Consider the following 281,836-nt stretch of genomic DNA (forward strand, 5'->3'; position numbering starts at 1 on the left):
AGCTAATTTAAAAATGGCCTGACAGAACCCTGAGCCAAGACATGCCGTGTTCTTGATGCCACTGCAAAATCACAAACGTAGTTTTGTTTAGTTTCCAACGCAAATATCGTATTATTCTTAAAATAAGTCCAAACTAACTCACGGGTAACTTTTTAGCAAGATGTACCGGTAATTATTTTTGAATACTAATAAAAGTATTAGTTTCACTAGCAGATTTTTATTTATTATTATTTTTTTTTTACTTTTAATATTGGAGAAATAACTTGTTTTCAACCCACTCTCACTCCCAACTCGTCATATATTGACGCATGGTACTTCCGTCCTCGTCACATATTAATTTTTATTTATTCAATATGTGTGAAAACAACCCTGATGCCTTACCGTAATTTTTGCCCTAAACCTAACCAATTTTTGGGTTTTGAATTATTTAGTGTTTGCGAGGACCATTCGATAAATAATCCATGTAAAACATGCGACCTTCAAAAATCGTCAAATCGTCAAAATTTTTGTGTGAAGTTTGTCTCCGTGCCATATTGACGTGTCATATTGGTCCAAAAAGTGGTGAACTTTAACCAATATTGTGGTTAGTGGTGGTTCAACTCGTCAATATATGACGAGTCGGGTGTGAGAATGTGTTGTTGTTTTAAGTGAAAGAAATTGGTCAGCGGAACTAATATGCTTTTGATCAATGTTAATTTTTTATTTATTTATTTGAAAACAACCCCGTGTATCGTGCAGTTTTGAATTATGTGGTTAGTGGTGGTTATTCTGCGATATCTCAGTTGAATCTTTAGAACTAATGTGGCACAAAAAAAACAAAAAACAAAAAACAAAAAAAAAAAACAGACTGGAGCAGGAAAGTGAACCGACTCCATCCCCACTGCGTGGATTAATAGGAAGTCTCAATCAAACCATGTGGCTCACAGAGTCATGGTGCAGCAATGAGAGTTTTCTTCATCCTACGTGAAACATATATAAATATATAAATTTAAATATATATATTTATATATAAGGACCAGTTCCATTGTCAGATAATTTGATTAATAACAAGACATTTTTCCGGTGGAACTGGTACTTTCTCATCAGTATTAAGAAATTTCTGACTTAAACAAGCTCCCACCTCTCGCTGAAAAGTTACTTGTAAGATAGTTTTGCCTTATTTAAAGCGTGCTAAGATATTTGCACGAAAACAAAAAAACAGAGCAAAGAGACACTTGATAAGACTACGAAATGACCCAGACACACCGAACCTCAACTTGTTTCTGCCTCCTCCTGATCACTGACCGGTTATTCCCGCTCCCGGCAACTTCATCCTTTCATCGCTCCCAAAAAGAATCCGCCACCGCCGGTGCGTAAAGTGCGAGGAGGTGTGGCTCGGTTTGGATGACATCAGCCTCCTCCTGCAGAATATGTGCGCGCAGCGGGAGTCAGATCGACTCAGTTCGGCTCCGGCAGGACCAAGGAGCCTGCAGCCACCATGAAGCCCGGAGCCCGGAGCTGATCCCGGACTTAGTCCTGCCTGGAGGTGGGTTGAATTCTCTCGTGGATTTTTTTTTTTCTTTTTATTTATTTATTTTGTGGAGAAGACCCGGAGCTCTGCTGGGGATCTGTGGCGATCGGAACCAGACAGGGGGGATGGATCCCTCCCGCTGGCTCCTGCTTTTTTTCTCTCTGGCGCTCTGGATCCAGGACGGGATGTGCCAACACCTGAACCACTTCATCCGCCCCATCCCCAGCGACTCTCTGCCCGTGGAGGTCCTGAAGGAGGAACCGGACCCGCAGCTGGACCCGAAGGAGAAGGACCTGAACGGGACGGAGCTCCGGAGCCTCCTGGGGAGCCACTTCAACCCGGACTTCATGTCCGTGTCCCCGCCGGAGGACCTCTACGAGGACGACCCGGATCAGAGCCCGAAGCTCACCGGACCGATGCCGAAAGAGATCCGAGCCCTGGAGCTGGAGGTGCTGTTCGGCAAGAAGCAGAAGGCGAACCGGAAGCTGCGCAGGATGCTCTGGGCCTACACGCTGTGTCCGGTGGTTTACGCGTGGACCGAACTGGGCTGGCGATTCTGGCCGCGCTACCTGAAGGTGGGCAGCTGCTACAGCAAGCGGTCCTGCTCGGTTCCGGAGGGGATGACGTGCAAACCGGCCAAAGCGACTCACTTGACTTTCCTGAGGTGGCACTGCCCGCAGAAAAAGGTTCCGCAGAGGTGCGCCTGGATCCACATCCAGTACCCGGTCGTGTCCGAGTGCAAGTGCTCCTGTCCGAACTGAGGAGAACCGGCTCCGGATCCGCAGAACTGTTCAAAAATCTCAGAGGAGAATCGCTTTCTCCGTCTTCAGATTGCTGCATTACTTCGGGACTAAACTTTATAAATGATGGTCAGTTTTTTGGTTTTTTTTTTTTTTATATATAATCTTTGCTCTACTGTATTAATATAAATCATCTGTGTCTGTCTCTTATTTATAAGACTGAGTTAAACTTCAGTTTTCAGGAAAATTGTCTCGATGAATTTGCAGAATTTGCCGCAAGAAGTTCAAAGCTTGGAATGAATCATATAATTCCAGTTTGAATCCAAAGGCGACCGGGTTTGAAACTGGAACGTTCTTCCACTGCGGGGTCAGATGATGGTCAGAAACTAATTATTTATCACCAGGCTTTATTTGCGATTGGATTATTGAACTGTTCATGATCACGCTATTGCAACACCTGGTTCCACAACAAAGTTCCCATTTAGTTTGAAATGGACAAAACTCATGCGAATCAAAATTGGAATGAAATATTTTTGATAACGTTTGATCTATTCTGGCAAAACTGTGGTGTTTTAAATGCCATAAAAGAGATGACAATCCCCTATTTTTATGAGGGGAGTGAAATACATAAAATGACTTTTAGAGAGAAATGTGAATTGTTTACAGTACTCCACATTTTTACAATAAATTCATAGAATCTTGATATTTGTACAAAAAAAAGAGAGACACGTTTCTGTCATTTAATTTGTAAAATATCCAAAATTCAGATTTCTTCAATAAATGTTTTTATAACTATCAGTTGGAAAGTTGTCTGTTTTTAGCGTTGATGCCCATCATTTCTAATACAAGTGACTTAAATGTCATTTAGAACACAATATCTCTGTGTCTCTAAAAGAAAACATGCCATTTTCTCCTCTACAGTTGTGGCTTTACAAAGTGATATGTTGGTTTGAATTTGACACCAAGCAGGACTTAAACATCGTGGGGGAAGATAAGAGAAGCGTGAACCATAACAAACAAAATCATTTTTTAAAATTTGAAACCAATAACGTTTTACCCTCCAGACCTTCCTTTCTGTGATTTTCCTTTTGGTGTACCTATTTCCAATTTCCTGAACTTGCGAATAACACCGATACAATATAAAAATGTGTTGTCATGGATACAACAGTTGTGCTTTCTTTCTTTTTTTTTTCTTCTTCTTCTTCTTCTTGTTTTCGGGAGTTTTCCAGGCTCAAATTCCCCCAGACCTTTTGCTGTGAATTGTTGGCAGTAGATTATGTCCTACTGCAAATATTTACACAAATGTTGCTCAAATGATTATTCAGCTTTAAAAAAAAGAGAGAGAGAGAGTTATTCAAACCCCAGTGTTTCTGTAGTTTTACAGGTAAAAATCTAACTTTAGGATTTAAATGTAGTCAAACGTTTTTTTTTTGGTTTTGGTATCAAAATTATTTTTGGGATCCAAATATTACAGTGCCAGTGCAGTCACCCATAGAATAATTGCATGTTTATTTTTTTAACTTAAATGTTTGATTCTGGCAGGCCAACATATTTTTGATTACATATTTGTACAGGCTTCTATGGAAAACTGAACTTATTCAGGTAAGGTGTGCTCAATTTTGATATTCTACTCCATACTGGAGTTTTTGTTTTTTCCTTTATGAACAGCCAGCAGATTAATTCATAAATAATTAGTCCTGCACTTTGCACCAACAAATAAATATAATGCAAAGAAGATACTGCTGGTTTCTTCTTTCATCAGAAACGTTTTTGTAAAATGTGAACGATTCCTTCAACGACAACATACTTATATGTAGCAACTTCCCTGAGGTAGCCTACTCCATCTGAAAAAAAAAAAAAAAGTTTAAAGAAAAATATAACATTTTTATACAAAGTATTTTCATGTTAGAGGCACTGTTGCCTTGCAGCAAGAAGGTCCGGGGTTCCATTCCCGGCCCGGTGTCTTTCTGCATGGAGTTTGTTCTCTCCGGGTTCTCCAGCTTCCTCCCACAGTCCAAAGAACATGACTGTCAGGTTAACTGGTTTCTCTAAATTCTCCTTAGGTGTGAGGGCGTGTGGCTGTGTGTTTGTCTTTGTGTTGCCCTGCGAAGAACTGGCGACCTGCCCAGGGTGGACCCTGCCTCTCGCCTGAAATGTCTCTCTGGAGATGGGCTCCAGAACCCCTCCTGACCTCACTGGGGGCAACGCTGTGAGAAGATGGATTTATAGTATTTACAAAAATTATGAGAATTTCTGCCTTGTTCCCTTGTTCTCTGAGCTGTGACCGAAGCTTTAATGAATGTAAAACACACCATAGGGAGCTAGGCTAATGCTAGAAGTTAGCTTTGGTGACCTCATAGCTGACTGCTGTCGACACAAACCATGGTCAGGTTTAGACAGACAAGATGAGTAAGACAGGTGAAGAATCAGGGCGTTTTCAGTGGAGTCTGTTCCACTCCAATTAATCAATCAATCAATCAAATTTTATTTGTATAGCACATTTCAGCAGCAAGGCATTTCAAAGTGCTTTACATCAAATCAAACACAGAAACACAATGCAACATAGAATCAACAATCAAAACACGACATCAAGTCAAGTTCCATCAATAAATTTGTAATTGATTACGTTTCAGATACAATCCTAAACAGGTTGGTTTTTAGTCGAGTTTGCATCCATAAAAAGGTTTACCTGTTACACTCCTACTGTGTTATATGGAACAAAATACCCACTCATGCTCACAATAGTGCAGTTTAAAATGATGCAAACAGCCTTTCAACGGACTTCCGGGACGAGGCTCCATACACCTCTTTCACGAAATTGTGCTCTGGAACTTCGTCGTCCGATACTCCAGTCCATCTTTGGATTGAAGAAGACATAAAACAGTCTTTCGAAGATACCGCCGTCTGAGGAGATTCTCTTAATAGCATGGGGAACATCAGATAATTGAGGAGGTTTCAAAGTGTTCTCCTGTTCTCTATTAATAAGCGTACAGTAGCTGAGTGTCTGAAGGCTGTTAATACTGTCTGATGACTCAGATCATATGTACATGCCTCCACCTGTCTGCCACTCTGAAGGTGACCTGCAGAGAGCCCTGAAAGCCAGACATGTCGCTACAGTCTGCTGAACTGTGTGCCAACATACACAGCCTGCTGCCGTCAGGTAATACCAGTTAGTGACTGGGAGGACGCTTGTACATGCGAGTGTGTGTGTGTGTGTGTGTGTGTGTGTGCGTGTGTGTGTGCGTGTGTGTGTGTGTGTGTGTGCGTGCGTGTGGCAGGGAATGTTTGGGTGGATTTACAAAATCCCTGTGTAGTGAATTCTCCGACTCTCAAAAAATGTTTGGATGCGTTTTAACTCAATGTCAAGGTGGGAAAGTATCAGCAATGGCCTTAGGGAAGCAGCTGAGAGCGGGTTATCAGGCAATTTCTCTGGACAGTGGGACAAAGAAAAATATATATTATACCTAATAATCCCCGGAGTTGACATCCTACTTGAAACATCCGAACTCAAAGATTAGGGATTGCCTTAATGAAAACACTGGCAGCAGTACAAGGAGCTGAAGTGGACTGGTGGTTTGGACATCATGTTTGAGGCTCTCTGTTGGACGTTCTCAGTGGTTTCTGTGTCTAACGTAATTTTTTGGATGTGCCTTTTACGTTGGCTGGCGATGCTGATTGTTGCTCCCAGCCAAGAATCCTTTGCAACCAGCTTCAAAGTTGATTTTAAACTTTTGGACTCAATCCCAATTTTTTACAGCCTTTTAAAGCTTTTGCCCGTTTTGCTCCTGAACAGGGTTTGTCCAAGAAACTAGAACATAAGAATTTTCTGAATAAAATTTCTGCCTCTCCCCGTTCAGTCCTAGTGTAGGTGGAACGTAGCAAGTAAGCACACGTAAGCCATTTATCCACGAATTTGGGCCTTTGTTTTATTTTTTTCCCCATTTGTATCACAACTCAGCAGGCGTTGACCTGAAGATGACCCTTCTGGATGTTTCACTGACTTTGTCTGTTTGATTGAACCTTGACCAATTCCTCTGGGAATGATAAAGTTGTGTTCTTGGTATCTGTCATCCCATGACAGATTACTTCAGGCGCTGCTCCTCCGCCATGGAAGTCATTTTCTGGCTCATGTGCAGACACCAAATTACATCCCGAAAACATTTCATCAACACTTCAACCCGATTCTGCCAAACCTGATCTCTTCCACTTACAGGAAAGTGTTTAATGATCAACAGGCGGTGCTAATAACTTTGACTTTCAGACAATTTCTTTCAATCAACCTTTTTTTTTTGACACGCAGACAGCGGGGAACAGTAGTAGGTTCAGTTTACAATGTTTCTTATTCGTAATGTTCAAGAAAAAAATAAAATAAAGAAACATTAGATATCCAGCAGGGGGCAGCAGAGCTGGTCAGATTAAGAGTGTATTTTCCATTGGGACTGCAGGTTCTTGGGGTCGGGGCAGGTCACATACTGCCCCACAGAGTTCTCACTGTTTGCTTCGTCGTCTCCTGCTCCTGACAGGGACTCACTTCAGGAAAATTCCACCTCTCTGCTTCGGCTCTGAGCAGAAATTTGCATCGGCTTCGTGGAGCGACAGCATCTGCTTCCGACATACTTGATTTTCTGCTTGGAGTGTTCAGTCAGGGTTAACGTCGCTCCGTGCACAGTCCTGTCTGTCACACACGGTCAGTTCGAGTCTGCCTCCAGTCGGTGTCTGCGAGCTGGAATTACACTGGAACAACAAAACGCATTTAATGAGTTGGTTTTCAGTGAAATGCTCTTCTGCCAGATATTAAGTTTGTAAAATGTTCCTCTGACGTCTGGTAGGAATGTAATCGATTCAGTTTTATTTAGGTAGATTTAATTTACGTAAATTGTCATCTCGAGGGACTTTACTCGACAAACGGTTTCAAGTTTTAGAAAACTCCGGGAAGCACCAACAAACCTGAGGGGCTTCATTAGGAACACAAGGAACAGTGAGATCTTTTACATCTGATGCCGTCTGATCATTAAGGGCATTAATTGTAATTTTAAATTGCATTCTGGATTCAATACGGAGCTAATAACGAAAAGGTGAAATTGTACTTATAAAAATTTACAATGATCCAGCTTTTAAATATTTAACTAAGAGATCCACAAAAGATCAAAGAAATGGGCCAATCTTGAGGATCTTAACTTCGTGGACACAGAGTCACAACACAGCAATGAAGTTTTCCACATCTACCTCTCTCTTTCCACACTTTTCTTTAGTTATGGTTCAATCATGAGCTGAAGACTTAATAACTAATAAAAACAAAGAAAATAGTGTCAAAGAAAACAAGTTAAATATGTTCTGGAAGAATATGTGAGCAAGCATTGGTATAATTTATTTTATTTTATATTGATCGGCTAGGCGTGGATTTTTCCACATTTTGGGTGGATGTTTTAAGAGTTACTGAAGAAAGTGAATTTTAAATGAACAAAGAGAGAAATAGCCATTTAAACTCACGAGAGCTGCAGAGCAGCTAAGTCACACTAAGAGGTCATAAATCAGCAAATGGATGCAGTTTGGTTTTTTGAAGTCGTGGCTGCTTAAAAACAGTTTAAGGTCTGTTGCTCTGTCTAGTGTGGTTCTGATTTTCATGGTTGCGTTATGATCAAGGTGTATACAGGAATGGACACAAAATACTACTTAAGCATTCTCAAATTAAAAACAAAAAATGCTGTCCTGTAAATTTGACAAACTCATTAGTTTTCACTGTTTTAACTTATTTTAAAAAAAATAAAATTGCAATAATTTCATGTTTTCCCGACGCATTTATAATGTATTTATTTAAGAATCAACTTTTTTTTTGTTGCCATTTCCAGCACCATCCACTTGGTTTGTTGGCTGATGTTTCATGAGGACGATACAGAGACACCTGCTGGTAGGAGACAGGAACTACACAAAGAGCGCCCAGTTGTTACGCTTTATTTCCCGAATCCTTCAGACGGAAGAGGCACACAGGCTACAAGGAATCTGAAGCTAATCAGTCGACATGAGCACCAGATCCATATCAGATATCACATCATGAAAAAAAAAATCCCCATGTATTTACAAATATAAATAACACATAATTCAAATTCAAAATACACTGCAATGATGTGTGTATTACAAATGGTACAAAACTGGTTTAAGTGATACTGGGACGTTTCCGTCAGCTTACATCTGTACTGTGCTTAGTGCGGGAGATACTGTCCACGATACAAGTCAGAACGAGAGTTCACATTCAATACACCTTTGGTCCAAAGACGGAACACAGAGGACTCCGATGGGAGTTCTTCAGGAGAAGCTCGGACATAGGAAAAAATGAGGTCCAGAGTAAAAGCGAGAGTCTAGAATCAAAATCTGGAGAGGAGCAGGAAGGTTTGAACAGACCGCTGGTGGGAAGCTGGAAGGTGGCAGTGGAAGTCCAGCTGAGACCTGAGGACCTGCAGAACAGTTATTAATGTCCATCTGACGGTTTCTAGAGTCTACATGCTGACAGCAGATTCTTACAAAATCCTATTTCAACACAGACTGTTAACCTTTAGTGACGGCTGACGTTGAACCGGAGTCAGATCCTTCTGATTCAGTTCAAATCGAGGAGAAAAGACTGAGTTTGAAATGAAAATAATCATTTTCAAACTGTTTGTCCTAAAAGCGGCATGGAAGAAGATACATCTCAAAACAGTGTCATTACAGAAAGCTCAAAGGACCATTATTTGCTTCTTTGGGGTGATTCCTCAAAAATAAAAAAAATAAAAAAGTTCTTAAAACAAAAATACATATACAGATATTTCATTCAAGTACATATAAAGCTCAGCTTAGGAATGAGCCAAATTAAATTTTTATAAGCCAAAAGCTATCCTTCACTGATGATCCAGGTCACCTGACCTTTTACTTTGAAATGAACACCAAAATAAGATCTGCAGAAAATGTATCAGAGTCCCTGACTGTCCCTAATTAAACCGGTGAAGATTTTCTTTATGGTATAAGAATTTCCTGGTTCAACATTTCACCTCAAAGTCGAACAAATCAAGCAGGGACACGTCCAGAGTGAGTTGGCCTTACAGCGAGTGGAAGTCAGAAGAGACGGAGTGGTGAATGCTACAAAGATGGCTTCCTGGTCGTTTCACCTCTTCGCCATTCGCTGCTCCGGGCATTTCGTACAGAATTAGTTCAGGTCAAAAGGGAGCAGTCGGGTATCGGTTGTTTTGTGTTGAGATTGCATCAACTTGTACCAGCCAGGTTGATGTTTTGTACCTGCTTTGCCAGCCAAAGAGGTTATTTTGTATAATCTACTCCTAGCTTACAGAAAGGAAACGTGATTGTACATCTCCAGTAAATCTCTTAACAGCAGATCACCATTATTTGTATTTAGCAGTTGGCATGAATGAAAATAAAGAACCAAAACAAATGAAAATAGAGTAGAACTTGGAGGTTTCAGATAATACCACCTTTAAGTTATAGTTAAATGTTGATTATCATAAAAATTTTTATGATAATTTATCTTCATTATTAAGAATAAATAATTAACTACAATGAACTGACATGACATTGACTAAGTATATGGGTATAAACTGGGGAAGGAGCGAACTGACCTGGAGCTACTAACAATCATTAAACCAAACAGTGTCAAGCTTTATGGACATCTGGTCTCCTTTGTAGCCACACAACAGATTACTGGCCATCTAACCACATGTAAGGAACCTTCTGGTATCAGTATTTGTAAGCCTTGCAAAAAGCCTGAAGAACCCACAATGGAGACCAAGATCACAGATTCTGGTTTCTTGGAAAGAAAACGGACTAGAAGCTGATAAATACAGTCATGACGATAACAGCTCAAGCCAAAACACAAGAGGGAAACAACAGCGAAGATGAGTGTTTACTGAGCTGATGTGAGGACATGATGCTACAGCTTCAGTTTATATACAATAACAAAACAAGCTGGAGTTAATATTTCCCAGCTTTAGGTTTGTAAAACTACGCCACCTGCTGACATGAACTGAGTATAGAGTTCCAGATGGCATATTAAGTATTATATTACTTCTTTTACTCACCCATTCTCGAGGCATATCACGGATAAAACCTAAGGGCGGAAACACACCACAGACTGATCCAATCCTATCCACCACCTAGAACTGCTGTCAGCAACAAAATATCAGCACATCAGAGCAGCGCAGACACCTCCAAAGTCTAGAACCTGACCAGATTTTCCTAGTTTTCCTATTGATGGACTGAGAAACCCCTCAACCATCGCAAGCGTGGTTGTAAGGGTTAACCCAACAACCTCAAACAAACCTCCATAAGCTCCTCCATTAGACTTGATCAGAGTCCAACTGTGGTTTGACTTGAAAAAAGAAACTTATTCAAAGTTCCTTCCTTAGCAGGGGCTGAAACGAGAATTCCGGGTCTTTTTCTTTCTTTTTAGTGATTCCGGGAGTTGAAAAATCCCACGCTGGTTGGCGACTCCTTCACAGTCACCGTGATGAAGTTGGCCGTGACGTCAGTTACAAAGACATGCTCCATGAGGCTCCTTGCCGGCCTCCAGTCCGTTTCCGTGTCCGACTCGGCGGTGTTGCCGCTGACGCTCGGCCTCGAGTCGCCGGGAAACGATGAGGGGTCGTGTTCCGACTCGCTGCTGCTGGTATCGTCCGAATCGCCGGTGCTGAGCTCGTTCAGGTTGCGGTTCTGAGAGCTAGACCCGTGTTTGTGCTCCTCCTGCCTGCTGCCTCCTGCGGGTTGCGTTCTGCTCCGGCCAGGTTCTGCGGCACCGGGCCCAGAGCGTTGCCCACCGGCTGTGGTTCCTTTGCTGACGCCGGTGCTGCGTGAACCCCCTTGCAAACTGCCACTTCCCGGAAGCTTACCGACACTCTGCAGGTTGAGCGCCCGTAGATTCAACGCCTGGCTGCTCCGCTCTCTGGGCGTCGGTGAAGGTGACTGTTTGGAGAAACTGGAGTTCTGCTGTTTGTGTTGAACCAAGCCAGCATGACCGCCCACGCTGTCATGCCTTCTGTGGGTCAGCGGGGGGCGTTGCACCGCTATCGGATGTCCTCCGAAGCTGCTGTGCAGACCGAGAGGCGCTGGTTTCTGAGCAGATCCTTTAAAGGCGTCCGCTCTGACACTTCCTGTTTCGGAGACGGCACGTCGCAGTTCAGACGGCTTCTGTGACGGACTGCCTTTGTTGTGGGAGGACGAGGCGGACAGGGAGCGGCCGGACCAGACACAGTTAAGGGATCCGGGTTTGGAAGTGGAGCTTTGAGAGAAGGAGGAGGGGCCTTCCTCTCTGGAGCTCCGGCTCAGCCCAGGGTAGGTGAAGCTGGCCGGCTGCAGGGGCTTCTTCACACCGGGCCGCGGCTCATCTCTGGGCGACCTAATTGGCTGGTGGTGGCGTGGAGGAGAAGGAAGACTCTTTCCCTGCCGCAGTGCCTTCAGATCCGGGTGCAGTGGCTTCCTCCCACGTTTCTTACGTGGCGGATCGGCCTTAGCCAACAGGATCTGAGGCCGCTTCTGGGGTACGGGGTGGATACGAGGACTTTGCTTGGCCTTCTTCACATGATCGTCGTCATCCTCCTCGGAGGAAGAGGAGGGCTCGGATGAGAGGCCGAAGGAAGAGGAAGAGGAATGGCTGTCCTTGGTGTCAGTAGGTGGAGGCTGAGGACGAGATGAGGACGAATGAGCGGAGATAAAGACGAGACAGTGGAGTAAACATGACGAACCAATGTGGTTCAGTTACCAGGATTTTCCTGGGTCGTCCTCTGGGCCGTTTTCCTTTCTTCTGAAACAGAAGTTCCCGTTCTTGTTCTCTGAAAAACAGTCAGGAACAAAGATTGGATCAGGTCTTCCAAATCCAGTGTATTAGAAAAGATTAAAACCTTTTGTTGTAGGTAGGGATGGACAACAAATCAGCTGGTGAGTGGAATCTGACACTTAAGAGTCTGAAAAATTAACCTTTCTCCGGGCAGTGAATCCATCGTATATAACTATCAGACAGCAACCCTCTTCAGTGTGCAGGCTATTACTGAGTGAAAATGACGATCTAGTAAATGAACGATCTAGTAGAATGTAATAGTAAATACAAGCTTTTTTTTTTTTTTTTTTATATGAAGTTGGCCACAGATGTTATTTATTTAAAGTTGAAAAAAAATAACAGTAACTCTGTAATGTGATGAAAATTATGTTTTCAGGCATGCAAAAAACTATATTTTTTATTTAAAAAGGAGTTTAAGGGATATGCTGCAATTCTATTCAGTTAGCTTTTATTTATAGTCCCCACCACATACCGTTAACTGTAGATGTTCAGTGATATTTTTTTTATATTACAGGTATTTACCATGGCAAAAAACAACTACAATGCTGACATTATTTCCTGCTTTAGTTAAAAACACCCCAATCCTCAGTTGTATCAGTATCACAATCCCACACCATATCATCCAAGCCTGACTTATTTGGCGGTTATGTCGAAAAGCTCAGAAACATGCGTCCTACCCCTTAATGTTGTGAATCCCTCCTATCTTATTTTTCTATAAACATCATTTAGATGATGTCACATTTTTATTATATCCAGGCGGTAGAGGGGGAGAAAAAAGATTCTGCTGTCCATGTTCAAAAACAAAAATGCACATCAGTTAAAATGGAATTGGCAGGTCAGAGCACTACCAAATGTAACAGGCCTTAAACTCTGTGAGCAATGCAAGCTCTGACTAATTATTTTGTTGGGAGTGGAAAGATTGTTTTTTTATTTAAAATGTTTTTTTAGGGGAAAAAAAAAACAAAAAAAACAACAACATTGTTTGTTTTAGAGTCGATGGATGCTATAAAACAAACGTCCCTCACCTCTTATGAAAAGCTGCCAGCAACCTCGGGTCCAGAATGTTCTCTTCAGGCTCCCAGCTGTTGTGCCTTAAGAAAAAAATAAACATCAGTAATCAGCTTCAGTCTCCCCAGATAGTTTGCACACAGATAGTTCATTCTAGGAAGGAAATCTGAGGTGATTTTCCATTCACTGCTTCCTCCTCCCCTTCAGCATTGGAAAAGGCCATAAAATAAATCAAAGGACACAGCCTGATTAAGAATAATATGGCATAAAAAACATGCAATTAGTGTTTACAAAATTCCCAAATGCTTACAAAATTTTCCCCATACACAAAAACAGCAAACTGTGTGTCCAGCATAAGCACCATGCGGTTCAAGCCTCTCGCAGTAAACTGAACTTCAACTGACTCAAATGGCATCTTGAGCACTTTTACAGTTTATACTAAATCAAAATTTAAATGCAATTAATAATGTTCAGGGTGTCCTCCAGTGTATTATAAGCCTGGCGGCCCACCAGGCTAAGAAATGCTTATTTATTTCTTTTTAAAATGTTTGCATTTTTAAAACTTTATAGTTGGTGATCAGGTATTAATCTTCCAATCTTTCAATAACAGATAATTATCGAGTAATATCTTCAAATTTCCTGTCAACTTTAAACATTTTTTCAACTCCAAGACACGACGGGCCGCTAAATGAATGACTGGCATGGCACCCAACCACCGGGATTAGCAGGTTTTCTGGGGGAGACCTTGATATTTATACAGCACTTATTCATGAAACAAAAAAAAAACATCAAGTAGGTTTTACAACTCTAGACCAATTGTATCTAGTAAGATAGAACCAAAAATTGCTTCCTTGTATAGTAAAGGTGGTTTATATGCACTAGGTATTAATAAATTACAATGATCGAAGCAAAGCACCTAGTTTAAGCATGTCTGGACATGCTATGAAGAACAATGTCCAGGGAAAATAAAAGCACCCTTTTATTTTAGCTGTTCTAATGTTTAAAGTAGATTCTTGCAGAAAATGAACGGTTCACAGTTTGTGTTTTTTTTGTTTTTTTTTGTATGCTTACAGTCAACTGAAGGCCTAAAGAGTTATAAGTAAGCAAGCGTGTAAGTTTTAGGACATTTCATAAAAGGAATTTGCTCGTTAATAGTTCTTCCAGACCACTGACCTTATTGAGAAGCTAGATTTGGGCATTTCTATATGAAATAATAATAATAATAATAATAATAATAATAATAATAATAATAATAATAATAATAATAATAATGGCTGATATTGTAATTCAAAATGTTAAAAGATTTTAGAAAAACAGATGAATGAAAAACGGAAATAAAGAGGCAACAACACAAAGCAAAAGCAGGCTGATAACTGGTTCAAAGCGAACATCCAACCAGTTTCTTCTTCCAGGTCCGGTTCAACGAATGTTTTCACGATTTTACTATTTTATCTACATTCATTTCACTGAAATTTTTTTTTTCTTTTTCGTGCTCATTAAAGAGGTCTCTGACCGAAATATATCCACATAGTTCTGGTCTGGTTCATATGTCCGACTGAGGCTGGAGTTAATACTAGTCTAGCAGAACCCAGCTGATGTGGATTCGGAAGGCACCACCGGGTTCCTGGCCCGCAGCTTAAACAATCTCTCTGTGTTAGCAGTTAGCAAGTGGTTCTGGTTTGGTTGTTAAAACGACAGGAACCGCAGTTTAAACAACATATTTATGAAAGCAGTCCACAGGAATCACTAGTTCGGGCGGTACCAATCCAATTGGCAATGTAAACACCGTCTTTGTGTTAGCAGCTAGCAGCTAGCCGCAGCTACTCACTTGGAAGACCAGCCTCTCCACTTCACCAGATACTCGAACTTTCCCTGCAGAGACACACACAGTAAGTACAAGAACCGGAACCAGAACCCACAGAGAACTATGGACTCCCGGTAGAGTCCGGTTCTTACCTTCCTCTGCCGTTTGCTGAGGATACACTCAGCATCGAATACCTGGCCCACCGTCACCCCCTCCATCACTGCTGATGTCGCACGGTCTGGACTCTACCGGCCCCCGTAGCTCATCCCTACTGGTTACTTCTATTGCTTTGACAAGCTTTCCTTACAACTCACTTTCTGAACTCATGTAATAATCACATTAACACGTGGGGTATATTTTATGGTTATTATTTATTTATTGAAGATTTAACTAGTTTTTTGTTTGCTTATTCGTGTATTTATTTAAAATTAATTATACTTGTCTGTTTGCAACTCAGGTTTTAATAAATGTATAGTTTTTTGTAGAATATATCGATGAACGTTAATCTACAACCACTTAAGGTTTATTAAGCAAATATATCAAATATGTCTTGGTAATTTATATATGTAATTGAATAATTTATTTTCTGAGTTTAATTCATGTATTTATTATTTATCCATTTTAATTGATTTGATATAATATTAGTCATCCTAATATTTAGAATTAGGATGACTAAATTTGTGTACTAAGCAGATTATTTCTTTATTTATTTATTTCTGTCATATTATAATTTTGTTATTTTTATACTAATTTTAATGCACTTATACTGCATGTAGCTTTCTTTTTGGTTTTTATATTAATTATTCTTTTTGGGGCGGAGGGTTAAATGTGTATTTCTTCATTTTCTATAACATGTTAATAGCTAACTTTCCCCACACAACAAAATTGTGAATACAATAACTTTCCTGCAGAGGGCAGTAATGAGCCAGATGGGCGGAACTGTGTCTGCGGAATCTTTCTTCTTGCGGTAGGAGGCAATTTTGTGTTGCACTGCTGAATGTTTGATAACCGTCTGTTTACTGCTGAGCTGCTCTTCATAGGTAACTATACTTCTATTACTACTGAACCGATTATTTAAACTGAACTGACGATTCGTTTAAACTCGGTGCTTTTTAAAAACATTTTTTAGTTCTGGTTGCAGGTCTTATTATTTAGTGAGGAGAATAAACACTGACCTCAAGTCAGATTAGATATATGTTCAGATAGGTAAAGACGTTAAACAGCTGATTTGAGGTCTGACTTCATCATCTTGAGCTCAGCAGAAAGTTTCCCTTCTGTTTTATAGCAAAGGGAGACAAATTAGCTGAAAACAGACAGAAATAACGATTATAGATAAATCAACTGGAGAGACACAACTGTGCCCATTACAACACTTTTACTTGCAAAAGCTTTTTGGATATTTCTCAAGGTCAGAGTCAGTTTTTCAGACTTCATTCTTTTGTTTATTAAATATTCATTTTAAAGATCATGGCTTTGATCCCGAATGCAGTGTACATTGTGCTCTGTTTGACATGCAGCTGAGCCCCTCAGGTGAGATGTTGCTGCCTCTTCTGCTGCGTCCGTCCCTCTCGCCCCGGTTGACGGGATGCGTCCGGGCGCTTCACGGCAGCTCTCAGAGGACCCTGCTCTCCCAGGGTGAACACTTGCTTCGACGGCGGCCTGCGTCTCGCCTGCCGACGAGGAACCACAGTAGAAAATCGAGGGGTCAGGAGGAGGAGTGGAGAACCAGGAACAAGACAGTGCTGACATACATTGCTGCTGCCGGGGTGGGAATGATCGGGCTGTCCTATGCTTCTGTACCTATGTACCGCCTCTACTGCCAGGTGAGACACACGTACAGAAACACCAACATACACACACACACACGGTTGCTGTGGGCCTGCGTGACCTCTCCGCTTTTCTCCCAGGCGACGGGGCTAGGCGGCGCGGCTGTTGCCGGACACGACACAGATCAGGTGGAGACGATGAAACCGGTGAAGGAACGCATCATTAAGGTGACATTCAACGCCGACACGCACGCCAGCATCCAGTGGAACTTCAGACCTCAGCAGACTGAGATCTACGTAAGACTTCCCGCTTGTGCCGTCAGAGAAGACACGATCTTCTCCGTGTTAAACCTTCCTCTTCTCTCCACGCAGGTGGTTCCGGGCGAAACGGCGCTGGCCTTCTACAGAGCCAAGAACCCGACAGACAAACCCATCATCGGCATTTCCACCTACAACGTGGTGCCCTTTGATGCGGGACAGTACTTCAACAAAATCCAGGCGAGTTTCAGATTGCTTTCTCTCTGCAGAATGCTGAGAATTTTTTAAAATAAAACAAAGACTGAGGATTAGAGCAGAGAGGAGACCCTTTGCTTCCTCCCCCAAACTCTATCATCAGAGCTACCGCTTCTCTTCAGCAGGGATAGGGAGGATGTGTACAATACCACACTTTTAAAATGTTGAAAATATTTTTTGTTGGTTTGTCAAGTAAAATGCCAATAAACCATATTGTCACCTTACAAAAATAATGGCCTAAGACAATTTTTTTTTTTTGCCAAAGTCTTCTTTTGGTAAAAAAAAAACAAAAAACTCAATCAAGTTTGTAGTTGTAATGTGTGAGTACATTTCTAAAGAATTGTAGATACTGAATCGAAGTGACCCGAGGATAGAGCCTTGAGGGACTCCACGTGTGATCTAGTTCCATCCATTAAAAATGAAAACAAAACCACATGACTCGTCATGAACAGGGACCTTCTGTCTGTTGCTTGCAGTGTTTCTGCTTCGAGGAGCAGCGTCTCAATCCTCACGAGGAGGTCGACATGCCGGTCTTCTTCTACATCGACCCGGAGTTCGACGACGACCCGCGGATGGCTCGGGTCGACACCATCACGCTGTCCTACACCTTCTTCGAAGCGAAGGAGGGCCAGCAGCTGCCTCTGCCCGGGTACAGTTATAACTGAGCCCAATGCGGAGATGTCCACCGGAGGAACCGAAGGCCGGAAAGAGACTCGTCATGTTCGTTCTCCGAGCAAATAATCCTCTGCCTTCTGATCGACCCTCCACGATAATCCGAATGCAATCATGTTCAGGCAAAAACGCGCCGTTCCTCCAGACAGTCCAAGAATTTTCTGCGCGCATTGCTCTGAATGTCAAATTAAGAAGAAGAGTTATGGGTTGCGGTGATCCTCGTCCGGTCCTTTGGATGCCTTAAAATGACAAGCAAGAAGCAGCAGAACTTGAAACACGCTAAAAGTTCAGACTCAACAAAATATTTCTGGTGCTGCTAAAAGACTGGAAGTTTAAAGCCGTCGAGATGGAGCTTTACGCGAATATTTATTTTCAGTCACCTGTCAGGAAGCGGATCAATAAATCCTGATTTGCGCTTCCTCCCGAAACATACACCTGTGTTTCCTGTGTGTTTTCCACCCGATTCCTGCTGGTTTTTCCATGCAACCGCCTCAGAGACATCCAGCAACTCCAATCTGCAGAACGAACGCACTCCTCCTGGGGAAAAATAGAAATGTCTCGATCTGCACATATGCATCACGTCTGTCTATGTTTGGTTTTTCTTTTGCTTTTTATTTGGTTTTATTGGGTCTTCTCACAAGTGGGGTTCCTATGTATGCAGAATATTCTTTTGAAATTCACATAAAAAAAAAAACCTAAAACGAGAGGATCTTCAGATAAAAACAAAAAAGTATAAACAAATGGTAGGACCATAAAGACGTGTTCTGTTATTAAAAATATATGAATCTTTCATCGGTTACCTGTGTTCATGTGTTTATCTTGGCTGTTTTTCCACTGAAAGTCGCAGTTGCTGTATTTCGGCAAGAGTAAAACCAAAACAGAAATAATTTTTCAATGAACATCCTTTTACTTTGAAACCTCAAAAGAAAAAGGAAAAGGAAATTTTGATCTAAACTATGTAGCCAATCTCTCAATCAGACAGCTGCTCCTGCTCTAATTGATGTTCGTCTCCTCCAATCGGGATTCGGGGTTGCCCTAGCAACTCAATTGTTGGCCCAATCAGATTAAAGCAGGCAGATATCTCTCTCTCTCTCTCTTTCTCTCTCTCACTCACACACACATACACACTCTCCCTCCCTCCCTAGAACTGGGAGGTGAGGATCGAGTCCTCGAAGATCCTCTGCGAGCAAGTCGGGGACCCGAACAGAACCGAGCGCCGAGCTGTTCCAGCTGCAGACTGAGGGGGGCGTGGTGCGCAGGTAAACACTGAACGCGTAGACGACACGGGGGACGCCGCGTTTTTATTTACTCCTCTTCCTCCGGGGGGGAAGAGGAGGAAGAGAGTACAGCTCGTGATGGGACACGAGCCGCGAGGATGAGCCACAGAACCAGAACCAGCCCGATCCGAGCCTACGACTTCCTGCTGAAGTTCCTACTGGTGGGAGACAGCGACGTGGGGAAGGGGGAGATCCTGGAGAGCCTGCAGGACGGAGCGTCCGAGTCCCCGTACGGGTACAACCTGGGTAAGTGAGGGGGAGGCGTTGGGGTAGGACAAGGGCTAAAGATATCCGATTTTAGTGTGTGTGTGTGTGTGTGTGCGTCTGTGTGCGTGTGTGTGTGTGTGTGTGCGTGTGTGTGTGTGTGTGTGTAAAGTGGAGTTCACTGTTTGAAGGCTTACCGTGGAACGACGCAGTGTTATGTTGGCAGGTTTCTATCATATTTTCCTTCCTGTGATCCAAAAAAAAGAAAAGAAAAAAAGACAATCCTCCAGTCTTTCTGAAGCCTTGTCAGAGTTTTTACTAGGTTTCTGGCTTCTTTATCACACAGTTCCAGTCTAGTTTCAAGGATTTTTTTTTTTTACATACAAGAAGGAAATTCCAAAGTACTAAAAGGGTTCAAATCTCCAGATAAATAAATTCCCTGAAGCTGCAGGTCTGAATTGGAGAGTTTGAGGTAGCAACCTCGATCTCAAAATCCAATATGAAAGAATATGGTTTATAAACCCCCCCATGGAGGGATTAATTAATTAGTTATTACATGGGCCTTCTTCTGCCACTTTATGCACCACCAAACACGCTGCCACCCCCCTCTCCCTCCTCTAACTAATGGTGCATTTGTCTCTGAAGTTGGTGCTGGCATCTAGTAATAATGGCACCGGTTGAATGTGATTCTAGCTGTCAGAAATGCGAGTAAATAGAAATCAGATGTCCAAGTTTCCTTGCAAATAATTTGAACTGAGTACAAAAAGTACCCAGTAGCATTGTAATGAAAATAATAATAATTATAACCCCCCCCCCCCAATAAAATTAAGAAATGCAAAATACGGATTCAGCATTACATTGAGAAATCTACAAATCCTCTTTTTGCATAAAAAAGTTTTACACCAATCAGAATCTGTGTTTTGGATCTACTTCGCCCCTTTCTGTGTGTCTATGTTGGGTGTCAAATAATCCATTTAAAGTGCAGGCAGTTACATTTGTGGTCACCAATAAATCCGATTCTGAAATTTGTACCATTTTGAACAAGGAATGGTGTGTGTTGGGGTCGTTGGGGGGGTTGGGGGGGAGGAGTTATACTTCTTAAAAACAGGGAAATAACACTTTATTTTAACAAAGCCTGTGAGTTGTAAATCAGCTATCAGCTCCCTGCCGGGTCTTTCAGGGCAAATTCTGTGTGCAAATGGAAAACTTGTTCAGGATGCAAAAAAAAAAAAGTCAGAAAACTCTTTCTGGCCGGTTTCAGTCCTAATAAATCACACGGAGTATTGTAGAACCTTTTGTGCCTTTCATGCTGAATTCATAAACTACAGAAACAGAAACACATGTTAGCTTGAGTTGATCATTTTAACTTAGCGGAGCAATTAGCAAACTGCCAAGTTTGTCTGCCTGAATGATGAGAGTGTTGTTTCTCTCTCTGCTCCCTAATCTAATGCGGGAATCGCCATAGCAACTAGCGACTGACTTTCTGTTCTGATTAATAAAAAGGTCACATATTGTGTTTCAGTCGTCCTGTCAGGATTTTATTCACAAACTATTTTGTCGCTCCATTTGTTTAAACAAAATAAAGTTGCAAAGTTTAATTTTTGTGGCCTTTGTCAGTAGCTTATTGGATTTAAAAAAAAAAAGTTTTAAGTCAGACGTTGACGCTACGTATGGCTGTCCTAAACAAGATGTAGAGGTTGCATATTGGTCTGAACAATTCTGTTCAGACCCCCTCCCAGTGGTCTGAACAGAATTGCTTCTTTTTTTTTTTTTTGCCAAGTTCCGTACCTCTGGTAAGGCGCAGAGCCACCAGCAGATGGGAATGTTTTTCCTCTCTCGTCCCGGCCGAGAGTTTCCTCTTCGTCGATAACTTTGACTGTCCTCGCCTATGCTGGAGGTTTGGGTTGGTAAGTTTTGCTACATATGAACTTACTTGGTAAATGTGTTTCCATCTCTCCTTTAGCGCGCTCCGATTTTTTCGGAAGAGTCAAAAAAAAAAAATGTTTTTTTGCGAAATTGAGGAAATTATTTACAATTTTGCAGTTTCCATCAGCGTTTTCTAATACGATACTTCAAAATTCACATAGTAAGAACGCTGCTTACTTTAGCCTTAATTGACACTAATCCATAACTCAAAATTTTATAAACATTAAGAATAATTTTAAGATTCCAAGCCAGTATTTAAAGATCCTTAATCAGTTCTATTGGAACTGATAAAGTGAAGATGCCATGTATGTTTTAGGCAGTTGCTGCTTAAGGTCTTGTCCACAGAGTTGTATATTTTAAGATTGTGAGTTCGAGTTTATATGAAGACTTCAGGTCCGTATTTCATATTTAAAGTCTTGTGGCATACAAGGTGCTAAATGTCTATCACGTTGACAGAAGCAAATGCAGAAGGCGTTGTTGATGTGGCTTTCTCTGTGTCGTTTGGACGGGGAATAAAAGCCAAAAGCGAATAAGTCGGTCTGGTGCAACCTTCATATTCCAGCAACAGAGAGAGCCTTTCTGAGCAGCAGCAGCAGCAGCAGCAGCAGCTCACTGCAGGGAGTTGGGTCAAAGGTGACGGGATGATGGAGAGGAAAGCATGGCTGTGGCATTTGAATCATCCCCGGCGACCTCTAAAGAACAAACTCAAGGACAAAATCTGTTTCTGCAAGAGTTTATTGGAATTTTAAACTAGATTTTTCTAAAAGAGAGAATGGGTTTTGTGTTATTCGCGGAGACATCTGACTATGAATCGGACAGCAAGGTGTTATAACATCTCAAGATTAATTCTAGCTGTGGATTAGATGGAAAAATAACGCCAGTTATTGTCTTCATGTCCTTTGCAAACTGCCTGTGTGCTCCAGGTCTAGAAGAAGTCATCAGTGTTTTATCTTGCAAATCTGGATGGTTGTTTGATATTCCTGTCGGTTAAAGGGACGGCACACCTCTTTGGAGATGAGCTTAGAGGGCCAGTGGTGCTCTAAGATGGCTGGAACTGTCTCGGAAATGATTCCCGCCATTAGCTTGGCTCCTCGGTGAGGATTCCTTCCCGGTTCTCCAAACTGGGATCACTGCATGGGAATTTCTGACTGGACATTCTCACCCAAACCACTAGAAATCTGGACTATGCATTTAAAACGGAACGCACTCCGAGCTGCCGCGGGACTGCAACAGATTGAGAGACGTGCTGATTTCTCTCAATACGTTTCTGCAACTTTGACTTGCACGTTTTGTTTGGTCCTTATGTTTGAGATGCCCATGGAGTTGATTTTATTAAATTTTTTATGAGGGGGAGATGCAGCTCACTTGGTGGAAAACTGAAGGGTTTATCCTTGGATTTGCTGCGTTTCTGGGTCATGGCAGCAGACAGAGACATAGCTGTGGTCCACTGTCTCTCTGCCAGAGGACGACTGACTCTCTTGAGGTCCCGGAGGGGGGCCCTCCGGGCCTCTGCCAAGCCCAGAGCAGAGCTGTTATTACGAGCTGCCAAAAAAAAAAACACACACGGGGAAGACTTTATTACTGCCGACGTGAGCGGGGAAAAATGCTTGCTAAGTCTGCGCTTGTGGATTGCATTGGAAGTCTCTCCGAACGAGGACCGAAACGTTCGGCTCCTCAGAACCAAACGGCCCCATGTGTGACTGCGAGTCATAATAAAGTGAAGATGCAGCAGATATACTGCCGAGGAGACGCTCTCACTCACACACCCACGGCGTGCGAGTGGGTGTGATTTGACCTTGATGAAAACACACACTGCCGTGTTTGGATGAAACACGGCACTCTGTGACAGCTCTCATCTGAAGTGCTTCTCTGAGACTCATTTCATTGCTGCACTTGAGTCATCAACAAATACGACTTGTGCGTGTATTTTTACTATTGTGTCATATTTTTAGGACCCATTTAAAAAAAAAAAAAGTTTGGCACAGATCTTTCTAAATTCTCACCCATAACGCATTGCATCAATGTGGAGGGAAAACATCGTATATGGTCAGAGACTGTTAGACTGGAGTTTTTTCTTATATATATATATATATATATATATATATATATATATATATATATATATATATATATATATATATATATATAGTTTTTTTAAATAATTGCTCTCTTTGGTACTCCTAATCCTTAGGCATAGTTCTTATTCTTCAATTTTCTTTTTCAATTTTAGTGATTAGTGTTTCCCCACGGCAACTGTATTTTAATTAGCTTCTCTTATCCCAGCGCTTTATTGCACGTTAGTCATATCCCTTGACTCCTCCAGCCGAGGATCGGTTAGTTAGACTCACCTGATACCTTTTCCCTGTAATTATCCTGTCTTCGAGCATCAGCTTTTCTCCTTTATTTTTTTTATTTATTTATTTTTTTCATATTTCTTGCCAGCTTGGTTCTTGTTCACGTCTGTCCCTTCTCTCTCTCTCTCTCTCTCTCTCCTGTGTGTTTTGAAAGTTGGACTTTTGACTATTTGATTCTGACTCCAATCCTGCGGTTTGGCTCGGTACCTCACAAAATCCACACACAGTAAACACGGTACTTTAAACTGACTCCTGACAAACAATAAAACAGTCTGGTGATTTTATCAGGTACATTTTTACTTGGGGAAAAGAATCCCCCCCCCCCCAAAAAAAAAAAAAAAAACAAAAACATGATTTTGAATATGTGGACTGATTTTCTTTTATTTTAGTCACCTTTGACCATTATGATTGTCTAATAAAATCTTGTTAAGTACAGGTTCTATCCAGTATAAGAGGCAAATTAATGTTCTTTTCTCTTTCCTTTTTTTATTTTTACCGGTCTCATTCTGATGTGCTTTAACCTGCCCCTTCTGTTGTAGCATATTTCACATAATTGCATTACATCACTCTTGGTGCAACAAACTCTCCACCATCCCTCCAAATCTACTTCAGCACAGATGATTTAAAAAGCTGTGAGCGAGCGTTACATAATCGGAGTGTGCGGCGGCCTTTGTAGAGGCTCTGATAATTACTGTGATAAAGGAGACGAGATGCTCACTGCTTTTGTTTGTGCAGGAGGAGTCCCAGGACAGAAGCCGGATAATTGCATCTAATCGGGAATAAGGAGGGAATAAATTTGCAGTGGCGCAGAACGCTGGTAATAACCGAGCATCACTGTCGGGAGTCCGACTGCTCCTAGTTCAGATGCTTATCAGTGAAATTCCATAGGAAATTCATGGCTGGGTTGGGGAGATTACAGAAGCAGGCGGACTTAATAACATCACACATACACATGCTGTTATTACAGCTCAGCAAAATAATGAGGGAATGCATTAAAGTGTGACAAGGAAACAAATTGGTCATATAAAGCAAGGAAGAACTGAAGTGTGCTCATTATTTTATTCTATTATTTTTCACCAAGAATATTATAGTTAGTTGCAGTGGCTAAACTAAAGAATAATATGAACAAAGAAGAACAAATCTCAAATAAATCTAGAAATGGGAATGTGGAAGAGTTAGACATTTGGTAAAGAAAAGAAGACTGAGGAGGCTATTGTTTGTTTTTTTTGTTATTTTTCTGTTGTCCTTCAGGAATCGACTACAAGACGACGACCATCCTCCTGGACGGGAGGCGAGTCAAGCTGCAGCTCTGGTATGAAAACACAAGGAAAACGGCTGGCTGTTGTTCGGCAGCCGTCCTCTCAGCGTGTGATCTGCAAGCAGAGAGGTTGTGTAACAGCAGAGCAGAGGAGGTCCTGGTTCGGTCCAAAAATAAACAGCAAGCATGTGAGGCAGCTTTGACTTGATAGAGGTTTTGTTTTGTTGTTGTTGTTTTCCAGGTGACGCAGCCTCAAGCTTCAGCTTTGATTTAAACTGTATTCATATCAATGCTCTGTGCGAGACGCGCTAAAGTTCGCTCTGCAGTCAGATTACGAATATGTTTTTCTCACTGGCTTCGGTCATGGCGTAAGAAGATTAGAAGTGACAAATCCAGCATTAGGATAGGGTTTCATACATCAGAAGCCATCCAACATACCGAGGTCTTCAGTAAGCAACAAATCAGCTAGCGGCTCCCTTTTCTACACTGTTTGGATGCCTTGGCGCTTCCTCCGAGTCCTGATTTGGTCCTGTAGCACTGTCCCTGAAGGCATGTGCCGACGAGGAGCAAACATGTTCAGAGGATCTCCAGTTCTCCCTCATTAATCAACAGATAGAACCAAGTGGACAGGGAGTTGCTTTAGGGAGTACAGTAAACGGCGCGGTTTCAGCACCAATCTTATTTTTCTCTCCTTATGTATGTTTTTGTTTCAGGGATACATCCGGACAGGGTCGGTTCTGCACCATATTCAGGTCCTACTCCAGAGGAGCGCAGGTATGGATCATGGAGATTTCACCAAGGTTTCCCCCAGAAAACCTGCTAAGCCCCAGGGCAGTTATTCATCGTCTTTGAGTTAAAAAAAAAAAAAAGTTTAACGTTGACAGGAAATTTTAAGATATCACTTGGTAGTTATGTGTTATTGAAAGATTGGAGGATTAATACCTGAATGCCAACTGTAAAGCTTTAAAAATGCAAACATTTTAAAATAAATAAGTAATTCCAAGTGTATTATAAGCCTTCCCACAACAATGCACTGGGGGAAACCCTGCTTCACCATTTATCTGTCCCGAATCATGTAATTTATTCTTGAACACGAGCGAAGGAGTCAAACCCAAATCCACAGCATCTCCTGTCAGGCTCATTTTCAGGAAGTTCACATCTGATCTCATTTAAATGTTTCTGAAAGCTCTCAAACCAAATGATGTTCCTGAAGAAACTCAAATCTATCAGAATTTTGTGTATAGTTGGACATAAAAAGAAATGTTGTTGCCTCTTTACCATCCCTGCTGTAATACAGTGTAAATCTGCCGTTCAGAGATTCGTCTCCCGATGGAAAGTTGGGAGGAAAATTTGCCACCTTTTCATCCTCAAACACTGTTTACACAAGCAGTCTGTTGTCGTCTCTCATCAGACTATTAGTGGGTACAGAGCAGATATCGCCATAGCAACAGTGGCAGAGTTTCCATGGAGAGGCTAACGGATGCTCTTGAACCTTGAGTTTGGAGAGTCAAAGTGAGCAGAAAACGGAGAAAACCTTGGACTGCAGCTCCCATCATGCCTTGCTTGCTGCAGCGTACTGCGAATGACTGTTAGTTGCTTGCACGTAACATTATCTGTTACAATTCCGACAATTTGTAAATTGTACATTAGAGTTATTAAAATAAAGATGATCCATTAGAATGACATCTGCAAAGGATTCTGGGTTGTTTTGCAGCCAAAGCAACACAAAGCAGCGTTTAATATTCAGCAAAAGAGTCCGTTTTTTTGGTTTTCCAGCAATTGCAAATTGAAATAAATCTGAAATGATGCCGTTTAACATTTTGACATAGTTTTATTACAAGTTTGTTCATTAAAAAAATGGATCATATGGATTCATAATCATTGATTTTTGCCACGTTTTGCGGGAACTTAAAAGATAATTTTGCGCTCCGCAGGGAGTAATCTTGGTGTACGACATCACCAACCGCTGGTCCTTCGATGGGATCGACAGGTGGATCAAAGAGATCGACGAGGTCGGAAGGCGCGCGGTTTGGTGCGAATTCATGATTCCGGTTAAAAATCCCACACATGTTCCAAGTGCTCCCTCTTTTTATACCCAGCATGCACCGGGAGTGCCCAAGATCCTGGTCGGGAACCGCCTCCACCTCGCCTACAAGCGTCAGGTGACTACGGAGCAGGCGCAGGTGTACGCCGAGAAGCTGGGCGTCACTTTCTTTGAGGTGAGCCCGCTCTGCAACTTCAACATCACCGAGTCGTTCACGGAGCTCGCCCGCATCGTCCTCATGAGGCACGGCATGGAGCGCCTGTGGAGGCCCAACAAAGGTCAGAAGGTCACTGCACACACACAGACACACGCCCGCACGCACACACACACACACACACAGTGCTCAGTGTAGATTCAGTTTATGGTTTAGGTCTGTGCTGCCCTGTGCTGGACAACAGCAGAACAACCTACTGATGGTATCTGTAGGAAAATAACAGGTTTTTAAGGACATTAGATTAAAATGTTTTTTACCGTCTTTTAGATGTATTTAAAATATTCTTGAAAAGTTAGTTTCAGTCTTCATGAACATAGTTACTAATAAGCTAATCATTTTATTTATTTTGAAAAGTTGTTTCTAATTATTACAAATGTGACTATTTAGACTAATTTATAGATAATTGGTTTGAATTAATTTTGTTTTATGGCTTAATAAAAGTGTAGCAGTATTAAGTAAACTTTTTCTGACTGATTGCCTGAATTTCTCGATGATCTGCTCTTAAATTTTATCGAAATAAACATGCAATAAAATTACAAGTTGACCACTATTTGATATAAAGGACAACCTACATTGTTGAAAAAAATGAGGACTAATTTAAAATGAGTTTTAAAACCTAACTTTTTGGTATCGTTTCTGTGTCAGTGCTGAGTCTTCAGGACCTCTGCTGCCGCTCCATTGTCTCCTGCACACCTGTTCACCTCGTGGACAAGCTGCCCCTACCCCACACCCTCAAGTCCCACCTCAAGTCCTTTTCCATGGCCAACGGTCTCAACGCTCGCATGATGCATGGACGCTCCTACTCCGTCACCGCCGCCGCCGCCGCCGCTCACCACAGCGCTGCCAAGAGGAGTGGAGGGACGCTTCTTAAAAAGCCAAAACTCATCCGACCACCGCCGCTCAGCCCGACATCGCAGGGCTGCAGAAACAGCTGCAAAATATCCTAACAGCAGCGAACGCACCAACGGCTGTGGATGGGACGTGGCTGAGTATGAAGCATGTGTGAAGAGAAGAAACGGGAGACAAAAACTTTTATGTTTGGAGACGAGGAAGCATGGAGTTGAACCTCTGACCAGAGATGTTGGTGGCAAATTACTGGACAGCTTCTTCTTCTGTTCATCCATCATGATGAGTTCAAAGATAACGTCAGGAAATCTGTTCGAGTCTGTAATGTAATCTAGTGTGGCATTAGTAGACTATTTAGTATGGGACACTCAGTTCAGACATCATTTAAATATAAAATATAAAAATCACAATTTTTTTAAGGTGAAATATTCTCAAAACGCCATCAAGTTCAAAATTATCTAATTATGAACACAATGTATTTATTTTGTTTCCAACACAAAATCAAAAAAATGTCTTATTTTCTTTGTGAGTTTGCATTTTCTTTTAGAATCTCTTTGTGATTCTTAGTAATTTAAAGCTTTCTTGCGACATCCCCTAAACTCTTTTAACTTTAATAAGAAAAGGTAACCTTAATCATATAAAAACCTATGTTTGTCAAAAAGGAAATCATATAAACTTCAATTTTATTCTGTATAAGTTGCATCCCACTTATTCTGTTATTTCTGCCTTTTTACCCATTTCCTCTGTAATGATGCCTACTGTTAAAATGAGATGTGTACCTCTCCACTGTAGTCACCAAAATTAGAGATAACCAGACATATACATATATTTTCTCTCATGTTAGTGCTTTGCTTACTTTGAGGAGTCGGGTCAGAGCTAAATAAATAATTCTGGTTTCTGTAACGTACTGTGGACGCAGAACTTTATTCCACTTGATGATCATCCAGAAGTTTAACTCTAAAGCTTTAAGTGACGTAAAGTTGTCATTTCTGTTTGTGCGCAGAAATATTTTCGCTTGTTCAAACGTTACATTGGCAGTTAAAGCGCAGCGTTTGTTCCACAGTGACACATGCTGTTTGGGATGAAGACTGCAGCGTGTAAAGTACTGATGTAAACAGTTAAAGTGAGGTGTTGTTTTGGGCTAAATATGTGTTGAGTGTAAAACTAATCTCTCTCCAGGTTTTTTTTTACTCAGAATTAATTCAGATTTTTAAACAATTTTCTAATTGTACATTAACAGGAACATTGGTCTAAAAAAATCGGACCAATTTTTAAATTATTTCAAAAGTTATTTAAATGTGAATCATTTCTCACTTGTTTTACTTTATAAGTTTAAAACACGACAACGCTATTTTGTTTACATTTTAAAAATCCTGCGACATTCAAATAGGTTTAATTGGATTGTAGAATGTGTAGATTTTAACTCTTAAAAAAGTGTATCTTTGAGTGAAAACTCCTTTCTTATTCAGTATTAATCTCTCTGTGTTACTGACTTTGTCACTTGATTTATGAATGTTTGGCAAATGTCACATCTATTTAAACAATAGCAACGTTTAGAGATGTGTAAAATTTTGTCATTAGTTGATTTCTACCAGAATTCTCACCTTCTCAGACTGAAAGTTGACGACTATTATCCTTCTCGGAGGCAGAAAATTATACAAGCTATGGGGCATCTTCTTCCTCAGGAGGTTTTCTACAACACTAACATGTATCAAACAGCACTTTGACGCTGACTTTTTGCACTTCTCTCCTCTCGCACCGTTACTCTACCAGCAGCCATTTTGTGTACAATATTTGTACGTGTTGTAAATATTCTTGTTTGATATGATGAAGAACTTATGTTTTATTGTTTTTCAGTGAGATGTTTTTCCGCAGAAATGACTGAAGGTTCTGTTTATCCTTGATTCACAATAAACTTCGTTACCTTCCACATTCTGGTCCTTGCACTGTTCTCTTCCCTTTATCTGTTTTTTTTTCTAAGTTCCAAATTCCATAACAGCTCAGTTCAATGCATTGTTCATAAAAGTGATTGGGGGACTATATAAATTTTACTGGAATTTTATGTGAAAAACTAATACAAAGAAAAAAGCTAAATAATTACGTAAAAAGAACAATATTTTACCACCACTTTTCACTGCATCTCTTTTGCAAGCTCGGGTCAAACGAGGGGAAAAAGAAATCTGAAAGCATCTATAAAAGGAGAGAAAACTGATTGGCTTAGCCAAAACATAAAACAAATTAGAACAAAAAAATCGTTATTAAGAAATGCAATGATTACAGTTAAAACATTAAAAAGATGTGAACAATGTTTTAATTCTAAATTTATCTGAACAATTTAACTTTTATTTTGCAGAGTATCCCCAGTTTTCTGTTAGTTGTGGCACTTCTCCATATTACACCTTGAAATGTAGTGTAGCCATTATAGTTCACTTCTGCCGCGTTGTTCTGATAAAATAATCTAAAATAAAACTAGCTATTTGGTGAAACTTAATATCCAATACCTGGAATGTGTATTCGGGTGCATTTAAATGCCGGATATTTACTCGGAGGAAACATTAGCTTACGGTAGCGATACAAACGGTGCCGTGGGGGTGTTTGAACTGAAACTCTAAATATTTCTACCCGAATGGTGGTAGCAAGAAGTAACCCGGTGTGTCTAAAGTTCGTAAATAAGTCCGTCAGTTTGTCTTTGAGGCAGGGATTCTCACAGAGGAAGGAGCAGAGGCAGCTCCAGTCCACCAGATGGCGGTAGAACACTGAGTTTACCGCTGTGTGGAAAGGAAGAACAGGATGAGGTTCGTTTCCAGTCAGCTGGACGTCCTGAGAAAATCTCTGGGATTTAGTTAGTTTCATTCGCTCTACGTTTTCCGATTCACGGTCCAGACAGCACGAGTTAGCCGTGCCATAGAGCCGAACCGGGCGGCTTCGAACCGGTTCTGAACAGCATTTGGAACTGGAGCAGACTGACTGGTTCAGAATCCAGAACCTTCTTCCTGCTCAGAAACGCCAGCCGTTTTGGTCCCGTTTAGATGTGCAGTTTCTCAAACTTGCTGTTCAGGTGAGAGTTCTGGACAGGTGAGTCAGGTTCAGGTGACGTCCAAAGAGGACTGGAAGTGAAACCAGAACCCAAGAACTGTTTAATCTGCAGCTCAGAGACAGAGAAAGTGAACATAAGTTTAAAAAAAATTGTCCTGTTGATGGTTTTATTTGTTTTAGATCTATTAAATAGTAAAACACGTATAATGATTTATCCCCACAAATTGCTAAATATTTCAAGGGTTAATTTCCAAATATTGTAATGATTGTGGCTTAAAGCTAATAAAATATTATTTTATTTTATTTTTTAAATATTACATCAGAACAATAAAAATTATTAAAAATATTTCACGGTCTGCATAATAATTGACAAGACTGATTACTTGACATTTGTCCGGCAGGCAGTCATTGAGATCCTCTTCAAATTGGGCATGCTGCAGCAGAGGGAGAAAAAGCGCTGTATCCAAGCATAATCATGTAAAGTCAAGTGGAAGGAAAAACTGTATCCAGTATGAGAATTACAACTGAAACATTCCTTATGGGGTTATGCAAGACCTTAAAGTCTTGAGTTTGATAACTTTATTTAAAACTTTCAAAAAGTCTTCAGTAAACCTTCTGTTACTGATTTGTCAAAGCTACCAGACAGACATTTTGTTTCAGTCGTTCTCGATGTAGTTTGTCTTTCTTAGCTGGACCACGATCCTGAGGCAGAACCTAGATCCAACTCCCAAACCCGAGTTAGTTCTAACTAGTTCCTGTGCATTGTCTGCAGACATGGCAAAGCTCCATCACTGCTGCACGATCCTCCTGCTCCTCTTCACTTCCGTTTCGGCTCACAGTGACTTCTTCACTTCCATCGGTGAGTCCCTCCTTCCTCAGAAGGTCCAACCGTATCTTTCTCCTCAAGTTACTGTAACTGTGTTTTTTGTTTTGTTGTTTTTCTTCCCTCAGGTCACATGACGGACCTTCTGTTTGTGGAGAGGGACCTGGTGTCTTCGCTGAAGGACTACATCAGAGCAGAGGAGGACAAACTGCAGCGGATCAAACGGTGAGGTTTCTGTCCGAGATGTACGGCTCACAGTTGTTTTTGTTTAACCTCTGGCGTTGTTGGAATGGGAAGTAAGCCATTCTGGGGAAACCACGACTCCATACGTCTCATTCGCTAGTGTGCGTGTTTGTGTGTGTCTTCAGGTGGGCGGACAGGTTGGACGCGCTCTCGACTGCCAGTTCTCAGGATCCCGAGGGTTTCCTGGGTCACCCGGTGAACGCCTTCAAACTGATAAAGAGGCTCAACACGGAGTGGGCGGAGCTAGAGAGCCTGGCGCTGACTGACGTGTCGGATGGTGAACACACACACACTTTTTTCTCCGTCTTCCTTTGAATTAAACACAACATTATTGTCCTGCAAACTTTTAGTAATCGATTATTCTTTGGATTACTTTGACGATTACAGTAATCGAATAAAAAAAAGAATTGGCAATGAAAAAGTCAGCAAATTTGTCATTCAATCAATTAGACCTTTTTATACAGTATTAAAAATGCTAATGAATAATTCAATTCCTGTTTTAAATAAGAAAATAAACATCTTATTTTATTTTCTACTATATATTGTAGTGCAGTAACATATTACATTATAGCACAGCCCGTTCTGCTTGACACCAATACAGCTTACGGTTGAGCTGTTGATTATTTTTTGGGATTAACAAATTAATAATTGGATAGTAAAACATGTTTAATAGGAATTCTTTTACTGAAATTTAATCAGGTGATGCTAATATTCTGCCACTTGGTGAGTTTTGGGTCGAACATATTTAAAGATAGTTTTTTTTTTGTTAAATCCAAAAAAGTTTATATTGGTGTACAGTTTTGACTTAATTACAGCTGTGAGTTTGTTATTCTTTCAGCAATTGGCCTGTTTTGAGCCTGTATGTATTCCAGGTAACGGTTAATAGGTTACTAAATTAGTTTAATCCTGAATAATTGTTTCAGCCCAATTTTGCTTTGGATTTTAATCCTGTATAAGATATTAATTTTATTTTTAATTATGTTCCCCTCAAGTCTCTGTGTGTATTTTATCTACTTTTACTCATGTCGTTCAGTCTCAATTCTTCTTTAATTCAGTATTTTGTTCAGTGTGGGCTATAATGGATAAAGAAAAACAGCTTTAGCTACTTTTCAATTGCTACGTTTCTGTTTTTCTTCCAGCGTTTGTCTCCAACCTCACCATCCAGAGGCAACACTTCCCCAACGACGACGACCAGACCGGAGCGGCAAAAGCTCTGATGAGGCTCCAGGACACCTACGAACTGGACACGGAGACCATCTCCAGCGGACGGCTTCCTGGTCAGCTGATTTCGGATTACAGCTGAAAACCAGTGACTCGTTAGCAGCTTTGTGGTGATAGCGGTTCCCTGGTTTCCCGTCTCTCAGGCTCGACTTCGCTAGCCACGGCGAGCAGCGTCATGACCGTGGAAGACTGCTACGACCTGGGAAAGGTGGCGTATTCCGACGCGGATTATTACCACACGGAGCTGTGGATGGCCCAGGCCTTAAAGCAGCTGGAGCAGGGGGAGGAGTCCAGCGTCGTGGACGCCGTCGCCATCCTGGACTACCTGAGCTACTCCGTCTACCAGCAGGGGGAGCTGGAGAGAGCGCTTGAGTTCACCAAGAAACTTCTAGAACTCGGTTGGTAGCACCGGAACTGCTGTAACCTTTACGTTTACGTAATGCGGATAAAATACATCAGATATGAAATTTGCACTTTTTACCCAAAAAATGTCTGTTAATCACTACTAATATTAAAATTGTGATTTTTTTCACATATATATTAAAGGGGCAGTATTTTTGTCTTTTCCCGGTACATATTGCCATTTCATAGCACAATCAGGCAAATATGTTAGCATCAGTTGTATTATCATATTTATCAAATATGACTTAAAAGAAATTTAACTTCAGGAACTAGGCCTTCAGAAAGTCAACACAACAGATCTCCTCTATAAACATTATAACAAGATGTAAAGCTCAGAAAACTCAATTTTACATAATACTGCCCTTTTAAAAAGTTCGTTTTTACATGTAAAGGAGTATTAGTAAAATAGCTATAGTTAAAAATTTATTAATTTCACTAGTATATTGTGAAATTAATATGAATATGATATTCATTGAATAACTAATTCCTTAATAAAGCCTTAGTTTTAAAAATGTGTACACTTTACATATTGATAGGTAAGACATTAAAGTCATATAAAGTAAGCAAAAACATGTAAAACCTAATATATTTCAGATAATACCTAAAGGCAGTATGGTATAATTATTTATTGCGATGTGCAATAGATTTACACTGGTTATTCATGTTTTGCAAAATGCATAAAGGCTGGCGCTAAAATTCTGGTTCTGTCCCATTAGACCCGTCACACCAGCGGGCCAACGGGAACCTGAAGTACTTTGAGTACCAGCTGTCCAAACAGAAGAAGCTGGAGGTCGGCGAAAACGACAAGGAGGAGCAGAGGATGCAGAAGGAGAACCGAGGTCGCCGTGACGACTACCTGCCAGAGAGGAAGCAGTATGAGAAGCTGTGTCGGGGCGAAGGCATCCGGATGGTGAGCCGACTGAAACTCAACACTCTCCTTCGTGTCGACAGCGAGGATTCCTGTCACTTTCTCCCTTCTTCCCGTCAGACTCCCCGCAGGCAGAGCCGCCTCTTCTGTCGCTACTATGACAACGACCGGCACCCCAGGTTCGTAATAGGACCGCTGAAGCAGGAAGACGAGTGGGACAGCCCTCACATCGTCCGTTACCACGACATCGTGTCGGACAGAGACATGGAGAAGGTGAAGGAGCTGGCTAAACCCAGGGTGAGGAGATGCTTACCGATTTACACCGCCCGTCTGTTTGCTCCAACCTGAATCCAAACGCATTCCAGGGGACAGAATGTCAAAAAGAAATTCAAGGATTATGAATACTAAAGCTCCTTGTTTGGTAAAAAAAAAACAAACAAAAAAAAAACAAACTCCAGACAGACTAGCAGGTTTTTACAGGCAGATTACTCAGAGAAGCAGGGAGTGGCTCTGTGTCTCCCTGTAACTCTGGGCCGGTTGGCTTCACAGCTCCATCGAGCCACCATCTCCAACCCCACCACCGGCGCCCTGGAAACGGCCCAGTACCGCATCAGTAAGAGGTAACAGACATCCTTCTCTCTGTCTCGCCTTCCTTCCTGCTGTCCTGGCTGATGTCCTAGTAGGAGCTCAAAACTTAGACGGTTCCTCTCACTGTGACCTACAGTCAGAGTACACCCTCCCCGCCCCCCCAAAAAAGAAGTCCACATCAGGGAGTGGATGTTTGTCGTTTCTAGCTGGTTCTGGCGTTTCGGCCGCTTCCGGCTAGGTTAAGAGTTTAGCTCCTGCCAAGAACGAAGCCGAGCGGCGGGTAGTGATCTGCCTCTTCCTGTCTCTGTCCTTGTCTCTGTCGCCATCTTGTTCCTCTGTCTTCATCTCTGTGATGATGCAACCTGATGGCCGGATCAGCTCAGACGGGCCACGGTGCATGACCCTCAGACAGGCACACTGACCACAGCTCATTACAGAGTCTCTAAGAGGTAAGGAGAACCAGAGACTGGGGAAGCGCTGGGTTCTAGAGAGGCCAGGAGGAGGTGCTGATCCAAACGTCATACTTCTCTGTTAACACATACTTACCCCTCCATACTGAGCAGCCAGAACATTATGACCTGTCTCCTCGTGGACTTCTCTGAAGATTTTTTTTTTTTTTTGACTGTGGCTCGCCGATTTTGATTTTGTTGTCAATTTTTTTTTTTCCCCCAACCAGATCCAATTTTAATCGTTTTTTTTTTTTCTCATTGCTTTCTTTTCTGAAAAAAGAAATTATGAACAGAAAACGGCAGCTCGTACTAGAGTCATCCTCTCTATTGTATGACGCAGTATCAGCGCTCGGCTACTAAATTAACAGAACAGAGTCATAGTCTTAACAGAAGAAATGCACAATTTTAGCAGAAAAGTGTTAAAATTTTGAGGGGAAAAAATCTTCGAGTTATCAACTGTGACCACCTCAGGCCGTGTGATTTTCTTCGAAAGAGACGATAAGAATTTGATGCAGAAGTGTTTAAAGGGAAAGCATTTCCATATCTGTGCAACCAGCGCTAAACAAGATGCTCAACGTTCCTCATAAACGACTGTATTTTTGAAAAAAAAAAATATATATATATATCATGGCTTTATTCTCGTAATCATCCATCCATCCATCTTGTGTTCACCCTTGTTCCGTACAGGGATCGGGAGGGTTTCTCATAATCAAAAATATATAAAATAATTGTAGCCTGGCTTTACTATTACATCATAGAATTCACCTGAATTCAAAGTCCAAATAAATAGAATCTGTCAAAATACCCTTGTCAAAGAAGATGGACGCCCTGGGCTGGTTAAAATCACCCTGTACTATCGGGGGAGAGAATTAACTTCCAGATATTCCAAAAATTCAATCTATAAAACAGAAAATTCGATTAATAGATAGAATTGATTTATTGGCCAGTCTGTAGTGATTCTGTCAGTTAACACTCAGTTTTCTCACTTTTCTCTTTCTTTCTTCTAACCATGATGTTCTCATTTCTTTTGCCTGAACTTGACCTTTTCTGTCACTAAAATGTGTGTCAGATTTGGGAAGCTCACCTGATTCTCCCCACACCCCACCCACAGGTGGTCATAATGCAACGCCCGACTGATGTACATGAACAGACGTTTGAAATGTGCGACTCTTCGGCTCCGTCTGCTGCTGCCGTCCCACTTTTTAATCCACGTCCATCCCTTTCCCTGCTAACGCCGCCGCTTGCCGTCATCTCCTCATCAACGTCCGGACGCTCTGCTGTGCGTCTTTGTGGCCTCCGTCCACACTCACCTCTCTCCGTCTCTTGTGTCTTCTGTCTGTCAGCGCCTGGCTCGGAGCGTACGAGCATCCCGTCGTGGATAAAATCAACCGGAAGATCGAGGACATCACGGGGCTGGACGTCGGCACGGCCGAGGACCTGCAGGTAGCTGCTCGCCTGTCGGATTTACGAACACCTGGATCATCCGTTCACAGCTTCTTGTGTTTCCTTCAGACTGCTTTCAGAACTTCACAGGGACATAAACAGCCGTGTGCTCGTTGTGTGTTTCCTGCAGGTGGCCAACTACGGCGTAGGAGGGCAGTATGAACCTCATTTCGACTTCGGACGGGTAAATAAACGTGGGCTCTGTCCTCTTAGGGACTCTTCCACAGCGGCTGGAAATTAAGCATTGACAACTGGAGAATTAGAAGTTCTTTTAATGATCAGTATTTGTTTGTCTGCAGGATCTATTATTATTAAAACTTTCTCTTTCCAAAATCTAGCCAACTTTCAAAAGTTTCAAGTTGAGTCGTGGAAAATAAATACAAGTTACAATAAAAGAAGTCAGATTTTTTTTTAAATGTTCTTCTTATTAATACAAATTTCAAAAATTGCAAACAGATGGAATACTTGTTTATTTTTTTCTTTTTAAATCAACCACAACTTAATCTATTTTTTTTTCTTTAAATTAAGTTCAATATCAATAACAGTATTATTGGATATAATTATAATACAATTGCAAAAACACATAATTTATTATTTTTGTAATTTTCCTATTTGTATGAACCATTAAATGTCTAAGTAGTTTTTATTTTTGTATTTTAAAAAATAATAAAATTGAATCACTGCATTTAAATTTTTTTTCTATTTTATTTAGTCGGTGCTTGAATGCATTCGTAGTATTCATTTTCTTCCCCATTTAAATAATAATCATTATTATCACAACATATTTAAAACATAACATTGGGTACACTGTACGCCATTTACACTTCAATCCAAATGGATATGTTTTGTTTTTCTGTTGGATCACTGGTGTTTCTTTTAAGAGGACATTATCTAATCTCTTGATTTTTTTTCAGAAGAATCACAAATTTAATAGAAAACTGTTGAGTACAGGTGAACATCTAAACTGCTTTAAAATCTAAGCTCAGCAAAAAGAAAATTGGTAAATATTTTCTTTCATCGCCAACCTGTGGATGTGAGTTTGAACAGAAACTCCCAGCTCGTGGCTAGCAGCAGCTCGGCGTGTTTGTTTGACCACTAAGAAATATCGACTTATTCTCACCTGACCAGTAGAGATTCGACCGTGTCAACGTTCCCTGTCTGTGTTGCAGAAAGATGAGCCGGACGCGTTCGAGGAGTTGGGAACCGGGAACCGGATCGCCACCTGGCTGCTCTACGTGAGTCCTCTGCTCGGTTTTCCATGAAGCCCTCGTTTCTGTTATAGCTCTCAGGCTCTCAGCTGACCGTCTTCCTCCTTCCTGCTGCAGATGAGCGACGTGCAGGCAGGGGGCGCCACTGTCTTCACCGACATCGGTGCTGCCGTTCAACCGAAAAAGGTGAGTTGATACGCCATCTGCTGGTTAATCGTGCATTTCTTCGCCTTGACCTTCTGGGTCGTGTGACCGTGCCGCTTGCAGGGCTCGGCGGTGTTTTGGTTCAACCTGTATCCCAGTGGCGAGGGGGACTACAGGACCCGACACGCCGCCTGCCCAGTGCTGCTGGGAAACAAGTGGGGTGAGTTCTGCCTCATCCCCGAAAACGATTTTTTTTTTCCCCAGCTACGTTTCAGTTGTCCATATAATTTCTCAAATTGGAATAAATACGGTAACGGTTTTTTACATGCCTTTTCAAAATAAAATTTTTCGCTAAATAATTTTTGAGCTAGAATGTGGTAAAACTGCAATGGAAACTGTAGCGGAGGTTCTACGTTTAAACTTGAGGCTGGTGGAATGTTTCCACTCGCCACTGTGTGTCGACCAGGACAAACTGAGGAGGGGATTTCCCACTTGAGACTCTCTTAATTTCGTTGTTACAGCAGTAGTATAGATGCGCAGCAGAAGGTAGGCTTGGAGTTGGGGATGTGTGGATGTGGAGGTGACAGAAATAAAGCCCACATTAATTAACTTTACACATTATCAAGTACAAGTTGCCGCAGTGACATCTGCTGGCCACAAACTGACTACACGTATATCGAATGCTACAACCGATAGCTAACAGGCTAACCCACGTGGAGTTAGTAAAAGGTCGCATTAAACCGGCGACTCTTACGAATACTACATCAACATGTAATACAGACGGAACTACTAAATGAAGTGCCTTGGTACATTTAACAGCAATTACTTAAGTCAAGAACGCACATCAACCAAAACCTGCGTGTCTCCACTCTCAGAGCTATGATGCCTCTGCAGCTGCTAAATGTGTTATAACGAACTCGCCATCGGGTGGCGCACCTCCCTCTCCCAGTCCAAGCCTTTGTAGCAGAAACACTATTTCTATTTGTAACATCACGAGTCATGTCATATGATCAACAACATGATGTTACTACTGGCGGAAAAGAAGATGACAGAAAGTGGTAGGAGGATAATGGCGTGGCATGTTTTTTAATTACTTGTCGCTTGAACTCACGTGTGATTTTAATTGCGTTTCTAGAACAAATGGAAACGCAGCAAATGCAGAACTGTGTTTTTTTTTTTTTCTACTGTAGTAGAATGATGTCTGTCTGAATAAACGTCCACACGCTCAGGCAAACTTTCTCCTGCAGTTTCCAACAAATGGATGCACGAACGGGGACAGGAATTCAGGAGGCGCTGCAACCTTCACTGGACCGACTGACGCTCATTTATCTCCTCCTCATCCCATTCTTCTGCTCCTTACTGAGAAACAGAACGCTTCTCCTCTGATCTGATGCTTTTCACTTTATCCAGTGTATGTGTGTGTGTGAATAGATCAGGGAGCTGCTGCCTTATTGCATGTTCAGGTTTTAGCTGGTCCTCAGGTGTGTCTGGAACAAAGAACGCCGAGCGCTCTCCTGTCTGTCGGGCTTAGCTGAAGGTTTGAATTCAGCTAGAGCATGAGAATCGAGCCGAAACTGACGGTGTATGTTCTATTTGTACAGTTCTCATTCGCAACTGATGTCATTTGAAGGCATTTTTCATAACAATCAGATCCAAATTACATGCAGAAATATGTCATCAAATAAATCCAGTCCAACCCAAACATGTTAAAATTAATTCAGTTAATACAAAATAATTTTTTCACAGGATGCTTTGTTAAATGAACCAAGTTGCTGAATTTTTTATTTTTATTTTTTTACATGTGTCACACGACACTGACACTAGTTAAAGTGTATTAAGGGTTGTAATTAACCTAAGAACATTATCATGGATAAGCCTCATGGGAGTTAGTGTGGGAACTTGTTCAACTTCCCTGATGGCAGGTGGTTGATGTTGGACATGGGTGCTATTCTCACCTTGACCACCAGATGATGATGATGATGAATACTTTATTGATCCCCAAAGGGGAAATTCAAGGTCCCAGCAGCTCAAGACATTACACACAACATACACTACAATTCACACAATATACCACAAAAACACAAAATCACCAAATTGACACAATTACCAGACCAAAACACTAAAAATCCTAAGTGCTAAATTTAAATTTAAAACAGTTGCCAGAATGGAGTGCATGTTGACTTATAATGTAGCCGACAGTCAGTCAGAGTACAGTCCATCAGTCTGTATGACACTATAAGGAGTGTGGAGGTGAAGTCTGCTGTGTCGATGTACTAAGCAGAGAAGTCCACTTCTCCCCTTCCCTTCAGTGAAGCATTGTACAATAGTATCGCCCTTGGTACAAATGACTTCCTGAGTCTGTCTGTTGAGCATGTCAGGGAGCGTAGTCTCCAGCTGATCAGACACTTCTGCTGCATGATGGTGTTGTGGAGTGGATGACAGTTGTTGTCCATGATGTTGAGTAACTTATTCAGGGTCCTTTTATCTGATACTGACATAATGCAGTCCAGTTCAGACCCCACAACAGAGCCGGCTTTCCTTACCAGCCTGTCTAGTCGTCCAGCATCCCTCTTCTTAATGCTTCCTCCCCAGCATGTCACAGATGTCAGTAATTGAGACACACTGACCCTTTAATGCCAGAACAAGTAAAATAATATCCCGTCTGCTCAGAGCTGATAGATAGTTGGACACAAAATTGCTCCATTTGGGATAAATAAGAAAACATTTGGAATTTACGAGGGCACCTTCTATCTAACGGACAGCAGGTGGCGACTCCTGTATTTATGATTCCAGAGGCAGAACATTGAGGGTTCCTGCTTAGCGTTCTTTGTTCTCTACGTCAGACACTGAACGAATCACTAACTCCAGACAGAAACACTCGTTTGCCTTTTGTTACTCCTTTAAGTCCTCAACTTCTGTGACTGTTACCTTGACAACCACTCCAGAGTAAGTGCAGAACCTCTCAGCTCATTGATGATGTGCTTACCTCAGACGTTTTAGTTACTGTTTTTGATGAAAAAACTGCATAATGCAACGGGGAGAGTCAGAACATTGAATGGGTTAAGCTCTGCCCACTGCTCACCAACAGTTTGCACACTCCTCATTGAATTAATAGTAAACTTCAAAACAGCCAATAGGAATTTTATTAGGGGTTTTATAGATCTGTATTTATAATGTTGCTGTTTTAATTGACTGTTTCTGACTGTTTCTCCTCTTCTGGTGCTTTACTGTGGATGTTTGAAATCTAAAGAAGTTTTGAATCATGTTAGTGCGCCAGTCAGTGAAAAACATTTTCCCCACATTTACCCACCCATTGTTATGACCAATGATGCTCCTGTTTTCCACCAATTCAGCCTGCAGGTCAGTGACTCTGCAGGAACAAATAAAAAAAAAAACCTCACCACTTGATTTCTGATTACAGTAAAAATAAGATGCTGATGTTGTATGATCTAATGAAAAGAAATGTAAGAATTCAAATTTTTGGCACTCTGAAAATGTTTTTTTTTTTTCCCAACATCATTTCAAATGACTGCTCGATTTTTATCCTTCCATATTATTACTTATTAGGTCAGTTTGAGTGAAAACATTCCTGATTTGGTCTATATATCAAGCATCCTTTGCTTCTGACTGGCTCATTTACTGAGACTATACAGGGTTTCTTTCAGTAATTCAAATTTAAGACCTTTTAGAATGGAATTTAAGTCCTATAGCTCCTCAGAAATATCCAAATTTCATCCAGCCAACTGCCAATAAGTTTGCATTTAACCAGTAGACACAAAGAAGGCAGCTAGCTAGCTTATGCTAGCAGTGAGTTACCAGTAGGCTTAATGGCCCAGCGAAAACATATGAAATATAGGAAATAAATAGTTCTGCTAAGACAGCATTTAAGACATTTGATTCATGTATTTAAGGCTTACTTACTTAAAAAAAAAAAGAATTTTAGACATTTTAAAGGCCTTAATTTTCCTTTGCAAAAAGATAGCTCTTTTAGCAAACTTGCCAAACTGGTTGTTTCATGGGAACTTTAATACCAGAATACATCAAGTTAACCATGTGAGGCAACTGCAGATTACGATTTTATTTTATTTTTTTATCATCCAACTGATTTTACAAGAAAAATCTGTGATCCTTTTTGTGATCACAGATCACAGAACTGTGACATGAATATGTAGAACACTTGATTCCTTCAGGTAACAAGAGAACCCGATGTTGACTCTGTGTGCTGTGCCGTGAAGGAATACCACAAAACTGTTTTACATCACAGTTATCTCTATGAGAAAACCGCAACGTAAAGATGATGTCGATAACGTAATGATAATGTTCAACATGAAGTGATGAAAATAAAATATGAATTTCTCCAGAAACAGACGGGAGGCTTCATCTCATTTGTTGCAGGTAAAGTCATGTATGCATACAGATAGAAATAATGTCTACTTTGATTTAATCTACTCTATAGTAGGTCTGGTTGGTTGTTTAATGTTCTCCTTGCCTGGTCTGTCAGTATTCTGTGCTGGTTTACAACATAAAATCCTGATAAAATATGTTAAAGTGTTTCTTTCCATGTTTTTAAAGCATGTTTTGAGCTTTTTTTTGTAAGCTCAAAAACTCTTGTAATTACTTCTGGTTTGTTTCTGTTTGTGGTAACCTTTGCATTCCTTTGGTGTATTTTCTGAGGTCTCATATTTGTTGGTTTTCTGTGTCAGTAAGCAGATTTTTTGAATTTGGGTTGTGCTTTTATGTTAAATATTTCAACACACATTTTGGTGTTCTTGTACCAAATGTTTCTCTTTCTTGCTTCAAACACTTTTTGGAGTTGAAAAATCAGTTACAAGATAACACAGGATTTTTTTCTTTCTTCTTTTATAGATAAAATGATACATCAACAATACATAATTAAAAGTTCATACATGTGCCATAATTTGTGCATTTTTAAGTTCAGTGAACTGATTTGGTTCTTAAAACTTCAAGATGACCACCTCGAGGCTTCATAGCAGCAGTTAAATTCATAGTGAAGGATTTCTCAGTGTGATGCGTTCAGGCTCCTGGCAGACAGACAGGAATTGTTTTTGTTACGGCTCTGGCAGGGAATAATCCGGCAGGTGGTTTCCTTCCCGGCGACGTCCGAAACATCCGAGCAGCAGGTCGACCGCCGTGCTGACGGTAGAGTGGACGTCGTCCTCCGTTCGTCCCCTCAGAGGGTTCACCTCCACCAGGTCCACAGCCGAGAGCAGACCTGAGGACGGACCGGTTCTGTTAGGTAATATGCGACAGGGACTAATGTGAGGAGTTACTGTTGCTGCCTATAAGTGGCAGCAAACATTGCTTGTACCTGTCTGACAGAGGTACTCTGTGATGTAAACCCCCTCTCTGTAGGTGAGCCCTCCTACCACAGGTGTTCCTGTTGCTGGGGTAATGGAGGGGTCAATGGCGTCAATGTCGTAACTCAGGTGGATTGGTTTCTTTGCTCTTCAAACACAAAATCCAGAGAAAAAAACCAAATTAAAACAGTTTTTGAAATTATGGATGGGGTCACCTAACCTTTTCAGTTGTCTCTTGTTGTTCTGCTTACATTTAGTTTGCAGAACAGAAACATCCTGTTACTATCCGACGGTACCACAAGGTGCTGTAGTTTTGGTTCCTACTGCTACCCGAACAGAAATCTGCAGACAATTCCTGCAGGTGACACTGATCTGAGCCTGAAAGTCCACCAGGTGAGACTCACCTGTCCCACAGGTAATCGCACGTCTCCTCCATAACTTTGGCCATGCCCAGTCGATCCACCTGTGTCATGGAGAACGCCTTCACCGCCAACAACTTCATGATGTAGCTGTGGAGGGAAAGACTTGAGGTTTTAGAGATGTGCTTTAGGTTAAATTCCTGACCTTCTGGCAGCCGGACTCACTGCTCCGCCGGATCCACGTCTCTCAGGCCGATGTAGACGAGATCCCGGGATGACACACAGGGCTTCATCCAGGAAAAGTTTGGTAACGGGGGGAGCTGAGGTGAAGAGTAAGAACATCTGATGACGACATCTGATGGTGTGATTTCGGATGGACGGGAAGGGGTGCGCTCACCTTCGACTGCAACTCGTAGAGGAGGTACGACATAGGCTGCCCATGAACGTTTCCTGTGTTTGAGGTCAGCGGCGTGTTGATGTCGGCGTGGGCGTCCACCCAAACGACACTTACTGGGCCGACGGCTGCGGTGTGACCGTGGATAGAGCCAATGGCGAGACTGAGGACGGAAAACAATTTTAACAACCCAACGGGATCAAATCAAGCCTTCAAAACTATTTATATTTTCTTTCAAGAGAAACATCTTGTAATAGAAGTACTATTAATAGTACCAAGATACCTGCTTTAATTGCATGTGTGTGTTTTGTTTCCACAGTACGTTTCGCCATCAAACTGTCCTATACAGATATATCTAAGGTATTGTAGACTAAGTCTTGATACATGAAGATAAAAATACACATATACTCTTAGGGTGTGTTGTATCTACCATTGATTATTTTGCATAATCATTTGGAACTAGTCACTAATAAACACTAGATCATACAGTAAATAATTTTAAATAAAGTGTCAACACTACCATTTTCCAAATAAGTTTTACAATATGCAAATCTAATTTCTTTCAAAGGCCGACCCTTCGGTTTGATTATTGATAGACTGATAAGACAATGTTTTATGGGACGGATTGAGATTTGATACATAAATGTAATTAAAAAGCCTTATTAAATGGTATATTTCATAGTTGACTCCTTTGTCGCTTGTTCTTAGTCTGGAGAGAGGTATTGTATTCAATAAAGTGTTTCATATTAGCCCAATTTTTGATCTAATATTTCTGGATGTCCCGTGATTTGTTTCCATTAAACGAACAACTAAACTGAAAATGGTTCCAACCCATAGACAGGAACTTTTAAACTGTAAATATTTGAGTTATCAGTTATTTTTAGCAACATTTATCCATACTTTCACTTTTAAGCGCTCCTGCAAACTGATTTGAGTTGTAAACTTGTACCGTATAAAGGTGCTATGTTCAGTGGTGGTCCCAAGAGGGGGGCAAAGTGAGGGTCATCGCCCCCGTTTAAAGAATACTGATTCCAAAGGGAAATGAAATGTTCCCTTTGGCCTGGATACTATGAAAATTTTCTACGCCACTGGCTGTGATCTGATGTGGTTCTGCTGTTGATTGTTTCTATGAGCTGACCTGTGGTCTCCTCCAAGGATCACGGCGGTGTGCCCATCCCTCTTCACTGCCTTCACCGCCTCCGACAGCCTCTGGTTGGCGCTTCCCACTGTCCGGACACTTTTTGACCCATTGACCGGCTCGTCGAGTGCGACGTTCTCAAACGTCAGGTTCCCGTAATCCTTCACAGCACAGCCTAAGCACACAGAGTCAACATCGGGATCTCTTGTTACCTGAAGGAATCAAGTGTTCTGTATATTCATGTCACGTTGAGCATTTGCATCTCAGAACAGTTTCCCTTTGTGCAAACGTTAGCACAGATTTGTTTCCTGTAAACAGAGGATAAACAGTATGAAATGAGTCACCACTAGACGGTCACACTGAACTTCTGAGGACACATTGTATGAGGACACGTCTGTTCAGGCCTCGGTGTCCTAGCTGGAGGTCTTTTGGTTTCAGTTTAAACATCCCCTCACAAAGGACCTCTGCAGCTGCTCAGAACAGGATGAATATTGGCAGAAGAAACAATTTAAATCAAAGGCTATATGGTTCAGTACAGGAACCTGGGAAAACATTAACTAACCCTCCAGTTGTCCTCGGGTCAAAATGAACCGCCACTGTATTAAAACTCCTCCAAAATCCACTAAATGTTATTTTAGGACAACAGGAGGGTTAAACTGTGATGCATTCACAGGCTGACATGAAACTACATTCATCTGTTTCTCAGTATTTTACTGGAGAATGGAGGTCAGAGTTTGAAATGTTCCAGCAGACTAACCGAAAGCTTGGAAGATTGTTGATTTTTTAATAAGTTAATAACTTGCTAAAATCCTTGTTACCCCAAACTGTAGCTCTAACTTCATATTTTGGACTCAGACCTTTTACATTCTTACTGAACCGAATGGAGCCCCATAAATCTGACTTGTGATTGCATCACAATATTTATGCTGTTGCATATAATTTTTTATCCTTCCATATTATTACTTATTAGGTCAGTTTGAGTGAAAACATTCCTGATTTGGTCTATATATCAAGCATCCTTTGCTTCTGACTGGCTCATTTACTGAGACTATACAGGGTTTCATTCAGTGATTCAAATTTAAGACCGTTTAGAATGGAATTTAAGTCCTATAGCTCCTTAGAAATGTCCAAATTTCGTCCAGCCAACTGCCAATAAATTTGCCATTTAACCATACCTGACTGTCAGAAAGCGTACAATTATTAAATAGTTGTAAAATTAACTTGCTACAAAGCACACACTCACTTGATGTATTCATATATTAGAAAATAATTATATTTATTGATGAACATTGAACAAACTTGTATGGAAGAAGATCACTGACAAAAAAAGGATTCTAAATTGAATCTCAGAACCACCCCCCTCCACCCCCCAAAAAATAAAATTATGTTTAGAAATATTTACTTTTGTTTCTAATCCTTTTCCATAAAAATGGGAAAGTGAAATGACAATACCAGTAAAAACCTCTGCCATCTGCAAGAATTATGAATTCGATCTTTCTTTATAATACACTGCTCTTGCTATCGTAATGAAAAACGTATCTATAATATAAAAGTAACACAATAATTCCCAAACCTTTCTTTATACTGACTAACCCTAATCAGAGTTAAACACACCGGACTGGATTTCTTGCAAAAAGGTGTTTTTTTAAACAGGCAACTTCAGCTTTCAGAAGGATCAGTTTTTTTTGTTGTTTTTTTTCCTTGGAAAACATTTTTGTGTATGAGAAAAATTGTGAAACAAAAGTCTGGGGACAAGTAATGTGAAAAAAAATAAATCAATAATTATATAACTTCTGTTTGTCTGTAACAGGAACCCATGTCGCCATCAGCACTAAGGACAGTGAACTCACTTTCCTGGAGTTTCAGATTGATTTCACCTTGAACCGAAGCTCAGCTGGTGTTAAAGCAGAACTGAACCTCACAGAGATGTTTAACCAGACAAGAGGCCAGGCTGTCATATTTACATGTTTACATTAACAACAGTGAGATAAGTTTTAGAAACACATAACACAAGGACCTAACTGGAGGAGAGAGGAAAATGACCATAAATAAAAGTACAATTAAATAGTAAACAAAAAAAAGAAAAAATTACAAAAAGTGCAATAGGTACAATTTTAAAATCTAATTAATTAATAACAAAGATATAGAAATTTTCCCTCTAAATTCTTGTTTTTATTGTATTTTTTCAATTATTATTTCCAACCAATAAACATTGATTCAGTGCCTTGGAAGAAATCATAAACTTATTAAGTTTGTGTAAATATTTACCAACTGGAAGTTAAACATAAATTGCAGTGTTACTGTTAAGATTTAATCTCCTGCTGTCATGTTTTTTTGTTGTTGTTGTTCTTTTTAAATATATCATATTAATCGAATGTTTTGCGAATCTTTACGTAATTAGCGAGAAAGAAATATAATAATTGAGCTTTTTAGCACTTAATGTTTCTAATATTTAAAGTTCTCACCCTGTTGCTGTAGCCGGTCCAGGAGTCCCGCTGCTCGTAACTTGTTCGGTGCACAATCCACTCCATCCTTGGACTGCAACACATGCATAAGATCACTACACGCATTGGTCAACAGACACACACACACACACACCCACACACACACACACACACACACGTCCAGTGCACACACTCTCACCTGGCCCTTGGAGAAAGGTGCACCGATTATTCCCACGGAGTGCTGCTGAGGAGGAGGATGATGATGATGAAGGCTCCGCTTCACGGTTAGCGAGAGCTGCTGCAGGCTGCGCGCGCCCTTCATGCCGACAGACTGATGGTGGATGCGGAACCCCGCGAGCCGCTCATAAACTCTGTATGACGTCAGAGGGGAAGGAGGAGACTCCAGGGGCTTGACCGCTCTGACGTAACAAGAGCAAGCCTCACAATCTAATTTAATCAACTAACGTCCTAAACGTTGTATTTAAATAGAATTGAGCTTTTTAGGCGTCAGAAGGGAAAATAAATTACAAGCTAACACACGCACACTGTAATGGTAACCTCAAAACGTTTACGTAACTGAAATATTAAGAAAAATACATTACATTCCTTTTCATGCTACTCTGCTCTACATTTATCCACCAAAGAAGAAAACACACACGCCTAAGTATCTTTCAAACACTTACAAAGACTAAAGTTTCCCCAGGTACAAAGCGTATAGAGTACATTCAGTTTGTCATGAACCGTTCACTTTCTCCTAACTCCCAAGAGACTCTTGTTGCCAAGGTTACCGGAGAATTATACGCCAATAACTTTTGCTGCTAAGAACGCAAACTCGGCCGTGTTTCTGCAAATACAATATGACAAAGATGGTTTGTGACACAGATGTCACACTCTTGTTAAATTTCAAACCCAATTTCTTTCAAACTATTCTAAGCATGATTTTATTCGATTTGCTGACCACGAACTAATTTTCCAAGTTATTAGGGTAGCTTATTTCCACTATAAACTATTACAGTCTTTGATAATATGGCATCACAAAAAGATTTGAAATTCATCATCAGAAAACAGATCAGCAAACTAAGGAAAAAGTCAGAATTATGTGCTAAAATCATTAAATTGTTGAAGTGTAACCTGAATTCAGAGGATGATAAAACCTCAGTTTTATTCATAGACCATGGCTACGGAAACCTTGTACCTACGTTGTATATTAGAAATGAAAAGTTGTCGTAAAATAGCTTCAGGTTGCAGCCAGCAAGGGTTTAAATTGGATTTGAGAAGTGTTCAATGTTTTTTTAGCCAGTGTTGTGGAAAGAAGTACTTTAACAAGAGTGTGGATGAGAAGAAAATAAGAAATTTATTAAAACCTTGCAGGGTGAAAGCAAAAGTACAGAGTCAAAGGAGTCTGTCAGTCTTCTCTGACTAACAGTGGATCTGGCTCCATTTTATAGGTTCTGGTCAGAGAAGAGAGACTTGAATGGACTATAGGTGTGAATCCCTGATTGTTATGTACCAGGGATTCTCTGGAGCCCAACACAGAGGGTCTCACCATTTGTCTATTGTTAAGGATAGGGGGTTGTTCTTTCATGCTAAGGAGGGCAGATAAGATCTACATTGGGGAAGTAACACTTAGTCTCCAGGATTAAGAAGCTCTTCCCTGCTGTTATACGACACTGCATAAGTCTTGAGAGCAGCTTGACCAATCTCATGATAAGACTATGCAGAAATACCTACAGCACAAGAGTGGTGAGGAGAACATTATAACATTTTCCATTCCATTCCCTTCTTTTGCTTATAATAAACATTGTTTATATTAATCACACAAAATGAAAATTGCGATAACACATGAAAATGTCAATACTCAATTGTATGTACGGTACTGCACAAAGAAGAATCAGACAGAGTAAGTCATTGCAGGTTGAAAATCATAATAAACCAGCTTTAGATTGCATTTTAATTTATTTTTTTTGTTGAGGTGACCAGTAGAGCAGTCCAGTCAGTCAGAGTCATACATAATTTTACAAAAACCACCCAAGGCCAGTTCCATAATTTTGTAAGGGACTCGTTTGCGAGTCTGGGACGTCAGACAAAGAGACAAAGAGGGCAGCAGTTTGTGTTGCCCAAAACAGTAGAGCGTTTTAAGAATCATTTGAAAGCATGTCTCCTCGAAATCTGCATCAGGACCATCTGAAGCACAAACAGCGCAGTAACAGTAATCTCCCAGCCTGCATACAATCAGAGGAAAGGGAGACTCTCTCTCCAGCTCCCTGCAGGAGCCATGATGTTGGCTCAGAAGCAGGAAACTTCCATTGATGTGCACACTGGTGAGAGCTGGGGCTGCAATACACAGCTCTTATGAAAGGTTCAGTTTTCAATCTAATGTTGACACCTTCAGAGGTGGATTTAAGGATGTTTACCAGTTAGCGCAATAAATCTTGTCCCATGGGATCAATGGGACTTAACCACAAATAAAGAATCCTGTTCGTGACGCCTAAATTGTTGTGGAAAGAAGTACTTTAACAAGAGTGTGGATGAGAAGAAAATAAGAAATTTATTAAAACCTTGCAGGGTGAAAGCAGAAGTACAGAGTCAAAGGAGTCTGTCAGTCTTCTCTGACTAACAGTGGATCTGGCTCCATTTTATAGGTTCTGGTCAGAGAAGAGAGACTTGAATGGACTATAGGTGTGAATCCCTGGTTGTTATGTACCAGGGATTCTCTGGAGCCCAACACAGATGGTGTTGCCATTTGTCTATTGTTAAAGATAGGGGGTTGTTCTTTCATGCTAAAGAAGGCAGATAAAATCTACGTTGGGGAAGTAACACTTAGTCTCCAGGATCAAGAAGCTCTTCCCTGCTGTTATACGACACTGCATAAGTCTTGAGAGCAGCTTGACCAATCTCATGATAAGACTATGCAGAAATACCTACAGCACAAGAGTGGTGAGGAGAACATTATAACATTTTCCCTTCCACCATAGAACAAAAAAAAAAACAAAAACAAAAAAAACACACAACAACTATAGCAACAACAAAAACAAAGATTCCAACTCATTTCCCCACCAAACTGGAAAACTATACAGAGCAGGTATCACCACTGCTCACTGGACTCCATAGCAACACCTGCAGGTTAGTTGCTGCATTACGCTCAGTTTCCTCGTCATTGTTAAAAATGGAAGCAGACAAACATGATTTCGATCAAAGCGTTTATTTTCCTTGTATAAAAATGAATATTTTACTTTAAGAGGATACACTTGGAGCGGGAAAACGTTGTTTTCCGTGTCACTCTTTGAACCGTGTTCCATGTGGTATTGTGTCACATTAGAAGTAGCTCTGCAGAGGCTCTCCCAAAATGTTCTCCATCTCCTGGATGACCTTCTGGACCTGCTGCTCCACTTCCTCACATTCATCTGCAAAGCAAACGCATGCACACGCCATTAATCACAATATCAGCCGAAACACACACACACACACACGGGAAGCTTCCACTGAAACGACTCTGGTTTTTAGCGGAGACCAACTGAGAACCAAGTCAATTATGCGAGTCCTCACCCTCCATGAGTTCGGCCAGGAACGGGATGGTCTCGGGCAGCAGAACCACATAGTTCTCCTTCAGTCTGGACGCCAACTCCATCAGCATGAGGAGGGAGGAGAAGCGCACCTGCAGAGGAGGAGCGGATATTCAGATTCAGGATCAAAAGCCTGGAAGGCAGTGCTCAGGGATGAAAAGATTACTTGGATTAATGGTGATAAATCAATTCTTGATTTGAAGAATGTGCCAAATGTTTTATCCGATTAATCGACCAATTGCTAAAATATTCGTTACTCGCAGGCGGCACTCAAAGTTGAGCTCACCTTGGAGTCGCTGTGTCTCGTCTTGAGCAGGATCTGATAGTTGAGCGTTTTCCACTGAGAGTCGTCGGCCAGCGCCACGGCGAACTGACCCACGCAGGGAGCCAGATGCTGGACGACCCGGTTCTGGTAGACCTGCGTCCCGCCCAGGGAGTTCTCCAGCTGCGCACAGAGACACGGAACGGAGGAGCTGCGGATCGCGTTCGTTCAGGTTTTGCGAGCTTTCAAACGCGGCGTTGCGTCCTCACCTGGTCCACCAGCGGGCCCAGCAGGGCGTCGGCCCGCTCTCGGCTCAGGAACCTGTGCGTGTCGTACAGGGAGATCTTCTGGAGAACGTCGAGCACCAGCCGGAGCAGCAGGCAGTTCTTCTCCTCCGAGCGATCCGAGTCAAAGATGAGCTCATCTGGAAGAGACGGGAGGTGAAAAATCAGCGTCATCTAACAGCTGCAAAAAGATTTAGAAAAAGACTATTGTGGTATTGTTAAAGCCTGAAATTGATAGCTCATAAAAAACTGGCAAAATAAAAGTGAAATGTTCATAACAATTCCTAAACTAAGAATAACAAACAGCTAAAAAAGAATTTAAATACGTCAGCTGCATTATAGATAATAGAAATTGTAATTACTATAATGACACCATAAATAACTGATGATGATTAATTCAAACATTGTCTTATAAATAAAGTGATACATATTAGGGCCAAGCGATAAATGGATTTTAGACTTCAGTTATGGAAAATTGGGATTTTTTTTTTAATCACCATTGTGTTCCTTTTGTTTCCGTAGTTCAGAGTGACGTCAGAGCGTCCTGGGTAGCCATCTTGTTGGCTGGGTAGCACACCTTACAACTTCTAACTATTTGGACTTTGAATTCAGGTCAACCTAATATTCCTTGCAAAGGAATATTAGGGCCAGGGTATGATTTTACTAGTGTTTTTCTTAATTATCAAAATAAATTTGCAATATCAGAAAAATAAAGTCCTAATTTTATGAGAAAACAAAACAAAAAAAAAACCCATATATATATATATGTCTATATATATATATATATATATACACATGTTTTTTTTATAAGCCATATCACCCAGCCCTACTTCAAATAAAACTTTCTATGAATATAATCAAATTAGGACTATTAAACTATTTTTTTTGCAATAGCAACTACAGTTGCCATACAATTGAAAAAAAAAAAAAACATCATAAATTTAAATGTAAAAAAAAAAGGCGCCAGTGAATAAAATACACTAAAAAAAAACTTATTAAAATTCAATCAGAGAAAAATAAAAATATGTTACTATTATTTAATTGTGAACAGTAAAGATTGTACTAGAGACAGTTTACCTCACGTAGAGAAATTAATAAGCTCAAATGTGAAAAGATTATTATATTTTAATAAAATTAAGTCAATATGCATGTTGTCAGGAACCTGTCTTAGCGCTGTTGGTCTGTTTCAGCACGTCTGCCAGAGGCTTCACCAGGTTTCCCGCGAAAAGCACGAAGAGTCCCTTGAGGCGCTCGGCGATGCGGTCGCAGAGGCGGTAAAACGTCAGCAGACGGTCTTTGCTGTTCGATTTAGTCCAATCGAAGAGCTGCGGCAGACAAACAAACGGCCTCAGTCGTTTTCTGCTTCTGCAGGAAATGCCAGTTAGACCTCAGGATCGACGCTAACGTCACCTTGAAGAAGAGCGGCCTGAACGTGACTTCCGACAGCTTCATCACCATGGCGATCAGACAGTCGATGACGCCGCCCTCGACCTGCCACGCCTTCTCCAGGTCGCCCTGATGCGAGGAGGAGAGGCAGTCAGCTCCGAACTGACCCGAGTCGGGTCTGGGGGAGCTGCGTTGAACTGCGCTGCCGCGGCTCACCTGGCAGTGTTCGGCCCGGAAGTCCAGCGAAGTCAGGAAGAAAGTGGTGAGCTCTGATTGGTGGGCGCTGAGCTGCTCTTGCTCTATGTGACCGATGTGCTCCTGTAGGATGCTCATCAGCGCCGCCAGCTGGCTCTGCAGCGAAACAGAGCGGCACAGAGATTAAACTTTATATCCACTGTTGGCAAAGTTGTTTTTTTCTTCCACTTGTAAAGATATCAAGATTATTTATTCTCAAGATGTTATTTCTCTATCTTGAGCTGTTTTCTATTGGAGAAAAAAAACTTTCTCTCTGTGGACAAAAATGGTGTGGCAGGATTTAGTAAATGATAAAATGAATTAAAACTGTAGAACCCAACTGTAAGCCTTGCAGTTCTTTATTCTGAATTTTTTATCACAAGAAACTTGAGGAAAGAATGAAATAACTTTATCATTTGTAACCCTGATGCTAAATTTCCACTACAAAGTTTGAGCATTTAATTTTAGATTTTCATTGGGGGGGAAAAAAATACAAATGCAAGCTTAAAACTAGCAAATAATCCAATTATATTTGGTCAATTTCATATTCACAAATGTAAATTTTCATCATCTTTAGCCGTTTTTAAATTTATTTATTTTTTTACAGTTTTGATTAAGGAAATCGAACAATATTTATCCCCTATCTCCAAAAAAAGCTGCACAGACATAATTGCTGCAGGTCATTGCATATTCTGTCATAATGTCTCCTCTATTATTTTTTTGTTTGTTTGTTTTTGTACCAATATTCTTTTGTAGAAGGCCCTAGCACACTTTATTTCACATTCTGTGTTGTTTTTTCTTTGTATGTATGAAAAAAAATATTTTCTCAATTAAGAAAAAAAACAAACACATTTTTAGATAATTTTTTATTGGAAAGCAGGAATATTTTCTAGATTTCTCACTGAAAAAAACCCAAACAAAAACAAAAAAAAAACTGTGCAGCCACTCACCTTCCTGTCCTCCACCATGCAGCTGTAACACCTGGATATGGTGGGCAGCAGGACCCTGGGCGGTAGGTTGGCGGCCAACGTGTTCCTCAGGGACGACAGGCGAAGGCAGAGCTGGGAATGTGGCGAGGACGACGATGATGAGGTTGAAGAGGACGAGCTCTCTGTGAGGCGGGTCAAGCGGCACACCTGCAGAAAGAGGAAGTAGGAAAGTGAAGGTTGTTGCTCCAATCGGGACGGCCGGCTCCGGGCGACATACCTGAAACATGATGTCCTGTAAGTACGGGCTGATGAAGTGCACCAGCGTCTCAGTGACGCGCTGCAGGGCCGTGACGGCGCTGAGCAGGTAGATCTCGTTGGTCAGCAGCTCCTTCCTGTCGCTGAGCGCGTGCAGGACGGCGGGCATCAACCTGCAGGGCGAAGGGCGGCGCGGGTGAGCGGCAGGGCGGAGAAACGCCACGCCGGCCTTGTTGGTGCGACCCCGTTACCTGGGTAACTGTGCGATGGCGAGGGTCTTGACCGCGCCGACCACCTCGGCGATGCAGAGCAGAGCGCTGCCCGTCACATTCTTGTCCTCCGCCGTCGCCGTGACGATGTCCACGGCCTGCAGCAGGACGGGGACGAAGACGTTTTTGTGGGCGGAGCCAAAAGTGCGACAGAGCAGCTTGAGGCTGTAGAGCGCCGTCTGCCGGTTGATGGCCTGCTCCGCCTCCTCGGACGACTTGCCGGGACTCTTCCCGACGATGCTCAGCAGGTCAGAGGTCAGCTGTAGGAGCGACGCCACCTGAGACGAGAGCAAAGAAACTCCGGGGGTCAGGACAAGAAATTTATGAATTAAAGGGCTGAGTAGCAGTTTTATTGGACCTCTAATTCTTAATACACTAAAATCAATCAGTTTTAGTTCAATAATTTTAAATGAAACTTTATTGCAGTGTCAGTGGCTTCTTCTGCTCTGTGGTTGTACAATGTATGTGGATTAATTGGGTTTTATGTAACGGTTTCAATGTGTAAGAAAAAAAAAAAACAAACAAAAAAAACACTTCCCCAGACTTTCTCTGCATTATTTAGTGTCTGGAAGATTTGTCTTCTGCTTTAACTGATGAAGTGATGCATGTCTTTTAAGGCTCTAATGCATGTTCAAACTCAGTTCTAATTGACAATGGGTTTCTATGGCAACACCAGGAAACGTTACCTGCTGCTCGTCCCACTGCGTGCGGTGGTGCAACTTGTTGTTAAGGAGCTCCATGGCCTTCCTCCGCACCGACGGCAACTCATTTCCCATCAGCCCCTTCATCACCGTGATGAAGGTGTCTGTGGGCAGCAGGGCATTCACCTGGAGAGGACTCAGGGTGTTAAAGGGAGCACGGTTTAGACACACACACACACACACACACATACACCAGGGACAAACCAAAATATTTGTTTTGAAATGTCTCTCTCACACACACCTTGTACATGTGACTCGTCTGAGAACAAAATGAATAAAACACAAGCCAGTTGCACAAATCATCAACTCACTGAGCCATTAGGAATATTAAATATTAAAATATAAAATAAAAATAAAAAGTTTAATCATTTAGCAAGTACACAGTGAATCTAACAGAGCTAAAACATGAGAAATTTAGTCTGATTTCTCTTCAGACAGTGAGAGAGAGAAAAAAAAAAGCATCAGTGTCTTTTTATTAAGTGTGTGTAAAAATCCTAATCAAACCCTGCAGTTTGAATATCAAGCACTTTCCAAACTGTGAAAGTACCTAATTGAAATGCAAGCATTTCTGAGGGTTTAAAGCAGCGATATGAACCCTGAGGGAAGGTCTTTATCGTGACGCTGACCTTGTCCAGGACTTCGTAGGTCTTGTTAAGCAGAACTCTCCAGAACTTGGCGGTGGGTTGGTCGGTATTGTCCTCCACGCAGTGAGCCACGGAGTGAATATAGCGCAGGATCTTCTCCAGCAGCCTGTAATACACACACACACAACGGTACTCAGAGAAGCGTTCTCACTGGTGTTCCCGCCGGTGTTCCCGAGCGGTACCCACGTCTGCTGCAGCTGCTGCAGAGAATCTTTGCTGTTGTCGCTTTCCTCCGAGACCTGAAAGCAGAAAGGAAGTGTTAGAAACGTCGACTTCCCCGTCTCCGGCGGCGGCTTCTTGCTTCCCACCTTCTGGATGAAGCTGCTGGAGCCGAGCAGCTGAGCAATGAAGGACACGCAGAGGAACTTAAAGTGTCGCAGCTCCTTGCCGCTGTGAGCCTCCACGTTGAAGATCAGGTCCTCCGTCTTTTCCTCTGGTTCGTCCTTCTTCTTCTTGGCCGCTCGCCGGCGAACCGCCGGCTTCGCTGCGGCTGCAACACGACAAATTCCTCTGATGCCAACATCTGAAAGGCTCAGACTTTTCTGCTCGACTTAACAATAAAACAGTGTAGGGATGACATATTTTTTCTGTTTGCTTTTCGGATTAACCAATTAATAATCTGCTTTATAGCAGCTGTTTAGTTTTAGAATTTGAACCAGGTAAAGCTAAATCTATGCCACGTAAGGAGTTCTGTGTAGAACATATCTGCAGGCAAAGAGGGTTTATTTTTACCTTAAACGCAACATGCAGATATTTTTTTTTGTACAGATTTGGTTTTATTTCTGTCCTAAACATGTTTTTCTTTCAGCAAATGGTCTCTTTTTGAGTCTGTGTACTCTAATTAATGACAGATTGATTATTAAGCCAATAATGTCAATTAATTGCAATTAATCAGTTAATTAGATATAGGCCTACTGAAATTATCATTCCAAAGCGACGTGGACAGGAGCAGATGTCTCACCTTCGTCCTTGTCGTCCGGCAGCTGCAGCAGGAAGTTGAGGATGTTGATGAGGGAGCTGAGCTGCTGGTTCGCCTCGAACTGACAGCACAGGGAGACCCAGAAGTCCATGTCGCTCTCCAGAGCTGCGTCCTGCACGGAAGAAAAACCATCCCATTTTAAAACCCAGGAACTCAACACAGAACATCTCCCTAAAATTAACGGAGGAAGCCTCCGTCACCTTGTCGCCGGCGCCGCCGCTCTGCGTGGCGTGCAGCTTCAGCAGCAGCAGCATGAGGATCCACAGGAAGTGGGCGGGGCCCAGCGCCGTCAACAGCTGGCCGAGGACCGGCAGCCGCCGGTGCTCGGGCACGTGAGGCAGCGCGTCGGCGAACACGTGCATGATCCTCGTCACCACGGCGACCATGACGGGGGCGGACGAGCCGTCCGAGAGGCGGTGGGCCTGCAGGGGGGAAGAAATCAGCGCCACGTTAAGACTCGGTTCTTCGTTCCTGCCGGCGGCCGGCGAGGATCTCCGCTGAAATTAACCGAGCTCACCCGGACCAAAGCCGGGACGACCGTCTGCATCGTCTTCTCGATCACTCTGAAGCTGTAGGCGTCGTCCAGCCGCAGGACGTTGGCTCCCATGAAGGTAAAGATGGGCATGATGTTGTGGAGGACTTTCTCCTGCGGGGGGAGAGAACAACGGGGGGACGGGACACAGGAAACTCGCTTACGTCCTTTATTTAAACATGCATGCGCCTGTCAGGGGAGGCGGGGCTTACGGGGAAGATGGCAGCGGTGGCGCTCAGCAGCAGCAGGGCGTGGTGGTGAGTCTGGGGCATGTCGGACGACCTGATGACCTGGACCACCAGCTCCACGCTGAACTTCTCTTCGTCCAGGATGTCTGCGGAGAGCGGACGCAGAGCGTGAACGCGTGTTCAGGCAGGACACTGGAAGCTCCGCCTCCTCGTCCTCCTCCTCACCTGCAGCCGGAGGGCCTCCGTCGGCCGATAGCCTGGTGCAGACGTTTAGCAGGCAGCTGAGGAGCATCTGCTTGGTGTACTCCATGTTTGTCTGATCGGCTGCACTCGGCTCCAGGCTCCTGGTGAGACAAACAAACCAAAAAGGTAACCAATCGGAGGCTGCCGAAGGGGCGTGTCACTCCGCCCCCTTTTCTCAATCTCTACCTGACAGGTTTTGGTCAATTTCTCAATTTCTTCAGGAACCAAATTCAACAGTCTGGAGTTTTATTTTCAAGGAATTTTGGTTTCATCACCTGTTCTATTTCATACAAATCAGCGGGAATCTGAACCCAAATAAATGGAAATGTTAAGAATACCAAATTAACTTTAAATATACCAACAATGTCAGCATTTCTGTCACTAGTTCTTTACAAATTGCATCACGTATTTAAGCAAATTGGTATCTTTGTTGCTAGCTGGCAAAAGGACTAACCTATAGAAGCAGCACAGATTAAATAAAACAGCTTTAGTCATCCTCAGAATTACCATAGGACTACTTTCAGATACAATAAAAACATAATAAACAATTAATCCCCCCCCAATGTAAAACAGGCTCAACGTAATCATTCGTTGGTTAATTTTCCATCCCATTCAGCTTTATTGCTAGGTGAAAAAAGTGGTTTATTTCACAATTATTTAAAAACACAAAACAGGAAGCAGCTATTTGTTACCTGGAAAGAAGAGAGAAGAGAGCAGGCACCAACACCTGGGCTCTCTTCAGCTTCTTCTTGTGCTGCAGCAGCTCCAGAATCAGTGTGACTCTCTGCCACGACACAGCACCCCCATCTGGACAAACACTGTCACTCTCCTGAGGTTTCCTGACCAGACCAAAAAATAAAGAAAAATAAAGAAAAAATCAGTAAAGCAGCTCTGAAGTCAAAAAACGGAGGTCCAAACACACAGCTCTGTGGTGCCCCAAGCTGAGATCGATATTTTCAAACAACGACATGAAGCATCTACTATAAAAAAGGCATTAAATACTGAGATGGATCTCCACGGTCATCATTTTAGTACTTTTACTCATAATGGTGTGAAAGAAAAAAAAACAGCGACAGACTAGCGACCTGTCGTTCGTGAGTGAGGGAATGAGGGAGAGAATGAGGGAGGGAGGGATGGATGGAGTGAAAAAAAAAAACGGGGACCATGCTGATGTGAAGAAGAGAAATGGTGAGTACCTCTGAGTCATTCTGCTCCTGCGGGTTTGTTGGACTGTGACACTGACTTTTGGTTTGTCTGGAGGAGCGAGCTCGTTGGCGACCAGCTGAGCATCGACGGCGATCTGTTAAAAACACGTTTAAAGCGTCGACTGTTAAAAGTTTTTAACAGAACGCCAGCTTTGACTTTTCTCTTCCTTTAGATTTTCTCACCGCTTTGAAGACGCTGCCGACCGTGTTGGCCACCAACGCGCTGCAGCCCTCCGCCAGCAGGTCGAACATCACCGACAGGAGCTTCTGCTGCGCCTTCTCGTCTCCGAGGGCCGAGAAGAACGGCTTTGTGATCTGGAGACACGAACATTGAACGTGTGCGTTAAATCCAGATTTTTAAATTCTTGTTTTATTTGGTGGACTCGGTTTGAACATGTTTTTCGACCATAAAACCGTCAAATAAAACCTGGATGCTCTTTCGTCTCAGCAAACTGAGAATTTTGAATTTGTGTGTCATGCATCAGCAGTGTTCTGGCCCCCCAAACCTGTTCCAGAGCGAAGATCTGACAGCTGTCCACCGTCAGAGCTCTAACGAACAAATCCATGCAGTTCTCGTCCTCGGCCAGCAGGGGCGCCGACGCCTCATTGAACTTCCCCAGCATGAGTCGAAGAAGCTGGGTTTCGGACTGCAGCAGGGATGGTGTGTCGGGTCCGGTCTGTGCCAGGAGATGCTCCAGAAGGGGAAGCAGGGCAGAAAGGACGGACTGGAAATGAGAACAACGTGAAATAAAACGGCATTGAATAAAGAAAATAACGGGCTTGGAAAACGTTCGCACCTTTCCGTTGACGGAGCTCAGGGCCTCCAGCAGGGTGGCGGCGGTGTACGCCGGGCAGCGGGAGGTCAGCAGCTGCTGGGCGACCTGTAGCTTCCCCTGTTGCGACTTCGCTTTGCCAGACAAAGACTCGTCGTGAAGAACGCCGAGAACCTGAAGGCAACAAATACTCATTACTGATTTAGGCAATTTAAAGGGCAGGCTCAGTCTGTTTGCTCACTTTTCCCCACAAATGAACATTTCAAGCATTTTCAAGGTAAGTTTTCAAACTTTTCCAGGGACCACATGGTTTCATTCACTATTATTATTCTTATTAACGTCTTATGACAGGGAAAGTTTTGAAAATTCTCTCTCACACACACGCTGTACCCCCGACTGTTGGTCTGTTTGGTTTGAGGTTTCAATAACTTAAACATCTAGAACATAAAACCACCTTAATTTCAGTCACAGAGATCAATAACTCACTAATTGAGTTAATAAATGTTCGTTAAGCTGAACAAATCTATTTTTGTTAAGGTAAATGACCCTTCTGTTCACATTAAATGTCATAACACAATATAAATAATAACTTGACTTTCAGTGAGGAGTCTTTCCTCCCAGAAGTTTATTTCAGCTTTATTACAAAACTGTCCAGCTAACAATACCAAGCATCTTCAAGGACTACATACAGAGTTCTAGCATGTTCCAAACCTTGAAAATCCTTGTCAAGTTTTCAAGGGTTTCGTACGACTCCTGAGCGAGTCGCGTTTAGAGACAGAAAAGCTCACCGTGCTCAGATACGACGCGTCAGTGATGATCTCTTCTGAGGTTTTCTGCAGCCTCTCTATGATTGGGTGGAAGGGGGAGCTGCTGGCTCCCGATAGGCTCTGCAAGGTGCAGAGGGCGGCTCTCCGGACTTCCTGAACCGGAGAGCTGAGACAGCATACCAAGGACAGGACGACTGAGGCAAGGAGACACAAAGAGAGTAGATGAAGACCCAGCAGAGAAACTTCACCGTCCTGCACTCCCCCCCACCTCATCCCCCCCTCTAAAAAAATAAAAAATATCAAATCTGCAGGGAAACCGCTCCTCACCTGGTGAGTCCGGAGCTGCCAGCTCGTTCAGCGTGGCGGCCGGCTGGACCTCCATCAGAACTCGGCCCATGTGCAGCGCCCTGGTCTGCAGGATGGCGTCCACCTTCACGTCTAGCTGGTCTCCGTGGTTACTGCTGTATCCCCAGATGAGGCACAGGAACCTGAAGAGTATGGTGGGCTCCTGGAGATGAACCTGATGAAGACATGTGCAATCATTGGACTCTTTTTTTTTTTTTTTAAATCATGCTGCACCTAAAAAAAATTATTTTTTAGAATATGTCAAACTAATATGTCCTGGCAAAGCATTTAATGTGGCCCTCAGGACTTCAGATGCCAAAACACATCAATCAATCTCTCTCTGTTTTTTTGTTTGTTTGTTTATTTGATTCCACGACTGCAGAAATTCACACAAAAATCAACAGATTCCCACATTTTTTCGCATAACTGTGAGTTTATGGAAAATTTTCCTCAGATGTGGTCAAACCCCTTTGGGTTTACACAACTTCTACCTCCAACCTGCAGGTGGCAGCATTTCTAACTGTCACAACTTGATATCAAGTTCTAGTCTGTGGTCCATCGAAAGCATGTAAGTGCATATGTTGCACTATTCCTTGGAAATATTTCTAAATTAGCACCACAAAAAAATCTGCGAATTTGATTGCAAAAATCCCAAAAACAAACCTGAAATTCTGGAGGGACTGATCAATGTGGAAAGATGTTCAATATTATTTAATTTTAGGAAGCACTTATCCAATACAGAAATATTTATTAATATTTAAACAGTCTTATCAATACATTCTGGCACAAAATGAGAACAAGTTTTGACATGCCTGCTCTGCACGACCCACCTGGACGAGCTGCTTCATCAGAGCCCTGCAGCTCCCGGCGACTGGGCCCTCTGCGGCGCCGCCGATGATGATGCTGAAGAGACGGCAGATCAGGCCCAGGTAGCAGCAGGTGTTGGCGTCCATCTTCTCCGGATTCCACCAGGCCTCACCTGTAACACAGACATGTGACCGGCTTATTCAAAGCTATTAAATCACACCAAACATCACAGTTACAAATGCTTTTGGTTTTTTTTACCCTTAAACGAGCTGTCGTGACACCTGAGCGAGGAGATAAAGTCCCTGAGCAGAGCGATCAGAACCGAGCCGAACTCCTGATCCAGACGCTGCCCTGGCTGCTGCTCGCATCGGCTCAGGTAGACGCCCAGGGCTTCGGAGAAGGTGGGCGGCACCGGGACGGGACACCTGACTTCCTGTGATGGCACAGAGGAGCAAACTGCAGTTTCCCACAACACACCTGGACTCTCTGGATTGAAGTTGGCCCCCCGCCACCTTCTTCGTATTGAACCAAATTGGTTTGCGCAGCAAAAATTTTCGCTTGTGCCGGTGTCATTTTAAAGATGTTAATAAATGTTTCCAGAGGTGATCAAAGGTCAACCAGCCAGTCCACGTTTACAGAATCAAACGACATATGATGGCAATCAACTGTGCTATGATTGTGCAGGAAATTGTTTTTGTTTGTGTCAATGTTTTTAAGATTTTAAAAACAAAAAGTTTTCATAACCCCTCCCCCCTCACATTAACAAAATCAAACAAAACTTGTAAATCATATAATAAATTGACTGTGTTTCGTTTGTCTTGGTTTGTGTAGCTAAAATATTTGTAGCACGGTTTGCTAACACCAAATTTGACAGATTTTTGTAAATGTAGAGGTGGCTGGTTGACCTTCGATGACCTCTGGAAACATTTATCAACATCTTTAAAACGATAGCGGCTCAAATGAAAAGTTTTGCAAAGGTGAACGACTGTGAGGAGAGGGGGCGACTCCACTCAGCTAACCGGACTTCCTTTCAGCTAGAACTCACCTGGCCGTCGTCGTTTCGGATCACGTCCAGCAGGGGGGGCTCCAGCAGCGTGTAGACCCTCTGGGCAGTGAGCAGGTGCTGAGTCTCGCTCAGAACCCCCAGGCTGAGCAGCAGGGTCTGGGTCAGAACCAGGAAGGACGCCCTCCCGCTGAGCCCGGCGCCCCGCTGCTGCTCCACCAGCAGGACCAGTTTCTCCAGCTGCACAACACAAACGCATCCGTGAACGTTCCCGTCGGAAAACCGGACTCGCAAAGAGCTCCGCGCTCAGACGTCCGACTCACGGCGTCCCGTTTGGAGAAGTGCTCCATGCTGGTCAGGTTCTTGGTGAGCGTGGCGACCAGACGCTGGTTGGCCATGCCTACGAAGTCGGGCTGAGCTCTCTTCTTCGTCACATTCTGGAGCTCTGTTGGGAAGCAAACAAGACGTTTGTTGTTAAAAGTCCAAGGATTTTAAAACTTTCAAACAGGAAGTTGTCGGGTCGGTCACCTTGAGCCCAGCTCAGAGTGAGGGGGTGCTGGCTGAAGATGGAGGACCGGGCGATGGAGTGGGCGATTCCCACCTCGGACGAGGTGATCACCAGGAAGGGCAGCAGCTTCCAGCCCGTTTTCTGCAGAAACTCAGCGTCCCCCTTCCCCAGCCGGGGGTCGGACAGCAAACGCACCGCCTCCGTCAGTACGGGCATCCTGTGGGAGGCGACAAAGTAGGGCTGTAACGATTCCTAACTTGAGACTGGAAGAGAAGTATAATATCAAATGAATTGTTTACTAATGCCTCAATTTAAATGTACTTTTTAATTTGTAAAAGTTAGTGTCATCTGTGCTTTAGAAAATAAACTATAATTCAAACTCGAGACTAAAAGTGATGTTTGTATCGCATTGTATTTTAAAAAAATGCTAATAAAAATGAACGGCATTGTTTACTAGCATTTTCTCTACATTAACTACTGCAGAACGAGACTTTAAAAAAAAATTTAATTACTTGATTGATCGTCAGAATAACTGACAAACTACTCAATTTGTCAGTCCAACTAATTGTTTACAACAAAGTGATTTGAGTTAAGTGGTCAGCTGTCTCAAGTTATTAATATTTAAACAGCCAGGGAAACCTTCTGGAGGAATACACGCGTTGAGTTCACTGACCACTGCTGAACTGGTGGATGAAGTCTTTGCAGCAAGGACAAAAGCCATGACACCACATCCTCTGGGTCCAAAACATCCAGCAGCATCTACAAAAAAGAAAACACCCCAAAAGAAAACAACTACAGTGAGAAGGGGCATCACACAGCGATGGACTAAAGAAGGACTTATCCCACTGACCTGCAGGACCCCGAGAGCGGCAGTGACCACTTCTGGAACGTCGTCGTTCAGGCGCTCGGCGACGGCGTCTCTCAGGAACGTTTCATCCAAGCTCTGCCGCTGTCCGGAGGAGACGCAAGACGGTGAGGCGTCGTGAAATCCTCCTCGCCGTTTTTTTTTTTTTTTTAACACATATTCCAGCTGTACCTGCTCAGACGTGACGATGCTCATCAGATGATCCACGGCCGCCACTCGGACCGAAGGCTGCGGGTGTTTAAGGCTGAGGAGCAGCGACGTGTCCAGGTCGTCTAAAATCTGACAGAAAATGTCGGAAAGGAAGTAAAGACAGGCTTTACTTGTCTGTGTGTTTTATGTTTTTGTTTTTTTAAAAGAGAAAATTTTGGAATATTTTTTCTTAACCTGGAATTTCCCACTGCTCACGGACAGAGTCAGGAACTGGTGGAAGAGATGTTTCTGCTGCGGGTCGCCGCTGTCGGACACATGACCAGCGAGGACGGCGTCCAGCGCTTGGCAGTACCTGGACTCAAACAGTCGAACGACAGGCAGCAGGCGCTGGTCGAGGGACGACATGTCGTCAGCAGAGCGCTCGGTTTGATTCAGATACTCTTCCAGGAGGAGACTGCAGTAGAAACAAAAACAAGTCAAATAATGTTGAGAGTTTGAAAATTCACCCCCTGCGGGGGGTTAGGGTCTGATTGAAGAAGTCTCTTCTGGTTCTAAATCTTCCATCTAAAGATATGATATCAAACAGATAGTATTTAGTGGAAGCTAATGCTAATATCAGATGTCAAGGAAAGTCAAAATGCTAAACACACTAGTGTAAAAGAGCATTAGCGGAAGTGTAAAATGAAACTCGGGAGCCTTACCGAGCCACGGTTCGGTCCAAGTCTTTGGTCAGAGGGACAGACTTCAGGATGGACTCCAGCAAGTTGAGTCTGTCTGCCCCTCTCTCATCTGTTACAGAGATTACCCGTTAAACTCTGATCCCAGTTGTCACATGGCTGGGACGCCCAAAATGTTCAGTCTCACCTGAGCTGCAGCAGAACAAACCGCGGACCAGTTGAGGCAGCATGTACCCCAGCAGAGGGCCGACATCGTGGCTCGCCGCCATGACCTGCAGTGTGGAAACCAGCGCTGGCATCGAGCACAGACTCTTGAGCGCCCTGAGCACAAAAGCAACACCATAGTGAAGGAGAGACCACACCTGCACCGAGCACAACAATCGACACCCGAACCACCTCTGGGGTACCTGGGACCGACCGAGCCCTCCTTCTGGTTCTGCAGCAGCACGATGAGGCAGCCCAGACCCTCTTTGGCCAGAACGGGCTCTTTGCGCAGGGACTTGCTGACGTGCACGGCGAGGCTGTCGACCAGACTGGCCTCCATCACCACCTTCACGGCCAGCTGACACACGATCATGTAGGTGGCGGCTTTGTAGTCCGAAAGGGACGACTTGAGACCCTGAGGAGACGAGCAGGCGACAAACGGGACCCGATCTTAGTTAACCCGCTCGGCTGAGGCATCTTATTTTTTTAAACAACGACATCATATCCTGAGACGAAGTGAGTTAGCAGAACAGAAGAGCGCCACCTGGCTGAGACCGGTTCATTAAAACAGGACCACAGTTCCAGTCAGACATTTTCACGCTCTCGCAATTTTTTAACATATATTTAAATGTGTTCTCATATTATATTATTTATTCTACTATATTAGCAACTGTAATAGTGTTTAGTAGCTCTTTTGCCCAAGACCTGAGAAACTATTTTTACTTATGAAATCTCAATAAAAGTCAGTCTGACTCTTAGCATGCTAGCATGTTGCTGTGACCAAACGGCTGAATCTTTGTTTCATCTGACCTTTGACCTAATCTCAAATTTTCCTTTGATCTTCAAATAGTTTCTTAGTTTAATAAGTACAGGAAAATTAAAAAAAAACAACAACTTCACTTTGTAAAGTAAAAACCACCATTTCAACTCAATCGTGATCACTAACCAGAAGGGAAACATAATATATCGCCACTAGCGACAATATCAGCCGACAATAGTCATTTTTTAACATATTGGTATCAATCAAATAAATAAAACTGGACCAGTATTACCAACCAATGTTTATTTTAATCTTGTTACCATTTGTTTCTAGTTGTTTTTTGACCCCAAAGATGTCAAAACTGTAGAGAAATATGTAATAATAATGGTTACTGGCCGTGACAGCAATTTTAATATTGGATATCAAGATGGGCTCAAATTTTCAATTGTAAGAATTGTAAGAACAAAAACCCTTTAAAAACTTTCAGCAGCACTTAATAACAGAAACAGATGAATTTATCCATGTATCCAAGAACAAGAGGACAGAAACTTATGCAGTTTCCATCAGTTTGCTCCTTCTTTAAAAAAAAAAAAAGGAGCAGAATCTGACTGTGTGTTCAGTTGGTTACCATCTGGACATATGGTAGCAGTTTGGCGATGATGGCATCAGAAATTTTGTCCACAGCATCCAGAGCGGGGACGATGGCGCAGGCGTAGAAAGAGAAGATGACTCGGAGCTGAGAGAAGCTTTCAGAGTGTCCAGAGTAAGCCTGAGGAGGAGAACAGAGACCTGTTAGAGCTCGTCGTACATCGGAAGGGCAAACCTCTGCTCTTTCAAAGGCGCCGCGTGTCGGTGAGGTCACCTGGATGGACCGCGTCACCAGGGTGCAGATGAAGTCCATGAAGCTCAGGTCTGAGTAGCAGTGTGTGATCAGAGTCCCTCTAGAGAGCGGCACGCCCGGTTTCTGCAACATCAAGGTGTTTTAAATCCATACACAGCAGAACCAGAACCAGGGAGATTGTCGGAGGATGGATCCGGACCTGTAAGCACCGCAGCCAGTTCCAGCGGTTGGTGGCTTCTTTGAGATTCAGCAGCTGCACGACTCGGACGAACAGGTTGGTGTCGTGGTACGGCAGCGCGCAGGCCAGCAGGCTGTCGGGGTTATACAGCTGGACGTGGAAGCTGAATGACACAACACCAGCGTGAGTCCGGAACGTCTTAACCTCTACCTCATCCGCGAGTCGATAACGGGTCAGAACCAGATGATGGATAAGAACCCGAAGAGTTCCGATCAGAAACTCCGCTGGAAGCCTTAGTGCTTGTAACACTAAAACTAAAGCATATCACCCTAAGCTTGCAGCAAGTTAACATTGTGCACTGTACCTTTAAGAGTACCAAACAGGATCAATCCCGCCAAAAAGGCAAAGAATTAAGTAAATAAATACATATTTATCTCAGAATATATTTATTTGTCTACAGTTTTATTTCCTTGTTATTTATTTATTAATAAATTTATTATTTATTTATTTATTTACTTATAGTCGATTTTGGCAGGATGAATCCTTTATATTTGAGATCAGCTTCTAGTGGAAGTTGAAGGTGGAAGATACTCATTATGCAGTTTGTAAAAAGCTAACACAAACCCCGCAATTTCAAAACTTCCCCATATCTCTGCTCCTGAGACGGAACGGTCCTGGCTGTTTTCCAACAGTTTTGCTATGAAGACGCTGCAAATCTTCAATTTAGCAAAGAAAATTAAAGTTTCTTGTTCTAGCTGTCAGCGGGAACGCCAGTAGCAACTAGAAGCAACACAAACAAATAATGTATTTCTGCGTCCAAGCGCATCAGAAATTGTTACAAAAGTCACAGATCGGAGTCTGCTCCGAGGAAAAGACTGACTCGGGTGTGATGTGAAGCAGAGCGACATACCGGTGAACCAGCCACTCAATGCACTTGTGAGCTGGCTTCAGCAGGAAGTATGGGCAGAGCCGCGTGAGGAAGAGCGAGATTCCGGCGTCCAGCTTCTCGTTGACCTCTTTGGACTGGACGCTGCGCTCCAGCGTCATGGAGGCGGGGCTGAACAGGGTGTCATGGAACTCCAGGAAAGCTGGCTCGATTCCCAGCAGCTCCTCCAGCCCCGTGCAGCCTGGAAAAGAGCGGAGAACAGGGAAGTTGTTAGGAGGGAAAACAGGAAGCGGCTCCGTGTCTGGCTCAGGTTCGGACTCACCGAGGGCGTAGAAAGTGCTCCTGTCCATGGTGGCAGCATCTTTGGGATCAAAGAGCAGCGAGGCGACATCTTTACGACTCAGCAGGTTGGGATCGCTCTGAGGCAGCGCGAGCCTCTTCAGCTGGAGAGCCAAGGACGTCATGATGGCTTCTGGTCTGAAGGAGACAAAAATCACAATCACAGTCACTCATAAAACTGAGCTTCAGTTCAACACACTTCATTTGAATGTTTTAGAAGCTGTAGGTTAGTGAATACAAATGCATGCGACACATTTCAGTTATACTTGTAAGAAATTTAAAAACACACACACACTCATTTCTCCCACTTCACAACTCCTCTTAGTCTAACATTTTACTATCAAGCCAGGAGTGAAACTGACTAGATTTTCCTTTTTTTCTATGGATTCGGAAAGGTGGAACAACTTAGTGGGTTTAGTTCACAGCTGGACGGAAAGAAGAGAAACCGACACACAATCAATAATGTGTTAATCATTTGAATTTAATTATTAAACCGGTAACAGACTACTATGATCGTAACTTCATGGTCTAGTTCCACATTAATTAGACATGTGCGTTTAATAAATCAAACAATCGTCTCAACTACGTCTGAATGCATTTCTAATCAGTAAAAAAAAATCACCAATTAGTCTGTTTAATTCTGTATAGTTCAGTACAAACACACAGAGAAGCATGTGTTCCTTACTTCTCTGTTTATCTCCAGACTGTAAACAATAACTGATCACTTCAATCAGCGTTGTGGGATATCAAAGTTACCTGTTGTCAGATAAATTAAAACACACACTAACAACATAAATTAACAAAAGTTTACGGACCTATTAGTACCTACCTAAGCGACAAGCACCCAAAACACACGTGCAACCGTGTCTGCGCCGGAAACGTCTCTCTACATCCGGTTCACCAAGCTGACAAAGTTTGATGGAAAGATGGGTCACTCCAAACAAATACTTTCTCCGTCTGAGGCTTTGACGTAGAGATTAAATCACGCTTTTTGTTTTCTCCCAGCAACATATCACATATACATTTATATTTTATACATATTGTTTATATGTAACATTTACTTCATAAAATGTTGGTAAGGAACGTGACACTGTCACGATAACAACTGATGTAATGGCTTACGAAGTGTTAAATGTCATAAAGATAACGTCTGCTTTAGTGTAAAAACGTGAATAATACTAGCATTAAGTGCTAATATTTTGCACTGACCAATTATTCTCAAGATTTAAATCTTTAATAAACGCTAAAGATGTGACTTGCCCGCCTGGGTAATTTCAATTGATGTGAGCTATCTTCAGGTGTATAGACGATCTTCGGGTATCCCCGCAGCTGATACTGTGTCCTGGCACACGGGGGCGATGATAAGACTCGTAGTTATAAAAACAGCAACTTTTACGGTGCCGAATCGATGACTGACTGAGTTAAATTCACTGTCATCTCATATTTTCAGATGGTTCACCCTGGAAACGGGCTTTTGCAGCATATTTGACAAGTCCGAGTTTTAACCGCTATTCATTTGTTATGAAAATTTGTGTTCTCCGGTCCGGATTTAGCTAGCAGCCGTTCTGGTTCGCTCTGTTTTCGTTTTTTCCTAAAGTTGCGTGGCTCTGCTGAAGGTAAAACTTTCCTGTCGCTTTTTTAAAACGTTATTTTGTAAGAACTTTACATGCTTTTTTTATATATTTTTCTTTACTTGTCTGCCCTCAAAAGCAAATGAGCTAATATTAATCTAACAGTTTGTTTTTCGCGGGGCTACGCCCTCTTCTAGATATGATTGGCTCGTTTCAACATCAGTTTCCTGTTCTCCACGCTGATTGGCTGGAAGACGAACGTTTTAATTAAATTCCTCTGTGTCGGTTTAAGTTAAAGGGGGAAAAATCCCTACAAATACCTAAAATAGAACTTATAAATATTTCCGATACATAACGATCCAGCCTGATCGTTATTTAAAAAAAGCATATATTCTTTTCACAGAAAACTTGAATACTCTGATTTACTACTTGTAAATCTATTTACTACTTGTAAATGAGAAACTCGTGTCAAATAATCAATTTAAATCTTGATTTTTTTTTCTTTATTTATCTTTATCATCAGTAAAACATATTCAGGAAAGAAAATCTTTTTAATAATCATATAAACAGGCACTCCATTTTTTTCACCTTTTTTATCAGAGCAGTTAATGTTGAATTTTTGGCTCCAGGATTTTAACAATTATTTCTAATGTGAGAGTTAAAACATACATCGAGGCCTTGTTTTGTTTTGTTTAGAGAACATGGTTCTAGAAAGTATTTTTTCAAATAAATATTCTTGAATTCTATAAACCTTTTTAATGTTAATTTCCATCCTAATATTGAAGATTATTTTTTCATTCTTTTAGACAAGATTCAAGAGTAATTATTTAATTTGGATTATGTGTTTGTAGTTTTTACGTGAATGCTTTTCCTTTAACTTTTATGTAAGTTTACCTTCTCATCCCTCGTTTTTCTTCTTCTTTGCCGTTTTTTTGTAACTTTATTGATTTGTTGGACTCTACATCAAAGACAAAACACACACACAATACAGGTTTAGCAAATTTCTCTGCTGATTTTTGTTGTTCTTTTAACTTGCCACTCAACTGTTTGCCATATTATTAGCTGCCCAGTTTTCAGCTCCCCAGTTTTCAGCTCCTGACACAGTGCTCTATATTTTTCTTGTTTTGATCCACGCTCGTCTTTTGAAGTGGTCTTAATTGATGGTTCTCCTGAAGGTCTTTTAAAGTTTCTTTTTGGGCTTCAGCAATATTTTCACTCAGGCTTTCCCTGTCGGACTCCTTCTACCTGACCGGTGTTTGTTTGTGGGCGGAGTCTAATCAGCTCAACAGCCCCTGACAGGTCCAGGAAGTGTTTGGCAGGTTAAAGGCGAAGTTGACCCGCTGCAGCACACGCAGCATGTCATTATTCATCTGTGTGGTTCTGTGATGTGCGAGCTGCAATGTGTATGTGCGCGTCTCTTGTAATGGGGGAGGAAGACGAAGAGCTGCAGAGCTGGGGCTGGACTGACCTGTGTGTATCCGCCACTCATGTGTCTGTATGTAGGTCAGAGTGTGAGATCAGGTTGCAGGGATTTGTTGTAGTCAGGCCGAGGCTGATCAGTGCTCGAACCCAGTCTCTGATCAGAACTGCTGGGGGTGTTTTTTTTAAAAATACCGTGATCAGATTTTCAGATTAAAGGTGTTTCAGCTGCAGCACAGACATGAATGTAACCTGAGAGTCTGGTGTGAAAGAGAATCAGCTTTTCTGACTGGTAAATTATCTGTAAATATTCACACGGAAGCAGCGGGCGTAAACCTAACCATTAAAAACAATTTTAAAAAAATCAGTTTACTTCACACACAAACACACATGACAGGATAACTTTATAATTAATATTTAAAATTAATTACAGAATGTATGCAGTTGATATAAATGAAGGTGTTTGAAATTATGATTATTTTCTTATGTAATCTATTTAATCAGTTATTTAAAAATTCATTAGTGATTTTTATTTTTTTGAAGAAAAAAGGGTTTTAGTTCAGTTAAGATGATTGGTGGACGATGTGGACATTGAAATTTATCATGATATTTTCTGGTACATTTGTGATAATGAAAATCGTGATTTAAAAAAAGAACTATTTATTACTTATTTTTACAGGGTAACTATATGGCTGCGACTGCATGACACCACAAACATTAGAACCGTCTATTAAAAACATTCCCATTTGAAATGAGTTTCTCACTAACGACTTACACTTGGGACAAAATTAGATTTATCTAATTAAACTGCACAGCAACTGCATTTAATTATCTTTTTGAATTCACCGCTGTTTGTTGATGCTTTTGTGGAACAAACGGTAAAAAAATAAGAAGTAAAGAATATTTACAATAATACTGTCAATTCTTTTCTATTCAACATTAATTTAAACTCATTGAGACGATGAACCGAAATTTATCATGATAAATGATAGGCGATACGATAAATGGCCGCCCCTTCACAGAGCTGCTCCTTGTTTAGCTTGAGTTTTCAATCACTGTCCTGATTCCTGTTTCCAGTTGTCAGACCACCTCTCTTGACTCATTCTAACTTTTTCCTCCTCAGCTCCTGCTACTCGTCATCGCCGTCGGACTCCGAGCAGGAGCAGCGGATCCCCTCCTCCCTCATGTCCAGGCGCAGCCTGCGGCTCGATGATGGCCTGCTGGACCGCCGCCCTCCGCCTCGCGGCAACGCCTCCCTGGTCGTGGGAGGAGCCAGCTGGAGGAGCGGCAGGCCCCGTCGCTCCCAGCGGCCCTCAGCCTCCTGCTCAGAGTCGCTCCTCGTCGGCTCTCCTCAGAAAGCCGTCGGCCAGTTCCTCCACAACAGCAGCGTCAACAGCGTGGCGTCGGACGCCTCCCTGATCTCCTCCCTGCTGGACGAGTCCTCCATCCAGGAGAGCACGCTGGTCGAAACCTTCTGGGGTAATCCCGCTGCCTCCTCTTTGACGTCTTCATCATCATGGACTGCGTTTAACTCTCTGCTCCTCCTCAGGTTTGGATCAGGATGCAGCTCCTAGAGGTAGGTTCCTGCTGGGTTCGGAAACGCAAACTTCCTTCATCATTTGAACTTGAGTTGCAAAAAACAGATTAATCTCCGCTGAAAAAAAGTTGCTGCTGGCTCACCTGGTATGTCTCTCCCTCTCCCTTTCTCTCTCTCTTACTCTCTCTCAGAAAGCACTATCATAGCCGGTGAGAGCAGCACTCTGATTGGTTCAGACAGTGTTTGTGCCAAACACTCTGACCAGGCGCTCGGCAGGCTTTGCTGTAAAGACTGCGACTGCCCGAGCGCGCCAAAATCTGACAAGGAAACCAAGACGGAAACCTCCACCATCTACTACAGAGGTCGCAGGAGCAGGGCAGGTGAGAGGGCGGGGCTTCCTCTTCATGCAGTCTTTGACTTTACTTGAAGTCGTTGTCGCATTCTCATTTAAAATAAATTGGGTATCAAGTATTTAAAGTTTGTTTATATAGTGCCATTCAAAGAATAAAAAAAAAATCAGAAATGCCAATATTAAAATATTTGCCTAAAAGTGTCTTTAGATGGTTTCTAGATAAATACAGACTCGAGTCAAGGGAGCAAAATCAGATCATTCTACAGTTTAGGTGCAGCAGCCCTGTAGCTTTATATCTTTATATCTTGCAACTAAAAGTAGATTTTGATAGAAGGTCATTTGGCTTGAGCTGGAGTTACTTTATTTAAACCCCGGAAGTTTAAAGTCAAGATTTAAAAATGAATTCCTGACAGTAAAATTAACAGGTACCAGTTCAACACGTGCATAGGTTTGTGACAGTAACGCGTTGTGATGGCAACGACATTATTCAATAGACAGTAATATTGTTGTGAAGCAATTTTTAAGTAATATATTGATAATAACATGATGATGCAAGTTTGCCCTCTGACAAACAAATAAACTTGGATTTTTAGAAATAACACCAAACACTGAAACTGGAAGATATGTTTAAATATCCAAAATAAAACGCAACCAAAACCAACGAATAAAACAGAAATTCAAAACCACTTATTGCCAAAACCATGAAATGAAATGAAACTTTATTTCGAACATGATAGTAGTATAAAGAACAAGGAATGCAAAAGACATATTTTTGTACCACAGTAATCTTAACATGCTCGAAAAGGAGAACATGGAATTTGCTTCCATGTTCTGTTTAAACACTCTTAGTTTAGAAACTCCTCTATGTTTAAAAGTGGAGACTTTTCCACAGTGATTTTCCCCTTTTTGACACTGAAGCCTCTGAAGGTTTGGAGTAAATTGTGTTGCTGCAGCGCTTTCTTGTTTTGTGTTACTCGGTATGTAAATCGGCTTCCCGCTTTGCCGCTGTGAGGAAGGCTGAGCCGAAGCCGCCGCTGGACTCCCGCTTCATCTTCTTTTTGACTCGGCTCTTCCAGATGTGCTGCAGCTCTGGCTGAACTCCTCCCTGCCGTTTGTCAGGCGAGCCGCAGCCCGCTGCGCGTCTGCACTGCAGCTCACCTGGCAGGCGTTCCAGCCCTCCTCGCGTTCACAGCCCAACAGGCGCGGAGGTAAAGAATGTCTGAAGGTGATGGGTCTCGCAGGTCTACTCCTCACCCATTCTGGTGTTTAGCCGGTGGAGGGGGGTGGAAACACTCGGCTCACTCTAAAACCCAACAAATCACTCGGCTCAGGCATTCACTTTGGCTGTTTCCCCGGTGAGATGCAAATCGTGGCTACACCTGCAGCCACTCCCGACCTCAGAAGACGCGCACGTCGTCGACGTCTCTGAGGTCTCTGTTCCCTGTGCTGCAGCTCGGTCCAGGGACAGCGGAGTCATGGCTCTGAAGGAAGCCAACCCGGAGGAGCTTCATCCCGTCGGATCGCTGTGTGAGTCAAACGGGTCCGAGCACCTGCAGCTGCGGGATCGCGCGCATTCAAAAGGTTGTCTGTTAAACTCTGCAGGATGTCGTGCAGTCTGCAGGAATCAACTGTTCCGGAGGCTAAATGCCACAGAGTAGTTTTGATAGAGAGAAAAACCTACCTATACAACCACTCGGCAGTTTTATTTTAAACCGAAGTCCAAAGTGGAATGCTAGAAGCGTTTCAGATGAGATTCTATGCCGACAGTCACTGTTTTCACTCACTTCATAAATGATCCAGACATTTTGTAATTTCTTCTGAAAAAAAATGGTTTTGAGGGTTTTATGATTTATAACCTTCAGCATCTTTCTGGCTCACCACTCGTCTTTGCAGAAGTTGAGGAGTTTGTTTAAATTTTTTATTTCCTGCAAAATGTTATTGTGTGTGTTTGGGGTTTCAGTTCTGTTGGCACACCCACACGTGTGTTCGACCATCTGATCCAAACATATCCCCCTCCGATGAAAGGATATTGAGGAAGCTAAGGAGCAACCTGGGAATCACCAAGGCGCAAGCCTGGCTAGAGCTGGAAACACCACCTTCATGTACCACAGGGGATGCTGATCCAGAAACAGGGTTTCCACGCATAATTAAAAAGTCTTAAATTCTTGCATCTAAAATTAAGGCCTTAAATGCCTTATATTCACTGAAAGACGATGAGCTGTATTTAAATATGTCATTCGCAGGTCTTAAATTTTGTTGTGGCAGGTCTATTTAGTCCCATACTTAATGTACTTTACTTCACCCCCCCCTCACCCTCCCACTATATTCTGTGGCTAGCTAAACTAACTAGCAAGGGTAATGTCAGCTCACTTTTATGCATCCATTATGGGTAAGTGCAAATTTAGGTTAGTCTTTACTATTGGTTCTCATCTTTTGTCAACCCATGTAATTTATTTTTACGCAATTTTTCTTTTGTGCATTTCTGTCGTGATGGAGTTCTTAATGGTCTTAAAACGTCTTAAATTCGAGTCTGTGAAACTGGCATAAACCTGAAACGATTCTTCTCCTCAATACAAAAACTAAGGTTGGTCAGAGTTAATTTAAGACCTTTAAACCATGCCGCACGTTACTGACTATCAAGCATGGTGTTGGCTGAATCATGCTGAAATAATGTAGGAGGCGCAGACTACCTTCAAATCTAAAACTTCAACTCCGACAAACAACTAGATGGTTGAAACTTGGACAGAGTTGACTGTTCCAACAGGTCAATGGTCACAAATACACATCTAGGCTGGCTTTGGAATAAATAAAGCAGGCTAACATTAGCTTCTGCAATGGCCTATCCAAAGCTCCAGCATTACCGCTGTTGAATAATAATAGAAAATCGTGAAGTTTAAATTGTGAATCGATTCACAATTTAAACTTGTGAATAAGGTTCTTGTTTTTGAGAATTATTGCTGCTCCATGTCGGCTCCATGAATAGGTCATTAAAACACCAAATTACATTTCACTGTGTTTGTCGTTTTAACGCGGTGTCGACGTCAACAGGTGACGACTGTAAGGAGAAGCAGCGCTCCCAGCTGGACATCTCCTCCTCTCCATCCTCCTCCTCTTGGTCTTCCAATCTGTTGGAGTTCATGTGCAGCGCTGCAGTTTTCACAGGTTCACTCAGCAAAACCGGGAGCGGGAGCTGCAGGCAGCGTTCAGAGCAGCTGCTCAAACAGGAACTCGGTTTCTGGTTTCTTAATTAGCAGAAATGTTTCAGTTTAAGCAGCTGCCGCTGACACGGCCAGAGTATTTCTATAAAAGTGTCCTAATCTCTGTGACTATCGCTCTGATTCAGTTTGACTAACATTTGCCTCTGCAGCGGCAGCTCTGTGGCTTCTTACCCAGCTGGTTTTCTCTGCTTTACTGAGAGGCGGACACTCTGCAGGTTACAGTCGCCATGTGTGTCGTTTGCTTTCCTGGCTAGATGTCCATAGGTGGTGTTAGAAGACCTCGACTCTGATCTCCCTTGTAGTGGTCCTGCGGTGTATGTGTGTTTTGAAATAAGATGCACCGGAATCAGACTGTGGATCAGTTTCCACCTCTCAAATGTCGGCCGCATTCACACAATCTGAATTGGAGCAAAGAAGATTAAAATCTTTCATAATTGAAGCAATTGAAGAGCTTTTCGTAGGCATTGCGGGGTGGAGTTTGTGCATCTTGTTTTAAGTGTTAAGCAGAACTTTATTGACGTTGAATCGCGTCTCATTTAACTCGACCTGCAGCTGATCCAGGATCTGTGTGTGTCCTCAGGCTGCATGTTCAGATGGATCAGCGGAGGATGGAGTCACATGAGCTCGTCCTCCCGCTTAAGCAAGTAAGATGTTTGTTTGCATCTCACCAACTTCCAAAAGTTTGGACACACCTTCTAATTGAGTTCAATTAGAAGGTGTGTCCAAATTTTTGGTCTGTACCCAGTACATATATATAAATATATATATCTGCTGAGATTATATATATATAATCTCAGCAGATTGGGGTCAAACCCTGATCTCATGACTTTTTAACCCCTGCGTCTGAGTTATGCAGAAATTATTTGATTGTTTCCATAGCAACGATCAGAAGCAAGACCTGCTACAGAACTACAGTGAGGTCATTGATGAGGTCACAGATGACGTCATGTCTAGAGGACTTTGATTAGACCATAAGCGTTTCTTCTTCTTCTACTATGTTGAAGCAAATTCTGAAGATCATAAAACTCAATGTTAATCCAGTAGTCTTTGTTTGGTGGGCTAACCTTGGGTCCTTAATTTCCTGTTAAATAATATAATGTACGGTGACAAACTGAAAGTTCAGGCTTCGGGAAAACGTAAAAAAAACCCAAAACAGACAAGTCATTGTTTCTTTTTCAGAATTAGAAACAATTTAATTTAAGATAAGACTGAGCTGATTTGAAATGTTTTGTCTTGTTTTCTCCCCAGACTCTTCATCGTACTTCTGCTCCTCCTCCTCTTCAGTAAGTTGTACTTTAAGGAAATCCAGATTCAGCTGCTGCTTAAATACTTGTCCAATTTCTCCCGAAACAGAAAAAGAAATGGAGGGAATTTTAGCTAGTTTTACTTAATGCTAACTGATCTCTGAACTTTGTTGATTACCTGATTTGGTGTGAATCAATCACGTCTTTGTTTTCTTAGCATCACAATTGTTTTTAGGGTAGTTCTTGTTTTCCTTGAACGTAAAGTCTACATAAAATAGTAATGCTTCTATGTATTTCCCATCAGGTGTGTCGTGGTACCGTCCAGCTGGTATCTACTCGCTCCTTTTGGGGATCAACATTGCTGATATCCCAGGTCTGTCCTCAGTCCACAGCTTCTTGCCTCTTCAGAGCCAGTCAGCAGAGGGCGCTCCAGAGGAGTTGGTCCAAAGTAACCCCCCATCAGCTGAAATGCTGCCACAGGTATCTGCTCAGGAAAGAAAAATAATCCTAATCTTCAATTTAGGAATGCAAATAAGTTTTACGTTTACTATTAATTATAAGGTAACTGTTTTGACTTAATTATTCTATTCAGGTGTAGTGCATCAGGGGCACATCTAAAAGTTGCAGGACAGCGGCCCTTGAGGACTGGAGTTTGACACCTATTTAGATACAAAATGCTCTTTATGCAGATTTGTTTTGACATCTAAACACTCGAGGAGCAGCTTCAGTCGTTCGGTCCTCTTGATGCAAGAGAAACTCAGGATTTTAAGAAAATGGACACTTATTGATTAATTGTTAGTTGATCGATAAAATCGGTTGACTTCACATTAACTCATTAATCCATAACTTGCATCCCTTCACCTTTTAAAGCAGACCTCTGTGTTCGGTCATATTTTCTACCAGGAGGCTCCAGCTCCGTCTCCAGCTCCACCAGCAGGGATGGATTCTGAGCAGCTTGTTCAGATGGAGCAGAGTCTGAGGGCGCTGTGGGAGGAGATGGAGGCTGCAGGGCGACGGGCGGAGGAGAGTCACAAGGAGCTGCTTCAGCTCTACACCGACCTCCGTCAGCAGGCGTCCGGGCCCCAGTGCAGCGAGTACGACATGGAGGTGTGGATGAGGGGGCTGATGGAGCAGCAGCTGTCTCTGCTACGAAGACGACTCAACGTAGAGAGACGGCTGAGGGAGCAGGTTGGAAACGCCACCTCCAGTCACCAGCTTAACATTTAAACACTAATTTCTGCTCGCTGAAAAGATTCTTCATTTTCTTCAAATTGTGGCTGGGTGATAAATTGACTTTTAGCAATTTAATCAAACTTCTGGTTTTTGAAGATTTAAATTTTTAGAAAACCTTGATTATTTTTTCTTTTTCTTTTTTCACCAATGCACTTCATGGGTTTTCATAGTTTCGAGCGATTAAAAACCACTCCAAAGGCCTCCATCTTGTTTGATTATCTGGTTTAGAAGCTTTTAATTACTTGGACTTTGAATTCAGGTCAACACTATGATGGTCAGGTTAAGATTTATTTTTCATAACTGCTACAAGAACACAGTTGTAGTAACACGAGAATAAAGTCACAATATTACCAAATCTACTGGACGTTCTTCCAGTAGATTTGCGTCTTTGTTCTGCTAATATCACAACTGTGTTAACGTGACTGAACAAAGATCCTTGTAGCCACGCCCTGATACTCCATTAGTACAACTGAACTTTTTGACAATGTTTTCTTCTTGGTTGTAATTCCTATTTTAGAAAAGAATACGAGGGCGAAAAAAAGCTGGTTAAAATCTAATCTAGCATGAGCAAAATGTGAGATTTTTATTTCTAACCCATATCGCCCAGCTCTGTTTGAAATGCTTTGGAACCCAAAGAGATTTTAGAAGTTGTTTTTACTTTTTTAAATTTCCATGATTTCTGACAGTGAACATAGTCTTTAGATTTATTATTCAATAAAACAGGAACATTTTACACAGACTAAGACTGACGCCTTCAGAATGAAGACCTGAAACTTAGTTTTCCTGTGTGTGTGTGTGTGTGTGTGTGTGTGGGTGTGTCCATAGATGCGACAGCAGGATCTGTTGCTGCTGAAGACCCAGGCGTCCCGTCTGGATCAGCTGCAGCTGCAGCTGGAGCAGGTCACAGCCAGGAGTCGGGTACGGTTTTAAGATCCGGCTCACACACGGGAACAAATCTGAATCAGTCTAATCTCTGCAATTTGTTGTCATACAGGAGCTGCAAGGAAGAAATGAAGCTGAAACAGCGCCCCCTGCTGCTCTCCCAGACACTTTTAGGTAGCTTTTCATCCTGCTCAAAAAGTCTTCAGTCTGAAATTTGATTTGGTGAAACCTGCAGAAACCCTGTTCAAACCTGCTGCAACCCATTTCGGACCTAAAACGTACGTTTTCTCTCAACAGCGTGGACAAACCGTCCCAGGATGCTTTGCAGGCAGATGTTTCGCGGTTGGAGGCGGCTCTAGTGGACGTGAAGCGGGACGTGGACGGTCTGTCTGGGTGTCAGGACGGCTGCCAGAAGCTGGACAGAATCCAGCAGACGGTGACGGGATGCAACTCTGAGAGCTCACGTTTCACAATAAAAGCCTTTCTGTGAAGCCTTTCTAACTGTCTAACTTTCTTTCCCCCACAGATGTCAGAGCAGGTATCGGGTCTGATCCGGGAGGAGGTTCGAGCTCTGGTCTACGGAAACCAGCTGACCCAGGGCGGGGTCTCCGTCCTGCCAGAGTCCCTCCTGCAGTGGCTGTCGCAGCGGTTTGTGGGCGAGGCCGACCTGAAGAAGGCGCTGTCCTCTCTGGAGGCTAGCATCTTGCAGAAACTCCGCCGGTGGCAGAGAAGGGACAGTAAGGAGGAGACGGTCAAAGAGGATGTACTGGACATTCCTGGAAACGCTGTAACCAAGGAGGTGAGTGGGAAAGTCTCAATTTTTACCCTCACATGTGATGTTGGTACATAGTAAGGAAAAAAGAAGGTTCCAACTAGGGCTGAAAGAGTTGGTTGTGAGGAACTTAGTTTTGAAATAATGGTCAATTCATTTAGTAATCGATTAATTGTTAACTCAAAAAAGGCTATTTCATAAAAAAAAATAACACACTCAGTCCTGTAATTAGGTCTCAATTGTACAAAATGTATATACATTTTACATTTATGGAAAAAAAGAAAACTTTATCTGCAAATATGTTCAACCCAGAACACCTGAACTGGCATCGTTTTTGCTTCACCTGGTTCCAATGCTGTTAATAAAGGCCCCTTTTGCCATCCAATTATTAATTGGCTAATCCAAAAGCTCTTCACTGTTGAGTGTGTGTGTGTGTGTATATATATATATATAAGCTGCAGATATATCCTTTTCCACAAATCTAGCATATATTAAAAAAATTGCTGTGTTATTGCATTTTAGGCAAAGTGTTTATGAATGTGCCTTATTTTTTCTGATTCATTTAATCATCAGAATAATTGATTACTAAAGAAATCGCTCAAACATTTGACGTTTAATATATTGACTGTTGTACATCTACAGTACATACATTGACTTTCCACCCTGACACTTTTGGATCCCAAAGGGTTTCTATGAATTGAATAGAACAAAGGTACTGAGGTTGTTCTGACTCGCTGATCCCCAGATGTTCTCAAACGAACATCACAGCTCCCAAACTGCTTCTCTGCGTTTCCAGGAAGTCCGTGTGATGGTGATGGAGGCTCTGAAGCTGTTCTCTCAGGATCGAACCGGCCTGGCCGACTACGCTCTGGAGTCCGGAGGTCGGGAACGGACTCTAGTTTACCGTTTTGTTCAGTTTGTCCGTACAGATTTTGGTTCTTTTATTTGTGTTCCCTATAAACCCAGAGCTGAATCCAGGCATTGGGTTTTTATAAATCGCCTGACGTGTGTGTGTGCGTGCGCTCATCCTGTAGGGGGCAGCATCCTCAGCACTCGCTGCTCAGAGACCTACGAGACGAAGGCCGCCCTGCTGAGCTTATTCGGGTTTCCTCTCTGGTATTTCTCCCAGTCTCCTCGAACCGTGATCCAGGTAACGCTCCTGTTGAACCAACACACTGCAAAAGATGAAGCTTGATTTCTAAGAAGGAAACACCAGAGAGATCAATATCAGACCCTTAATTCTGTTCTTAAAAAAAATAATCCCGCCTTCTTCCCCCTGCAGCCTGATGTCCATCCTGGGAACTGCTGGGCCTTCAGAGGATCAACAGGCTTCCTCGTGATCCAGCTGTCCATGAAAATCCTTCCCACAGCCGTCACCATGGAGCACGTCCCCAAATCCCTGGCCCCCAGCGGGACACTGCGCAGCGCTCCACGAGACTTCAGCGTTTACGTATGAGAGCGCCGGGGCTACAGATCTCTCTGAAGTCTGAACTTCATTGTAGTTTTGTTTTTAATTTTCAGGGTCTGAAACACGAGGACCAGGACAGAGGGAAACTGCTGGGAAATTACACGTACGACGAAGACGGAGACGATCTGCAGATGTTCACCATCTCAGTAAGTGGTTGTTTCTCAGATCTTTAGAAACCAGATTGAAATTGAGCTGCAGAGTTTCCTTTTAAAGAAACGCTGAGCTCAGAGTAGACATCTCTCCTCTTTCTCATCGTTTTTTTTTCTTTTTCAGCCTGAATGATTCGGAAGCGAATAATTAAAACCCTTTGTAATGTCAGACAAGTGAGATAACGATATATAATATTAACATGACAGTTACATGTTTTCCTTTTATATTGTGAATCTCTAACAAACAGATTGGGCAGAAAGCTTCAAACAAAAATGAAAGATTTATTTCACTACAAGTTTGGTTTTTCTTCATCAATAACTGTCTTCACTTAAAAAGCGTTTTCTGCTTTTGCTCTTTAGGAACTGTAAAGAATACTAATGAAAGCTGTTAGTAAATTGGAAATTATTCAGTATATTAGTTAATAAACTGTCAGAATTTTATGTAAGCATTTTGCTTAAACCATATTTGTCTTTAAAAAGTTGTTAAATGTAAATGGACATTGGTGAGTTCATGCAAAAAACCCCAAAGAAATAAACTCTGACAGACTTGCAGAAATGTTAAAAATATTACCAAAAAAAGTTTCAATCACAGGATGGAAACCAGGAGAAACATGGCGGCTTTTGGCTGCTCTGATTCATTTCTCTGGTCTTTACCAGGAGGAGAACGACGAAGCCTTCCAGATCATCGAGGTGCAGGTTCTGTCGAACTGGGGCCACCCAGAGTACACGTGCATGTACCGCTTCAGAGTGCACGGGTTGCCGAGCGACGTCTGAGTCGGCGGGGCGGAGAAGCTCCGCTCGCTTTTTAACCGTCTGCGCAGTGGCTGGTTCTTACGTTTCCCATGGAAACGCTCTCTGTCCGGTGATCCAATGAATCTGTTCATAGTTTCTCTATCCAGGTTCTGCTTCCAGGTCGTTGCTGCTGGTTCTCAACGTGTTTTATGCATTTGTCAGGTGTGATGACATTCAGCTCTTGCGTCAGAGTAAAACCTTCTCTCTGCGTCACGGTGCGGGTAAACGGGCCGACGGATAAACGACAACGCGCTTCAGCAGATGATGCAATATAAAAAATATTTTTACGTTTGAAAACTGTAAAAATGTGAAACCTGAACACTTGAACGGAAAGAAAAAGTAAAGAAAAACTATTTCCAACAGCAGCTGTGTGTCTCCAGTTTGATATCTTATTCCTGATTTGCACTGGAACTTTTTTTATGTATACATTTGATGTATGTAAATATTTTTGTACAAGACTTTAAACTGAATTGTTGAATAATAAAGATCTGACATTTTAAAAGCTTTCTCTTGCTGCATTAATGTATGAAGTGTCAAGCAGATCAGATAACACAGTAGTTTATTAAAGTGAGTTCTATGTAAATATAAAGAATATACTTTGAGTGAAATTAATGATTTGTAATACCACGGTGTGATGACTTCCTGAAGGCAGAGTGCCAGAATAGGAGTTTTTAAAGAGACGGAGGCCAAATTTCAAGGTGTTGAATTATGAAGTCATATTTCTTTTAAGTCATAGTTGATAGGTATAACATTTTTGTAACAACTGAAGGTAACATACTTGATTGTGCTATAAACTATGTAATGCTGTCTGTCTGAGCAAAAACACTAACATCTTAAAAACTGACCTCTTGAAAATCCATGATGGTTCTTTAGGTTAAATGGGTGTTTTAATTATTATACATAAATTATATAAGTCATGCTAATAGTCTTGCATGATCTTTGTGAAGGACGTTGAATAATGGAGGCGAATGTAAAAGGTCAGACACTCCGTTTTTATAATTGCAGCTTCAATGCATCATGGTGACGCTTCCGGAACGCCTCCAACACCGAGATTGTAATATTCCAGCTCCGTGTCATTCTGTTGAACTCTCTGCTTCCCCCTGGTGGTCTGCAGGAAGATAGCACAGCCGAGTTACAGCTTCACGCCAGTTCAGCTCGAGTCAGAAACAACCTGCCACGCTACCTTATGGGTGTAGATAATTAGAGAGCTAAAGATCAGCAGAGTCAGCAGCAGGAGCACCAGTCTGATGATAAAAACTGTTGGATCTGATGAGACACACAATATCACAATAATCAAGTCATGTCAGATTATGATCACTGTGATAGTTTCCCTCAGCTCATGTTCTTCTCATACTGGCTAGCCTGGAAATGTTTATTTATTTATCCATTTGAACTTAAGGACCAACATTATTATTCAAGAGTGAAACTGAAAACATTTAAAAACGAGTGACATATCAATTCAGAAATCACATTTATGACAATGGAGAAATGGAAGGCAAATCCTGAATCTGTTCATATTTCTCAAGAATGCTTATTCAGTTGCTAAATAAAGCAACATGTGGATTTCAGCAGATGTTTTGTACTTAAGACACGTAAAACGTAAAAACTGCTGTGAAACACAGTTGTAAGAGCCAAAAATGTCAGTTTAAACTGCCGTGTTTGCTTTTTGTATATTTAGATATTTTCTTAACGGTAAGATTCTCTTTTAGTATGTTTTTGTGTAAAAGCAGCATCTAGGGGAAGTATTTGAAAATTTGTGAAAAGTGCTGTGTCACAGTAGATCAGAAAGTAAATTGTGCGTGACATGTTAAGCTCTACAGTTGTTTTTTGTTTTTTTTACATGTGAAATGCTGTGCAAGATTGAAGAACTAGTTTTGAAATCCGCTCAAGAAGAAGTGAAGTTAGTTGTTCATCAGACTTTGGTAAGTGCTTCTTCAGTTCACTGAGAGATGCACAAGAGCATATAGTGGAACAGAAACGCGCCAGCTAAAACCCAAGCTAGCAAACATCGACAAAAGAAAACTGAAACTTGTCGAACGATATTGTGGCTTTACGCCGAAATGATTAAGCAATCACTGCTACTGTTGTTCCTCTGTGAACGTTATGCTCACAAACGACACCCCGTAGTGCGAACTCATCTCTGAGCCACACGTTTGTCACTTGAAGCCAAGTTCTCAACTGTACCGTGATTCTAAGGCATAGTAATCCCTCCCACACAATATTCTTTATATTAATTCATAAATATATATGAAAAATATATCTTCTGCAACAGAGATTGTGTCATCACTTCAGAGTAGTGCGTTTTTGTTTTGGAGGAAATTGGCTCCAGAGGCTGTTTTTGTCATTTTTCTAATGACAGATGTGCTTTTAAAATCAGTTGAAATTCAGATTAGGATATTAATTTATTTCCTGTCTTTTATGACGTCGGAAAAAACTGAATATTTTTAAACATGCTCACAATAACTGGGAAGTTGTTTCAGCTCAGTAGCAGCACGGCAGATGCTGGTGGAGATATTGATGGCAGATTGGAAAGTCGGAATAAGGTAAACATGACTTTTGATGTCTTCGGAGGCGATGGTCCTCAGTTCATCAGCGACCCTCTGTGTGCGAAACGCTTCGCCCACACCTGAAACAAACATGTACCACTACAGCTATGATCCAAGAAGGAAAACTTGCTCTACAATTAAACTGCATCATCCAAACCAACACAGTCTCACTCCCGACTCGTCATATATTGACGCATGGGCAGGTTCCCTTAGCGTCACATGTTGACGCGTCGGGTACCCCCTTCGCGTCAATAATTGACGAGAAGGGTTCTCTCTTTGAATGCTGTACCGCTCCCTAAGCGTCCAGAACCGACGATCTAGGAACAAATAAGATAACACAATTCGTGCATAGCTGATGTATTTGTAGGTTCTTAACAATTTAGTTAATTTTACTTCTGTTTTAAAAGATCCTCCGGTTCTCTGAAGCCGCGATTTTAGCACCCGCTTCGGATGTTATCATCCCATAGAATGGCGATTATCAGTGGTTATCAGCCCCATTGAATGGCCTCAGTTGGTATATATATATATATATATATATATATATATATATGGCCTCAGTTGGTATATATATATATATATATATATATATATATATATATATATATATATATATATATATATATATATATATATATATATATATATATATATATATATATATATATATATATATATATATATATATATATATATATATATATATATATATATATAAGCATATAATGAAATTAAAAGGTATATTCTAGAGTTATGTAGTGTTATGAGTTGTCCAACCTCATAGCCTTTCACTAGGTGGCTGTATGTACATCTGTAGTTGCTTGCAATCTTATCAATAATGATAAGAAGAAGTTATCTTATAATTTTATTTTTAATTAAAAAAGTTAAAAATAAAAATACGGATGGATTTGCTCATATGATTATATGAAAATCTGTGTTTGTACCATATGAAAATGTTTAATATTTGTATTAGTAGTAATAATAATAAATTACGGATTGCACCCGACAAAACATTAGAGAAGAAGAAGAAGCTTACGTCATTCGACGCGACACTTTCCACGGTCGGAGCTGGTGAGTAGCCCCTGAATCTGTCAAATAAAAATGTAGTAAAAAAACCCTCAAAAGACCGAAAGTCTACATTTATAAATCTGCTGACGGTAGTTCTATGAGTTAATGTTAGCGAGTATGTGGCACAGCATGTGTTTGTACAGATTTAGACACGTTTTTAACCCTACTTGGTAGCAAAAAAAGGCTACTTTAGCTCGCTAAAGTAGCCTTTTAAAAGCCAGTCAGGTTCAATAGCTGTCCTTCATACCTTTAATAACAATGTGCTAAAATTTTGTTTCATATATCTTAAAAAACCGTATACTTTTCAGTATACTAGTTTATATCAGTATATTGATTTAATGTTAGGATTCTGTCATACAGTTCATTACATTTCATCGTTTCCCACAGTGTATTATAAACCCTGAGGCCATCATTCTTTATTTGTTGCCCCACCAGGCTAAGCATTGTTTATTTATTTAAGTCTTTGTAAAACGTTTGCATTTTCTGTGACTTTATAGTTATTGTTCATGCTAATTATACAAGCTATGCCAATATAAAGTCTTTGTTTTCATTTTAGATCCGGATCACATACACAGGAGTCACTCATTGAAGATGAATCACAGTAAGTGACAGAAATTTGTACTCTTCTATATTTGAACAACAGTTCTCGCCTCAAGTAAAGAAACTGTGCGTTGTTTTCTTGTTGTTGTAGTGGTTAGGCTGGACAGGGATCTTCGAATAATTGAGAGACACCATGGTGTAAAACGAAGGTGGCTCCTTCGGATGGCATTTTCCAGAGAACACTGAGAGATGTTGACCAGGAACTTAGAGGTCAGCTGATCGACGAGCACAAAATGAAGCGAGGGAGAGGGCCACTCTTCTCAACCTGAAAAGAAGATGTAATGGTAACACTACTTCTTCTCTTGACTGTATGGTCATTAGCAAAATTGAAGCTCAAAGGTCTTGTGGTAAACCTAAATTTAATCTTTATGTTATCCCTGCACCATGCATATGTTCACTCTAGGTACTTAAGCGTCTTTATGCAGTGTAAGAAGTGACTGGTTTATTCCAACTTGTCCTTTGTCATGGGTATGTGCTTTTGATGTGTATGGTTATTTATCTTTGGTGTATGAATATGTTTCTTGGGTGTATCCTGTCTTTCACCAATGCCCGTTGTAAATAGGCACAGATAAGTGAGTATTGTAATACATCCATTTTCTAATGGACATTCAATGATCTTATACATTACGGCAGATATTGAGTCACTGTAAGAACTATCAGTCTTTATATTCTGAGGATAACTTTTTTAAGAGTACAATTAAAATATCATTCAATTATTGGCAGTAATAGATTTTGACCTACAAACTGAGATTTCCTTATGCGAACTTTAGTGTCATGTTGAATATCTTGTGTAGAATTGGCTGCCACTACTTGTGTTCACAACATCCAAATTGAGATAAACACTATTTCAGATGTCAACCTTTTATTATGTTTAACATACTTCCATAAATGACTACTGTATCATGTTTTCATATTGTGCTGATTGTATTATTTTTACTAGTATTTATATTTCTTCTTTCTTTACAGATGGACAGGGAGTTGTTATAAGGCTGTCCAAGCAAGTGAATGCCTGTAACAGGAAACTGAAGAAGATTGTTACAGAGTACAATAATCTGCAGTGGCCTCCACAAACTGGCATCTTTCCATCACATTTAGAATTTTGAGAATTGTGTGATGCCTCCTCCCAGCTGTACACATTGTTTGATGAAGAAGTGAGTAGAATTGATCTAAAGGTTTTATTCAACTTTCTACATGCTGTTATTCACTTTATGTTGCTACTACATTTAACAAGGTTCCACTTGCAATTGTTCTCTTATTTTAAAGATTGAAGATCATGGTGTTGTTCCAAAGAACCTAAAAAGTCGAGCAATAGAAGCCCTGCATTTGAAGACTAGAGCAACTGAAGAAAAGCTTCTACTTAAGAGAGAGATGAACACTGTCATTCTTCACCTTCATCAACAACATGGACATTTAAGTTCAGCTATAAATGATACTGCAGATCCTGGTTCAAAAGCTGTACTTCATCAAAACATTATCATGTTAGAAAAGAAAATGTACAGTGCAATGAACATGTTCAAGAGGTTTATCTTGGTGCCCTCCTCCAAATCATCACCTAGCAGAGTTTAACTCTTATTCTCAAGCACTTATGTCTCCAGATCTATATTACATAGACTATGATGAAAGCATTGACGATGGAGAGGATGAAGCAGATGATGACGACAATGTTGACGAAGGAGAGAACAGCATAGATTGTGAATCATCTTCATGATTTATGGCCACTTACTGTTCTATGTGAAGAGCACATATTCCAGTATAAAAAGTTCATTGATGATTTTCATATAAGCATTTTGTTCTAACATCTCAGTTTATTGTTTTTGATATTGTTGAGACATATCTGTTTTTTAAGTCAAGCTATATATAATCAAGGGCATTTTAATTTTACTCATTACAGCTTTGTAGTCTTTTTCACATTTATTAATGTTCTTGTTCAGTATGACATTGTTAATGACTAAACTTTATTTACAGTTTGAATTTAACTCTTAATCTTGAGATGCTGCATAATCTGCTTTACATAATATCTTTAAATTTGAGCACAACAATGAAATAACTAAAACGTAGTGGACAAAAATTTTGTGATGTTGATATTTGAGAAATATTTGACTGTTATCCAAGAATTACATTATTTTGAAGGGCACTACTCTGTATTAAAAATTCATTAAGAGCTATGTCAGTGTTTCTGTGATATTTCAGACAGATTTCAAAACTTACAATATGGACTATTTGTAGCCTGTGTAGGGACTTACAAACTGGATGATTTGATTTACCTTCCTGGTTTTAGTAAGAATGCCAGCAGCACCATAATGTATCATCTGCAGTTGGATGATTGGCTACTTTTTTAGGAGACCCTCACACCAGCATCCAGGTTGAGTGTTTGCTGTCTAAGCGCTCCTTCCACTGCTCCACCACTCAGATGGCTGCACAGACTAGTGAGAATTATCTTACTGTTAGATTTGCATTTAGTTTTGCAACTGTAAGGACATGTACATTCCTGGTTGTTTAAAATGTTATAGAGCAGTTAATATTAGTGTTGATGTTTGCGTTTTCTGGAGGGCAACACGAATATTGACATCCTTCACACCAGATATTACATTAAAATTTAAGCACACAGCAGGACGGATCAGGCAGGAATATAAAGACAGAGAGTCTGAATAACACCAACTGTATGTCAGAAAATTCTGACATGTAGTCTTATGTGATTTGTCTCTGCTTACATAAAAAAATATATGGGCCACTATGGAAAATGGTGACAAACCATTTTGGGACCAAAATGTCTGCCCTCTTTTTTTCCCTTATGGGGCCCACCTAGGTATGCCGGCTGGGGCATCATGACATAACTGTTTGTAACCTACCTGAGAAAGCGGCAACATACAGTCATATGAAAAGTTTGGGCACCCTATTAATCTTAATCGTTTTTATGTATAAATATTTGGGTGTTTGCAAAAGCTACTTCAGTTTGATATATCTAATGGACACAGTAATATTTCAGTATTGAAATGAGGTTTATTGGACTAACAGAAAATGTACAGTATGCATTAACAGAAAATTTGACAGGTGCAAAAATATGGGCACCTCAACAGAAAAGTGACATTAATATTTATTAGATCAGCCTTTTGCAAAAATAACAGCCTGTAGTAACTTCCTGTAGCTTTTAATAAGTTCTTTGATCCTGTATGAAGGTATTTTTGACCATTCCTCTTTACAAAACAATTCCAGTTGAGTTAAGTGTGATGGTTTCCGAGCATGGACAGCCCGCTTCAAATTATCCCAGATGTTCAATGATATTCAGGTCTGGACTGGGATGGCCATCCAGAACATTGCAATTGTTCCTCTGCATGAATGCCTGAGTAGATTTGGAGCGGTGTTTTGGATCATTGTCTTGCTGAAATATCCATCCCCGGCATAACTTAAACTTTGTATCAGCTTCTTGAACATTATTCTCAAGAATCTGTTGATATTGAGTGGAATCCATGTGACCCTCAACTTTAACAAGATTCCCAGTACCAGCATTGGCCACACAACCCCAAAGCATGATGGAACCTCCACCAAATTTTACAGTGGGTAGCAAGTGTTTTCTTGGAATGCTGTTTTTTGTTTGTTTTTTCCCCGCCATGCATAATGCCTTTTTTATGACCAAACAACTCAATCTTTGTTTCTTCAGTCCACAGGACCTTATTCCAAAATGAAGCTGGCTCGTCCAAATGTGCTTTTGCAGACCTCAAGCGGCTCTGTTTGAGGCGTAATTGCTGAAAAGGCTTCTTTTGCATCACTCTCCCATACAGCGTCTCCTTGTTAACACATACTATCTGTAATAGTGCAGCTAAACTAAATATGAGAAAAAAGTGAAGCCCTGATCATAGTTTAATACACTACAATTACACTCTCAATGACCATATACATTACTTTATAACATCCTCGCACTTACAACTCACAAGGTCTTATTGTCGCGGCAAACGTTCAATGTTTGAAATGGAATGCGCCCCATCATTGACACACGGGGCCTTATTGTCGCGGCAAACGTTCAATGTTTGAAATGGAATGCGCCCCATCATTGACACACGGGGCGATGTCATGATTAAACTCACCAGTCTGAGTGGGTAGCAAATTCTGTTAAAGTAAGTAAATCACATTTTCCAGTCATAAACTGAACTTATCAGACAGAATGAAATCCTAATGTCAAATCGTATTAATAGTTTTCATTAAGCGGCAAAAAGTGTGTAACTGGTCACGTGGCGTGTCACCCATTGATAACCAATAGTAACATGTGACGTTGTGGAACTACTGCATCCCACAATGGAATCTTCTCCAGCTGTGTCCTATCAACATGCCTGTCCCAACGATTTCGCGAAGGGAGAAAGTGCCTTTACCTGAACGTGTCGTCTTCTAACCTGGTCAATTTGTTTATTTAAAAGGAAAGATCTTACTCATTTTTTTGCTAAAGGGTATTATTTGTGCTACCATGTGGAAATTTTTGAAGTGCAACAGTAATTAGTTCAGCTAACATGCTTACTGATGTGTTCGTTTGATACCCAAATATTTGTTACTATGTAAAGCACTCACATTTGACAGAATATCTTTTCAATACAAAAGCTTTTATTGATGCATTATACATTTATCAATTGTTTAAGACAAACTACAGGAAATGCTAACATTGACAGCTTTCGGATAAACAAATGTCACAACTGTGACCAAATTAGAAGTGTCTTTTTTGCAGTCCCAGTGATACATAATACATTTTGAAAAAAACATGTTTAATGACAGATAGCACAACACAAAAATACATCTCCAATAAAAGCTTGTTTTACAATTTTGCTGAAAACAGAAGTGAATGATTTCACAGACCTGAAGATGTTGCACAATGGAGATCCATGGCTATAAAAAACCAAAAACTACTTATATCATATGTTAGACACTATCTTCGAACATACAGATTTGAACATTTTGGACAGTGAGACACCATGTCATTATTCCAGCAAAGAACCAAGTAGTACTATAAGACAATTTTTCAACGTTAAACATGTTAATGTTTCACCTTCGCTCTGAAAGACTTAATATCTGCCGTAATGTATAAGATCATTGAATGTCCATTAGAAAATGGATGTATTACAATACTCACTTATCTGTGCCTATTTACAACGGGCATTGGTGAAAGACAGGATACACCCAAGAAACATATTCATACACCAAAGATAAATAACCATACACATCAAAAGCACATACCCATGACAAAGGACAAGTTGGAATAAACCAGTCACTTCTTACACTGCATAAAGACGCTTAAGTACCTAGAGTGAACATATGCATGGTGCAGGGATAACATAAAGATTAAATTTAGGTTTACCACAAGACCTTTGAGCTTCAATTTTGCTAATGACCATACAGTCAAGAGAAGAAGTAGTGTTACCATTACATCTTCTTTTCAGGTTGAGAAGAGTGGCCCTCTCCCTTGCTTCATTTTGTGCTCGTCGTATCAGCTGACCTCTAAGTTCCTGGTCAACATCTCTCAGTGTTCTCTGGAAAATGCCATCCGAAGGGAGCCACCTTCGTTTTACACCATGGTGTCTCTCAATTATTCGAAGATCCCTGTCCAGCCTAACCACTACAACAACAAGAAAACAATGCACAGTTTCTTTACTTGAGGCGAGAACTGTTGTTCAAATATAGAAGAGTACAAATTTCTGTCACTTACTGTGATTCATCTTCAATGAGTGACTCCTGTGTATGTGATCCGGATCTAAAAATGAAAACAAAGACTTTATATTGGCATAGCTTGTATAATTAGCATGAACAATAACTATAAAGTCACAGAAAATGCAAACGTTTTACAAAGACTTAAATAAATAAACAATGCTTAGCCTGGTGGGGCAACAAATAAAGAATGATGGCCTCAGGGTTTATAATACACTGTGGGAAACGATGAAATGTAATGAACTGTATGACAGAATCCTAACATTAAATCAATATACTGATATAAACTAGTATACTGAAAAGTATACGGTTTTTTAAGATATATGAAACAAAATTTTAGCACATTGTTATTAAAGGTATGAAGGACAGCTATTGAACCTGACTGGCTTTTAAAAGGCTACTTTAGCGAGCTAAAGTAGCCTTTTTTTGCTACCAAGTAGGGTTAAAAACGTGTCTAAATCTGTACAAACACATGCTGTGCCACATACTCGCTAACATTAACTCATAGAACTACCGTCAGCAGATTTATAAATGTAGACTTTCGGTCTTTTGAGGGTTTTTTTACTACATTTTTATTTGACAGATTCAGGGGCTACTCACCAGCTCCGACCGTGGAAAGTGTCGCGTCGAATGACGTAAGCTTCTTCTTCTTCTCTAATGTTTTGTCGGGTGCAATCCGTAATTTATTATTATTACTACTAATACAAATATTAAACATTTTCATATGGTACAAACACAGATTTTCATATAATCATATGAGCAAATCCATCCGTATTTTTATTTTTAACTTTTTTAATTAAAAATAAAATTATAAGATAACTTCTTCTTATCATTATTGATAAGATTGCAAGCAACTACAGATGTACATACAGCCACCTAGTGGAAGGCTATGAGGTTGGACAACTCATAACACTACATAACTCTAGAATATACCTTTTAATTTCATTATATGCTTATATATATATATATATATATATATATATATATATATATATATATATATATATATATATATATATATATATATATATATATATATATATATATATATATATATATATATATATATATATATATATATATATATATACCAACTGAGGCCATTCAATGGGGCTGATAACCACTGATAATCGCCATTCTATGGGATGATAACATCCGAAGCGGGTGCTAAAATCGCGGCTTCAGAGAACCGGAGGATCTTTTAAAACAGAAGTAAAATTAACTAAATTGTTAAGAACCTACAAATACATCAGCTATGCACGAATTGTGTTATCTTATTTGTTCCTAGATCGTCGGTTCTGGACGCTTAGGGAGCGGTACAGCATTCAAAGAGAGAACCCTTCTCGTCAATTATTGACGCGAAGGGGGTACCCGACGCGTCAACATGTGACGCTAAGGGAACCTGCCCATGCGTCAATATATGACGAGTCGGGAGTGAGACTGTGTTGTCCAAACAGAAGAGGGACGTTACCAATAACAAACACCTCGACCCCAGAGTCTTTCAGATTCTTTGCTGGTATTTCTGCTTGGTCCTGAGATTCTCCGTCAGTGATCAGAACGACAATTTTTTTGGAGTCCGGACGCATTCCCACCCCCGGGCTTAAAGCTGTGGTTACGGATGTAATCCAGAGCTTGTCCTGCATGTTGTGAAGAGGAAAGAAATGTTTTATGAATGGGTTTTACATGCTTGAAAAAAATAATCACATTTTAAATCCGATGGTGTTTTTTTTCTGTTTCATCTACAGGCCCAGGCTACTGGAGTAGGGTAAGAATATGGACCCAGAGAAAAGTCCCAAACTTTCGATTTCATGTTGGCAATTTCTTACAGAAAGTATCAAAAGTGTAGCGACATAAAAATGTGGATCTTGTTCTCGTCCAATAACGTTTGGTGTGTCTTTTTGCACTTTTATGAGATCTTATTTGTTGCTGAACTTTTCATCTTTGCTTCTGTCTGCCAATGAAAAGGGTAATACTCTCGGCTCCGCCTGCTAACCTGTGGCTCTGCTGGTTTCTATATCAAGCAATAACTTCTTCTGCCTAACATTGTTTCAGCAGAACTAACAGAGAAAGCTGACCCAAGTTATATTCTGAGGGCGAAGTTGCTCTAGAACCCTTCAAAATGTGAAAAGTTCTAGTTTGAGTTGTGGGCCATTCAGACCCTGAAGTCCCAGCGTTCCTCATGGCGAGACCCTGCTGTGGACCCAACAACATACTGACCTGTCATTGTGTCTCCGGTTTTTTGTTGTATCTGGTTAATGGCCTGCAGCAGGGACTGCTTGTTGTTGTGGCTGTTCAGGTGCCACTCAGCTTTTGGGTTTGTGCTGTACTGAACCAAACCTACAGAACACACACATGAACGGCTCAAATCAAACAGAAACTTAGAGCAAGAATACATTTTGACAATAATATTGACAAATACTTGCATTTTGTGTACACTAAGCTAGCTCATTATATGACCTTTGTTTAAATAATGAAGGAATACCTATTTGCACTCTGTTGGGACCGATGGGGAAGTTTTGAACCATATCAGATATTAACGATTTCATCCATCCAAAGTCAACCCGGCTAATACTCCCGGAACCGTCCACTAGCATCACAATGTCAGCTTTGGCCATTTCACACTGAGATCCTGAAAGACGAAAACGGTTACAAATTTCGGAGAAAAATAATGTTAAACCCAAGAATGCTAAGCACGGCTTCAGCTGTCTATTCGATCATTTCCTCCGTCCCTTGTCGGTACGATTAAGAAAATCCCAACTGCTTTTTTTTTCTTTTTTTCACATTGTGGCATCTCAACCACTTTCTATGAGCTTTAGCATCTCAGTAGCAAAAATAAATGAATAAATGTGGGCATCGGGCCCTGTGACAGACTGGCAACCTGTCCAGGGTGAACCCCGCCTCTCGCCCGGGACGCAGCTGGAGATGGGCACCAGCAACCCTCCCGACCCCATTAGGGACAAGGGTGTTCAGATAATGGATGGATGGATGGATGTGGGCATCGAGGGCATGGAAAATCCATCCCACTGTCAAAGAATAAATTACAAGCAGTCATTTGAGATGTCGAAGAGAAATGAATTTTGATACATAGTGCAGCTCTACAACACCCTGCACATCAACAAAGGGTTTGTTCTGCTTGTTTCATGGCAACAGCAATAAAACTAGGATTCAGATTCTGATCAGAGAATGTGTTGAGTCCAAGTAAATCCATCATCTCCTTGATAAATGTTGCACCGATGCCCCTCAGAAGAACCGCAGAGCTCTGCAATGGTGTTGTGAAGAGTTAATACAGTTAATGGGCTTCATCAGGAAGACAATTATTTATGTCGGCATTTCACAGAAAAACAAGGAAAACAATCCAACTGTGTCGAATAAAGCTAAAAGAATTGATTCTGCAGTGAAAAAAAAAACGTCTCATATTTACAGTAAAATACCAGCAGCTGTGACTACCTGAATTTTTACAGTATGGATATGGTAAATGAAAGACTTTTTTGTTTTGTTTTACAATGTAGATTATGTAATATGACTTTACTGACTTTTGTTGTGTCAGCCGAAAGGAATCAGTTTACCTGTGTAGCTGTGGATTTCATCACCTTGCAGCCCTGAAAACCAGGACATAAATGTCAGCAGGTATCAGAAAGGCTCTATTACTACCAACTGTAGTTTTACAACATATAATGATATATTAACACACTGCTAAAACTGAGCATCACACTTTGCAAAAGGCCTGAATTGCTGTAAGGCAGTCTTAAAGAGGAAGCAACGGTGATTTCTACAAGGACTGTGAAAATCACCAACAAGTTTCAACAAGTAAGAATATTAGTATTCCTCAGACAAATGTTTCTTCCTCCCTTTAGTTTCCAGTAAAAAGGTGTAGAAATTTGTCACTCTGTCGGCCCTCAGCTGAACACCAACAGATGCAGGATAAGGAGCAGGAATTTGAAGAGCTCAAAGGTTGATTTCAGGGAACAGGAGCATGACTCGGTGACAGACAGGTACCTCTTACCTTGGCCAAGCTGAGGCTGAGGGTTTGATTCTTACCTGAGCTAAGCAGCAGCAGCAGCAACAGCAGCAGCATTTGGTCCATGTTCAGGAGAGAAAAGTGTTTTTGTAAGTCTGTTAATCTTATTTTCTCTTCTCTTTTGGTGATGTGTTATTTCCTCTTCCTGTTGTTTTCTCCTGTTGTAAGTTGGTATAGTTTTGGTGGCGCACACAGGGTGATGTCAGAGCTAAATTAATGAAGACTAAATTGTCCCCACAACAGCACAGCCTAAAATGTCCCAGGGTATTTTGCACAACGGAGCAACGAGCAGTGATGAACGCCGACGGAGCAAAGGAGTAAAAACATACATTAGAGGGTTGGACTTTATGTGGCAAGAGAGATACGTCAGAAACTACTTCACTTTTTCAGAAAAATGCAAGAATGAAGAACATTTTTGGAGTTTCTTGTCTTACTCTACCGAAGCATCTTGCTCCCTGAAATCTGGACGAATTTCAAGGTGCAGTAAAGACTGGACAAGCTTCACTCACTCTCCTGTGTGGGAGTGAGTGGGATTATAATCGCAGCGTCCTGAATGAGGCGTAGGCTGAGGGAATTTTCTCATGAAGACAACTATAAGAAGACCCAACAAAACACTTGACAAGAATCAGTTTCCTGCAGCAAATGTTTAATTTTAGGCTTCAGAATAAATAAAGACATTCCCCTCTGTCTGAATATGTGTTACAGACAGCAACTCTAATTTGTGCCTGGGGCGTTTTAAGGGCCCAGCGTTAATGTAAAAGCTCTGAAGCTCCAATTAATGTTATATACAGTATAACTGTCCATCCAGCTTCCCTCAGCATCACTCTAAAATGTATTCAATGGTTACTGATCAGAATTTATTTCGTGACATTGATCCTCTTCTTCTTCAAGCACGTTCTTTCTGCCTCATGACCAGTTCGTCGACTTCTTCCTTGTTCTTTGTGGACTTCCACTTTGTCTTCCACTCCATTTGATGGCATTAATGGTGTCGCCACAACAAGTGGGTTTTAAATGAAGCTCTTTAACGATAGCGCAACAGCTGTTTGACTAGTTGTTTGGAAATGGCAGAACATTGTGACATATTTCTTGTGTCTAAAGCAGAAGTTAGTGCTTTGCAAAATGTGTGTTGTTGATTTTGAAATTTGCTTTTTTTTTTTTTTTACTGGGTGTTGTTCATTTCTTGATAGGTTTATTTTTAGTAGGACTGAAAGAGGAACCAGGGTTTCATCAATGAATCAAATAACCTGAAACTATTTCGCCTGCAGGACTCAGGATTTCCAGACTGATGAATATTTAGGGTTGGGCTCAGACGTGTTTCCAGGCAGAGTGAAAATCCAGCCGAAAAAGGTTATTGTATTATTATTTTTTTCTTATTTCCAAAGCAGTTTGGATTGATCTTGAAAATTAAAGTAGAAGTTCTTATAGAAGGCACTGCTAGTTCTAGTTTAATTCAACTCATCCTTCCTTGGGGTTTCCTATTCCAAAACACACAACATGGTTTGTCTTTGGTGGTATAGATAGAGGCTGTGTCTTGTTTTTAGGATTTACACATTAAATTTGGTTTGTAGTTAGATTAAAAATGCAACAACAAAATCATCTTTATTAGAAACAAAAATTAGAGACTTAATATTAGAGTGGCTAAAATAAAATGTTTCCATTTATCTTCAAAGTTGTTTTACCTGACAGATAAAGTTCAAAACAGACTTAACATCCAAAGAGATACTTTGTTTTTAATCACTTTATGTGAGACCTGATGCAACCTGGGGAGCTAAGTTGAGGCCATCATGTATGTTGAAAATGAAAAAAAAAATAAAATAAAATAAAAAGATTTAAAACTGAAAAGGATGTGAAAGTAAAAAAAGTTCAAGACTATTTTTCAGATCAAGTTTAATTTTTTTTTTTTTGGTTTCAAATTTATTATTATTTTTTCAGTTTTTGTTTCCTTTTGAACAATCTTTATGACCCCAACGTAGATCCATACTCATCATTCTGACTGAATGTCCTCAACACATATCAACACAAAAAGCAAACTCACAGCTGCACTACTGATTATAAACTCTCTGGAGAATCTGAGATTTACATAAACCTAAACACTCTGAAAACATATCATAAGGACTATATTAAAAGTCATTAATAAAAAAAACAAAAGACAATAGTCTGGAAAAACAGAACCAAACAAAAAATACAGCAAAAGACATTGAGCATCAAAGTAACAGAAAGAATGTTTCAGCGGTTCTAAGGAGCTGCTTCCTTCAGTACACATTCTCCACCATACGGTGTCGCTACAGAGCTGCCTCCTCTTGTTCTTCCACTACCTCCTCCCTCTTCGTTTCCTCCAACATCCACGATCTTCCGTGGGACAGTCTGCTGCCCTCTGGTGGCCTGTAGGAAGATACCAGCAGACATCCACCTGAGTTCGAGCATCATCACCAGTCTGAAGGCTTTCAGCTGAGTCAGAAACAAACCTCTTCGCAACCTTGTGACTGCAGTAAATCGCAGAGATGAAGATCAGCAGACAAAACAGCAGGACCACCAGTCTGATGATGAAAACTGCTGGATCTGATGAGACGCACGCCGTCACTAAATGAGCACAAGAACAAACTGAGCTGCGTTCAGCTCTCCGTCGGCTTACCTGAGACCGTCAGAGTCAGCACACGGCTGTCGGAGGAGAAGTTATGAGAGAAAACATGGACGTTATAAACACAGCGGTAGCTTCCTCTGTGGGCCGGCTCTGCAGCAGGAAACAGGAAGCGTGCAGAGTGATTGCTGGCTGGCTGGGCGTAGCTGTGTGTCGTGTTGGAAGAGTTGAAGGAGAGCTGGAAGGAGCCTCCTGGATACTGTGGCTGGATGGAGCAGCCGATGGTGAAGCTGGAGCCCTGAAACACTCCTACTGAACTCCGCTGCAGGGCGCCTCTGACCCCGCCACGGGACGACACCGAAATGATCGGCTGAACCAGCAGGTCTGAAAGGAGACAGATGGTTGTCTTGTCAGTTTCATGTGTGGTTTCAGTGCTGCATCACATTTGAATCTGAATTTAGATTTAGCAACAATCAGCATCATCGAACTACAAGGTCGTGTCGACTATAAGTGCTTTGACACACAAGGCGGCTTTTGTTGGATTCTACCTGTGCACACAAGCTCCAGAATTGTGCCAGACTGCGATGACAACAATGACGGCGATGCACACTGCCTTAGTGGGTATCCAGATTTCAAACACCTGATCTCAATTTCCCAAACTTGTCTAACTGAAGAGTCATTCCTGGTTCCCATGGAAACGACTGAACCACAGTCCAAATCTCTGCAGGCTGCAGCTGCTTCCTGCACGGTCCAACCTGAGGCTTTCACTGGTTTCCATGTTCCGAGCTTCACCTCCAGTGTTCCTTCACAGCGACTGGCTCCTCCCACCAACCTGACCGGTTCTGAACACAAATCAGAAATGATCATACAGTTTGATCAGAACAAGAATAACTCCGCCCCTTTTCTACCTGAACAGGTGAGTCCGACGGCTTTGTCAGGTGAGCAGGTGTTTCTAACAGAGCCTGATCTTCTACAGTCCAGGAGGGAAGATTCTGTTCCCCCACACTGGAACTCTGCTGTCCATGTCGGAGATTCCACTTCTCCATCGAGCGCCCCCTGCAGGACTGAAGGAGGTCCACAGCCAAGCTCCCTACAGACCACCTCTGCATCTTGCCGGTCAATGTCAGCTTCACATACTGTAGACCAGATCTGTTTGGACTGGGAGGTTTTCACCTCCAGTCTGCCTGAACACAGACTGGGACCATTCACCAACCTGACAGAGTCTGAACAGAGGAGAGATGGGAGAAGAGTGGAGAAATGAATCCTTAATATCAGTTCACTGCTCTATTATTCAACATCTTACAACGTGGGCAAATCCAGTTTTCTCTGGCAAGAGTTCTTCATGTCTTTCTGCTGCATTAAACTCTAAATGAAATTTAGGAGAGAAGTCTAAATCCACGTGGGACTGATCATATGACAACAATGAGATTTAGGCTCACAGATATCATTGGAGGGACTAATACTCCTTTTTTCTTTGTCACATTTCCCATCCTTGCAGAAGACATTGCAGCAGAGTTGAGCAAAAACAAGTGAAACGGTAACGGCTTTTACCGCTTCTGGATCAGTAAGTACCTGTTAAAAACTCTTAGTTTGATTTAAAAGTTACTCAGAGACTTACTTAAACAGGTAACATCCAGGATGGAGGAAGATGAATCTGCTGATGCGCATTCTGTCAGAGGATATCCAGGCCGAACACAGTCAGAACTGACCCACCACACAGATCTGACTGAGGAATTTGCACGTTTTTGAACAGAAACAGCAGAACCACATTTCATGTGACCACAGACGGCAGCTGCTTCCATCAAGAACCAGTCGGGACCTTTAACTGGTCTCCACTCAGCTCGTTTCAGCTCCAGTGTTCCTTCACAGCCACTGGCTCCTCCCACCAACCTGACCGGTTCTGAACACAAATCAGACAGTCATCAGTAAATGATGGTACAGTTTGATTAGAACAAGAATAACTCCGCCCCTTTTCTACCTGAACAGGTGAGTCCGACGGCTTTGTCAGGTGAGCAGGTGTTTCTAACAGAGCCTGATCTTCTACAGTCCAGGAGGGAGGATTCTGTTCCTCCACACTGGAACTCTGCTGTCCATGTTGGAGATTCCACTTCTCCATAGAGCGCCCCCTGCAGGGCTGAAGGAGATCCACAGCCAAGCTCCCTGCAGACCACCTCTGCATCTTGCCGGTCAATGTCAGCTTCACATACTGTAGACCAGATCTGGTTGGACTGGGAGGTTTTCACCTCCAGTCTGCCTGAACACAGACTGGGACCATTCACCAACCTGACAGAGTCTGAACACGCACACACACACACACACACACACGCACACACACACACACACACATGTTTGCATGGCTATTTTTTTTGGGATCCTTCCATTGACTTCCATTCATTTCTACTGTCTAGAATCTGAAGGACACTGACCTTTTTGGACTGGAGTTTAAGACCAGTGCTTTAGAGAGTTAACAATCCCAAAATGAGTCAGAAGAATATCCACCTGTTGCTAATTGTATGCAGATGATACCTACCTGTGCTGGGAGCACTGTGACACAGGCTCTGGGTCAGGTTGTTTACAATCCTGTGGAGGGATCTAAAATCTGAAGCGGTGTGCATATATGTTCCATAATCTCCAGAAGCAATATCCCTCAATTTTGTCAGAAAAACATCATAAGCACCTAATAAATAATGATAAAAAAATACCATTAGTGTACTGATACATTAAGAACAAAACAGCTTGATGGACAACAGGACTAAACTAAAACTTCTGTAGACAACTCTGGTTCTGATGTGTGTCTCTCAGACTAATAATCAGTCTGAAAACAAATAGCCACCCATCACATTGGACTCTATCTTAGCAACTTTACTCATCCAACTTATCCAAGCAACTTTTGATGTTGAAGTGTTGTACTCTGATTATTTCAATTGAATCAATCCAGGAAAAGCCAGTCACCAATAGCGTATATCTCTATCCCAGTGTCCTTCAGGTTATTGGCAGCGGACGTCACTTTATCCTGAGCATTTCCATCAGTGATGAGAATTGCCACTTTTTTAGAGTCAGCACGCATCCCCACTTTGGGTTTGAAGCTGCGATGCAGAATGTGTTCCAGAGCTTTTCCTGTAAGTTGCAACAACAAAAAGTATTAAAAGTCATTTTAAAGGCTCAGAGCTACAGTCTCCTCAGATTCTTGTTTGCCTGTCTCCTGAAATAAGATGCTTCTGAGAGCACTACTCTCCACTCTGCTACCTAGAAAAGAATAGAAATCTCACTTTAGCAAACAGACAGAATTCTGTCATCGGATCACTGAACACCTTCTCCTTTCTCCTTGTAATCCATTATCTAGTGAAGTCTGAATTCTCATCAGAGGTTGTTTGTCTAATAGAAGGAAACTGTTAGATTTCATACAGTGGCTGAAATGCCACAGTTTCACTTTTTTTTGTGTGAAATGTTCTGGTTTGTGACAGAACAGAACCTGAAACTCCACAGCTCTTCATGCCGAGTATCTGCTTTATTAGTAATAATATGCTAACCTGTGTATGTGCCTCCACCAAGATATTGAATATTTTCAATAGCATTCAGCAGGGACTCTTTGGTTCTGTATGTGTTCAAATTCCACTCAGTTGTTGCTACGTCACTGTACATAGTCAGACCTACAAAAAGCACACAGTTATTGGTAAAACCAAATAATTATGAGTTATTGTTTTTATGAATGTACTAGTGATGTCCTGGATGAATAGAAATAAAACATTATTACTTGTGGTTTTAAATGTTTCAATACTTCTCTTCTTAAAACAGTGTCCCGACTTAAACAACTCTAGTGAATGATCATAAATTATTACCAATCTGGAAACTGATGGGCCCAATATGGAGATTTTGAACTAGTTCAGATATAAATAATTTCATATCTTGAAATCCGCCAGCGGTAAAACTTCCAGACCCGTCGACCAACATCACAATGTCAGCTTTTGTTGTTTCACATGAAGATCCTGAAAGATCAAGAAGAGACGAATAATAATTTTTAACCACCATGTTTAACAACATGTTTGTGCTTTTTTCCTCTAATGCTTCTTTATGTCGTCATAGTGAGAGGTATAATCAGATGAATTGTCCATGAACCTTGATCCACTAAGATAGAGCTGCAGAAAAACCTGGAAAGGGTAAGTTTTTTGTTTTTTTTTCCAATTAAATGCACAACCCACATAATGAGGCATTAGCCTTAATGCATAAAAACTATTACATGTTTTCTGTCTGTACTTTACATTTTCAATCTAAATCTCCTTACTTTAATTATTGTCTTTTATTGTGAAATATTACATTGCTCTTCAGAGTGTGAGCCATGCTCATGGAAAATGCTCCCCACTGAGAAAATACTATCAAGATTTTTCAAGGGAGATTGTAGTGCTATGGTAATGACACTGATAAACTAAAAAAAAATCTCTCTTCCAATCCATTGTAGCCCTTGATAAGTTGATGTGTTATAAATCTTAATCCTGTGTTCCTTAAAACAGTTAATATTTAATAAATTAATCCAGGTCCATCTCTATGCATGTTGCTCTGTTATAAATGCTGTCACCTTGTATTTGGCTGTTCTAATAAAAAAATGTACCACATTGCAAATTTCATTATTGTAAATCAGATTGCTGTTTGTTGGATATAAATGTGTTTTTTTCAATACCTAAACATGTATCGATGTATTTTTGGTGCAATATGAACATTTATGTTGACTGAACGGGATCTGATTACCTGCTGGGCTGTGGTTTCCTTCAGCCTGCTGCTCTATAGACATAAATAGGAACAAACAAACAAACAAACAAAAAAACCTCATCAAAAATATACAACATCTCCCTTTTTCTGAGTTTTGTTGATAAAACCTGAGATACGGTTTTTTAATCAAACTGAGCTGAATTAAATATAACTATTCAGTTCAAGCTTTAAGTCACACTAACTTCTTAATAATGTTGCCCAAATGAGTTTTAACTCATCAAACCTGAGACACTCAGTGCTTTGATGTCATCAAGTAATTTCTGTTTTCTAAGAGCAAAAAATATCAAACGATCTTTTAGCAAAACAGCCCCAGTCAAGAAAGCAGATGTACAATATTTTAAACAATAATAACAAAAACCGTGCAAAAAAAGAGAAACATTTTAAACCATTTATTTATTGGTTTAAAACTATTGTAGAATTATTTAATAATTCTACACAATTCAATTGACTGAAATGTTTTATTTTTGCATTTTGACCCTAACATTTTTTTTGTCCTACCTGACCCCCAGAGCGCTAGCAGGAGCAACATCAGCAGCCGTTGATCCATGTCCAGGTAAATGTCCGTCTCTGTCTTTTTGCTGTTTGTGTTGTCCTCTCTTATGAGGCCATTACGTTTTGAGTTTCTTCTTCCTGTTTTCTCTCTTTTTCTCTATTCTGATAAGTGAATTCTTGGAGGCATAGCTTACTAGTAAAACCACAGATATAACATAGATTAAAAAAAAAAGATGTTCTATCTTTGGCAAGTTTTGCAGCCTTAGTTTTTACACTGAACTGACACGGGGTTCCTCAGGGCTCTGTTCTGTCAACACATCTATTCTAGTTGTACTTATGGTAACTGTTGGAAAGCATTCTTAGTAACATTTCACACCACATTTATACAGATTATATTCAGTTGTAATGTCTCTTTATTGACTGACCCAGTAGGAAAGTGTTTGATGACTGTATTACATAAATACTGTTGAGAGTTTCCTGTCAGAGATGTTGGAGTGAACTCAATGATGAGGAGATACAGACGAAGACGAAGATCAGCATCTTATTAACTCAGGTTGCTCCTTATTTCTTTCTTAAACTTTATAAATAGACTTAGCTCTCTTGTTTGATTAAAAATGCTAAAAGCTCTGGAAGCTACCTGGCTGTTTTTGACAGAAACCACCATTAAAGACAGCAAGTTTTCTTCAGGTATCATTTCTGTTTATTGATTCTGAAGACAGAATATTCACAGCATCTAGACGTTATTCTCCACCGACTAACAGTCTGACATAAACATAGTCTTCTGTTGCCATTTGAATTAGTTTGTTTCTAGATTTTATGTCGATTTCGCAACCTCCCCCAACCCAAACACTAAACTGCAGAAGAGCTCAACTGAAACAAAAGATAAGGCAATGATAATCTCTAAGCTTTTGGGGTTTAGATGCATATTTTGTGAACCGACATCGATTGCCATGGGAACAATAAAAGCAGACAGAAAAGGTTATAAAAACAACAGACTGACGGAGGAAACCAACAGCAGTTTCCACGTTTTCTTTATCCATCCTGAACCATCTTCATCCAAACGACCACATGAGGGCGCTGTCTTGCTGATGCTGAACCAATCCAAGAACCTGGTTTCTAGGAGGACCTTTTCAGCTGGGCACGTAACCAGTAGAGTTAAAGTCAGTTAGTACCTCCTGCGCTTGTTACCATGGGGTCAGCTGGTCATCCTGTCTGCAGAAGCCGCTAACGTCCCACGCTGATGTTGCAGACCTTGCAGCTGGGGTCTTTCTTGGCGTTGAGGGTAGACAGGCTCATCAGCTGGTGTCCGCTGATCTGTGACACCGTCCCCAGAGACACATCCACCGGCTCGGTGTAGATCACCTCCAGGATGACGTCCTGAGCGTGACGGAAGGACAGCGAGCCGTCCTCTTCCTCACTGCAGCTCAGGAAGCAGTTGTTTGACCTATCCAAGGCTGGCAGCTTACCTCTACAAAAAATGTCCCCTTTGGAGCCACTGGGGGCCAGGACCACAACGACATAGTGATACGAGGTGTACATGCAGTAAAAATCCCCAAAGTAGGCGTTGGTGTTCTGGTTGAACAGGAGGTCTGCTTGGATCTGGAAAACATAAATGGACGTATGTGATGGGTTGGGCTCAGGATGGCTGTGATGGAACTGAGATATCTCTGCATGATATGAATGCTATGAATCTTTACATGCTTTTATATCCATATTTTTCCAAAGGTTTCTGACACAACTTCATGGAGAGGAACAAAATCTATAGCAACAAGTACTACAACAACACCGCAGGTGCCAGGAAACCGACAGACCAACAGACCAACAGCTTTTAAGTTGTAGCACTTGACAGACGGATAGATTAAATGTGATTGTTGTGGTTATTGTTTTGATGTACCTGGAAGCGGTACGGCCCGTAGGGAGAATCCTGCGGAGGTCGTCCAGTGTTGAACTCTGTGTTGCAGCTGAAGAAGATTCCTTCCAGCTTACCGCTGATGGGTGACCCGTGGCTGCCGCTGTTGTCCTTTACCGACGGCAGCATGCGACAGCACTGAGCATCTCTGGAGCGGTAAAACTGGCTGTTCACAATACACACACACAAACACACGCACACACACACACACACACACAGGCAGAGAGACAGACGCACAGGTGAAAACACATTTAACACGGCATGGAGCGCTGGTGAAGTTACACCTGCGGGTCACACCTGTTTGGTTGGAAGTACTCCCTCTGCTGGTTTCTGTAGAAGACGGTGAACGGTAACATCCTGCCGGCGATGGCCTCTGCTTTTAGCAGGAGCTGCTTCAGCTGGACGGTGGAGTAGTCTGCAAAATCAAACTTTGGGTTTCAGTTTAACTGCACAACTGCACATGAGGTTGGCCAGCTGAAAGTTTGGAATGTGGTTTGTTTATAGCTGTGTGAATGTCGGCCAGATAAACTGATCACTTCAAAAATGACTTTTTACAAAAAAATAAAGATATGTGAAATACGCATCCTGTTTTTGCAGTCTAACATAAGAATAGGACATTATATATATATATATATATATATAAAGGAGGTTAACAAGATTTAATATTGTCGCCTTTCTAAAATAATGACCTGTGTCATTTTGGCAAAACATAAATAAATAAATAAATAAATAAATAAATAAATAAATAAATAAATAAATAAATAAATCACTTTTTTTTTTTGCAAAACATAAGAAAAAAACACAATTCAGGTAAAAAAAAAAATCACTTTTGGCAAAAATTGACTAAGGTCATTATATCTGAAAGCTGACAAAAATATTAGTGTGAAACCTGAACCCTTCTCTTTATTCTAAGAAACTCAAGTGAAGAACAGGTGGTCCAGTTTTTCCGTCTGACCCGCTGTGCAGAACTCGACGATCTCGCTCCAAGCAGAAACAGCATATTCTCCGTCAGGCTGCTTGGTGGCTGTCTGAACGGCCACGGTGTATTCCGTCCGAGGGCTCAGGAACCAGTGACCTCTGACCGTCATCGGCAGAGGAACCGCTTTGGCCACCAGCTTGGTCGGTACGTCCTGGAACAAAGAGTGAGATTCAATCAATGCGGCGGCCGCGTCGACGGAGATCTCTCAATCGTCACGGCTGAACGTCTCGCACCATGTGCTTGAACTTGTTGGAGCTCTTGTCTTCCTTCTTGTTCAAGTCAACAAAGTAATGCGTGATCCGATCCTGGCCTCTGCTCTCCATGTTCCAGCTGATCTTGAAGGAGTCGCATGTGACGTTGCTGATCAGGATCTGCTGAGGAACCGGCAGCTCGTCCCCGTCCCCGATGCCGCTGTCCGCAGACTCTGACTCTGGAAAAACGAAAATGTAGATTTTTGAGAGCAACTGTGACATACTTCTACAGAAACCGATATAAAATAAATTTTCTAACAACAAACTCTATTTCTACTATTTATTTATGTATTGTCAATAAGAGGAAGCCACGTTACAGCAAACATGAAGATTTGTGGAAAACCCGATCTCCTCAGCTCAAGTTTATGTCTCAACACTCATCCTTTGCTGCATGGGACTTTTAACAAATTCCAGAAAAGCTTTCCTCTGTGCAATGTTGCATTATTTCAGCCACACTGATATCGTGAATACCAATCCATGGAGACATTCAGTTGTTCTGTTGTCCCATTTTCCCCGGAAACGGCATCCAATATCACGCGTCACCTTAATCATTTCAAAAATATCTCATACAGAAATCGATGAGAACTGGCAGGAAAAGTGGTCCAGTACTCAAACGTGAAAGAAGAGTAGCAGTTCGGTGCTCCCGTCCTTTTTGACGTTCAGGGCGTTTTTTCCTTTTTTGTTGTTTTTTCATGATGCAAGAGGATTATTTCAGAGTCACAGCGAGGGATTAATCTATTAAAGTCGGATACTCTGACCCTGAGTCAGATTCCAGCTCAGAATCGTGTCAGCGGGAGCTAACAAAACAACATCCGACAACAGAACTACGTCATGGTCCTCATTGCGTCGTTCGGCCCTTTAAAACCAACAGAACGGAGAAAAGGAAATCCGTGTCGTCCTGCGAGGACCGCTGTGCTCTGTATTCGTTTGTCCCTGTTCTCCTCCTCCTCCTCCTCTTTCTCTCCCATCCCTTCTTTTCTGCCTATGTTTGAGGACAAAAAGGCTTCAGTCCACAAAGACACTGAGAGCTTGAAGGACGAACAAGGAGCCTGTTGAGGAGGTGAGGACAGCAGGAGGCTCCAAGCTTTTCAGGCCTGGGGGACCCGCATTCTGAGAGCTGACCGAGGGGAAAAGTAAAAAAAATAAAATAATAAAAATACAGGTTGGAGAGGAGGTGAAAGTCAGTTCTGATCTTATTTGTTTCTCTTCTGAGGGGTGGCATTTGGAGAAATCAAAAAAGAACATTTTAATTTTTAGCAGAGTAAATATCAGGTAATTTGAAACTTTGACTCATGATCAGATTTACAAACACCTTCAGGAGAACCACAGTTTTTTTTTTCTTTTTCTGTTTATCCTTCCATCCTTTATGTGAACGGAGGAAGTGATGTGTCCATTCATCCCCACTGGGAAGGTAATTATCCACAGGGATGGAAATCAGCCGGCTGAGCTGCCAAAATCCCCACCACAAAGAAACAGAGAGACTGTGAGCTGTTTTTTCCTCTTAAGGTCTCTGAGCCATTGCCACCTGCCCAAACTGATCCATCCAACCATCACTGGGAGAGACGATCCTTGAAAGAGGTCACAACGTACGGCTGGTTTGGGATAATGTAACAATGCTGTTTTTAATCACAGTTTCACCTTTTGATTTCCTAAAACGGCATGAATCAACTCAAAATTCCCAGTTATCTCCTTTCCTTTTCTTTACCTATTGTAACTTGTCCTTCATCTTTTACTGTAACTCCATGTTCTTATTATCTCCGGATGGTTCTCTCAAAGCTGTTATCTCTGACGTTTTTCGGCTGCAATTTGCATCCAGAATCCAAACTCGGAGCAGTCAGACCTTTATGTCCCACGGCTCCGTCTGGACTGTTTGCTTTTCTGCTTAAATTTAAATTTGTCGGCAGCGCCAGCGAAAACCAGCCGCCGCTGGTCTCGGTTTGAGAGGAGAGGACAGTGGCTCTCATTTATTCTTCCGGTCTGCAGGACAGCAGACGATAAGGATCCCAATCATTCAACGGACACTGAACCGCTTTCACCCTTTTCTAATGTGATTCTTCCTCCTTCTGGAGCGGCGACGGTCATCTGTTCTCCAAGAGAAACGTTCCGTTCGGATGGGAGCCGGATCCCCGAAAATGCACGACTCTCTTTTTGGTTCGCAGGGCAAAAACAGTCCTCTCTACCGTGAATTGAATTGACATTTTGATATATCAAACCTGGATTTGCCAGGTCCTTTTTTGCACGTTTTTGACCTGTTGTGTCCCGACGCTGGTTGCATTTGCATTGCACACAGTGCCACCTCCAGCTTTTGTCAACTTACTTTGCCACACAAGAGAAGGCAACACTGAGCTCCTGTTATTGTTCGTCATCATCATGCAACTTTGGAAGCAACTGGAAGGAAGAATGGCGACTTCCAGTACATACATGGTACAATGGTACATACAGGCCAAAGTGCTGAAGAAGTACCGAAGACCAGTGACCAGAAGGCACAATGACAAGACAACGTGGTAAGCTAATGTACCCTCCTGCAAAGCCAAAAAACCAATCAACGGCTGACTTTAAGTTTTTGCTGGCCTGTTTTTTCAGAAATATGCCACTCTAGTCTTGTTGGAACAGGATATTGCTGGGATACGTGAAGCAACGAACATCCATCAAAGTAGCACCGCTCATCTTTCAGACTTAGCTCGGAGACGCTTCTCAAATCCTCGCCACACAAACAAACATGCTACGAGGACGTCCCAGGAGTAAACAAACCGTCCTCAAAGCAAATATTCAGCAGGAAGTGACAAAACGGTTGAGTTCATACAGAGCCACATCAGTAGGGAAAAAAAGCAGCGCTTTTAGTAGCACAAAATTAGCAGCTCTTGATATCCAGTCCATTGTTAGCCTGATTATTCAGCTAAAAAAGACAATAATCATCCTCAGCACATTCCTATCCGGTTAGAGCCTTCTGTAAACAACAACACTGCTCTGGGAGGCGCTACATTGCGTCTTTAAGTAAGTGTGTGTCAGTAAAAACATGATCAACTGAATTTATATTAAATTCCTGAGACATGGAGCCGCCACATTTTTTTTGTTTTTTTTTCTCTCTCTAAAAGACCTTCAGAAAATTTGCAGCATTCTAAAGGCTTAAATGTAAGTCTGGCAGTAATAATGTTCAGTAGATTCCTCTTCTTCACATCGTGATGAAATAACATTCATTTCATCACAACAAAGGTTTAGAATTACCCAACATACCAGTCTGGTAAAACTCCCTCTCATCCCAGCTGCTCGGTCAGCTCATTGTCATGCACCTTCTCATTTGTCCTGACAACAGCATCAGTCTCTTCCCTCTCGACGACCTCGTAGGCCAGTGTTTTCTGACCTCTGTCGTGTATTTTTTTTTTCTCGTTTAAAAAAAAAAAAAAAAAAAAGGAACAAATTGTTTACCAAGAGTAAAAATCTCCTTCTACGACATGAGGCCTTCAGACTTAAGTTTCTCAAAGCTGAACATGAAACCTAGACAGGACAGCTCTGTATCAAAGGATTCAGACCAAGTTGGTTTGTAATTTTAGTTTGGAATCGTCGCAGCAGAATCATTGGCGTGTCAGCCGCTGCTGGAGTCCAGATGTTTGAGCTGGAAGTGACTCTTCATCAGCGGGATCATAACAGAGACAGACGGCTCAGGTGGGTTTGCTTTACTCTGCTGCAGAGCGAATGGCGACAACAGAAATGGTTTTTGGCGGCTGAGATAGAACTAAAAGCAGACGTTAGAAACTGAAGGCATTTTGAAACAGTAACATTTTTAGTCTGTCTGACGGGGGACGACGAGCCGACGCACACTGACCTGGGCGCTCGTCCAGCTGCAGACTCTTCACCTCCACATCTGGACTGCTCAGGGCGCTCGGAGGCTCCGTCATGCTGCTGGTACTCGGAGAGATGACCGGAAAGCCTGAAGAGGAGAAACAGTTGACCACTCTGCCTGCAGCTCGCTCTATCTCTCTCTCCTTCTCTCTCTCTCTCTTCCTGTGCTTGATGACATCAGGGGATGATGAGCAGAGAGGGAGGGAGAGAAAGTTGTTATCCCTCCACATCCACTGAAACAGCAACAACAGCCTTTACTTTCATTCCTTTATCTTTCATGCATACACATTCCGCTGCCTGTATGTAAGCTGAAACTGAACGGAATAGCAGTCAAAGTCCAAAGAGAAACTCTAAAAGACCTTCAGGAAATTTGCAGCATTTTAAAGGCTTAAATGTAAGTCTGGGAGTAATAATGGTTCAATTTTCACTTTTTGGAACAGTAATAATCACCTGCTGTGTTTAGCTTGGCAATTGAATCCATCTGTTGTGTCTGGGAGAGTTGGAATGATTACTGTTTCTCAGAGGAGACAGGAAGACAACTGTAATAATGACTTTTTAAGCGTAAAAACATAAAAATCAAAATCAAAAATCAACACTATGCATCATTTCATATTTCCGTCCTGCTGAGAAACGTCCCGAACATCTGCAGATGTTCGACCGTTCGCTGCCTGAGAGTGACATCTTCTTCTGTGGATTAACACGCGGCTGATGGAGGATTAGAGGCCGCGCTGAAAACTGAATTAAATGAGCGCTTACATAAGAGGATTAGCTGCAGCTCGCAAAGCACCGCTTCGCTTTGCGGTCGCGCTCCACTGACAGGGGCGGATACAGTGTTTGCTTTGCTTCAAAGCCTTTCGGCTTTAAAGGTTTTCACTTGCTTGACCCCGGGGTTGGTTTAAAAATGGGGCTACACAACGTGTGCTGGGACGAGGAAGACGTCCTCCGCGATCTTAAGAGCAGCAACTGTTGCCGCACACCAATCTGGGAAGGGTTGAAAGGATCGCTTCGGAACTGTCCATGTCCGTCGTGCTGCGAAAAGACATATTGCCAAAGAAATTGAAAATATTTAGGTCAGCTACCAGAAGTCTTCTGGTGAGTGGACATCATAGCAAACGGGTTCAAGGTCAGAACGTGCAATGCTCAGAGACAAACAACCCTAGAGCTCCAGCTCAGCCTCCAAAGGCAGCAGTTATCAATGATATTAAATGCTAAGTTAATTACAGGAAAACTTGAAAGAAATAAAAACTGATGAGCTATAGATTGTTAGAAGAGTTTAAATGAAGTCTTCTCTATCAGAAGAATATGATAGCAAGATGTTTACAGAGGATCTAATCAACTGTCTAACATGACACGCCTGTTATTACTCCCAACTTTCTACTTGATTTAGTAGTAGAAATTTCTTTTTTCTGTTCTGTCAGAGGATTTCTGAGTTGATGAGCTGATTCATCAAAAAAAAAAAGTTTTTGCTCTGTTTTCTGCTCTGATTAATGTATTAGAATGAAGACGTCTAGGGTTTGAAATCTTTCCTTATAACCTCTGAGGTTATAAGGCTTTTAATTTCCAGTTCAAATTCAAAAATAGTTTATTAATCGCAAAGGGAAGTTAAATTTCGCTAAATCAAATCAGTAGTTCATAGACTTATAATGTATATACACATCACTATAAGTTTTGAGTTTGAGGCATTAATTTGTAAAACCTTGAAATTTTTTGGGATAGTCGTTAGCTAAAATACAAATATTTTCTTGATGCTAAATGAATCTTGTTCTGGAAAATCTGCTTGCTTTTTGAATCTGTGATGGATTTTTTTTTTCAACGGACAAATTTTAAAACGGGATCATGAGATCCACTATTATGGGAGATCTGATACCTGCTAGTGAATGTAATTGTCTATAAGGGAAATGATTTGGCTTATTGTATTGTAAAGTCCTGACCTGAAATTGATAGAGATGCAGTGGTGAGACTTACACAGTTGTGAAGAAATTTTAAAGAACTGAAAATAATAAATAAATGAAAAAAAAAATGGACCAAAACTCCCCAATTTAACAGAAACACGAAATCACCTAATTAAAAAGTAAGAAAAATATTTCAATAAAACTTGTGTCTGTCTGGGAACAACAACAGCTGTGATGCCTCCGACGAAGAAAGACGTAAAGTCGTAACGTTTGGTACATCTGGAGAAACAAATGCCTAACAAGCAAAAACATCTGTAGACTGTAAAAACAAACAAACAAAAAACCAAGCAGAAACAATAAGGGTATATGTTAATTCTTTATTTCATCCATCCAGATTAGAAGTAATAAAAGATAATATTTCACAACGGTTTCTTAGAATGCCCACAATTTTCTTCTCTCGTCACAGATCGGGTTCTGATTCAGCGTCGCATGGTTTTTTTTCTTCCCAAGTCAATTACGGCAGCAAAGACAAGTTAAAAATACCTCTGTACAAATACGTCTGGATAGTTCATCTGATTCCACGTACAAAAATAAGTTCTAAGTGCTTCGCACACTTTAATACTGTCTCTGCTTCGGCATGTTCACAGCTCGGACGCCAACTCGTGTCATCTGATCCGAGATCTCCGCAAAACCTTCAGTCGAGTAGAAGAAGTAAAAGTTAAAACTGCTACTATCAGCAGCTGCTTTTACCCAAAAGAAAAAAAACAAAAACAAAACAAAACAAAAAAAAAAAAAAACAAGATACCCTGGAGCATTGTTGAGATCCGACACCATATCATCCATTTTTTTTTTTTTTACTTTTAAACTATCATGAAAACGCTGTGGATGTGAATGAAAGCCAACTCCTGGATTTTAGGGATCCAGAGGGGGAGGTGAGTTTTAACTAATGCAGCAGATTAACGGAAGGAAAAGAAAACGCCCAGCGTGAAAATACGAACGCTGAAAAAAAAAGAAGAAAGAAAATCAGAAATGAAACAACAAATTTAATCCGAATAAGATGCCTGATTGTTTTTACGCTTGGCGGAAACAAACCTGCTGAACAGAAGACCACACAAATGAAAGGTCTGCTTTTAAAAAGCTCCAACAAACTTGTACAAAGCAGGGCAGATTTATTTAGTGTAGATTGTTTTTATAAATACAAGTGTTAATTGTTGATAATTGTTAATTATTAATTGTTAATTATTGTTAATAGTTACTTGTACAATTGTTAATCGCAGAGACAAGCGGCCGAAATGGGTTTTCTCCGTAGGGCGTCTTAGCTCAAAGCTCCTCCCTTTGCACAGGAGGTTGCCATGGATATGCCGGGCCTGTAACCACGGCAACACCTACAGTGACAGATATCGTTTACATCCTGTGGGTGCTTGGTTGTGTTGGACGGAGTCAAAAAAAGCTACGCAACAAAATAAACATAGTATATATATATATATATATATATATATATATATATATATATATATATATATATATATATATATATATATATATATATATATATATATATATATATGAAATTAGCAGATTCAAATTTTAGTTAAATCAGAATTTCTGGAAAAGTTTCTGCCCTGCAAAGCACCTCCAATGAGATATAGTCATCATCATCATCATCATCATCATCATCATGATCGGTACAGCAGGTGGAGCTTCATAACTCTAATGTCTTGGTTTGAGAGCTTTTTTAAAAAGCTGAACAGAAAAAAGATGACTTCAATTTAAAATCAGGACTTCGCTGTGAGTTTTACAGAAATGAAAAATAAGAGTAAGGACCGCTAATTACAGATGTTAAAAAGAAGAGTTTAGTACCTATTTAATTTATTTTATTTGGCTTAAACTTATAGAACTGAATCCGATTTAAAGGTCTGAAGAAAAAGCTAAAGTTAACAACCCAAAAGCCATTGCAACCACCAGTAGAAGACACTCAGAAAGTACAATGTCTTAGTTAGAGATAAGCCACACCTAACCAGAAAACGCGAATCAGCCAATCAGAGGCAGTTTTCAGTGTCACAAACCAAACTGTGGATGAGCAGATAATTTGGATTAAACGAGGAGCAGAAACAGGTGACAGACAAAAAGTTTGCTTTGAGGCGACTGACGGGTCTGATCAGGTTTTCAGCAGCAGCTGGCGATCTGGGATGAGACTGAACCGGTTTTCAGCTAAAGGAAGTTTAAATCTCCCTGTCTGATAGCAACAGAATGCCGCATTCACACCAGTTCGCTTTTGGTTTTAGGAAAGACGCAATCAGATTTGGCTTCTTGTCAGGTTCACAGTGTTTGGCGTTTCCAAACTGAATCGACCTGTGCGGGTGAGCGAAGCAGCGTGGCGCAAACGAAACTCCACGGTTTAACTCTGTGCCCGGAAACGGCAGCTTTAGAAAACGCCGTATCCGTCAGTGTGGCGAGCCGCCACGGCGAACGCGGGGTAGCCCTCGTAGGTGGCGTAGGCGGTTAGGTCCTGACCCAGAGAAACGGCCTGCTTCAGCTGGGAGGCCACGCCCGATGACCCCAGGCTCGCCAGAGCGTAGCCTGCAGGGAGACACGAAAGAAAAGACACCTTATTATCATCAAGCCCTGCTGGTTCACATGTGGTCCTTTTTTGTAACCACCTGTGTGATCTGGTTCTGGTTACACGGTGAGAGTCAAGTGGGTTCTGTCCCTGCTTTAGCGAGAAGTGAGAAGTTAGTCGGACTTGGGTACGGACCTTCACATACCTGGGAAGGCTACCGGGGCCACGGCAGCTGCAGTAGCACAGCCGCCGTCAGCAGCGCCCTCTGTCTGCAGGCCGAGCGTCTGCAGGGTGTGTTCAGCCGCGTGGACCTTCGCTTCTTCCACAGAGGCACACAGTTTTGCTGGGGTGAAGGGGTGCCTGCAGAGAGGAGCACAAACACAGATGAACCCAAAGTGGACAAAACACACCTACTATTTAAGTTTAAATTATAAGTAGAATTCTGCTCAGCGTCCACTTTTTAGCTTTCTGCTTAGCACTTCAAAAAAAAAAAAAAAAAGAAAAAAAAACAGTTTTTAGAATGAGTTTTCATTCTAAAAACAATTACAGACAAATTTTATCTAATTTTCTAGTTCCATGGTAAATGATAAATGGTAAGAGAGGGGTTCAAAAACCTCTCTTACAATATTTCATCCATCCATCCATTTTCTTTACACCCTAATGGGGTCGGGAGGGTTGCTGGTGCCTATCCCCAGCTGCGTCCCGGGCAAGAGGTGGGGTTCACCCTGGACAGGTCACCAGTCTGTCGCAGGGCAACACAAAGACATACAAGACAAACAACCATTCACACACACACTCACACCTAGGGAGAATTTAGAGAAACCAATTAACCTGACAGTCATGTTTTTGGACTGTGGGAGGAAGCCGGAGAACCCGGAGAGAACCCACCATGCACATGGAGAACATGCAAACTCCATGCAGAAAGATCCCCGGCCGGGAATCGAACCCAGGACCTTCTTGCTGCAAGGCAACAGCTCTACCAACTGCGCTACTGTGCAGCCCCTCACAATATTTCATTTGGTTTGAAATGAAATATGTTGAACCTGTCCACTTCCTACCATTAGATCCATTTCATCTCCAGTTATCAATCAACACCATTGCACTGCCTTTACTCAGGTGGCAAAAAAAAAAAATCATAAAAATTTCATGCCTTACAAAGAAGTAGAAAAACAGTCTCTTTAGCTTATACTTCGTCCACTGGCTAAACGGTTTCCCCAGTTGATGCTTTGCTGCCCTGTAGATTCATTAAAAGGAGCAGCAGTCTGGGTTGCTGCTCTATACTCACACGTTGGGGTACTGTGTGGCCAGAGCTGGGATGGTGATCTTGTAGAGAAACAGCTGCCGCTGGTCCGGACTGATGGCCGAGTGGAGCTGATAGACGGGCTGACCCCAGTTGTTCTTCTGACACAGCTCTTCCAGGACCTGACGGGAGCACAGACAGGTGGAGGTGTTCACCTTGGGGGAAGAACTTCCAAGTTCCACATTAGTCATAGTTTCTCCACATCGCAGTTTGGAGGATAAATGATGCTCTTTTGAGAACCAAGAGCCAAAGGCTTTCGGTTGAGGAGTCATGTAGACATTAGAAACGTTTCTCTCCGTTCTCAAATTCCTGAAAAATGTCAGGAAAAAGTCGGAATATGTTGAATGCGTCCCATTACCTGAGTCGGTGGTTTGATGCCGGTGCCCTTGAGGCTCATGGCAGCTGGGTTCATCGGTGTCAGCTCCATCCCCGGCAGCAGGTCATACAGCTTTTCCTCGGCCTGCTTGTCCCCCTTCAGCCCGTAGGAGGCGCTACTTCCACCCCCTCGTCCCATGGCTGCGTAGGCCAAGTAGCCCCGCCCACCCAGCCCTCGTACCCCCGCCGCCCCTACAGGTACAGTCATGTAAATTTCTACAGGAGATCGGAGAGGCAGTAAATCAATCAAATCACCGGAAATCAGCAAGAAAGAAGAATCACACAATTAATAAATCACAACAAATACTAATAACAAAGATAACAGCTACGTGATTTCTTATTTTTCTGGTGAATTTTATTTTATTTTTTTTAACCAAACTTCAGCTGATTCAGAGGATCTCACATGATTCCTACCGTAAAATACTCTGATTTTTAAACCACATTCATTACATCGACATGATTCAGGAAGATCCACCCCTCTGCGTCACACCTGCCACAGGTGCAACTCAAAGCAAATAAAGAGAAGTCGCTGTTAAATCCAATTTATCTGCAACAGCAGCAGAGTTGCGATTGGACGGTCTGTGTCGAGGGGAGGAGCTTCAGCATTAGATTAAGCAGATTCTGCTATCAAATCAAGATCTGATAGCAGCTCTGCCTCCATTATGTTCTCCAATTCATGTGAACAGAGAGAGCGTCCTCACCTCTGACCGACGGCGTCCTGATCAGACCTCTACCTCCCGCGTGAGCTTTGGCTGCTGGGAAACGGAACTGACCCGGAATGGCGGCGTAGGCCTGGGGGGCATAAAACACGGGAGCACCAAGGTACGCCGTAGTGGGATCGTACACCTGGGAGAAACGGAAGCAGAAGAGGAAGTTTGCCTTTTATTTTAAGATGTCTATAGTTGAAGCTAACTTGTATTACTTTGGATTTTGTTATACTTGGCTTACTTTATATCTTTGGGTTCTTTGCAACAATTTATAACACTGGCTGCACCCAGAAACAAAATCTTTGTTGCTTTTTGTCTCTCTGCTTGTGGTGCCCCTGATAAATCCCTCCACTGCTCTGGAAAATTCAGGTAAACAAAAGTATAGCTAAAACTTGTTTTCCTGTTCTAAATGTTTTAGTTCCTGCTCCTGTTCCTGGGTTTGGTGCTACCATCACTGGTCCACACTGGCCACTGGATGAAGTCGTTTGACGTCCTATGATTTATTTATATTTTGTCAATCTTGACAACACTGCGGAACAGTAATACAGAGAGTTTCTGGGAACTCAGAGTTTAGCTCATTATCAGCTCCTTATCTCCTGTTTATCTGTGAATGAGGTTCAGGTTCAACTCGGTCTACTTTATGGCTTTCATGTTCACGATGTTCCCACTCAACTTTCTAATGAAGGAATTTTCATAAGCTAGATAACGAACAAACCATCCCCCCCAGCCTTTAATTTTATTTTTTTTAAAACTGAATTGTTGTGTTATAATTATTTCACTACTTATTGAAATTTTTCTGTAGATAACAATTTGTTCCTCTAAATCTTTTGTTGTGTCCACCTTTGATTTGTTCTATGATTTCTGTACAAGTCTAGATTTATTCCATGATGCATTAACGGTCCGGACAGAGATGTTCTGCAACTGTGTCATATAGATGCATTAAAATCTGATAAAGCTATGACGACAATAGAAAATATCATAATACACTGCACTACAGTTGCAGCAGTTATGTCAGCAGTTATGTGCTACAAGGTAAATTCCTGTTGTAATTTGGGATAATGATGCTTACACTCCAAGCTTGTACTCATTTCGTCATAAATACATTTACTGTAGGTTCAGTTCAAGGCTCCTCTGTGCTCAAATTCCTTCCTGAATATGCCTAATGTATAAGAATGCCTGTTTGGATATTACAAATCCTTTTTAGTATTCAGGTTAGAGCTTAGAGTTCCCAGTCCCACCTGTCCCAAAGTGTAGGCCGTGTAGTCGGTCTGCAGAACCGAGCCTCCTCTTCCTCCGGTTCCTCTGGTGTACCGGACATAGCTGTCCTTATCCACCGGCTTGGCCAGAGTCACCTCGATGGGCGAGCCATCCACCACCTGCAGGCGGAGAGAGGAGAGAGGAGTTTACCTCTCGATGATCATTCTGTGTGCATCGCCTAAAAACAAAATCAATCTCAGTTGTATTTTTGGAATGCTGTACTTTATTGCGATTATTGCTGGTGAAATTATTTTTCCTCGTCAGCTCATTGCCATCAAGATTCCTACTGTTTTATGCAGATGTTTTGATGGTAGCTATGGAGACGACGTGCTGTATGTTCTATGAGGAAACAGTCTGGGTGCTTGTTTCTTCATGCCCTGGTCATCATTGTTTTCTTTTACCAAACGGTGAGAAATTTGTCCGCCACCAAAAATGGAATTTTAAAGCAATAATATTGTTTAGAATTAATAGTTTTGAATTTTTAACAAGTTCTTCTTCTTCTCCTCCTATTATTTTTCTTGTGCGGGGTTTTGTGTGTTCGCTTCCTAGCATTTATTTTGCAGAACGTATTCCTTTTCCCTAAGAAGTTTTGGAATATACATGCAAACAGCAGAGAAATGGGGGCAGGGCAGAGCTGACCTTCCCGTTGAGCGCGTTCATGGCGTTGATGGCGTCCTCTCGCTGACTGAAATGTACGAAGGCGTAGTCTCTGATCTTCTTCACTCGCTCCACTGCACCTGCAACGCAACGACGCCTTTAATGGCTTCTCATTTTGACACTTTTCACTTACCTGGAGCTCCACCCATTTCACATAATGTATTCATAATGCAAAGAAACCCACATACTGCAAAAAAAAAAAATATATATATATATATGATCATATGTGTTTATGGTAATAATGGCTAATAGCCTTAATTAATTGCTTATTTTCTAAATACAAAACATGTTAATGCTTTCAGAAAATTTTAAGGTTTTTATTTGAAATTTTAAATATATTTTTTGGTTGATCTTTACATTTTTTTACTAGACTTCGAAAGTTTATTTTTGCTCTCTTCTATTAAAACATATTTGTTTCTGAATGATCCAATCAAATTTTAATATATTTTTTTACCAGGCAGAATATGTTTTGTTTGGAGTTTCCAGCTTTTTGTCAACTTTTGGATTGAATAAATTAAAAATTAAAAAAATTGCTTTTAGGAATTTTGTTTTTCGGTAAAGTTTTGCAGACTATCCTGACTGTGTGTTAGTAGCTTGAAACAAACAGATAAGAATTTAAGAGGATCTTGTCCGCTGCATTTAAGCACAATCTGAAAGCAGAGAGTCCGGTCATACCTGGTTTCAGGCTGTTAAACTCCCTCTCGATGGTTTCTTCAGGGGTCTGCAACATCAGGTTCCTCACATACAGAATCTTTACGGTTGCCATGGTATCCTCATCAACCTCCACCTCAGGCTCCGCCCAGTCCACCGCAATGGGATGACCCCACAACTGGATCCGACCTGAAGATTTGATAATGTGTGTAGTTTAGGTTACGTTGAGAGCTGGATGTGGATCAAGATTGTCATAATGGACGTCGTTTTGATTTTACAGAAAAACACTGGAAACTAATTTTCTGCTGCTAAAACCCCATCTTCAATATGTGCTGTCTTATCATGAGAACCCATCAGCAGTAAAATTGGCTTTGATTTGCTGACATTTGGACAGCTGAAGACTTTGACTGTTTTTATGATGTTCTCTTGATGATATTAAGGTTTGTTACCAGCTATGCAAGGTGCATGTGTTCACTTCCCCGGTGTGAAATCAGCCTGCATATTTTCAGCATCTCGAAATTGAACGCACACCGATGGATTTGAAACATCTCTAGTAATTTTGAGACAAAATTGGCCCAAGGAACTGCATGGATCTCCAGAGTTTGCGGTCTCTACCTGGCAGGAGTTTGCGTCTGGCCATGGCAGCTGCCCGGTGGCTCTCGTACTCAACAAAGGCGAAGCCTCGGTTCTTGGATTTGTCTGCAGCGCTGGGGTACACGATGACGTCCACAACGCCGTCTGTGACCTTTCGCATCTCCACTAGGATCTCGTCGTGCTTCTTGGTTTTAGGAATGCCCCCGACAAACAGACGGCAGTTGTCCACGCTGGCACAGACGCCGAGCAGGCGACCGTTCCTGGGAGACGGAGAGAAAAACATTGTAGGAATGTCGATTTAAACCAGTATTCTGATCTACACAGCTGACACCTCTCTGTACTTGGGAAAACAAAGCAGCAGTCTATAGAAGAAGGTGGTTATGGTCTTGGACTGTTAATGAAACTGTAAATTTTTGTCCCAGTGTTGGTGAAACCGTTTTATGATCAACTGAGGAACTAATGGTGATGTGAATTGGTCTGGTCACATAAAATGTGAAGTGTTTGGTCAATTGATAGTATAGTTACTCTGGTTGGTGACATGTAAATTGATAATATTCAGGGTTAGATGGATGGTTGGCTCAGTTTTTAGGGTTAGGGTTATGTGCTAGCAGTAAGGTAGTTTTAAATGAATATGGGTGTTTTAAAATGGATAATTGCAAAGGCTGTCATTGGAGGTGAAGAACCGCTCTGACCTGATCTCGTAGTTGTTAAGCTGCTTCATAGCTGTCCTGGCTTCCTGTTTGTTGGTGAAGGTGACAAAGGCGTAACCTCTATTGTTCCCATTGAAGTCCATCATCATCCTCACCTCGTAGATCTTACCAAACTGTTGACAGGGGCAGAGAATGCCAGAACATTGAAAAAAAAAGCAAAAAAAAGCAAAACTGACATCAAGGGACATATTCCTCAAATTATTCCATAATGCCTCACCTTCTCACACAATGGAACCAGTTCATCCTCAAACAGATCTCTTGGGAGTTTCCCCACAAAGATCTCACTACCTCTCTCAGGCGGTGGTCCGTCCCAGTCAGGTGGTGGGCCACCGTACCGCCGCTGACCGTTCTCCTGAAGAACAGAACCCCAAAATGAGGAGCAGCAGCATGGGGAGAACTCCCCTCGGCGCTCAGGTTCCCTCCTTACCTGTCTCAGCTGGTATCCTGTCCGTTGGGTGAGCGCCCGAAGAGCGGCCTCTTTCTGCGTCCCCGCCAGCCCGTCCCCACTTCCCTTCTGATTGGATTCCATTGGGTGTGATTAACAGCAGTTTGTGAATCAGGGAAATTAGGGGTGCTCACTGCAGTAACAGACATAAAGCAGGTTTCATTTTTGATGTCCCCCCCCCCAACAACGATGACTTTATTAAAAGTGGACATTTATGTAAAAGTAATGAATAGAGGTAACTGGAACTGGTCAAGGAGGCTGTCAACAGGTCAACAGCAGCTTTGGAGGAGACTAGATACTTCACAGGATCACAATGGCCGCTGTAAGAAACGGCGGCGGCAGCATCATGCTGTGGGATTAGTTTTCATCCGATGAACATGAGGTAGTTGTCAAGTTGAATCAATTCCCAAACCAAATAAAGTTTTGACAAAACTTTCAGGTGTCTGCTAGAAAGGTGAAAGCTTAATTTTTTTTAGTCCCAGAATATATTCAAATTAGGAACAGAACGATTTGATATGAGGGGGAAAATGTATGTTTTGAAATGGCGGAGCCAAAGTCCAGTCCTAAATGTGACTTTTTAAAAAATAGCGAGCAATTTGTGCCCACAATGTGACATATTGATTCCTATCAAAGACGACTGAATGCTGAAATTGAATAAATCGCTAGATCCACAGTTTGTTCCCTCTTTTTTTTTTTGTTCTTTGTCTCAGTCATATTTGGTGGAACCGCCTGCAGCCCTCTGTTGAATCAACTCGTGTCCCTGCTGAGACATCATGTACTCATAGATCTGCACCTCCTCGCCTTGTTTTTCCCAATCTGAGCGGCAGATATGAGCGGCGGGGAGGTCAAGGTCTGCCGGCTGATCATTAACAGAGACCGTGGACAGCCTGACAGTCCGTCTCACCGTCCCGCAGGGCGGAAACCTGCCATAGCCGATATCAGGTCGAGCTTTCGCTGAATTTATTCAGCAAATAGTGACCCAAACAAGACGGAACGCCCCCCATCGTAAAAACCCTCGGCTCGTATAACCAGAACCAAAACACTCCAGGTCACATTATGAAGACCTGGGATGTTGTGTTGTAATAAATTTAAAAAAAGCATAATGTTTGTGTGAGGTTTTTTTTTTTTTTCATTTATTTTTGTATTAGTACATCTTGAGGAACTTTTAAATCAGTCAACATGGGTCGGTCACTATCTAATGTAAAAATGGTCAAATGTGTTCCAGACTTTAAAGAAATTCTTCTATCCTTATCAGAAAACCAATTGGAATGATTTCATGAAATGAAACAGATGGAATAGAATAGAGAAGAGAGATCAAATGACTGCATTTATATTCCGAATGTGTCCAGTAAGCTCCAAGAAAAAACTTTATGCTTTTGCTCCCGAATGCCAAATGAATCTGTTCATGCTTTCCGGCAGTTTAGCTCAAGGAAAACTTCTGCAGGTATTCTTCAAAATTTATGCCGGCCAAAATTGAATATTTTTTTTCTCAAACATTCAAACATCAGCTGCCCTTGCTGGTAGGACTCCAAACAGTTTGGCTAAACTGAGGAACCAGATTGTCTTCAAACTGCTGACTCCATTTACAAGAACAAGGACGAACAAAAAGCTTTCCGTCTGAATCCGATAAATCAATCAGAAGGCTCTCCGCATGTCAGAAATCCAGTTTGGAATCCTAGACCGACACTGTCCCAACATGGCCGCCATTAGTGATGAACTCTCAGAAGACATAGTGGCTTTTTAGCTCAAACTAATTTTTTCAACATTTATCAATAAGCGTCTTCTGGATAAACTGACTAAAAGGCAAAACTAATAAAAATAATTAGGGCTCATTTCACGTCTTCATTCAGTTTTACGTAATCAGATATTGGAGCACAGATCATGTCTGTTTTTTGATCAATCACTCTATCAGCCAATCAGCTTCAACTTTTGCCCTTCCGACAGCAGCCGTGATGATCCTCCTTTATTGGCTCGTCAGACAATTAAAGCTGCAGAAACTAACACAAAACTAGATTTCTGGTTTCGGCAGAAAGGAGATTGCTGCTCCTTTATTTCCATATGGAACGACTTCCTCATTGGAAACAGTTGCAGCTCTACGTCTGAGTTCATTTTCCTCATCTGTGAAATCAAAGCCTCTGTCGTCCTGCGGATACATCATGATGGTTATGAATATTTATGGTTCAGGATCCATCTCCTCCATTAAGAAACACATCTATCATATGACACGTAATATATACTCCAATACTCAGGCAAAAGAACACCCTGTTCAAGTTGCAATGAGGCATAGTGACTGTTGAAGAACACAATACCGAAGTATCTAAAGAGACTTTTTTTTTTAAGTCTAGAATGTTTTCATTCTTGAATCCAATTTAATTTTGAATTAGCAAAGGAAGCTCACGTTTACTCACACTAAAATGTATAAATTAAATAAAATTCTGACAGAAAATAATCTCATTTTATTTAAAGAGGAAATGCTAATCTCATCACCTGTAATTATTTGCTGTGTTTGAATTCTGATTGTTTGTAATCTGAACACTTTCTATAAGAATGTTTTTGATAAATCAAACTAACAGGAAAACTGAGACGTGCTGATTAAATCCCTCCTGGTTTTCTAAAAAAGTCAAAAATACTCAAGGGCCTGCGTATAAAACTTTATGAGGAGAAATGGAGGAGCAGTTTATTCTGCGGCCAGCAGATGGCAGTGATTGTCCGAAAAAGTTGATTTAATCAGTATTAAATTAACTTGAACATATTTGGCGCTGAAATAGATTTAGATTTTAGTAATACACTAATAAGGACAGCAACTGAACCACTTGAAAATAATTTCCTTAAGGTAAAGATGTACATGAAGAAATACAAAAAAACAAAAAGTAATTTACTAATATTTGAAAAGTGTTATGATAGACGATTTTAAAAATAATAATGTTTTTTTTTACATTTAAAAAATACGATTTTTTTTTTCAAAACAATCTGACAAAATGTCACAGTTTAAATTTGTATTTTAATTGAGATATTTTTTCTTCCTATGAAATATCCTGAGATATCTCCTGCTGTGAGTCAGAGCCTCATAAATGAACTGGCTGATTAACTGCACATGCTCAGTGACGATGTGCCTCTGTGTGGGAAAAGGATTTAAGTAATACATAACATTCCAGCAAGAAAAATGATTGAATCAAAAGTTTAATCAATCTGATGTTAAAATTACATCACATTAATCATCTGAATTATCTCATTTATAATGTAGGACAATAGTTTAGGAGCTGCAGCAGATCCTGCTGCTGACTGATGATCCGACTGAGTTTAATCAGGACTTTCAGGATCCAATAAAAAAATGTTCTTTTCACAAAATATTTTAGGTAAATTAAATGAGATTCAATGTTAAGTGTTAACACAACTTCTCTCTGGAATCTCACAGAGACTATTTGGAAGAAAAGCTTTATGTAAATTACAGAAAAAAAAATGAACATGGTAACAGGATTCATCTTTTGTTGGCTTTGTCTGGTTTACCTCTGATTGAACTACTAACCAGAGCTCCCAGTTTTACACCCCAGTAAGGACATTTAACTGGTCTGTAAACGTCAACAGAAACACTTTCACTGGCAGAAGGAGCTCCAGCAGCTGCTGGACGGCGCTCGCTTGCCGCAAACTAGGCCTGTTTGCTCAGTTTGCAGCCTTCAGCTTGAACACACAGAAGAGAAAAGAGAGGGCGAGCGACACTTACTTCACATCCGCTCTCTCTCTCTCCCAAGTTTGATGCTTTCGGACCAATTTTTTGGAGTAAAAAATCTTAAAAACTCACCTGAGCAATTTCAGAGATCACCTCCCTCCGATCAGAGCTGTGTCATTCTGAGTGTGAGTGTGTGGTCAGAGCCCCCTGCGTGAGATTGCACGCATGTGTGCGTGTGTGTGTGTATGTGTGTGATCACATCATATCAAACTCCAAAGGTTCACTGTCCTGGTGTTAGCTTTACAAGCTGCAAGTTGTTAATGTTTAACCTGCTGCTATCTGTGGACACACTAAGGCAGTCCTGTGTGTGTGGGTGTGTGTGCGTGTGTGTGTGTGTGAGCATCAAGAGGCCTTTGACCGACAGGATCTGGATCAGAGGGCTCTCCAGCAGCTTACAGATGTTGTGAGGATTGTTGCTAGGGGTCAGAAAATCTTTCTGATCAAAAGTATTGATAATACTATTGATATTGCTTTCATAATGGAGTCGACCTTTGGTATTATATTATATCAGAATAAGACAAAGTGGGACAAATATGTTACATTTAAGCATGTTTTGGCTCTATCACTTCTTTTTTGTATCTTAATTCATTTTGATAATTTACTCGGCTCATATTGTTATTTGTGATCAGATAAAGGTGTAAAATGAAGAAATGAGCAGCAGAAAAAGAAAAGAATGGAATGAAACAATTGAAGAGTCAGTCAGTGTTGTTGTGGACATAATGTCTTTTTTTTCCTCCACATTTGAACAGATGTTAGACTATAATCACCAATGCTCCCAACAAACTCAATAAATATTTTCATCCTGGCTAGTATTTCAAAGTATTTTTATGTTAAGATCTTGTTCTTACTGTACAATATATAAGTCTTTGTTTTTTGTTTTTTTTTGTCATATATTTTTAATACTATATCTTTTTGTAAACTGACATGCCTGCTGTTATTCTGAAATTCCCCACTATGAGACAATAAAGAATATTTCTATTCTATTCTACTCTACTCAAAACTTCTCCTCGCGCTCAGACTTAGTCTCTGCTCGCTTTTGGAAACAACTTTTGGCACAGTCGCCTGGCAACCTCTCAGCCAATAGAAAGAAGGTGCTGTACTGGGTGCGTTTGATTCCTTCCAGCGTAGTTGGTTTGGGTGAACAATGTCCAGCCTAAGATCAGTAGCAATGACTTTTAAGCTAATTTAGTTTTTCCTGATTGTTTCAGATCAGCCCCTGCCCCCTCCCTCCAAATACACGCTAAAACTGTAAATTATTAGTTTAATTAAATTTCTGATAAACACAGGATTTTGGGAGTGGAAAAACAAGTTCAGTTTGAAACAGTTTCGTTCCAGAGGAAACGAGCATCATATTCATTTGAGAAACAATAACAATAGAAAAGATTCTTCCAGTTTTTGTCTCCTGGTTGTAACGACAGTAAGCCTCCAGCAGAGGGAGCACACTGATCACAAAGTCTTCCGGTCAATGATTTGTCTCCAGCAGACTAGATATAGTTTGATCATCCCTCAGTCCGTGATGCCTCTATTCTGATCAGAACATTATGAAATATGATCCCTGGCAGCGAAAAATAACAAAAATAATCAAAAACAATAATGTTCTGTGTGAGATCATGGAATATTTCCCCATCGTGTAAACGTCTGTTCTCGGACGAATTCGCTGTCATTTCCTCAAATATCTCTGCAGCAGCTGCAGGAACATGCTGGCAGTTTGAACACAGCAGGACAAACACCGACGCCAACACAGAAGGTTTATATAAATAGAGAGAACCGGACCAGGCTCACAGTTCTGGTCTAAACTGGAGACATTCTGTCCAACACGTTTATTTTACCCGCTAAGGCTGTTAAGAGCAGATTTACGGGATGAATCAGACTTTAAACGTAAACCGGGCTCTGTTTTTTTTTTATTTATTTATTATACCTCCTGTTTTTATTTCACATGAGAAAAAAAAACTGTCAAATTGAAACACTTTAAAGCAGATATATTTAAAACTTTTGCTAAAGTCTCATAAGTTTGAAAAATTGTATTGTTCCTTGGTTTTATCATTTTTAAATTTGGACATGAACGCATCTCTTGAAAGCTTTCATCTCATCTGTTTTCCCTGAACTTTCTTAGAGCAGTTTACAGTAATATCCATTCTTTCTGGCCACGGCTTATTCCTGCAAAATAAATAAATAAATACTTTTTTTTGGGTTGGTTTAAGATGAACATTTAGGTAGTTTTTTTTCTCCATCTGTGCATAGAAAACTTTGACTGAAGCAGCGCAGGCGAGGAGTAGCAGCTGGAGGACAGGTGATGAAGATGAAGACGACAGGTGACGAAAAGGAGCGGAGGCAGCCCAACTTTCCTCCTCCTCCTCCTCCTCCTCCTCCTTCTCTCTCTCTCTCTCTCTCTCTCTCTCTCTCTCGAGTGCGCATGTGTGAGCGTTTGCTGCATGTGGGGAGTGGACGGAGAACGAGTGCGAGGTTTTCTAAAGGTTTAAACTTCACTTTTCACGGTGGTGTTTCTTTTGTCTTGCACTTTAATATATTCTGTTTTCACTGGTGTTTAATAAATTTTTTTTCCGGCAGCACCAAGCTTTTTAGCTTGGTGAGATGGCCGGGAAAAGTTACAGTGCTGCAGGCTTTAAGAGCCTTTCACGTCGACATGGTATTAAAATACCAGTTGGCGTGGACTTTTCGGTAGAGGAGTGTGGTTTGGCTGTTGGGGAAATTGTTGGGTGCGAAAGTGTGAAGGCAGCGTCCAGGATGAACAATGCAGTGGTTCTGTTTTTGGACTCGATTGAGAAGGTGAACTGCGTAGTTGAGAGGGGAATTGTTTTGAGAAGTACGCAAACTACTGTTTTTCCTTTAATGAACCCTGCTAAGAAGATCATTTTGTCTAATTTGCCACCTTTCATCAGCGATGATGTGTTACTGAAAGAATTGTCACGTCACGGTCAGGTCGTGTCGACAATGAAAATGCTTCCGTCAGGTTGCAAATCATCAAAGTTGAAACACGTTGTGTCTTTTAGAAGACAAGTATTTATGATTCTTAAAAATGATATTGAAGAACTGAGCATAGTGATGAAATTTAAAGTTGATGGGTTTGATTACACAATTTTTGCGACAACGGAAACTATGAGGTGTTTTGGATGCCACCAGGAGGGCCATTCAGTTCGTAATTGCCCTGAAAATATTCAAAAAGAGACTGTTCAGGTTAGCGAAAATCCAGAACCAGGGACATCAGCGGATACTGTCAATGGAGCTACAGTGGGGGCAGCTGAGGAGGGAGCCTCGGTGGCTGCTGCTAGGGAAGGAGCTCTAGAAACTAATGTTGAGGAAGGAGCAGGAGAAAAAAAACAGTCCGATGTTTCAGAATGTAACATTGACGATGTTAATGCTTCTGGTGAAGGGGGGAGTCAAATGACAACACAAGAAGGATTACATGATGAAATGGATGTTGATGACTTAGTTCAGAATGGAGAAAATTTGATCAGGGATGATGAAAGTGTTTTTAAAGTACCAAAGACTAAAAGAAAATGTAAAGAATCTAAAGGGATAAAACCTAAAAAGACTCAGTTAAAAGAAAAGGGTGAGAAAGAAAGTGATTCAGAGGCTTTATCTGATTCTGATAGTGATAGAGAATCTTCTGATTCCTCTATTCCTGATGGTCAGAGTACTAATGGTTACAGTCTGGAACAGATAAGAAGATTTTTGGAAGTAACAAAAGGAAAAAGAGATGTAGTCGTGAGCGATTTTTTCCAAATAGAAAATTGTTTGTAGACTCAGTTAAATGGTTAATGAGACAAAGGACATCTGATGGGTTAAGGGACACTGAAGTATACAGACTTCGAAAACTGGTGCAAAAAGTCAGAGCTCGAATTAAGTGAGTTACATGAAAGTTAAAAAACAGCAAATGGAACGCTGTACTTTCTTTTTTCTTTGGATCTTTTTTTGTGTCATTATGAGCTGTTTTAAAATCTCATCTTTAAACTTAAATGGTGCAAGAGATGGTAAAAAAAGGGCTGTTTTTTTTGAACTATTAAAATCTAAAGGTATTGATATAGCCTTTGCTCAAGAAACTCACAGTGATGTTGACAATGAGGTTGATTGGAAGAAAGAATGGGATGGAAATCTTGTTTTGAGTCATAAACGTCACTAAGTGCAGGAGTTGCTATTCTTTTCTCAAGAAATTTTCTTCCAGTTTCTATAGAAATTGAAAATGTTATATCTGGAAGATTGTTAAAGGTTACTGTTAAGTATGAAAATATAACATTTATTTTACTGAATGTATATGCTCCTGTGAATTCAGGTGAACGTTGTGTTTTCTTAGAAAAGTTAGCAGATACACTATCAAATTGCGTGTCAACAGATTACTTATTCTTAGGAGGGGATTTTAATTGTACAATAGATGATTTAGATAGAAATCATTTGGAGCCACATATACATTCAAGGAAAATTTTGAAATGTATTATTGAAACTTATGATTTAGCTGATGTGTGGCGTCTTAAAAATGGAAATATAAGGCAATATTCCTGGGCTCATTGTAAAGAGAATTATGTTACTTTGGCAAGATTAGATAGGTTTTATTGTTTTGGGCATCATTTACAAATATTTAGATCATGCACTTTGTGTCCAGTGGGCTTTTCTGATCATGGAATGGTCATAGGAAATGTATTTATAAATAATTTAAGACCTAAAAGTGCATATTGGCATTTCAATACTGTCTTGTTAAATGATGGATGTTTTAAAAAAGGATTTTCTTTTTTGGAAACAATGGAGACTTTTAAAATGTCAGTTTGCATCTGTACAGCAGTGGTGGGATATTGGTAAAATTAAAATTCAACAGTTTTGTAATCAATACACATACAATGTTACAAGAGAAATGGTAAAATCTATTGAAGAATTAGAGATTGAAATTGTGGATCTCCAGAGTTTTTGCGAGTCCACAGAAAATCGAGGCCATATTCAGGCGCTCAAACGAAAAAAAGCTGCTCTGACTGATCTGCTTGGGCTCAGAGCGCAGGGAGCTCTGGTACGTTCACGTTTTCAAAATGTTTCTGAAATGGATGCTCCCTCAAAATTCTTCTTCAGTTTGGAAAAGAAAAATGGACAAAATCGTCTCATTCATTGCCTTCGTTCTGAAGATGGAAAAGAGTTGACAGATCCCACTGAACTGCGGAAAAGAGCTGTGGACTTTTTTTCAACGTTATATGCCAGTGAGTTTAGAGAAGACTCTGTGATGACGGAAGAGTTTCTTAATGATTTACCAAAAGTGTCGGATCAAGACAATGTCAATTTGGAGCATGCTCTAACGTTGAAAGAACTGCAGGAGGCGCTGCTGAGCATGGAAAATGGCAAAGCTCCAGGAATGGATGGCCTGCCTGTGGAATTTTATAAATCGTGTTGGCCTGTGTTGGCTGAAGATCTGTTGGAAGTCCTTAATAACAGTGTGGCAAGGGGAATGTTACCCCTTAGCTGTCGAAGAGCTGTGCTCACTCTTATCCCTAAGAAGGGTGATCTTTACGAAATAAGGAACTGGAGACCTGTTAGTCTGTTGTGCACTGACTACAAGATTTTCTCAAAAGTTCTGGCATGCAGACTGAGAAGAGTGATTGATCAAGTCATAAATGTTGATCAGTCTTATTGCATCCCTGGCAGATCAATAAGAGATAACATAACATTAATTCGAGATTATTTGGACGTCTCTAATTTATTGGGTTTAAACTTTGGTCTGATTTCTATTGACCAAGAAAAGGCTTTTGATCGAGTGGAGCACCAATATTTATGGAATAGTTTAAAAGCTTTTGGTTTCTCCTCTGGGTTCATTGCCATGATAAAAACCCTTTACTGTGACATTGAAGGTGTATTGAAAGTCAATGGTGGTTTAAGTGCACCTTTTAATGTAAAGAGAGGTATTCGCCAAGGTTGTGCAATGTCAGGAATGTTGTATTCTTTGAGTATTGAACCTTTATTATGTCAAATTAGGAAAAGGTTACAGGGTGTAAAATTAAGTGAAGTTTCTTTACCTTTTCAACTTTCTGCATATGCGGATGATATTATTGTGGCAATAACAAAAGAGTCTGATGTTTTTACTTTAATTAAAATTATTGAGTGTTTTGGTAAAATTTCTTCATCCAAAGTTAATTGGAGCAAAAGTAAAGCTTTGTTAGTAGGTAAGTGGACAAAGCAAAAACCAAAATTACCTGATGAATTAATGTGGTCAAAAAATGGATTTAAATATTTGGGTGTTTATTTGGGGGATCAAGGAGAGGTCATGAAAAATTGGGAAGGTTTAATTGAACTGGTGGAGGGTAGATTAAAGAAATGGCACTGGCTTTTGCCACGCTGTTCTTACAGAGGCCGTACACTAATTATTAATAATTTGGTTGCTTCAACTTTGTGGCATCGCTTATCTGTTCTGGAACCTCCACAAGGTCTTTTGGTAAAATTACAGACTATTATTTTAAATTTCTTTTGGGACAGATTACATTGGGTCCCTCAGAGTGTTTTGTTTTTACCAAAGGAAGAAGGAGGGCAAGGTCTGATTCATTTGGAAAGTAGGAAAGCAGCTTTCAGATTACAGTTTTTACAGAGTTTTTTGTATGGTGATCAAAATGTTTTGTGGAGACAAATTACAGAATGTTTTCTTTCAAAAGTAGGTAATTTAGGTTTTGGTAAAACTTTGTTTATTGTCGACCTTTCAAAATTTAATGTAAAGTGTTTGTCATCTTTTTATGTTAGTGTGTTAAAATCTTGGAACCTCATGGAAACGAAGAGAGTTGAAATATCCACGTCTTTAAATTGGTTATTACTGGAACCCGTCATCAAGGGATCACGATTAGGTTCAGCTTGGGAAAACATGGCTCTGATTTCTGAACTGTTGGTGCAAAGGGGGGTTTTTACGCTGAAACATCTGCTTGAACTCGTTGGATCTGAAATGGATGATGTTGTTCCTTTGGCTCGAAGATTGGAGATTCACTCTTTAAGAATTGTAGGCGTTATGATGACAGCGCTTAAGCGAATGTTGTCAGAAAAAGAAAAAAGACTTATAAAAGGATGGTTTGATGGACTTTTAACACCTGATAAAACAGATCCCTTCTTTAAGCTGTGTTTTAAGCCACAAATGAAAGACCTTGAATGCCCTGGAATTTTCTTAAAGGAAAAAATGAATGGACACTTTTGGACTCTGTGAATGGAAAGATAATATATATGAAATGTGTTAAAGCTTTGAACAAAGTAAAATTAAAAGATAAAAAAGATACTCCTTGGAGAGATTATTTTAAAGTTGGTTTTGAGGCGAAACCTGTATGGGGATTACTTTACAAACCACCATTGACTAAAAATGTTGGTGATTTACAATGGAGAATTTTGCATGGTATTATTGCGGTTAATGCTTTTGTTTCTATTATTAATCCTGCTGTTTCAGATAAATGTCCCTTTTGTTTATTAAGAGAAACTATCTTTCATTGTTTTGTACAATGTTTTAGATTAGTGGATTTATTTTCATTACTGGGAGATATTTGGAAGTTATTTGGTGAAAGTTTTACAGAACAGTCTTATATTTTTGGTTTTTTATATGGCAAAAGAAAAAAGAAAATTGGACGGTTGTTAAATTTTTTTCTTGGTCAAGCAAAGCTTGCAACATATTTGAGTAGAAAATTTAAAATTAACAATGAACAGAATATTGATTGTGTAAAAATTTTTAAGAGTATGGTGAGAGCAAGAGTGATGTTAGAATATAAATATTATTTAAAAATGGATGAACTGAATATTTTTCAGAATATTTGGGATTATGAAAGTGTTTTATTTACTGTAAGTGATTCTGAACTGTCATTTATGAAGGTGCTAATTTGATGTTGTGTTGAATGTTCCTATGTTTCACCACTGAGTGAATAAATGAGTTTTTAAAAATCAAAAAATCTCTCTCTCTCTCTCTCTCTCTCTCTCTATCTCTCTCTCTCACTTTTTCTCTCCTCGCCTCGACCTCCACTTAAACTCCAACTGTTTCGGATTAAACTATTCACACTGGAAGTGGATCAGCGCTCCGGACTCCTCCGGACTCGCGGCTTTGCAGCATCTGTTTTGTCAATCTGCGTTTCTCCTCTCATCTCCCTAAACATCCAACTTGAGGCGCTTGGCTTCCTGTCTCTTGTCTCCAGGTGGTATTGGAACGCATCTTTTTCTTTTCTTTTGTGTGTGCGTGTGTGTGTGTGTGTGTGTGTCGGGAATAAAATGTGCGCTGCCGGATTCCAGCGCCTCCGTTTTCACACTTTAATCCAACTGACGGACGTTTGGTTCCTTATTCTCCGCGTAAAAATATTCCAGCGGACATAAACCCGGAGCAGCCCCTTCTGTGGGATTATCCTTCTCTCAGACTGATTGTAAACTTTGCTCGTGTTAGTTGTTCACTGGATTACTCCTCACGTCTTCAGTCCCCCCCCCCATTTCATATATCGAGAGGAATCCTGCATCATTTTTTTTGTTTGTTTGTTTTTAAATCATGCGGTTTGTTTTGATTGGATTTAATCAACGGGATGGGAAGCGTGACCCGCGGGATTATCTATTATTATTTAATCTGTTTTCCAGAGTTTTTCCTGTGTAAATCACTGTTCATCACCTGATTCCACCCAACCTCAAACCTCACCACAAAAACAATTTAAGCATCCCCCAGCCCCATAGACATCAGATTGTGGAACCAATCCACTTTTTGTTTTTTCCTCCCTCAAACATTCTCAGATATGTAGGTAGCCTACTAAAAGAAATCCAAGGGAAACTTTGGGAACTGCCTGAAGGCACCCAGGCAGAAAAAGAACTGCAGCAATTTCCACAATATTTGATAGTTAAATGGATTTGGACCAACAGCAAACACAGGTACCCTGACAAGCAAAAAAGAAGAAAGAAAATGTTAAAGACTTTTAAAAAGCTGTAGCTGGTGTAAAGGATAAAGAACTCTGGAGTTACAAAGGTTTTAAGCCAAAAGAAACATTTGGAAAGTTTCTGAAAGTCCTTTGTCCTCTGGATGTTCCTGGGAAAATCTGGAAGAGATTTTTACACCGAGAAGTTTCCGCACAAGTGAAACTAAAACTCAGGGAGAGCCACAACAAGACCTGGCAGGGCGACCCTAAAGACTTCTCCCAGGAACCTGGAGATCCCAAAGAGGTCAGGCTGCGGCGGACGTTGAGACTCGGACCCGACGTCCTGTCGGGACCAGCTGAAGGAAAACCATGGGAACGCTGCGGGACCTGCAGTACGCTCTGCAGGAGAAGATCGAGGAGCTGCGCCAGCGCGACGCCTTGATCGACGAGCTGGAGCTGGAGCTGGACCAGAAGGACGAGCTGATCCAGAGGCTGCAGAACGAGCTGGACAAGTACCGCTCGGTGATCCGGCCCGCCACGGCTCAGCAGGTCCAGGCCCAGCAGAAGAACCTGGTGCTGCAGCCGGACCAGCACCGCAGCAAGAGGCAGGCCATCTCCGCCGAACCCACGGCCTTCGACATCAGCGAGCTGTGCCACGTCACGCTGCCGTTCTACCCCAAGAGCCCACAGTAGGTCCTTCACTTCCTCCTGCAGGTTCCGACGCGGTGGGGGGAACGTACTGTTTCCTCGTTGGCTGTAGCAGAGGGTTAGAATCATCCAACACATTCTCACTCCCGACTTGTCATATAGGCTATTCACGAGTTGGGACGGTTTGGGACTCAGCATCACATGTTGACGCCACTTTGCAACTATAATTGATGAGAAGGGTTTTCTCATTGAACGTTGTACAGCTCCCTAAGGGTCCAAAACCGACCATCTGGTTAGGGTTAGGGTTACGGTTAAGCTTAGGGTTGAACCCCGGGTACCCGACGTGTCAACATGTGACGCTGAGGGAACCTGCAAAAGCATAAATATATGACAAGTAGGGAATGAGAATGGGTTGAATCATCAGACTGAACAGTGTATACAGGAAGTGTAAATCTTGGCGTAAACACAGGGAGTTTTTTTAATTTTATTATTTATCTTTCTGATAGTTTTAAGCCTGAGTTGAACACGCTAGATTTCATACGAGTTTACGACCAGAGGTTAGACTCTCCCACTGAACATATATACATATATTTTTAACAGTTCTGTTTTCTCGGCTGCTTTTGCACACCGGTGACAGGTGGTTCTGTGCTTTCAGCAAGTTTCAAAGCTGTTTTATGTCAGACTGTTCCAAGGACTGGTTCAACTGTTTCACCGTCAAAATAAAAACCAATCGGCTATATCTCCTCAGTGAAGAACAGGCTTTCGGAGCATCTCAGTCTGGCTCAAATGAGTGACTCTGAGGGTCTTTGTTAGCAGGTGAAATCTTTTTCCGATCAGTTTTGAGGCCTGCAGCTGCAGCTGCTCATTAGCGACAGGAACGAGCTCTAATGGATCTGCTCTGTTCTGCGTTAATGAAGCTTTTCAGCTCTGTTTCAGGGGCCGACTGCCGAGCTCTGATCGACATCAGATAAACGCAACGACTCGAGCAGGCGGCCCCTTCGCTCCTTCGGATGAACCCCCCCCAAAACAAAACAAAAAAACACTCAGTCAAACTGCGGTCGTCGTCGTCGTTGCTTTTAATGCGCCGCACGATGTCAACCGAGGTCAGGGCCTCGGGCTGAAGGTTCTTCATTGAGGGAAATGAGAAAGAGAGACAGAGAGAGTGTATAGACATGTGCAGCTCCATGTGCAGCTCGGCGTTTCGAACACGGTCAGATCATTATCCGATCTGAGTATTCTCCTCACACACCTGTGCACAGACGCGTCTCCCGTTCAGCATCCCGTCTTCGAACATCAGACACCCAAAGATCTTGTGAGTTGTTCCTCACGCTCCGAACTCGTGCCGCATGCTCTCACTCAGATAATTATTTTAAGCTTTTCTCCAGAAAATATGAGCCGGTTTTGTTTTGCGTAAAAAAAATAAAAATAAAAAAATAAAAATTAATAATACACAAAATATCTAAATAAATAATAAGAGATGGTGTTCTCCATGAGCTGGAGGAAATCCGAGAGAGTTCGATGTAAGAACTTGTGGATTCGCAGCGAGGCAGAGGAAATTGCAAAACCCTAGTGATGGCAAAATGATGAGGATTCTGTTTTCCTCAGTTGCCTTTGTGGTCTACTTGTCCTGATTGGATGATTCATAGTTTGTTTGTCAAGCCAAGGCAACTACACAGACACACACAAAAAGAGAGAAACACGTGCCACAGTTTATGCATGGCGAAACTTTCAAATCTAGCAGGAAATAAAGGAATTAGAGTGCATCCCCATTCATGCAACAAAAATATTAAGCCTCTAGCATTTATTTGAAACTCAAAGAGGATCCAACATGCTTATGATTGATGCATTTACAAACCAAAAATGTTTGGAGTTCTTAAATCTGACGAATCAAATAAATAGCAAAAATAAAAATCTATCTAATTAATTTTTTTTTTACTCTTTCGTAAAAGGGAACAAACCGTATAATCTGGTGACCTATTTTTTAAAAATATATCATTTTGGTCAAATTAGCTGTGTAGAATGCAAGCTTCATGGGCTCTCCTGATCCAATATCACAAATCAGTTTGATATCAGTAAAAAAGAAAAGTATCGGATTATAACGGCCTGCATCAAAACAATTGATTAATAATAACAATCAGTAATTCTCACACTTATTGGTTGTTGACTATTGTTCTGTTGGAGTGATGTCACTTGATCAAGCCTTTTCCAACCTTTCACACTACAAAATAGCTAATAAAAACATGCATAGCTTGTGCGATGCGATGATATTGCATCGGGTCAATGTTGGCATTGGCTGCTCCTCAAAGCTGGAATATCGGTATCGTATCGGAAGTGCAAAAGTTGCATTGGGATACAACTGACTTCTTCCTGTGTTTTTTAGTTTTGTAGTTGCGTGCAAAAGGTCCTGGAACTGAAATTCCATATTTTGAACAGCATTGTGCCTGTTCCTCTGCTGCAGATTGTGGATGTATATGACCAGGAGGCTCTGCAGGGTGTGAGGTTGGGCCCTTGGGTGCTTTGCTTTGGAATAATATGAAATTCCTGACACTTCAGGTATCCAAAAAAAAAAAAAAAAAAAGAAACAAAAAAGAGAGAGAGAGAAATTGAAAGGATTTTCTGCTTCTTTCTTATTAGTATTTTTTCTCAGATCTCAAAGGCTTTTATGAGCTCATGGTTTTCGTCCACACAGCTTCCCAATCAGGCTTCAGGATGGCTAACAGGCGGCTATGAAAAGCCAAGAAGGAACGAAAAGCCAAGAAGGAACGAAAAGCCAAGAAGGAACGAACGGTGGCCGAGCCTCAGCTCCAACTCATCAGCTCCGAAATTAAGTTTGAGTTGCAGATGTAGCTCCGCCCTCCGTGATATCCAGGAGGTTTTGATGTTTCCATCAACCAGAACGCCGCTGATGAATCTATATATAGCTGGCCGCACGGTGCAGCAGGGCTCAGTGTTTAGGGTCTCTGCATGTAGTGGAGCTGCACAATATCCTGAACTATAATTTGTGCAATGTTGCAGTCAGAAGGGAGAGCTTGGATGCATTATTTAACAGAATGTAACATTTCTGGGGCAATGCATTTTAACTCTGTCTGATAATGATATTACTTCCCCACTTGGTTGGACTCTCACTGCTTTTACTGAACACAACAGAACAGACTAGAATAAGATGGAAATTCTAGGTAGAAATTCACAAAAGGTGATCATTTAGGCAAAAGAAGGCATATTTATGACGTAAGAAAAAATTACGTCATTATTAAAATAGTTTAGACAGAGTTAAAGAAATATGCAACAGAGTATGATCACAAGAAGAAAACATGTATATATGGTTTCTGTGCATAAGGAAACGAGTGCGTGATTGTTGTTGACGGTCTTGTCTCTGTCAGGTGGCTTAAACGGGATCGCGATTAGGATGATCTGCTGGGGTCCCTGAGGGTCCCGTTAATTTGTCAGTGTCTCTGGCTCTTTGGTGGTAAGTTCTGCCGAGATGAGCCGCTTCGACTCTTTGCAGACTGCTAAATGGCGTGCTTTTCTGTCTGCGGCGGCGAGAACAACCAAGCGCGTTGGTTTTTATCTTCCCACACACGGAGGCAGATGACAGGGTTTGTTTCCCATCTCCTCTCCGAGTCTGCAGCCCACCCGCATGTGTCTGTGTGTTATATGGAAATATAAAGTAATGGAGAAGAGAGACAGAGAGAGAGAGTGTGTGTGTGTGTATGTGTGTGTGCATGTGTATCTGTGTGGGTTGTGGACTCCCACCAGCTCTCCTGGTGTCTACAGACAAGTTAATGATCCACTGAAACTGTTCCCTGATTCGTCGCTGACAGAGTTTGAAGCGATCCACCAGAGTTTGCAATGATCACCAGCTGCAGAGTGACGTGGGAATCAGAAGGTTTGCAGTTGCCGCTGCTAGACCTTATGATTGGGGTCTTTGTTAATAGCTACTGTGGGTCTCACAGCTGTAGAAACTCCTTCCAGATACAAAGAAAGACACTCGTTTCCATTTTTAAACGCGTTGCTGTCATGCGACTCCTACTGAGAGAAACTAAACAGAAAGAAATCCAACTTCTGTTCTGTGCAAAAAATAAAAAAACCCCATCAAGTAGAACATTGTGAAAAAGCCAAAGAGTCAGTGAATTTGGTCTATTTCTTAGAAATCAGCTGTTCAGTCCAGGTTCGGTCCACAGGACATCTCAAGTTTTAGTTTTTTTGTAATGAAGTAAAGTCACCTTGAGCTCATCGTCTCCTGCAGAAGGCTAAAGTTATTAAAGAAGAACTATAACACGTTGGAAGGCTCCCACATTTGATCATAAGGCGTCTTTCAGGTGTTTGAGTTAAAAAGCCACAAACTTTGTGGTACGGTTTTAATTCTCATAATTCTCTCTGTTTGATGGATTAAGACCTTCTTTGTTATGGAAAACAAACAAGATCTTTGATTCCTTCCAGAAAGCAGTGCACAGAGATTTTAGACATTAATCAAATTTTGCAAATATTTCTCCGTTTGAAGATTTTTGTTCTTGTTTATTTTGTTCAGTCATATGCAGCCCAGGCAGAACTTGTCTAAGAACAAACAGCCAATAGTGTGAAACATTTCAGATTCATAAGCATTGACAAACCTTAATACAACTTAAAATATAAGTTCATACACTTTAATTAACGTAAAATTATTTATATACGTCTCTTGAATGTTTGCTATGGAAAGGTCTCTTTTTAATGAATTATTGAGAATATAATCCTTAAACTATAGTATATATTGTCATGTTTTTGGAAAAAAAGCTCTATGGTTTATCACATTCCCATTGCAATTGGTTTTCATGCCAGATTAAGCCTTTTTTATTTATTTATTTATTTTTAATGAAATCAGTGATCAGTTGATAGAAACTGACTGCAGTTGCACAACATTAGAGAGCAAAACACATGAAACTGCGACGATGATGAAGATAATGTGAGCAAGCAGAGTTTAAATGCAACGTTATCCTCCTTCCATTTCATCAGCAAAAAATTGTACGCATTCAAATCGGTGATCATAACGTCTGTATGTTTTCTGGTTAAAAAGCGATTTAAACAGTTGAATGTGAAACCTGTGTAAAACTTCCCCATGTCAGGGATGAATCCCATCCGTGTTTGGTGTAAAATGCCTCTCTATCATTGATGAGAACATAACGGTTAAGACTGCAGCAGTTCAGCCGCTGTGATGTTTACAAACGTTTGGTACTGTGGAAGCTTTTGGGTCAAGGGTTGACGCTTGTGTTTCACTTGCCAGAAATAATAATGATAAAAAAAAAAAAAATCCAAAATGACTGCAGAGGCTCATATATATTCTGTGACACGTTCCCTGCCGGGGCTGCAACAGCAAAACGCCGGCGTGTCTGTGTGTTGTCTGACATCTTTTGTGCAGTTGGTCACCAAGTTTTAAGTGGGCATGTTTACTACGAGGACAAATGCTGCAGTGGGAGGACTGTGAACACCTCACAGGAGTTCTGCTCTTGAGCTCTTGTGAATTATGAAACGTCTCGACCCAAGAAAAGAGCCAAACGTTATGTTCTCTTGTTCTTTGCTTCCTCGAGTAAAATACCATCGTTCTCTGCTCTCGCCGAGTACGTTTTGGCCCCTGTCGGATCAACGGAGCTTTTTCTGAGGCCTTGCATGTCAACTCCTAGATCCTTCAAAGACAAAAAGCCTGAAAGCCTTTTTTTTTTTTTTTTTTTCTCCTTTGAAAGCCTGATTTTATGCTTCATGTTGAATAAGTCTGTGTGAGTTGCAGTAGCTTTCTAAACTTTTTTATTTTGTCTTTTGTCAATGATTCCTGTATTTCACATTTTATGCCCGTCTTACAACCTGGCCACAATTCAGCTGCAAAAATATAAATATTTGTAATTTTCACTCCCATCTTAAAATATTCATCAGCAATGTCCTTACAAATGATAAAACTGACTGCCTACAAAATAAATAAATAAATAAATAAATAAATAAATAAATAAATAAATAAATAAATAAATAAATAAATAAATAAATAAATAAATAAATAAATAAATAATATATTGTTTGTTTTTTACTGCAAGTCACATTTTCTACATAAAATCACATTTGTCAGTAATTTTCTCATATAAAGTAACAAATATATATATATATATATTTTAATCGATATTCAAAATCTTTCATAATTTTGCACCATTAACTGAGACACATCTGCTTTAACATGGTTGTGAGTTTTTTGGGTTTTTTTTTTTTTGCATTTTTTTCTTTCTTTTACAGTCAAAGTCGCTTGATGCTGATATTTGAAGCTTCTTCTCATGATTGGCAATAATGTAAATATTTATTTAAATTCTTACACATACGAATCAAACAGACTGCCTGTTGTTCTGTCAGATTCTTGAAACTCATTCTAGTCTTCCAGTTCAGCTTCTTCTGTTGACCTGATGCCGATAAAAAAGTCTAGAAATGTGATCTAATGAATGCAAATCTGCTGCTGTTACGTTTTCACTGATTTTTAGATGCTATTGGTGTTTCTGCCTCTGATTGGCAGATGGTAATGAGCTAATGCCCCACTGCTTCCCTGTTAAAAACTCTGTCAGCATTAGTTTTACAAAAACATCTCTGTTCAGATTTATTTTCTTTGCGCTTGGAGTTCCCTTTTCATTTTCAGCAGAATTATTTTGAGTTGCTCATTTTTAATTCTCTTAATTCTTTTTTCATAAATTTTCCCTCTCACCCATCTGTTGTTTTGTTCCTCCGGTTTCTATTCTTTCACACTCATCACCTTCTTCTCCCTCCATCCATTTCATTTGTCCTTACACCTTCCCCCTCCCTCTGTGACCAACGCAGTAGCGACGTAAGGGTGAGCGCTTCCTGTTCTGTTCCTGTGCAGAAACAGAAGCGAGGCTTCAATGTTTTCCTGTCTCCGAAATAACACCCAGCTCCGGCTCATCTCCGAGAGCTCGTTTCCTCTGCAGATGAATTAAAATCTCTCCCCGCCCTTAACCCCCACGTTGACGACAACGTGACATCGCTCAACGTCTCCTCCTGCACCGCAGGGACGAATCTTGTTCGCCTCAGTTCAGAAACATATTTTAGCTGCAAACCTCGATTGGGGATGAAATGTTTCTCGACTGTGTTCGTTTGGTCTGCTGATTGAATTCGGGAGGGGACGCCATATCTTCTCCCGTTAGAAGTTTCTAAAGAAAATCTGTCAGAAAATATTTACTTGCTTATTCGTATGTAGGTCTAATGAAACTTGGAGGATGATTTGCATTCTCGTCCAACTGATGTATTTCTTGTTCTGCTTTAACAAAAACTAAACGGATCACAAAGTAAACTGATCCGTCATGAACTTGGGATGTCAGGCAGCCATTAGCATGCTGCTTGTGGCAGAAACGTGCTCATTCTCATTTTCAACAACGGTCTGTTCTGGAAACATAAAGACACGATGACATCTAAGATAGTTTTTATAGATGAACGTGTATCAATTTATTAATCTGCACGATTGGAGTGATGGTCAGTTTACAAGTGAGGACATTGAATCATAAGGTCATTGTTCAAATCACAAAATTGTCTGATGAGGATGAAACAACAAGACATAAGTGAGTGAGGTTCACCATAGTTACGCCTTCACCTGAATCCCAGGATGTTGCTGGTGAGCAAGTGAAAATGCTGGTGGTGAAAGGCTGAAAGAGATGGTAGAGGTGCAGAAACCTCCAATAAAAAAGAAAAACTGAAAAAAATCTTAAGATGTTTTCACACTGATGGATGTTCCTGATGTTCTTCAGCCTTGTTCCAACAAACCCAGGAGAACTCAGTCTTTTATTTACACCTTACATCCAGTGGAAAAGGAGAATTTGATTGGGCATCATATGGTTTGATGTTGATGCCAATCAGTTTTGCCAAAAATAAAATAAAATAAATACTGATTTTAGGGTTCCAAATTAAAACAGTTCTCCTACTGTACATTTATTTTAGCTGCCTGATGCTTACATTTACATTTCACAACCAAAAAAAAGAAAAAAAAACCCAACTTTCTCCCGCCTTTAATAATCCAAAAATGCTCTTTTACAATGAAATAAATTTTTTGTAGCAAGTTAACTCTCTGTGAGTCTGACTGAACTGTAGGTGTTTTCAGATTAAATCCCGAGTGGGCTACTTAAATTTTAGCAGATTTTTTAAATGTAAATTTAAAATTTTATTCAGCAGCTGCCAGCCAGTGAGGATCTATGGAGCATTCGCCATCTGCCTTCCACTCACTTTGTCTCTTTCAGTCCATTTCAATAAAAACTGAGCCCTCCACTCTTGACAGGAAGGAAAACCTTTGGCTCTGCTGACTGAGAGAGACATCCTTCTCCTCCTCTTTAGTTTCTGCATGACGATGACGACGACGGCTCAGCTGCTTGGTATTATTTGCATCTAGAGGGTAGAGCTGCTCATACAAGCAACCGAGTAACAGCCCAGAGTTTGTAGGAGAAGGAGAAGAAGGCAGGCAGATGAAAATAAACTGCTTTACAAAAAATAAAGCAGTAGCCAAAAACCTACAAGAAAACATTGTCCAGCAAAAATTTGAAACCAGACACTCTGGGAGGAGACAATGAAACAACAACAATAAAACAAAGCAACTATGGAGCCATTAAGACAATAAATGATGACACTGTTTAAGTTCCTCTGTTGGGAGGCAGTAAAGACCATAGCATGTACTGGGGACTACCTGGAGCCTCAGGCAGGACGTGATTTAGGGGCCCCTCTTCCTGTTGAGAACATCAGCACCACTAATCAGCACAGATGTGGTAGAATGGTACACTGGGTTCCAGTTCAATTGACTAAGATAAACCAAACAAATAAAAAAAAAACAATTACTGATTATGGTTAATTATTATTGATAGGTATTTTGATACAAACCGAGCTGAAACACAAAGATCAAACCTCGTAGCCTCACACTGTAGCCATGGTAACGCAACAATCGAACTATGAAGGCGACTCTTTGCACTTTTGAAAAGTAAACTTGGCAATTTAACCTTAGATGGAAATGTCAAGCAATTGAATTCACCTCTGCTCAAACAGTTAAATCAAAATGAATGACGTTCTCGTTCTCGATAAACGAATGCCTGGGAGCTGAAGGGCAGCTTTTCAGTTCGTTTTGTCTTGAACGAACTTTGTTGTCATTTCATTCCTCCGCGGAACAAGGAGACCACTGACGCAACATTAAATGTGTCCACATTGAAAAGTTGAGCGATTAAAAAAACCCCAATAAAGCCCTCCCGGAAAGTGCAGAAACAAATGTAAAAAATAAAAAAATAAAATAATTTTGACCAGTTTGCTTATCCAGAATTCTTATTATATAGGTAGTTTTTTAGACAAGGGCTCTGTCTTTGAATGTCTTTTAAGTATTGGTGTCCTTTTCAAAATTCTTTGGTGATTTTCTTTGCAAAATAGCACGTGAAAGACTTTTTACCGTTTGTTTTAAGAGTGTCAGTCTTTTGATTTTGGGTGGTTTCACAAGATGCCAGTGTGATCGATTTAGTGCTCAAAGCCTTATTGTGTTTTGAATTCCAGTCAGAATCCTTTCCTGTGGAAACAGAAGTTGTGCAGATTGTGATTAAAGTCACGGATGAAGTCTTGCACAGACAGACTTTTATAGTACGGCGCACTTAACACATACCTCATAGTGAAAAGCATTCTGGGAATTTTTTATAACAGAACTCAATCAAAAAACAAGAAAGAAGGAGCCATGATTTCACGATGAAGAGTGTCTTTCAGTTTACAACAGTAAGAGGAACAGGTTAAAGACAGCGCGTCAGATCTTTGTAATGCGACTTTAAGTGTTTTTGTGTGGGCCTTAATGTTCAATTATTCTTCATTTGTCTAAATCTAAAAAGCTGCATTTCGCAAGGTTCTGATACAGACATCCTCATCAAATTGTTGCATCATGTAGAACCTTGTATGCAGGTTCTGCTTTGTATCTTATATCTGTCTGCACATTGGACAATAAAAACCTTCAGGTCAAGCATGCTACTGTTTTCACAGTTAATTAACCAAACACCAAACATCTGAAACATTTCACTGCTCCTTCTCTGTCCAACGTTTTGTAAAACACGTTGCGGGTTCTTGTGATCACTTTTTATCTGCGTGAACGCAGCGGGTTTGACTCGGTGACATCCGTTTCTTCTGTGCTTTGCAACTCAGATTGTATCCCAGAAACTAGAGCATCTCCTGACAGTCGGTGAGATTCTCATCAGCCTGGGTCTCGATAATTCCTCCTTCGCCCAGAGGCGCTGCACCGTTTGTGAGATCAATCTGAGCCGGAGGATGTTTTGAATGAATCGGCTGTCTCTTCTACACCACCCGGCTGCCGTTGCGAGCTCGGAGACGACAAACGATCAAATCTGCAGAAAATAACTTCAGCTGTTTCATAAAAGACGGAGCTGAAGCCGCCTGCCGCAGATGCTCACGCTGTCAAACAGAAGCGTGACGATAACTGCAGACAGGAGAGTTAATTAAACACTGAGCGTTTCAGATGAAGGTTCCTCTGGAGCTTCAGCTTCGGCAGAATGGAATAGAAACACAATCTTGAGTTTCTAGGAGGACATACCAATGTCTTATAATATTTACAAAAAAGTTAATTTAACGTTTTTAGAGAAATAGTCTGAAGTTATCTAGACTTCAGACTAAATTTAGACTTCAGACTAAATAACTTCTGAAGTCTAAGTTAGACTTAGACCCCATATTTAGAATTTCCATATAAATTCTAAATGTGGAGAATTTAGGATTCTGCAGTCGGATTGAAGACCAATCATGACTTTCTGACATGAACTTGTCTCATTTCAGTGTATTTTTCAGTTTTGTTTTAGGTATTTTACTACATTTAAAAATTTTACGGGTCAATCTAAGAAGTTTAGATACTTTTTTTCATTTATTTAACCTTTGTTTTACCTGGGTAAAATCCCATTAAAATAATAAAAAACAACAACAACTTGTTTTATCAGGGGAGTCCTGGCCAAGAGGCAGCAATAAGTATAACACAAAAAGTTACACAGTTAGTAGAAAATGATAAGCTATGAGAAACGTCAGTCTATCAGCCTCAAAAGCTTTTACTTTGGATTAATTCGGTCGTTTTCAAGGTTTCCTGAAGTAAGCTCCAGGATAACGGAGCGGCAGACTGAACAGAAGCTTCTGTGCAGGAACCAAAAGAAACAGAAATTTGTGCGAGAGAAAAAAATTAAGAGTCAACATTTCTTAGTGCAATTTGAGCACAGATGAAAGCCGGCAGGAGTCTCAAGTGACGCACTGGAAATAAAGGTTAACAGATGGAAGAAGATCTCCAAAACTCGGCGCAGACATAAGAGTTGCAAAGACACAAGGATTTTTAGCAATATATGAAAAACACAATTTAGTTTGAAAATAAAAGTCCAACTTTTCACGAGACTTCCCACATTGGGTTTGAAAATGAGTCACTGATCAAAAGGCTCAGATATTTATATGTGTGAACCTGCTTTACATATCTATTAAGAACAATTTTTACTAGTAAGAAAGAGCATTGGATAACAACAACGTCTTTCTATAATAGTAGCAGCCTGAGTAGGAATGGATCCAGTGCGATTAATTACTTTTTCGTCTGCATGGAAATGCGAAGTCACATCAGACACTTTCTGCCACAATTCGTTTATATGAATTACGAATAGAAGAGGACCCAATATATAGATCCCTGCGGAACCTCCTTATGAACTACCACAGCTTCAGAACACAAACGATCATGTTTAATGCATTGTGTCCTGTTTCTGAGAAAAACGTATTGTTGGTTGAGAACAATTATGTTCTTAATCACCTTCAACGCAGCTGTTATGATTTTATGCTTGTTTTTAAAGAAGGATTGAAAGGGTGAGGTGATAATATTGCCAGATTAGAATTCCTTAACTGGTCACTAAAAGACTTGTAGAATTAGTGCCAGAATTGAAAGATTAGATACAGGCCTGATATTTGTTAAAACGGTTGGTTGGTTGGTTGGTTGGATGAGTGAATGGATTGATTGATTGACTTTATCCTGTCTATTTCTTGTAGATATTTTAGTAAAGTTTTTTTTTTCCTCCCTCCTCTTCTTCTCAGGTCAAAGGAGCTGATAAAGGAAGCCATCTTGGACAATGACTTCATGAAGAACCTGGAGCTCTCTCAGATCCAGGAGATTGTGGACTGCATGTACCCGGTGGATTATGGGAAGGACGCCTGCATCATAAAGGAAGGAGATGTAGGCTCAGTGGTGTTCGTCATGGAAGGTGAGAGCAAGAACACAGGCTGGAACTGGTTCCGAGATGGGAATCAGTCTAAAAGAGTCATCTGAGATGGATCTTATAGACAAGAACAGAAGGCTTTAGAATTTTATCTCTGTTTCTTCCAAATGGTTCAATTTTAATATACTTCTTGTATTTCTCTCTGTACCTATTAGTGTACACAAAACAGAACAGTTTGCATTGTTCTCGCTGTCTGTGCTGTAGAGTGACTGGAGGTTGAGTGTGGAACACTAAATGAACCACTAAAGGTTTGTTTAGTGTTCCTTCAGAGTTCTGGGACATGGGAAATATTCAGCAAAATTAATGAATCTGTGTGACCTGGAAAAGGCAAAGTAACCTTTTCTTTAATGAGCCTCTGGTTGAAGCAGGAAGTTTATCTCAAAGGTCGGTTTAATCCTCACTGCTGAACATTTGCTGCTGCTGGCTTTCTTTTGGCAACAGTGAACGGTTACTAGTTCCTCTGTTGCCGTCATCCGCTTTGAAAATGGAAATGAGTTTCTTTTTTATTATTATTTTTATTATTATTATTGAGCTGCCGCTGGTGTCAGAAACAAGATGTAATTATGTTTTTCTTCCTTCAGCTGGACGTTTGGTTAGAAACTAGTCCCTTCTCTCTTTTTCCTGTTGATAGAGATGAAGAGTGAAACAAATGACTCGTTGTTCTCCTGCAGGGTTGCTGCGGATGCAACATGTGTCATCGTTTCCAGCCGAGACGATGCACAGCCAGCCAGTTTTGCCACAAAGACAGAAGATTTTCCTCTGTGCCGAGAGACTTTTAGAAAACTGTGAACAACAGGAATGTAGCCGGAACGTCGGAACTCTGATTAATTTGTACGCAGCTCTAGAAAAATACAACGCTATGGTGAGAAGCCCACTGTTGGTTCTAGCTGTCTGTGTGTGGAGCTGAACAATGGGTGCTGCCCTTTCTTCCGGTTAATATTTAGGAGGTGAAATGCTGTGTCCATGACAACAGACTTTATGAATTTGTGGTTTATCAGATAACGCTTTGCTTTGCTTGGCTGCTTGCTGCAGTTTTCATCAACAGGCGGATGCAGTGTTTTGGTCTCCAAACTCTGGTCAAACTCAGAAAAGTTGACCCGAAAAAGTGACGATAAGAAATGATTACATTTTCTAACATCTTGAGGACAGCGGCTTCAATATTTCTGTCATTGTCTCTTATAAGTTCTGCTATGTGGTTCTTTGCATCCCTTTGTGGGTGGACAGTATAGAGTTACATCCAGCCTTTACATCCAGTCATCAGGACAAAAACTATACATCGCTACCTTGGCTTAGAAAATGATTTGAGCTTAATCTTCCTTCACCGCTGACATATTATTCCTCCCCCTTACTCCTATGTTTTCAAGAGGTGGGGCGTTTCAATGGTTTCCCTCTTCAGGGTGGCTGGACTCACATTTAGGGACAAGATAGTTCAACCCACTCTCACTCCCAACTCGTCATATATTGACGCATGGGACTTCCGTCCTCGTCACATATATTGGCCAGGTATTTCAGCGTCAATATGTGACGAAAAATTTTACCTGACCTTACCGTAATTTTTGCCCTAAACCTAACCAATTTTTGGGTTTTGAAGTGTCGGCAGTGTTTGCGAGACCATTCACGTAAATAATCCATGTAAAACATGCGACCTTCCAAAATCGTCAAAATCGTCAAAATTTTACGGCGAAGGAACCTGCCCAAGTCGTCACATATTGACGCGAAGGGTATACCCTTCGCGTCAATATGTGACGCATGGTCAGACGGCGTCCCAACTCGTCAATATATGACGAGTCGGGTGTGAGAATGTGTTGGATAGTTCGATCGGAGTGAATCGAAAAGGGTTTGGAGCTCCGACGCGCTTTTAAAAGCACAGACGAAAAAGTAAGGGGTACGGAGAATGTTTACAAACATACTAAGAAATGGAAATATTTTTGCAGTTTGCACGTTTTTAATTTCAAAGTAACTGTAATCTGTAGTTCATGTGGCTTCATCATCCTTTAACCAAACTCAATGTTTTGGCATATTTTCAACAAATATTCCAAATAAGTTAACAAAAAAATAAAACAATTAAATGCTGATGAACCTTAACCATTCTTACGCTCCATAAATAAGTGTCTTTGAAGAATTTGTTACCAATTGTACACCATACAGTATATTTTGTTGGTAACCCGACTAGTAGTTTTGGCACTAGGGTGAGGAGTAGGAAAATTTGATCTAGCCTCGTTATGATTCTGCATCATGTCGCCAGGACCCACAACCTTTGCGGCAACATTTACAGAAAGCGGTCGAGGATAAGACTGAGACAAACGACATCAGGGATCAGATGAGGAGACTGGTGGGAGAATGTAAGGCCATCGCCAGAGAGAGAAGAGAGTGGAAAGCACTGATGCAAGCGGCGTCCATTGTCCCCGACCCTCAACAGTGAGCTTTCGACTAGACAAGACTGGGATTGCTCTTGGTTTTGTAGTGTGCAGATTCACTGGGTCATACTCTGGAGTTGGAGTCATACGGATTGCGTGATCTGTGTGGATTGGAGCAGCAGTAATTGCAGTTATTGGTTTTGACCTATCTTTATGACCAGCAGGAAAAGACCTAAAAGAAAAGAAAAAAAAAAAGAGCAGCTGCAGTGAGGTCCCTCTCCAGCTCTGGATGGATTTTATTAACATGACATCTATATTAAACATCTGAGACGTAGTGTGATAAAAGTGCAGTCTGCAATATGAGCAGAAGCTTTTGCACATGTTGGTCTCCTTCCCCTCTGCTCGAGGAACAAGATGGGACGAGGACTGGACATCAAACCCGGAGCCTCTCTGGCTTTTCTCTGTTACTACGCTCAGCTCGTTTGTTATATTTATAGCCGGATTTGAGGTCAGTGTTTTACATAAGAATCCCGTTTGGTAACGCGATCCTCCCACTGAAAACACGCCGTGATGCTGGCGTCGTACTGGATCTGCAGTCAGGAGAAGTTTAAGACTCACATCTGGAGGAATGGGCGGTGTGCCGTTGCCGTCTCGACAGAACGGTGAGGATCTCTTCAGAGGGGAAGATACTGTTTGAACACATTCGGACTACATGAGATTCCTATTGAATCTCAGTCACACTTGGGTATGTTCTATTATGAAGATGCTGTGAGGATAAGTTTAGCTCCACCTCCTCATTAGAGACCACCTGACCTTTTCAGGTCTGCTTGTGTCTTCAGGTCCTTTCAAACCTTTTGTGGCTTAGTGGCGCTGGACTGCACTGAGACCCGACAACAATCCTCCAGATGGCTGGTCCCGTGTCGGTAGGCGGCAGCATGCGGTGTGCAAAATAACCAATGACATTTATGTCCAAACAAAAAAACAAAAAAAAAACTGCTGGGCGAATAACACGCACGCTGAGTCTAAGAGCGCTTCCTCACAATGTGAGAGGCGTCTTTTCTGTCGGGTTTTATATTAGAGCCAGATTAGATAATTATCTAATCAATGTTAAAGGAACTGGTTTTAGAGAGGAGTCTGCTGTGGGCGGCTGAAGTTCAAACAGACAGATTTTTTGAATGTGTTACATCTATGTGTGCGAGTAGCTTTGTTTGTCTATCTTTGTCAGGACTTGTGCTATTGTTTGACTTTGTGAGCACCTTTTTCTTTTTTTTCTTCAGTGTTTGAACAAGTTTTAGATTCAGGGGTCGTCTTTACCCGGACCTCCTGATCATTTGAACTCCACCTCCACCTGGACTGTGTTGTGTTTCAAACTGAATGTTCAAATCAAATGGTTTTGCCTGAATAGATTCTGGGTAGGATGATGTACTAAAGCACACTCTCACTACTCGTCTGACAACATGTTATGAGAAAGGTCTAATCTTTTATTATTATTATTATTATTTTTTTTGCAACTAATTAGACTATTTAAAGAGATCATCATATTGATCCATTAAAATAAATAAATAAATTACTATTACGTTGTCCATAAGAGTAATAATGTCAGACGGGAACAAAAATCTCTCGATGAAATTCTGACATGACATGTTTATTCCTTTCTCTATCTACTTAACCAGAGAAGCTACATGAATAAAAGCCTTTTTTCTTCTTTTTTTTTTTCCTTTTTAGATAAAAGTTGTATCTTTAGATTTGGATGCATAAATACTATTCCATGCATGCTTTATTTCCTTATTTGTCATCAAATGAGGTTTCGCTCATCCATCGGCAGGTTTGGTTACATCCTGCAGGTCGGGAAAATTCCCAGATATCAGTCGGGAAGTTAAGCATTGTGACAGGAATAGCTTGAATGTTTCCCACTGTTTTGGCACTGAAGCACTGACTTTCTATGGAATACATTTTGATATATTTGCCAATAATGTATTTGACTTAAAATGACTTATCTGTAATATTGCTGTATTTGTCTTTTGCTGAGAGAGTTGGATCTATGGAAAACGTCAGAGCTGAAACAGTTGTTTTAATATTTAGCAACATATTTAGCATCAACCTGCGACAGACTGGCGACCTGTCCAGGGTGAACCCCGCCTCTCGCCCGGAACGCAGCTGGAGATAGGCACCAGCAACCCTCCCGACCCCATTTAGGGAAGAAGGGTGTAAAGAAAATGGATGGATGGATGGATTTAGCATCAAACATGAAGTATAACAAACACATCTGATGAAGTATCAATTCCCTTGTTATAGGCATAGCTGAAGGAGTCAGAATTTTACCACGACACCCAAACACAACATATTAGTGGGTCAATAATTGTACTCCTAAGAGCTGGGAGAACAACTAACACGTGAGAGTGGCCGGCACAAACCAGGATATTTATGGGAAAATAATAGTAGGTGAGCACAGCGGGAAAGGGGGGGTAGAAAACCGGTAGCTTCACAGGCCAAAACGGGAGACCTGACAGGTGTGCGCTGATCAGAGTGAAAAGATTCCAGCTGCAGGATTTATGCTCCTGGCTCTTTGTGTGCCTTGTGTTAAACATGGTGAATTAATGTAGACTTTGAGCTCACCAGTGCTGAATGCGCTCTGTCGCTGTGGATCCTTACAGACGTGCGTTTCAGGGGCAAGGGCGGAAGTTTAGGGAGAGTGAGGGGGCGCAGATGGCGGCTAAATATAAAGACTTCTGTCACAGGAAGAGGAAGTGATCCCCAAAAAAAACAGCACGAAAAAGACGAGGTTGGTAGTTTTTGTTGAGTGGGCGTGTGTGTGTGTGTAAACATTACAAACATGATCCTCATTATTTTTCGTTTGGCAGAAGAAACAGATGCAGCAGTTTTGGCTCATGATGTCACACACACACACACACGCACGCACGCTCACATTCACCACACGCTTTGTGGTGAATGCGGTTGCTTAGCAACATGTTGGCTAATCATATTTTATTATTGGAAATCTACAAATTTGGAATCAGTTATTTAAAACTAAAGCAAAAAAAAATAAAAAAATCACACAGTGAGGCAGGGGGAGCAGCGAGAATGGACAAAAAGAAAACCAAACGCATTCAAAACAATCAGAAAAAAAACAAAAACGTTAGAAAATAATGTTTGAATTTAATTCAGTGTAAAAATGTGCTCCATATAAACATAAAAAAACCTCAACTGTTAGGTGACAGAAATGTTACAGTCTGAAAACGCAGAGTAATCATTCATCCACAGTTCCTGTCAAACGATCCGTTCATCGTTTTGCGTCACGACATGCGACTGCTGGGTGGACAAGAAAAAGTTATAAGACATGAAGGAATCTGTGACGGCTCAGCAAAGATGTGAGAAAAGTGGAGGAACAGATAAGATCACGATAACGTCCAGGCTGCTGTCTTTGAGCTGTAGTGGGTTCAAATTAAGGCAGCTGATATTAAGCTTAAATAAGATCAGAATGTTATCAAAGTGGAGCGTATGGCTTTTAAAAAAATTATGTTCAGTGACTGTATTTCTGCAAAGGTTGTAACTAATCACAGGTAGGAGTACATTTTAAAAAAAGCATAATGATGTAATCATAACTGTGGTTCAGTGACTAATGTTATCTACCATCAATTAATAATAATAATAAACCCCTAATGAATCAAATTATCAAATCAATTAAAACTATTCCAGCCAGGAACAATGGAAATATGTATTTTATACCTACATAATTTCTAAGTGAACAATGAACAATAAATTTGAAGTTAAACAATAACAATTTAGTGTAATGGAGTTAATTTTTTCATAAAAAGACTGAATCCTGTGACTACACATAGGATATAAAACTAAGAATATAATTTTAATTAAATATTCAGGAATATTATGGTAAGGAAAACGGTTTAGTTATTGAAATGATTTTCTAATATTCTTCCCATCAAACCGTGTCAATAAATATAAAAGATTTTCAGAAATGTTGACTGATAACTTTTTCTTGTATGTCGTTGCGCTTTATTTTTTTTAAATTATGAATAAGTATACTCTCAAGTTATTATTATGTTATTACTACAATATTTAGCAGAGTTTCACTAAAATTGAACAAAAATAAAACAAATTGCTCACAAATTAATTTCCTGTATCCTTAATTCCCCCCCATTATTGCCCTGAGTTTCTCTCCCTTATTATCCTGTTACCCAATCAGAGTAATTATGTTGGCATATTTCATCACCCGATGGGTTGCTTTTGTGAATATGCTGTTGGCTGCAGAATCATTTCCAAATCTGTTATCAGTGAATCCAGCAGCAGAATCCTGACAGAACCTCGGTGGTTTTACAGTTTGCGGCGGAGTTTTTCTCCCTCAGACACTCCGGACAGAAAAGACGGATGTACATGCAGCAGCGAAGCGGCCGCTCGCGTCCTCTCTCTTCAAAATCTGGAGCCTCTGACGGTGAACTGATTCCTCGCTTTGTTCAGACGATCCTCTCTCGGGCCGAGAGCTGCTGTTACCCGCCACAAAAGCAGGAATGAATTTCCAGCTAACGAGTCGCAGCGTTTAGCGGGTTCCTACTCACTGCTGTCGCCCGTCGCTCTGAACGCTCTCCCGCTGCTGTAATGAGCTCCAGGAGCCTCAGCCACTGTGCTTTTCTCCCTTGCAGTAATTACAGGAACAAAGGCATGAGCGGAGGAGGTCTCACTCTGATCTGTGTTTGTTTGTCGTTGTGATAGCAGTTGAGGCTCCTTAAGTGATTACACACACACACACACACACACACACACACACACACACACACACACACACACACACGCACGCACACACACACACACACACGCACACACACACACACACACACACACACACACACACACACACACACACACGCACACCCACCCTCACACACACACACACACACTCCTTTGGGCTTTCTAGAGCAGCAAACAGATTGTGTTTCAAAAGTCAAGCCAGAATCTAGCAGCTGCTTCTGTGACTCACCTGGATCCGAGTTCTGGCTGAATCACTAAAACAAATTCGTCTCATGGAGTAAAAGATGTGTATCTGTTAAGCAGGTCTTTGGGTCAGACCTGTTTGGATTATTACAGACTAGGGCTGAAATGATTAATCTGATTAATTGTGATGAATTGATTATTGACATCATCATCAACTAATATGGTGATAGGTTAATTGATAATCGAAAAAGCCCATTCGCTGAGAGAACAACATACTCAGAGTAGTAATTACGTCAAAATTATACAGGAAATAGTTCTTCTGTATACCATTTAAGATAATAAAATAAAAATAAATAACAGCTTTGTCTGTAAATATATTCTAGCCAGAACCCCTCAATGGTCCTAGTTTAAGCTTCACTCATTTCAAATTCTGCAAAAAAATAAAAAAAACCTCTCAATCCAAATAAATAATCAACATGTTAGCCCTACACTGTACAGCTTCTTACATGATGATGCCAGAAGCCTCCACTTTGTTTATTTGCATCTTTTAACGTATGTCTGATATCATATTTTTTAAAATAGGTTTTAACTGGTTAAACATAAAATCTGCAGAATGTGCACATCAAGCGTGAAACCACTCAAACAATGTGCAATTCATTCATATTTCAAGCTTTCCACTGGATCAGAATTATGTGTACAGTCACCTTGCTGTAGCTGGTTGTAGGCATTAACGTTCACTGTGGCTCTAGAACCCGACGGACCCACCGGTGGGTCCAGCTGCCATGTGACCTCGGCTCGATTAGGGTGTAAGAGGTTAAAGAAAGAAAAAAAAAATCTCACATCAGGCTGCACAGAATGTTTTTTTTTTTTTCTTTTCTTTTCTATAGAGAAGGTGGACAGAGTGACAGAGCAGCAACAGGACAAGTGTGGGCGCATATTTCAGTTCAGCCTGGCAGGAGTCAAACTCTCAGTCGGTGTGGCAATTACTGAGAGATTTGACTGGCCATACAGCGGCTACAGTAAGTGATACTGACTGGCATAGCGAGGGGGAAAACATTCAAATGCTACAACTGATAGCATGCGCCGTAGTGTCAATTTTTTCTGTTAAAGTACAGAACATTTGAGGAATGCTATGGATTTTAATTGAAGAGAAACATAAACAGGAACTCAAACTTCTGTTTTTTTATTTTTTATTTTTAGTTTGATTGTAAATTCTGATTTTAGTCCAATTATTCGTCTCATTTAACCAAACGACCGGGCCGAGACCTGCTTTTTGAGTCCATCCCAGTCAGCTCTCAAACAAACTCTGGTGCGGTTCACTTCTGGTGTGAATACAGACCGGCCTCCATGTAGTTTTGGACTTTATGAGCCACCATTTCCGGGCAGTTGCTAGCACTACTGCCGATTAAACCGAAGCCGTACCTGATCTGCTGTTGTCTGCATGTTGTCTCTATTGGCTCACAGCTTCTGTTTGCAGACGCCGTTGCAAAATTAGAAATATCGCATTGTGGAACCGCCGTTGCATGAGCTGCTATTTACATTCAAAATGATAATACAATGTAATAAACACACAATTGTGCACAACAAAAGCACAGCAAGTAATTTCTGTCAAATAGGAGCAACGGTCGTCACCCACGTAGCTGTGTTTGCAACTTACAGTAGAAGAAAGCAAAAAAAATCAATGTATAAGCAAAAAAAAAAAAAAAAAAAGTCTGTTTTTGGTCTGAAACAAACAAAGGACCAAAGCGGACTTTCCTGGTGAAATAATTCGGTTCACGCGGAGAGTTTAGACTAGCAGTCAAACACAGACAAGCGAGGAAGGAGCAGACGTCTCAGCATTTCTGTTTCTTCTAAAGGAACTTTTCATTAAAATATAAATGAGCTGATTTTTCACCAAAACTTCTAGAAGAGCCACATTTAACATGTGATGACTTAGCAATGTGTTCGCTGGCTTGAAAACAGGAGGAGACACTGCTGGAGGGCTGCAGTCCAAACCTCTCGCCTTGCGCAGCTCCTGCTTCTTCTTTTCTATTTCTGCTTCTTGTCGCTCTTTTCTTCCTTTTTTCCGCTGTTGGGCTGAAATCAGCAGAAGCAGTTGCATGCTTCCAGTTCTGTTAGCATTTTGTTCTGGGATCATGAGACTCTACTAAACATAAGACTCCCAATCACACAGAAAACTGTGTGCACAGTCACAGTTGGGCTTAAAGAGATTAAGGCACTGGGCACCAAAACAAACAGTGGCAGTTAACAGTTTGAGTCGTTAAACCCAAAATAATCTCAGTCGGATATTTCTAATATGTTTAGATTAGAAATATACAGTAAACATGATCACGGCTGATAACTGCAGCACTTAATTCATTCTCATTCAGCACTTCCAGAGACAATCAAACGAGGACTGCTGTAACCGTAGAAACTGTAAATTCACACTGTTGTTATTATAGCTGTCATGTTTCCCAAAGACCTGTTCTGACTGTTAGAAATGTTGAAAGACGATCCGGTCTGATCCATTTACTGAGATTTTGTTCTTCTTTGGTTCTTTGATCCTTCAGCTACTGGAGGATCTGAATCAGATCTTGGAGCACCCGACGAGGGTTCAGCTGCAGCCTGCGATGAATGCGTGTGTATGTGTGTCTTTTTCAGCGCGATGATGATCATTACAGCCTGTGATTATGGCAAAAGATCCTGTGTGTGTTTATCCTGTTCGATAAAACGATTGTCTCCATCTGTGTGTCAGAGACACGGCAGGGTTAATTATTGCTCTATGTGTGCGTGTTTTTTGTTTGTTGTGTGTGTGTGATGCAGATAATTTTTCTCCTACCAAAACAACAACAACAAAAATCCCCAGCTTAGATTATTTCATATTTCCTTTTTGGAAAAGCTCCATAAGTCGTCCCGTTTCTTTTTTTTTTTTTTTTTTTTTAATCTGAACTGAATCTGTTGTTGAGCAAGAGAAAATCTGCTGCAGCTCTTCTGCAGCAACACAGACAACCAGACCTCAAACCTGTGTTGTGGCAGAGAGGTGGAGCTCACCTATGGTACAACTAAAGCTTCAGTTGCCATTGAAGGTTTAGAGGAGATAGTTCCTCTAAAATTCTCCTAAAAACAGAAAACGTTAAGTCTCCCTCTGACTTCCTGTCTTTCTCTTTGATCTGTATTTCATTCCAGTACTTCATGTTCCTGGACTTAAAAAGCTTCTGTTCTGAAGTTTAATTCCCCTTTTTGAAAAGTTTTCCAATGAAATGTTCTTCAGCAGTTATAGTTGATACATTATATGAAAGACCCACTTCCTGATTGCAGAGTAGAGAAGACCGAACGTAGTCTTGTCAGTATGTTTACGTTCTGTTTCTTATGCTGCTTTCTAGATTTACTAAGAAGTACAAAATTCTAACTTTCCAGCTGGAAAACAAAAACGACCCGAATTCCGAACAAAGTTACATTTCCTAATGGGAAACTGGGACTGCCCCGACATTGAAACTGACCTGGTTTCAATATGGCCGTTTCTCGCATCAACAGTATTAAGATTGGAAGCGTCTCAGTTTTACATGTAAGAATGTGTGTAAAATCAATGTTACATGTAGCACCTGTAACTTAAAAGTGGGGTTTGATTATGGAAAGTAAAGCTGAAGCTGATGTTTTTAAACAAGCAACATCTACGAGCGCCGCCATGTTGAAAATCTGACTTCTTAATTCGAATGATGTTATCGTCGGTCTCACATCAAAACCCATATACGACTTCCTGACTATCTGGAGCGTAGCATTAATTCTCAAATAGTAACTCTTCTTCTTACAAGTCGTTATGATTTAGCATTTCTTACCTGTGACAACAGTGCCCTCTGGTGGAGAAAGAATTGTACACTTAGATTACTGCACCAATGCTAATAATAGCTACGAAGATGGTGAAAAGCACAAATCTAAGAACGGTTTAAAATATCCCCATAATCTATTGAGCCATCAGTGCTTTATCCTCAAGTTGTCTGCTTTGAAGAGGTTAAAGGTCATGTATATAAACTCACATGTTCCTCTCTCAGATGGAGCTCCTTCCTCTCGGGGATCCCAAAAAACCAGAGTGGTTTTACAGTCTGGGTCTGTACTGGGATCTTCTTTTTGCGAGCCAACACCTATAAAGCATCCATAGGGAAGAATGTAGATCCAATTAATCATGCTGGCTGACTGCTTTTGAAGTGGAGGAGAAGCAATTCTTCTTATCTCTAAGGCAAGATTCAGTCTTCATTAATTTCAGCTACTTGTATCCTGGATCTGGTTCTTCAAGTCATAACCCATATCTCAGGACCAGAGGGGAGGGTTGAAACGCAAATGGGACAGTAATACCCAGAGCCTTATTTTCCAGCTCAGCTCTTTCTTGATAATAGATGATAGACCTTGATAGGCCAGCGCAACACCCTCATTATTGCAAATGGAGCCTTATCCGTCTTTTCATCTCTGCCTCCATCCTGCCATCAGTCAGGAACACCAGGTTACTGCATGAGGCAGAGACTCACCTCTGACCTTCTTCCAGATCTCAGGTCTCAGATTTAATGGAGCGCCATAAATCCAGTCAGTTCGAATATTAACAGACAATTATGACTTTCAACTAACAAATAAAAATACCAAGTTTGGTTCAGAATTTCTCTGTCAGTTTAACTCTGCTTTTCCATCTCCCTGAGTGTTAATCTTCTGTGAGATCTTCTACTGATCAGCTGGCAGTTTGATTTATTGATTGTGTCAACTGGTGTTGTACGTCAGTTAATGTCAAAGGGAGACGATTAAACGCTAATGCACTTAAGGTTACGTCAGTTCCCTGAATGCTGCTTAACACACCTTCAGTTCACACAGAGGACCACATCATGCAGATGTGTTTGTGTTGTTGATTGCCCTGACATTTCTGTTCCCGGCAGTACTAATCCATCTTCATTAGTGTCAGTCGGAAACACCAGAGTCCAAATGCCAAGCACCCTGTGTCGCACAAAGAAAAGTGACACACGGATACGAAAAATCTCTGGGCTGAAAGCGTTCTCCCTTAAATGTAACAAGACTTCTGATTGGACGGCACTTCAGTCAATCAGATTAGCACATGATGTGGCGATAGAGCCGAGTCAGCTGCATCTAAACTAAATATTCAGGTTGGAGAGGGAAACATTCAGTTGGACAAACAAAGACTTCAATGCTTACACTACAGATATAGCTTGTAGGACAGGGGTCCTCTAATCCAGTTCTTAAGGACTTAAAATCTCTGCACCAAATAAAAATATAGCAATGATTTTCTTTGCTCTTAAGGACAAGATTTGAGGGCTGGCTTTCTATAACTTTCAGATCTGTAGCTGGTTCAAAAGATCAGATTCAAATGGCTGTATTAGCTCCTCAGGTCAGTCAAGTTTTTTCAAAGTCCTGCTAATGACCTCATCAATTGACTCAGCTGAGACTCATCTAAAAGATGCAGGACACTGGACCCTGATGAGTTGATTGGAAGGGCCCCTATTCTGGGAGTTGTTACTGAAAGTCACTGATGCCGATCCATTATAGGACACTTACAGAGATGTAAGTTACTCAGCTAAAGAAAGAAGCCTTTATGGCCCGAGAAGGTAGATTTGTCAACAACCATGACCTTAACTTTTGCTGCTAACTAAAGCGCTTAAGTTTTGTTTTTCTTTTGGTTCTGAAAAAGCTGCTCAGAGGAATTTTTGATTGGTTTATTGACTCCGTATGAGTTATGATTCCAGGGAAAAATGCTGTGCTTAATCTGTCCACCTGCAGCTAATTCTAGTTTTGAACATAAGCTCTCATTCCTCCATGTAACTCTTCACGAGAATGAGGAAGCTTCTACATGCTGACTTGAGACCAACAAATACCAAAGGTCTATACTTCCCATGATGCGTCTGGACAGAAGTGTTTGTTTGACAGTGACAGATTGTCTTCTGTGTGTCTGACCCAGAGGGGAAGGTGGAGGTGACCAAAGAGGGGATGAAGCTGTGCACGATGGGACCGGGGAAAGTTTTCGGAGAGCTGGCCATCCTCTACAACTGCACCCGGACCGCCACTGTCAGGAGTGAGTATGCTGTTGGAGAAAAAAATAAATACTGATCCACATCTCAATTCTTGCTGCTGTTTTTCTCTGAGAAAATCAGCAGAGAGATTATGTGGAAGAAAAAAAACACCTAATCAGATTTGTTCAATTCATGTCGCAAGACCCGACCCGAAACAGGGGAAAAGAAACAGGATGGAAAATGGAAGCGATCCCCCTGGTGTTATTTTGTTGCTGCACTGAAACCAGCTGAGTCTACTGTTGTTGATAAAATTAGATATTTGCCTGGGTATCACGAATATCTCTGCAGGAGGTTGAACTGAAGCAACGCGGGGATCGCTCTTTCCAGCTCTGTAGCCTTAAATTTCAACTTCCAATCTGTAGCGTTGGCCTCAGACTGACTACTGAGACGGCAGATGGTAAGGTTCCTGTGCGTTCTTCTGGGATTCCATTGGATTCTCTTCCTGATAAGGAGGGAATCCAAAGAAACTGTTAGGAGACTGTGAGTGAGTTGGCAGCATTGAGCTGATGTGACTCTAACCAATGTTTCAGAGTTAAAAAACAAACAAACAAAAAAAAAACACCCTGAAATATTGCTCCTGGAATCAACTTCCCTGCTGGTGTTTTCTTCACCAACGTGGAGCCGGAGGAGTCGGGCATCCAGAGGGAGCTGATCGGAGTTCAGCTAAAGAAACGAATCTGAGCACCATCCGACAGCACCGCCGTGTCTAAGTGTGCACGTCCGACTTCCTGTCAGCTCTTCCTGGTGGAACGATCGCTAAGCAGCTGTTGCCAAGCAACACCATCCAGTCCGGCCAACCCGTTTTGGCACTTGTGCGTCTCTTGGCAACAGGGCTGGGTTCCACATGATTTGTTTGCATTTTCAAACGCTTTCTGCTTGTTTCTCACATTAACACAGTGAGCCCGCTGCATTAAATCGCCTCTGTTTCATTTCACAATACGGCTCTCAGTATGCGTCTTCTTTATCAGATCTGAATATGCTTCAGCCCTACTGCGCTGACTCAAACCTCAACAAATTATTCTTCCCGTACGTGTTTGAGCCTCCGTCTGGTCTTTTCTGGGGTTTTCAAACTTTGTATCTTTTTGTCTAAATGTAAAACTGGCAGAGATTAAAAAAGCTCTACTTAGCCCATCTGAGAACACAGCGCAAATTTCCAAATCTTGGCCTATCCGGGTCTTTCTGCATAGAGTTTGCATATTCTCCCCATGTATGCGTGGGTTCTCTCCTGGTACACCAGCTTCCCTCTAAAGTCCAAATTTACATTACTCAGTCTGGAAGAAAACTCAGCTCAGAGAAGTTTTCTGAGAAGGAGATATATTAGCCAACTGGTTTTATTTGCAAGTCATAAAAAATTTGGAAACCTTAGTGTGTGGGAAAAAATGTTGCAGGGATTAATTGCTGGAATTGAGATCAGTTTATTACTCATCATGTCTCACGCGGCTGCTGCTGAAACTCTGGGGTTTTACAACGATGTCGCAGTGTGATGCATCACTCTCAGAGATCGTCTTTGATTGAGCTCAGATGGTTTCTTTCCACGATCTGCGCCATAGATCTTCATTAGGTGTCGCAACTATCAAGACAACGAGCCAATTAAGTCAGAAACAAAACCTCAAAAAAATTGTGATCGCTCTAAATTGCCCCCCATCATGAGTGTACTTAGGTATTAATTTGTGTGTCTATGGTTGGTTGTCTTGTCTGTCTCTGTCTTGTCCTTTGTTGGACTGGTGACCTATCCAGGATGTACCCTGCCTCTTGCCCAATAGACTACTGGATAGAAGCGCCATTCCTCTAGCCCACATGACCCTATACGTGGGTATAGTCAATGGATCAATGGATTGATCTGTGGAACCTCCCACTTGGTGTTTGGGTCTAAACCTCAGGTTTGAGGACCTTTGCTGGGAAGAATCCAAGGAAAGGAAGACACTGTTGTGCATCAGTTTGTATTGTTTCTTATATAATTTTCTATAAAGATGAAATTAAAGTCAAAATTATTCACACAGGTTTAGATTTGAAGTAGTTTGAACATATTTTATTTTACAAAAATGTTCCTTATGCATGAAGGGAATACAAGTTTTGCACTGGTCCAGCCAGAATTAAAGGCTCCCGAATAAATAATAAATATTCCATTGAAAACAAAGGGCCTAATTGCCATACTGCCAATTTTACTACTAGTTATATATGAAAAAGCATATGCATTGTTTCTGGACATGGTATAGTGCTTTCTCTTGGTGAGTTAGAGCAGAAAACAAAAACAGGAAACTGTTAAGTGAAAAAAACACACAAACAAAAGAAGAATCCACCAGTATATCCAGGGGCATCATCAGAATCCAACATCCTTCAAAACATCCAGAAGGTTTTAGAAATTTAAAGAAAAAAGAATATTCCTGTTTTCACTTTTTACAATTGTTTCCATGGTTCCAGTTATAAAGCGTCTTTATTAAAAGCAAAAACACATTTATGGCTTTCAGAAAACAATTTTAATGCCGATTTGAGCTCTTACCCACAGAAACCTCCTCACTTAGCGCCCACATGTCCGCACAGAGTTTATTTATAAACCAGTAGAGCTTCTCTTCCCCTCACACTCGCTCACATTGCAATAAACACATAGAGACACAGTTTGGGCTCTACACACAAGCGTTGTGTTTTCTGGACCTCCACACACACACACACATGCACACGCACGCACACACACACGCCCACACAAAATCACACTCACTTAACCTCTGAATGTGATCATTTACTCTCCATCCTGCAGCCTGGAGGCCTCACAGTGACAGGGAAGCAGAAAACCATCCTCACTGCTGTGGCTGATGGAAATAAATGTGTTGGTGTTCTCCAAAAAACCCCAAATAAATAAATAAAAAAATCAGTCTCTCTCACACAAACATCATTAAAGTGCAGGAAGTTTCTGAGTTCCTGCGTCTCCACAGTAACTGCCTGCAACTTTAGGCAGAGGCATTGTAACCATGGCAGCCAGGTCTATCAGTGGACCTGTTGAGGATTATGGGATGTAACAAGTTTTGGCTCACCTTTCGTAAATTTGTGAGGACTTTCCTTCAGTTCCTAACCCTGGAGTTGTCTTTACCCCTTGGTTTAACTTTGTTTTTCCTATTTTATGATCACTCTTTTTTTTATTATTTATCCCATTCCTTCACCTAAATCACTATCAGTTCTTTTGCTCCATTCACTCCTGTCAAATTTACTCTGTTCTTCGTTTCGTTTCATCTGTATCTCCTACTTTTCCATCCGTCCTCCACGTCTTCCTGTCTTTTCTTCTCTCCTGCCTGGTTCTGTCAGGTTTTGATGTTTCCCTCAGAGATTTCTGAGATGAAGGACACTGTGCCAAAATCTGAAACTACCACAGTTTCCTCAGGAGGACGAAGATTCTGCTGTGGTTCAGTCACAGTTATTTCGCGTCCCCCTTGTCCTCAGTTTCAGTTGTTCAGGGAATTGAACCTGCATCGCCGTGGAGCAGAGCCCTCAGAGAAATCTGATCCTCTCTGTCACAGACAGGTGTAAGAGGGTTTTTCTGGTGATTTTGGTTTTATTCACACCAAGGTCTGTAGTTTGACTCTGAAGATTGATCCGTTTTTAAGGACTTCGGGCTTACTTGGTCAGGCTGCTGCAACTCACTGTGGACTTCAGGCTCAGGTCGTAGAAAGAGACCATCTAAACTCAATCAAAGACCATCTCTTATTGTTTTAAAGAGATCATTTCAGTAGCAAAGTGAGACATTATGTGGGGTAAACGGATGTCAGTTTCAGGAATTAACACCCTTTTAACGTTGATTTTTTTTTCCCCCAAAGGTTTTCTAGTTATTTTATGACTTGAAAATAAAATCCATGTGGTTAATCCATGTCCTTCTCTGGTTTCTGTTAGTCAGGCTACTCCGTCAGTGATGAATTTCTCTTCCCTGTTGCAGCATTTCTCAGTCTCGGCTGATGTTTACAGGTTTGATGAGTTTCAGCAGATCTCAGACGGAAGATGTCACCAGGAGCCTGACATAAGCCACCACCAACAAAAAATAAATAAAATAAAAAAAATAACTGATGTTCACAGACGTGTCAAATAGGTTGAGCGATGTGAAACCAAGGTCCGGTGTTTGCTCGTTGCATAAAAAAAACCCCTGCTGGTAAACAGGCTAAAATTTGTTACTAAGCAACAACATCAAGTCAGTGTTACTACCTGAGTAATGTGATCTGGGCTACTTTCACCCCAGATCACATTAAAGTTTGTCTGTTGGTCACAAACAGAACCTGAACGCCTGATTACACCTGGACTGCAGATTTGAACATCTGACACACACACGCACACACACGCAGAGAGAAATGTGTGGTTTCCATGACGACCTGTGCAGTGTTTTGTGCACGCACAACGTGGCACGATTTCAGGTCTCATCTGATGCTAACGCACAGTTTAAAGAGGAACATAAAAGCCCACGTGCACACAACTCTAAACACATCCATGCAGAACCAGCAGCTCTGTGTTTCAGCCCTAATTGTGTGTTTCAGCTCTGATCCATGTGAAGTTGTGGGCCATCGACCGGCAGTGCTTTCAGACCATCATGATGAGAACCGGACTCATCAAACACTCCGAGTACATGGACTTCCTGAAGAGGTGATTGGCTTAAGAGATGCATCAACACGCGCACAGATACAATCTGCGGCTGCAGAACCAGCTTAGTTCATTAAATTCATTGTTTTGGACGGAAAGAGTTCCCCAAAGCAAAACGTTCCCTCTGTGCAGCTGCAGCTGCTGCTGTGCAGGCTGTTTTGGAAACTTTCTTTTAAATATTTAATATTTTTCAGTGAGCATTCAGAAACCACAAGCACCAACGGAAGCAACGCAAACACTTCAAATGCAGAATTTATGATTTCAGACGAATTAAGAATGAATTTCTTTCTGCGCAGCGTTCCGACCTTCCAGGGTCTTTCAGAGGAAACCCTCAGTAAGCTGGCAGACGTCATGGAGGAGGTGAGTCTGTCAGCTTGCTCATCGTCTCCCTTTCGTCTGGTGTGAACCGTCCAATCAGACAGTTTGCTCTGTGTCCAGACTCACTACGACGACGGAGAGTACATCATCCGACAAGGAGCACGAGGAGACACCTTCTTCATCATCAGCAAGGGGAAGGTTAGTCCACTCTCCTCTTATTAAATGACTGTGACATCATCATTTACTTTAAGAAAACCTGCGGATTAATCACACTTCCTGGTAGGTGAACGTGACTAAGGGGGATTCAGCCAATCAGGAGGCCATTCACCTGAGGGAGCTCGGAAGAGGGGACTGGTTTGGAGAGCGAGCGCTGCAGGGGTAAGACCATGTTGCCCTAGACAACCAATGTCACTCCACCTTTTAGCTCCATCAAGTCATCCAAGCATCCTTCCCTACAATGGACCGGTTGAACACCTCCATGTCCGTCCATCAGCCCATTGGACGCAACGTCTTATTAAGAGTTTGATGGACAGCATCGCTGCCTGGCTTCATGTCCATGTGCACGAGGCGTTGCACGGTTTTCAGAATATTTTAGATACACCTTTTCCATTTTTGCTCCATTTTTGTTTATGAAGTTTGCTTAAGTTTGAAAACAAAGATTTTTGGAGTTGGTGAAAAAGTTTGTTGTGACGGAATATTTCGAAAATTTTGATTTTCGGAAAATTTTGAACATAGGCCTATTTGAATTGATCTCAGACAGTTTACTTAAAGTGAGAACTTTATCAGTGGTCATACACTCTCCAGCGCTCTGACTAGAGTTATCTGCTAGGCTGGTGTTTTAATCCCCAATAATGCTGTGCGTATGGGTGTGTCTGTGTGTGTTCACAGGGAAGACGTGAGAACAGCCAACGTCATCGCTGTTGAGCCCGTCACCTGCCTGGTTATCGACAGAGAGTGAGTGTCCTCAGTAGATTCAGACCCAAACAGACCTGGACACAAAGTCTGTCTGCCCTAAATTCAGATTAGTCTTTTCAAGTTGCTCCTTGAAAACTGACCGTTTTCCAAACATCAGATTTAAACAGTGGAAAAAGCTGGCACATCTTTCTTAAGTCGATACTGCCCTCTGCTGGCTTTCAGGGCAAACGACATATACTAACTGCTACAAATAAGTAGTAAAACCTGTCTAGATTGTTCTGGAGCTTATGGTCATCCTCACATTTCTCCAGTAGCTCCTCACTGCTACCTAAAACCAATCTGAGTCCTCACAGAGGGAGTTCTAAATCTTCAACAGCGGTTAAAACTCAGTCTTGCTCATTGATTTTCCTTTTTCACTGCTGAGGTCCTCTTAGGAATGTTGTGTGGTTCAAAGCACAGATAGTCCTTTAAGAGCAACACTAACCCTCACTGAGTTCAGCTTTACTGGAGCTCTGTGCTGTTAGCATGTTTCTGAAATGGACCGAACGTCATGTTGGTTCCCAGATCATTGAAATTAATATAATTTCTCTCTCTCTCTCTGTGTCTCTCCCTTGCTTCAGCTCATTCAAGCACCTGATTGGTGGACTGGACGACGTTTCAAATAAAGTCTACGAGGACGCAGAAGCCAAGGCCAAGTACGTCCATCAGACAATGACAAGTCTACAGCGTTATCAGGAAGTTTTCACTCTGCTTTCAGCTGAGCTTTCTAAAAATCAAAAAATAAAAATTCTTGATGAAGCAACACATTTTATTTACAGCTCCATTACTACACCAGAAACCTCTCTCCCTAAACAACTCTGTTGTGTTGGTGTGAAGGTGATCCCCTCATTAAACCGTCTCCAGTTGTGCATTAATCCCTAATCTCATGTGAGCTTTCATAAGTGAAGTGGGCATTGAGAAGCCACAGGAGGCAGAGTGGAACCCCGGGGGGGTCGTTACAGAGTGATACACATAAAATTAGCATTGAATCCACATTCTGCTCTAAAGAGTAAAACATGTCAATAATGCGTACCCTACATCAAAAACACTGTTATTAATAACAACCCAGATCTGCTGGGCAAGTTAACAACGATTTGCCTCTTTTTTCACCTTGAATTCTTTAATTACTTAATCACACAGACTGTTTGCCACCATTACATCAAACCCTCGAGCTGTTCTTTTTAAAGGGTCGACCGTTATGTGGGTATCACTGCTACCTAAAACGCAGAAAAGGGAACAATAAAACAAAACAATATCGAGGGTTTCCCTTAACAAATAGATCCAGAACAACAGCTGGATTTTTTTGTATTCAGTAGGCTTGATTATTGTTTTGGTGTGTTTACTGAACTCTATAAAATGATTGTTAGAGTTCTGACAAACATCAGAATCATTGAACATATGATTTAATACCTACTTTGACCCCATTTTTCGAAAATAAAACTGTGCTTCCTGCTAGTTTTGAATTAGAAAGCGCCTGCTTACTTTTTCAGGTAAAGCTAAATATTTAGAGAGCCTTCATGTCAATCAATCTGTACAGCAGTTGGGCTATAATTCAGTCTGACTTCTACCAGGTGGAGAAAGGACAGCTATCAGAGGCGTTTGTGGACCGAGGACACTCGTCCAATCAGGGTTCAGCTGCTGCTGTAAACAACTAGATTCTACAGTAACGGTCAGGAGTCAACTGACTGCCAGTCATGTGACCCTGTGCAGCTGGACGCTCTCGTGTTTCCTCTTATGGTATAGATTTAATATGGCGCACTCTCGCAAACCAGACTGTTCAACCGTAATTCACAGCTGTCGCCGTGGCAACGGTAAACAGAAAACAGAGTGTGCAACCTGAGTGTGTGTTTGCCCTTCTAGTGCTCTGCTCTGAGCTGAACGCTGTTCCCGACAGTGACCTGAACTTGGTTTAGGTTACTTCTGTTGATCCAAGCTGTGACGGAAAGACCCACAGACATGAAGGGAGAGTTTGTGTTCATCTTTGGTAGGATTTGTTCGTGGGGTTAAGAATATCTCCTAACTGCAGGAAAAAAAGTGTACAATATGAAAATATGCCCAATTTATATGAGTTGTTTTTTTTTTTTTTTTAGGATTACCGCAAACAATTTCGCACGGAGCTTGACAAGAACATGAAAAGGATAAAGCTACAGAAACAATGCCAAATCTCCTTGTGCTGTATTTTGATATTGAATCTCTTCCCTTTGTTAAGGCTTTTTGAAGCTGCTTGTTTTACTCTGTTTGATTTATCCTTGTGTGTCCTTCGTGTGCTGTGAAGTCCAAATCCCTTTCTTACCACCACCACCTAATTTTAGACTGTTCAAGCAGCTACTGTTTCTGCAGAAACCCGAATCCAGTGCTTGCAGGAAGTAATCTGGTCCTGCATGCAGAACTGAAGAGGCTTCAGTCTGTTGGTCCCGACATGAAAGTATAGGAAACATTGTTCTCAAAAGACATGCGATGATTCTATTAGTCTCTTACATTCTTCTGTAAAACTTCCAAGAGGTCCCAGCATGCTGTTTACATTAGTTTCAGGTTTGGACATTTAGTAGACCCCGTGTTTCTCAATACCAGGCCTGAGGGACCACTGCCCACATGTTTTAGGTCCTTCCCTTTTGCCACACTCCTGGTTGAATAAGCGGGTGATTATCAGGCTTCTGTACCACTTGATGACATGCAGTCATTTTAATCAGGTGTTCTAAAACAGAGACACATCTGACATATCTTTATATGTCAGATGTGTCTCTGAGCTGAACGCTGTTCCCGACAGTAACCTGAACTTGGTTTAGGTTCCAGTCCACGAGGACTGGAACTGAGAAACACTGGACTAGACCATTGCAATATGTTGATTCTGTTCTTGTTTATCTACTCTGCCGTAGTTGCTGTATTTGGGATCATCGTCCAGTTGACGTCCAAATTTGGGCAAGCTTCACGTTTCAGACAGACAGGCTCACATTTGACTCTAGAATTGTTTGGCTGTGGTTCTTGGTCAATTCAAAGATAGAAAAAGGTAGAATAAAAAGTCCATTCATTACACCTCAACCAGCACCATCTAGGGTTTCTTTAAACATGGTTCTATGCATTATGACCAAACCTCTCTACTTTGATCTCACCATGTCCAAAGGATGTCATACCTTGAGTCTAGAGCTTCATTCAAGTACAGCAGGGGTCTCAAACTCAATTTCCCCGGGGGCCGATGGAGGTAGAGTCTGGGTGAGGCTGGGCCGCATCGGGTTTTCCACAAGAAAAGCTCTTACAAAAACATTCCAATGTTAGCAAATGACTTTATTTTTATTTTTTAAACACAAAATAAGATGAAAAAATAAATAAATTAACAATTCATAAGAAAAAAAAATCAGTAATAAATAAATAAAATATAATAATAACACAGCAGCTATAGAAGACTAGATAAATGTAATTATAATATTTCAGATTCAAATGGCTGTATTAACCTTTAACCTTTAACTTTCTGAACATGAATGGAACATTGAACATAAACTGTTATGAATATAACAGTTTATAAACTGTTTATAAACAGCGCTTCCTCTCGCATAGCCGAGCCACATTTGGCTTAAGGGAGGAGGCAGTTGAGACCCTAAGTAGAGCTTGAAGATGCTCGTCAGTAAGTCTGGACCTGTACTTGGACTTATTGAAGTTCAAGGTAGAGAAGAGCTTTTCGCACAAGTATGTGCTCCCAAAAAGACACATGGTCCGCTTGAACATTCGGGAAAGCTCAGGGAAGCTGGGTGGCAATTCTCTCAAGCTTGTCTGCTTTTCCACTCTCCTCCCTGAACTTGGCTTTGAGTTCAGAGTGGCACTGCGGGTCAATGAGCTCCATTTGAAGCACTGTAATTGGTAAGTTAGTTCAGCTCCGCACACAACACTGAAAAGTGCCAATCATATCAAACTCGCGGGCAGTGTTGGTATAGTTACTTTGAAAAAGTAACTTTAATCGGACTACTGATTACTCCTTGAAAAAGTAACTTAGTTAGATTACTGACTACTTGATTTGGAAAGTAACTAAGTTACACTAAAAGTAACTTTTTAGTTACTTTCAGCAGGTGCTAACAACACTCCGCCTCCTGTGAAAATCACATTGAGCTTTGCCAATACTTTTTTGTAAGCTATTTTATAATGGTAACATCAACAATGTGTCTCCACTGATAAGGTTGAACTGAAGAGTTGATTGTAGACAAATAAAAAACGTGAGTAGTTTGTGTGGTCCACTGTTGTCTGGAAAACTCTAAGAAGGATTTTAAAGCCCCCCCGTCCCCTTTCCTCAGCCTCCAGGTTCTGCGTTACGGCCCTGCGTTTGGTGTCACTGCGCACAGATCTCCTCCTGCAGCTCACAGCTCAGATGGCTGCACAGATTTGCGACACTTATCTTAGTATTAATAATTAGAATTAAGTTGCCATTATAATTATTGGAAACTACGGACACGTTCATTCGTGGCTGTTTTCACGTTTATTGCGCTGTTTAAATTAGTCTCGATGTTTGTAGTTTTCTGGAGCGCAACGCGAAGCTCGACGTCATTCAGAATATATTAACTTGACATTAACAGAGACACAGCGGGACGGATCATCTGAGAAATGATGAACAGGGAGAGATGGAGTAAGACTACCTTAATCACGAACAAATTCTGGGATTTAGCTATTATGAGTCTCTGCTTATTTCCAAACCCAAATGAGCAACTTCACGTTCAAAAACGAGCCTAAAAAGGCGCAACCCGCCGCTCATTAAATCGGCAAGCAACTTTAAAAAATGAAGCCCAAAGCCGTTTATAATAATCGGACTTGTCAGCAGAATCTCAAAATAGTTCCAGTTTTTCCACCAACAAAATGCGCATCTCCCTCCATTGTTTACATTTCTGTCGCATAGAGACGTCGGTCACTCGACAAGACGCGTAGAGGAAATACGATTAAATTACAAAAGAAGATAGTAACGCAAAAATGATTTTGATAAGTAACTGTAGTCTGACTACTGGATTTGAAATAGCATATTACTCGTTACTGAAAAAAGTGGTCCGACGTCAGTAACACGTTACAAATTAACGCGTTACTGACATCACTGCTCGCGGGCCACACTAACATTAAACTTTCATATTAAGGTGGGGGCCACAAACTATCGTCCCGAGGGCCGCAGTTGGCCCGCGGGCCGCGAGTCTGAGACCCCTGAAGTACAGTAAGGAAAGTTATCTTACCCAACAATTTTATACAAGTTTTAGTTGTTAAGTCTTTCTCTGATTGTCCTGTCATAAATTTCAATAGTTAAAATGCTGACAAAGTAATCCACTCTCTAATCCAAGAAATGTGCTGGGATGTCAACTCGAAAGAAAATTTAAAGAATCTTCTTTTCATTTTATTCTGAACAATTCATATGCTGTTGGTTGTTTGCGGCCAGATTATAGGATCTGTTGAGAACCAGGTGACCTGAATTGGTGGCTGGGTACGATTCAGATATAGAACTTTGGCTTAAACCCTTTTTGACCCTCACATGCAAAGGGATTAGAGCTGCCATTGTGACAAAATATTTTTTTGTTGTTTGTCAGCTCACAGTGAGTTATTCTAGGAAGACATGGCGATGCTGGAACATAACGCTACAGTTATTGGCCTGGTTAAGTCGGAGTCTGGAGGATTAACAGTCCTATATTATGTCAGGTGTGTAACACCTGTGGTGCATGCAAACATAAAAGAACCTCATTCACACTGAAGCCAGGAACAAACACAGCTGAACCATAAATACGGAAACCCTCATCAAGCTGTGAGGGCCTCTGAAAAGCCCTGAAGAAGAAACCTGGGTGTCCTCTAGTTTTCAGTTTGGGACAGTCTGTGCTGCAGCCTCCTGACACTCAGCCAGCCTCCTCAATGTCTGACCTTCCTTTAGCGGGTGAACCTCTGAGCAATGTTTCCGCCTCCTAAAAATACCCGTTACCAGCAGCAACTCCCACCAGTCAGGTCGTCTTATCAGTAGCTGTTCCTGCCTGGAGGATTCAGGCACTGCAGACCTGAGGCTCATTTGACCAAAAGGACAAACCTCTTAGAGCCTTTCCTCTGTCTGGGTTATAGTCCTTAAAGCGTCCTCTGTTTAACTGCTCTGCTTGTTCTCTTCGTATCGGTCAGAGAAACAAAAGAGTGATTTTCTTGGAGGTGATGCTGTTCTCAGTCTCTCCCGGATTCTGACAGCATTTCCTTCACTTCAGGACCAGCCTCTTTCTCTATCTTGATGCACAAACCTCTGGAGGATCCGGCAACCTCACCGCCACGCTGGTACCTCCATAGCAGAGCCCTGCTGATCCACTGCTGCCATCGGTATTACTCGCTCCATGTAAACTGGACATGGAGCTCATCGTTTGAGACAGCTCTGCTGCAGACGCTCTGCCGAACATTTTCGTGAGGTTCCAGATTTTGCTCCAGTTCAGTCTTTGTGCTTTTACGTGAAAACATTTTATTTTTTTTCGTAGAGTAACGACTGAAACATCATCTGAAGAATCCGGTGCATTGAGTTCCATTCATAAATATTCATTGGTTAAAAGCGGATTCACCTTCCTTCCTCTCGAGTCAGGAAGATTTTTTTTTTTCTTATTCTGACCTTATTCAAAATAGTTTTGGAGATGAGAGAGTTGCTTCCTGTCCCAGTGAGGCGGCAGAGGGAGCGTCTCCCCAGCCTTCCTTCTGCCCCCTCTCACTCCTTCCCCATCATTTCGTTCTCCATCCACACTTCCAAGAAGTTTCCATTTTTTCACGTGGTAAAATGCTGCAGGTAGGACAGCAGGGTTTTTGATTAACTTGGCAAGTTTTCTCCACTTGTGTTCTTCATCACAATGAGCCTTTTTAAAAAAAAAAAAAAAAAAAAAGACATTCCCACCACATGATTGTGTGTTTATCTTCTCAGGTACGAAGCCGAGAATGCCTTCTTCTCCAGCCTAAAGCTCAATGACTTCAACATCATTGATACTCTGGGAGTTGGAGGCTTTGGAAGAGTTGAGCTGGTACGTCTTGATGTCTACTTGTTTTCCTAGTTAATGGCAGTGATTCTCGGGAGCTCAGAGGTGCTTATGGCCTTAATCAAATGTGTTGAGAGGACAACATCCATCCGTTGATCCATTGGCTATACCCGATTGTCCTCGTCCATTATACATCCTGGACAGATCGCCAGTTTGGAGGTCATTGCTCCAACAGAATAATGAACCAGAAATATTCTGTTCCACACCAGTTTCTGAACAGTGATGAACAAGTTTCAGACATGCTTCAGGATACGGAACCAGACCATTTAATTATTTGTTGAGTCATTTTCAATTTAGACATAAGATTAACTGTTTCATTGTCACTGTGTGGTATTTGCACTATGTTTCTAGCAAAGTGTCAGCATCTGTAACTGGAAACCTGCCCAAATGTGGTTGAGGGGTCGTACACCTGCAGTCCTGGACCAAAACAGGCTTAGGGATGTTCTGGGTTGGGTTGAGGGAAGCAGAGAGGATGGAAGGATGAGGCATTTGACGCACTGCGGCTCAAGGAGTTGGGTTTCTCTAAGACAGGAGGCGGGGCTGGAGGTGACTGTTGGTTAAAGGGAAAGCCCTGCTGTGGGTTTGCCCAAAAACAGATTAGATTCCAGGCTGGGGGGGGGGGAGGAGGGGGTCCTCCTGAAGTATTTTTAGTCATCCAGAGTGTAAGAAGGTGAACTCTGACCTCCAGACTGCCTGTCTGACCCAAATGGATTGCTAATGACATCATGGTAACTGAAAATCGGACTCTGCAGGTTCCCTTACTCCCTTAAGCATCAGCATGGCCTTAAATCTTCAAGAAATGTTTCTAGTTTGAGCTCTTCTCTGCCATCGCAATATATATATTTTTTAGATATAAACAATAATAAATAATAAAAGACTTTTTATGCAACTAGTCAAAACACCTCTCTGTCTAATTAAAAAAAAAGAAAAGAAGAAGAAACTTCCAACATTTCAGTAAAACCAAAGTACATTGTTGGAGTTGTCTTTGCTGGAAACCTCTGAGTGGAAACCCGGCTCCAGTTGCCAGAGTTTTTCCGTTGATGGTGGCATGATAGGGGCGTCACGGGTTGGGGTTGGAGCTCAGATATCCTGATGTGGAGAATCCGTCCAGGAATAGGAATAGATTGTGTCATGACCTACAAGAAGCACAGCGCGGTGTTGACAGCATGAACTCTCCTCAGTAGATCCTGACACCCCTGAAGCATATTTCCTGAGTTTTTAACTTTATAACACTTATCAATTTTCTAAAATAAACGACGGTATAATCTAAAAGAATAATTTTTAAAAAAGCAGGCCACATTCAACCAGAAGCAGAAACCAGAATAGAACCATGTGCAGGGAAAGTAAATAGGTGTTCAGCTGGTCATTTTCAGACATTGCACAAAGCGAAAAAAACAAAAACAAAAGCACAACTCTCTGCACGTTGCCAGTTGTACTGTGATGTGACATTGCAAATATTTTGTAGTAATTGATCTTTCTTGCCCTACTGCATATATTGTCTTCATGTAGGTGCAGCTGAAGAACGAGGAGGCTAAAACATTCGCCATGAAGATTCTGAAGAAGCGTCACATCGTGGACACGAGGCAGCAGGAGCACATCCGTGCAGAGAAGCATATCATGACGGAAGCACACTCAGACTTCATTGTCAGGTCAGAAAACTGTGCGTTTTTATGTCTCATAAAATAATTCATGTAAAAAAAAAAGACAAAGGTGCCAGTAAAGCATACTAGTTTCACCTTTAAAAAATTGAAATGAGTGCTTTAATTTGTCCTCATGTGTATAACGTTGCAGACATGTGGGGTTCTCTCTGTGACTCTATTCTTGGTGTTCAGGTTGTACCGGACGTTTAAAGACAGTAAATATTTATACATGCTGTTGGAGGCGTGTCTGGGTGGAGAGCTGTGGACCATACTGAGAGACAAGTACGCTGTTCACCAAGATGATGCCTGAGTGACTAAAGATTTCTTTAACTTTACTGTCATCACAATTATTACTCACTAATTAAAATAAATTATTTAATACGTTTTTACTTCTTTACCATAACATCATTCACCTATTTATGTCAAGAATATGTTCTCTAACACTTTTGTAATGTTACATAATGTATAATAATTATTTGAGAGTGTATTAGGTTGATTTTTAGTATCGATATCTGTATTAAATTAGTTTAGCTTATTTACAATTTCTCTATGAAGTACAGAGCAAATGCAGGAAATAATAACAATAAAAAACATTTATTTGTTTTGTCATTTTGTTTTTAAGATAATATTACAATTTATAGTGAAAATGTATACTTGAAATTCTTTTTTTCCCCCCTAAAACTCATGAATACTTGAGAATGTCTCTAAATGCTTATAAGTGCCTGTTATAATGATTCAAACACCAAATATATCTTAATATGAATTAATAAGCACAGTAGAAGCCGTCTTGTCGCTACCACAGAAGCTAATACAGTCTATCTTACCTCAGCCCCAGGGGTTACAACCAATCAGCAGCAAAAATAAATAAATAATAATAATTATAACAACACCCCTGAGTTGACTGCTTTGTAAGTACTAGCCAGTAGCATATAACATGCCATTATGCATTGTTATTTTTGCTTTCCAAACTGTATTTTCTTTTGAATATCTTATATTCTATATAAAAATCAACAAATAGGCAAATATTTCAGCAAATAATTTGGAGTAATGTTCCACAAAACAAAACAAAAAAAAAGGAAAACAAAAAAGAAGAAAATCCACAAATAACTGAATCCAGAAGTTCTGAATCTCAAATAGGCAGGGTCTACTGTAACAAAATGATTACAAATGTAATTAACATATTTGAATTTTGAATAAACAGAACAAGACATATTCTTCACATATCGGGTCTTTATTATGGAATCTTATAATTATGTTTGTATTTTAAATGGACATTTTAATGTGTTTAATGAAAAATTTACTTGGTATGAAATTGTCTCCAAATTCCAAATACATTGATAATTTTCTCCATCTCTGTTGGTTGCAGAGGTTCGTTTGATGACTCCACCACTAGGTTCTACACTGGCTGCGTGGTTGAAGCATTCGCTTACTTGCATGCCAAAGGCATCATCTACCGGGACCTGAAGCCTGAGAACCTGATCCTGGACAGCCGAGGATATGCTAAGCTGGTACGTCCACCAGGTCCACGCGGGCAACCTGTGACTCATGTTCAAAAACCTCCAACAGCTTTTGGCGAATGAACTGAATCTGTGACTCTAAATCTTTGCATTCCAAGAAACTCCAACCATGTAACTACTGTCACAGGAAGCAAAATTACTATCCGCTTCCTCTGAATAAACTCCTTGATAGTGTCCAACGAAGGAAGATAAAAGGCACTGTCGTTTTGCAGGTGGATTTTGGTTTTGCAAAGAAGATTGGATTCTGCAAGAAAACATGGACGTTTTGTGGGACGCCGGAATACGTTGCTCCAGAGATCATTTTGAATAAGGGTCACGACGTGTCGGCCGACTACTGGTCTCTAGGGATCCTGATGTATGAGCTGCTGACAGGCAGGTAGGGATTCCTACACCCGACGTCGGAAAAATCCGAAATGACCAGCTCGGAGTCCGACAGTGTTTGTTTGTCTGTTTGGGTCTGCAGTCCTCCGTTCTCAGGTCCAGATCCGATGAAAACGTACAACATCATACTGAGAGGCATTGACATGATTGAGTTCCCCAAGAAGATCACCAAGAATGCTGCCAACCTCATCAAGAAGCTCTGCAGGTAGCATGGACTGTTTCCTAAAACATAATTAACTAATTCCTACTCCAAATCAACTATTTAGCCACATCTTCCTTGTGTCTGCAGGGATAGTCCATCGGAGAGACTAGGAAATCTGAAAAATGGAGTGAAGGACATCCAGAAACACAAGTAAGTGAGCTAAATATTTACTTTCGATCGTTTGGAAATTAAGTGAATGTTTGTCTGTTCAGGTGGTTCGAAGGATTCAACTGGGAAGGACTGAAGAAAGGAACCCTAACTCCACCCATCACACCCAAGGTAGGTTGAGAGGAAACTAAAATACACTTGGGTTGTAATCTTAATGTTCCGAATGAGCCTGTTTTTTGGGGGGGAGTTTTCCTGGTCTTGAGCTGTGCTTTTGCTTCCAGGTGTCCTCTCCAATCGACACCAGTAACTTTGACAGTTTTCCAGAAGACACGGATGAGCCGCCGCCCGATGACAACTCAGGATGGGATTATGACTTCTAAACCGAGTCTGCATCCTTGAGACGGTGTTAAAGTTGAAGACCCACCAGGTGAAGAAGCCAACTGTGGCCGGTTTGTGCGCAATATGAACTTGGGGCCAAATGTAGATGGAAACACATGGAGAGAGGTTCTCTGAAAGATCGAAGTGATCCAGTGGATCAGCTCTGTTCATTCAAGAAGAGTTGAGCAATGAAGCAGCTCAGTGTCCAGAGCTGGAGGTTTACGTCCCGTGGCTTTACTTTTTTTTTGGATTCGCTTCTGGTTCTGGGAAGTCGCTGGGCATGATGAGCAGTTGAGCCAAATAGACGGCTGCTGAAATTTCCTAAGAATCTGAGTTGTCTTTTAGGCTGCAGAGGAACTCTGAGGAAGTTCTTTCATCACACGGACCATAGAGGGCTTCTATGAACCCACTTTGTTACTGCAAATGAACCGAACCGGCTGCAAATATAGTGATTCTTGAGTTTATGTCAAAAAGTGCCAGTTCTTAGCATCTCTTTCAGCTTTTAAAAATCCCACCAGAAGGCTGACAGAACTTGAATCACCGTCTGCTTCCTCTGAAATGTGAAAGACGTTATTCACAATATATCTTCTCACCTGGAGATCTTGTTTTCTTCTTCTTTTTTTAAAAAAGGTTTGGGTTATAAATAAGGTTTAGTTTGCTTTTCTTGGGATGTATAATTAGTTTAATTGAGCAACTCTAATATATAAGCAAATAAATGTTTTAAATACTAACATATTTTATTATTTTAAAATTATGTTTGTGTTTAAATGACATTACTTTATATATAATTTATTTATTAAATTCAGTAAATTTAAATAAAAAAGAGATTCAGAACATTAAATGTCTCATAGGTTGGTTCTCAAGCATTTCAGAGGAATTATAGTGTTTGCTGCCATCTGGTGGGTAAATGTTGCTATTGTAGTTCTCTAATGGTGCTGAGAAAACTTTAAAATCATAGTTTTTTTTGCCCGTTGTGCCTAAATGTGATGTGTGGATTATGTAACAGCAAGCAGCCCTCTCACTTTAAACTGAAAAGAGCTAAACTCTTGGAATCCTTCTTCCATTCTGTAGACACTTCAATCTACTCGGTTGGCTGTAGTTTTCACTTTGTGCCACTAGATGTCTATGTTTACAAAACTCTGTACCTTTAACTCGTATTGCTTCCTTACACAGATGCTGCTGCAGATTGAAATTAGCTCTGAAATTGATGACAAATGATGACAAGGTTTGCTCTCTCTCTCTGATCAATCAGTTCCTTATTCATCCACTAAATAAGCTCTATGGGTTTTTTTTGTTGATTTTTTTAAAGGAAAGTCAAACAATTCCACTTCAAATCAGACTTAAATGTCAACTTTCTTCATTAAGCTTAAAATCATGGTTGAAAAAGCCGTGGCTGCAGCAAAATAAGCGATTACGTGCAGGAGCTTTGCATGCTAACACAGTTTATATGAAATAGTTTCAACAATTGTGCAATTTTGATGTTCCATTCCTCAAACGAGGATATCTGATCTCTGTATTTTGTGCTGTTTTTAAAAGAGTGAACACCTGTATGTATTTTGTATGAAGCTTTTGTATCATCAGTCAGACTTTGCTGGAATATTTTTGTAAAACAATCAGTTGCGTGACGTCTCTGCATGACGACAGTGGTAACGGTGTGTGGTTTGCTCCTCCAGAGGGCATGGTAGGGGTCAATCAGTACAATCAAAATGTTATGACTTTTATTTTTTTTCATAAAAGTCAAATATAAAGATAGGTTCCTTTTTATGTGCTTTCAGTCAGCCAGCATGAGGTTTTAGAGGCACTGACATGATAAAATCACGTGTTTATCAATGTCACTGAAGTCATGTTGGAACATTAAAGTTTAGTTTTGGACCACAAGGAAAAAAATGTGTATATTTAAGTGATGCTATTTTGTGTTTATTGGTGATTTATTTGTATATTAAGAAATATGTTCCTATAGTTTCTATATTTAACATTTATCCTACAATTGTGTTTTAAAAATAAAAGGTTCCAGAATAAACTGAAGCGAATTCTTATTTCTCAACAAAGCCAAATCATATTCATATGATTCATATTAACAAGTGAACAGAAAACAGTTAAATCTGCTGAATTTAAATGTTGAGTGAAGCTTCTCTTACATAAGTCAGCCACTTGGTTAGCAGCTGATCTGCAGTAAACTGAGTGTAGTATTAATTTTTCAATACCAGCAGTTACAACATAACATGCAAACAGGACCACATGGAGTTTCTCACTATTCAGTTACCACTACAACTGTTTCTTATGCACGTAAAAGATTTGAAGACAGAATGCATGTCTAGAAACAGTCAAAGAGCGGTATTATTCAACATATTACCAACTGAAAAAGAATCTGCAATTTCTATTGGGATGAATATGTCAATTATCCTTCGACTTGTTTGCAAATGTACGATTTTTATCGTTTTTGGGGCCTGCCATAGCACTGCGTTTTTCACATCAGGTAATTCCTGTTTTGGGTAACATAGGACTGGTTTAACCCAACCCCTGTTACACATGGGATTAGTGTGGCCCTTTAAAATGAAGCTTACTAAAAATGTCAAAAGAAATGTCCCTCTCCTGTCTCAATATTAGCCTTTTCCATAAAATAAACATTTCAGCTATTTCCTTCTCCCAGGTCAGTGAACCAGTGCATTAACTTTAGCAAATATATTAGCATTTCACTGCATAAGGAAAACTTAGCATTTCACTGCCCCCCACTAGTGCGCTGCCTTGTGGGGCAAGCATTTTAGCTATTTTTTAAAAATTGATTAACTATGTTTAGTATAGTGAATGGAACAAGTCAAAGTAAGACAACATTCTAGTGATACCCCACATGCCACTGACAGCATTTAAGCTAACTTAAGCATCTTGGCTAATTTTAGCTTATACATTAATTTTAACACACTGAATGGAATAAGTCCACGTTAGTCAAGATGGCTCTAATTCTTCACATAGTAATGAGTACAAGCAGGCATGCTGTGGTGGCGTAGGGGATAGCGCAACCCACATTTGGAGGCCTTGAGTCCTCGACGTGGCCGTCGTGGGTTCGATTCCCGGACCTGACTGACATTTGCCGCATGTCTTCCCCCCTTTCCTGTCAGCCTCCTGTCATAAAAGGGACACTAGAGCCCACAAAAGACCCCCTGGAGGGGAAAAAAAACCAAACAGTAATGAGTACAGGTTAGCTAAGTTTAGCATTGTTGCTGTTTTTTAGCGTCAGAACCTCTGATTTGGATCCAGGCACACTTTGGCAGGCCCTATTTAAATTTCTTCAGAAATTTTCTAGTATTACTTTTTATTAATTTGGTGTTCAGATATGTTTTTTTTTTTTCTGATAATGAACTGGAGAGCAGACACCAACGGTTGTACTTCATTCTATTGGCACTATATCAAACTATCACTCAATCAGTCAACTCACTTTATTTTGGTAAATTGTCAACATTTAACACAGAAAACAACTGTGACTGGTGACGAATCATAAACACAGAATTTTTATAACCAAAACGATGACATTTTTCTAATCCAACCCCAAGAATACAATGAGTAAATAACACAAAAAAACACAATACAATATTAATTGATTATTACGCCAACATGGCCTATGTGACACACCTGTCTGTTCTGAATTTTAGCAGTATACCTGTACAATCTTGTGTTTGCATTGGTGCTAACATGTTTTTGTGCATGTATTGACAATATCATCATATGATTCCTCAGTCAATGTATTGACATTTTTTAATTCAGACCCATCTGTGTGGACTTGGTTTTCACATTTGTCGTCTATATTTCCTTCTCACCTCTCCTCCGCCTGCACTACACTTTTACATGTTTGCTATAGTTGAACTTGATGGAGTTAGTCTTTAAGTCATATTTTTCTTTCTGAACTTGTTGTACGTGGGTCGTGGAAAATTATATTGAAGGTCATGGGGAGTCATGGAAAAGTCATAATTTTCTTTTTTTCTAAATGCCAGTGGGAGCTCTGATTTTGGTCTTCAAAAGAACAAAATCTCAACATAACTACACTTTGGTCCAACTGATGATGCAACTTTGAAATATTAAATGATTGATGTTTTTATCAGCTTCTCAGTACTTTAGTAGTAGATCTTTTTACCACATACTTGCTTACTGTTTCTGAAGTAATTTCTTAGAAGGCTTTTACTTTTATTTCTGTAAAAATATGTTGAAGTACTCTGGGTATAATTTTTGAGTTCTCCATCAATCTCATGTTGAAGAAGAGGAGGAGGTTTTGTGTGCATCTCTCTGTGAGGCAGCAGCGTTCACTGGCTCTAAGGAGAAGGACGTCCCTCCTCCTCCTTCTCCTCTTTCTCCTTCATCCTGCGCGTTTATGAATGAGATGATGTCAGCAGCAGGGCCCTCCCTCTCTGATGCGGGAAAAACCTCACAATCAGATAGAGAGACGGTCCCCCACACGTCTGTAATCCTGACGGAGGCAAACATCTCCATCCTCCTCCTCTCAACCCCCTCCTCTTCCTCTCAAGACTGAGGATGAGTAATCCAGCCGGTGAGGGAGGGGAGACGAGAGAGGTGCGCACACAGTGAGGTGAGAGAGAGAGAGAGAGAGGGGGAGGAAGGGAGGAGACCATTGCATCATCACCGCCATCATCATCATCAGTGAACGTGCAAAACGACAGAATTCAAAAAACCGTCCTGCTGAGCCGAGTCTGATCGGAGCAGGCTAATTCCTGAGCACTCACTGCCAGCGCAGGAGGAAGGAACCGGGAGAGCATCATCTACGGCAGCCGGATTTCACTGAAACACCTGGACCACACTGCTGAGTGAGCAAAGGATTTATATTTAACCTCCTTACATCTGGCTGACCCACAGGGATGAGGCTAATTCGTGGATTAAACGCTGAGTGAGTCATCCTTTCGTTTGGAGGACATGGTCGTACCCCAAGAAGCAACCAGCACATCTTCCTGCCCCCTCAACATGTAACCATCCAGGGACTGAGAGCGGGCTAATATCTGGATCCATCACAGTGACGGGACTCACTACTGTCCGTGTTGGACACACTCCTCTTAGGACCTGGTGTATCAGTGTGTCGGCATGTTTTGCTTCTGCCTGCAGAGTTCCCTGCTTAAGCTCCAGGCTCTGGATGTGGAGGGAGGGTCCTCGCGGGGGACGTCCCCAGAGGAGAGCCCCTCTGCCCTGGGCAGCAAGGAGCAGAAGAGCCCCTGCGTCCCCGTCGAGTTGGGGGGGAAGGACGGGAGGACGACAGCTCTCTGCCACAGAGCCCCAACAGATGAGAACCACCCACCAGGTACACCTGTCTGTCTCTATCCCCACCTGTCTGTCTCTTTTCCTCCTCATTGTTTTCCTGCCCCAACCTGTCTGTCCTCACTTGTCTGTCTCTGTGCAGGTCAGATGTTGTCCCTCTAAAGCTCCTTCTGAACTGTTTTCAGATTTTTGTCTCTGGGTTTCTGATGAATCAGCTCCTTCTAGCCTCTCACAGAGAGTGTGTGTGTAGGTGTGTGTGTAGGTGTGTACGTGCGTGTGTGTGTGTGTGTGTGTGTGTGTGCGTGCGTGTGCGTGTGTGTGTGTGTTTTCAGTCTCCCACCTCCCTTCAGCGATCAGCTATTTATAGCCACCGAAGTAAAACTCTGTGAAGCACACTGACCTCCTTCGGCTCCTCGACTCTCGCTCAAACTGCGTGCCTCACCGAGGCTGCTCTGTGTTAGCATTTGCTGAGAATTCAAAGTGGAATCGGAGACTAAGCAGGATCAGCTCCTGTAGCAGGAGCATCTTTACATCTAGCTAATTGCTGAAAATGTTGGAGAACCGATGTGATCCCATGAAATATGCATGAGAAATGGGCCATTAAGTCCGTTAATTTGTGGTTTGTTTTCACCAGAGCTCCTGACGGTCCTGACCAGACCTTCACAACTCCCCAGACACCAGCCGTTAGCTTCCATCCATCCCAGCCAGCAGCCCCAGGTCTCCGACGGGACATTGTCCCCCAGTCCTCATCATTCCCCACAGAGGAGCAGCCCTGGGGGTGAGGTTGGAGGAGGAGGAGACGGATCGGAGGGGGGAGGAGGAGGTGGAGCTTTCCTCCAGCTGCTGGCAGGCCTCCCCAGCCCCCTGCCCTCCCCACGCTGCTGCAGCCCCAGCCTGAGGTTCAACTCCGACCCAGATACAGCTCCCTCACCGCCCTGCAGCCAGCAGTACATGCTGTGAGCATCCGAAGCGTAGCGCTGAGATGTTAACCTTGGTTAAAAATACGGGTGTCAAACTCCAGTCCTCATGGGTGGATGTTGTGCATTTCTCATATAAAGGGAGTTGATTTTGAGCTATTGTGAATTTAGGCGTTGTTTGTCCTGAAGTAGTTTCAGTTTCAGTCTTCTTTGAGTCTAGAATTGGAGACCCGCTGTTGATGGTTTTCTCTTGAGTTGAACATCATGTGTCCAGATGTTGGTACAACTTAGGTCTGGGCTTAAGAGTGGTAGGACTAGACTGGTGTTTGTCAAGTTTTGGCACATGTTGAATATATATATATATATATATATATATATATATATATATATATATATATATATATATATAAATATATATATATATATATATATATATATATATATATATATATATATATATATATATATATATATATATATGTCCATTTTGGGCTCCTTTAAAGTTCATTCATAGTAATAGGCAGAGACACAGTGTGGGACTGGTTACACAATATGAATGTCTATTGGTTATTGTCAGACATAAAGGATTTTCCTTCCAGCACACTATCACAAGACTTATAAAAACAAGCAGAGCGTTTTGAATGAAATCTAGTGAGTCTGTTTTTTTTCTTTTTGCCGTGACGAGGCGATTTTATTTCGACCTTGTGTCTGCCTTTTTAATGCATCTTACATAATCCATCCATTATTTTCCTATTTTATCTTTAGAGCCAAAGCTTGAGGCCGGGGGGTCAAAATGTGTCCATGACCCAGTTTGTGGTTGGATGTCTCACTAGACTCTCTCTTTCATATGACTGAATTTGACTCGGTGTTCTGCTAGAAAAAGGGTGGCCTTCCCAAATTATTCAGAATCGACTCCCTGATTACGGGTGAGGCTCAACAGAAATGAGTGAGACTGACACATAATATCTAGTTTAAATTTCACCGAGGCCCTGGTTTGTAGTTTATGTTCAGCAGAAAGATGGAAACTAGTGACGCTGAACCTTACTTTCCTCTGTGCAGGTGCAGGAGTCTAGGGGACAGGACTGAGGTTTCAGAGGACGAGTGTCCAGCGTCCATCCCTTTCCTCACCCGACACATTCAAAGCCTGAAGAAGAGGGTTCGCAGGTTTGAGGATCAGTTTGAGCAGGAAATGAACTACAAGGTAAATCTACTCCTTCTCTCTCACATGATGAGGTAACTAAATCAGTTTAAAGGCGTCAAATACGGCTTATTTTTCTCTTCCTATTTTTGCTTTAGTTATGGCATATATTTATATATCACTGTGGAGTAGAACAGCAACAAAATGCATGATTTCCAGCTGTGTTTGTTCCTTTTTTGATATACTTAAACACAGTACAAGCCATTTCATAAGCAAACAAAATAAAGACTGTTTCTTCTCCGGACACCCACACAGTCTTGATATTCAGAATATATTCCACAAAAATAGGAAATGGCTTAGCCCTTCTTGCTGCCAGCCCTCAACAACTTAAAATTCTTTCAAATAATCTGAACTTTTAAGACAGTTTAAAGGGCAGTAGCTTTCAGCAGACAGCATGTCAGATTAGCATGTGAGCTAATCTTCCCATTCTGAGTAGAAGCTTCTACTCAGAATTTCTAAACTCCCTGTTTATGTTCATGTCGTAATTGTCAGATGTTAGGTTCTTTGGTGCTTATTCACGCCCCTCTTCTGAATGCCGCCCCGGACAACTTCCCAAAACGTCAACTGTCTACTGATATGTAAAGTTTAGTATTTAAACACATATCTGCGGATATTAGTTGCGATGATTTATTTTAAATGGTGTTGAATTCTTTCGTTAATCTGAATTGTCGTCTGTTTTGTGTGCGTTTGTGTTTTTCAGCCGTCCCACAATGATAAATATTCAAGCCCGGAGATGATCAGAGTAATGAGTGAGCTGGCAAAAGCTCGCAAACAACTTAAAGGTAAAATGCAACAAAGATCCGCAATTTCTGTGCCAGCTTGTCCAAAAAAAAAGAAATTGATTTGAATTTAGATTTGTCACAGTCACTATAATGAATTGTCAGGTTCAAATACCCTAAACACCTTCACACACACACAGACAAAGACAAAGAGGCAAGTGAATTAAAATTTGTTACTTGAGGAGAGAAAGAACGGGAAGCGATCGTTTTGGTCTCCAAACTTGCTCTGATGTCCCCTCTTGTTTAAATAGATTAGCAGCTGCTTATCAGGGGGAGGGGCAAACAACAAACCCAGCTGCTAACACACATTTACATCTCTTTTCTATACAATGCAATGTTCTATCTTTCTGCATGTGAAGTCTGAAGCGCAGTTCCAGTATGTCTGGGTCACAAACTTCGACTGTTAGCCTTTGGCTGTTTCCCTGTCAGGCCAGCCTCTCCTTCCACTTTGGCATGCTTATGTCCTCCTGCAGACATTACTAAAAGGCACACATTGTAGAAACAAACAGACATAGATTCTCACAGTCCTTAGTATGATGATCTCTGTTTATATAGTTTATTAATTTAATCCTATCATAAATCTATTGTAGTTCGAACATATGAAAAAGACTAATAAAAAACATTGAACCACATGTTAGGCATTTAATTGGTCTTGCTATGATAATTATTAATGTACATTTTATCCACTGTACTTTTTGCTGTTGTTCTGATTGTGCGTCCTCTGCAGAGTTGAGACTTCGACAGTCGGTGTTTGAGTCAAAGGAGCAGGAATCCAGCGAAACATGCAGGTAATGTTCCACACAAATTCATCCATTCATTGTCTGAATAACAATTGTTGGAAAAAACAATTGTTGGAAAAAATCCTTAGAAGAGTCAGGATTTACATAGCTAAATTACTAAATTCAAGTAATAAAATTTGTAATCAGATATTTAAAAGGTATAACTCAATTGTTGCATAAACAAAACAATTAAATATATATATATATATTTTTTCATCTGGGTTCTTTACTCTTAATCTGCAGATCAGGTTCCGGTCAGCAGGGGGCGTCGGACCACAAACCATCTCTAGAGGAAACTGTGGAGTCTCTGTTCAGGCGGCTGAGAGAGAAGAGACAGTCTCTGGGTCTCCCTGACAACATGAAGGTTGGTGTTCGCTGTGATGGCTGTCTGAGTTGCTTCTGTGAGCTGAGCCTGACCTCCGCTTCGACTTCCTGTCTGCTCCTGTTGGTGTACAGGAGATGACGCAGGCGCAGATGGTCCTGGAGAAGATCACACTGCAGAAATGTCTGCTGTACTTTGAGAGTGTTCACGGCCAACCAGTAAGGCTCCAACGGAAACTTTACCTTCATCTCAGATACTTAATGAGCAGGGGCGTCCCGATGCAACTTTTACACTTCAGATATGATATCGATATTACACCCTTGCGTATTGGTGATACCGATAGTGATCCAATACGATATCAGCACATTTCATACGTACTTATATTAGTTTATTTTGCTGTAAGGAATGGTAGTACAGGCTTTATAAAGTAATATCGTAAACAATGGCCAACAACTATGTATTGGTTATTATTAAAGAATGAGTCTGCAGTGCAATAACGGAACGTAGTGCTTCTAAAGCTTTTATTGGAGATTTTAAATGCCGATACAATCTGACACTCGTTTTTTTTGGCTTACATCGGACTGACTTCTGATAAATATTGGATCGGGACAACCTTGTTAATGGGGCTTTTTTCCCCCTTTAGTTTGTGTAGGAATGTTGTTGAAAAGCATATGTCAATATGAATGGTTTCAGAGGTCAATCATCTCCTTTTTATCTTTCAGGGAACGAAGCAGGAGAAGAACCTGGTGAAGCCTCTTTACGACCGCTACCAGATGATCAAACGGTTACTGTGTGCCACCCCCACCATCACCACTATAGTGAGAAACAAACACACACGCACACACACACACACATGCACACACACATATACAAATTGTTCTTGACCGGTTTAGCTTCTTTCTCAACTAGGGAAAAAAATCTGAATCAGAAGCAGATTCTCAACTGAATCTGCTTTTATTCATTACGCTGTTTCCTCTGGTGGCACTCTTAATAAAAATATATTTCAGCTTTTACTAAACTCAGTGGATTAATGTAGCTGAAAATCAGTTACATTAATGTCGAAATTACGAAGACAAAACCACAGAACTTGCGCGTGGAAGAGAGAGCGTAATGCCTTTTCTGTTTCTGTCCCTCAGGAGGAAGAGGAGGGCTCAGATGAAGAGTCTCTGACCTCCTCGGTGGTAAGTGATGTTCTAGTGCCGCCTTCTTGCAGAGCGACGTGGCCAGCTGCCAACGAGGAGGACAGCGACCGGGACAGCGACCCGGCCTTCGTGTCCCCAATAGACGAGGTGAAAGCCGTCCGTCAGCACGGCGCTCTCACCACGGCCAACCTGCATGAAGCGTCCAGGTGGGCCTTTACAGAGTCACACCTGCAACAGCGTCTGCATTCTTCATGTTTGACGCTACAACAGAGCTGGATGTCTTTTAACCCTTCTGTCCTCCCGCCTCCCGGTTAAGGTCTCAGCTGCTGGAGTGTTTGCGCCAAACCAGAGCTGAGAAGAAGATCAGGAGAAAAGTTCTGAGGGAATTCGAGGAGGAGTTTTACCGTCAGACCGGGCGGTATGTAAGCTAACGGCGCCCGTTCTAAATCACGAGAAAACACACATTTGCAGTTGTTAAACTTTGTAATGTTTTGGTATCAACTGGTCAAAATTGGCAAAATGTTTGTCGTAGAGCTTCTGTAATGCAGAAAACGTGGAAGAATCCCCTTTAAGAAACAAAACATTGAGGATTCTGCTCACTTCTGGATGTGATCTAAATGAATCAAAAGTGTTCCAAACTGTGATGAGTGATCAATGATGGAGTTCCCCCTTTTAGCTCAGCTGAGGTAACATGTACCTCACAGAGAGCCCCGTGTGCACTGCAAAAAAATGAGAGTCTCTAATTTACTCTAATTTAAAATACCACCAGGTGTGGTTGCCAGAGTTTAACTTCTTAATCATGTTTAAAAAGTGATTTGATCGGGATTTTTTTTTTTTTTAAATAAGTGAGCAGCCATACGTGGCGTATCTTACCAAGTGACTGGTTTTTCCAACAGAGTCTGCCAGAAGGAGGACCGCACTCCGATAAAGGAGGAATACCAGGAATACAAACAGCTCAAAGCCAAACTGCGGCTGCTGGAGGTTCTGCTTAGCAAACAGGACGTCAATCAAAACCCCTGAAGGCCAACGACAGAAGTAAACTACAAAAAAAACAAAACAAAAAAAACAACTGTATCAGATGTTGAAAATTAGTGCCATACGTCAGACAGGATAACAATATATCTTCATGACAGCGGTGTTTCGACACAATGTTTGTTCCACATGTTTCTCACACATTTCTGATGCGTTTCAAACATGTTTTCAGGTATTCACTCTGATTCGTCTTCAGCGTCAGTTCAACATATCGCACAAGTGCAAAATCCATTTGCAGCGTCATTTATCCCACAGCAATTTTCTGACGTCTGGACAGAACTTCCATATGTGTTCGCAGAGTTTCTACGGCTTGTCCAACCCGACCATAATCGACGGGAAACATGTTCATAACGTGTTTAAAAGGTTGTCCTCATGAGGCTAGAGTGTGTTTGAAGTGTCGCCTGTGTGTGCTCGTATGTGTGAAACTGTGTGGCTTTGTGTTCGATGTTTTTGGCGTGAGCCACTCCTGGTTCTCCCCCCTCTGCCCTCTTAAACTGCCCTTCAGCTGGTCAGTCAAAACGCCCGGACTTTGGTCACACTGAAACTTCAGTCTGAGTGACTTCTGCTCCGGTCTAGGCCCAGTTTAATATGAACAAACATTCCTTCAATCTCAGACATTCATTTAAAAAAAATAATAATAATAAAGAACGAAGGGGTCGGTTTTCATTTGGGAAGAAAGTTGCACAGATGGTGGAGATGCTTTTATTTTATTTTACCATATGAAGACGACCAACCTTTACTAAAAAGAAAAAGGTTATCGGATCCACTTTATTCCTGGCTGTAGGATTTACTGCATTAGTTACTTCTAGCACAATAATGGCAGCTGCTTCAAAATGCTTCATTTTTGCACCTTTTAAGAAATATCACACACCAACAAGCATGTCTCAATTGAATCTCGAACATTTCTGAACATGCAGGCAGTTTTAGCTTTCTTTGCAGATACAAATTTAATCCGACAAAGCTTGGCCATACATTGGTTATTTTAGAAATGATCACTAAAAATAGTCTAATGCACAACTTATGTGCTCTTAAGTCACTTAAAAACATTGAAATCACTAAATGAATTCCATACTAAATATTATTTTTTACCATCACTGCGACCGTCCGTCAGTAGCAGAGAATCTGACAAGGTGGACAAATATTTAATTTTATTTCCTTAAGAGTCCATCCCCAGTCCTGAAGGTACTGGCATGATGATGATGATGATGATGATGATGATGATGATGATATTCAAATTCAAAAATAATTTTTCAGATGTAAAGGCTGATCCCACATGTTTTTAATCACTATGTGCTCAATCAGAGGCCGCTTGTCTACATGCTAAAATGTTATCAAAAGAAGTTTTCAACAATCTTGGAAACGCATCACAGCATCTGGGAATAAAGTGCATCGGTAAGCAAGTTTCTCAAAGCAGATAAACAAAGATTAATAATGAAAAGAAAGACATATAAAAAGTGTTAACTTAAATATATATATTTTTAATAACTTCACTTCAAGATTATAGACAGTAAATAACATGTAAGGTGGCACTTTTAGGTTATTCAATGTTTATAGTCAAAATTCAGTTTGCATTCCAACAGACTGGAGAACTAATTTGACTGTGAAGCCACAATAGTTTTTACATTTATATTTTTTTGAAATTTTTTTTTAACATGTGTGCCTTTAATAATCACAATGGTATTAACAATGTTGACATGAAGCTGTGACTCAAACACGAGAACAATCTGTTTCGCTTTAGCTCCGGTTTAGGGAAGAAAATAGGATTTGTTTTTAATCCGAAAGAGCTGCTTCCTGTTTTAGAGTAGAACCAAAAGAGGAGAATTATTTTTAATTATTCAGTTATATTTAGATATAATGTTTGTTGCTGTTGGTGGGAATGGTTTTGAGAAGAAAACACGGAGGGATCCTCTGCTCCGGCATCATCAATCTACCTGTGACGTCACTTTAAGTGCAGGAGGACATCCGTTACTCAGTGTTTAATCCGACTGCTGAATGAACAGAGACGCATGTTTTAATACATCCAAGCACTTTAAATTTTCAAAAAGGGAAAAATCATTTTCACCCAAAAGCTCAATATGCAAACGGGTTCAAGTTGCTCCGGTGACATTTAGTTTTCCATATCTTCAACGGATGAGAGTTTCAGTTGTTCGGGGTAAGAGAGCTGACAGATGATCTGTAAATAATCTGTGAATGTGCGAGATGGAGAGAGAGAAAGAGGGAAAAAAAAAGGGCTTCCAGAGGCGGCAGGGCTCAGATGTCAAACGTCACACGAGTGACGTCTGTGCGTCAGTAGATCCCAACTGAACCATGACGCATTTTTACAGTTAGATGCCGAGTAAAGCTGGAGAACAAATCCGCACCCCCAACAAAAAATAAACAAAAACATTTTTACACATCACATGTTTAAAAATGAAAATGTACTCCGTTGTTGAGGAAAAGCATGTGTAAAATAATCATAATCGAGCTTGTGGGTTCCGTTATGTACAGAGAAACCCTGGTAGTCTTCTGTAACCCCCGATCTCTCTGATAAAATGTGTTTTACTTGACCGAGGTTTAGTTGTCCGCCGACTTCCTGAAACCGCCGAATGCACGTCAGTGTTGCTGTAGTGACCTTATCCCTGCTGCTGTGACGATTCATTTTGTTCCTGTAATGTATAACCCTGGCTTGGCTGAGACATTTCTATACAGACAAGTTTAAAATAAATATTTTGCTATAAACGTGCGTTTGTCTTTTTTAATTGAGTTAAATGTTTAGCTGAGGGTAAGACATAAGTGAGAGATTTTAACAAATAAGAAAAAAAAAAGAGAGAAAAAATCTGGGTGGAACAATGCTGTAATAATAGGACAAAACATCTGCAAAGAAGACGATAAAAACAAAACGAATGAACATGTGCGGAGAGAAATTGTTCACAAAAAACACAGGATTATAGGCCTGAGACACAATGGAAATGCTACAGAATCAAGGACAACAAAAGATTTTTACCAATATACACAAAGCAATTAATTTATATTTCATAATTTACTATTTAGAAACATTATTTTTCTAAATGTGTTGTGGCTCATTCCTTAAGTCTAAACAAATGTTTCTGAGATCCTGATGGAACAATTCTGGGCGCTCAGAGGAAGGATCAAGAGTTGTGGTTGTGGACTGGTCGGTCGCGTGATTAATAGTAGCTGGACCTGACCGAGAAGACGTCGGACGAGCCTTCATACGGCGTGATGACGGGTCTCAGGGCTTTCAGCTCTTTGTAATGTCCAAAGTGTCTGATCCTGTAGGAGCCAGTAGGAGCAGAGGAGGGAATGAACCATTCAACTGTGGCATTGTTCTGTCGATTTGAACCCTTTAGCCAGTGGAACCTGCAGAAATTACAGTTTGGGGGTTAACTTTAGTCTCAAGTTTAAAGAAAATATGTTTGCAACTGTGTACACCAAAAAAAAAAAAATAATAATAATAATAAGGTTTCCTCCTGCAATTTGTGGCCTGAAATTGAAATTGCTAGGTCCCAACGCAAAACCGTTGAAAAAGAACATTTCCAAACCTCCTATTGTACAGTTCAGTCACAAATGGAAAAAAAAAAATACTAACAAGCCACACAACACTACACTGATGCAAGTTTTGGCAAAGTACCCTGTTCATCTCATTATTTAAGAAAGTTGAAATGCTTTGGGTTTTTTTTTTGTCAATTAAGAAATTTGCAGGTAAACCAACCTGGTCTCCCACGACGCATCATTGTAAACAACCTCCCAGCTTTCTGTTCTGTTGTCATAAATCTCCACTGTGACAAATGTCCGGTCTCTCTGCAACAAAGAAAACAAGTTGTTAGTAAGGATGAAAACAGGATCTTACAACAATTCTGTAAAACTCTCAGACGTTCAAAGGTAAAAAAAATCAACAGCGACTACTGCAGAAAAAAAAGGGGAAAAACTCTTTCCTTACAATGTCTCCTGAATGTCGAGGATTTCCTGCTACAAATGTGACTGAGACGACGTCACCCTAAAATAATAAAAAAAAGAAGATGTAAACAAAGTTTATTTTAGATATGTAGATTAAAAAAACCTATCTGCATTTAAGAATATGCATATAGGGAAATTTAACGTGATTAGTGTAAACAGTTATCTCAAAGTGTTCCATTTATTCTGCTTTCGATTAAGTTAAGTTAAATGAAACAAAATATTTGAATTGTTGGAGAATTTGTGCCAAAAGAAAGTATTCAGTGATTAAGTGAAGTCTGATGAATGCTTAATAAATCTACATGACATCAGGAAAACAATAAAGCTGGGCAGATTGCTGAAGCTGTGAAGGAAAACCTTTCAGGTGTGAGGATGGGCCTCCTACCTGCCTGTAGACGGGAAGAACTTGCTCCAGAACGTCTCCGAAGCTGCTGTTTTCAGGCTTCCTGTCCACCGCGGCTGCAGCCATTAAATTAAACAGGTTGTTTGTAAAGAAGGGAGGCTCAGGGCCAACAGGCAGCTCCGACACTTTGTCCTGAAAACACAAAAAGCATCTATGCTGTCACAGGAATTTCATGCATTTGATATATATATATATATATATATATATATATATATATATATATATATATATATATATATATATATATATATAAAGGAATGAACCCTATATATATATATAAATATATAGGGTTCATTTTTTTAAATCTTTGTAAAATCCAGATGTTAGAGCAACCTTTTGCAAAACTTTACTTTTTAAAAACTCAAAAAACACACACACAGCTTTTCAGATAACCTAACATGCAATCTAGAGAGCTGATTTATTTATTTATTTATTTTTTTTGCATTTACAAATGTTATCTTGACCTTTGCTTCTTCCTTTTACTTGTCTAAAAAAATACACTGTCATCCTAACCGTAACATTAATCATTTAAAATGTCAGTATCATCACTGGTCAGAATTAATTGGTGATGAAGAAGAATATCCCTAATTAAAAATTAGCGCATTTTGTCTTTTTAAATCACAGCAAACTTATTCATTGCCTGACCACACCTGGGCGATGGCTTTGGCTAGTTCACGGTACTTGTGCAGGTAAGCAGTGAGTGTGTGTGGACCGTAGATGGTGGACGCTCCTTCATACCGCTGCACCTGCAACACACGGGTGGAAATTTGTTGGATAATATCAGAAAGTAACTAGAGGCAACTATCAGGCCATGAAAAAAACCCCCAAAATCTCTCTTCCTAACTAAATTTATCGAAGTTATTCATAATATAATAGGACTTTGTGTCTTAAATGCTTGATTTAGGTTCATTTAAACACCCCGGTTATGAATTATTCACATTTTGTTCTGGCCTTGGCTGCTCGGTAGACGGATTTTAAGACGACACATTTGACGAGTGATCAGACAAATACCTGGTACTCCTCATACGTGGTTATGTAGTGAGTGTAGACGTTACTAAGTCCGGCAATCACCACCTCTGAGTTCCTGAAGGTGCCCACGGACGTCAGCTCCTGATAAACAACAACATGTGTTAAGAGCTCAGCGTAAAGCCACGTAACGAGCTGCCGAATATTTGCGTAGATGTCGGTGCTCACCTTTTTGACCGCTTCTCGCAGCCTCCTTCCTGACATGGTGCTGTGGAAGCAACCGCATAAATAAAGAGCATATAAGCAACAGTGCTACCAATAGACTTGGTGTGCAGTCAGCTTCTTTATGGTCGGGGACAACTGAGGTAAAACATGGTTACGTAATTTCCCCGGGGACAGCGATGACGGCCACGGATCCGATGGTGATGATCTGAACATCCACGATCTGAGGATGCCAAGGCAGAGGCCAGTTCATCTGTACGCCACGAAAACAAAAAACGCTCAGACTGCTTCAACGATCACATTTTCGATCTTTTAAGTAAACTGAAGAGCATGCGTTCCCATTAGCAACAGGTTGAAAATGACAGAGTAACACTAATATCAGTCTTTTTTCATTTATTTACACTCTGTCTGGTCATCTTTTGAAAAAAAAAAAAAAAAAATCAGCATCTAAATTCTGCTACGTTTCACCTCCCCTGTGCTGAAGAGGATGGGTTTGGGATGATGGCATTCCTTTGTCTGGTTGGATGGTGGCCCCACCAGAGCATCCCTGATCCCATCCCAAAAGGGGTCTCCTTCCACAGCCCCTTCACACACAGCGAGAGTCACAGGCTATGTCAGGTAAAGGGCGACGTTTCATAATGACATTCGAATGAGAGCAAGACCACAATAAAATCACCTTGAGTGAAATTCAAGTCTCCTCCCCCGTCTATCGCTCCTGCTGCAAAACTGTGACCCAGTGCTGGTTTACATGTCCTGACCTAAAAAAGAAAAAAACAGCACACACATAAATATATGTGTGGTAACATTGAAAAAATTCCAGTTTGAATTGGTAAACTCATAGACGCTTTCCCTACTTTCAGATACTCACAACAATCTAGAAAATCATGATTTTACTACAAGTTTATCCTATAAAACATCCCATCAATCCAGACACCAGATTTAATGATGACGTGTATTTTAACTCTTGATTTGCTAGCTGCCACGCTCTAACGCATCGTAACATAAATGAAAATACAGATAGAAAGAATTTGCAAAAAAAATCCTTTCAGAAATGAAGCATGGCACTAAAGGATGGTTTGAAAAGGTCTCTGTAACAAAAAAAAAATGTCAAATGCAAACAACATTTTAATAAATCTGAATGCAAAGAATGCTTGAATTGTACTTTTATGTTTAAAAACCATGTACAAAAATGCTTCATTTTCAATAAATGCCTCAGGTCCTAAACTTTATTTGATAATTAAGATCATTCTAAATACGTTTTACGCGTGTCTCCTGACCGTGTGCGTGTCGTTGATCTTGACGGTCACGTCCGTCATGTTGACCCACTGATGAGCGAACTGAACTGGACCTGTGACTTCTTCCGCTGCATTCGCATACAATTCCTGCAGGGGGCAGTACCACAATGTCAACCATTTTTGAAGAAGAACACTTTGAAACTGAGCTTCTGTTGTCACAAAAACGTAATGTACCTTGGCCTTTAAGTAGATGTTGTGTCCAATGATACTTGTGCTGTCAAACATGTCTTTTCCCGGCCCGAATGCCTGACACATTTTAGTCTGAAAGAGACGCACTAAATGCTCAGTTTTTACAGATGGCAGTTGTTGCGACTGCGTATTTTTATATGGTGTGTATTTTTTTTTACCCCGCCAACTGGGCAGGAACTGTTGAGATAGTCACAGGGTAGCCCAGTGTTCACACAATAAGGTCCTCTGGTGTTTGGAGAGACGTCGCCAAGGTTACTGGAGGAGAAACCCGCGACAAAACCTCCCTAAAAACATCCAAATATGAGTGCTTCAGTGTAAAATTCCAAGAAAATTGAATATTTGAGCATGAAATAAAGCAGCAGGCAAGTTAGGAGAGACGCAATAGACTCGAATGCCAGTTTAAACAGATGTGCTGCTTGTTGAATGGTTACAAGCAGAGGCTTCAACTCATCAGTAAAATCAATCAGTGGAAGAAGAATAAATACAATTTCTATCAATTCACAACACGGAGGAAAAGAAATGGGAGCTTGTCTTTGAATGTCCCTTAAAAATGTATTACAAAGTGATGCATGTGTCCTGCACCTGTCCAGGTAGATCTCCAGGGTTCTTGTCCTTCTCCAGCAGGTAGGAAGCATAACCCATGTTATCGCTGCTCACCATGCGATTGGTGTAGTTCATGCTGACAGCATGCACAGCAAACCAGCTGTGGACATAAGGAGCTTCATATTAGGAGCTGTCATAATTAACTTTTATCTATATGCAAATATTCAACTTTAAACTGTTTTACAATATTTTTCTTAACAGATAGCAGAAAAATATTTTGCATTTTTACTCTGCAGGAGTTGGTTGATTGAATGGAAAGTGAAATCAAATTTAAACAGATGATGTTTAGAAACGTGGTGTAGGTGCTAAACATTTATTTGCAAACAATTCTAATGGAGAATATGAAAATCTGATATACGTTTAGAGATACAAGTTGGACGCTAATTTGTTGTCGATTCTAAAATAAAGAAGTCCTAAAAAAAAACCTAAATGTTTATGAGTTCCCCTTCAGTTTCTGTGGTGTAAAAATGATGAGGAGCAGTTCAGGCTGTTGTCAAAACAAAAAAGCGCAAAAACTATGGTTGATAAAGCAGAATTAATATACTCATCAATAATTTACACAATATTAAAACAACTGAAGATATTTTTTTTTAGAAGAAAACGTAATTATGCATTTGCTCTTATAAATAATAATAAAAAAACATGTCTTTACCTAATCATACCAATCCCATCGCCATCCAGATCTGTGAACTTCAGCACCAAGACGTCTTTGTCTGTGTTCGACTTGTACCTGAAGAATAATGTTAGCACTCATTAATAGTATCTTCAGAAGTTTCACCAGCTGATTAAAGCAGGTCTGATTGAAAAAATACACAAATTCCAGCTGCTCTGAGATCTGGACACATCTATTCATCTGTACATACAAAAGATCAATGAGATTTTTCTTGCTCTGTGGGTTCAGCATATCCTGGGTTTCAACTAATGATTTAACCTAATATGGACCTATAATGGATATAACACCTAATGGGCATATGTGAATAAAAATAAAGTAGTATTTTCCGACTATAGAGCGCACCATCCAAAAAGCCGCAACTACATTGTTTTTGAAAAACAAACAAAAACAACAACAAAAAAAGAAACTGTACATATTACCGGCTTATAAGCCGCACTTTTTCCATAAGCAGCAGAGGGTTGTGCCCTAATAAATCTGCTGAATTTATTAAGGACGCAGACCTCCGTCTTCAAAGCCGAACCATGGATTCGTTCACGCCGAGTTTACATGCCGTGGCTCTATTTCCGACCTGTACTGCCAGATCGATAGCCCTCAATTTAAAAACTGCATCATATGAGTTTGAAGAAATTTCTCCATTTAGAACAAGCTAGCATGAACTTGTTCTAAATAAAAATTAGCACTTTCTTCTTTGATTTTCAATTTTGACTTCCAATGATTCACTTCCGGCTAAAGAGCCCCCTGGTGGTTGAAGAAAAATCCACAGAAAAGTCGCACCGGCTATTGGCCGCATTGGCTCAAAGTGTAGGAAAAAAGTAGCGGCTTATAGTCCGAAAAAGAGGGTACATTCTCCAAACATTTCTCAAAAACGTTTGGAGAAAGTATAGGAAAATATGCTCGACATCAAAGTAGAACAAACTCAAAAGGCAAAGCATTGTGAAACACACAAAGTAAAGGAAAAACCTGTTAATACAACAGCTTTAAGCTGGACTCATTAACAAAGTCGACCAGTGTCATCATGATAGAACAAGATGAACAAAGACATAAAACCAGGTGAGAAAGGCAAGAAATGTTGATATTCACATCTTTTACTTTTTGCATCCATTCATACCTGTTCCTTTCATTCTTTGGGTTGTTCATGTAGGAGTGAGGACTTCTGTTCAGGCTGCTGTCGTCCAGCTCTCCTCTGTTCCTATAAATCCTGCCTGGCCTCATGTTACTGTGAGCTATGTCTATGCTCTGAAATAAGATTGAAATTAGTTAAATAACTATGAAGATGTTATAGATGATATGTTCTTTTTGTTGTTGTTTTTCCAGAAAAAACTGAAATACAATATTTTAGGTAACATTCAGGTTGCTTGGGAAACCCAAATCGGTGTCAGACAGGAACCAGACCGCTCTGGTGTACACGAACCTTAACGATGCCATTGACCAGAGGCTCCACGGCTGCCTTGATGTACCCTTTACTAGTGAGCATAAAAAGCGTGTACTGGAAATATCCTGCCGGGCCGCAGTGGGTGTGTGTCCCACTCAGAACAACGTTGTCATGCCTGTACAAGTCTCCATACTTCTCCTTCAGTGCCTGAAGAACCTGAAAATAGAGAAATTTGTACAAGAACTGTCAACCTGACATCAACCAGGTTGTGAATTCAAACTAATCTGGACAGTTAAAGGCAGCATTGTAAGCTTTCACTCTATGATTACGCAGGTAAGAAGTACAAACCTAACTCACTCAATTCCTTCTCTTTGCTTGCAATCAAGTAATTTCTTATTTGTTTATTTGTCTATGAATGTGTGTGGAACAGAATGAAGCAGGTCATTTGTTATTTCCTTGTGGAAAATTGTTGTGTTACAGCAGCAGAAGAGATATTTTGAAGAAAACATACAGTACGTAGTGAAGAACAGTTTGCACAATATGGGGACAATAACAACACAATCTGTACAAGCATTTTTCCATCATTTCTCTGTACAGATGTGTGTGTGTGGGTGTGTGTTTACCTCCAGCCGTAGCCTCTGAGAAATCATCCCCACATCAGCAGTGACGAACACGACTCTTCGACTCCCATCGTCGATGATGAAGGCTCGACTGTACAGACGTGTGTGTATTCCTGCAGCTGTCTGTTGAGGGTTTGCATAACCCATCTGAAATACACAGAAAAATAAAACACCTTTTGGGAGGAGGACAGTATTTTTATCATCATGTTAGGAGGATGATTCTAGCATTTACCCTTACAGAATTGTGGGCAGTGGTGATCAATGCTTGTGCACGTAAAGATGAGCTTTAAGCTCAGTCTATGTTCTCTGGCACAGTGTGAAGGGTGGAGTTGAATAACAGGTAAACATTCAGCTATGGGTTTTTCCCCATTTCTATAGCAACATAAATGTTTTGGATGGTTTACCTGCTATTGTCAAACCTATCCAACTCCTAATAAGAGGATACAAAGATGCTGCCAAACAAAAAAAATGACTTCAAGCTTTTAGTTTTAATGGTTTGTGTAGAGAGTTCTGAATCTGTCTCAGGCTCCTGATTTAGTCTTTTGAGGATAAACTGGCCTCAGTGTAGACGGCTAAACTAAAAGACACTCAATTATCTTGAAGAAAGTTTGAAAAAATTAGTCCACCCCATTCAGATTAGGGTAGACCATGTCACCTGCTTCCAGCAGGAACCTGTTGGTCGAAACCTTGGGCTTGGCCAGGGTCAACACAGAAGGTATTAAAAGCCTCCTATGCAATCTGTCATAGAAACTGTTTTAATGTGGAATTTCCAAAGAATCCTGAATCACTTCCAGACAGATCCTACACTTTCTGTCTGCAGGTTTCTGTCTGTTTTTGAGTTTTGTACGACTCAAAATGTGTTTAATCTCACACTTATGAGTGTGTTATTTCTTGGATTGTGACAACTAAAACTGAAATAAACTTTGGATATGAGATTTAACAGGAGAAATGATTGCTTCCATCAGAAGTGAAAACTGAAACATGTGTCTGCTGTCTTCTAATCAGATTAAGAAGTCTTTATCAGGTTGCTTTCTGATCCAACCCCTTCACTTTGACACAGTCCGACATCTCCTTTGCTGTTTTCTGGTAACTCAGCACATGTGTCGTGCAAGATTTCTAATGAGTCATAATAAAGGTTATCAGTCTAACACACCCAGTCAGGTAAAGGGGCGTCCTGTCTTCTACAGACTTTCCTTCTCATGATGTTGTTTGCCTGCTTCGGATGTGTGGACCATTCAAACGCTGTTAGAGCCAAAGGAATTTTTCAATGATAATCTGCTGATAACTAACAGATAAGAAGCCAACAACCAATGGCCTCGTGTAATTAACCCTGAATGAAATTGCGACCTCATTCAGGCTCTGCTGTTATCGTCTGTACCTGATTTTCTGTTTTGTCAGCGCTGGTGGTGTCTGGGATTGGACAGAAAATTTCAGGATGTTTAGGGATTAACTTTTAGGACTTCGCCCTTATCCTGTAGCATATCTGAGAATGAACATGTTATTATCAGTGCCCCATACGAATTCTGTTATACTTTCAAAGTGCTGGTAAATAATGATTTCTTACCAGAAAACCAGCAATGAATAGAAATGTTAGGTTCTCTGTTACCTGCAGTCTATCACACAAACACATGCAGTTTATACCTCATCAGAGTTGTTTCAGCAGCAAATGGAGACCCAAAACACTGGCAAGTATGCTGATTGTTAGATAACAGTGAACCTATAGATGCAAATTCACTTCTAGATTTTAATTGCTCCCAATAAACACTACAAAACTTTCAGTTTTCCTAATACTTGTCTGGCAGCATGTGCTTTCTGCTAAGCTGAACTTAATGTTGCCTTACAGTAACTAGAACCAAACATGGAGATTAAACAGCAAATGTTAATTTTGTTAACAAAGAAACTGAAGCATGGATTTTGTACAACTTTGAAACTCTCCTTCCAAAGCTTTGTAAACTAATCTGAGCAGAAATTTTCAAACAGAACACCTTTAAATATTTGCTATGGTTTGGTACTGACCATAGGGATTTCAGCTGGCGGTCCGGTGCAGTCCGATCGGCCTACTCCAATCAGGTAAGTTGTGTCCTGAGGCCCTGGGGCTGGAAGGACAGAGACACTGACTGAGATGAAAAGACTCTTGTCATTCTTATAGTTAGATTCAACTCTGGAAATACATTTTTCCATCGAAAGGCTGTTTACATCATTTTAAACTGTGTTATTGTGAGCATGAGTGGGAATAAAAATAGCAATAGGTATTTCATTCCATATAACACAGTAGGAGTGTAACTAGTAAACCTTTTTATGGATGCAAACTCGACTAAAAACCAACCTGTTTAGGATTGTATTTGAAACGTAATCAATTACAAATTTATTGATGGAACTTGACTTAATGTCGTGTTTTGATTGTTGATTCTATGTTGCATTGTGTTTCTGTGTTTGATTTGATGTAAAGTACTTTGAAATGCCTTGCTGCTGAAATGTGCTATACAAATAAAATTTGATTGATTGATTTTCAGACTATTCATCATGTTTAGATTTCCAAAATCAACAAATACATGCACTGAAACACCCAGCAGAGAACAACCAGCATCAGGCAATGTTTATTGAATCTCCCCGCTGTCTGACAGTGAGAACATTTATTCATTATTTGTGTTATTATTTGTTTTTGCCAAATATAAATTTTGGCTTTTAAATGTGTTAAATTAATTAGTTCTTCTTTGTTTTCTCGGTGTCTATGTGTATCTACATCAAGTTGGAAAAAAAAATAAAATCTCATGACAACATGACAGTTGAATTCTCTGAACATCTCGGCTGTTTTTAGTGAACTGGACAGTTTATGCATGTTTCAGCTGCATGTGTATTTACCTTTGTCTTTTTTACCAGTAGTCAGCACTACAATCAGTGCCACACAGACGGCTGTCATGACGACGAGCAGAACGATCAGCGCCACCTGAAGAGCTGGACACCTCCTGGCTGCCATGCTGCCTGTCAGTGCAGGAGAAAACAAATTATTATCACTTGAGCTGTAAAGCTTCAGATCATCCATTTTTCATTTCACATTTAATTATCAAAATGTGCTGCAGTATGTAGGGAAGTCATATTACAAAATATTAGCAAAAAATGAGGAAATAAGCAACATGTAAACCTGCTGTTGTGTTTTCTTACCTCTGAGATTTGACAGTTTTAAAAAAATGAAAACATTGAAAAACGGTTATCTCAAATTGTTGCAAAACATGGAGAAAAGGTCAAATTAAAAATTAAAAAACTCTTTTTTTGTCAGAAAATATCAGATGGGAAAAGTGATGGTTTCTGTGAATCTTTACGTCAGATGTATTTTGTCTTATTCAACCTTCCTTCTGAACATTAAATCTAATCTAAAATCAGTTTTACGCCCTGGACCGGAGGTTTTCTGGGAAGTACAGACAGACTTACTGATGAAGAGAAAGAAAGTAAAAGAAAATATTTAGGAACAGGTAGTTTTTACCCACCTTTAGACAGAGTAGCTTCAGCACCAAGTGATTTGTTTATTGACCCGAATGGTGCTTTACAGTTCAGAATATCTCCCAGCACTGAACACTGCTGCTGTTATCTACCTGTTGAAGGTTGTTCCACACAATCTGCAGGTTCGCACTTCAAAGGTCAACAGCTGAGCTTCAAACCGATCTTAGATCTGATAGTTAGTGTCAGATAGAAACAATTGTACAGCTAATAAAGGTGCTATCAAAATCGGACTCCATATTTAGCTGAAACACCAGAAATAAGGGCTGGATTTGCACTGGAAGTATGTATTGCCTAAAATAATGGCCTGAGTCAAAATTGATTTTTGCAAAAATAAAAATAATAATAATAAAAAAAAACACTTTTGGCAAACAATGATTTTAGGAAGGTGACGATATTTAGTTCTGGCAGATTCTTAAAGCCTATTGATCATGTTGATTCATAAGGAACAAAACCAAAGTTTGCCCAAAATGACAGGTCAATTATTTTACGCAGGCATGCAATTTACACAGGTGTATCAGAACAGGTCAAGAGAGATTATACTTTTTGATAAATATCAGATCTAGGAAATGTGTTGTCATTTTTGAAGAACCATTATCTTTATTTCTATTTTTAGCTTTTAAAATGAAAAAGTAAAAAAAAATAAAATCAATCAAATGTTTGCAAAAATGTCAATAATTTCATCTGTAATATTGACATTTTTGACCTTTCTCCAATAAGTTTACAGTAAATATTATTTTCTCTTACAAAAAGGTTTTGAGTTTCCCTCGCAACAAATTTGCAGACACCCTGGTTTGTAATGTCGATTTAAAATCACATGAGTACACACTCAAAGATCCTTAGAGAACGTGTTAATACACTTCACTGATCTACAGTTTTAATGAACGTTCCACCAGCAGAGGGCAGAAAACATACGGTACATCTTTCTGATTTGACTGCACGTAAACTGCTTTTTTATTTACCTTCTTTTCATTTGTGTACAAAAATCTGTATGATAACAGATCAGGCTGAGACTCTGGCAAATGGCAAAGAGCAAAGCTTTATTTCGTCTGCAGACGGAGAACAAACAGCAGCAGCGAGCTGCACTGAGTTGTGATTTGGAGCTGCAAGCCCTCACAATATATAAAACCAGAAGGTACACCAGTTTCTTAAAACTTTGAGCTGGTGATTTTCCATAGAGAAACTTCTTAAGTCTCAAGGCTTATTCCATCACACTATATCTATCTAAACTATCTGTTCTTTTCTGTTAACTAATACTGACCCTTGCTGTGGTACGTATGGTGAGTCATTGTCGCTATCAGCCTGCTGCAAGTGCTGCAGGGAGAGGTCAACAGGAAACCTTTTCTAACTGGTTCTGCAGAGACTCTCTAGCCTTCATACTCTAACAGATTGAACAAAACTAATAAGTGTGTTTGGATTTGACTGAAATGTAAAACAGTTTGGTCAACGTCAGGAGTTTTTAAAAAGTGCAACACACATAAACTGATTATTAGCGTTACGACACTGATTGAGTCATTGTGATTAATTCAGCGTATTAAACATTTTCTCCTGAATATAACAGAGATCTCACTCTGCAGCCGCAATGAGCATCAGATGAAACCATGTAACTTCTGATATATTCACAGAAACGTCAGCTCTTTCCTGTCATGAAGCATTTTCACCATCTCAAATGTTCATTCTCATCAAATTATTTTTCATTCATTATTGTGTTCAATGAGAGTATATTTAGTTTTAACCCATAAAAAAACAGCAAATTGAAGTGCAAAATTGTTCTTCTTAAGTTGGCGTCAGAGTTTTAAAAACTTCTAACCTTAACTGGAATTTGTGACTATTTCAATTAATTAAAAAGTATGCAACACAAAGACACAGTGCTAACACAGCAGATAAAATAATATTTTTAATTTACCAATAGCACATTCAGAGAAATTTATATAATGAAAAGGAAAATAATTAAACTGTACAAAGCTGAAAAGCCAAGGGCAATATGGTGTAATTTAACTGGTGATTCAGCTCCCCAAGAATTAAAGACTACAAAGTGAAAGAAAATGTTCTGATAATATAAACAACCTACATTTAGATTAGTGGAGGATGATTTCAGCTACAGGTAATAGTCAAGCTAAAGACATGTGAAGTGAAAATTCAAATTTATATTGAATTCATTTCTGACTGAAGGTCAGCACACCATGGCCTTCAGTAACAACAAAAGCTCACATTTAATTCACAAAATGTAATTACTTTAGACTTGATTTACCTCTTTACTGGGAGTCATAACGTAGTATATCTTTGTATGTATATCACCTCACTTGCAAAATTTGGGGTGAACATAACAGAAGTGAAATTGTCAGGACTTAAAGATCTCAAAATAATTTTTATGACGGTAAAATGATGACAGCGCTGTTGCAAAAAAGAGTTTGTCCAATAAAAACAACCTACAGATTTTATGATATAAGCAGCAGAAAGACATCTTAACCTGAAAAACAGCAGATGATCGCAGATATGTGAAAAAATAAAACAATGTGATGCACTGCTAAACATTTCTGCTGTCATTTTACTGAACAGGACGAATCTTAAAGCTGATGGCTTTCAATGAATAGTTGAAGCCTTTCCACGCGGACCATTCCACTCCAACAGCGTGGAGAGCATCATCAGCTCCCCAGCGATAAACCCCATTGGGATTGTTCGAATGACAGTCAAAGTACCAAAACCCCCCTAGGTATATCCTGGCACAATTTATTTCAGAACCATCCTGATCTTTGTCAAAGGTGGAAAATTTTAATCCATTATGAGGACTTAGAGAGTCTCCTGCAGGAACAAAGATGAAATTAGCCCACAGTGAGAAACATTCCACTTCACATATTATACAGAAACAACTTATAAGTGTTTGTTTTCACTCTCCTTTAGTTGCATGTCTTAAAATGAAGCTAAATGCAAACAACTGCCTTCAGAAGTAAATTATTAGAGTCAATTCTATTAGTAATTTAATGTAATTTAATACTATTACCATTTTCCATTCAAAATTGGTATATGGTCAGGGACAAAACTCAGGTGAGGTTTAATTGAGGAGCTTCAGAGAAGAGACTCTGTTGACAAGACAACTATTTATCTTGCACTACAAAAGTTTTGCCTGTATGGAGGAGTAGCAAAGAGAATGGCTTTACTGAAATAAAACCACAAAAAGTTTTGTTTTTAACTTTCCACAAGCCGTCAAACAGACGCAGCAAATATTTGTTTATTTAATGCTCAACATCCAAAACATCTTATACAACGTGGACTCAGGTGGCTGAATACAAATGGAAACCAAACTTTTTAGATTTTTATATGTGAAGAAAAATTGTAAACCATATATAGTTGTTACAGTTATGCACAATTATTTAGTGTTTATCAGAGAAGAGATAAATGAGCTTGTGTCTCAAACAGATACTCACCTGCACCTCCATCACTGAATCCAGACACATGCAGAGTATATCCATAAGACTCTGGGCCAACAGAGAATGAGGAGTAACGAGCAAACGCCTTATTTCCTTCAAAATCCTCCATGTCGACCAGCAGCTCATACTTTTTCCTGATACTTAAGTGGAAGAGGTTTTCCAGACCTAAAAACCCCCTAATATTTTAATAGATATTTGGTTCTTCTTAAACTTCCTGTCTGTTTCAGTTTCAGGTCTCACCAAGCCAGTACTCTCCATGAGCGTTCCCAAAGCCCTCCTTGTAAAAACCCCAGGGCCTGTAGAAGTTCACGGAGCCGTCCATCCTCCTCTGGAACACCTAAAAAAAAAAATAAACACAAACCAAAAAAAAAAAAAACAACTGAAAATGATGTTCTTGAATCTAATATCGAACTGAGAATGATTGTTCATAACAGAGCTCAATGATCGCATCAATGAAGATCCATCTGTCTGAAGATGAGAAGAAACTGAAGAGTTCAGACACTCACTGTCCACCGTCCTCCCAAAGAGTCCATGTCACAGAACACCTGCAGAAACACAAACAGGAAGCTGCTCAAACCTGCATCTCTGTTCAACTGATACAGAAAGCAAATCCTCAAATTTACTTCAGCTCATTGCTTTGAAGATTAACGTGAAAATCAAAGATATGACAATAACGTTCCGTCCTATATGGTTCCTATTTTCTCGGGTGATGGCACTCATTAAAACATAATGTTTGTTAAATTGCTGACTGAATGGTCTTTTCTTTACAGCTTCCTAATTCTTTTAGTTTTTATAATGTAAAGCATTTGAGCTGCCTTGCTACTCAAACCGGCTATACAAGTAAACTTGAACTTGCGTTATGAAATATCTAAATGTCTTCTTCTTTTTACTCTACCTGGACAGCCGAAGTGGCCCCAATAGGATAGATAGTGTAAACTCCGCTGGGTTTGCTGTTGTCATGGTTATAGATGTCGCTGCAATCCACAGGAAGGATAAGAGGCGCACAGCTGGTCCATACAGGAATCAGGAAGAGCAGGAGAGCTGACAGCAGCTGCAGAAGAGCAGATTCCATCTCTTATTAGAAATGCTATGTAAGCACTTTGTTTATGAGAAGGCTAAACAAATGTAATGCAACATGCAGATTCACTTATGAGAGATGGGTAAAAACTTCAAGTCAAAAATAAACAAATAAATGAAAATAATGATTTAAGTGCTTTGTCACCACAACTATTTATTGTGGATTTTCTTCAATTGACACAAGACCGAAATTATACGTACGTTAACGCCTGCTGGTCGTTGGCTGAGTAGCCTTTTGTTTCAAAGAAGTGATACTTTTTTAAGTTGCCATCAACAACTTCTGGCATTTTTACAGCTGAATATTTGACCACTGTTCTTGTATTGGTTCACTTTAATTGGCTATTTTATTAACATAAACTTAAGCATCAATATTGAAAAAAAAAAACAAAACAAAAACAAAACACTAGTTTCTTTGCAGTAAATTAAATAATAAAGACTAAGCAGAAAAAAATTTGGCAAATGTTTGGGATGGGATCCTCTGAGTAGTTTCAATATGTCTTAGGTTCATCATCACCAATGCAACCCTACAACAGCTGTAAACTCACCTTCATGTTCTTAGTTGTGCTGCAGGAATAGGGATGAAAAGTTCCTATGAGTTCTGCTGTAGCGATCTGATGTCGGTCTCTGGTCTCTCTGCAACTTTTATAACCACCAAATTAGTAAATGATCAACATTGTGGTCCCAAAACATCTTAGACTTTGTGACAGTGTATTTATGTGAACGTAATCAATGTCTGATTAACATTTAACTAATGGTCATATAAATAACACTTTGTCAATGTCTGATTAACTAGTGATCATATAAAGAACACTTTGTCAATGTCTGATTAACTAGTGATCATATAAAGAACACTTTGTCCATATTTTAATTACCCTGACAAATGAGTCAAAGAGCAGGTGATATTTTCTGCACAAATTTAAGACCAAGTGTTGCAAGTCAGCTATCAATTAAATTCAGACTTCTAAACAATATCTGTGACAGAGACTCTATTGCTTAACATTTTTATATACCTTAAAAAAAAATCAAACAGACCAAATGATATGCCTACATGGAAAGGAAGGGAAAAAAGAGAAGGAAGCAATGTAGCAATCAAAACTGTTTGTAATAATTCGCCGAAAGTGGAGATACAAATTAATCTAAGATAACAAAAGCTAGTTGTTGTAATTTTACAGTTCCCCAGGACTGTTTCAGAGTTTACTCTCTGGAAGAGAACAAGATCTAAGATCCAGATCTATCATCCGACCTACTGCGTCAATGATGACTGGTTTGGTGCTGAGAGCCTGTTGCTGTGGTGTCTTCTATAATCTGTTTGTTGGCCATCATTCCACATCATTCCATCAGATTTTTGCTTGTGACGTCTTCTTTCACGGAGAATTCTGATGTTCATTTGCATCAAGTCAGAAATGCATTTCCACTACAAAAACATTGCTGAAATCAGTTAATAAAACTGCTCAGATATTTAACTATCCATGAAGAGCATCTGAAAGAACCTTTTCCTCTGCATCGAGAACTTCGAGATGAAATATATGAAATAAACTCATGAAGTCAAAGATGTTGACCAAGAAGGTATTTCCTCAAATGGTGATTGCTAAGCCTAAGATAACAGCCTGAGATCAACTTTATGGAGTGAAATTGGCAAGAAAGGAATAATCACCAAGAATCATTAGTTGTCACCAGAAGTTAAATGCTGGAAATATTAACTCTGCATGAACTGGAATTACTCAGAATAAACTCCCAGCTTAAACTGTGTTGCTGAAGGAAGAAGACTTAATCAATATCTGTGTTCATTTTCACATGAAGCTGCTGCTCTGAGAACAAGCCAACACATTTTTCAGGCAAGTCAAAAGTCTTCCTAAATATCTCTCAGCAAGATGTGTTCTTTGTTCTTTATACAAGTGGGACAGATGATGTGATCTATGATGGCAGATCACTTTCTGAGGAACAATAAATCCTGTAACCCTCTGCCCAGCCAACACACTTTGAAACACCACGGGGTGAAAATAATCTGCTGATTTATGAGAGCAACAAGTTCAAAATGTTCTTGCTGAACATTGAAGCCAGAATGAATTTGTACACAGTAGATACACAATATCTATATTTTATTTAGAACTACAATGCTATATTTCTATCTTCTGATTGAAGATCATTAAAATAAAAAAAAAGAAAAGGAAAAGCTTTACCTTTGAATTAGTGCAGTCGATCTCAGTCACCATAACAATGCAATACCTGGAATCTAAAATATCTTTTAGAGTAAAATTCACCATTCATTTTAAAATGTTTCCAAACCCCCTTTCTGTGGAAATTTGAGGATATGGAGCAGATCGACCTTTAGTTTTTGAACATCAAGCCATGGAAGGATAATCTAACCTTTTGTCAACATGAGGAGGAAACATGCCTAGACTTTTCTTGCTCAGTCTTACTGGGATTCCTGAGACTTTGCTGTTGTTCAGGCAAAGCAACAAGTCAAACCCAGTCCTGAAGTCTGTGAAATTAGTTTGGTGGTTAGAACCTTTATACTGAAACCAGCAAAGCACCTTGATCCTCACCGCTTGCTGTTGCTCCTTGTGGTCTCGTGTGAATCTTTTGACTCTTGTGGATCTTCATTGACCAGGATTCACACAATGTAAAAACTAGTTACAATTCTGGTTCAGATTTTACGTTCTTTTCTTTCTCAGGCTAACGGGAAACTTCATGTGGTTGTGAAACCCTGAGGAACAAAAACCTATGTTATCTCTAATCCTGAATTAAGTCATTGGTATCAGCATTTTTAAAAGGAAATGCACTTTGGTCAGCAAAAACTTTTGATTTCCTCCCTTAAGAGTTAGTTGACCGACGACTGATAAAGAAGGCAAATTGAGGATCGGCTTTCATAGATTACTCATTTTTACCATGTTTTATGATGTGATGCCAAAAACAGGAAGAGACATGCAAAGTCTTTTCTTGCTGTGCGTCTTACTGGAATTTATGAGACCTTAGGGTTGTTTGGGCAAAGCAACAAGTCAAACCTAATCCTGAATATCTGGGATCAAAATAAATTAAAATACATGTTTGTCTCATTTTATCTAGATAACAGCAGCTATTCCTAAGATATAATGGATTGTTTTCCAAGAGGATCATTAAAATTGTTTACTGCAAATCTCTAACCTTAGAAGGTCAAGGAGGTAGAGTTTATAACAGACTCACAGTCCAAGTTTTATAGAACAACAATAAATGATAACATTAATAAAAACAAAGAATGAGTAGATAAAAATACATAAAAAGATCCCTAACTATTTAGGAGGCAGTAATGCCAATGTTTCCAATATAAACATTTATATATTACTACACTATATTTAACCTTTTGCTACTTTTAATTAGTTCTGTTTCACTGAGGTGAGAGTCTGGCTTATAGCACAGAAGGTAAAATCTCATTATCTTGAACGTCAGTAGATGTGTCCAATAAACTGTGAGATTTTATCCAAACTAAATCACCAAAATGATTTTAATCCTAGCGATTGAACTGCAGATACAAACACAGAAACCAAACAATATTGAGGATCTATTCAGACATACCAAATGATACAAATATCAGGAATGAACCTGTAAATTTACATTAAATCCTAGATTACCAGACAAAAATTGATTTAAAAAAGTACACAATGGACAGTTTTACTATATCATTAATAACAAAGACATAATATTCAGAAATGAATGCCAAGATGCACGACCAAATGAAGGTCATGTACGACTGAATTAGATGTTCTGTTGAGTCCTGGAAACATTTGTGTTTCCAGGACTCTTCCAGGACCATACTCTTGAACAAATAACTGTTCAAGAGTATGGCGAGTAAGTTTGTGAAAAAAAAATTGTTGGACTCACAGCATGTTTAGCTAAATTTTGTCATTGAAACATAGATTGTCTAGATGTCCTTAAATATGAATGAATGTGAATTACTCAGAGTAAACTCACAGATGAAACTGTGTTGCTGCAGTAAGAAGCCTTAGTCAATTGGGAACCTTTGTCTGTATTTGTGTTCATTTTCACATAAAGCTGCTGCTCTGAGAACAAGCTGTCTCTGTGTGAGAGGATTCTTCACCGACAAGTCAAAACTCTTCCTAAATATCTGATGGCAAGATGTGTTCATTGTTCTTTGTACAGGTGAGGCTGTATGATGGCAGATCACTCTCTGAGGAAATAAAACATGTAACCCTCTGCCCAGCCAACACACATTTTGAAACACCACAGGGTGCAACAAGTCCAAACTCCTGCTTAACATTGAAGCCAGAATGAATTCTTGCATATATTTCTGTAAACACTTGCTAAGCTAACCTGAGGGCACTGGACAGATTGACCTTTAGTTTTTCCAGCTGTGCTAAGGTCACAACGCAGTTTGTCTTTAGAGCAGAAGTGTTGGGAGAAAATACATTTGCCCTGAGAACAATGGAAAACTGCTGACTGATTCACCTACACAGTTAAACTTTAACTGAACGTCATATCGGCTGAATGAAATGGAAGAGGTTATTGTCAGGTTCCATGTTTTTCTGTGTATTTATTTCTAGCTTCCTGTGTGTCTGAGTCTCTGTGTTGTCCTGTCTCCCTTTGATTAGTTCCCAGGTGTGTCTCATTCCCTGATTACCCTCTGTGTATTTAGTGTCACCTGTGTCTCTGTGTTCTTGTCGGGTCCTACGTCTGAGTTACGTCTAGTTTATGTCTTTCTACGTCTCTCTGAGTCTCTCTGAGTCTCTCTGAGTCTCTCTGAGTCCGTTGTTCCAGTCTGTCAGTTTTGTCCATTCGTCACCTTGTTTGCTACCTGTGTTTAGCCCTGTATTCAGCTCAAGCAGTGCTGCCTTGGTTTTTGGACTTTGTTTGGATTTATTTATTAAACTTCCTCATCACTCATCTAAGCTGGGTCTCTAGCGTCTACCTCACCACCCCAAACACCGCAAATCATGACAGTTACAATCTAGAAATATACCAAGACGTTTTGAATATCTTTACAGAGAAGTTCTACACAAAGTTCAGGATGTTAAAAACAAAAACAAAAAAAAAAAAAACAAACCTTGAAAAGAAAATTAAGCTTAAACAAATATATAAGAAAGTTGATATATTCCATTAACTTCCATTTGTATCTTTTGACACGTCTGAACAGATCCTCAATAATTCATTGAGAGTTCTACATGTGACACAGAAAGAGATTTGAACTGGTGAGTGTTCCAGATACAGCAGTGGGAGTAGCTATAAGGATATAAGAACACACTGAAAACCAAGAACTCAGACAACTCAAAACAGCTTCCATTGAACAACTCGTCTTAATCAGGTAGGGAAATCCTCATGTTTCTGAAGAGCTGCATAATTGTTTCTTGTCATCATTTTATCCAACAACATAACAGATTTATTTCGCAGTTCTGGAATTGTTTCTGTATTTACATCCTGATGTTTCTGTCTGACCTCTTAGATCAGAGACATGTCCTCAAAGCAGGTTGAGATTGCTGCCCTCGGCCGTCATTTCACCTTGGGAAAGGACGGCCTTTCCCAAGGTGAAATGATGCTCGTAAAGATCAGCTGATAACAGGTGAGAACAAACCTGCTCATTTCTGGAGATTATTTAGACTCAAACAGGGGGCAGATAGTTGTGGTTTGAAACTGTGTTTCCAAAATCTGAGCCTCAAGAGGAACTGCATCAGAAAGTGTAGTATATATATATGTATATATGAAGGAATATAAATCACTTTTATTTACAACTTTTTAAATCTGAGGGAGACCTTCTCCCTCAGATTTCTTGTATTGTAAGTACATTATCTTCATGATATTGTTTAAATATGTGATTTTAATCTGAGCCAAGATGTTGAGAGTTAGACCTTTCTTTTAAGGAAAGCATTCATATTCTCTAAAACAAAATATGTATTTAAATTAAGCTTATACCATCTCGTATTATCATTTATTGCAGTAGCACATTTATATTTACATAATAACTTGTTCTAAAATGAACTAAAAATAACTAATCAGACTTTAACAGACTGTCTTCCTATGTCAACCAGACTACTGTGATCTTACCTTGGACCCAAACAGCCACTGACTCTCTCAAGCTTTCTGAGGGAAACAAGAAGGCAACGCTGATGTGTACAACGAATCCTCAGGACGCCTTAGTTCCTCATGCTACGTGCACAGAAGGTCTGACTGGTCGTCATTACTTTGAGGTCACATGGAGCCCAACTGGCGCTGGCATACTTCTTGCATGCACTGGTGGAAAACCTGGAAAGCAAACTGCATTTGATAATCATCAGAAATATTATGCATTGTTTTGTATGGCTGGAATGTACTGGGCATACGAAGGCAAAACCGTGATCTTCGATGTTCATCCTCCAGAAGGATGTAACAGGTTTGGGGTGTATCTGGACTATCCTGGTGGTACTGTGTCCTACTTTGCTGTATGGGGGAAAATTCTGCATCACTTGCACACCTTTAAAAACAACTTCACTGAACCAGTTTACCCAGTCCTTTACATGGTAGTGAAAGATAACTATGCAGCCTTCTGCCCAGCTGAACAACTGACCATCAGATGTCGGTGATGGTCTTGGTTTGGTCACGATTTGTTGTGCAGCTAAAAGTAAAGCAAATTAAAAATATAAGATGTTTCGCCGGCTGTAGTGTTTTATCTCAGTATCTAAATCTATCAGGTTGTCAAATCCTAGGGTGCTATTTTTGGATATAGATGTGGTGTATGTTTTGTTTTGTTATGTTATGTAAAGCTTACATGAAGCTTGGGAAATTTTTATTCAGTGTTGAGTTGAGGCTAACATCTTTTTGTGTTTTTGTTCACAGCTGTGACACAAATTAAATTTATATATCATGTAAAACATTGAGCTACACGTAAATGATTAAATAATTCGAGTACTGAGTCAGTTAAAACCATGGTCCATGTTTTAATGACATTTAATGCTGGATTTTTAAATATTTTTGCCTTAGTTTTGTATTTCAAGGAAATGTGCTGCATGTTGTCTTTAGCTGTGTGTAATGCTGCCCCCTGGTGGAAATAATCAATAAAACTGGATCCTGAGACAAACTCCCTACAGGAGAGAAATGGGTGGAAGTGAACGTGTACTTGACTGATAACATAAAAGGAGAATTGTTTGTGTTAAGTTTCACTTCTTCTTCCTTCTTCTCTCTTGCTTTTTGCTTCTCACACACTGATACTTACTCTGATTTAGATGAATCAAGAAAACTCAAGAAAATGTCACTGACCTCTTCTTTTACCAAGAAGGCTTTTGGAAAGGATTTAAGAAACATCATGTTTCCACAGGTTTTCAATAGGACATGTGTGTTGTATGTTTTTGGTTTGATTTGCGTGTATAGAAGTTGTGCTCAGGCAAAGGCAGACATGGTTTTTGCCGTTACAATTTATTTTGTTTTCACAGGCCAGCAGTTTCTTTTTACAGAGGTATGAAATATGTGGTGCCAGAGGGTAAACATTGAGTCTTTACACAAAGAACAATTGAAACGTTCTGCCACCAGCAGGAGTTCAGACTTGTCTGGGGAAAAAAATCCTAGAGCCAAGAGAAATCCTTTTCTCACAGCAGCTGTAGCAGCTGCGTCATGCTACAATAAAAACTAATCTAAACAAACTCTTGCACTCTTTTGACCTAAGGAGTTCAAGAGATAGCTGAGTTTTACACTAGTTTAGGAAAATTCTTTTTCGTTTTGGGAGAGAGAGATACACTGAATTAATGCAGTCGATCTCAGTCACCATAACAATGCATTACCTAAAATCTAAAATATCTTTTAGAGTAAAATTTGCCATTCATTTTAAAATGTTTCCAAACCCCCTTTCAGGGGAATTTGAGGATATGGAGCAGATCGACCTTTAGTTTTTGAACATCAAGCCATGGAAGGATAATCTAACCTTTTGTCAACATTAGGAGGAAACATGCCTAGACTTTTCTTGCTGAGTCTTACTGGGATTCCTGAGACTTTGCTGTTGTTCAGGCAAAGCAACAAGTCAAACCCAATCCTGAACATCTTGTACCAAAATAAGTATCCACTGGATCATGAAAGTAGTTTAAAGCAAAACTCTAACCTTAGAATCTCAAGGAGATACATCATTATTCTGTAATGATCCTGACTGAGGATCATTAAAAAACCTCTTAAGAGTTAAATTCACCAAAACTTCAGTTTTTAAATGTTTCTAAAACCCTTATAGGGGAATCTGACGACATGGAACAGATCAATCTTTACATTTTGAACATCAAGCCATGGAAAAATAAATCCATGAATCCATCTCTGCCGCCAACATCCACCATTCATCTTCCCCGCTGGTGGCGAGCTTCTCCTTCGTCAATAAGAAAGACGGCTCAAACTTACCTAACAAACAAAACATGAGGGAAACTTAAGTAGTGTCTGATCAGACCACTGCTGACATACAAGGGGTAAATAACAAACTAACATACTAGTCAAAGCAATACTAAGTACTTTTGAAATTAAACAAACTAAAAATTTTAACCAATTTCTGTTCCCCTTGGCAACAAAGTCAAAAAGTCAAACAAATATATAAGAAAGTTGATATATTCCATTAACTTCCTTTTGTATCTGTTGACACGTCTGAACAGATCCTCAATAATTCATTGAGAGTTCTACATGTGACACAGAAAGAGATTTGAACTGGTGGGTGTTCCAGATACTGCAGTGGGAGTAGCTATAAGGATATAAGAACACACTGAAAACCAAGAACTCACACAACTCAAAACAGCTTCCATTGAACAACTTGTCTTCATCAGGTAGGGAAATCCTCATGTTTCTGAAGAGCTGCATAATTGTTTTCTTGTCATCATTTTATCCAACAACATAACAGATTTATTTCGCAGTTCTGGAATTGTTTCTGTATTTACATCCTGATGTTTCTGTCTGACCTCTTAGATCAGAGACATGTCCTCAAAGCAGGTTGAGATTGCTGCCCTCGGCCGTCCTTTCGCCTTGGGAATGTTGTATGATGCTCGCAAAGATCAGCTGATAACAGGTGAGAACAAACCTGCTCATTTCTGGAGATTATTTAGATTCAATCAGGGGGCAGATAGTTGTGGTTTGAAACTGTGTTTCCCGAATCTGAGCCTCAAGAGGAACTGCATCAGGAAGAGTAGTATATATATATATATGTATATATGGAGGAGTATAAATCACTTTTATTTACAACTTTTTAAATGTGAGGGAGACCTTCTCCATGTTGTTGAAAAGTTCATGTGACAAGTGTTCAGTTAACTGATATTAAACAAATATTTTGGAAATGGGAAGCTGGAGTTCATGCAGAGAATCCACAGAGAGAGAAAACTCCATGCAAAATCTAATCTGATTTAATGTGTTTTTGTGGATTCTACAGGTTTCTCGCTTTGCAACAAAGAAACAATCAAGAACAACAGTTCTACTAAGGCTCAGAACAGCAGCTCTTATCACGTTACTGCATCCGACACCCTTGAATCCAAGTCTTCTCTGCTGGACGTGAATGTGTCGCTTAAAGCCAGTATCCTGGGTGGTCTGGTTGAGGTTGGAGGATCGGCCAGTTATCTGAATGATAAGAAAAAATTTAAGAACCAGAGCAGAATCACCCTTCAGTACAAAGCCACAACTACATATGAGCATCTGTCTCTGTCTCATATTGAAAAGAAGGAACTGGATGCTAAATGCTTTAGTCCAGATCTCAGTGCAACACATGTCGTGACAGGCATACTCTATGGAGCAAATGCCTTTTTTGTGTTTGACAGTGAGAAGTTAGACTCAAGCAGTGTTCAGAAGATTGGGTCCAGCGCAGAAGTTGCAATTAACAAAATTCCAATCTTTAGTTTTGAGGCGAAAGTTAAAGTAGAGCTCACTGATGAAGAAAAAGCTGTAACTAATAAGTTCTCCTGCAAATTCTACGGAGACTTAATTCTAGACAAGAACCCTGCAACCTTTGAGGATGCAGTGAAGACGTACTCCCGGCTTCCAGAGCTCCTTGGAAAAAATGGAGAGAATTCAGTTCCTATGAAAATCTGGCTGACTCCTCTGAAGGATCTGGAACCATCAGCATCAGAGCTGATGGGAGATTTTTCTGTTGGTTTGGTCAGAAAAGCAACCGACACTCTGGAAAGTGTCAGAGAAATGGAAATGAGATGCAATGAGGCTCTGGATGAGAAAGTGGTGGAATGTTTTCCAGAGCTTTATAAAAAGCATAAGCGCTTCCATAATCTCTGCAATGACTACACAACAATGCTCACACAGGCCATGCAGAAGAAGATTCCCCTGATTCGTGAAGGTAAAGAGGATGAAAAGTCTGTAGAGAAACTCTTTGATGACCACAAAAAGTCTCCATTCAGTGAGGAAAACTTAGATAAGTGGTTAGATAATGCAGAGAGAGAAATCAACATTATCAAATCATGTGTAGATATTATGGAGGGAATCAAGACGGTCCCAGATGAGTCTGACTTGGACAGAGAAGCTCTGGCTGCAGGTGTAGAACATGCTCTCTGTTTTGTTTTCACCTCTGTGGAAACTGAAGACCCCTTCACTGAGCAGATGACCAACTATTTGAACAGAGATCAGGCAGCACCCCCACCCAGTGTGACTGCACCCACTAAGGACCACTGGTTCTTCTCCAATGAGATTGTAACCAACATGAGGACAAAAGCCAAAGAGTTCTACAACATTGCTAAAAACCTGAAAAGCAGCAGCAAATTTCGTTTTCTTGTAGCAGTTCTTCCAAATAAGAAATTCAAAGGAGCAACCATCTACCAGTACATGGACGGCCTTCTAAAAACTGAAGACTTCTCAAGACGTGTTATTACTGATGTCACGGCCAACTTAGATCGAAGAGATCTATTATACTGTAAGTACATTATCTTCATGATATTGTTTAAATACGTGATTTTAATCTGAGCCAAGATGTTGAGAGTTAGACCTTTCTTTTAAGAAAAGGATTCATATTCTCTAAAACAAAATATGTGTTTAAATTAAGTTAATACCATCTTGTATTATCATTTATTGCAGTAGTACATTTATATTTACATAATAACTTGTTCTAAAATGAACTAAAAATAACTAATCAGACTTTAACAGACTGTCTTCCTATGTCAACCAGACTACTGTGATCTTACCTTGGACCCAAACACAGCCACTGACTGTCTCCAACTTTCTGAGGGAAACAAGAAGGCAACGCTGATGACTGATCCGAATTCTCCGGATGACTTCTATCCTCATGTTTCGTGCACAGAAGCCCTGACTGGTCGTCATTACTTTGAGGTCACATGGAGCCAGGCTGACACCACATACGCTGGCATATTTCTCACATACACTGGTGGAAAACCTGGAAAGAAAATGTCACTAGATCGTTACAAATTTTGTTCTTTGGTTACTATGCTCGGAACTTACCAGGCAAGGGAAAGACATGACTTAAGCTATGATGTTCATCCTCCAGGAGGATGTAACAGGTTTGGGGTGTATCTGGACTATCCTGGTGGTACTGTGTCCTACTTTGCTGTATGGGAAAAAAATCTGCATCACCTGCGCACCTTTAAATACAACTTCACTGAACCAGTTTACGCAAATCTTTTCATAGCAGTGAAAGACAAGTATGCAGCCTTCTGCCCAGCTGGTAACTTCTGACCATCAGATATCGGTGATGGTCTTGGTTTGGTCACGATTTGTTGTGCAGCTAAAAGTAAAGCAAATTAAAAACATGAGATATTTAGCCGGCTGTAGTGTTTTATCTCATTATCTAAATCTATCAGGTTGTCAAATCTTAGGGTGCTATTTTTGGATATAGATGTGGCGTATGTTTTGTTATGTTATGTAAAGCTTACATGGAGCTTGAGAAATTTTTATTCAGTGTTGAGTTCAGGCTAACATCTTTTTGTGTTTTTGTTCACAGCTGTAAAACAAATTAAATTTATATATCATGTAAAACATTGAGCTACATGTAAATGATTAAATAATCCAAGTAGTGAGTAAGATAAAACCATGGTCCATGTTTTTCTGACATTTAATGCTGGATTTTTAGATTTTTTTGGCTTAGTTTTGTATTTCAAGGAAATGTGCTGCAATTTGTCTTTGGCTGAGTGTAATGCTGCCTCCTGCTGGAAATAATCAATAAAACTGGATCCTGAGTTGAACTGTGTGAACTGATTATTTGCACCTTGTCAAATAATTCAGTAAAGGTGGACATTATTGTGGAAAAAATACTATTTCCAAGCACTGTTCAAGTGAAATCACGCAATCAGGTTTATTCGTATATTGCACACAATACAGAGAGCTCATAGGACAATCAACAATGAAGCAGGTCTGGATGAAAAGCTCTGTCAGGCAGAGACAACACATGAGTTTTATACCAAGGATAAAGAATTAACAACAAGGCCGAGACAGTCTGAAAACAACTTCCAACCTCCTACATGTAACCCAAATAGTGCTTTTGGTGAGAGTTCATAAACATTTCATATAACATGACTAGCAGATGTGACCTTATTATAATTTTTCCCATCACATTTCCCCCCTTTTGACACTAGCCTGAAAATATCAATGATTAACACCACTTAAAGACAAAAAACACAATAAATAAACATAGCAATTCGACCTGTTTCGAGCAATAAACTTAGCAAAGCGGTATCACAAATTCAAAGAGTAAGGAGTGGATTGTTTTTCAATGCTGTGAAATTAATCAACACTATGTTCAGTTTTATCGTTTTTAATCAAATTTTAACCTTTCCTTATAGAAAAGTGACAAAACAATCACCGACGATTTGGTTTTAAATACAGATATAACAAAAGGGTCATGTTTGGGTCTATATGTCTAGCCCACATGTAGAACACTACTCGGGAGATACGGAATCAGTAAAGAAAGCTTATTAAAATATAAACAGACAAGTTGGCAGGAGATCGGTCCAGGAAACGGACCACACAATGTGCAAAACTCATCTGGGAGGATTTGCTGGTAGTTTCGGGTTCACTGTCTCTTTATGGGTCTGGGAGGTCCAGGTTCTTGGCGTGGAAGTGATCCGGAGGGGAAAAGGCGTGGCGGTGAGTCGGGGGTGGACAGGAAAGTTCGGGAAGGCCAGAGTCAGAGGTGCGGTTCGGCTACCAGCCGGGGAGAAGGAGAGGATGGGAGCTCGCGCAACCAGTGGGTACAGTCCACGGCATCACGAGAGAGGTGTCCAGGTTTGATCATCACTGGGAAGATCTGGGGCGTCTCGACAGAAACACCTAAAGACAGGGAGAAAACACGGGAGGAATCACTAGAAGGAAAAAACCTATCAGAGAGAAAGAACATAGAGACTACCTCGAGGGGGCTCAGAACAGTCTGTCGTCGAAGTACTGGCGGTCCGCTCCTCATGTACTCTCGGCCTGATGAGGTGATGAAACACTGGTGTGCAATACAATTGCACTGATCTCCGGAGAGATACAAATATCAGGAATGAACATGGGAATTTACATTAAATCCTAGAATACCAGACAAAAATTCATTCAAAAAGAAATTATACAGGGCTTACTGTGGTGGCGTAGGGGATAGCACGACTCACGTTTGGATGCCTTGAGTCCTCAACGCGGTCGTCGCGGGTTCGATTCCCAGACCCGGCGACATTTGCCACATTTCTTCCCCCATCTCTCTCCCCTTTTCCTGTCAGTCTACTGTCATATAAGGGACACTAGAGCCCACAAAAGACCCCCTGGTGGGGAAAAAAAGTACACAAAGGACAGTTAAAGTAGGCTACATCATTAATAACAAAGACATCATTTTCAGAAATTAATGCCAAGATGCACGACCAAATGAAGGTCATGTACGATTTATATTAGATGCTTTGTTGATTCCTGGAAACATTTGTATTTGGAACTAATTAGAAAATTAGAGAAAACAAATAACTGTTCAAGAGTATGGTGAGTAAGTTTGTGAAAAAAAATTTTGAACTCAAAGCATGTTTAGCTAAATTTTGTCATTGAAACATAGATTGTCTAGAAGTCCGTAAAAATGTCGACTACATTGGTAACAGTCTAAAATGCTGTGTAAAAACCTGATCAGATACAGAGAGATTCTTCCATCCCACTTTGGACTGGGAACTCTTCTAGCAATCAGGACGAACATATTTATCCTGCAAAATACTGATAATCAATCTCAGGACCATGAAGTAGACTCATAGTTTAACACAAGATAGTTTCTGTACTCTTACTTCAATCAAACTGAATGCTGTAAATATTAAATCTGAATGAATGTGAATTACTCAGAGTAAACTCACAGATGAAACTGTGTTGCTGCAGTAAGAAGCCTTAGTCAATTGGGAGCCTTTGTCTGTATTTGTGTTCATTTTCACATGAAGCTGCTGCTCTGAGAACAAGCTGTCTCTGGGTGAGAGGATTCTTCACAGACAAGTCAAAACTCTTCCTAAATATTTGACGGCAAAATGTGTTCATTGTACAAGTGAGGCTGTCTGATGGCAGATCACTCCCTGACGAAAAAAAACATGTAACTCTCTGCCCAGCCAACACACATTTTGAAACACCATTTGTTGTTGAGAGCAACAAGTTCAAACTCCTGCTGAACATTGAAGCCAGAATGAATTAATGTATCTATTTTCTAAGAAAAGCCAGTCTCAGTTTTCCTGGGAATCAACTGCTATTCTTCTGTCTTATTAAAACAAACTGTCAGTAAAATTCACCAAGCATTAGCAAGTTGACTTAAGCCTTAAACACTTGCTAACCTAACCTGAGGGCACTGGACAGATTGACCTTTAGTTTTTCCAGCTGTGCTAAGGTCACAACGCAGTTTGTCTTTAGAGCAGAAGTGTTGGGAGAAAATACATTTGCCCTGAGAACAATGGAAACCTGCTGACTGATTCACCTACACAGTTAAACTTTAACTGAACGTCATATCGGCTGAATGAAATGAAATAGTTTATAATCCAGAAATATACTAAGAAGTTTTGAAGATCTATACAGAGAAGTTCTACACAAAGTTCAGGATGTAAAAAAAACAAACAAACCATGAAAATAAATGTAAGTCAAACAAATTAACAAGAAAGTTAATGTATTCCACTAACTTCCATTTGTATCTCTTGACACATCTGAACAGATCCTCAATAATTCATTGAGAGTTCTACATGTGACACAGAAAGAGATTTGAACTGGTGGGTGTTCCAGATACAGCAGTGGGAGTAGCTATAAGGATATAAGAACACACTGAAAACCAAGAACTCAGACAACTCAAAACAGCTTCCACTGAACAACTCGTCTACGTCAGGTAGGGAAATCCTCATGTTTCTGAAGAGCTGCATAATTGTTTTCTTGTCATCATTTTATCCAACAACATAAGAAATTTATTTCGCAGTTCTAGAATTGTTTCTGTATTTACATCCTGATGTTTCTGTCTGACCTCTTAGATCAGAGACATGTCCTCAAAGCAGGTTGAGATTGCTGCCCTCGGCCGTCCTTTCGCCTTGGGAATGTTGTATGATGCTCGTAAAGATCAGCTGATTACAGGTGAGAACAAACCTGCTCATTTCTGGAGATTATTTAGATTCAATCAGGGGGCAGATAGTTGTGGTTTGAAACTGTTTCCCAAATCTGAGCCTCAAGGGCAACTGCCCTGAATGTTTTAGCTGCTTCCTTGTTTTTGGTACAAAGACTTTTGCTGAATTGCAAACAGTTGAGTCAGGAGTGTTAAAGCAATGAAAGTCACAGAAGTCGAACAATAAATCACGAAGAGTAAAAAAAAATTTTTTTTTACATATATATATATATATATAAGTATAAAGGAGGAGTAAAAATCACTTTAATGTACAACTTTTTAAATGTGAGGGAGACCTTGTCCATGTTGATGAAAAGTTCATGTGACAAGTGTTCAGTTGCCTGATATTAAACAAATATTTTGGAAATGGGAAGCTGGAGTTCATGCAGAGAATCCACAGAGAGAGAAAACTCCATGCAAAATCTAATCTGATTTAATGTGTTTTTGTGGATTCTACAGGTTTCTCACTTTGCAACAAAGAAACAATCAAGAACAACAGTTCTACTAAGGCTCAGAACAGCAGCTCTTATCACGTTACTGCATCCGACACCATTGAATCCAAGTCTTCTCTGCTGGACGTGAATGTGTCGCTTAAAGCCAGTATCCTGGGTGGTCTGGTTGAGGTTGGAGGATCGGCCAGTTATCTGAATGATAAGAAAAAATTTAAGAACCAGAGCAGAATCACCCTTCAGTACAAAGCCACAACTACATATGAGCATCTGTCTCTGTCTCATATTGAAAAGAAGGAACTGGATGCTAAATGCTTTAGTCCAGATCTCAGTGCAACACATGTCGTGACAGGCATACTCTATGGAGCAAATGCCTTTTTTGTGTTTGACAGTGAGAAGTTAGACTCAAGCAGTGTTCAGAAGATTGGGTCCAGCGCAGAAGTTGCAATTAACAAAATTCCAATCTTTAGTTTTGAGGCGAAAGTTAAAGTAGAGCTCACTGATGAAGAAAAAGCTGTAACTAATAAGTTCTCCTGCAAATTCTACGGAGACTTAATTCTAGACAAGAACCCTGCAACCTTTGAGGATGCAGTGAAGACGTACTCCCGGCTTCCAGAGCTCCTTGGAAAAAATGGAGAGAATTCAGTTCCTATGAAAATCTGGCTGACTCCTCTGAAGGATCTGGAACCATCAGCATCAGAGCTGATGGGAGATTTTTCTGTTGGTTTGGTCAGAAAAGTAACCGACACTCTGGAAAGTGTCAGAGAAATGGAAATGAGATGCAATGAGGCTCTGGATGAGAAAGTGGTGGAATGTTTTCCAGAGCTTTATAAAAAGCATAAGCGCTTCCATAATCTCTGCAATGACTACACAACAATGCTCACACAGGCCATGCAGAAGAAGATTCCCCTGATTCGTGAAGGTAAAGAGGATGAAAAGTCTGTAGAGAAACTCTTTGATGACCACAAAAAGTCTCCATTCAGCGAGGAAAACTTAGATAAGTGGTTAGATAATGCAGAGAGAGAAATCAACATTATCAAATCATGTGTAGATATTATGGAGGGAATCAAGACGGTCCCAGATGAGTCTGACTTGGACAGAGAAGCTCTGGCTGCAGGTGTAGAACATGCTCTCTGTTTTGTTTTCACCTCTGTGGAAACTGAAGACCCCTTCACTGAGCAGATGACCAACTATTTGAGCAGAGATCAGGCAGCACCCCCACCCAGTGTGACTGCACCCACTAAGGACCACTGGTTCTTCTCCAATGAGATTGTAACCAACATGAGGACAAAAGCCAAAGAGTTCTACAACATTGCTAAAAACCTGAAAAGCAGCAGCAAATTTCGTTTTCTTGTAGCAGTTCTTCCAAATAAGAAATTCAAAGGAGCAACCATCTACCAGTACATGGACGGCCTTCTAAAAACTGAAGACTTCTCAAGACGTGTTATTACTGATGTCACGGCCAACTTAGATCGAAGAGCTCTCTTATACTGTAAGTACATTATCTTCATGATATTGTTTAAATACGTGATTTTAATCTGAGCCAAGATGTTGAGAGTGAAACCTTTCTTTTAAGGAAAGGATTCATATTCTCTAAAACAAAATATGTGTTTAAATTAAGCTAATACCATCTCGTATTATCATTTATTGCAGTAGTACATTTATATTTACATAATAACTTGTTCTAAAATGAACTAAAAATAACTAACCAGACATTAATAGCCTGTCTTCTTATTTCAACCAGACTACTGTGATCTTACCTTGGATCCAAACACAGCCACTGACTGTCTCATGCTTTCTGAGGGAAACAAGAAGGCAACGCATCTGTTGTTAAAGTCTTCCCTGGATGACTCAGCTCCTCATGTTTCGTGCACAGAAGGCCTGACTGGTCGTCATTACTTTGAGGTCACATGGGGCCCAGCTGGCTCAGCATGGGCTCGCATAATTCTCACATACACTGGTGGAAAACCTCAAAAGAATTGTTCATTTAATCGTCACAGATTTTGTCTTTTGTCATGTGCTGCCACAATTCACTTTGCACAGGAAAACCAAGACGAAGGCTGTTATTTTTTTCCTCCAGAAGGATGCAACAGGTTTGGGGTGTATCTGGACTATCCTGGTGGTACTGTGTCCTTCTTTGCTGTAGGGGGAACATTTCTGCATCACCTGCACACCTTTAAATACAACTTCACTGAACCAGTCTACGCAAGTCTTTCCATAGTAAGGATGTTTAACTATGCAGCCTTCTGCCCAGCTGAATAACTGACCATCAGATATCGGTGATGGTCTTTGTTTGGTCATGATTTGTTGTGCAGCTAAAAGTAAAGCAAATAAAAAACATGAGATGTTTAGCCGGCTGTAGTGTTTTATCTCATTATCTAAATCTATCAGGTTGTCAAATCTTAGGGTGCTATTTTTGGATATAGATGTGGTGTATGTTTTGTTCTGTTATGTTATGTAAAGCTTACGTGAAGCTTGAGAAGTTTTTATTCAGTTTTCTGTTGAGGTTAACACATGCATTCATCAGTTTTGTGTTTTTGTTCACAGCTGTAAAACAAATTAAATTTATGTATCATATACAACATTGAACTACACGTAAATGATTAAATAATTAGAATCATGAGTCAGTTAAAACCATGGTCCATGTTTTAATGACATTTAATGCTGGATTTTTAGATATTTTTGGCTTAGTTTTGTATTTCAAGGAAATGTGCTGCATGTTGTCTTTAGCTGTGTGTAATGCTGCCCCCTGGTGGAAATAATCAATAAAGCTGGATCCTGAGACAAACTCCCTACAGGAGAGAAATGGGTGGAAGGGACCGTGTACTTGACTGATAACATAAAAGGAGAATTGTTTGTGTTAAGTTTCACTTCTTCTTCCTTCTTCTCTCTTGATTTTTGCTTCTCACACACTGATACTTACTCTGATTTTCTAAATAAAATATCTGAAGACAGATGCACATTTCTCTGACTGATTCAGTGTATCTCTCTCCCCAAACAAAAAAGAATTTTCCTAAACAAGTGTAAAACTCTGCAATCTCTTGTTGATCTCCTTAAATTCATGACCGTTCTTTCGGTTATGACCCAAAACTCATGACCATAGATGAGGGTGGGAACGTAGATCGACCGGTAAATTGAGAGCTTTGCGTTTTTGCTCAGCTCTCTCTTCACCACGACGGACCGGTACAGCGCCCGCTTGACGGCAGACGCTGTGCCAATCCGCCTGTCGATCTGCTGCTCCCTTCTTCCCCCATTCGTGAACAAGATCCCGATATACTTGAACTCCTCCACTTGGGGCAGGACACCCCCCCTGACCCGGAAGTACATGTTTTCTTTTTTTAGAAAATCTTCTGTTGTGAGGCTTTAGAATTTTTCATTAAGGTTTTGTGTTGGGGTTAGCATATCTATCCATTTTCTTTACACCCTTGTCCCTAGAGGGATCGGGGGTTGCTGGCGTCTATCTCCAGCTACGTTCTGGGCGAGAGGCGGGTTCACCCTGGACAGGTCGCCAGTCTGTCGCAGGGCAACACAAAGACTTAAAGGACAAACGACCATGCACACACAACACTCACACCTAGGGAGAATTTAGAGAGACCAATTAACCTGACGATCATGTTTTTGGACTGTGGGAGGAAGCCGGAGTATAAACAATATTGAAAAATGGCACATTCAAAAATATTAGATAGCCTACTCACACACAGTTGCATCTCTGTCCTCGTTGTGGGTATCAAAACGTGCCTGAAAAGTTCTGATCAACACTCATGTGACCCCCATACTGTGAAATGTTTGTGGAAATAAATGTAAAATTAAAAATATATACAAATAAATAAAGTCAATTTATTCTCTTTCACTCAGTCCATAAAACAACCAGCCACTGAGCAATCGGGAATCAAGGCAGTGAATGAACATCATGATACCGGCTTCATCCCGTTCTTGTGCAAAATTCTGTTCCCCTGTGAAAATCTGTTCTATTTGGAGACCAATGACCCTACATGAGTGTCTAATCCCATTCTCTTTATGGAAGTACATAGAGTGTCCAAACTCTCCTTTAATGGCACAGGTCCAAAATATCCAGACTAATTTCAATAATGCTGATCCATGGAAGATTCTTAATAGATGAGAATGACTTTGCTCATCCTTCCACCCAGAGACTGCTGCTCATCTGAGGTGGTTATGTTGTATTTAGCTGCCACCTGCTGGCAATCTCGCCACAGTGCAGCCTGGAGTTACTAAGGAGCAAATGATGAAACGGCTCCTCAATCTGGTCATAATGTTGCTTATGTGTGAGGGGGATTTGGTTTAGTTGTTTTTGTTATAGGTTATAATTTGGCTTCACTTTGACGTCTATTTCAATTTTACATAGAACTGAGAAACTTTAGCTGATTACATTTTTGGAATAATTACTTAAAATCAGAAAAATTTTTTGAGAAACAAGCTGCCACAGTTGCTGAATCTGAATCATCTATAATTTTTGAATTGACTTTAATAAAAGATGCAAGCGTGATTCAATCGATTTGAAAGACACTACAAAAACAAGGAAAAAAAATCTAATTATTTTGCCATCTAAGAAGTAAATTGAGATAAATGAAAGCACAATTACAGTTTTGTATAAAATGTGTCTTTTGACATGCCTTTTATATAAAATTGGTGGTAACTTGCAGTTATTTTTTTCTATAAAATTTGTGTCAAATTTGTATATTTTTTGTACTGTATGTAAAATATGTGTCTTGATATTTTGGGAAAAGGTATTTGTAAGCACGTCTTCTCATATGTGATTCTGATAAGTTTAGATTAGTTTCGTTGCATAGTTTTAGTTCATGTTTGATCTTTTTTTCTTTAAAAAAATAGTCTAATTAACAAAAAATCTCATGGACGTTTAATCCTGAACTATCATCCAAGTCTATTCACTGAGTTTCTGGTTAAGAAACAAAAATATTGATGTTACCACGATGAGTGTGTTGTTGCTTGTAGGGCTTTCGTATATGTTTATAGGTGAAACACTGCCACCTGGTGGGAAAAACAAACAAACAAGCTCCGACCTGAATTAAACTCTGAAGTGTTATTTCATTTTAATTTTAGTTCTTAGTGAATGCAGTGGAGATATGACCATAGCTTACACTTATCCTGTTTAAACATATTCCAATTGGATAGATTTGTTGACTTTAAATGTCTTTATTACCTTCCACTGTTTATTACAACTGTTGAGAAGGTTTCAAAGTGGTAATTGTCATGCAGATGGGATGGATTGGCAGCAGGGATTAGAGGCACACCATTGTTTATGCTTTATGGTTGGACCAAAGAGCTTCTTTTTAAAATACTTCCGCTATCACTGCAAGATATCTGTACAATGCAAGTACGCTATAAAATCAGCCTTATCTATCTTATATAAGCCATATGGCTTATATAAGATAGGTTTGTTGTGGTGTTGCATGAGTTCTACATTGCTTTGAAACTTCTGCGACACTGATGATGTCATGACATCTACACAATGTCCTGACAATCAGTGTGTAACTTTGAGCTAAACTTAAAACTGAAAAATAAAGAAAAACAAGGCCTTTTAAAAACACAATTCAATATCAAATACCATAAGAGCCAGTCACTTTGACATTTTAACTTTGATTGCAATTTTATAAAAAAAAAATTACACATTATGCAACTTAAACCTACATGAAACTTGTTTTGTTTATCCAAAATTCCAGTTTTGTTTTTTTTTGTTTTTTTTGTTGTTTTTTTTTTGTCAGAGAGACAAATATATTTAAGTTGTTCCTCAATAAGTGTGGCAATTTGGTTTACGTATAAATAACCATGACTTAGCAGGGTATTATTTTAAACAACAAAACAGTGCCTGAAGCGATGGGAAAGAAAAAAAAAAATCAATCGATACTAGAACGTCTTATATTTTTCCACTAGGGGGCAGTGTAACAAAAATTATAGAGCAGAAGAGCTTTCAGTTCTACAGCAATCAATATCCTCCACATTGTGTGAAAAAGCCATGTTTTATTGCTGTAAATATTAGTGACTGATGTTTAAGGATCGAAATGTACAGATGTCTCCTGAATGAGGTATTCTATTTATTTCATGAAAATGAAAAGCAAAACCCAGACATAATTTGAAAATCACACAAAAGCAAAAATGTACTCATAGAAATGATTAGATACAGAAAGATTTCCCTTTTATTTTTATATGTGGAATACTTAAAAGACAGATGATTTGTTTCTCATAACAGAAAAAAGTATTAGTGGACAAAGTCCAAAACCCCTAAATGTTACCAGCAAAATATAACCCTGTCCTACTCACATTTTCCCAGTGGGTAATCTCTTCAGTTGCAGCTGTCACATCAGGAACACCAGACTTTGAAAAGTCATTAGTTATCTGCAAACCGTCACTGTATGCAGATGGTTGCTCCTTTGAAAGTTCTTTTTTTTTTTTTTTTGGCAGAACTGCTACAAGAAAACACAATCTGCTGCTGTTCTTCTTGGTAATGGCAGCTGAAATTATAAGAATGCTAACATTATGTGTGAAATTGGGTGCTTCCAGGCCAGCTAAGAAACGTTTCTGGGTCTTACATTGGGTCTCCTACCTGCGGGATATTTATGGTTAACCTCACCGGGAAATCACCCAAACTAGATTCCCAAACCAGATGGCCAAACTTTGCACTATATTTCTAAGGGACAGTACTGACATCAAGCTGAGCAAACTCATTTTGGCCACTTTTATCTTGTAACCTTTTATTTTGGTCAATGTCCAGAGATTGTGTGAGAGGGAACGTAGATCAACCAGTAAATTGAGAGAGAGAGATGGTTTTCTGCAGCTTTTAAATGTGTTCACGGTTCAGCACACCTGAATCAAATGGCTGAATTAACTCCACAGTATGCAGTTACCTTCTCTAGAGTTCTGCTATTGACCTGATTTTTTGACTCAGGCATGTAGCATAGGATGCAGTGCAGAAAAGGTGAACAATGTCCAGACATTTCAGCGTCTTGGGCCAAATCTCATTCACTTGTGGCATCCAGAGATTGCACAGAGTTTAAACTCCATCGTCGACCAATGAGACAGTGACAAATTTACCTTCTCCCAAGTTCTCAAAGCTTTACTTTATAGTAGCATTTCTCTTCTGAGCGAGAACACTGAAATACTTACTTATTTAAATACCTCTGGAAGCACTTCTGGATCAACACATCCATGTTCCACTGAGTCTCACTCTTCTGGAGTCTTTCCTTTCCACTGTTGCCACATACATACTCAATATTAGGGATTGTTATCAAACTTAACTACTCAATGTAAACAACCTTTGTAGTCACTTGTGGGGAATAATGGAGCCTACAAAATGTGACATAATTTAGAAAAGTAGAAAAATAAAAAGTCAAAGGTAAAAAAAACAAGATGTGAAATATCAGAAGTAGTAAATAGAATTGCAAAACCGAAATGAAGTTGGAGGTAGTGTGGCATGGCAGTAGATTGACAGGACAAATTATGTGCAGACAGGAGAGAGGAAGAACCGTTCCAGGTCACATGCTGGGCCTGTTCACCAACACGACGAACAACACAAGGGTCTGTCAAACTGCCTCAGCTCCTCACATTAATTGCCCACTCTACACTCTGCTGAGCAAATGCAAGACGAAAGATCCTGAGCAGGATAAGAAGGATGTTCTTGATTAAAGTGATAGGATGAGACACAAGGGTGGCATTTCTGGAGAAAAGTCTTGGAAACTGTCCTTTGTCGCTAGCCGTTTCAGTGAGTACCAGCACCAGTTGCCTGCTTTGTCTTAAATCTCAGGTAGTGTTGAGATTACTCCAATAGACAGGAACAAACATTTATGTCCGTCCAGTTCAAATGAGCCAAATAGAAACATGTGAAGGGTTTGCAGGGCATGATTTCACTGTATGCGTTGTCCAAAAAAGAAAAGAATGGCATCACAAATTTGGGCATGCAGGCCAGTCCACAATCCTAACTTAGTATTGTCAAATTTATCGAAGCGAATTGGTTAAAATTCTAGAAAAAATGTGAAAATACCTTAAAAAATGTATGTCTACGAAAGACTAATGAACTATCTGCAGAAATCTGGCTTAAAAATGATCTAGCTCTAGCTCTGTGTAATTAAAAACATAACATCCATTAAATCAAGGGTGTCAAAGTCAATTGGACGGAGGGCCAAATAAAAAATTTAGCTACAAGCCGAGGGCCGGACTGATCGAATGTTCATTGAAATTTTTTTAAGTGACGCATTTGGTCTAGTGCAGCGGACCGGCCCAAGCCTTCGTAAATTTCCTGCGGACCGGGGGGGGGGGGGTGCGTTGTCAGGATCGAACGGGGGGGGGGGGGTGCATCTCGCATTTTTTCAGACGGGGTGCCGGCTTGCTGCGGGCCGGTTCTAATAATAAATCAAGATCATCCCAGGGGCCGTAGAAAATCTTCTCGCGGGCCGGATGTGGCCCGCGGGCCTTGACTCTGACATATGTGCATTAAATGATTCATATTTCACGGACAGCCGTAGTGGTGGAGCCTCATAGACCTTGAAGTGTTCAAAATTATTTTCCCTGATTACAAATACACATATACTAACACTCTTCCTACAGAGCTGGTTTGTTTGTCTTTTGCTGGTTCAATTGTTTTATCTGTAAATTGGAAGAAACAAAAAGGGAAAATCTCCATATTGGATGTGGAATTTCCTGATGCAAAACAGACTTTTATTGAAAATATCCAAATTCTATACAAAAGTTGTTGTTTTTTTGTTAGTTTTTTTTTTCTTTTTTAAATCAACAACTAAGGAGAAATAAAAATCCTTTAAGTTACCATGGTATCCTCTTATGCTTTTGGATGTTGGCTGTTTGCAGCTTGTCGTAATTTTCAGTAGATTTAATTCAATACAGCACAAAGGAGATACTGTATTCTTAAAAATAATAAGGTTTTTTTTTTTTTTTAATTTTGAACTGGGACTGTGCCTGCTACTCCTAACATTCTGCGCCATGTTCCTCATGTTTAGTCACATGAATGCCAAGTAGCTGATAAGGTCAATTACTTTCAAGGATTTCTTTTGAAGTCTACAGACTAACAACACTGACAAAAAAAGAAAAAAGTTTCTGAATGTGTTCTTTGAAATGTACATACTTCAAAATTATGACAGGATGTCAAGCAATATAAAAAATACCTGGTCACAGAATCCCATTTGTTCCAGTGGTTTGTTATCTGATACATCTTGGACTACTGGAAGTCATGCAAACGCACAGCAGTGAGCTCCAGGTGTCTTGACCTGTTAGAGGTTTTGAGGGCGGGGAGAAGAATTGAGAGGAACACAAAAGACAAAATGATGGTACTCATCTGACTGAATTAAATGAAATAGACTGATTGTAACTCAACCTGATAAGAAAATGCTTGATTTTATAGGAAAAACTCAGAGATTTTTTTTTCTCGTTGTAATAAAATAAAAGACACAACCAGTTTTTCATGGTTTGAATTTAAGTACAACATTTTCTGTTTTAAATCGGGTATATTTATGAAGCTGACATGACTTTGAAAACTTCTGATTATTTCACAATATTTGAGTTGGATAGGAATGCACCTGTGGCAACACCTCCACCACACTGATGTCATAGGAACATTAAAAGAAGTCAGGCAGGGTATAAAGAATAGACACGAGGATTTTCATGGGACTTCACTCACTCTCCAGAGACCACAGGACAACTGCTGCAACAGTCTAAACAGGTGACCTCTGGAGGTTTTCATTAACTGTTTACAGGATATCTGTTACAGAAGTAGTCTTCCCCAAAATTGTTTCGACTTTCCTGAATTATGTCACATTTTATAGGTTCCATTATTTCCCACAGGTGACAACAATGAAAGTTTGTTTCACATTGAGTAGTCAAGTTTGTTTATTTTGTTTTTCTGAGAAATAGTTTTCTGACTCAGAAAATTTTGTTTCTTTTGATGTAGTTTTCAGACCATCAAAATTCTGCGTTTCCATTTGCCATCTCCCACAGTAGTCAAAATTAATATAAGTAAATGGCTTAGATAATGGATTACGGTTGTAAATTATTTCCAAATTTATCACAATTAACTTGTAGGAAGATAGTACAAGCATTTAAGTCATTGCAAGCGCAGATACACAACTTTTACAGCCTTCTTCTGTTTCTTGTCCTCTGAAATTGGATTCATCTAACACTTTTGTCTAGCTCAGCATTTTTCTATGGTGCCACTTCCCACTGCCTCCACACTCCTGGGTGCTTATTCTCTTGTGGAAAGAGTTAATAGCTCGCCTAGGGGATAGGGGCAATGAGAAAAAATAAAAATAAAAATAGAGAGAATAGAGAAAGATCTCAGTTCAGTTCTTCCCTCACTTTGGTCTATGTTAGTTCTTCTATTTATTTAAAAAAAACAAAAAACTATATATATATATATATGTTTACTTTCCTCTTGCGTCTGAATTGTGTAATACCATGCAGTGATATAAACGTAAACAATGAAGGGAGGAGAGAGATGCGTGTTTTTTTAACTGGAAATAAAAAAATGTTTTGAGTTTGTGTGCACTAATGATGACAATGTAAGGTTTGTTGCACTCTCTGTGCTCATGCAACAGTTTAATCCAATGAGGCAGTAAAACCCCTTGTGGAGGATGGAGCCGCTGCCAACCAATCAATCCAAGAATAGGTTTACTAGCTGCTTGGTGATGTGCAGAACACAGTTTCTTTGAATGAAATTGCAAATAACATTAACACATGAAAAATTACACGTTTTCAATCATTTTCTTGCTGTATTTACCGTGGCTTTAGGTGTATGTCAACTAATATGGTGCTTAAATGTAATTGGAAGTCGTAAATCTTAATTTTGTTGTTGTCAGTTCTTAGTTTGAAGTCACCTCAAAGCACCTGCATAGAATCTTTTCGTACTGCGGGGGTATAATAATAGTATTATAAACTATGCAACTTTATAACACACTAAAGTTGCATGTTTAGTATCTTGAACTTTACTACATCCAACATCAAAGCAGAGAGCTGCCACTAAAATGCAGGAGGTCTCCAAACAACAAAACCTGGATTTTGATGCAAAACCTTGGGACTTGGAATCCATTAATAACTGCTTGCAGTTCTACTGTTGGACTTGAAATATAAATTTCAACAATTTTCCAAGTTTAATTGTTTAGCCTCTTGCTCTTCTATATTATTTTATCATGTTTAAGCTCAACTTACAACCTAATCCTGATCCAAATCATAATCCACTCCTGGGAACAGTGTTAAGACTCTGATCAGGAGTGGATCTCATGTGGTTCTGTGTCGGTGCCCACTAGGGAAAAAAAAAAAAAAAAACATTAAACAAAATTCATTGGAAATATTATCCTATACCCCCGGGGCATCCTTTTTAATACTTGTTTTATTTCTCCAGTTTGTTGCTTTCAGTGAAAACTTATCACACAATATTCAAATATTGATTGACATTGTTAGAATGTTAAACTATTTCTTTTCGCAAGCACTGGGCATTTCTCCCTGCACTTGAATTATTATTCCTTTTCTTTGAAATGTACCCCAATTTCCTCATTAAATAACATCGTTCTTAAACTAACTTCCATATACAGTACAGACCAAAAGTTTGGACACAACTGTGTGCCCAAACTTTTGGTCTGTTCTGTATTTGTCTCTCAAAGTCCCAGTTATGAGGTACTGTGGTTCTTATTACCAGCCTTTTATTAGATATTCTTCAGAATAAACTTGAGGCTTGTTCATTCTGAAGGTTGTTTGCTTTGCCCAGCACATCCCTCTTAAGGAAGAGTGAAATTTGTTACAATCAACCTTTTCGAGCTCTTTTGTTAAAGTTTATGCTTCAGTGTGAAACAATGTATCTGCACAGCCAACAAGCATTTTCACAATGAAGGAACTGCTTAAAGCTGTCTGTAAAGTGAGACAATACCAACCCACCTTGTGGCAGATTAAAATGTGTGTGAGGCCCGTTCATCTCAGCTATACGTGAAAGAGCCCCAGCATCCATATGTAAATATGCATGGTCTCTGCTCCCTCTCATTGACAGTGAAATTGATTAAAGTTGTGTTCCTGGCTGCTGCTGAGGGAGTGCTGCAGTTCAATGGAATTTCACATGGCAGCAGATGAATGATCCGACTCCCCAGTGGAGCCTCACAGCTTTGGCAAATTCATCATACCACTGAATATAGATATCCATACCAAACAGAAGAAGAAGGAGGCAAGGTTACAGTTCCGGGTGTGCTCCGTCTTTATCAAGGGAAAAGACCTCTGAGTCCATTTTTCTTCATCAGTCTATTGCAAATAAAAGACATTCATCGATTGCGTGGAAGCCCTGTGCAGATAACTAGCTGCTGCTGCAATCATTACTTCGCAAAGCCCACAGTGTCTGTGGGCTTATGTAAGATTTAGGACTGCTAAACTAGCTGAATTTGTTTTGGAGGTTTTTCACACCGTTGAAAAATATATTTCTTTCTTTATGTCCAATTGAACTAAAAGTTCAATTTATTATTATTATTTTTTTTTACTCTAGTTCAGTCTTGGTGACCCGGATTAGCAGACATCTGGACGTCTCTGTATCTCCTCGGTGAGGGAGAAACATATGGATAAATAAGTCCGTCCACATCTCACACATCAGCAGTGAATCACAAAGACCCAAGCCTGAATCCCCCCCTCAAAAAAATGAATGAAAACAGCAACAGAAACGTACAAGCATGCAATTTGATGTTTGAATCCCTTTGAATGCATCAGGCCTGTCTTGTACAGGAACTGGAAAATGACTTGTGCCTCTCAGTCTGTCTATTATTTGCTGTGGGAGCTAAAGGAGATTGGATTCTATGACTAGCATCTCAAAATGAGATTTATCTGTATGAAACTGAAAAAGACTATCTTTTCCCCCCTTCTACTTGTTCCATTTACTGGCCAAAGGAGCCATGGAGAGGGTGAATCCAATTGCAAAAAGTGGAGGGATAAACAAGAGAAGGGGTGAATAGAGATGCACACCGGGGAAATTACTTTCTCCTAATTGTGGCTCGAACAATTTAACCCCGTCGTTAAAAACAACCTCGGCGAGCCGAAGGGGGAAGGAGAACATTTTTATTGACTGAGAATATCTGATATCGGGGCAAATTAAATTTGGGCACACGAGGACAAACTGCTGCTGGGAGGTTACTAGTGATTGGTTTATGTAGAGAGACTGAAGTGAAATAATTTGTGACGGAAGCCAATGGATGCTGCTTTTTGTAATCTAAAAAAACAAAACAAAACAAAAAAAACCCCTGTTCTTTTAGAGGGTAAATTGACCCCAGGTCAGGGTGATTATTGGAACCGTTATCATAACAAACACACATTTCAATCTGGATAGACTCACACAGAGAAAGAGAAACAGTTAGAGGATTTAATGATCCGAAATTTTTGGCGCTCGAACCCGGCGGAAGACTTGTGAGCTGAGGATCACCAGGCAGGTGATCGGTCCAGGTTTAGCTCAGGGTAGTCTTCCCCCCGGTCCGAATACTGGTGGTGGAACGGAGCCTTGAACGAAGGAGCAGAGAGGGAGCTAAGAAGATGTCCCTGGGATGATGGTGGAGATGGGGAGGAGGTGGGTTGAAGCACGGCTGACGAGCGAGAAGATCCGGGAAGCTTGTCCTTTGAAGGGATCCGTGAACGACGATTGGCTGAAGCGGTGCGGCGCACCTGTCCCGATTGGCTGCAGCGGGGGCGTGGTGAGTGTCTGATGTGGGACGGCTGTGTTTTGTCTCCCAGCTTGAATTTTCGCCTAGGCTTCATTTCAATCTGGATAGACTCACACAGAGAAAGAGAAACAGTTAGAGGATTTAATGATCCGAAATTTTTGGCGCTCGAACCCGGCGGAAGACTTGTGAGCTGAGGATCACCAGGCAGGTGATCGGTCCAGGTTTAGCTCAGGGTAGTCTTCCCCCCAAAAGAGGGTGCCGGGTTGAGGCCTAGCTGGCCTGCAGTCTGCAAGACTTGTTAGGCACAGCTACGTTGGCGGGGGCCTGCAGTCTGATAGACTTGTTAGGCGCGTGCCGCGTTGGCGGGGGCCTGCAGTCTGATAGACTTGTTAGGCGCGTGCCGCGTTGGCGGGGGCCTGCAGTCTGATAGACTTGTTAGGCGCGTGCCGCGTTGGCGAGCCTGCAGTCTGATAGACTTGTTAGGCGGCGTGCCGGCGTTGGCGAGGCCTGCAGTCTGATAGACTTGTTAGGCACGCAGTGACCTGTGGAGGATGGAATGGCTGCTGTCGAGCCGAGGGCTGAGGACCGATGGTCCGGCCGGATCTCCTAGCAGAAAGAGATGTTAGAAATGGCAGAACGCTCCACCACCAGATATGACGAGATGCTCACCTGCAGTTATGGAACGTTGAGCTTTGAGTAGGATTGAGAGATCGGGTCTGATGTAAGATGAGAAGGCTGAGGACGCCAAGCGTCCGAGCTGAAGGAGAGAAGCTAAAGGGACGCCTTGAACGGCAGTAGGTGTAGCGGCGCCTATTCTAAAGAATGGCCTGAAAAGTGACTAGGTGGAAGACCGCAAGCTGCTAACGTCAGTCTGAGGTGGTGAGTGAACCAGTTAGCAGTCACGGCGAAGCATTCAGGTGTGAGAAACAGAGATTTGGATTCGTGGCAGAGTTGATGTCTTTACATGTGAATTTGAGCAAAAAGGACAGAACGGACCGATCATGCGTGCGATAGCGATAGTACACAACCTTTCGTTTTGGTGTGTTTGATGTGAAGGATTGTAGTGGTCCGCGAAGAATTTTAGATCAGATATAGATAGATCTCATGACAAACTGAATACTTCCGATGCAGCGTGAACTCACTCAGCCCAAGAAATCCATGGAAGGCTAGCAGGAGCGCATGGAGGAGCGCTTAGGTGTAGGAGGAGAAAGCTCTGGACGGGCGCAGTGATGAGACTCCTGAGTAATGGGAGTGTGATGGGTTTCTGGCTATCGGGAACGGAGGTGCTATGCTTAGCAATCCCTTTGAGAAGGAGCTTCACGGCAGAGTTCGAAAAGAGGCTAGGTGATGAGCTGGGTTGCTGGAGTTTCGCGTGAAAATTGATGCCCGTGAACGGACTGCGGATGTAGGACAGTACTGATCGACGGTGGTCGAAACAGTAGGTGATGAAAGCGAGAACTGTGGATATACTACCAGGGTAAAGGGAGAATTGATAGCAGAGCAGAACTTGGTGTAAGTTTGCCAGGCGAAAGTATACGAAGAAAGTGTAGATGGAGCGAGGCCCGACTTTATGTAGTAGCGTGATGAACGCGAGAGAGTGGAGAGCCATTTATAAAGCGTCAGATCTTGAAGGTTTGCGTTAGCTCGGGTTGGCGTCGGCAGCAAGACATGGACAGCGAAACCTGAAACTTAGAACGGGACGGAGAGTCGGCGATAGTATTGTAATAACCGGAAACGTGCTGAGCTGAGATGATGAAATGTTGTTGACAGCTTGCCATGTGCAGCGGCGAATGAAAGGCATAATGGAGCTAACGGATGGGCGGCCTTTATTAATGCTTGGACCATGGTAATATTATCGCAGCGCGCTAATAAACGCATTCTGCTCCAAGGATGGCCCCAGAGGCGGCAAGCTACGGCAAAGGGAATTATTTCATAAAATGTAGAGGATTCGGACTGAGGAAAATAGGAAGGCAACTTTCCAGCAACCATTTACCTTTTAAAGCCCCCAAAACCAGAGGATGGGGCGGCGTCCGTGAAGACCTGAAGCGAGTCGGTCGAGAGAATGACGTTGGCTGAATGCGAGCCACGTGGTGGGGTGTGCAGTCTGCGAGACTTGTTGGGCGCGAGCCGCTTTGCGGGGGCCTGCAGTCTGATAGACTTGTTAGGCTCGAGCTGCGCTGCGGGGGCCTGCAGTCTGTGAGACTTGTTAGGCGCGAGCCGCGTGGACAGGGATCTGCAGTCTATGAGACTTGATGGCCGTAAGCTGCGTTGTTTCCCCGACGAACAGCCCTGCGCCTGATTACTCTTCTGCAAGGAACACATCCTACCTTCACACATACAACATGACGCAACGCAGAGCCCGTAGGGTGTCTCCACCAGCTGCAGGTTTGAAGAGGGAAAGCCTGGGTTACATTTGCAACCGACAGGGAGGGACAAACGATAACGGTTTTAGGTAAACGGCCACATGCCAGGGAAGTTAGATCTTTGTAAGCTTTATCGCAGACGACGTGTGTTTCCACAAGGTTAATTTCGCTGATTTCACTCGTGTGTTTGAGGAGGAAAATAAAAACTTCCACAGCGCTCCGATGCAAAGATGTAAAACAAAAAGATTTATTCCACAGTTTCTTGTGTTATCCTTTACATGAGCAGTCAAATCTTAAATAACCTCCACAATACAAACTACGGTTGAAAACTGTGTGGCTCTGTCGATTCTCACTTGCATCGACCTCGCCTTTTTCCCTCTCTCTTCCCTTCCGTTAACACCAGGCTACTCACCTCTTTTGCATAAATTGCAAAGTGGTCAATGAAGTTATAAGGTATACAAACTTAAAATAAAACACTTAAAACATTATGAATTTAGCCACATGCAATATAATAATACTTCCTAAACCTCAACAAATTCTCTTATTAAATTACTAATTAAACGAATAAGTTTTTTACAGTAACTGAATATTTTCTACATTAACTTGGCCTCCACACGATGGTTAGACTTGGTGATAAGCCGTCAGGCTATCAAGGACGACGCTTGTTTATGCGAGTGCGCTTTGTGGTTCACTGCGAATAGCTCCAGCAGAGATTACGTAGCAATTGTGACAAACATGAGAGATCGTGCATTTATCAAAACGCTGGCTAGTCGTATCCTGACGCGTTTGTTGGACTGGCGACTGTGCAGATGGCACGGACCTCTTAGAGCGCATGCCTGCTTATTCGCTGCATGAGTGCCTCCTTGAAAGGAGTCGGAACCATTGAATGAGGAGGAAAGGAAGCCGTCGGTGCGGGTGGTATTGCCACGTGTGAATGACTTGAAAGAGGACGCTCGTGAAGTTCGGATTGCTGTGCAGGTGAAAACTGACTGTTAGAGGGTTGAGGTTGACGCAGGTGTGACCGGTGCACTTCTGCGTTTTGTGTGGTAATCAGACAAACCACAAAACTCCGAATCAGGGTTTGGAGGCGGTCTCCGTTTATTTATCCTGTCAATCGGGAGACATTAGCATTAGCACATAGCATGTGCTCTAGTTCGCCAGCCCGATCTGTACAAAATAACAGTATTAACATGCATCAAATGTTATAAAGGCGTAATAGCAACTAAACTGAAAATAGCCATCATTAATACAGGCGGAAAAATAAACATTCGAACAATGTAAATGAAAGGAATACAACGGATTATAAAACTTGCCTCTCCCCAGTGGAACAAGTAGCAAAAGGGAAGAGGAAATTAATAACTGAGTATATATAATGGTCCTGGAGGACCCTGAACAAAAGAAGAAGAAAGAAGGGCGGAGCTGGAGGGCCAAACCCCTAATAGCAGACACAGAGGAACACAAGAATAGACAAATATAAGAGGACAAATAAATTAAAGAAAACATTTTGTGGAAATATATAACTAACAATATAAACCCAGTTACACAGGCGACTGGAACTACGTGGATGAAAGACGGGCAAGCACGTCTCCTTTGACCCTGATAAAAGGAGTGTGAAACTAGACGCAGGCGGCAGGTCCAACGTGTTTTTTTTTGTTTTGTTTTTTTTTCTTTTCTCTCTCCCTCCAATAAAAGAGGAATTTGTAAATAAAAGATTGCACCAAACTCGTTTGTTTTCAGGTGCGTTTCATGTGTAGCTTTAAGAGAATCCTTTCTATTAGTGAAAAAGCTTAAAGAAATATGGTGCTGTGATTAGGGAGACCAGCGAGCTGGGCTGAGGCAGAATGTGCTGAGATACAAACTGGGACTTCTGACAGAATTTGGAGCGAGCTAAGCAACAGAGGAAAGAGAGGGCTACGGCGGCCTGAGCGGGGAAATAACGGAATGAGGTTGACAAAGAGCGTCCGCCATTAAATGGCGGGGCTGTGAGAACCAGCTCTTCTAACAAATTGAGCTACTCGAGACCCTGAAGATGCCGACTGACCAGCAATAGGAGGCGAGATAAACTGAATTAAAGGTACTGGTGCGCTGACGGTGACATGATGCATATCAAATGAACGAATCAGGAGTGGGTACGTCTTACCTAGACGACGCCCGATGGGCGTAAACGAAGTTCCCGGTTGATGGGGCTGAAGAGTCAGCTGCGAGCTGAGATACGCGGAGGTGAGCGTAGCGGTCTGATTTCGGTTTTCTCCTGGAGGTGGACTGGTAGAGAAGATGGGGCAACGGATCGAGTCCATGATGGGACGAGGAGGAAGAGCCGACGTGCGTCAATGGAGCCACGGCGAATCGTGGAGACAACCAGCGCTTGGCTGCAGGTTGACAGCACCAGTGAGGCGTAGCAGCTGACGATGGTGAGCCGGAGCGGGGAACCAGGCGGATGCCAGAGGACGCCTGCGTCATCAATGAGGGAAAGACATCAATGGAGGCCGAATGCAGGCTTGATGAGGTGGTTAGATCGGTGAGGAATGACTGGGAGTCGACAGGAGCGCAGCCGGCAGGTGAGGGACACTCCCTGTACCTGGTTCTGAAAGAGGGCGAAGATGATCGGAAGGTGCTTCTGCGAGCTGAATTAGGGACTGAAGGACCGGGAATGCTGGCGGACGGGAGGCAGCTGACTAGCTGACTGAATGTGGGAGAGGTTGGAAAGCGCATACGTAGAGTTGAAGCACGGCTGACGAGCGAGAAGATCCGGGAAGCTTGTCCTTTGAAGGGATCCGTGAACGACGATTGGCTGAAGCGGTGCGGCGCACCTGTCCCGATTGGCTGCAGCGGGGGCGTGGTGAGTGTCTGATGTGGGACGGCTGTGTTTTGTCTCCCAGCTTGAATTTTCGCCTAGGCTTCATTTGACATTATAACAACTCAGCTTAATGTTCATGCTGACCTCCAACATTTGACATGGACACCTAACTTTGAACTGGAGAGCATTTTTTAATTTTTTTTCAATGTTTAGACACTTGTGCGATTTGATATTAAAATCTTGAGGGTGTTGCCTAAATAAGTTTACTCTAACATGCTTAGCGGTTTGGATTTCTACTAAAGGGAACCATTAAGCTTTGGTTCTGGACTCACTCCACTGGCTTCTCATTCATGACTCAATTGATTGTTTTTAATATAAATTGTATTGCTCGTTCACTAGGTTTTAAACTTTGTATATAAGAGCTGCTGATAGACTAGAGTAGTTTAAGAGACTTCTCAATACCCATTTCTACTATTTGGTGTTTCAATCAAATATGTAGAGTGTTGTTTTATTTAATGCTCGTTTGTGATTACCTTACTATTTAGCAATTTAATGCAACATCTTTGGTATTGTAAAGATGGTTTGGTGCTCCTAGCACTGAACTCTAAATGAAACCCTTTCTACATTTAAGTGTTTCTCTATACAAATATAAGATCTGTCGCTTCTCAAATGGCTCTTTTACTAAAAAGAGTGAATTTGGCAATCCCACACAACAGATGAAAGAAGGGGTTAAGCAGGACTTTTCATATCACCTACAAGATTCAGAGTCACGTTACAGTTCTGAGGTTTAACGTTTGTTTTCCCTCCAGAAGCCACGGTAGTTTTCTTGGTGAGCGTTTCCTTCCTGATTTGTTTCCACCACGGGAACCAAATCAACAAAAAAGGTGTGCAGAAGTATGTGGAACTTTGAAAACGTATCAATACAATCAGTTAAGTCTCGTGGAAGAGATTGTTAAATGGAATAACCAAAGTGCGGGCCACTGCCGGGGCCTGAGGGAGTCACATTCTCGTCTCAGTAATCGTTTAGGGATTTAAACCTGTCAAGTATAACGTTTTCAGTGTTTTTATTAAAACACCGCAGGATTTGTGGATCATAAAGCCATTTTGAGTCTGATAGAAGCAGGCTCTGTGAGCAAAGCCGCCGCTGTGTGAGTGGGAGTTAATCAAGACAGCTCAACGCTGCGTGTGTGTGCCCATTAAACAGCGGTGGAGCTTGATGCACCTCAGCTGGACAATTCTGTTGGACTTGCTGCCCAACTGGGAATGAAGCTTACGCTAGTTGTTGGCCCGCCTTTGAATGATTGGAAACAACAAGGGAGTGAACATGAGTGTTCTTTGTTGACTAGTCACTGTCAGACACTCGATTGCCAGATTACTCAGACCCTTTTAACCTTCAGAATATTCTGCTTTTAAGAAGATCTCGTTACAGGGATTACAAGTGAGCACGTTGAGGGCTTTGATGACTCCATCTTTACAGCACAAAAACCATGGAGCTGGGGGTGGAGTTCAGGAGAGCTAACAGTCTGATGGTCCAACAAATGCCTGAGTGCTGTACTATTCGATCAAACTGGAAAGGTATGCCAAAATAAACATTGTGTGTTCCCAGTAAGGGACACATCTGTCACTTCTTCCAGAGACAGAATATGCATGTTTCCGTTCTTCACGCACTCACTGAAAATACTCTGTTCTTTGCCGTTGTCTGCATGACAGTTCAAAATAGTAGGCGGCACAACAAAAAGGGTAAAAATGGACACTTCTGTCAAAGACAGGAGGCCGCACGGTCTCAGAACTAAGATGGAGGTGCAGATGAGGGAAGTTATATTCAATGGTTCTTGCTGAAAAAGAAAAAAAAGGTAAACTCCTCACAGCTGCACTGATGAGAGGCTCATCTCACTGCGTTGCAGGATTGCAAAGTTTAGCAGGTCGCTTAACCGTGACACTTCATGTTTGAAGTTTGTTCATGTTTGTGTCTACTTTCTGTTGTCGTAATCTTTATATTATTAGTTCCAGGCTTCCTGATCATTTTAATGCAGCCCATGTCTGCACAAATAAAGTATTCCTGTTCTACTTTATTCTAGAGAATAAGTGCTCCTTTGTTTGGCCTTGATGAACTGATGGAAATAACAAGACAGACTTGATTTTACTCAGTTAAACTCACTGTAAGAATATAGATGAGTTACTTTCAAACATCCTCCCTTGTTGCTGTCAGAGAACGTTAAGTAGCTTTGTACTAACTTTAACATCTGAAGTTAATAGATCTGATGAGACTTGACCAAAACCAACTCGGTGTAGCATGGCAACAATCACTTTTGTTCTTGCCTTGCTCCGTCTCCTGCTTTAAGATGCACTGGCTCTCGCAAAGCACAGGATAACAAGGGTTCTAACAGTAGTCAGTTGTTCCTTCAATATTTCCACACAATGTCTGTTCCTCATGATGTCATTTGTTTTGTTCAGCGGTCCTACGGCGAAACTCAGCAACATGATATTGCCATCGGTGCATTTCACTTTCAATTCACGCTCATTATGGCAAAACACGTCAATATTAGTTCCATCAAAACACAGGCTGCACTATCAATAAAGTATGTCCTTGATTTGATTTGCAAAACATTGTTCTGGGTTTGTTTGGAGTTATTGGTTCTTTCGCTCTAAGTAGCTTTTCAAGGCCACCGGTTTGACTGTGATGTGCACAATGATATCATCGTGGAAGTCTGTTAGAATTCATTTATGTCTATTTAATATGGATAGTACAAACACATTGCCAGATGAATTGTGTTTGAGCGTCACAGCTAAAATGCTAACTTTCAATGCCTGCTCACAGGAAGCTTTTCTTATATGGAGAGCTGTATGTGTGTGTGGGATGTGACCACATTGTCTGTGCAAACTTACATCAGCAGCTAAAGATGAAAACAAGGACATATTGAATGTTTTGAAGAAACAGTTTTTTCCATTTCCTTCTATTCTTCTTGTTTAGCTGGGGGAAAAAAAAATCACTGTATCGCGATACACCTACCGTCTGAGACTTTAGTAACAGCTTTCTATTTGAGAAAAAAAAGCTGTTCTCCAGCTATAATAGTAACAATATAGCCTCATAATTCTTCGCAAGGTCCAAGCGGCATGTGTGTGTGTCTGTGTTTGTGTGTATTGCAGACAAGGATAAGTACTGCGTATCTCTCGATCCAAAGCAGCATGGCTTATCTTAGTTTAAATCAGTGCATCCAGATATAGATCAAAATGAAAGATTTCAATGTAGGAGCTGAAAGTAGGCTGGGTACTTACCTTGTAAAAATAATCTGAGTAACTACAAAAGGCAGTTGTTAAATGATTTATTTGTTGAAAGGGGGGGAAACAAAAGCTGTCAATCTGGGACTGCTTTTCCGTGAACCCTTCATGGAAAAGGGTTCCATGGAGTATTTAAGACATACTTCTATGTCTTAAATATTAAAATGAAGCTTGAAACGCTGTGAATACTCGCCCGGTATTATTCTCTACGTTTTACATTTTTCCCACCCCATGGCAACAGATGTACAAATGTAGCTTAACTTGTCTCTTTAGATGGATGACCAGTCGATTGATTTCTTGTGGTTTTGCAATTCATCACTCTGTTTCCATATCGTTGAAGCACCCAGTTTTCAGTGATGAGATTAAAACATAGTTAACAATATTCTGTTCTAAAAGTGACTAGAAATATAAAATAGGTGCCAAGTCTGGGAAGTTTCTGTTTTCTCTGGAGCGAGGCAAGTGATTTCTTTTTTCTTCTTTTTCTTTTTCCCTCTTCAGGGACTGAGGAGGGATTTCTTCAGCTAGTGTAGCCCCAGGCATGCTGCTTTCTGGGGGCTTAGAGCTCAGCCTTCGATACAAGCTGTGAGGGTCTGACCACTGAAACCATCAACGTGTGTGTGTGAGAGAACGTGGAGATGCTATAGACTGAACCTGGCTCAGGAACCATGCCAGGTTCCTGGGCGTGACCTGGCATGCCGATGCACACGCAGACCTTGACGTCCGCCGTAATGCTCTCACCTGAGATTTCGACAGATTTCAACAAATTATTTTACGTTAAGACTATTCATATTTGCCTAGTTGTTAGAAGGAAATGTTCCCTAGGAAATGAGGGCAGATGTGTGTATTGTGTCTGCTCGCCATTTACGTTCTACACATTGAAAACACGTTTCTTGCCGTAACCATCTCAAGTCGTGTCGTCTCATTGGGCTTTTTTTTTTGTTCTATTTGTCAGATTTGCCTTAGTTTGTTCCTGCCAGACAGGCATGTTCTCTGTTTTGCACATTTCTTACTTCCAGTAAAAAAGCAGCAGGGCTTCTAGAGAGAGGTCCCACTGTGTGTTAGGTGCAACTGTTCTGAGAAAGTTTAAAGAAGTATTCCCAATCTGTTCTCCCCCGCAGCAGAACAGCAAGTTCTGTACAACGAGAATATTAACATTCTAACCACTGATAAAAAAGAGGCTCAGTTGGCGTCTTTTGTGCTTAACGCTGTGTGTATCTTTGTATATCGAGCTTTAAGTACTGCACTTTGTGGAATCATAACAGGATTTGCTCACATCCCTGTAGAACCCTTTGTCAGTGTAACTCAAGATTACCTCCATACATACATATATATATTTCTTTTTTCAGTTTTTCAGAAAATTTAATCAGTCTGTATTGTAAAACAAATAAGTTTTTCAGTGAAACCCAAACAATAGGTTAAGGCTACACCCTCTTAATGGTGTATGTCTAAAGAACTCATTGGTGGGGTGGGCACAAAGACACACACAGTACAAAATGATTTTAAAAATACATTTTTCCGACAGACTATTATAAGTTGTATCGCAAGTTTCAAGCGGAATCAATTTGAGGTTAATTTTTTCTTAAATGGTGATCCCTGCTGCTGGAAAGCTTGATGTGCTGTTGTTGAGCTGGAGGGTTGCGCCATACGTGTGAAAAATAAATTAGTTGTTTTAAAATGCACTGTGCCTCCCTCTGCACTGATGAAACACACTAACAAAGTTTTTAAACAATAAACTGTATTTCCTTGAATGTCTGGAACTGGAGTTACGTCAAAAGATGCTCTTGGGTTCTGAAAATAACCTCAACTACAAGCAATCAATTTGAAGCGACGTTACCTTTAACCTGTTCCGTCTGCTATAACATGCATGTTAAGTGTGACAAGTAAATTTTTGTTTGAAAAGCTGAAGACATTTTAATAATCCCTCAGTGCCCATTTTCCTCTGATTACAGATTTATGTGGGCTGTTATTACATTAAGATGTGGTAGACCAAATTAAAATATTAATAGCTTAGTAGAACAGAGTAGAATAAAAAAAATGTAGAGGGAAAGATAATTAAAGTGTAATTTTGCTGATTAAACAACAAGTTTACTTCAGGTGCCAAAAGAAATTTATCAATGTGGCTTAATCACAGTTTTATTAGTGGAGCTAGTAGCCATGTGTCGCCTGCTCTATAAGACATGAAGAACACAACTTAGCCTCGTGCGATCACAACAAAACTGAAATCTCTTGTAGAAATAAAAGGACAGCGCTGAAGAGAACACACTTCTATCTATGCAATATCAGATGCAATTACTATTTTTCTCCCTTTCGATACTCTGGAGGTGGAGGTGCGCTGGGGAGGTGAGGCGACTGGCTACCTGTCAAATCAGCCATGAGGACGCCTCGTTGTCAGCGCTGCTGCGATAACAATTGATCGACAGAGAAAAGCAAAAGCAGCTGAGAAGGAGCACGAGAGATCCAGCGGAGCCCGCAGGCCTGAAAACAATCAAGTGGAGTCAGAGATCAATCTGCACAAGCCTTAGAACGGACCTTCTTCAATACTCATTGTTGTTCAGATAATGGGGTTGCATGGACACGCGCACACACACACACACACACACACACAAACCCACTTTCTCACTATTCTCTTTTCTTCACTAGGAAACTGCGAGAAAGCAGGTGTTCATACAACTTTTGACGGGAACCTTTTCTGTTCCTGTGGACAAACTCCACCCACACTGAGTGACACTCAGCAGAAGTGGAGGAAAAAATAAATACTCTCTACTTGACTCATTTATCTTGATTTTAATCAGCAGGTCAATTTGACCCTGAACAGTATGTGTGTCTCAAGTTCAATTAAAAAGATCACCCATTGAAAAAAAAAATTATGTAATATCCATTTTTTTACCAAAGATCAATTTCAAGGAAATTATTGTTTTTTTGTGTCTAACTTTTTTTCAGTTGACATAAAAAATGTAAATTCCATTTTTTTATGTCCAAATGAATAAATTAGTAAGTTCACGTCATTAACAAGATGAAGTACTAGTATCACTTTGACTTCTATTGTTGATATTAGCTTAAATTGTGCGTTTTGAAGAAATAAAAAAACTTTTTCCCCTCTTTTTTTCTTTTTTGTTAACTTGCTTTGTCTTGAGCAAAAGCATTCAGTTTTTTCCTGCTTCTGTTCCATCTGCTTGCCAGCATGGAGCCTCTTTATGCATCTCAGCTCAATGACAGGTCTGAGAGCGAGCTAAATCACTTGCAGGTTTTAAAAGGAAATAAAAGATCCTCAGAGAATATCCCTCATTGTTGTTGTGTACAGGATGTCGGCAAACATCCCTCACTGTCGTTGATGCGAGATTTAGCTTCTCTGCTACTTTATTTGGCCATGGAAAAGCTCATATTGTTATTTAGACATTTAAAAAATTGCAACACAAAGATATATTTTTGGCTAAGTCAGTGTTCAGAAATGTATAAATGAGTTTTGTTATTAAGAAGAGAAGGTCAAAATGCCTCAAATGATTTGAGGGACAGAGCTGAGATGCACAACAGTAACAAGTATGGTTAGGTAATGTTGATGAAATAGTTTGGAGGCAGCTGCAGCTTTTAAAGTCCCTCCACTGGCTCCCTGTGGCTCAAAGAATAGACTTTAAAATACTGTTGTTGGTTTATAAATCACTGAATGGTTTAACACCACAATACATTAAAGATTTTCTGCTGTTGTATCAACCTTCCAGAACTCTCAGGTCTTCTGGTTCTGGTTCTGCTCTGCATCCCCAGAACCAGAACCAAACGAGGAGAAGCAGCATTTAGCATCTATGCACCACAAATCTGGAACAAACTTCCATAAAACTGTAAAACAGCTGAAACACTGATTTCCTTTAAATCTCAACTAAAAACACACTTGTTTAGAGTTGTATTTGAAACGTAATCAATTGCAAATTTATTGACGGAATCTGACTTGATGTTGTGTTTTTATTGTTGATTCTATGTTGCATCGTGTTTTTGTGTTTGATTTGATGTAAAGCACTTTGAAATGCCTTGCTGCTGAAATGTGCTATACAAATAAAGTTTGATTTGATTAGATTTGATATAGGTCTGATCGTGTAATTTGTTCAGGTTCTGCTCTTTGGTAGCTTTGGATCAGACGAATATGTATTAAGGTCCATGTGACTAATCATAGTCAGATGGTTCACAGTGTATTTCATACCCTATGAACTGCTGGCCTACATATAACAATGAATATTGAAGGCAGATGTTAGTTTGAAACAACAACTTCTGAAATCAGATAAGACAACAGCTTACTGACATACACAAACAATCGCAAGTTCCTAAACGCAGGCAGATATTTACTGATTTACAGAAGAACTGAGGTCAGATATTCCCATGTCAGGCTGAGGGTAATTAATTATGTGAATCACTTTGAGTGGGTTGTGCGTCTGTGTCTGTATTTCTGCTGTAGCTTTAAGGCGCAGTGATGGCCAGTGGGGTGGCATGGTTCAGCACAATAATTGTTCTGCCAATATGATTGATTCCGAAGTGCTTCGGAAGGACTCCGAGTAATGAACAGACTGCAACATGGGGAACAGATGAGGAAAGAGTGGGAGAAGCTCCTGTGGAAATCTTAGCATCACCACTAGTTGTTTTATAAAGACACCTTTCAATATGCTATTGGTTAACGTTATCATTTCATACAAATATACTAAAAGAATTCATACTAAATGTAAAACTGCAGGTTATAAAAGTTTGGCTATGCTTCAAATCCCCCTGGTGATAAATTCTGATGACTAGGCAATTCTATACGCGCTCCGAATGGATTTGTAAAACACTGCCAGGGATTTAAATGTGTAATACTTCTTCTCACAGTTATGATTACAAAGCTCACACACACACTTGTTATTTTTTTTTTTTTAAGGACACATGCATGTTGCTACTTGCGACTAAATCCCTGGATATGAGTAAGCTTTTCCAAAAGCTTGGGTGGTGAAAATATACAGAGATCTTAGATAAGTAAATTTGAAAAACAAATAAATTTGAATTTTAACTTGCTTCTTTTGGTTTTATAATGTTCCCTAACTTTCTTGTCTTGATTGGTGTAATAGTAGAGCAGGTTTTAGTTGCAATTATCACTGCCTATAAAATCAGATTAAGAAAAGTTTTAATTTTAAAGGTCTTACTATAACTAACTGCTTTGATTGTCCAAGGCCACCCAGGTTAGTACACATGCAAAAAAAAAAATGTCAAAGTACACAAACATAGCTTTAATAAGCTGTGTTTTTGTTTTTTCAGGCAGTATATTTACAATGAAGAATGAAAAATTCTGAACACTTTTCGTACCAGTTATTGTTTTGATGACTTCACTTGTCTCATTGCCAGGGGAAAAAAAAGAGAGAATGAAGTCTTCAAAATATTTAAATGAAAACCTGAAAGTAAAAAGAGACTTTTGATTCTAGAGTTTTAATGAAAAAAACAGGAACATGTACAGTGTAGGGACACACACACACAAACACACACCCACACACACACACACACACACACACACACACAAAAACACGGTCACAGAAAAATGACTTGTTAGAGCAATCTAAGCTCATGTCAGCCAAAGAGAGAAATTGTTGGTAGATTTATATTGCAGAATAGGAAAAAAAAAATAAAAGGAACCAACTTTGGAGAAGCTTTGTAAAAGTGGCATTAGTATGCAGCATCTGGTTGTGACCCAAATTAAAAATGGAATGTATTACAAGGGATTTTACACTTGGTTGAGCAGGCTGGAGAAAACTCATCAATCCACGGAGCTAAAGATAACTAGAAAGGTGGTGAATTGGGGTGGATGCTGTGGGCTCCTTGTGTTTGTTTCCTGACCTTGTGAAAATCATTCCAACTCCGAGACATTTTGCCCTTATGTTATTACTTCTGTATTCGTTTGACCCAAAGGTGGCTAATAAACACTCTCTAATCTCAGGAGGGAGACAAAAACTTTGACATGTTTTGGTCTTTGAAATTAGCTTTTGGACTTCTTGGTCTAGATTTGTAGTTTAAGAGTCTGCCGCAAAGCGGCATCTATAGAGCAACCCTTTTCCCCCTGGACTGCAACTCCCTAAATAGAACTGTCAGTAAAAGCAACAGCAAAAAGAGGCAGGAAAGTGGAACTAAGTGGGAAGCCGAGGCACTCATTTTTGAAAAAAAGAAAACAAACAAGTTAAGTCTTATGTTTTTGTCTCTGTTACCAAATAGACAGCCTCAAATCTTTGGTCCCATATTTTATTTGCTGTGGACAAACACACCGGAAATATTGCAAATAGACACGCACATCACTGTGCAGAATTGTTATCCATCATAAGCTCCAGACCTTTGTTCCCAGTTTTAGATTATGCATGCTGAACTTCTAATAGTTATTCAAGCAATGCCTCTTCCTCGAAAATCATGTTTGCCACCATCACCTTGCAGGTTTACAGAAAGTAATCACTATAAACATCAACAATTGTGGAGCTGAGTGGAGTTTTTCTTTTTCTTTTGTGAATAAATAGAGATGGGAAAAACTGCTAAATCATCGGTGTTTGCTGATCATCCATATTGTGTAATCATGTGTTACGGTCAAAATATAGACAAATTGATAAGTCAGAAAAGTCGCACATTAATTTAGATAATTTTTCAACAACAGACGGGAGCAGCACCTCCATTACTGCAGAAGATGCCTGAATCTGCCTATCAGTCACCCACTCCATCCTGCTACCAGTTGTAATCCAGACACCAAGATATTTATGGCCCATTTTGTAAAATAGGGACTGGCCCCAGACCTGAAGGGAGCTGTTAATCTTTTTATTTATTTATTTTAAATTTAACTTGGCAAACATTGGACAATTTTATGTTATCAAGTAAAATACTCTGAAAGCAGTGTACATTATTCTTCCTTATAACTATATGAAGCTCTAACTAAGGTTTGTCTAATCTTAACGCACACATATTCATATATTTCTAAATTTTTAAAGTCAGCTTTGACGAGCGAGGAAGACTAGTTGAAATCCTATTGAAAGCTCAGAGTTTGGGTTGTCGATATCATGACCGGTCATCGTGGAAGAAAGGTAGGTCCAGCCCAGCGCCAATTAACAAGAAAAAAGACTTTATTTTACTAAACTGGTACCTATCTCAATAAACACCGATCTTACTCCGCTGAGAGTGCAGCGAGCAGACGCAAGGATCCGACAAAAACTCAGGGAACACAGGTGAAGTTAAGTACACTGGGAAAACCCTAATCAGGGAAACAAATCAGCTGTGTAACTACGCCCAGGTGGCGGGGATGAAAGAGGACTACTGAGAGCAAAAAAACACACATTATGACAGTCGAGAGCTTTCTTAGTGTTGTGAGATAGTTTTCCTATGTAAATTAAGTTAATACAAATAAGCTGAATGGATTGAATTGAACTGGATAAACATCCCAATGCTAAAATGATCATCAACACCTCTAGAACTTGAGCAAGCTGCAGTTTCAACTTTATCAAATGTTGCTGGAAACAGTTGACAAAAATGACTGCTGGCTAGACTAGAGTTATTATCACGCCAAGAAGATTAGATCTAATAATGCATATTGTGGGACGTTTTATTTTTATTTTTTCAAAGTAGCTGCTGGGACCGTATCAATAGGGAACGTTCCACTCCCATTAACGCAACAGGACATTTTAATGTTTTAAAGCGATTTAAAAACAGAGAGGATATGGTTAGTTTATAAATGAAAGTATATAAACCATTTTCAAGTTTGTTGCTTCAATTTTAATACGTCACTGTTTGCAAGGCGACCATTTGGCAAGAATCAAAAGACTTTATCATACTGACAAGTGTAGCTCTAGAACCCCTTACCTCCTCCTATACGTTTACCTAGAGTATGCACACAGCTGTGACCAAAACATCTCTGCCAAGAAAACAAAAATCATCATCATTATGTTTTGTTTGAGTTTCCAGAGATTTTTTTTTTTTTTTTACTCGTTAATTTACCACATTGTCATATGGAGGTGTTTGTGCGTAGAATTTTAAGGAAAACTCATTTAGTACAATTTGAATGAAGGATTTGACATAAAAAGATGCTACAAAAAGAGAAGTGCTGTGAATACTTCCTGGATGCACTGCATCTGTGTCTATACTGCTATAAGTCAAAGTCCAGACTAAAGTCTGTGGTATCGGGAAGAAATTACCGGACAGCAGTGGTTCCTACACACCCGGAAGGAACAAGAACAGTTCTTTTGGTAATGGTCATAAAGCTCAGTGAGACACAGGATGCCACAGGCTGTTTGAACCAAATGAGCTGTTGTAACTGTTGCAAAAGGAGGCTGCGCAAAATATTCGCCCGAAGACTTGGTGAAAACTGACTTTATTTTTTTATTATTACTTATTTTGTTGGCTGTGGAGCTAGGCAGTTTCTTCAAGGTTCACTTTTAGACAGTGAGTGTGAGATTGCTTACAGAAAAGAAAACTTTTAAATGTTAGGCTCCTTTGTACATCTGTTTTGTGTTAAAATGAGAAAGGCAGCTTTTAGAAAATACTTAAAGTGTTTTATTTTTGAAAAAAGGCAGCAACCAATAATGAGCAACAATAACACTAACAATAACAATAACGACTGCGTTGTTAGACGCGTTAGTTGACTCAAGTAGAGCTAAATTTTTGTATAGTCCTCATCTGTATGTTGTGGATTATAATCCAGACGATGGGACTTGCTTTTTCAGGCTTATGTTTCTTCATTTTTCCATTGTCTGGATTTTCTCTTTGTGTACAGACAGCATAGAGGAGCCATAAACTATTATAGCTTGCCTATTAATCCCTTCCTTGATGGTCACCCACAAAAGGCTAACACTTTAGACAACGGTTCTATGGAGACTCTGCTGTCCTTTGTGACAGTTAAGATTTTAAATCACAACTTTCATTCAAACGTTTCATTGTGTTTGCTAGGCATCGTAACTAAGAATCACTCAGCCATAAAACACTTAGAAAGTTAAGGGGCGAACTAATGTCGCACCTGCAGAGACAGATCACCCGGGAAAGAGGCTGAGGTCATGTGAAACTCTTTTCAAGCCCTCCAGAAGCAAACTTCTGTTCATTCAACTAGTTTTTGAAAAATGATCCAGTTACCACATTTTGTTGAAGAAAAGAAAAAAAAAAAAAAAAAACATTTTATGTGAGTGGATGGTCATTCATCATCAAATGTTTGGAGGCCCGGGCATGCTGACCCTACAGGAAATCAAAAACCTAAACGGCTTAAAGTTTTGGGCCTTTCCCTGAAAGCATTAGTATGTATTGCTGTCCGTAACCGTGTGCATGCGTGTGTGTGGGTGTGTGTATGTGTGTGAGACATGGACAATATAGGTAACAGGTCCAAAGGCTATTTGCCACAAACTGACTACCATCTCTATAGACATATGGCGATGTCTGGAAATCTTCCCCATTTCATCCATCTACAGTCCTGCAAAAGATACCTATTTCTGCCTGAGTTAGTGCTATTGTCATTTTCTATAGATTGTAATGCAATCTACTACTAGGACAAATAATAGTAGTAGTAATAATAATAATAATAATAATAATAATAATTAATAACAAAATAAGCAGAAAAAAAAGAGTATATCCTGGTAAACATATCCTATCAGATCTGATTTATTTTCAGATTCACTTTCATTTGTAAAAACAAAAACCACTCACCAAAAATGAAGAAAAGTTTTCATTCGTCTATATCTGCCTACAATAACTCTAAACATTAATCTAAGTTGACAGTATGTAAAGACACACACATGCACAATGGGTTTTCTTTGACTCCAGCAAGAAAATCCAGCTGTTCACAGAGGAATGCCCTGATGGCTATCGAGAGGACAACCTGAACGAAATGAAATGAATAATTCAGCAATCAAGAGTAGCCAAGGGACAGAGGAGACATAGTAAATTAGCGACTTTGAAATTTCAAGAACTTGTTTGGTGCTCATTATGCATGCAACCCATTTAAATTTCTTCCAAGCTCAGCACAGACCCTGAGGCGGTTTTGTTTCAAAACTTAAGAAAAGGGGGCTACATTTCATGAATAGATAGGCCAGATGATCCACTATTCATCTGTAGTGGATTATAAAATCTAAACAACAGTGTATTATGGTCTTCTTCAACCAAGCAACATGCTTCCACAACTTTAGCAACTACATTTTCCAAGCAAAATTGTGATGCTTGTAAAAACTTGAGGCTTTTATGGACAACACCAGCCGTCCTCTGCACACTGTCACCAGCAGCCGGGAAGGCAGAGTCAGTAAGAGATTGCCAGAACCAAATGAGGAGAAGCAGCATTTAGCATTTATGCGCCACAAATCTGGAACAAACTTCCAGAAAACTGTAAAACTGCTGAAACACTGACTTCCTTTAAATCTCAACTAAAAACCCACCTGATTAGGATTGTATTTGAAACGTAACCAATGACAGATTTATTGACTTGACTTATTGTCGTGTTTTGATTGTTGATTCTGTGTTGCATTGTGTTTGATTTTATGTAAAGCACTTTGAAATGCCTTGCTGCTGAAATGTGCTATACAAATAAAATTTGATTGATTGATTGACTGATTCTTCCAAAGTGCAGGACCAAAAGACTAAGGAACTCCTTTGTCTCTCGTGCAATGAAACTCTTCAACTCCTCAGTGGAGGTTGGAAGGACGGCTAACAGGAGTACGATAAAAACAGAGTGACTATAGAATGTTAATGCAAAAAAATAAAATAATAATAATAATAATTTTCTAAGTATTTGATATATTGGTGGTGAATTGGTGCAATTCCCCTGAGAGTAAATGCCAGAGGGTGTCATGATGGTAGTTTTTAACAAGCCCACATGCAGAACACAAGACAGGAGAGGTAGGATCAGTGTTAAATGATTTAATAATGATCACACAATTATCAGCGAGAATCAGGATGGTCTGGTCCAGGGGCAAAGACAGTGACGGCAACAATGGTTCACTACGAGGAAAGAGCAGAGTGGTGAGTTCAGGGGTCGTGGGAAAAAAGGAAATCTTTCTGGGAAAAACAGGCTGATCTTACTTGTGGCAGATGAACGGAGTCGTGGAGGGGAAACAAAGTATGTCCGGGGTCTCGGTTCTTGGTGGGTCCAAGAACAACGGAGGAGTGCGGCGGGGAGCGGACAGGTAGGCTCGGGTGCAGCGGAGAGACGGAGGGGTGGTACGGCCGCCAGCCGTGGAGTCCAGGAGATAATTGCAAAACAACGGAGAGGTGAGTCTGGGAACTCGGGCAACCTGTGGGTACTTTCCACGGCGTCACGAGGGTGGTTCATAAACCAGGAATTCAACCGGGATCTCATCAAAGGATCACCTAAAAGGCAACGGAGTAAACAAGATAATTACTAGAATGTTCAAGACAACTAGAAACACAGAGACGGGCTCAGGGGGCTCAGAGGTACCGTGACTGGCTAACACTCAGGCGACGCTGGACTGGCGGCCAACTCCTTAAATCTGCACCGCTGATGAGGATGATCCTGAACAGCTGCGGATGATGATGCCCCGCACTCCAACCAGAACCTGTCGCCATCTGGTGGTAAAAAGGTGATACGGCGCACAGGAAATCCCACCATGCAGCCAGGACCCCGGAACACAACAGTACCCCCCCCTCACCGGTCGCCACCTGGAGGGCAGAGCGTGCTGGTCTGGACAGGTTTGATCTGGGACACATGGAAGGTCAGGAGTGGTGGGGGTTCAGCTGGAGGGCAGAGCGTGCTGGTCTGGACAGGTTTGATCTGGGACACATGGAAGGTGGGGTGGACGCGGAGGGAGGCGGGCAGACGGAGACGGACAGCAGACGGACTGATTATGGTTTCGATGGGGAAGGGACCAATGTATCGGGGAGAGAGCTTTTTGGAAATGGATTTGAGTGGAATGTCACGTGAAGAAAGCCATACCTGTTGACCTGGGATGTATGTGGGTGCTGGTCTTCTCTTCCGGTCGGCCAGGCGCTTATTTCTATCTGCAGTGTTCCTCTGAGGAAAGAAGAGGGGGTTGATAACCAATGGAGGCCTCGAACGGGGACATACCGGTAGCTGCTGAGATGTGGCTGTTGTGAGCGTACTCCACCCAAGGGAGGAATTGGGACCAGTCAGAGGGGTTGGTGGAGGTGAAGCAGCGGAGGGTGGTTTCCAGGTCCTGGTTGAGCCGTTCAGTTTGACCGTTGGTCTGGGGGTGAAAGCCGGAAGAGAGTGAGACAGATGCGTTGAGAGCCGAACAGAAACTTTTCCAAACCTGAGAGATGAACTGAGGACCTCGGTCAGAGAGGATGTCTTGTGGGATGCCATGGAGTCGGAAAACGTGTTTGATCAGAAGTTGAGCGGTTTGAAAAGCTGTGGGTAACTTACGGAGAGGAGCGAAGTGGCAGGCCTTGGAGAAAGCGGTCGACGATGGAGAGGATGGTGGTCATGCCCTTGGAGGAGGTAGGTAACAAAATCTATTGATATGTGAGACCATGGCCGTTTGGGGATGGGGAGAGGTTGCAGGAGACCAGATGGTGGTTGGTGAGAGGTTTTATTTCTGGAACAGATGGTGCAGGCTTGGACATACTCACTGACATCTTTATGGACAGAAGGCCACCAAAACTTGCGGTTGACGAGTGCAATGGTACGGCTTATTCCGGGATGTGCCTAGAATTTAGAGGCATGGATCCAGTGGAGAAAACGGGCTCGGACTGAGACAGGAACGTAGAGCTTGTTGGGTGGACAGGTGTCGGGTGCAGGTTCTGTTAACTGAGCTTGTTTAATGATGTCTTCGATCTCCCAGGTAACGGTGGCGACTGTACAACTGGGAGGAAGAATAGTGGCAGGGGCCTTCTCGGAATCATCAGATGAATACAGGCGGGAAAGTGCGTCAGGTTTAATGTTACGGGAACCAGGGCGATATGAGATGGAGAGATTGAATCGAGAGAAAAATAGTGACCAGCGTGACTGACGTGGGTTGAGCCTCCGGGCAGACTGAAGGTAGGACAAGTTCTTGTGATCGGTCCAGACCAGCACCGGATGCTCTGCTCCCTCCAGCCAATGTCTCCATTCTTCCAGGGCTAATTTTATGGCTAATAGCTCCCGATCTCCCACATCATAGTTTCTCTCAGGAGGTGATAATCTGCGGGAAAAAAAGGCACATGGGTGAGTTTTATTGTCGCGAGGAGAGATCTGAGATAAAACCGCACCAACACCGGTGTCTGAGGCGTCGACTTCGACAATGAACTGTCGGGACGTGTCCGGCTGAATCAGGATAGGTGCGTTGGCGAAGAGGGCCTTGAGGCGTGAGAACGCCGCTTCTGCCTCCGGAGTCCAACTAAAAGGGATTTTGGAAGAGGTTAGTGCAGTTAGTGGTAAAGCTGTCTGACTGTAGTTTCTGATAAACCGGTGGTAAAGTTTGCAAATCCGAGGAAGCGTTGGAGCTGCTTATGCGGGTTTGGTGTGGGCCACTGCAGTACCGCCTGGATCTTTTCCTCCGTTGGCGTACCTGTCCGCCCCTAATATGAAACCCAAAAGGAAACGGACGGCTTGTGGAACTCACACTTCTCAGCTTTGACAAATAGTTTGTTTTCGAGTAGTCTTTGGAGAACCATGCGACGTGCGTTTGTGTGTCTCTAGGTTCTGCGAATAAATGAGAATGTCATCCAGGTAAACGAAAACAAAGATGTTCAAAAAGTCTCTTAAAACATCGTTTACTAGGGCTTGAAAAAATGCAGGTGCATTGGATAAGCCAAAAGGCATCACGCAGTACTCGAAATGGCCAGTAGGTGTCTTAAATGCCGTCTTCCACTCGTCACCCTTGCGCGAGAAGATGGTAAGCGTTTCTCAGGTCGAGCTTGAAAAAACTGTAGCACCATGCACTGGTTCAAGGCGATGATAATAATGGCAGGGATACTTATTCTTAACTGTAATATTGTTTAACCCTCTATAGTCAATGCAGGGTCTCAGGGATCCATCTTTCTTCTCTACAAAAAAAAAATCCAGCTCCTAAGGGGGAAGATGAGGGACGGATTATACCGGCTGCCAAGGACTCTTTTAGGTATTTCTCCATAGTCTCTCTTTCAGGTCGGGAGATATTGTATAGGCGGCTGGTGGGTAACGGAGCACCCGGCAGGAGATCTATGGCGCAATCATATGGACGGTGAGGAGGGAGAAAGAGCCTTGGACTTACTAAACACAGGAGCGAGGTCGTGGTATTCAGCAGGGATTGTGGAGATCGACGGGTCTCTCCTGGGACTCAGCCGATGAAGGACCTGGGGGAACAGCTGACCGGAGACAAGATGAGTGACATGAAATGGACCAGGATTCTAGGTGCTTTTCGGTCCAGTTTATTTGTGGGTTGTGAAGTTGTAACCAGTGGAAACCTAAAATTATGGGGGAATTGGCTGATGAAAATACAAAAAATGAAATAAACTCACTGTGGTTACCAGAAATGATGAGGTGAAGTGGTTTGGTTTTATGGGTGATGTGTGGCAGCGTTTTACCATCTAATGCAGTGACTCGCAGTGGAACAGGTAGTGGTTCGGTCTCTATTCTCAATTGTTTAACCAGGGAATCGTCGATCAGATCTTGTTCGCAACCGGAGTCGACTAGGGCGGATAGAGAAAATGACTGGGTCTGAATCAGAATGGTTGCAGGCAGCAGTAATCGAGGAGAGTCCTTTTCGTTGGGATGGTCCGCCAACCTCCTCGCCTCTACTGGCGGACCGGGAGGTTTAAACGAACGGGACAACTAGCTAGGAAATGACCCGGGGAACCACAATAAATACAGAGTCGGGCTGAAATGCGTCGCTGGCGCTCTTCAGGAGTCAGGCGAGTTCGACCTAACTGCATGGGCTCGGGTTCATGGGAGACTCGGGGCGGAGAAACTGTAGAAGGGGGAGCGGAGCCACCGAGGTGTTTAAATGGTTGGCTCTTGTGACCCCAATCTCTCCTACGGGACCGGATTCTATTATCCAGTCGGATGGTCTGGCTAATTAATTCCTCTAGGGTCCTTGGTTCTTCAAGAGTAGCCAGCTCATCCTTAATGTTTTCATTTAGCGCGTTATAATATGCGCTCTTAAGCGCGGCTGGGTTCCAGCCTGTCGCCGCAGCCTTGATGCGGAAATCAACAGAAAATTCCGCCACCGTTCTATTTCCCTGTTTAATATTCCATAACTCTCTGGAATTAAATGACTGGTCAGCATCTTGACAAAATACCTGTTTGAACTCTTTTATAAATTCATCAAATGAACAGCCATAGCGTGCTGGATCTGGGAAACGAGCTTCGGCCCATAACAAAGCTTGTCCCGACAACGAGGACAGGACGTATGCAATCTTGGAGCTGTCGTAAGGGAAGCTTCTCGGGGAGTGATTAAACATTATAGAGCATTGAAGAAGAAAACCATTACATTTTTTCCGGTCACCTGTGAATCTTTCGGGTGTAGGTGGACGGACCTCAGAAAACGTGGATTGGATCTCCGGGGCTGGGTTTGAAGCTGGAGCTGGGTCTGGAGGAGATGTTTGAGGGGCTGAACCTCGAAGGAAACGGGTTAATTCAGACAGTTGTTGGTTAGTTTCAGTTTGGATTCTACTTAACTCTCTTAATGCGTTTTCATGAGTTTGCAATGTAGATTGTTGTTCGGTTAAGGCTCTCCGGATTGCGTCTGCTGGGCTGATTTGTTGGCCTGAGTGTTCTGTCATGATGGTAGTTTTTAACAAGCCCACATGCAGAACACAAGACAGGAGAGGTAGGATCAGTGTTAAATGATTTAATAATGATCACACAATTATCAGCGAGAATCAGGATGGTCTGGTCCAGGGGCAAAGACAGTGACGGCAACAATGGTTCACTACGAGGAAAGAGCAGAGTGGTGAGTTCAGGGGTCGTGGGAAAAAAGGAAATCTTTCTGGGAAAAACAGGCTGATCTTACTTGTGGCAGATGAACGGAGTCGTGGAGGGGAAACAAAGTATGTCCGGGGTCTCGGTTCTTGGTGGGTCCAAGAACAACGGAGGAGTGCGGCGGGGAGCGGACAGGTAGGCTCGGGTGCAGCGGAGAGACGGAGGGGTGGTACGGCCGCCAGCCGTGGAGTCCAGGAGATAATTGCAAAACAACGGAGAGGTGAGTCTGGGAACTCGGGCAACCTGTGGGTACTTTCCACGGCGTCACGAGGGTGGTTCATAAACCAGGAATTCAACCGGGATCTCATCAAAGGATCACCTAAAAGGCAACGGAGTAAACAAGATAATTACTAGAATGTTCAAGACAACTAGAAACACAGAGACGGGCTCAGGGGGCTCAGAGGTACCGTGACTGGCTAACACTCAGGCGACGCTGGACTGGCGGCCAACTCCTTAAATCTGCACCGCTGATGAGGATGATCCTGAACCGCTGCGGATGATGATGCCCCGCACTCCAACCAGAACCTGTCGCCATCTGGTGGTAAAAAGGTGATACGGCGCACAGGAAATCCCACCATGCAGCCAGGACCCCGGAACACAACAGAGGGATGAATAATGTTTCTATCTAATCTCTCTAATCTAATCCAACTCTTACAAAATAAATAATAAATAGAACATTTAAGCGACTATTCCTTTTGGTTAACCTTTGGTGAACTTTGACAAAAGAAAGAAAGAAAAAAACGCATCAAGAGGAAAAAAATACCAATTGTTATAACTGATAGCAATTATTCTCACTTTTTGGCAAGATAAAGGAATCGAAAACCAAGCTGCATTGTCAGAGTCTCTCTAAGCACTTCATCCATGGGCAAAATGTTCACGAGAGAAAAAAAAGATAAACGCACATGGAAATGTGAAGTCCCTAAATTATCTAGTCACTTAAGGTTTAAGAGAAAATTGGTAGCACTTTCAAACAGATCAGAAAGATCTGAATGAAGCAAATAACAGTTTCATTCCGGTCAACACGGCATGAAATGCTTCTTGTCTCCCAACAACAATTTCCATGACAAAACAGTTTATGTTTAGGAATATTCTACGGGTTTAACCATTTTATGATTGTTTATGACGTTTCTAGTGCCACCGCACTGCTTTGTAGCGGTGTCCGTAAGCAATGCGCCCGAAAACCTTCTAGAGCAGGGGTGTCAAAGTCAAATGGACGGAGGGCCAAATAAAAAATTTTGCTACAAGCCGAGGGCCGGACTGATCGAATGTTCATTGACATTTTTTTAAATGACGCATATAGTCTAGTGAACCTAATTGAACCTACTGAAAACCTAACAAATATATTCCAATATGATCAGATAAATAAAGCAATATTTTCTTATGGCTCTGTCAGTAATCTTTAATTTTCAACAGACACAACTGAAATATTTTAAAAATATAATTGGATTGAAATACAATAAAATAAAGTGCAAAACTCTATTAATCAAAAACAACACTTTCATCAAGGAGAAGTAATATGCAGTGAAAACAAATATTAAACTTTAACTTTTAAACTTGAACTGAGAAACCTCTAAATATAAACTCTAAGCCTTGTTTGAAACCCCCGGTTCTCAGTGTCCACCTTCCTTTTTGCCATTTTTGATGGGTGTTAATTTTACAGTTATAGTGACGACTGCTGTGCTAATAACCCTTCTAGACCGGACGTGTCGCCGGCGACACATCTAAATTTGCAGTACCGTAATTCCGCCACACGTGGCGCTAAGTGGAAAAATTCCAACGGTTTCTGAAAGGGGAGACGTTGCACTTTCCAGCAAGTATCGGGTTAATACGGTAACTTCGCAGCTGCAGCTGCAGAGTGTAATTAATCCGGGGAGCACTCGTTTAATAGACGGTATATTTCGGCAATAACTTGGTGGATATTGAAAGTACCTGTTGTTATGGATACATGGGTAAGTACATCATCTCACATAACATTTAAAGAACTACTTACAGTTCAAATAAGGAAGACGGGGTGCCGGCTTGCTGCGGTCTGCGGGCCGGTTCTAATAATAAATCAAGATCATCCCAGGGGCCGTAAAAAATCTTCTCGCGGGCCGGATGTGGCCCGCGGGCCTTGACTCTGACATATGTGTTCTAGAGTAAGCAGCCTTAAATAGAAAACTACTGTTGGGTATTTTCTGTAAACACGAATAACTGTGTAGCTGAGAAGTATATTCACAAGCAGAACTGCCTCCGATGTGTGTACAATTTATGGCTCGGTAAAGCCTTCTGTCTGGAGCTCGAAAGTTCTAAAAAAAAAAAAAGCATCACTTGACTTTTTGAATTTTTATACATTCAAGGCAGGAACTGTTGTTAATAGGTCCAAAACTCTACATGCTGAAACCACAGTAAGCATGTCGTATTTTAGGTCAGTTTGGAAATTCATGTGACATGCATATCATTTCTACGCATCCAGTGGAGATGGATTTTTTTTTTTTTTTGCGTGAACAATCTGACATGTTCATGCAAAAAATATGAAAAGGAGAAGCCATGTTTTGCTATCACTCTATGGCAACAAGGCAACCCGGATGCCCAAGCTGTCCAATCTAGTAAAATATACACTCGTGGTAAAGGTTACCAAATTTATTTCTATTTGCTAAATTAAAAATGAGATATTTAAATTCAGAAATTTGCCTTTAAACAGTTTGTGAAAGCCCAGAGGATGATGTGATGCCTTTGTAAGCTTTTGACAGGTTAATTAACTACCAAGTTAAATGGAAGCGCAAATGTAGGTAAAAGTTTTCGGTTAGTATTTCTTCTTGTCTGTGAAAACCCCTCCTGTGCTGATGCTTCTGACCTGTATTGTTCGATCTCCTTTTCACTCTCTTCTCTTTTTCTTTTCTGAGTCCACTGGGACTGTCCAAATTAGCCTTTGAAAGCTAGGAATGTGCGGATAAGAACTTTTTTTTTTTATCATGTCATTTAACTTTAGTACCTCATAACATGGGCATAATGTGCAAAATGTGAAGTAGGGTTTTGTGTTCATCAAGGTCATAAGTAAACCAAATGGAAGATCGACTGAATAATTTTTTAGTTAGATACAGAAATAAAGTGTTGTGAAGGTGGTGGGGCTGGCACGTTTATGCATCCACGTTTAAAAAGATACAAGAAACAGTACTGGGAAAATACGCAATAACAACACAACAATTTAAATGTTTGCATCAAAGTCTGTGCTGTCTTCACAGTCTATCAAAAGCAACAAACATGCCTCTTTTTGAAGTATAAACTTCTGGTCAACTATGTTGCCTAACTTACACAGTAGGTTAAACTAAAACAATGACAACTATTTTCATAACACCAAATTGCAAAAATCTTTGACAAATGTTTAATACGAACCTCTATATCCACTGTTCTCCCATAGTTGCAGATTGGCAGCCTACATGTTTCTGTGTCTCAAGAATAAGACCAATAAATCAACAGTGAAGGAGAAATCTCTCAAACCTGTCAAAATGTCACCCTAAGTGTGGCCTCCTATCAACTAAAACATTTTACAAACTCTAAATTCAGAGATTAGATAACCTGACTTTGTTTTGGTTGCGACAGATTCCAGAAGTCAGCCAGAACTAGAAATAAGGACAAATAAAGTTCTACCAAATATTGCAGGACCTTTTCAATTTTGGACACAAGCCCACGTAGCTGTCTCTTAACTTTAACAGTTTCCCTGCAAGTTGGGTTGTGCAACTTTGAAATCGTCACAGGGGACAGTATTGTTGCTATTTTACCTGTCAGTCAGCCATCACATAAAAGAAGAAGACATTTTCCTTCTTCTGCCTAGACCGGCTCCTGACCTTCACTGCAGTAAAGAAAACCCTCTATGTCCAGGGAGGCAATGTTGTCTGTAGCTGCACATCAACAGCCAAGACCCATTTTCAAAGGTTCGTCCCAACCTGAGGCCCCCTTAGCTATAGCAAGCTACAAAGAGTTGGAATTTTTCAATCACAGGTCTCAGTTGCACTGCCCTCACTATCTATGGCCCCTGGGCACTCCAACTCAACAGTGACCCCTCAGCTCAGTAGTAGAAGAAGCAGTTTTTAAAGATGTATCATCCATCAGCAGAACGCGGAAATGAGCTCAAGTTTTAGAATTAACCTGTGTGAATACCTCAGCGCAGGAACAAGCAAAGCATCACTTATCCACACTGGGGATCCGAACTAAAGTGATTCTGCAGGGCGTGAATGCCACTGACAGATTTACTCAAACATTTTTTCTTTGGTGACATTGGTTAATGATGATTTATGGTCTCAGGTCTATAAAGTGGACTCTAATTCACTATAGCCCCAAAACCAGCAAGACTCACTAACAGAAATTATTGCATTAATATTTAACTACAGTAATTAGGGCAACACTGGAAAGTGTATAGGGGAATTCTTGGTGGAGAAACTAAGGTTTCATTTAGATCTATCTCGTATCTGAAACTATAACAGTCACTGATTAGGGGACCAACGTGCGTCGGTGATTTTTCCATGTAAGAAATTAACCCCCTCTGTGCCATGAAAAATTTGGAACTGCACCTGATGTTACCTCACAAAGCTATTAATCCTGCTTTGGCTTCAGTTCTGTTTCATAATTACTCCCCCTGTGTATGTGTACTCCAGATTTTCGGTAGCTCTCTGCCAGAACCTGGTCAGACCCTGCAGGGACTGTAGAAACATTTACAATTTGCTTGGCCTACAGTCACCGGGTCCTTCCCAGAGTGAGGTGAGGTAGTAAAACAGACAGTTGTGAGGAACAAGAATGCTTTCATCAGCAATGTTTTTGCAATTATTATGATTATTAATTCTATGGATACATATATGTAGAGTTATAAATGAACAAAAACCACTAAGCATAAAACTAGGCACCCCAACATTATTTTTCTTTTTCTTTTTCTATCTTTAATTTCTCGTCGTAATAAGTTCTTTAGTGCTATTTCAGCGATTCAGTGCGATTCCACATAAAACCACTAGGGAGCGCCTATCGCATTGGTGGCATAGAGAAGGTTGGGCACACAAAGAAGAATAAACTTTCCTGTTAGATGCTAATGGAAACTCCATGTTTCTCAACTTTTCTGTATCTCAAATTATACTTTGATGCATATATATTGTTTACTTTTAACAGTTGAATCGAGAGTCAACTAGTGAGTCACATTACGCAGTTTGTGATTAGTACTGTGTAGAAAACGGGACACATTTCTGCAGACAAATTAATGCTTATGCTAGCGGACTTTCTACATGTGTGTTGAGCTAGCTGACAACCAGCTGAAGGACTACTGAATCCACTTTGAATTTATTGTATTTTACACAGTTAGAAATGGTTCTTGTACAAAGGACATTGTTTTGGTCTCTTGTAAAATGGACATTTCTTTATGGTTTATTATAAAAACCAATAAACTCACGAATGTCATTTTGTTATGACCTTCAGTGAGTAAGGTGTGTGAAGCTTAGTAACGAGACACACCATTAAAGGAGCACGACAAATGTTAAACTGCTTAAATATTAAAGTATATTTTATTTGTGCAGAGTAAAAATAGTTATTGAAATCATTAAAAGCAAATTAATATATTTTCCATTTGATAGTTAATAATACAAAAGGTCTGAGAAAAGGGACACTGTGTTTGAGTTAAAGCACTAACTTAAAAAAAAAAACTAACGTGGTTTTAAGAACTAAAAGCCACCCATAGATTTTCTCACTTGATAAAATTCCTAATGTAAAAAGAAGCATGTTAAAGAAATTTTTGTTTGGCTTCAAGGGATATTATGACCATTTGTGATGTACCAAATTTAAGGGTTATCTATTGCAGTTACTGAGTGATATCAGAAGTTTTTGATACCTTAAGTATTGCATATGAAGTATTGTATATGGAGTATGTTTATTACCCAGAAGAAGAATAAACCTTCCTATTAGATGCTAATGGAAGCTCAACGTGTGTGTCTCATCTTTTCTTTTATCACAGTGTCACAGAAAAGACCCTGTGATACTGAAAATTACCACATCGCTCTCAGCCCATACACAGTTGCTGAGTAACAGATACGGGAAAATATATGTTGGCAGAAGTTAAAGGAACTTAGAACAAAATTGTTTATGTTGTAATATGAAGAAAAAAGAGGCATTTCTTTATAATTTACATGGGCACATCGTAGCGAAAGTGGCTAGAAAATGCAAAATATTCAGAAATTGAAACAGTTGGAGTTAAGTGTGCAGAAAAAAGGTCAGTTCTTAAAAAAAAAAAATCATTGATAAGATTAGCATTGGAGTTGCTCATAATTCAGCGTCTGTTACCCTGTTTAATAAAATGAATGGAATTGTGTCTAAAGTGCTAGACATTTATTGTGAAGAAATGACTTGAGCTGAGGTAAAATTACAAAGAGGATTTATCCCTCTTCAGTTCATGAACAAAACAGCAGGAGTCTGCAGGAGAACACTGAGTAATTTTAGAGGCTCCCATTCCTCAAAGGAGGTTTTAACAAGCAGCTTAGAGAAGGTAAAGCCACAGAAAAGTTGTTTTCCACAGAAAGTTTGGAAAATTGAAGAAACGCTTCATACTGAAAACTTGGTCCTATAACCAAAGCATTTATAGATTGTGATTTATCTCCACATTTATTTTGAGCCGTTTTGTATACTTATAGTGCCCTACAAAATCTTAATGTAACAAAAATGATTTTTAGCCATTTTTAGTTTCGTAACCCACACTCCTAGAAGAAAGCCATAAAATATACCAATTTATTATTAAAATAATTAAATCAGTTGAATAATAAAGAAGACTACATAAAATTAGAGTTGGAAATCATTATTAATCCTCCACCCCATCAAGGAAATTCAAAATTACCCAAATTGACCACATTTTTACTTAAAGTAAAATAAAAATGTCAAGAAACATAATTTTTGACAGCGTAACGTCTTTTATTCATTTGATTTTAACAAAAGATTTTCAAAAGGCTAGTGCAGATGATCTGTTTGGAAGACCTATTCAGAAATGCTTTTGAATTTGTTATGTGTCTGATGCCTAAAGAAAAAGAGGAAATCAGTGCTGTATGTTGTCAGGGTTAGGACTGACTGCCAAAGCTGTCAGCGAGTCAACAGTAAGAGCCGTGTATCCTTGCTGAATACAAAAGCTTTTATCAAAGCCACAATCACAAGGTTAGATGAAAAGCTGCAGGTGGCAGGCCTTAACTGTGGCTCGTGTGACCCAGCAAACCTGCAACGTGTTATGAAAATAAATAATCCTGTGTCATGGCTGTCTTGTTTGATGGAAAGATCCTCCTTTTGTGCTCTTAAGAAAATCACAAGGATCAGTTCTTATTTTTTGCTTTATCAAACATCGACAAAGATGTGGATAAAATGTTCCCATTCACCCAGTCATATACCACCAACTGTGTTTGTTTCCATTAAAAATAAACCTCAAAAATTGCTTTTGCTTCTGTATTTTCATCTAAAAACTGACCATAGTTGCTTAAAGAAGTAGACGTGCCCACGTATTCATGGCTGCCAGTTGCTGTAATAGTGTTGATAGCAGAGTTGCTCTAGTCTTTTCCATCGCCCGTCATTTTGACTCCAAAAAAATTCAGTCAGAATCTAGCTTTACCCATCAATTTTTTTAAACAACAATGAAATATTCAACAGCTTTTAATTTTTATCCGTTTAATATTCAAACCGAACAGAGAATCCTCATCTTGCCGTTGCACAACAAGCAGAAGACATGCAACTTTTTTTCTTCAGTGACAAAAACCAAAAAAGGTGACCCCAACACTACTACTACAGTAACTCTGGAGTCGACGAAAATACACAACCGGATATTCTTTGAACACAGCATCTCCAAAATCGGAAAACGCAACAATTCTAATGATGACAGGGGCTTACTAAAGAGGAAGTGCTTCAAGCAGGAGCTAAAACGACGGTGGACTGGGAGAAACAGGTGATGAGGCTATTAAAATCACAGAGAAGTGAGGAAAAGCAAACGATCAATATGTGTTATTCAGGGAAGGCTGCGAAGTATGGAGCAAATTGCACAAAGGTACTGCAAGTCTCTAATCCGTAACTCTGTATAACAAGGAACTCACAAAGATAAGCCCCGAGGTAGGATTAAACTGTCCGATTTTTGATTTACAACATCAGCACTTGGTCCCTCATTGCTGCTTGAACGTTCAAAATATCCTCCCAGAAAATGAGCTAAATAATCCTTTTAAAATGCTGTTCTTCTTAAAAATGTATGCACACACAAGAAAGCAGATTTGAACGATCTTAGCCTCTTACAAAAGATTTGTATTACTAAGAACAGACTGCATTTTGCAGTAAATACAATACCTGTAGAAAACCCTTTTATAAATCCAATTGGACTGGTGAGAGACAATTTATAATTTAGTTATAATTTAGTTAGAAAAATAATCATGGCTACAATGCAAGTCGCACCATTTCCTCCGGAGAGACTTTACCTGAGTTCCTCTGTGGTGAGGCCCAGGAGGATCTGTCAGAAGTGACAATTTCAACATTCTTTATTCTTTCTGGCTGCTCAAACCTAAGGTGAGCCGCTGAAAACAAATATGAAATACTTACTAAAACCATAACATTTTAATCAGTGCTGTCACAATGGCTTCTAAGTGTATCTAGCTTTTTAAATAAAAAAAACCCCACATGAGCGCCACGTTTTTCAGACATGAAGCAAATTAAAATCCTTTCGGTAATCCTAGCTGACCTAAAACAGGGAACGTTTTGTCAAATCAATAATCGACGAGTCACAAAGTAGGTTATCTGTCTGTTGTACAGTGCAAGCAGCCAGCTCTTCATGCGTTTTATGTGGTTAAAACAAGAAGCAAATGCAGACATGAAAACAAAATGTTCATTGTGATTGATGTGTCATTGTTTTGACTTTAATTAGCATGCCGAGCGCACTTCATTATTTATGGAACACAGAAAGTTGCAAGAGTGATGCAAGAGTGGGTAACATGAATTCAGACCTCCTCCATAGTATAAGAGTTGCACACAGTAGGCTGCAGACTTAATGTTTAGATTACAAAAAGATCTTAGAAGGCATAGCAGAGGTGATGCTACATTTGAACTTCCTGAGGGAAATGAATCTTTGAAGGTATCTCTATGAAAGTTTACATATTCTGTCAACTGAGATGTAATGATGAAACTGAAGGCAGGTTTTGTCAGCAAATATAACAAAACTGGCTGCACTGTTGCTCCAGGAACTAGCTGTAAGTGAAAAGTTTTAAAGAGTGAACATGTTCAGTCATCAGTTTGTGACTGTAAAGATTTTGATTTGACTTTTTCACGTGAGGTCTTGTGAACTTATTATGAATAACAAAAATAATGTAATATCGCATGGGCAAAGCAATAGCTTCACTTGGTTTAAAGTCCTTCCTTCAGCGGTGTTAAATCCCTCACTTCGGTTCAGATTAGTCCTTTCAGCTAATTGTGGTTTCGTACGTTCTGACTGGATTTATTCAACATTCCAATCAGTTCGCTCAACAAAAACAACAAAAAAACACAACTTCTGAATAGGATAATCTGTCAAGGTGGCCGAGGCATCGTTAAGTCCTCATCCGTCTCAGTGAGTCTAAAATATATCCACGCTGCGTTCGACTGGCAGCAGACTGACAACACTTGACACTGCTGACTAACAGCTCACGCAGCGCACAGTTAAACGTCATGTGGCTCCTGTGTGCTAAACGGGCCTCTCCTCTAACCTCCATGTCAGATTCCTCACCAACACCATATTTCCTGCCTCTTTTGTTAAGTTCCAAATCAATAGCTGACAAAATGTCAAACGTGTTGGTATCTGCTTGCACAGCTCAGCATGCACTCTTATCTGCTGGTTGGACTGGTGTCAAGGCTACCGGAGATTCAATTTGTTACACCTGCCCTGATAGAAATACTAATGACAGGTTTATGTTGAGCTACAGGGAGAATCGATAAGATTCTTTTTCGAAGAGTACGCCTGTACTGCTCATATTTGATTTAACATTTCTGATCTCCCAGTGTGAATCACACAGGCAACAGATCTTACAATATGAATGTTTTGATCAATAGTACCAGAAACACCAGACACCCCAACTAGTTTAACAACCATGAATAATAAGGACTCGTCTTTAGAATAACGGGATTGAAAAGCTGCCACGATCAAGCATAATTGATTAAAAGTCTTTTGATGGAAAGGCTCAATGTGAAATTTCAGAATGGGAAGAGAGCGTATAAAAACAGCTTGTTCCAGTTTAAGTGCAACAGTTTGGAAAGAGCAGTCCCTCCATTTTAATATCTTGTTCTTGGCAGTATGAGTAGATTTTGGTTGAAGGGCCTGAGGGCTCAAGTTGGAGTATGTAGCTTTAACAAATCAAAAACTTAGGAAGGAGGCTAGCCTGAAAACCAAAGTCAAGATTTAAAAATTCATTCCAAAATAAACAAAATAAATCAGTGCACAGACATTAAGACAATACTGATATTAGCTCTTTTGTTTGTTCCAGTGAAGAGTCTTGCTGTAGAATTATGTAGTAAGCTTTTTTGTTGTTGTTATTGTTGAATGTGTGAAAGTGTATTATGTCACACTTTCACACATAAGAACCCCCCAAAAAACATCTTAATTTCTTCCTTTGACACTAACTTTCTTTGTGTGTTAATTATTTGAAATATAAAAACACAAAAAACAAGTAATGTTGACTGAACTTCAAGAGGAAATTATAAAGACAAAAAAACCCACATCTATGTTAGATAAGCTTGGTTGTGTCACATTGGTCTCGTGAAAATATGGTGTACCGTGCCGGATATACCATTGCAATTGCTCTTGGTTCATTGGCCATAGTTGCTCCTGGCAGATGGTTAAATCCATTTTTTTCGCTCAAGGTAGAGTTGAAGTAGCATTTTCTGAAGTAGCAGAAGATAGAGTTATTGCTTGACAATTGCCCAAACATTCTGAAAGAGACTTCTCTAAAGAACATTGCCTTACTCCTTTGCAGTTCTAAGCTGTTACTATTCCATCAAACCCTGTTATTTTTCTTGACAATACATGGCTTTTTTTGGTGTCTTTCTTGTATCTGTTCTGTATGTAGAAGACACTCATGTTTGCTTGGTGCCATTCCTGAGCAAGCTCTGCACTGGTATCAACAGAATCCCCACCTGCGATCCTACTTCAGGAAACATTGATTGCAAACGCTAGACTTTGAGATTCTCTCTTCATTAGTTGTCATATTCTTTTTCAAGTTAAAACATATTGCTGCAGCACCCTGGTGTATAAAGCACTTTTAATAGAAAGCAATAGTGGCGTGTTTTCTCTGACGATCATTCATGTGCAGCAGCAGCAGCATGCAAAAGAGCTGCATTCCTAGGAGCTGCTTTTCAGTTTCCTTCAGCCTGACCACTGACCCATTGACTGTTCTTGTGACCTTTGAGTTGAGTCAAATATGATCCACCTCCACCTAAGTCTATTATTGAGAATGTTCTCTGAGAGGATTAAGGATGATTGCCGTCTGTCAGCCGCTGATCTCAAGCCCTGTGACCGCTTCAGTAGATCCAGTGAAATGTGGCTCGATCTAATTAGCTTTTTCATTGAACCTTCTGGTCCCTTGTTCACCCTCCAGATCATCTTATTTAGTCCTTGTGGCCTCCAGGTTGCCCTTTTTGCTGATTCTTGTCTCCCTACCTGCCCTTGGTTGCTCTGCTGGTGGTTCTCTTGGCCTCCAGGACACAAACCTCAAATCTGTGCCTCACCTCTGGGTCGTCTGGCTGAATTGCATTCTTATGTTTGTCTCTCAGTAGTCCTCACCACCTTTCCTGATTTTGGGTTATCCCGGTTCAGTTTCTGTCACTGAGTCGTAAATCTATTCCTGTGCGTTGTTGTGTTTAGTTGTTATCTTTGCTTACTGTCTAGTTTTTCCTTTGTCCCATTGTTTTCAATCTGTGATTACTCTCTACGCAGACTTAGCCAGTTGCTATGGTTCCTTATCCCCATCATTTGTCTTGAACCTGCATTATCAGCCACCTGTTTTCAATACAGTAAAACCCTTGCTAGTATCAGGCCTGTAATGTACAGAACTTCACACAACGCTAGAGATTTCACCATGTTACCATTTACTAAATAAACATTGAGTCAACAATGAAATGAAAAAGTTTGTAATCTTTCTTGTACAAAAGAGTCCATGTCTTGAATTATAGAAGAATGTAGTTTCCAAAAACGACTAAGAGGACAAAATGCTTAGTAAATCAGATGCCTGAATGGTTGTCAGTTATTTTAAAATTTCATCATTTGTTTTGTCAGAATACAATAAAAATAAATAATCTATGTGTTTTCCTTCCTGGCCTTGTGTCTCCCAGATCATCTGGTGTCGCAAAGGTCAGAGGCTGCAAATATTGCCAGAGAGTGGGAAGCTGATGTGCAGGCCAAGTTTTATGACTGTGGAGGGCAGCATAGTGTTGCATATGTGGAGCAGGGGTTACAGCACCAGGAATGCATCAAGTTTAGATTCAAAGCAACACAAACCCGCATGAACCTTGGGTGGGTCAAAGAGTGATAAATTCAAAACTGCTGACAAATAAGAATTCATTCTCAGTTTTTGTTCTGAGTTGTCCGTGGAAAGTTAAACATTAAAAACTGCAGTGTAATGAGCAGAGAAATCGTTCTAATTTGTGGGAAATAAAATAACATCAAAGCAAACAAGCAAAAAACACTTAATGTTATTACTAAATCAGAAAGGACAACTAATAGGAGCCACATACCAATTAAACAAATAATTAAGAGATAGTTTCTTAAGCCAGACATTTGTGGTTTACAAATGTCTGGCTTCTTTAAGATTAATCTTTCTGCTTTTAGTATAAACACAGTATTATTTGAAAGCAGAGCAAGGTTGGAAAATATTCACAGATTTGTACATTTAGGACATATAGCCGAGAAAGCAAAACAAACGGAAAAGAAAAGGCTTCACTGAGCTTTGAACACAAGATCTTCTGCATCAACAAAAGTGTCATAGCCCACCTCGAACTAGAAAACACTAAAAACAGTTAAAGCGTCGCTGGCGTCTGCTTTTACAAATTCACTAGCCGTGTAGTGCATTTTTAACCTAATGCGAACAACCCCCGTTGTTATTGTTTTTCTTCATTTCCAGCTGCAGCCGCCTCCTCTTTAAAAGCACTTCCTTTCCTCTCAGTTGTCTCTAATGTACATCGCTCCATCAAACAAGAGACACAAAATCAATTGTTTGCTTTCTATTTGTGTGCAGCGCAAACACCCTCCCACGCATCAATATGTGGCAGGGTTAGTCAGGCTCGATGGCCAAGGTAAGAGGTGTGCTGGTAGATATTTGTTTTAGTATGTGTGTGTGCTTAACCCAGAAAGAGGCCAAATTAGATCAGATCATTCCTTTTGGAGATCGAACTTGGGGATTAACATGTTGTCTCCCTGAGTGTGTTTACTGTAAAACTTCACTTGAAAGCTTCAGTGAATGTCCATATTTATGGCCAGTGGAAAATATATATGTTTAGTATGAAATGCATCCTCCATATCCTGTTTAGATAGTCCTTCATGTGCTGCTTTTTCTCCCTACAGATTAATTTGCTTCTTATCCTTGATGATGCAACGCCAATAAGAATTCTTACTGGACGCAAAGAAACTGAATGTGAGTACCTCTTTAAACCACTGTCACATTACTCTCTAGAGCCAGTTGATGTCTCACACATCATTCATAAAGCACCTCCTTCATCATTTAGCTTTTTCAAAACACATCCAATTATTGAAGTGTTCTCATCTCCCTTTACTAGATCAACGCTCTGTCATAAGCGCCTGTACAATATATTGAATATTTTTTGGAAAGAAACAAACCTGTACCCTGAAAGCAGTCTTACAGAAATTTACAGTAAATAAATATGATAGTAAGTTAAAAAAAAATCTAGAGGTGATGAAATACTTGATGTCTGCCAGTTTTATCAACTTTATCACAACTGAATTACTTTCACCGTTTCTATTCATCACCCAATTTTTACACTGTTTCACGTTACATTATTATTTGTGTTTTGTTAGTTTCAACAGAAAACCTGACGCATTGATGAAAATATACACAATAAATGATGAATTGAATAAGTCCAGAGTTTTTACACGGTATATGCTCAAATTATGCCAAAGCATCCAGTAGCTTTCCTGTTGAAATGGTCATGTCTAAAAAAAAAAAAGTTAAGCCAGTGATAGGCTACCATAGCATGTGTTGTCATATAGGCTGAATATGGCAAGATTTTGACAGCAAAAAGTAACCCATGAATTATAAGAAATTAAGTACAAGAAAAAAAATTCCTGTGGATAATGTCAGTTTTATTGTGGCTTAATGCAGTAAAACGTGAATTTGATGAAAAATGAACTTTGTTTTATTTTTGCCATCACTGTTTATGGTGCTTTAACCTAAAAGCAAGCCAATGTGGGAACTCTATCTCTCATCTCCTATTCTTTTATTTTATTTTTATTTTTTTTTTTATTGAAACAGGAATTCAGACATATTTCTTTCTTGACACTTTGATATTCAAGGAAGGTGCAATAATATACACCTATAGGAATACTGGGGGAAGAAAAAACTCTAAAGGTTTGAAATTCCTCAGCTAGACTTTCATCTGACAGTTTTCTGAGTATGTAATTACATGTCCAATGGATGTTTATGTACTTTCAGTATTACTAGTGTGAGCAAGATTTGCTTTATGATTGGACACCCGCGCAACCATGAAGGAGTTATGTGGTGCCTTTTGTCATATGGCCTTCAGCGGTCTCTGCTCAGTGACATGGCCAATTTGCAAAGTCAGTAGACCAAAGAATTACTCTGGTCTTAATCTTTCAGGAGGGAGAAACAAATGAGGGTAATGGCGAGAAAAGAGCCCCACAACATCGCAATAAAAGAAGATTGCAGGAAAAAGGCGTTTGACACAGAGAATTTCACAGGCCACAAATGACACCAGCGATCAGCTTATTACCACCCAGGATGTGTGGTGTTCTGGACCAGACCTCTCATGTTCGAAAATCATTATATTAGGGCTTGGACATTGATGCATTAATTTCAATTAATCAATTAGATCAGTTTTAATGACTTGACTCAGTTAATCACATTTGTTTCTTAGGGCAGTTTTTGTTGTTTCTTCTTGTTTTTGTTGTTTGTACGTACAAAAGTCCTGAACCGGAAACTTTGTTGCGTGCAAAACCAATACCTCTTTCATAATCACATTTTTGTGATAGGAGGCTATGCTTACACATTACCACAGTGTGAAGTGCTACTGGTAACATTATGCATTAACTGTAAATTTGTGTTTCTATCTGGAGCATTTTTAGTCAAAACTTTGTTTGTGGTCAGTAATGTAACCTGAGGTGAGTAGATTAGCCAGAAATTGTACTCAAGTAAGTCTATCATTACTCAAAAATAATGACTCAAAAAGTAGTAAAAACGTGGTATGGAGTAAAACCTGTAAATAAGCTATTTCTCAAAAAGTTGCTCAAGTAAATGGAGTTGAGGAATTAGAACCAGTTACTCCCAATCTCCACCCAAAAGTTACATCATAGTTGGATTATCACATGCATACATGTAAAACACGACATATCTTAAACATGCACCTTTTTTTATAGTAAATTCATTGTAGACTCTGTGCATGAATCATTTGGTCATCTTCACTATACCAAATACAGCTTGAAAAAATACTGCAAGTGAGACAGTGGGACAAAGTAAGTCTACAATGATGTGTAAATATCAATTTTTTCTTATTTTTTTGGGCTTTGATTGTGGAAATGCCGAGCACCTTTGTCACTGCTGGAAGGCAAAAGTTGCAAGAAAGAAACTCCCGTAAGGGGTGAGGTGGAAAGAGGGAGGACAAGAAACGAGAGTAGATTCTGACAAACATTGGGAGAAAGGAGTGACAGCAGCGGCTGAAGGCAGAGACAGAGACAAACGTTGTCTGAGTAGCAGGTTGGCACTCAGCAGGAGTCTGAATGAGTAAACACACAGAGCCTTTATCAGACTGACATAGAAACTGCTCTTGGGCACAACAAACACTTCCCCTCAGCTGCCCGTCTACATTGGGCAGCCTGTTGGCTCGTGGCACTTGTCAGATTGGATGGATTTAGCTGTAAATGTTTTCAGCGAAAAGACGTGATGCGGGATCACCGAGCTGTTTTAGTTCCTTAAGTGTTCCTTGAAAGTTCCTCTAAGATTCCCTATGAAGAAAAGTAATCTAAAAGAGAACGAATTCATTCATGGTTCATAATTCTAGAGCAGGGGTGGGCAGTCCTGGTCCTCGAGGTCCGGTCTCCTGAAACTTTTCGATGTATCTCTACTTCAACACACCTGAATCAAATAATGAGCTCATTAGCAGGACTCTGGAGAACCTGACTGCACTTGGGAGGTGATTCAGCTGTTGGATTCAGGTTTGTTGCACCAGAGAGACATCCAAGAGTTGCAGGATAGCGGCCCTCGAGGACCAGGAGTGCCCACCCCTGGACTAGAGGTATATCTATTCCATCCAGCTGTTTTTGTTTGGCTTTCTCGGAAAGGGTTTGGCAAGATCATTAATAGGAAATGTTCTCACATAACCAGTAACCAGATATGTGTAGAAATAGTGCGCATTTCTAGTATATACCAATATAATATACTTTATACAGTATATAACTCCTCAGCCTGAACCGCCTCTTGAGCTGAATTACTAAGTTAAATGATACCAGTATTATAGTATTATAACATGTACAGCTTTTTTTCTTTTGTCAGCAGATCTGAGTTTACATGGAAGTGCAGCCTCCTGCTGACTGGAATTGGGGGGAAGTAATATGTACGATTAAGAAAGTTGCAATGGGGGCGGTAAAATAAATTCAGCTGTTTAGTCCCAGGAATTGTTGGTCAGCAGCGTTATCCACTGCCGAATGTGAAAACACACCATTCTGCTGTCGTTTTTCCATCAATCTGCCTGTAAATTTCAGTATATCTTTGTCTTTTTATACCTTATTTTTGCTAATTAGTTTTAAGAATTCACTTCAACAAAACAGAAACCAGATCTTCGGGAGCTACAGCGAAGCATGGCATATTCTACTCTGCTAAATGCGTACATCACCGTCGAGCCGCAAAGCTAAATCTACAGAAACATTGGACTCCATTTATCTTGAAGTTGTCACAAGATGTCCCGATTTTCTGTTTACCCCTTTATTTTGACCTTCGAAACAACCAATATTTCCTCTAGTCATTTCCTGAAGTTCAGCGATGGACACTTTAGTACAATCATAGGTAGCCAATTTTTAGGAGACAGGCTATGCTTCTGGCAAACGCTAAGACAAAGAAAATGGAGCCAAGGAACCCACTCTTGTGGCACAGTGTACCAGTCCACTAACTGATGGGGGAAAAAAATGAGGAAACATTCTACTGGAAAATATTCCCTTGGTCCCAAAAAGAGTGAAGGTAGATGGAAAATAAAATTCGGCCGTCTAATGTAGTGGGAAGATCAGAAGAAGACAATATAAATAATTGTTGTTAGATTTTCCTCTGATTGTTGACCTCATGAAGGTCCTAGAGTTCAAAGAAAATCGCGCAAAAAAACAAAACAAAAATGTTTTAAGGCAAAATCATTAAAAGACTAAGTTTCAACCTAGCATCCTTTCAAACATCTGTCCGTCCTTCCAGCCTTCCAAAAAATAGTTTATCTAATGTCACTCTTATCCTAGACAGCTATCGTCATTGTCAAATTGTCTATGAATATTGACGTGGAACTTATTATTTCCTTCTCTTGACTGATACCACAGGAAGTATAGAACGACAAAATAGCTACAATCAAAATAGAAATAATGACAAGTAGAACAAATAGAAAGCAGACCGTTTTGAAATTTCAGCCATTTCTGTCTTGACAGTTTGTGAGAACTGATCGGTGTGCAGCCATCTGTGCTTTAACTCCCGATACTGTGACCCTTGCTGGATGCCTTTCACTCCTTTTACCCCCAGAGGGCTTTAATTTTAACAGCAACTAATCTTTATATATATATATATATATAAATAAAAGCACAAAACCAGGAATGAAATGATATCAAAAAGGTCATGTATTTATTTATTTATTCAGTTTTATTAAGCTCCAGACTCATATTTTTTAGAGAAACTGCCTGCAAAAATAAAACAAGTAATTTTGCAAATTTCCAACTGTTTTCTTAATCCGTGTTTATCAGATTTATAAATAATGATAAACAACACTCTCTCCTGACAGCAATGACAGCATGGGGGGGGGAGCTGACGTCTGCTGGCAACACAACACCTGTCATTCAGAATGTGCTAAATTAATTTTGAACAAATACTAACATTAATAATTACAACGATAATAATAATCACCAGAAAACAAAAAGCATGAAAGACAAACATGCTTCTGGCTGACTCATTAGTCAAGTCTAATTTCTACTTCGGTGACTAGGAAACTGCACAGCAATGTGCATCAGACTCGGATTGTGTACACATTAATGCAGCATTTGATGAGATTCTAGACTGAATAATTCAATATTGTTCAGTGCTACAGCCTGGGCTTGAAATGAAAATTCTAATGAGTTGCTGGGATTACAGTGGGATACAGTAGTTCTATGGAGCTTATTGGTTTTAAGCTTTACCTTATTGCCTTAAAGTAAAAAGAAGGATATACAGAACTAAGCATATTCTTTCTGAAGTTCAACGAGATCCTAAACCCGGGTTGAATACACTCTTCTTCTGAGGACTCTTTTATGGAATCATGATAACTATGTTGTGTGAGTAAATTGTCATATTACTTATTTTATTTCCTAAGATTTTCTGAGTTAGTCCGTCCTGTACATTGCCAAAAAAAAAAATTAATAAAATAAAGTCTCCTTTTCTGAAAATTCTATAAATATGTAAGTTTTGTTACGTAACATTGCATAATATCCTCTCCAATTCATCCTGACAGAACTGGTGTCTCTGGATCAGGATTGCAGGAAGCCTTGGTTGCGAGCACCTTTTCAGCTTTGCCCACATTTTGTCT

The 281,836-nt window shown here is 40.6% G+C and overlaps 18 protein-coding genes and 4 long non-coding RNA genes across 47 annotated transcripts; 12 read left to right on the plus strand and 10 right to left on the minus strand.

The window, feature by feature from the left end:
- Nucleotides 1–1,294: 1,294 nt before the first annotated feature.
- Nucleotides 1,295–3,529, plus strand: nog3 (noggin 3). Its single transcript, XM_044102244.1, has 2 exons — nt 1,295–1,525; nt 1,587–3,529. The coding sequence occupies exon 2, from the start codon at nt 1,636–1,638 to the stop codon at nt 2,269–2,271; it is 636 nt and encodes a 211-aa protein (XP_043958179.1). The 5' UTR covers nt 1,295–1,525; nt 1,587–1,635; the 3' UTR covers nt 2,272–3,529.
- Nucleotides 3,530–8,186: 4,657 nt separating this feature from the next.
- LOC122823040 (chromobox protein homolog 2-like) lies at nt 8,187–15,178 on the minus strand. Its single transcript, XM_044102255.1, has 5 exons — nt 15,029–15,178; nt 14,901–14,944; nt 13,090–13,155; nt 11,990–12,059; nt 8,187–11,907 (listed from the first exon to the last, which is right to left on the minus strand). The coding sequence occupies exons 1-5, from the start codon at nt 15,092–15,094 to the stop codon at nt 10,681–10,683; spliced, it is 1,473 nt and encodes a 490-aa protein (XP_043958190.1). The 5' UTR covers nt 15,095–15,178; the 3' UTR covers nt 8,187–10,680.
- Nucleotides 14,502–18,619, plus strand: LOC122823043 (cytochrome c oxidase assembly protein COX11, mitochondrial). 3 transcript variants are annotated; one of them, XM_044102260.1, is made up of 6 exons: nt 14,502–14,961; nt 15,788–15,843; nt 16,394–16,699; nt 16,784–16,939; nt 17,015–17,140; nt 17,632–18,619. In XM_044102260.1, exons 3-6 carry the CDS (start codon nt 16,412–16,414, stop codon nt 17,818–17,820), a joined length of 759 nt encoding a protein of 252 aa, XP_043958195.1. In that variant the 5' UTR covers nt 14,502–14,961; nt 15,788–15,843; nt 16,394–16,411; the 3' UTR covers nt 17,821–18,619. The 3 variants fall into 3 exon arrangements, with proteins under 3 accessions (XP_043958195.1, XP_043958194.1, XP_043958196.1); XM_044102259.1 differs by having other exon boundaries at nt 14,504–14,961; nt 15,788–15,916; XM_044102261.1 differs by lacking the exons at nt 14,502–14,961; nt 15,788–15,843 and adding an exon at nt 15,907–16,284.
- Nucleotides 18,620–18,977: 358 nt separating this feature from the next.
- rab40b (RAB40B, member RAS oncogene family) lies at nt 18,978–29,883 on the plus strand. Of its 2 annotated transcripts, XM_044102258.1 has the most exons (6): nt 18,985–19,350; nt 24,840–24,900; nt 25,560–25,620; nt 26,781–26,858; nt 26,946–27,168; nt 27,750–29,883. In XM_044102258.1, exons 1-6 carry the CDS (start codon nt 19,203–19,205, stop codon nt 28,049–28,051), a joined length of 873 nt encoding a protein of 290 aa, XP_043958193.1. In that variant the 5' UTR covers nt 18,985–19,202; the 3' UTR covers nt 28,052–29,883. The 2 variants fall into 2 exon arrangements, with proteins under 2 accessions (XP_043958192.1, XP_043958193.1); XM_044102257.1 differs by having other exon boundaries at nt 18,978–19,350; nt 26,781–27,168; nt 27,750–29,877.
- Nucleotides 29,884–30,644: 761 nt separating this feature from the next.
- LOC122823039 (prolyl 4-hydroxylase subunit alpha-1-like) lies at nt 30,645–41,775 on the plus strand. Of its 4 annotated transcripts, XM_044102253.1 has the most exons (16): nt 30,752–31,008; nt 31,759–31,845; nt 31,938–32,034; nt 32,178–32,329; nt 33,192–33,329; nt 33,417–33,671; nt 34,392–34,585; nt 34,664–34,840; nt 35,093–35,163; nt 35,515–35,580; nt 36,924–37,023; nt 37,154–37,207; nt 38,193–38,258; nt 38,349–38,417; nt 38,499–38,595; nt 39,623–41,775. In XM_044102253.1, the coding sequence occupies exons 2-16, from the start codon at nt 31,761–31,763 to the stop codon at nt 39,691–39,693; spliced, it is 1,692 nt and encodes a 563-aa protein (XP_043958188.1). In that variant the 5' UTR covers nt 30,752–31,008; nt 31,759–31,760; the 3' UTR covers nt 39,694–41,775. The 4 variants fall into 4 exon arrangements, with proteins under 4 accessions (XP_043958187.1, XP_043958186.1, XP_043958188.1 ...); XM_044102252.1 differs by lacking the exons at nt 30,752–31,008; nt 35,515–35,580 and adding an exon at nt 30,645–30,745; XM_044102251.1 differs by lacking the exon at nt 35,515–35,580 and having other exon boundaries at nt 30,738–31,008.
- A 663-nt stretch (nt 41,776–42,438) lies between these two features.
- Nucleotides 42,439–48,801, minus strand: arg1 (arginase 1). Its single transcript, XM_044102256.1, has 9 exons — nt 48,712–48,801; nt 48,228–48,447; nt 48,050–48,122; nt 45,585–45,759; nt 44,450–44,609; nt 44,278–44,372; nt 44,098–44,202; nt 43,705–43,841; nt 42,439–43,608 (listed from the first exon to the last, which is right to left on the minus strand). The coding sequence occupies exons 2-9, from the start codon at nt 48,348–48,350 to the stop codon at nt 43,445–43,447; spliced, it is 1,032 nt and encodes a 343-aa protein (XP_043958191.1). The 5' UTR covers nt 48,351–48,447; nt 48,712–48,801; the 3' UTR covers nt 42,439–43,444.
- A 2,413-nt stretch (nt 48,802–51,214) lies between these two features.
- On the minus strand, nt 51,215–69,836 carry heatr1 (HEAT repeat containing 1). Of its 3 annotated transcripts, none has more exons than XM_044102262.1 (44): nt 69,635–69,836; nt 68,789–68,943; nt 68,491–68,707; nt 67,602–67,743; nt 67,424–67,525; nt 67,190–67,330; nt 66,005–66,216; nt 65,785–65,918; nt 65,622–65,709; nt 65,155–65,374; nt 64,942–65,049; nt 64,756–64,854; nt 64,579–64,664; nt 63,926–64,122; nt 63,721–63,842; nt 63,440–63,637; nt 62,653–62,827; nt 62,418–62,566; nt 61,570–61,762; nt 61,264–61,436; nt 60,500–60,649; nt 60,209–60,427; nt 59,886–60,017; nt 59,694–59,797; nt 59,190–59,336; nt 58,480–58,598; nt 58,279–58,400; nt 58,052–58,180; nt 57,735–57,956; nt 57,517–57,646; nt 56,864–57,045; nt 56,742–56,794; nt 56,538–56,661; nt 55,897–56,037; nt 55,193–55,488; nt 54,964–55,114; nt 54,708–54,893; nt 53,740–53,874; nt 53,548–53,652; nt 53,300–53,462; nt 52,123–52,277; nt 51,878–52,036; nt 51,575–51,683; nt 51,215–51,432 (listed from the first exon to the last, which is right to left on the minus strand). In XM_044102262.1, exons 2-44 carry the CDS (start codon nt 68,928–68,930, stop codon nt 51,344–51,346), a joined length of 6,420 nt encoding a protein of 2,139 aa, XP_043958197.1. In that variant the 5' UTR covers nt 68,931–68,943; nt 69,635–69,836; the 3' UTR covers nt 51,215–51,343. The 3 variants fall into 3 exon arrangements, with proteins under 3 accessions (XP_043958197.1, XP_043958199.1, XP_043958200.1); XM_044102264.1 differs by having other exon boundaries at nt 69,621–69,836; XM_044102265.1 differs by lacking the exon at nt 69,635–69,836 and adding an exon at nt 69,491–69,594.
- Nucleotides 69,837–70,097: 261 nt separating this feature from the next.
- On the plus strand, nt 70,098–83,948 carry LOC122823045 (SUN domain-containing protein 1-like). 4 transcript variants are annotated; one of them, XR_006369274.1, is made up of 20 exons: nt 70,099–70,421; nt 72,919–73,274; nt 73,345–73,371; nt 73,524–73,712; nt 74,761–74,892; nt 75,137–75,211; nt 77,483–77,546; nt 78,151–78,185; nt 78,451–78,626; nt 79,050–79,334; nt 80,205–80,297; nt 80,374–80,435; nt 80,559–80,697; nt 80,788–81,060; nt 81,830–81,914; nt 82,068–82,183; nt 82,316–82,483; nt 82,555–82,647; nt 83,308–83,512; nt 83,605–83,948. XR_006369274.1 is itself a non-coding variant. In XM_044102267.1 (19 exons), exons 2-19 carry the CDS (start codon nt 72,980–72,982, stop codon nt 83,422–83,424), a joined length of 2,406 nt encoding a protein of 801 aa, XP_043958202.1. In that variant the 5' UTR covers nt 70,098–70,421; nt 72,919–72,979; the 3' UTR covers nt 83,425–83,948. The 4 variants fall into 4 exon arrangements, 3 of the variants coding, with proteins under 3 accessions (XP_043958202.1, XP_043958201.1, XP_043958203.1); XM_044102267.1 differs by having other exon boundaries at nt 70,098–70,421; nt 80,205–80,279; nt 83,308–83,948; XM_044102266.1 differs by having other exon boundaries at nt 83,308–83,948.
- A 267-nt stretch (nt 83,949–84,215) lies between these two features.
- On the minus strand, nt 84,216–97,413 carry LOC122823372 (matrilin-4-like). 2 transcript variants are annotated; one of them, XM_044102914.1, is made up of 8 exons: nt 97,377–97,413; nt 96,905–96,937; nt 95,821–95,967; nt 95,556–95,675; nt 94,810–94,975; nt 85,901–86,068; nt 84,626–84,708; nt 84,216–84,550 (listed from the first exon to the last, which is right to left on the minus strand). In XM_044102914.1, exons 5-8 carry the CDS (start codon nt 94,922–94,924, stop codon nt 84,458–84,460), a joined length of 459 nt encoding a protein of 152 aa, XP_043958849.1. In that variant the 5' UTR covers nt 94,925–94,975; nt 95,556–95,675; nt 95,821–95,967; nt 96,905–96,937; nt 97,377–97,413; the 3' UTR covers nt 84,216–84,457. The 2 variants fall into 2 exon arrangements, with proteins under 2 accessions (XP_043958849.1, XP_043958850.1); XM_044102915.1 differs by lacking the exons at nt 96,905–96,937; nt 97,377–97,413 and having other exon boundaries at nt 95,821–95,978.
- On the plus strand, nt 86,960–89,817 carry LOC122823373. Of its 2 annotated transcripts, XR_006369322.1 has the most exons (6): nt 86,960–87,056; nt 87,610–87,654; nt 87,745–87,937; nt 88,057–88,121; nt 88,620–88,804; nt 88,917–89,816. It is a non-coding gene; the product is annotated as an uncharacterized LOC122823373 (long non-coding RNA). The 2 variants fall into 2 exon arrangements; XR_006369321.1 differs by having other exon boundaries at nt 87,039–87,056; nt 87,745–88,804; nt 88,917–89,817.
- On the minus strand, nt 92,224–94,035 carry LOC122823374. The gene is made up of 3 exons (XR_006369323.1): nt 93,939–94,035; nt 93,340–93,384; nt 92,224–93,249 (listed from the first exon to the last, which is right to left on the minus strand). It is a non-coding gene; the product is annotated as an uncharacterized LOC122823374 (long non-coding RNA).
- A 2,024-nt stretch (nt 97,414–99,437) lies between the features above and the next one.
- LOC122823463 (scavenger receptor cysteine-rich type 1 protein M130-like) lies at nt 99,438–104,272 on the minus strand. The gene is made up of 8 exons (XM_044103121.1): nt 104,249–104,272; nt 101,913–102,291; nt 101,553–101,834; nt 100,843–101,157; nt 100,483–100,776; nt 99,989–100,318; nt 99,822–99,915; nt 99,438–99,738 (listed from the first exon to the last, which is right to left on the minus strand). Exons 1-8 carry the CDS (start codon nt 104,270–104,272, stop codon nt 99,639–99,641), a joined length of 1,818 nt encoding a protein of 605 aa, XP_043959056.1. The 3' UTR covers nt 99,438–99,638.
- A 1,401-nt stretch (nt 104,273–105,673) lies between these two features.
- On the minus strand, nt 105,674–112,682 carry LOC122823349 (phytanoyl-CoA hydroxylase-interacting protein-like). Of its 2 annotated transcripts, XM_044102854.1 has the most exons (7): nt 112,620–112,682; nt 112,153–112,257; nt 108,312–108,508; nt 108,055–108,229; nt 107,397–107,514; nt 107,085–107,265; nt 105,674–106,789 (listed from the first exon to the last, which is right to left on the minus strand). In XM_044102854.1, exons 1-7 carry the CDS (start codon nt 112,648–112,650, stop codon nt 106,415–106,417), a joined length of 1,182 nt encoding a protein of 393 aa, XP_043958789.1. In that variant the 5' UTR covers nt 112,651–112,682; the 3' UTR covers nt 105,674–106,414. The 2 variants fall into 2 exon arrangements, with proteins under 2 accessions (XP_043958789.1, XP_043958791.1); XM_044102856.1 differs by lacking the exons at nt 112,153–112,257; nt 112,620–112,682 and adding an exon at nt 108,801–109,236.
- Nucleotides 112,683–114,424: 1,742 nt separating this feature from the next.
- On the minus strand, nt 114,425–127,242 carry a1cf (apobec1 complementation factor). Of its 4 annotated transcripts, none has more exons than XM_044101931.1 (13): nt 127,117–127,242; nt 123,300–123,450; nt 123,090–123,224; nt 122,855–122,985; nt 122,184–122,422; nt 121,593–121,757; nt 120,900–120,997; nt 120,242–120,379; nt 118,998–119,142; nt 118,280–118,512; nt 117,907–118,043; nt 116,827–116,981; nt 114,425–116,641 (listed from the first exon to the last, which is right to left on the minus strand). In XM_044101931.1, the coding sequence occupies exons 2-13, from the start codon at nt 123,399–123,401 to the stop codon at nt 116,487–116,489; spliced, it is 1,833 nt and encodes a 610-aa protein (XP_043957866.1). In that variant the 5' UTR covers nt 123,402–123,450; nt 127,117–127,242; the 3' UTR covers nt 114,425–116,486. The 4 variants fall into 4 exon arrangements, with proteins under 4 accessions (XP_043957866.1, XP_043957868.1, XP_043957867.1 ...); XM_044101933.1 differs by having other exon boundaries at nt 118,280–118,488; nt 127,117–127,189; XM_044101932.1 differs by lacking the exon at nt 127,117–127,242 and adding an exon at nt 127,039–127,084.
- prkg1b (protein kinase cGMP-dependent 1b) lies at nt 118,998–181,269 on the plus strand. Of its 7 annotated transcripts, none has more exons than XM_044101924.1 (18): nt 118,998–119,118; nt 148,608–148,774; nt 162,020–162,133; nt 166,643–166,748; nt 167,042–167,105; nt 167,184–167,261; nt 167,347–167,441; nt 167,952–168,017; nt 168,599–168,673; nt 174,907–175,003; nt 176,528–176,667; nt 176,851–176,940; nt 178,025–178,166; nt 178,388–178,551; nt 178,639–178,761; nt 178,846–178,908; nt 178,971–179,037; nt 179,148–181,253. In XM_044101924.1, the coding sequence occupies exons 2-18, from the start codon at nt 148,651–148,653 to the stop codon at nt 179,244–179,246; spliced, it is 1,707 nt and encodes a 568-aa protein (XP_043957859.1). In that variant the 5' UTR covers nt 118,998–119,118; nt 148,608–148,650; the 3' UTR covers nt 179,247–181,253. The 7 variants fall into 7 exon arrangements, with proteins under 7 accessions (XP_043957859.1, XP_043957858.1, XP_043957860.1 ...); XM_044101923.1 differs by lacking the exon at nt 118,998–119,118 and adding an exon at nt 135,050–136,570 and having other exon boundaries at nt 179,148–181,264; XM_044101925.1 differs by lacking the exon at nt 118,998–119,118 and adding an exon at nt 135,052–135,185 and having other exon boundaries at nt 179,148–181,269.
- Nucleotides 169,600–170,180, plus strand: LOC122822881. The gene is made up of 2 exons (XR_006369240.1): nt 169,600–170,001; nt 170,108–170,180. It is a non-coding gene; the product is annotated as an uncharacterized LOC122822881 (long non-coding RNA).
- A 2,421-nt stretch (nt 181,270–183,690) lies between the features above and the next one.
- Nucleotides 183,691–193,376, plus strand: LOC122823369 (protein FAM13A-like). Of its 2 annotated transcripts, XM_044102911.1 has the most exons (12): nt 183,691–184,540; nt 185,132–185,453; nt 186,474–186,615; nt 187,313–187,394; nt 188,119–188,179; nt 188,414–188,534; nt 188,627–188,710; nt 189,215–189,310; nt 189,629–189,840; nt 189,951–190,052; nt 190,531–190,669; nt 190,839–193,376. In XM_044102911.1, exons 1-11 carry the CDS (start codon nt 184,327–184,329, stop codon nt 190,652–190,654), a joined length of 1,560 nt encoding a protein of 519 aa, XP_043958846.1. In that variant the 5' UTR covers nt 183,691–184,326; the 3' UTR covers nt 190,655–190,669; nt 190,839–193,376. The 2 variants fall into 2 exon arrangements, with proteins under 2 accessions (XP_043958846.1, XP_043958845.1); XM_044102910.1 differs by having other exon boundaries at nt 183,692–184,540; nt 190,531–193,376.
- A 107-nt stretch (nt 193,377–193,483) lies between these two features.
- On the minus strand, nt 193,484–204,507 carry asah2 (N-acylsphingosine amidohydrolase 2). The gene is made up of 21 exons (XM_044102908.1): nt 204,446–204,507; nt 203,823–203,942; nt 202,977–203,056; nt 200,964–201,107; nt 200,380–200,556; nt 200,077–200,204; nt 198,948–199,025; nt 198,275–198,395; nt 197,851–197,976; nt 197,678–197,764; nt 197,486–197,590; nt 196,885–196,966; nt 196,677–196,792; nt 196,367–196,461; nt 196,215–196,254; nt 196,032–196,130; nt 195,671–195,766; nt 195,003–195,152; nt 194,604–194,660; nt 194,376–194,464; nt 193,484–194,023 (listed from the first exon to the last, which is right to left on the minus strand). Exons 2-21 carry the CDS (start codon nt 203,935–203,937, stop codon nt 193,831–193,833), a joined length of 2,178 nt encoding a protein of 725 aa, XP_043958843.1. The 5' UTR covers nt 203,938–203,942; nt 204,446–204,507; the 3' UTR covers nt 193,484–193,830.
- Nucleotides 204,508–206,371: 1,864 nt separating this feature from the next.
- LOC122823104 (microfibril-associated glycoprotein 4-like) lies at nt 206,372–215,152 on the minus strand. 2 transcript variants are annotated; one of them, XM_044102376.1, is made up of 7 exons: nt 214,994–215,152; nt 209,506–209,599; nt 208,779–208,934; nt 208,390–208,428; nt 208,124–208,220; nt 207,881–208,048; nt 206,372–207,257 (listed from the first exon to the last, which is right to left on the minus strand). In XM_044102376.1, exons 2-7 carry the CDS (start codon nt 209,509–209,511, stop codon nt 207,004–207,006), a joined length of 720 nt encoding a protein of 239 aa, XP_043958311.1. In that variant the 5' UTR covers nt 209,512–209,599; nt 214,994–215,152; the 3' UTR covers nt 206,372–207,003. The 2 variants fall into 2 exon arrangements, with proteins under 2 accessions (XP_043958311.1, XP_043958312.1); XM_044102377.1 differs by lacking the exon at nt 214,994–215,152 and adding an exon at nt 211,141–211,252.
- On the plus strand, nt 214,179–215,055 carry LOC122823105. Its single transcript, XR_006369281.1, has 3 exons — nt 214,179–214,256; nt 214,395–214,511; nt 214,978–215,055. It is a non-coding gene; the product is annotated as an uncharacterized LOC122823105 (long non-coding RNA).
- A 2,514-nt stretch (nt 215,153–217,666) lies between the features above and the next one.
- On the plus strand, nt 217,667–221,070 carry LOC122823106 (neoverrucotoxin subunit alpha-like). Its single transcript, XM_044102378.1, has 4 exons — nt 217,667–217,710; nt 217,850–217,949; nt 218,307–219,788; nt 220,041–221,070. Exons 2-4 carry the CDS (start codon nt 217,859–217,861, stop codon nt 220,562–220,564), a joined length of 2,097 nt encoding a protein of 698 aa, XP_043958313.1. The 5' UTR covers nt 217,667–217,710; nt 217,850–217,858; the 3' UTR covers nt 220,565–221,070.
- Nucleotides 221,071–224,139: 3,069 nt separating this feature from the next.
- LOC122823391 (neoverrucotoxin subunit alpha-like) lies at nt 224,140–227,682 on the plus strand. The gene is made up of 4 exons (XM_044102967.1): nt 224,140–224,183; nt 224,323–224,422; nt 224,910–226,391; nt 226,644–227,682. The coding sequence occupies exons 2-4, from the start codon at nt 224,332–224,334 to the stop codon at nt 227,159–227,161; spliced, it is 2,091 nt and encodes a 696-aa protein (XP_043958902.1). The 5' UTR covers nt 224,140–224,183; nt 224,323–224,331; the 3' UTR covers nt 227,162–227,682.
- Nucleotides 227,683–281,836: the final 54,154 nt, after the last annotated feature.

Source organism: Gambusia affinis, linkage group LG20 (genome assembly GCF_019740435.1).
Source record: "Gambusia affinis linkage group LG20, SWU_Gaff_1.0, whole genome shotgun sequence".
Classification (NCBI taxonomy): domain Eukaryota; kingdom Metazoa; phylum Chordata; class Actinopteri; order Cyprinodontiformes; family Poeciliidae; genus Gambusia; species Gambusia affinis.

Coding starts and splice junctions, on each gene's coding strand:
- a1cf (XM_044101931.1), bottom strand. CDS start 123,401: ATGGAATCCAATCAGAAGGGAAGTGGGGACGGGCTGGCGGGGACGCAG. Junction 121,758..122,183: donor CAGACGCAAACTCCTGCCAG/GTAGAGACCGCA, acceptor TCAAATCTTCAG/GTCGGATCCAGTTGTGGGGT. Junction 116,642..116,826: donor GGCCCCGGTAGCCTTCCCAG/GTATGTGAAGGT, acceptor GTCTCCCTGCAG/GCTACGCTCTGGCGAGCCTG.
- rab40b (XM_044102257.1), top strand. CDS start 19,203: ATGAGCCACAGAACCAGAACCAGCCCGATCCGAGCCTACGACTTCCTG. Junction 19,351..24,839: donor CCCGTACGGGTACAACCTGG/GTAAGTGAGGGG, acceptor GTTGTCCTTCAG/GAATCGACTACAAGACGACG. Junction 25,621..26,780: donor CCTACTCCAGAGGAGCGCAG/GTATGGATCATG, acceptor TGCGCTCCGCAG/GGAGTAATCTTGGTGTACGA.
- LOC122823039 (XM_044102253.1), top strand. CDS start 31,761: ATGGCAAAGCTCCATCACTGCTGCACGATCCTCCTGCTCCTCTTCACT. Junction 31,846..31,937: donor TGACTTCTTCACTTCCATCG/GTGAGTCCCTCC, acceptor TTCTTCCCTCAG/GTCACATGACGGACCTTCTG. Junction 37,024..37,153: donor GCACGGCCGAGGACCTGCAG/GTAGCTGCTCGC, acceptor TGTTTCCTGCAG/GTGGCCAACTACGGCGTAGG.
- LOC122823104 (XM_044102376.1), bottom strand. Junction 208,049..208,123: donor TCATGGAGAGTACTGGCTTG/GTGAGACCTGAA, acceptor GGGGGTTTTTAG/GTCTGGAAAACCTCTTCCAC. Junction 207,258..207,880: donor ATTCAGTGATGGAGGTGCAG/GTGAGTATCTGT, acceptor TTGTTCCTGCAG/GAGACTCTCTAAGTCCTCAT.
- nog3 (XM_044102244.1), top strand. CDS start 1,636: ATGGATCCCTCCCGCTGGCTCCTGCTTTTTTTCTCTCTGGCGCTCTGG.
- arg1 (XM_044102256.1), bottom strand. CDS start 48,350: ATGAAGGGCGCGCGCAGCCTGCAGCAGCTCTCGCTAACCGTGAAGCGG. Junction 48,123..48,227: donor CACCTTTCTCCAAGGGCCAG/GTGAGAGTGTGT, acceptor CATGTGTTGCAG/TCCAAGGATGGAGTGGATTG. Junction 43,842..44,097: donor TGCGATTACCTGTGGGACAG/GTGAGTCTCACC, acceptor TTGTGTTTGAAG/AGCAAAGAAACCAATCCACC.
- LOC122823045 (XM_044102266.1), top strand. CDS start 72,980: ATGTCCAGGCGCAGCCTGCGGCTCGATGATGGCCTGCTGGACCGCCGC. Junction 73,275..73,344: donor GCTGGTCGAAACCTTCTGGG/GTAATCCCGCTG, acceptor GCTCCTCCTCAG/GTTTGGATCAGGATGCAGCT. Junction 77,547..78,150: donor TCGTCCTCCCGCTTAAGCAA/GTAAGATGTTTG, acceptor TTTTCTCCCCAG/ACTCTTCATCGTACTTCTGC.
- LOC122823369 (XM_044102911.1), top strand. CDS start 184,327: ATGTTTTGCTTCTGCCTGCAGAGTTCCCTGCTTAAGCTCCAGGCTCTG. Junction 186,616..187,312: donor AGCAGGAAATGAACTACAAG/GTAAATCTACTC, acceptor TGTGTTTTTCAG/CCGTCCCACAATGATAAATA. Junction 188,711..189,214: donor AGAGTGTTCACGGCCAACCA/GTAAGGCTCCAA, acceptor TTTATCTTTCAG/GGAACGAAGCAGGAGAAGAA.
- LOC122823106 (XM_044102378.1), top strand. CDS start 217,859: ATGTCCTCAAAGCAGGTTGAGATTGCTGCCCTCGGCCGTCCTTTCGCC. Junction 217,950..218,306: donor CAAAGATCAGCTGATAACAG/GTGAGAACAAAC, acceptor TGGATTCTACAG/GTTTCTCGCTTTGCAACAAA. Junction 219,789..220,040: donor TCGAAGAGATCTATTATACT/GTAAGTACATTA, acceptor TATGTCAACCAG/ACTACTGTGATCTTACCTTG.
- prkg1b (XM_044101923.1), top strand. CDS start 136,251: ATGGGAACGCTGCGGGACCTGCAGTACGCTCTGCAGGAGAAGATCGAG. Junction 166,749..167,041: donor TACATGGACTTCCTGAAGAG/GTGATTGGCTTA, acceptor CTTTCTGCGCAG/CGTTCCGACCTTCCAGGGTC. Junction 176,668..176,850: donor CACTCAGACTTCATTGTCAG/GTCAGAAAACTG, acceptor CTTGGTGTTCAG/GTTGTACCGGACGTTTAAAG.
- LOC122823040 (XM_044102255.1), bottom strand. CDS start 15,094: ATGGAGGGGGTGACGGTGGGCCAGGTATTCGATGCTGAGTGTATCCTC. Junction 13,156..14,900: donor TGGAGAGGCTGGTCTTCCAA/GTGAGTAGCTGC, acceptor TTTTTTCTTAAG/GCACAACAGCTGGGAGCCTG. Junction 11,908..11,989: donor GACGACCCAGGAAAATCCTG/GTAACTGAACCA, acceptor TCTCGTCCTCAG/CCTCCACCTACTGACACCAA.
- LOC122823043 (XM_044102260.1), top strand. CDS start 16,412: ATGTTGCTGCCTCTTCTGCTGCGTCCGTCCCTCTCGCCCCGGTTGACG. Junction 16,700..16,783: donor TGTACCGCCTCTACTGCCAG/GTGAGACACACG, acceptor CTTTTCTCCCAG/GCGACGGGGCTAGGCGGCGC. Junction 17,141..17,631: donor AGTACTTCAACAAAATCCAG/GCGAGTTTCAGA, acceptor TGTTGCTTGCAG/TGTTTCTGCTTCGAGGAGCA.
- LOC122823463 (XM_044103121.1), bottom strand. CDS start 104,272: ATGGCTCACACTCTGAAGAGCAAT. Junction 99,916..99,988: donor GCTGACTCTGACGGTCTCAG/GTAAGCCGACGG, acceptor GCGTCTCATCAG/ATCCAGCAGTTTTCATCATC. Junction 99,739..99,821: donor AGTCACAAGGTTGCGAAGAG/GTTTGTTTCTGA, acceptor ATCTTCCTACAG/GCCACCAGAGGGCAGCAGAC.
- LOC122823391 (XM_044102967.1), top strand. CDS start 224,332: ATGTCCTCAAAGCAGGTTGAGATTGCTGCCCTCGGCCGTCCTTTCGCC. Junction 224,423..224,909: donor TAAAGATCAGCTGATTACAG/GTGAGAACAAAC, acceptor TGGATTCTACAG/GTTTCTCACTTTGCAACAAA. Junction 226,392..226,643: donor TCGAAGAGCTCTCTTATACT/GTAAGTACATTA, acceptor TATTTCAACCAG/ACTACTGTGATCTTACCTTG.
- LOC122823372 (XM_044102914.1), bottom strand. CDS start 94,924: ATGCGTCCGGACTCCAAAAAAATTGTCGTTCTGATCACTGACGGAGAA. Junction 86,069..94,809: donor GGTCGAGGTGTTTGTTATTG/GTAACGTCCCTC, acceptor TGTTTGTTTCAG/GTGTGGGCGAAGCGTTTCGC. Junction 84,551..84,625: donor TAATTATCTACACCCATAAG/GTAGCGTGGCAG, acceptor ATCTTCCTGCAG/ACCACCAGGGGGAAGCAGAG.
- heatr1 (XM_044102262.1), bottom strand. CDS start 68,930: ATGACGTCCTTGGCTCTCCAGCTGAAGAGGCTCGCGCTGCCTCAGAGC. Junction 68,708..68,788: donor GAGCACTTTCTACGCCCTCG/GTGAGTCCGAAC, acceptor GCTCTTTTCCAG/GCTGCACGGGGCTGGAGGAG. Junction 57,046..57,516: donor GCCGGACGACAAGGACGAAG/GTGAGACATCTG, acceptor GTCGTGTTGCAG/CCGCAGCGAAGCCGGCGGTT.
- asah2 (XM_044102908.1), bottom strand. CDS start 203,937: ATGGCAGCCAGGAGGTGTCCAGCTCTTCAGGTGGCGCTGATCGTTCTG. Junction 196,967..197,485: donor AGATCAACGACACGCACACG/GTCAGGAGACAC, acceptor TTTCTTTTTTAG/GTCAGGACATGTAAACCAGC. Junction 196,462..196,676: donor TCCTCTTCAGCACAGGGGAG/GTGAAACGTAGC, acceptor CGTGGCGTACAG/ATGAACTGGCCTCTGCCTTG.
- LOC122823349 (XM_044102854.1), bottom strand. CDS start 112,650: ATGGATTCAATTGCCAAGCTAAACACAGCAG. Junction 112,258..112,619: donor TGCCAAGCTAAACACAGCAG/GTGATTATTACT, acceptor TCTCCTCTTCAG/GCTTTCCGGTCATCTCTCCG. Junction 106,790..107,084: donor ACGGGCCGTACCGCTTCCAG/GTACATCAAAAC, acceptor TATGTTTTCCAG/ATCCAAGCAGACCTCCTGTT.